At 38.7% G+C, this 288,358-nt stretch overlaps 4 protein-coding genes across 11 annotated transcripts; 3 read left to right on the top strand and 1 right to left on the bottom strand.

The window, feature by feature from the left end:
* Positions 1 to 3,227: 3,227 nt before the first annotated feature.
* Positions 3,228 to 19,786, bottom strand: LOC127578911 (ammonium transporter Rh type B-like). 2 transcript variants are annotated; one of them, XR_007957591.1, is made up of 2 exons: positions 17,334 to 19,786; positions 3,228 to 3,308 (listed from the first exon to the last, which is right to left on the bottom strand). XR_007957591.1 is itself a non-coding variant. In XM_052031470.1 (1 exon), exon 1 carries the CDS (start codon positions 19,265 to 19,267, stop codon positions 17,837 to 17,839), a length of 1,431 nt encoding a protein of 476 aa, XP_051887430.1. In that variant the 5' UTR covers positions 19,268 to 19,786; the 3' UTR covers positions 17,160 to 17,836. The 2 variants fall into 2 exon arrangements, 1 of the variants encoding a protein (XP_051887430.1); XM_052031470.1 differs by lacking the exon at positions 3,228 to 3,308 and having other exon boundaries at positions 17,160 to 19,786.
* Positions 19,787 to 35,052: 15,266 nt separating this feature from the next.
* Positions 35,053 to 68,271, top strand: arfgap1 (ADP-ribosylation factor GTPase activating protein 1). 7 transcript variants are annotated; one of them, XM_052031176.1, is made up of 14 exons: positions 35,164 to 35,300; positions 50,220 to 50,284; positions 52,492 to 52,601; positions 53,147 to 53,315; positions 55,049 to 55,149; positions 58,868 to 58,954; positions 59,055 to 59,166; positions 60,625 to 60,681; positions 61,028 to 61,060; positions 61,348 to 61,377; positions 62,868 to 62,924; positions 65,332 to 65,391; positions 66,318 to 66,391; positions 66,624 to 68,271. In XM_052031176.1, the coding sequence occupies exons 2-14, from the start codon at positions 50,225 to 50,227 to the stop codon at positions 66,925 to 66,927; spliced, it is 1,254 nt and encodes a 417-aa protein (XP_051887136.1). In that variant the 5' UTR covers positions 35,164 to 35,300; positions 50,220 to 50,224; the 3' UTR covers positions 66,928 to 68,271. The 7 variants fall into 7 exon arrangements, with proteins under 7 accessions (XP_051887139.1, XP_051887136.1, XP_051887141.1 ...); XM_052031177.1 differs by having other exon boundaries at positions 35,190 to 35,314; XM_052031179.1 differs by lacking the exon at positions 61,348 to 61,377 and having other exon boundaries at positions 35,053 to 35,300.
* A 20,939-nt stretch (positions 68,272 to 89,210) lies between these two features.
* On the top strand, positions 89,211 to 143,544 carry LOC127578807 (DEP domain-containing mTOR-interacting protein-like). Its single transcript, XM_052031275.1, has 9 exons — positions 89,211 to 89,478; positions 99,407 to 99,585; positions 112,264 to 112,387; positions 113,958 to 114,136; positions 115,771 to 115,953; positions 116,951 to 117,091; positions 124,211 to 124,281; positions 127,986 to 128,090; positions 141,555 to 143,544. The coding sequence occupies exons 1-9, from the start codon at positions 89,393 to 89,395 to the stop codon at positions 141,678 to 141,680; spliced, it is 1,194 nt and encodes a 397-aa protein (XP_051887235.1). The 5' UTR covers positions 89,211 to 89,392; the 3' UTR covers positions 141,681 to 143,544.
* A 5,380-nt stretch (positions 143,545 to 148,924) lies between these two features.
* Positions 148,925 to 254,849, top strand: LOC127579037 (collagen alpha-1(XIV) chain-like). The gene is made up of 49 exons (XM_052031671.1): positions 148,925 to 148,974; positions 149,279 to 149,299; positions 158,178 to 158,279; positions 166,666 to 166,770; positions 169,960 to 170,103; positions 171,937 to 172,107; positions 172,835 to 173,029; positions 175,210 to 175,365; positions 178,121 to 178,240; positions 178,529 to 178,693; positions 179,941 to 180,102; positions 180,785 to 180,954; positions 183,739 to 183,868; positions 186,227 to 186,372; positions 188,701 to 188,830; positions 193,636 to 193,775; positions 194,213 to 194,342; positions 194,452 to 194,591; positions 198,247 to 198,379; positions 201,770 to 201,912; positions 203,234 to 203,360; positions 205,812 to 205,934; positions 207,543 to 207,686; positions 208,880 to 208,996; positions 210,689 to 210,835; positions 212,859 to 212,915; positions 219,527 to 219,666; positions 220,314 to 220,437; positions 222,059 to 222,202; positions 223,390 to 223,554; positions 224,435 to 224,473; positions 225,330 to 225,468; positions 227,955 to 228,097; positions 228,423 to 228,532; positions 230,606 to 230,764; positions 230,870 to 230,947; positions 233,539 to 233,625; positions 241,325 to 241,378; positions 241,503 to 241,598; positions 241,776 to 241,829; positions 243,269 to 243,322; positions 244,903 to 244,956; positions 247,691 to 247,762; positions 251,083 to 251,118; positions 251,223 to 251,289; positions 252,176 to 252,364; positions 253,061 to 253,138; positions 254,270 to 254,425; positions 254,606 to 254,849. Exons 3-49 carry the CDS (start codon positions 158,204 to 158,206, stop codon positions 254,650 to 254,652), a joined length of 5,556 nt encoding a protein of 1,851 aa, XP_051887631.1. The 5' UTR covers positions 148,925 to 148,974; positions 149,279 to 149,299; positions 158,178 to 158,203; the 3' UTR covers positions 254,653 to 254,849.
* The last annotated feature ends 33,509 nt before the right edge of the window (positions 254,850 to 288,358 follow it).

Here is a 288,358-nt window from a genome sequence, read left to right as displayed (position 1 = left end):
GAGACAGTCGGTGAGTTTGTGACATGGCACAGTCCTTCTGCCATTTACGAAAGGCTTCTGTGTGCTCCAGATGCATGGCCTTGAGGTTCCCAATATCATTCTGAATGCTCCTGTTCTACTTTGTGCGATCAAGGGCCAGAAGTTCTCAAGAGTCAGCTGGGATGCTACATTTATCTGAGCACATCCTTGAATCTTTTCCTCTGTCCACCTGGTAATCTCTTCCAGTGACAAAGTTCAGAATGTCGAGTCTGTTCTGCGATTATGATTAATTGATTTGCCCAAAGGAGCTGGCTGACTGCAGGTAAGACGTTGAGTACCGTGCATGTTGGCCTAGCAGAGGACATTGATATTGGTTTCCTTATCCTTCCAGTGAATTTGGAGGATTTTCCGGAGATAGTATTGATGATCTTTCCAGTGCCTTGAGGTGCCTGCTATACGCTGCCTGGGTCTTGTAGGCATGCAGGAGGACAGAGTTTACTGCTGCCTGGTAGATCATGAGTTTGTGCCAGATCTGAGGTCTTGACGTTCACATTAGGAGCACTAGGATAGTCAAAGACATGTAGAAGACAGGCATTAAGGAAATGCAGAGAATGATTTGTCGAAATTCCTATGCATTATGGCACACTTTGATTTATAATTATGTTTAGCATGTTTATTTTGTGTTGCCTTTTATTTTTACATTGAGGCTAAAATGATGTTGCAAAGGTTAGCAATGGAGGGGATGTAAGGTCTGGGTCAGTTGGTGAGTGGGGAACTGGCATTGCATTTAATGCTGCTATAGTTAGATGATTGTTTACAGGCACACCAGCCAGGCAGGGACTGTCTAGATTACAGACAGTCCCTCATTTTTCCTCTTCCTCCTCTTTTGACTTGAAATTAATAGATTTTAGGTCAACCAAATGCGTTGAGGGAAACGTGGTTCTGTGGAGTGATATTGCAGATCAGCCATGATTTCATTGAGAATGCAGATGCTGGGATCTGGAGTAAAAAACAAGTGGCTGGAGGAACTCAGTGGGTCAGGCAGCATCTGTGGAGGCAAAGGGATAGTTGACGTTTTGGGTTAAGACTCTGCGTCAGTATTATTGCAGGGTCTCAACCTGAAACGTCAACTATCCCTTTGCCTTGCATTGAATGGTGCTCTTCAAATGTTCACCACGTAGGTGTTGGCAAGGTCTCTGCTCTCATGGTGGCAAGACTGTACAGCATACAGCAAATAACTTTGAATCATTTTGCCTGCTTTGCCGATTAATACAGGGCTCCTTCTGAGAGTCCAGGTGATAGAAGAATCACCTTACCTAGCCAATAGCCCACACTATCAAATTTCTTTATCTGCATGGTTTCTGAGGTACTCTGCCTGTATTGGCATGGATTGCACATTGGAGTCATGAGCCATGTCATTAGCAAACAGCTCTTGTCATCCAGTGGTCACCCATTTGCCTCAAGTGGTGGCTCTTGTGCAGATGGCACAGTGGGTGTAGAATAAAGGCAATATGACTGCTGCCAGTGTAGCCAGTATTGATCTTCTTTATTCAGAGCCCTGTGTTGCACACTAGTTAAATGTTAAATAAAAGCAATCCACTTTGGTTGCGGCAAATTTCAGAGTTGACTGTGCTGCCTGCAAAGTGAAGTGTATGCGTTCAACATTTATCTACACAATAGCAATTCTGCAACCTACATACTGTCAGTAACCTTCTTTATGCAACAAACTTCAAGGTGTGGAAAATATATCCAACATCAGCCTGGAAAGAGTCCACTGCATGACACATTATTACCATGATGACTTTGACAACCTCTGACAATCCCACTTTCACTCTCCTCTCTGGCTGTAGTCATAGCTGGAGTTATTGGCAGGTTTCAATGTTGATCTCAATGATTATTGCTGAGATCAATGTGGGAGAAACCTTGGATTCCATATATGGATGCAGCCTCCGGCTGACTGCTTTACCCCACCCTCCACTCCTCCCTCCCATGGCTGCTTGTCCAGCTTACTTTCTTCTCAGTCATTGACTCACACTGTACCACAGGAAAACACTTACTAGGCACACAGACTAGCAGCAGTTGATTTGTTCAGAAGCCTTGAGCTTGGATAAGTTCCTTCAGCACCTGCCACTCCACACTCAGTTTTGAAGAAGGATAAAAATCACCAAGCAACTGCAGAATTATTGAAACAGCCAGTAGAAATCAATTAGCAACTAACCTGAGAATACGGTGTTGGGTCATTCCAACTGTGTAATGCATGTTCACCTGTGTGAGGTTGAAGGAAGTTGTTGACAGGATTGTTCATCTCCAAAATGGTAATTCTGCTATCAAATTACTATTGCATGTCAATTGATGGCAGGATCTACTTACTCTGCATATTTCCACTGGGTTAAAATTGTGTACCTGCCAATACCTCAACTTTTTGCATGAATGCATTGGTCAATATTTTGGAAGGGTCCAAAACATGTTCACTGCAGAACTGAATTTTACAGCACAAGTGTTACGTGGTTTGGAATACAGAACCTACTATGTAAGCTGGAGCCTTCATGTTCATAGAAGTGACGTAACTTTTCCAAAACTTGAATAACATTGAAAGCCATGTTCACTAATATTTTTCTGCTCTGGAACTGTGGAAACAAAATTGCTCCCATCTCTTTTCATAAACCCACATTTTTGAAAGAAGATGGCCTGAAATTGTTCTCCAAGTGCAGAAGGCTGCATCTCCAAAGAAAACCTGCTATAATACACCAAAGTCTGATATCTTAAAACACCCATTTTATCAGTATTTCCCGACTGCTGACCTTTGCAAATTCTAGCTAGTTCACATGCAAGGCAACTAAGCAAAACAGAGACCTGAACAGCCAATGGCACTGACACAGACCCTGCCCAACTCAAAAGCAAAATAAGATTTTCTCTTCAGGTCTGTTGGTTTTGCAGCTTCAGCTGCCTGAGGAGCACTTATTGATGAATATTCCTACTTTCATGATTTGCAAAACAGTTCAGAAACTGTAGCATACGTTCTTATAGTGATAGTTGGTGCAGAATTTTTAAACCAAGTCTCTGACCTCTAGCTGTGCCTGGGGTGCATTTAAAATTCACTGTTCTCTTTGTAACTTCACTGGTGTTTATATTGCATTATTTTTGCAAATAAAGATTTTTCTAAAAGGAACTTCCAAGTAAAGAAAATTCTCACTCTAATACTTACACTGAAGATATCTTTTGAAAGGAACTAGCACAGAATACCCTGTTAGAAGCTGGACTACAGGAAGTTGTCTGTTCACGGCTTATTGGCCTCACTTGCTGTTGAAATGACTGGAATCGTGTTCCCGCTGTTAGTGACAGAAAGAACAAACTGCATAAAACTTCACAAAAGCATTAACATTAATTTGAGAGCACATTCTAGTATTGTATATGAAAATTCTGATGTAATCCATGTACATCTGACACTGTGAATAAATCCAAACAGATCAACTGAACAGGGTCACTGCCAGACCAAGGAATTACCAAAAAACAATAGCACCACAAGGAAGCAGGGATTAAAATATCTGGGGAGTTCTCATGGAATGTCACTGGAAAAAGATTGTTTAACAATAATTTATGTGGTTTATAATCATTTGTATTTCCTTTAAATATTAAATGTTACTCCAAAATATGACGGCCTCACAGTATAAAATTCATGGACTATCCTGATCCAAAAGAGTTACAGAGATGATAGTCTGGGACAACAAAGGCAAAGGAAAACCCGGTGCTAATAAAAGGAACATAATGGGTTAGTCCATGAAAGACGAAATTAGGAAGTTGACTGGAAGGCCAGGAATGGGTTGGGTGGTGAGGAAAAGTCTTATAGTGGCAAGACTTGGTTAAGAGAAGAAGAAAGCTTCAAGATGCAGTGTACCAGTTCAATTAGAGGCAATGGCGAACTCAGGTTGCTGAGCAGAAGGAAAAAACAATTTGGAAGCAGGATATTGTGCCCAAAGGAAAGCACTCAGGATTGGCCAGGAAGCTCCAAGGGAAAGAAACACTTAGGATGGGCCAACAAGAACTGAGGGGAACAAGGAATACTTAGGCCAGGAAGCACTTGGAGCAGGAAGCACTCAGGAAAAGTTGACAGACAGCAAAACACTTGGGGAGTTCTTCCGGAAAGTTTAGCAATAAAACAGGAGCTGGGTTAGTTTACAGGTAAATTTGTTATGTTGTAAGTTGTTTTTTTATCCCTTCTGAAAAACATATAGTTGAAAAACAATGCCTTTTTTCAGAAGTATTTGAATGATTTAATTGCTCATCTTGGGTTTGTGGTGACTTTTTCTGACTGTTCAATCTTGATTAGTTGATTAACTTTACTACCCCTAGGTTGGTATTTGTTGTGCCATCTGTTGTTCTTAACTGGTATGTTACCTAACAGTTCAGTTGTGATTTACTGAAGATTAATAAAAATAAAGACTATATTTGAGCTATATTTCCTACCTGCCCAGTTATAATTTGATAGAATTAATTGAAATGGATGTTTGAATCAGTCAGGCTCAAATCTGACATTCTGAAATGTGACAGATGTGCACCAGATGCCTGCATTACAGAGACATATTTAGAACAAAATAGGTTTCTTGTGGCTTTAATTGAAGGAAGATGAGGATTGATATGTTGCTTTTTAATACAAGTGTTATAAAAACAGTAAATGCTGGAAATATTCAGTAGGCAGCATCTGTAGAAAGAGAAACAGACAATGTTTCATATCAAAGACACTTAACTGGAACTTTTTATATGCTGTAACTTGCTGGAAGTTTAAGCTGAGGGAAGAGATGGAAAAAACATTATATTTCTTGAGACAGACAGAAAAGAAATTGAAAGCATTCAAAGCATTTTTGAAACTGCAAACAACTCATTATTATTAATTATTCTTTTTCTGAGCTAGAGAGATTGATTAACATTGCACCAAACAACATTGAAAGAAGAACATCTAGCAGCTGTATAATACCTTTTGGAGCTTTGGGATATCCCATGTTATTCTGCAATTAATAAAGTACATTTGCCAGTGTGGACACTTTTGTGATTTATGCACAGAAAGGTCTCGTAACCACAATGTAATAATGATCAGCAAATTAGTTTTATTGATGATAATGTGGGAAAATCAAATGACACTGTTACAGAATAAATTACCTATACTTGGTATTGTGGTTTGCAAAATATTTTTGTAGCCAAATCAATAAATGACAACTAGTAAACAATTTTCATTTACAAACCACAATTTCTAGATGAAATGGAGAAAATAAGTTCACTGATATATGTCTAGCAACTGCTTCGTTTTGTCTGTTATATCTTGCACTAATAAAAAATTCAGAAGTATAAAATCCTCTTCAACTATTCTGTGTTCTGTACCTACAGAATAATGCAGGTACTTAAAAATTTCAATCGAACACAAACTCATCCATACAAAATAATTGCAGAGGAGATTTGAATTTTTTTTTATTTACAGTGTTTGGGTGCTTTGGAGGTTAATTTTAATATCAGCAGCAACTATCTTGAAAAAATACTACAATTCCTGGCATTCTTTGTTTCTGTTCTACATTTGTTGTGCTCCTTAGTTTTTGGTGTGCAGCTATAACAATATCTTTAAAGGGTCAGGATGAGCATGTGAATCGCCAGGGCTACGGACCAAGTACTGATTGGTAGAATTAGTATACATGGGTACTTGATAGTTGACATGGACATAACGGGTCAAAGGGCCTGTTTCTGTGCTGTATGACTCTATAATAATAAATAGTAATTTGTGACTTAAGAACCCCTGGAGCTTATAACTTTTACACTTGCTTCTTTCTGCAGCACCTTTTCACAGTCACCTACTCTACTCATTGGTACAATCATAATAGAGCAAAACTCAATCATTGATTGCCAACAGAAAAAATACTGCAGAAGACAGAAGTATGAAATAAAGCAGAAAATGATGGGAATACACAGGTTGGGGAGTATCTGTTGACTTAATAATGAATTCAACAATTTCAGATTTTCCTCACATTTGTGAGCTACAGTAACTGGTAAATGTTGTTGCTTTTAAACTGATCCTGTTTCCCTGTTCTGTACTTTTTAACCGGTACATATCTAACATTTCTAGTTCTAAGAAAGATGAAAATATAATTCTTTAACTCTCCACTCATACAGCCTGACCTTTCAGGTATTTCCAATATTTTCTGGATTTTATATTTCAACGGGCCAGTTCTCACTGAGATTGGTGGAGGTTCCAGTCAGATACTCAGGAGTTCAGTCATTTTAACAACTGCTTGTCAATGCATGTTTATAAGTCTGGGGCTTACTGAATGACAGATGGCACTGCAACAGTTGCTATGCTCTGATGCTGAACTCTACATGGGGTACATGACAGGGCACAGTCTTAGTAGGATCTTCTTGCATCCTGCCTTCAATCAGACTCCACTGATTTCAAAAGGGATTCCAGATCTGTGGAGGGGTAAAGTGGAAGATTAAGTTACCTTTAGAAATAATTTTGTTTTAGTTTGATATGTTTATTTATATGTAAGTGTGTTATATGTTTCAACTAGTTTTTTTATGTGTAATGGATTTATATTTTTTGATTACATACTTCAATTTTAATATGTTTTAAATATCTCAGAGATATTTGCAAACTATTGACAGAACTCACAACTTTTTCAGCTGGCAAAGCTCCACCACCACCCCCACTGCCCCAAATTTGCTGACCACCTTTTTGATCATTGTGTTGGCGAGGCCTCTGCACAATGTCATCCCTGGCCTAGTTGCCATTCAGACCTCTCTGCTGGATTCCAGGAGGGTCCGTGAGATAGCCCCTCTGCATCTAGCTCAAGCAAGTGCAGGAATATAGGTTACAATTCCAGTATAACCTAACCTATTACTTTTTAATAAGATTGCAAAAATTCTTAGGTTCAGTCACAGTAACAAAATTCTATCACTATTGGAATGTGCATCGCATATATAACAGGGGGAGGTGAGGGTTAGCAAGGAAACAGATTGTATTACTTAATCTAGATTATGGAGTGAAAAGTGGAATAAAGCTAAAGATTTCTATCTGTATTCTTTATTTTAGGAAATGCCTAATTTAATAACTTGATTGTTACTGTATAGGTATTATTTCATAGAATAACAGCATGCTTCAATTTAAAACCTTGTCATTTGAATATAAGGATATTGGCAGCAGATATGATAGTGGTGTTTAAGAGGCTGTTAGATAAACACATGAAGATGCAGAGAATGGAGGGATATGGATCATGTATAGGCTGAAGAGACTTAGTTTAATTCAGCATTGTGTTTGGTGCAGACATTGTGGGCTGAAGGGCCTGTTTTATGCTGTACTGTTCTATGCTCTATGTTCTAGTGCATTTTCTGACTGGTAACTAGCTATAATTGATGCATCACCTTGTATAATATGTTATGTATGCTAATGAGATTCACACACAAATTTGCACAAAGGAACAGTAGATGAATTTGTGTTTATGTATTACATTTTGACATCAGAACTCCTAAAAGTACTTCATAGCTATTGAAACGTAGTCTCTGTTATAATGTAGGGGAAATGTACCAGCTGGACCCCACAGACTTTAATTGATATTAATAACAGGATAAATATCAGCAAAAACACTGAAAAAAGAACACTGCTCTTCTTTAGATTGTGTCATGGGACCTTTCACATCCAACTGAGAGAACATTTGGGATATTGCATTAATGCCACTCCAGAAAGACAGCAACTCTGGTATTCAACCTTCCCTCAATATACAATTACAAGGTAAAGCTGGATAGCTAAATTTTTCAGGGACTGCACTCTCCTTAATAAAAGAAAATAAGACAAAATAATTATAGTTTAATGGATAAAATATGATTAACATGAGGTCCATATGTGTTCAGCAATAAGGAATTAAGTTCAAATTCACATAACTCAGACATAGCTGAAGGCGTTTACCCACACAATGGCACAGAAGCTGAACGAAATTACAATGTAGACACAGGACATCGTAATAGACGCAGACTTCAGTAAAAGGCACGAGCCATAATTATAGGCATACACACAAGGATCCAAACAAAAATCCTCGATGTGGGCATAGTCGACAATGTGGACATAAACCATACTTACTAGAACTAACAAAAATAACACGCAGAAATCACAACACCACAGCAACTATAAGTACGAAACATGTCAAACATGCCATTCCCATTCTGTACTTGGTGATGGAGTTCACTGCATTGTCCAAATATATATCGATGCTATTCTCTAAGCACTGTCAGAGGCAGATCGAATGCATTAAATCACAAGGCAGGAAATACAATTGGATGGCTCTGAGATATGACGTTTCATTACCGTTGGAACAGCCTGCACTTTCATTGACAGTGCACTTTTTTAAAACTATGTTCACTGATAGCTTTTATTGCAGTTATCCAAAGGGTAAGCACTGTGCCTCTGTAAAGTAGTGCACTGGAATTCTGCATGGACAGTTGAGGAAGTGTTACACTAAGTGAGTAGGAATATCTTTCCGTTTTGGTAAAGTGTGTATATCTCATCCTACACCTTTGGTCCTGTTCTATTCCTTTGAACTTGTATTTTGTTCTTTGGCTTGCTCTAATATTTTAAAGATCCTAGCTCTTTAAAATATTGTGGGCTGGAATGTCGTAAACATTTGTACTTAAAGAGCCACCTAAATACGATATAATACTGATTATGCTAGGCAAAGGATCAAGGAAATTCAAGAGTGGGAAACTTTTACTGATTCTTACACTGCACCCAAATTTCCTCAAATTTTTGCACCTATTCAATTAAACCTGCCAAAGTTCTCCATTGCTCAGCAGCCTAGCTCCAACCCATGCAAAGGACATAAGAATGTAAGGTTGTTACACTCACAACTGAATTTTAGGTGCAGGTGGATCCAAAGCAATACTTCTTTTGTTTTATTCTGAATTTTTAAGGCAACTTATTAGTATTTTTTTCCTTGCTGAGACTAACATTGTATTTTGGGGATCTTTAAAGGCATTTTTCACAGCATTAGAATGAATTAGTTAGTAAAAAAATCATTCAGAATTGCATACTTTCTTGACATACATGGCTAATTATCATGAAGGGTGGTTGAATAGTAGCAACACTTAATTTCATACAAAAGAGAAAAATTCTGGAGGACATACTGCACCTACCTCTGCTTCAGATTATGCAGATTTCTGCTGATCTTACATTGTTTTTTTATGTCTCATCCTAAGCTCCTAAGGTTCAAGGGAAACTGCTATAAATTACCAATGGCTGATTGTTTAAGTTTTGCTGAAACTTGCTGATTATACTCTTTGGGAAACACTGGGGCCACGACCAGGTGAAATCTGTGAGGGACTGAATTGCTTTGTCCATTAAAACAAGTTTAGCATTTCGCATTTCATCATAGTTTCCTCCTTCATATGACATTGCAAGAAATAGATTGTCTTTTCAATCTTAAAAATTAATGACTTCATTCAATGTATTAATACATTTTTTCTAACAGAACATACTTATTATATCAAGCTAACCAAGATGATTATCTGCGACTCATCAAGATTTTTGAAAATAACTGCTCCCACCCCACCCCTACTCATACAAAAGACTTCATAACGTTTTGGTTTTTACCAAGATTTATTTTAGAACCGAACACTTTTGTCAGAGTATCAAAGCAATATGGTTAAAATATCTCTTATATTATTAATTAACATGATTAAATATTTTGTTTGTCATTATTAAAAGTTTTACAAAGATTAGACAAAGATAAAAGTCTACTCTGATGTATTCTTATAAATATGTTTCTAAGTGACATCAATGCATAACAGAAAATTAAGTAAGCGGTATATATTTTGGGGTTATTGGCATTTTCTTGCTCCATCACTCCCTGACAAACTCAATCTAAACTAAGCTGGGGAAATAAAGCTGTAACAAGAAAGGAATGACCACAGTAAACACCAGTATCTTGTCTATAAGACAGAATCAAGTAAAAAAAGTCTTTGGATGATGATTCACCTCAATAAGAAAACTGTTTGACTCTTTATGCAAAATTGTCAATTTGTTGCTTCCTCTTACTCCAACCGCCACCTCCCACCCCACCCCCACCCCCCCCCCCCCCCCACTCCCTGCAGCCCCTGCTCCCCCAAGGTTGCATCAGTCTCCATTGTGGAGAACAAACTGGATGGCTTCCTTTACTTACTGCAGCGATCCAGTGACCTGTGGACTTTTCAGCTATATCTCATTAGCAAGTAACTGATAAGGTTTCTCCATTGAACTGTTTTGGGTGTAGATTTTCAAATATTTGCAAATATATACTCAAAACTTACACAGAGTTATGCTATGTTACTCTGACCAGTCAAACTCTTCCAGAAAGTAATACTTCACCTTAGAACTCTGTAACTTCATGGTATTTTTACTTTAATGCAAAAGCAAAATACTGCTGCTGCTGGAAATACGGAATTAAAACAGATGATCCTGGGAAAATTTAGCAGGTCAGGTAGGCTATGAAACAGAGTTAATGCTTCAGGTCAAAGAAACAGGTTTTGATGAAAAGTCATCCATATGACTCTGTTTTCCTATCTGTGGATCCTGTCTGAATTACATAAGAACATAAGAAAATAAGAAATAGACACAGGAGTAGCCCATCTGGCCCCTTTTTGCCTGCTCTGCCATTCACTAAAATCAAGGCTGATCTCTCACCTCAGTGCCACTTTCCTGCACTAACCCTATATACCCTTAATATCTAAAAATCTATTGATCTCTGCTTGAAGTATATTGAGCAAGAGATTTAGCAGCCCTCTTGGGTAGACAATTCTAAAGATGCACTCCCCTGAGGTAAAAAGGCTCTGGTATGATTTTTCTCATTTGTGTTTTGGATGGCCAACCCCTTATTAAGAACTTTGACCCTAATTTTAGACAGCCCACCGAGGGGAAATATCAAACCTGCATCTACCCTGTCAAGCCCTAAAGATATTTTGTATGGTTCAAGGAGGTTGCCTCACTTTCTTCTGATGGAAAGAGAGGAAGGTCCAATCTGCTTCATCTCTCCTTGAACCATTAGCTCACTATCCCAGTAATCAATCTGGTAAACCTTCAGCACATTCCTTCTATGCAAGTATGTCCATCCTTACATAGGCTAGCCAGATCTGTACATAATGTTCCAGATCTTCCACAATATTCCAGAAATGGATTCACCAGAGCTCTATGTAATTGGAGCAAGATCTTCTAATATGGTTTATCTTCATAATTGCTTGTTTATTTGGATGTTAACTTACAGGAATTCATATGCAAGGACACTCAGGTTCCCCTGAACACCAACATCCTTCCACCTTCTACCATTTAAAAAATATTCTGTATTTCTATTCTTTCCTACCAATGTGCATGACCTCACATTTTTTCACATTATACTCCATCTGTCATGCTTTTTTATTCACTTGCCCTGCCTATATCCCCTTGGAGCCTCTCTGAAAGCTCCTCATAGCCCATACTGCCATTCAGTTTTGTATTGTTAGCAAACTTTGTCACCTCATACAACTCATAGATAAAGATTAAAAGAACAGCTGAATCAGTCCAGCACTGATCCATTCAATATACCACGTCACAGCCTCCCAACTCGAAAATGACCGATTTATTTTTACTTTCTTTCTTCTGTCCATTAACGGCCATCATTGAGGGCCTGTGTATTGCTTGCATTACAGTGTGCTCTAGTTTTGTTTAATAATCCCTTAGGTGACACTTTATCAAAGTCCAAATATACCACATCAACTGATCTCCCTTGCTAACCTGACAGTAACAAACTCAGAAAGCTCTGCCAGATATGTCAAATCTGATTTCATTTTCATAAATCCACGTTGACTCTGGATAAGTCTAAAATTCTGTTCAAAGTGACTAGTTATCACTTTTTAAATAATAGATTCCAGAATTTTCTCTACAACTGATGTGAGGCCATCTAGTTTATAGTTACTTTTTTATTCTCTCTTCCTTCCTTCTTAAATAATGGGGCTTTATTTGCTACCTTCCAACCTGAGGGAACCATTCTTGAATCTATCAGTGTACCCATTATCTCCATAGTCAACTCAATCAAAACCCAAGAATGCAGGTCATCTGGTTCTGGGAATTTATCAGTTTTCGGTTGTATTATGTTTCCTAATACTTATTCTTAACCAATGATAATTCCTTTGAAGCTCCTCATTCACACTAGACCTTTAGTCCTCCACCATTTCCAGGAGGTTTGCTGTGTATTCTTCCATGAAACCAGGGACAAAATATTTGTTTAACTTCTCTACCATTTCCTTATTCCCCAAAATATAAATTCTGTTGTCTTAGTCTCTGAGAGGCCAACATTAAATTTAGCTAATCTTTTCCTTTTAACAGCTTTATGGAAATTCTTACCACTTGTTTTTGTGTTTATCATTACCCTACTCCTCTATTCTACTTTCCTTTTCCATGTCAATGCCATGGTCCACCTTTGCTGAGTTCTGAAATTTTCCCAATTTCCAGCCTTACTAGGTTTATTTTTTGGCAATATTAGGCTTTTCCTTTGATCACATTGACTTCTTTTGATAGCCACAGATGGACTACTTTTCCTTTGGATAACTTTTTGGCCTAAAAAGATATGGAACACTTGTAAACTTTTAATTAATTCTTCAAAAATTAATCATTGTTTGTTTAACATCAAATCCTTTGATATACTATCGATCTACCATAGCCATATCATACCACATGCCTTTATGGTTTGCTTTGTTTAGACTTAAGGCCCTAGTTTCAGATTCAACAAAATCACTTTCTTTTTTTATATTTAAACACAACACTAAGTCTAAAGTAGCCTGTTCCCTCAACATACTGACCTAGAAAGCCAGCTTTCATATGTTTACTTACTGAGGATTTACACCATTTTCTGCTTTGTTTTAGACTTCTATTTTGATGTAACTTTGTGGCTTCTAATGAAACAATTCTCAGGGATTTTCTATAAATGTAATCAATAAAACACCAATTCTTGTGTATAGTCAGTTACACAGAGCAAAGTGGCAGATAAGTGGGCTTACTCAGCTCTAGCTTCATATCTAATGAGAACAGATCTTTTCCATATTTTCTTATGACATTAAACGAGACCATTCAGCCCATTGAGTCTAGGCTAGCTCACAGTGCAATCCCATCCCCCTGATAATTTTCCATATAACCTATTCTCCCCACATTCCCATCAATTCTGCCACCAACCTACACTAGGGACAATTTTTACAGTGACCAGTTACCCTACCAACCCACACATCTTTTGCATGTGGGAGGAAACTGGAACACACAATGGAAATGCACATGGTCATAGGAAAAGCACGTAAACTTCACACTAACAACACTGGAGGTCAGGATTAAACCTGGGTCATTGGAGTTGTGAGGCAACAGCAGGGGCAAAAGTCCCATTGGAATCAATGTAAGGCACCTTGACTCATTTATAATTATATTGCGCTTGGATATTGTGGACTATCTTATTCATGCATGTTCACACGTTTATTTCTGCACTGTAGATTCTTAAATATTTGAAGGTGCATATAGAGTAGTTTATGTAAAGGACAATGGGTACTGATTATGGAAATAATAAATTATTAAAGGTCAAGTACCTTGAACTTTGGAGTACACCTTGCATTCCAGTTAAGCAATTAGTAATTAGTCCTCTCGTGATAGATATTAGTAGTTTTTTCTGGGACTTGGCCCATTTACAGATGTTGCAATCAACTTACCAAACCAAACGGCAACACTGTAGGATTTTTTAGCATGCCATCTGATTAACAGCATTCCATTGTGTCAAAGTTTGGATTCTGAGAACTCCCTAACCCTAGGCAACTGAGTTCATACTTGTTTCATTTAAAGCTCTTTATTAACACTTTCTATAAAGACCACAGATCTTGTTTACTGTAAGGAGATATTATCTGAACTACAAAATAAGAATATTTCAACTGACCTGTCTATGAGCAACTAAGATTTATTTGTAAACACTAGTATTCAGAATGGGGAACAAATGTGGTTTCTTGGAATAATTTTATCTGGATTTCTTTTGGGTAATGCTCATATTATCAAGCAATCACAACATGATGTATTATATATGCTTGTTTAAAACTTCCCTTTTCAGCTACTTATAGGAAATCAGTGAAAATGAATATTGATAGGCTGGGAAAATTGGGCTCCCATCTCAACAGATCAATATCGGCAAACAAACGATTTAACGATGATCAATGTTACAATCCAAAATGAAAATAAAAAGGAAAAGATATTTCCCCATTGTAGGATTATTTTTGTTCATGGATATGCTGATCTCAAAGCACACCAAAGATGCCTTGTGATATGACACGGAGAGGAAGTATCTGAGAGAGGAATAGGAAATTACATACTCTATGGGTAGAGTAGTTATGCAGATGAAAAGCTTTTTTTAAAATCATATTTAGCTCACACCAATGAGGTTTCCCAAGTGGATTGCAGTATTGGAGGACTGTGGGAAAAAACGTGATTTGGTAAACATCTTTCTATGTCTTCTGGCCATGTTTAATAAGGTAGGCTGTTAATGAGAATGGAGTTGGAATTGAATATATGTATCAGGAATAGAACTTTGTTTGATTCCTAGCCATTGCCCATTCAAATTCTTAAGTTATCACATAACTAACTTATAACTAGGCTGGTGGAGCTTCTTTAGTTATGGTTCAATTATATTCCATTATTATATGATTAACCAGCATTATTTGCTATTACAATTTGAATCCACCTACCATGGTGGATGTACCATCAGAGAGGATAACTGTAATATATTTACTTCTAACATGTACATAAATAAAACATAATTGTTTTTACTGAAAAAACTATGTCAATAACTTATCTTTGCTTATAAAATTGTAAAATAGAGCATGGTATATCCAAAATAATTTTAAAATCCAATATTACATATTAGATCTATTCAGACACAAATAAGTGGGGGAGCAATGGACCCTGAAGAACATACAGCCAAGTGATTCAAGGGCAAGCAATAGGTAGAGAACATTAAAGATAGCCACAAAAGGTGACAATATAAAAACTTAAAATGGATGGGGTATAGAGATAGAAAAGAAAATGAAAGTTTAGCAAAAAAAAGTCAAAACAGAAATACAATAACAGCAACAGAGAAATCATATCTCCAATATTTCTTGGCTTGAGAAAGAAGTAAACAGGAACTTGGAAGAATAAGACAAAAGAAGTAGTCGGCTTAAAATTGAAGTCACAAAAGCAAATATTCTTAACAGAAAATAGTAAGGTTCCGTTGCTCAGAAAAATACTGAAACTGAGGAATACCTGAAGCTGTGAGAAGGACACTTCATAGATTCATGAGGATGAAAAGATACAGTTAAAAGGGAAACTAGAAAATCTAGTACTGGGTTCACTGAAACATTGAAGGTTAAGGGTGCAGTTCTGAAAGTGAGAGGGAAAATGATAATTATTTCTGAGTCAATAGTACATGTTATGGGTTAGAAAAATAGAGTAGAAGAATAGATTTTTTATTCAACATACAATATGGGTGCTGGTCAAATGAATAATGAAGGTAAATCAGTCATGATATTTAAAAGAGAATTGAATAAACACACGAAGAAGAGAAAAATTGAAGGAAACAGAAAAAGAAATCAGGATAAAAATTTGGAGCTAACACTGCCTTAAATATAGGCATAGGTACATGGGTAGAGTAGCTTTGTGCAATGCTGTAATATTTAGGTCTCCAGAGTAATGTGTACACAAGATGTTGACCATATAGTTTCTTGCTTCATTCACTTAGATTATGTGGGAGAAATACAATTAATTCCTAAGAATGCTAAGAGTGCAAAAAAGGAGGTAACAATGCAAAAAATTAGCCAAACTTCCTGTTCCATCTTGAAAAATTATTTTACCAAATCAACACTAACTCTGTAAAGTTCTAATCATAACCATCTCCAAGATACATATGAAGAGTTGTAATTGGACAAGGAGCTGGAAATTCATTCTCTGTAGCTTAGTATGGCCAATGCCTTTAGCAGAGGAAGTAAAAGGGAGAAAAATAAATAACACTTGCTGGTGGTGGTGTAAAGAAATGAAAAAAAGTAAACTTGAACAAACAAGGTAAAAATACCCAAGCAAACCCATATCTGAAAAGGAAAAGTTAAAATGGATAGGATACAGAGATAGAAATTTTTTTTAAAAAGCTACTGAATCAAGGAGGAAAATGCTAACTGAGAATATGCTGATTTAGCATAAATATGTTTTCATATAAATTAACAGAATAACAAATCACTGAAGAGAAACATTCATTTATATAGCAACTTACATGACTTCAAGATTTCCCAAAGCACTTTAAAGCCAATGAAATGAGTGGTCAGTATTGTAATGAATTGGGTCAAATGAGAAAAGGCAGTAAATATGAGGAGTGAAAAAAGCAAAACAGCTGACTTGAATTTAAGTTCATTGTGCATATCAGAGGAGAATTTCTGCAGTGCAAAAAACTGTGTTCAATGGAGATATTAAAGAAGGAAAAGATGGAAGGTTAATCGTAACCAGTAGGGAAATGGTCTGACTTATACTTTAAATGTGTTTTGATACAATTGCTGGTAACTTTCAGAGTTATAGAAATAAGGGTCTGGAAACAGAAGCTTCAGGTCTTACAGGCAATTAGAAGACAAGGAAAAAAAGTAGTGAAGGAACGCTCCCTTGAAGATTCAGTTGGCAAATATGATGCAATTTGATGTGTAAATATCAGGACGCACCGGCTTTGATTTCAGTCTGTGGTGTGTCTACTCCTCAATGCTAATAGTTAGCTTTCTGTGACTCCTACTAAAGATGGGGTGGTGGTGAGAATGGAATGGGGAGGTGGGGGTGGCGTGATGGGTAGTGGTGGAGAGAGGCTGAGAATTGCATGGGCTGAATGGTTTTACATCAAGCTAGTGACAGGACCTGGCATGGATATAAACTTCCCTCCCATCGTGAGCTGAATAACCTGCCAACGTTCATTATCTAGGTTTGCACATTAAGAATGGTTATTTGTACAATATTCTGGAAGATTCTGCGGAACCACACCTTTTGGGCAAAGGTGCAGGGAGAACATTGTCAAAATAGATATTTTTACATATTTGGGTAAAAGAATACTGAAACATGATCAGTTACATTAAAAATCGTATGAAACATTGTACCACAGGAAATTACGGAACACTCTGAATCATTGTGTTTGAACAACTTTATTTGAATTTCTTAAAACTATTCATTACCTTATTCATTGCAAATAAAATTCTTTTAATTTTATCTTGTCTAAAAAGTCTCCATTAAAATCTTATAGTGTGAAGTTAAAGAGCAATCAGTTACTGACGTATAAAAAGGAAAAATGGAAACTCACTCTTACACAAGTACTGGCTGAATGGCTCATCTGGACAGAGTTGACCTGGCTGGTAGCACTGAGACTGACATTAATGATTAGCATGTCACTGCGTGTTAAGAGGCAGGTACCCCAGACTTGTGAATTTGTGTCTCATTCGCCGTATGTTGTAGGTGGGAAAATACAGTAATCATTTTTTAAACAAGTATGAGAAACATTTTCTGATTCACATTCCGAGTAATGTTTTAGTGTAAAGCTCAGATAAGAATGTGCAGGAGTTGTGAATGATTTTGGAGTAGTGAGCACATCCTGATTTTTCAATCACTTATAAAATAGGGCGTTCCGCGATGCCAAAACAGTAATTTTCAACTCAATTCAGGTTAAAGGCTTCTCTTTAATAAGTATATCTGGTAAAGTATTGGACAATTAGCATAAGATATGCTAACCACAGCATGTCTTTCTATTGCTGCACGTCCAGAGAACTGACGCAAGATCCGATGCTCGTGCATCCTAAGAAGTTGAAATCAAACTGGAAGTTTAAGGCGTTGATTATTGTTCGCGTTGTTTTTATTAGTAAATTCAAATTCTTCTTTCTCTTCCACTTCTGGCACTTCAAAATAAGGGTCGTCGTTGAAGCAATACTCGTCTTTCGGCTGAGCTAGGAAGGGTAATTTTAGTATGAAGCCAGTGACGGTCCCTCCCAGGACAGCGATGCCTAAACACACCCCTATAGCCGCCGCCTGATACTGTGCTTGATCCCAAGCCGTCCGCCCGCCTCCAGCCTTGAGCTGTGGGAGCACCCGGACCAGTTCGGCCAGCCTCTCGTCCCCTTCCTTGGGGACTCTTTCGGGGAAGGTGTCGTACAAGCCGTGGCCGTACCTCTCGTCGTCTGTCAATAGGATAGTGGCAATGCCGGCAATCGCCCCTATGAAGCCGGGAATGCCGTGCAAGTTATTGATGCCACACACGTCTTGGATTTTGAGTTTTTTCGCCAGGAAGGGGGACAAGTATTTAAATCCCAAGGTGCAGAGGACGGAAGCGATGCAACCCAAGGTGAACGCCCCGGCTGGAGTGACCATCATATCAGCCGCGGAGCCCACCGCCACGCCACCGGCCAGAGCAGCGTTCTGGATGTGAGCGATGTTAATTTTGCCTCGCTTGTCCAACAGGCTGGATATAGCGAAGGTGGTGAGGGTACACGAGGTGAGTCCAATGTAAGTGTGGAGCACAGCCCGATGCTGGCCGTCTCCAGTCGATGCAAAGACTGAATTAAAACTTGGCCAGAAGACCCAGAGCAACAGGGTGCCCAGCATGGCCAACTTGTCCGAGTTATAGTCTGGGCCCTCGTCCTTGTGTCCATCCTTTAACCCGGGTCTGTACAACACCGTGGTGACACTTAGACCAAAATAACAAGCAAACAAGTGGATGGTGATGGACCCCCCGACGTCCTTGATTTTTAGTAACTCTATAATAACCCACTCGGTTGCAGTGAAGATTGGGACTTCCAGAAGAGCTAGGACGAGGATCTGCACCGGGCTGGTTTTGCCGAGCACGGCTCCGAATGAGATCATGACAGTGGCACAGACGGTTTCAGCCGTCAGCAGGTTATAGACCCCGATGTGGATCTTGCCGTGGTGGAAGTGATAGAACCAGCCTTGCACCAGCAGAGCCCACTGAACGGAAAACACTGCTATCATAAAATTGAAGGCGATTCCTCCGTAACCGTACTTCTTTAGGAAGCCCATGAGGAGTCCAAAGCCCACAAAAATCATCACCTGGATGTCTTGGAAAACAGGGAAGACTGCATAGAGTTGGTTACGGCTGTGATCAGTCCCATTGCCCTGGGCAGCAGCATCAGAGTGGTCATCATAAGTCACAAACAGTGCGATCAGCACAAGTAAAATCCCTTCCAGGAATATGACTAGGAAGGGTAGCCGGCACCGTACAGCGGACATCTCCCCCCTGAGGTTGCACTGTAAAAGCTCCACGGACTGTGCAGCGGTTCAGCTGCTTTGCCGTCGGTCACTCTGCACCAGCTTGGTGTTGTCTTCCCGTCCTAGCGCTGACTGGCTGGAAAGGGCACCTGAAACTGCACTTTTATATCCCGCAAGGAGCACGTGACTTGAACTTTGATCATTCACCGCATCCGCTTATCTTTTCATTAGCTAAGAAGTATAAGTAATAAATTATTTGCTTTTCTGGTTAGGTTCCCCCCGAAATTACTTTCCGAAGAGGTATCGCGGACTGGTCAGACACCAGTCAGACCTTGTGCGATGCTTCCTAACCGGAGTTGACAAAGTACCTTTCAAAGCGGATCTCTAATTACTTCTACCCCCGTTACACACTCGAGGCAGACTGTTTCCTGTTTCCAGACCAGGCGGGTTCCCAGCAGCGGTTTGAACCGGATTGTGGAAGACCTGTGTTCATTAGTAGTCTGGAATGTTTGTGAAATTACTGCATGTTAGTTTGTGCCACCATTCTTTGTGGTTAATTTATCAACCATCGAGGTAAGTCGTAGTTCATGGTAGCAGGAGACAGCCACTATATAGACTATAGTATATAGACCATAATGTCTGCAGAGGCTGGCGCTGATATTTACCTGCAGCAGTTGAAGGATTGTCCCGGTGTGTTCACGCTAGAATTGCCTGCTCCTGAATGAGGGAGATTTGCGAAGGTGCATGCTTATAAGTCTGGCTCTGGTATTTAGTGCAGACTTTCTGCACTGCTGTGGAATGTTGGAGGGACGGCTGAAGTGTCAGTTTCTTGTATGAACAGAACCCAATGGCATCTTTTAGGGTGCTGCGCCGTTATAATCGTTTGTGGTCTGTAAAACCAGCGGCATTGGAAGGAGGGGTAAATCGGGGTGGGGCGGGTGGTTGAGAGGAAGGGTTTCTGCATGGAGAAGATGATCGGATCAAATGTCCCGATCTTCAAAGAATCACAGAGTAATAAAAAAACTTCCATTATGTCGCACCTTTCACAACTCCAGCTGTTGTGAAACAAAACTCAGTCAATAATTGGGGGAGCGTTCCTTTTTTGCAGCTCTCACCATATTGGCTCCGTGATGTACACCGCTGAGATCTGAGGATTACTGACCTTCCAGTTTTGCCCAACTTCATTCATCGTTGATCAGCTGTGAGTACAAAGTCAACTTGCTGAGTATTTTAAATAAAGAGAGCTTACTAGTAGCACTGAGCAAACACGTGCTTTCAACTTGTCTTTTTTTGATCATTGATATAAACATGAATGTCTGGCGTGTGTTCCCGCTATGGCAAGTAAATTACTCGGTTTTTAGTTCAAGGAGTTAACCTTTTCAAACTACTGTGCCAGTGGAGAGATAACCATTTTTTAAGTGCCCTAAAATTTATATTCGCTGAGATAATCATACATGCAATTAAGACCTCGAAGTACCACCCATTTTACCCTCTTTACTCTGTCCAAAGGTGTTGATTGACTCTTCACTGACAGATACTGCCAATAGTTTACACCCTTTCCCTGTGTGATGACCTTTGGTGTTCCTGATCCTTGGCCCCTTTCTCATCGAGTCCATGTTACCCAATAATCCAAGAGCAAAGGTTAAGCTTCTGTAATTATACATGTCCATCATTTTTCTAGACTTTACAATGATTTCTGTCAAAGTAGATTGCTTGACTGATGTTAAGATTTAGACAAAACAGAATTTCCTCCTAATGAAGACAAGAAATAAAAGTTTTCATCCCCAATCAAAACACTTCCCTGCCTTTAATTCTACCTCTCTCCCTGGATGCTCACTCAGGTGAATTTATCTGTTGAATGTTTCATTACACCACTACATCTAAATGCAGATGTCTATTGTAGAGCCTTATTTCTGCATTCTCTGTGATTCTTTGAAGATCAGGATAACTGATCTGACCATCTTCTCCATGCGGAAGCTCTTCCCCTCCAATCGCCCCACCCCACCCCACCCCAATTCATCCTTCCCGCCAATGCTGCTGGTCTTTGTGCATTGGCTTTCAATAGTTTTAACAGTCATTAACTTTAATGGATTAATATTGTTCTGGCAAGTTAGGCCTCATATTAGGAGTAAATATTCAAAAAATTACCCATTATAGGAAACCATCAACAAAACTACTTGCTTCCAGCAATACAAAATCATTTCGTCAATCTTTAATCCTAATCGTTGACAAATCCAGATGATTTCTCCTTATCAGCTTCCTGATCTCCACCTGCCACAAATTTCAATATCCAGATGTTAGAAACCACAACTAAGTTGCTTACTGCCACCTTAGCCACTTGCGCCTCTGAAAATTTGCATTTAAAATCCTCTTTAGTGTTAAAACTAGCTTTCCTTTTCCTTAATGCTCCTTCCTGAATTTCTGAATTTCTGATTCCCTCTTCTCCTAACATTCTTGTTGGTAGGTCTCAGATCTGGTTATAAATACATTATCTATGGAAATATATAATGCTGTACTTAGGAAACGCTGCATTATAGGAGGTGCTGTCCTTTAGTGGAGGGAGTAGGCTTCGGTGTGCATGAAGTAGACAGTTAAATTGCCTCTAGAACAGCAGTGATTGTGCTTCAAAAGTAATTCATATGTCATGAATTGCCTTTGGAGACTCTGTGAGTATAAATAGATGTTATGTAAATTTATGCATTTTATTTTACTGGTCCATTTTCTTGCCCTCGTCCAGTCCCTTCCCACTTACATTTGTGTCATTTCAGATGCCCTCTGTTATTTCAACGGGTTCCAATTCCTAGTCCCAAATAGTCATTTCTTTTGTCACAGACATGCAACCCCTCTTTAAGAAGTTCTGATGAAGGGTCCCAGACCTAAAACGTAAACTGTTTCTCTTTCCACAGATGCTGCCTGATCTGCTTAGTGTTTCTAGCATTTTCTGTTTTTATTTCAGATTTCCAGCATCTGCAGTTTTTTGATTTCTGATTATTATTAATTATTTTAATGTTGATTGCAGAGCATACAACTGTCTCACTGACAGCAAATAACATGAATAACCATTGACAGCTGTGTTGAGGGGGAAAAGGTTGCCCAATAATGTGGAGAATAGCCTACAATTTTTTTTTCCAAAATAATGGGATGTTTGTTTAATGTCTCTTTAGAAAGACAGCACCTCTTACAAGGCAGCTCTCTCTCAGTACTACACTTGTATAACATACTTCCTGGTATTTTCTCATTAAACCTTTCCACTTGTTTGTCTGCCCGACTTTAAAGGCACCTTGAAATCTCACCAGTTTGATCAAACGTGGCTCTCAGTTACCATTTCCCTTCTTGCTTTGATAAGTGCCTTGGAATGTACATCTGAAAGTTCTTAACACATGCTGTCATAATGCTTTTGTGTGCTTTGACAATGACACCAGATAATTTTTAGGTGGAATCATCCACCAAATCCAATCCTGCACATATTTGGTGTTTAGACACACACATTGGATAATAGTTGAGAGACCAACAGTTTCTGTTTTTTTAAACTATGGGAAATGTAGACTATAGGAGCAGCCTACTATGCTTTAGCTAAGATTTACTAAGTTATTGTAATTCATGGATCATACCTGGGCTTGTTCCGCACTGCACGGTACAACTCCACACTGATACATAGTCCAAGGCACCAACAGAGGTAAAAATAGTACAAATGGAAGTTTTATATTTTCTTTACTAAAGAGATTTGAAAATTATTTCTCTTAACATCAGAGTCATCCCTGGACCTCATGCAGAAAGTATAACAAACCAACTGAATTGAATTAAAGGTTAATTGATAATGAATTAATGATATATTTTATGTTGGAGAAAACTGAACAACTTTTCATTTTCTATCATTTGATACAACTTAAAAAAACAATAATAATACTGCCTAAAATTTGGAGACAATGATGATCTTCCCTTATTCTGCAAAGTTGGCACAAAAGTTAAAACTGATGAAATGTGATTGGTACATTGTATTCCATCCATCTCGCGAGACTGTGCCTCAGGCTGAACTAGCCAGTTCAGAACTTCAGCGTATTATTTGGTCTCATTATTTATTTATTTTTAAATCTGTATCTCTCTATTGCAAAACTGTCTACTTCCCCTGTGTAATTTCTGTTTCCATTCTTGGCACAGGTAATTTGTTGCCGAAGCCTTCTTTCATACTTTCAAAACATAGCCACAATATCAGAAATGAGAACAGAATACCTGGAGATACTCGATAGGTCAAGCAGTGTCTGTGGTGGGAGAAACACAGTGGATACATGGAACAGCCCCTGCTTCAGTTCTCCTCAGACCCTTTTTCCTCTCTTTTTCCAAGTACATTGATGACTCTGTTCAAATGATTTCCTGGAAATGTCCACTCTTCCACACTCTATAATATTAAGATTATTAAAAACTCTGCAGATCTTAATAGTCCCCATTGATTCCTCATCCAATGGTTCCTCAGTTTTAAAATTGTTCAAATTGGTTCACGTCTCCCTCCTCCCAAAGACTGTAAACTCTTCCACCCCCACAATCTACTGAGGTCTATCTCATAATCTACTGAGAAATTTGTTCTTTTGACTCTGGCCCTCTTATGCAAGTCCGTCCTCCCTCTCCCACTCCTCCCCCATTCCTTTAGCCATGTAGATGTGAGTTTTGGAATTCTTTTCCAAAACCTCTTTTTCCTTTGTTAAAATGTTCCCTAAAGCTACCCCACTTATCTTAAAATCTCCTAATGTGCCTTGCTATCATTTTGTTTGATAATGCTCAAGCAAAGTAGCTAGAAGTGAATTATTACATTAAAAGTGCTATAGAAATAGTTGTTGTATTAATCCTGTTTGCTGTGACTTATACAGATTTAATACAAAGTTTCAATTAAATTCACAGGTATATTCTCAGGTATCAGTATATGGTGGCTTCACTACACATGCATTATTGTTTTGATGTAATAATTGTATCATATCCTGTTCAATTTTGTAGTAAATGCATAGGAGTTGAAGAGCTGTTCATTGAGCAAATAATTTCAGGTCATTCAGAACAGAATCAGAATAATCTGAAATTGCTTTAATTTTGTCCCTGTATAATCGATGGATAATTTTATATTATTGTATTTATATAGCATCTAATTGACCTTATTGACATAGAGATCATTTGGGGACATCTGCTCATGTATGTGCACAGTTCCATTTGTCCTTGCAATTCATGAAGTAACCTGTCAACCAGTCTTTTTTTTTCATCATTAAACAATAGTGACCTTTGAGACCAAAGACAACTCTGGTTCAATGGACGAGTTCAGATAATTTAGATGATTAAACATTGACTGAGAATCAATTGTTGAAAAGGAAAGCTTTATAGTTAATACAAAAACAGTTTCAAACAGTAGCAATGCTGAAACATTTTGCAGCAACAGAAATAAAAAGAATCTATGAATGATAACACTGAAGATGATTGCAGCATATTGAGGCACAGTGAGGTTACAGTTTGATTCCTTGCTCTATATTCATATTTTCAGTCGATTTTTCATTGTAGCTATGCGGTTAATTGGTTAAATATTAATATGATCTAACAAGTTAAAAAATACAAAATACTTTATAGTTTTCTGAGAAGGCAATGAAAGTGTTTTATTTTGAGGCATATTTTGCTTGAAGAGTGAAGACCACAAATTATCTTTTGGGTACATTGTTTTTGACCGAACAACAAATATCTATAAAAATATAAAGTAGAAAATAAATTAAATGATTTTTCATTTTACGTGGAGATTCGGTTTCCTGTTATGTATCCATTGCTCTGAAAAACACAATGTAATCATTATAAGGGATGTATCTGTTGTACAATTCTTGGTCATGTGTTGTAATGGAAAGCTTTTAAAGGGAAAACTGTTCCATCAGTTTGATTTGTTTTCATTTGATGCAGTTTTGTACCTTGTGTAAATAATATCTGGCAAGATTCTGCATTCGAAACTAAAACCTTCGCAGATGGTGTTTAGATCTGGTATTTTCTGTTTGTATTTAAATGATGGTATACGTCATTGTGAAGGCACTTGTATGTACTTTCACTTTTAATAAAGAGAAATTGTAAACTGAATGTATCATAAATTTTAGATTTACATGTAATTATTTGCTTAATAGGAGTAAGTAGCAATTACTATTACATTTACATATATTTGGTTAATAAATATGTACAACAAGATATAAATGATAATAAACTTCAGTTTGATATCTAACTTAAGAAGCTCTGATGACATGATTAATAACAAGTGAAGCTTGAACCATTATCATTGTTATCAGACATCAGTTTTGATTTCTGGTTTGTAGAGACTTTGGGTGGAATCACACAATATAATAAAGCATAAGGAAGCACCAACATATTCATATGAGATTCTGTTGTTCATTATTTTGGCAAAATTGTTTAACCATTGGAAAAAATTATTAATCTTTTGTTAACATAATCAACAGAGGATGTTTGTGCTAATATACGTTTGTGTACAGGTTGATTCCATTACTTTCTTCACTACAAATGGAAATTTTTACAAACCTGGACTCATTTAAAATAATGAAATGTTTGTTCATTGTAAATTAGACAATTGAATAATTTACATTATGAGCCTTGCTTGGCTATCATCTTTATCTATCAAGACTATTATTTGTTAAAGCCATTTTGATGAGAGGTCACCTATCTGAAATGGAAGCATTAACTCTCTTTATCCATAGATGCTTATCGTGCTTTGAGTATATAATTTTTTCTTTTTATTTTATATTTCTGGAGTTAGCTATTCTAGGCTGGAGAAAGTAAGCCATAAGCCACAGTGAAGGCTTATGAATAAGAATAAGGACATAAGAAATAGAAGCAGGAGAAGACTACGTGGCCCTGCAAGCCTCTTCTTCCATTTCCTCAACATCATGGTGGACCTTCTGCTTCAATACCACTTTCCTGCACAATCCCCACATTTCTTGATCTCCTTAAAATCAAGAAATCTATCAATCTCTGCTTTGAATGACTCCATGATTGACTCTTCGCAGCACTCCAGAGTAGAGAATTCCAAACATTCAGTACCTTCTGCATGAAGAAATACCTTCTCATCTTGGTCTTAAATGGCCTACACCTTAATGTGAGACTGATTCTAGACCTCTCTACCGGGGAGGCATCTTCAATGTATCTAGTCTGTTGAACCCTGTAGGAATTTTATAAGTTTATCATCTCATTCTCCTAATTAATAAAAATATTGTTACCAATAAGTAAATCTAGGGAGTGCATGAGGACAGAAGGAGGCATTGAGCTGAATCAATAATCTATTGGGGATTCTATTGTGACCACTGCCATTGCTACTCATTCTGAGAAAAATGACTTCACCTCCTGTAAATGGTTGCAATGATCAGTAAGCATACCTATTTTCGTAATAAGGTCCATGAGATCTGGGGCCTTCTTTTAGTCATGGTAAGTTATCTCCATAGCTTGTATTAGGGAACAGGAGAACACATTTTCTTACTCCTCCAGCTCCCTTGTATAGTTCAAGTCAACCAGTTCAATAACGTTACGTACACTGGCGATAGTTTGTATTGGTGTGTGATGAAAGGAGTGAAATAGAATGAATGAGAAAGTAGTTCAAGATGTAAGTGGCATGAGGTGGTTATTACTATCAACTTAGAAGGATGTTGGGAGGAAATCATGGTTGAAAGCTAAATGCAAGATAATGTAACAAATAAAAAGAAAAAGAATGAAAAAGCTTAATTATACCTGTATTAAAAGAGAACAAAATATAGAATATTAGGAAAATGGTATAACATCGAAGAGAATGTAGAAATCATAATTCAGAAGATTGTTGAAAGTGAGGTTTATTTGGTGTGGGATGAGAAAGGATAATGTAATATCCATTACCAAAAAAGGAAGATGGCCAACTAAAGTAATTATAATGAGATCACTTTGTCAGCATTTGCAGACAGGATGAAATTTGTAATTTTTAGAATGACTTAAATACCAAGATACAGAACAAATAATCACAAGTAACCAGTCACGATTTTACAAAGGAAAATTGTTCTTCACAAACATGATGAGCGTCCTCGAGAAAATGGCCTGATGCGTCTTGATTTGATAGAGGTTCTTTTCGTTCTGAAATGACTGAATGCTGTTTCAATCCCCATATTCATGACCCATTTCTACAGAGCATAAGGAGCCATCTTGGCTTTCTGATCAACTATTCACCTGGTTGTAACTTCTTCCACTTAATATTTATCCATTTCCATTTTAAAAGCATCCTCACTGTTTTAGGTGGTATCTTCCACTCACTAACAACTCTCCATTTCAAACAAAATCATCTCACTTCTCTTTATTCTTGGAATGATTATGTCAAACTAATTTACCCTCGTTGCTAAATCATTGATTAGTGGAAACAATTTTTTATTTACCTTGTCAAAACTTCTCATAATGTTCCATTCTTATATTTGACATCTTAACCTTTTCAGTTTTAGAAAGTCTTTAGTAGTCTTTTGTCACACATCATAACTCAGCCTTATATCAGGCAAACAAAATGCTACCCATATGAGTTTGTTTGCAGTTTGGGGTTTCTTAAGTGGGTTTTAAGTGAACTGCCAGGTTGATGAAAGGAAAAGATTCAAATCAGATTGATTAGAGAATGGTGCACAAAATAACAAACTTAACAAGGTGCCAATTTATCTGTTGAATGGAATGTAGCTAAATCACATTATCATTAACTACAGACTGATTGGACTCACTGCACAGAATAGGAGATTTAAAAGTACAAAATGTCTTGATTAATTTAGTATAGCTAAATCATTTACAATTCTGTTATTTGCTAATTCATTAATATTGATTTACTAAAATAGATTTTACACTGATTGGAGAATGACAATATTAATTGATTTAAAAGGAAAGAATAACTTCTAGATAACAGTTTAAAGCTGTGATACAGTAGAAAATGCGTTGGAGAACAACCTCTGTAAGGCTGCACTGATCTCCTGTAAATTCAATGGATATCCTGAGTAAACAATACAATTTTTTAAACTAAATCCTCCAGAAGTGTTATGGTCTTTTGTTTTGGAACATTTGTAGAACTTACACATCATTTGGACTAAATTTAATAGTTTTGTGTCCAAAATAAGTTTCTAAAAAAAGGCTTATGATACTGAGGGACAAAGTGACATTGGAGCATGAGCAGGAACAGGCTTGGCAGCCTTTCAAACCCATGAAAACATGACTTCTGTACTGTGATCATATCCACTTACCTTGGTTTCATATCTCCTAATTCTCAAGGTTAACAAAAATCTGTTATCTCAGAACTAAACCTATCAGTTGCAGATGAGAGTTCCACACTTCCAATACCCTTTGTCTGAAAGGCTTGACTCTGATTTTGTTATGACACATTGTCCTAAATTTCCCACTAGCAGGAAAGTTTCTCACTATCTTTCTTTCAAAATCTAAAATCCTCAATCAAATCACCCCCTTCATCCTGCATATTTCAATGAATCAAACCTTCACCTTATCATCTAGCACTTGGACCCTTTGTTTGATTGTGGTGAATTTTGCTCAAAATCTTCCAACGCCACTATACATTTCCTAACATGTGATGTGCAGTGTACTCCAAATATGATCTAACATTGCACAGACAGATAGTTCCAAAATTATGACAGTGCTTACATTTCAAAACTACTTCATTGGTTGTAACTCTTTTTGACATGTCTTGAGTTAGTGGAAGGAGCTGTTCAAATACATCTTTCCCTATATCTTCCCAACTCTAAATACAAACATTAACATTATACTAGTCGCTCTGATTTTGGAACTTCACAAATGAATTATTAAATTTCTTTAGGCCTATTGTAAACATTGCAGCATATAACAAAATACTTGTATCTATCCATTTTTATCTCAAATTGAATAACTTCACAGAAAACTGAATAACTTGCCACAGTTCTGTGCAATTATTTAATCTTTCAAAGTCTTTTTATAACATGCTGCCACCTATACAATTTATTATTGCTCTAACTCTTGTGTTATCAGCAAAGTGTCCCCTTCAGACTTCTTATCCCTGCCATCATTGACCATTATTTTCATCTCCTTAATAGTGCCTAATTTCACCCTGACCTCAGCTCATCAGTTGCTGAATCCCTCATCCACGCTTTGCTACCTCAGTTATTAACTATGCTCTACATTTCTGGTTAGCTTACTTGTTTGACTCTTCATTGAGGTTATTCAAACTCTGTTACCCGTGTCTTAATTTGTGCTATCCCATTCAGCAACCACCCCTTCTAACTGATCTAATTTGGCTTATTTTAAGCAAAGCCTCAATTTAAAAAAAACTATCCTTGGTTTCACATCTCTCTAATCATGAACTTCTGTTTCACCTCCATACACTGCCATTTCCATACATGAGTCCCCACAGTCAAGTCACTAACACAGGTTCCTTCCTGGCTTTTCTGTTACAACATATATAAATCTATGTCATCCAGAACTATCCCATTCAAACTATTTCTTGGCTTTGATCATACCTATCCTAAACTGGTTCCCATCCCTCAGAGACACGATTTCAAAATCATCTTTTTTACATTTTTGTAGATTCTTTTGTTATTTCACTCCAATATATTCCCTGGTCAACTTATATTCAGTACCTGTATGGTGACTGGGAACACACCAGAGAATTCATCCCTGTTTTTATCATATTTGGAGTTATACATTTTATTGTAAAATAAGAAATGCCTCACCTTTTTAAGATTCATAGCTTATGTCATGTTAATTTTGAAATTCATTGGGACAAATATGCTTTCAATGTTTTCTCTATCTTTAGGTTGTGCTGTGAGCACATTCTTCACAGACGTTTTGTAATTGGCACTGAAATTTTTAAATTTGGACTCTGAAACAATTTAATTAACTTAGATTAATCAGGCCTTGCAATTACTTGTTATTTGAATTTCAATGATGGTCTCCAAGTAAGTACTCATTTTGCTTGATTTTCATCATAAATTTATTGTTCTTTTTGCCCTGATTTTCATTATTAAAATCTGAACCAGGAAACATTCCAGAAAAGTACATTGTTATATTGACAACAAAATCTTACTTTAATAATATCCATCAACAAACCTTCTGTTACCATAAACTTTGGAATTATCTTTTCAAATACACAGTTCAAGATGTTATTAGAAATGACCTTAATGTCATTTTCCCAACTTTATTACCATATTTAGATTTGAAATACAAATTGTTTGAGTGCAAAAAATCTAATGTAAATTTGGCTTACGCATTTATGACACCGACTCCAACTCTCTGCCACCTTTCAACCCCTCCTTTGGTTCTGTGTTGTCAGACAAATTGTCCATGATATTCCTTCTTCTTCTTAGGCAGTTCCTCAGGATCAACCTTGACTTGCCTTCATCCCAATTCTGAGTAATTCAATGGCAATAGGGTCCAAGATGATTAGAGACCAGACTCTGTTGCAAATACTTCAGCACACATACATACACTCTGTGCATACACAGATGTACTCTGATCATAGCCCAAACACAGGCACACAATCTCTCTACACCCTTTTCTCAAATCCCTCTCTTGCAACCATAGAACATAACTCTATGCTCATACTGCTGTACAATAGTTTTATTTTTGTTGTAGTTATAATTTTTAAAAGTTTTGGACCAGATCATATAATAAAATGTGTGTATTAAAGCGAAATGAGTTGATTGTCTGACAAATTAGTCATAGATATGCCATTTAATATTCATCTATTTTACACAGTAAGGCAAACACATATTTATATTTATATTCGGTTATTGTATGAAAAAGGACTGAGGGTCTCAATTCTACTAAAATTCATTTTTTCATTTCAGAAAGTGTTCTGGGACACAGATCAGAGAACATAGTCTATTTTGAGGATTTATTTCAATAATCAATTAACTTAAATGCAACATTTTTTGCAAATCAAATTCAGAAAGAAGTTGTGTGACACTTTCCCATTCTGTTTTAAGATGTTATTCCTGGAGGGGCCCTCCCACATGACTATCCATATGAGAATAAGGTTGAATCATTCTGCCAATTTTTCTGTCTTCTGGGAAATTTCTGACATATTTCACCTTTTTTTTTGGAGAATCATTGACACTTTACGCATTGAGTAATTTTCCTGCAAGAATTTTTCCATAATGGATGGATAATGCAGCATGGTCAATATGACAGGACTCATTTTCTCAACACAGAAAGCACATATTAAGTGTGTACACACTCATTCATTTGGCGAGATTACTGGATATCCTTTAAGAAAATAAATCTGGTTCTCACCTGGTCTGGCACGCGAGTCACTCCAGAAAAATGACAATGTGGTTGACTTTTAACTGTTTTCTGAAATGGCCAAGCCTTTAAATTCAAGGACAATTGGGGATGGGCTTGCTACTGAACCCCATATTCTCAATGAGTTGTGCTCTGCTGGGTGGATATGTACACAAGGTCTGGGATGAATTAATTAAATAAAAAGTCCACTCAGTCGTGCTTCTCATGATATATATTATGCGCTTTATGCCTGAAAACACTCAGTGGATATTTCACCACTTCACACACATTATCACTGGTTGGCTTCAGTGCAGCAATGAGTGAGGGCTGCATTGCTATGGGTTCAAGTTTTCCATTAAGCTACTAAACTGAGGTGCTATATGTGTGTTAAAAAGGATGTAAGGTATTCCTTAATAGTATAAGCAGAGCAAGAAGCTCTCCAAAATTTTTAAAATCACAGTTTGATTCTGTGGTTAAGAAGGCATATGGTTTATTGTCCTTCATCAATTGGGGAATTGAATTTAGGAGCCGGGAGGTATTGTTGCAGCTATATAGGTCCCTGGTCAGACCCCACCTGGAGTACTGTGCTCAGTTCTGGTCGCCTCACTACAGGAAAGATGTGGAAGCCATAGAGAGGGTGCAGAGGAGATCTACAAGGATGCTGCCTGGGATGCGGAGCATGCCTTACGAAAGCAGGTTGAGGGAACTCGGCCTTTTCTCCTTGGAGAGACGGAGGATGAGGGGGGACCTGATAGAGGTGTATAAGGTGATGAGAGGTATTGATAGGGTAGCTAGTCAGAGGCTTTTCCCCAGGGCTGAATTGGTGGCCACAAGAGGACATAGGTTTAAGGTACTGGGGAGTAGATATAGAGGAGATGTCGGGGTAAGTTTTTTACTCAGAGAGTGGTGAGTGCATGGTATGGGCTGCTGGAAATGGTGGTGGAGGCTGATATGATAGGGTCTTTCAAGAGACTGTTAGATCGGTATATGGAGCTGAGTAAAATAGAGGGCTATGGGTAAGCCTAGTAATTTCCAGGGTAGGGACATGTTTGGCACAGCTTTGTGGGCCGAAGGGCCTGAATTGTGCTGTAATTGTTCTATGTTCTATGTTCTATCTTCCATCATTCTTACATTCTTACTTCCAAGTTCTCATCTTCCAAGACATTTAAGCAACAATTACTGTGAACATCCAGCAGTTCTTGAAAATAATGGATGACTAAAGGTGAGATATCAATAAAAAGCAAATGCTGAAGCAATGTAAATCAATATGCAAATTCTGGAAATGTACAGCTTGATGTATCTCTCAATCCTCTGAATTTACTCATTGATTTGCATATTTATACCAGTGTGTGCCATTGACATGCCATATCTTCTAAGCCAGGTTTGGTCCATTATTCTCAATGTAACCTACAACTAAAATAAGAATACATTAGTAATGATGCATTTATTTCAAGAGGGACAGAAAGAAAGTACGGAAGGGTGAAAACAGAATGACCCATAAAGTGTTTGAGTGGAAAATAGGAAATGGTTAAATTATTGATATAATCTTGAGGCAGTGTATCTTAAATCTATGATAGCTGTCAGCTTTTATTTTATTTTTCCCAGACTAATGCTTTCTGCTTCACTTCACCATTCTTTGATGTTTCCATTTCAGAACTGCCTTAGCCTTTACCTTCTTGTCAATTCACACCGTAGCATTCTTGTACACTGTGGAAGTGGGCATTTCTGATACCAAGGATACAAATGTTCAGGGTAAAACCTAATTTTTTTAAAAATTTTATTTACAGCGTGGTAACAGACCCTTCCGGCCCAACGAGTCCGCGCCGCCCATTTTAAACCCCCATGTTAACCTACCCATACGTCTTTGGAATGTGGGAGGAAACTCGAGCACCCGGAGGAAACCCACGCAGACACAGGAGAACGTACAAACTCCTTACAGACAGCGACGGGAATCAAACCCCGATTGCTGGCGCTGTAATAGCGTCGCTCTAACCGTTACGCTACCGTGCCGCTACAATCACTACACCTTCTGAGGCCACTGCATTAGACTGCTTGGAGTCATGCATTCTTTAAATTAATGAGAGACAAATTCGCTACATTCCCCTTCACATGTTTTTTTTATGCTAACACCCAGAGCAAGAAGTGGTGAAGATACAATCACAAGTCCATCTTCTACCACTATGCATCAGCAAGATGTATTACTATTATTTTGTACACATATTTATTAAAAATCATTCTTAAACAATTGGTTTATTATTGTCACATGTACTAAGATACAGTGAAAAGCTTTTGTTTGCGTGCCATCCAGACAGACCATTCCATTCCAAGGAAAACCATACAGGATGTCAAAAAAAGAATGATTTCAGGGTCAACTAAACCCCAAAGGTTCCAAGTACAGTACCATAATGATTTGAATGAAAAGCACAACGATGCTGGGGGAAGTCAGCAGGCCAGGCAGCATCCGTGGAGAAAAGCAGGCGGTCAACGTTTCGGGTCAAGACCCTTCTTCAGGACTGAAGATAGGAAAAGGGGAAGCCCAATATATAGGAGGGAAAAGCAGAGCAGTGATAGGTGGACAAAAGAGGGGAGACAGGGGGGGCACAAGGTGATGATAGGTAGATGCAGGTAAGAGATAGTGATAGGCAGGTGTGGGGGAGGAGGGGAGAGCAGATCTACTGGGGGATGGGTAAAAAGGTAGGGAGAGAGAAAAAAAGGTTAGGAAAGGGAAGAAGGGAAGAAGTATGGTGGTGGTGGGGAGTTGTGGGGAAGGGGGGTGGGGATTACCTAAAGTGGGAGAATTAAATATTCATGCCATCAGGCTGCAAGGTTCCAAGATGGAAATTGAGGTGCTGTTCCTCCAATTTGCGCTTGGAATTCTCCGGGGCAGTGGAGGAAGCCGAGGACTGTCATTATCAGTGATGGTGTGGGAGGGGGAGTTGAAGTGACAGGCAATGGGAAGATGCAGGTCGCGGTTATGGACCCAGCGCAGGTGTTCTGCGAAACGGTCACGCAGTCTGCGTTTGGTCTCGCCACTGTAGAGGAGGCCACACTTGGAGCACCGAATGCAGCAGATGCTGTAACGGTCATAATGATTTGCTGACCCCTTTTATCTGGCCCTTCTCATGGATTCTTAAACTCATATACACATAGGGCTAGTGAATCATAGAATTGTAGAACAGTACAGCACAATACAGGCCCTTTGGCCCACAATGTTGTGCCGACCTTTAAACCTCGCCTAAGACTATCTAACCCCTTCCTCCCACATATCCCTCTATTTTAAATTCCTCCATATCTAGCAATCTCTTGAATTTGACCAATGTATCTGCCTCCACCACCGCCCCAGGCAGTGCATTCCATGCACCAACTACTCTCTGGGTAAAAAACCTTCCTCTGATATCTCCCTTGAACTTCCCACCCATTACTTTAAAGCCATGCCCTCTCGTATTGAGGATGTAGCTACTATTAATGCATATATTGGTATTGGTTTATTGTTGGGACGGGCAGGTGATATAGTAATGAATGTGAGGCACAGGGAAGATGAAGCAGGCAGTCAGGAGTAAGTCGTCCTGCCTGCTCATCACTGACGCCTCACACACAGCCCCGCCCACTAGCGTCATCACCTCACTCTTTACCCGAAAGCCTCTGTAAGTGCAACGTCGTCAAAGATGGCGGCGGCCAACAAGTGACGGGGACTGTGCTCAAGCTCCGGGATTAATCAGTCGGTTTCAATCGTAATTTTCACTTTGAAACGACGGGTTCATTCCCAAGACTGGCGTTGTACAGAGAGGTGAGATTTAAGAGGTGAATGGGCGTTTTTTTTTCGGGCTGTTTCTGTATCTTGTCGATGAGGTGGAATAAATGCCGGTAGTGCTCGGTTCAACCTAACTCGATGGCGGCGCCCCGCCCCCTCGTTGATAGTTGATTGGTGTAAGAAGGGCAGAGGCATTTGTGATTGGCTCATGCCGCCTGTCAATCGTGGTGCCGGCTGTTAAGTTTGGTTGTGGCAGCGGGCTAATCCTGGGCAGTGGCCGTCAGCAGTTGTCTATTCCCCGGCCTTAACTGAGCTTCAGCTTTCGGGAGGAGTTGGTCAGTGCTGGGTGGTTGCAGTGACTTTGTCTATTCCTGAATTTTCAGTTTCATATACTTTGTCTTACTATTGCCATCAAAAAACGAGAAACTCATTGCGTCTTTTAGTTAGTTGACTCAAACGTCATTTGAGTCCTGATGAAGGTTCTCGACCCGAAACGTCGACTGTTTATTTCCCTCCGTGGATGCTGCCTGACCTGCTGAGTTCCTCCATCACTTTGTGTGTTTAGCTCCAGATTTCAACATCTGCAGAATCTCTTGTTTCTGTGTCTTTTAGTTAGCCGTCACTTTCACCTATATTGTCAAAGTACCTTACTGAACTTCATGTAATAAGTTTTGGAGAGATGATAGAATGAATCCTTTGCAATCAAAGTGAAACCTGTGTGATCCAATCCCTGTTGTTGAACCTTAAATCAAGGAAGCTGACCATTTTTAATAAAGTTATATTTCAGGATGTGGGTGTTTCTGGCAACGCCAGCATTTATTGTCCCATCCCATGAGAGGGTTGTCCTATCACCAGTGCCTTAAAACTAGATTTATATTCTCTAGTGTTTACAAGAGTGGGGGATGATCTTTTGAAAAATAAAACCCTGAGGGAGCACGATATGTAAAAATATTTCCAAGTCAGTATGGTGTGCAACTCAGAAGATAACTTGCATGTGGTGGTATTCTCTTGTTGTTGCCTTTTTGAAAAAGAATGTGGATATGGGAGATGTTATTGGGGTGGATATGAATGGAAGGTTCTTTTCCCCTTGGATACAAGTAACTGCTGTACGTCTTGTTAGTAGTACAACTTCGATGTGTGTTGGTGGAAGTAAGAAATGCTAGGAGTGGAGATGGGGTGCCAATGAAGAGGACTGTTTTGTCCTGGATGGTGTTGAATTTGAAAGTTGTTGCAGCTGTGCTCTTCCGGACAAGTGGAGAGCATCCTGTCACACCTGACTTATTCCTTGTAGATGGTGAGAAGGCTTTGAAGTATCAGGAAGAAAGTTGTCTGCTGCAAGATACCTACCCTTTGACCTGCTCTTTTAGACACATTTATGTGGCTGGTCCAAATGAACTTCTGATCAAAGGTGTTGATGTTTGGCAACTTGGTGATGGTAGCGTCATTGGATATTAAAGATAGGGGGTTACACATACTTGCCAGAGAAGGCCATTGCTTGGTGCTTTCATGGCATGTATGTTACTTGCCATTTATAAGACTGTGATTAAATGTTGTCTAAGTCTGGAGAGTAATTGCTGCTTGATAGCATTGATAATGACATGTTTCATCACTTTGCTGATGATAGAAAGTAGACTGACTAAATTTGTCCTGCTTCTTGTGGGTAGGATAAACTTGGGTAGTTTTCCCATGGTCTTCTGACTCAGCAGGTGAACCATGTCCATATCATTGCCATTGCTAAAATGGCTCGATGAGAGGTGCAGCTAGTTTTAGAGTGCAAGTCCTTAGTAATACAACCGGGATGTACTTTGGTCCTATGGTACTTGTATCCAGTGCTGTCAGCTGCTGCTTGATATAACTGAGTGAAGTAAATTGGCTTCTTTAGGGATCTCAGCAGGCAGCAGAAATGAATAATCTATGCAGCATTTCTGGCTCAGTGTGGCTCTGAATGCTTCAGCTTTGTAATTCATGGTCAGATGCTAGGCTTTGCCATGGTTAAGGACAGTGATGTTCTTGGGCAACACACAAGGCGCTGGAGGAATTCAGCAGGTCAGGCAGCACCTATGGAGGGAAAAGGACAGTCAAGCCTTTGGGCCAAGATCCTTCATCTGGATGTCCTTGGAACTACCTCCTATTATCTGTTTGTTAACATTTTTGACCAGATGCAGCAGAAAGTTTTGATCCTTTTTGCTGTAGCATTGCTTTGCTGTCTTTTGTCTTCTGTTTAGCACAAACACAATCATACGTTGGAGCTTCACCAGGATGGTAGCTTGATTTTGGCATACCTGGTGCTGCTTTCAGCATGCCCTCCTGATTTCCAAATTGAATGACATTTGATGCCCTAGCTTGACTATAATGGTAAAGTGAAGGATATTTGGGCCATGAGGTTACAGACTGTTGTGTACTTTTCTGTGGCTGTTTGTACACAGCACCTCATGAATGCCCAGTTCAGAGTTGCCACATCTGTTTGGCTGTTTCCCATTTACATGATTGTTGTACTACACAACACAATGAAAGGTGTCCTTACTGTGAGAATGTGACTTTGTCTCCACCAAGAATGGTTCAGTGGTAAAACCTACTGATGCAGTCATGGCAGATTCATCTAGAACAGATGGATTGCGGGGTGAGGTCAAGTAGCTTAATCCCTTGTGTTTCGCTCCATACCTGTAGTAGACCCAATATGGTATCTGTATCCTTCATGAATCTGTCATCTTGGCCAGTGGTGGTGCTAACCATTTTGGAGGAACACTGATTTATCAAATTAAGGAGGGCAGTAGGTCAGACGAGATTTCCTAGTCCAAAACTTACCTGATGTCATGAGTCTGGAGTCATTATTGGGGATTCCCAATGCTGCTGCTCCTGTTTATATTCCATTATAGCACCACCTACAATGTGCTTATCTTGCAGTTGGGGCAGGGATTTGATGGGGTATGGCGCAATTTGCACATCAAACAGCATCCAACAGTTAACAAGCCCTTCTGCGCTGACCATGACGCCAATCTAACTAATCTCATTTGCTTGAATGCGGTGCATATCCTCTATTTATTCCTGTTCATGTGTCTGCCTAAATGCCATTTAAACATTGCAATCGTATCTGCTTCTACCACCTCCCTGGCAGCAAATTCTAGGCACCCACCACTGTCTGTGTGGTTGGGGGGGGGGGGGCGGGGGGGGTGGTTGAGAATCTTGCCTTAAATTTCCTTTAAACTTTCCTGACTCTCACCCTAAACCTATGCCCTCTAGTATTTGCTATTTTCACACTGAGAAAAAGACTCTGACAATCTATCCTATCTATGCCTCTCATAATTATGTCTATTTCTATCAGGTTGCTCCTCAGCCTCTGCTCCAGAGAAGACAACTCAAGTTTGTCCAAACTCTTTTTGGGGCTAATACTCTCTAATCCAGGCAACATCCTGGTGAACCTCTTCTGCACCCTCTCCAGATCCCACCATCAGTGTGGTGACCAGTACTTTTAAATGTAGCCTAATCAAAGTTTTGTACAGCTGCAACATGACTTCCCAACATTTATACTCAATGCCCAACTGATGGAAGCAAGCAAGTCGTACGTCTTGTTTACCACCCTATCCACTTGTTGCCACTTGCGGGGAACTACAGCCTTGCACCCCAAGGTTTCTCTGTACATCAATGTTTCAAAGGGTCCTACCATTTACTGTATAATTTCCTCTGGTATTTGACCTCCCAACATGCAACACATCACGTTATTCTGGATTAAACACCATTTGCCATTTCTCCACAAAGGTGTACTCTCAAAATCATCCCTTACAGACTATATCTCGCTTGATTAGTCTGTGGGACAGCTGCCCTATATAGAGATCAATTCCAATATGTTCATGAAGAGGACTTTGAAAGGGCATCTGAGCTGGGAGCCATTTCATGTCCAAATTTGGTGCCTGGGTTAACAGTAGGTTGTCTGTCCAGTTTTATTGTTTTTGTTAGAAATGTCGTGGTTACGATGTATTTATGTGGCTTGCTGAGCTATTTTAGAGAGCAGTTAAGAAGGCATTGCTGTAGGTCTGGAGTCACATAAGTTAGGTCAGTTAAGGACGGCAGATTTCCTCCCTGAGGGACATTAGTGAACCTGATGGAGTTTTATGACAGACTCAATTTCATGGTCATTATTTAATGAGATTCTATTTTTTTTAAATGTTCCAGAGCTGTTAAGATGGCATTTGAGCTTGCATTTCTGATTTGTTCTCATATACTTATTTCTCATGACATAGGAAGCCATTTGGCTGATTGACTCTATATTGGCTTTCTGAGCAATCATGCCAATCCCAATCCCTGTATTTATTTCCTTGTACATGTATTCTCTCTCCTATACCTATCAACTCCACCCAGATTCTCCTATCACCCACCAACACTAGAGGCAACTTAAAGTAGCCAATTAACCTACCAATCAGTATGTTGGAGACACACAAAATTCTGCAGATGCTGGAATCTGGAGCAAAACACAAAAAGTGCTGGAGGAACTCAACAGGTCAGGCAGCATCCATGGAGGGAAACAAACAGTCGACGTTTCAAGCTGAGACCCTTCATCAGGACTGTTTGGTATCAGTATATCTTTGGGATTTGGGAGGAAACTAGAGCACCCAGGGAAAACCCAGGCAATAACATTGTGGGGTTACTTGCCACCCTTAATGGAAACTTGGAATTATAAAGTATCTTTAATGTCCCCTTAGCTTGGGGTAGGAGGGAAGGTGTTGTTTGTGACAAAAGAAGGGAAAAAAAAGAAAGGTAATTAAATACATATTTAAAAATTATGTTGAAATATGCAATAAAATGGGAAATATGGATTGAATTCTAGAATAAAGGGAATTGTCAAGTTTAACACTTCATCAATTTGAAAAGGTGGAAGAGAGAGGTCCTTGAAAGGTAGGAAGATGATCATGTCAGCGCTTGGGAGCCAGCAATTGTGTTAATAATGAATGGGATATGGAGGTTGAAACATGACTCTGCCTCGAGCAATGTTTGTTTTGCTTGAGGAGATGGCCAGGGATCGGGATAGAATTAGGAGTTAAATGTGGAGCTTCAAATGGAAGTGCATGGATTAATTTCAGTCTTGCCATTGTAGAATTTGATAAACTTAATGTGTTAGACAAATTTGACATAGTGGTGATTATACAGTGAAGAGTGGTGTTGCGAGATGTATGACATAGCATTTTTGGAATTCATCCTTGGGTCATGTTGTGTAGATGAGGTGTGGGGGTACAGGGGCCAAAACAAAACCTAGTGTGATCAAGTCAAGTGTTTTGAACCAAAATCACCTTCTTAATAATGTAGAATCCCCAGAATCAGATTTATTGTCACTGACTTGTATGATGTGAAATTTGTTGTTTTGCAGCAATTTAATAAATTGCAGCTATAAGTTAATAAATAGTGCAAAACAAAAGGAATAACTAGGTAATGTTCATGGACCATTCAGAAGAAATCTAATGGCATGGGGAAGAAGCTGTTTCTGAATCCTTGAGTGTGCGTCTTCAAGCTCCTGTTGTGCATTTTGATGGTAATAAGGAGAAGAGGGCATTCCTGGGTGGTGAGGGTCCTTGGTGATAGAAGCTGCCTTCTTGAGGCACCACTTCTTGAAGATGTCTGATGGTTGGAAGGTTTGTGCCTGTGATGGAGCTGGCTGAGTATACAACCCTCAGCAGCCTCTTGTGATCCTGTGCATTGGAGCCTCCCTACCAGGCGGTGATGCAACCAGTCAGAATGCTCTCCACTGTGCATCTATAGAAATTTGCAAGAGTCTTTGGTGACATACCAAATCTCCTCAAACTCCTAATGCTTAGAGCTGCTGGCATGCTGCCTTTGTGAATGCATCAATGTGTTGGGCCCAGGATAGATCTTCTGAGATATTGACGCCCAGGAACTTAAAGCTACTCACTCTTTCCACTGCTGACCCCTCAATGAGGACTGGTGTGTATTCTCCCGACTTCCCCTTCCTGAAGTTCACAATCAATTCCTTGGTCTTGGTGACATTGAATGCGAGGTTGTTGTTGCAACACCACTCAACTAGATGTTGGAAGATAATTTAGAAGTCTGCAGGGGATCTTCCACTCATCACATGTATGACAAACTGATCATAATGCTTCTGGTGTTTTCCAGTACTTGTTGTCAGACGAGCATTCTTTCTCTTGTTATTTCTTAATTTTTTGGGCAGTCATACCACTTTTTTTCTGATGTTCACATTGAGAACAACTCATTATTTTCAAATGGATTTTGTCCACATCCCTGTAGCATGGTCTAAAAAAAGAATACATTTGGTAGCATCAATTTTTGGGGTTGAAAAATGGCTGCTATGTCTTGTATCTTATCAGAATAGATCTCCAATCTGAATTTCTTGGGATTGAATAATATCTGGATTATTGATATATTCAGGTTATAAACCAGTGGTTTGTGCATCCAAAGTAATTTTTCTTATGTCGTATTTCACATGGGTTTGATAGTATGGTGGATAAATAGCTGGATCAGCAGCCAGTGTTCTGAACTGCTGATCTATATGCACAAATTCCATACTGCCATCGCAAATGGGTTTGAAATTCAAGTAATTTAAGAAAAAATCTGATATGGATGGCATGGTGGTGCAGCAGTTAGTACTGCTGCCTCACAGCTTTAGCGATTGAGGCTTGATTCTGACCTTGAGTGCTCTCTGTGGGAAGTTTTCACATTCTCCCTGTGAGCTCGTGCATTTTCTCTGGATGCTCTGGTTTCCTCCCTCATTCCAAAATCATGCTGATAGATAAGTGCAATAGAATCAAAAGGGGAAGTTAGTGAGATGTGAGAGAGATTAAGCTGTAGACCTGAAAGGGAAAAGATGAGAGGGAATGAGATTGCTCTGCTGGGATGGCTTCAATGGATTGAATGGCCTTCTCTTGTGTTGTAATAGGTATAATAAATATTAAACAATATGAAGCTTTTTCAAAAAAAAACATTTACATTAAATTTGTTTATTGGACAGTTAAAGTGAGTAATTTTTTTTTGAAGAATCACTTGCTTTGTTAGGTTGGGATTTTGGATGTTTTTGGGCTTGGGATGTTTGGACTGGCGATCTGCTGCTGCATTAGAAACAACATATTAGGGTTGTAGAGCTAGGTCTGAGATCCAAAACAGCACAAAAGTACTAAGTCTGCAAAGGAAACGTGTCTCTTGCCTGAATGGTAAATGTGACCTGCAGTCATTAACAATATCCAGTCTGAAACAGCATTGGGCCCATTCTCTGTGTGAATTGGGTATCTAATGACTGTTTGGAGTACTTAATGAAATTGATTCATGGCCTGACTTCAAGTCCTCAGCATGTGATGAACCTTATAAAACTGCTCTGTGTGTGCTGAGGACTGCACAAGGTGTTTGTTGACACCTGGCAGTCAAAAGGCGAATGAACATTTTTCTGTTTGTGTGAATCTGGATCTAGGAGGAACAGGATTCTTCCTTTCACTTCTTTCCAAAACCTCCCCATGAATCTTCATTTCAACAACCACTGTCTCCAACTCCACTGTAGCCACTTGCTGATGTCCCTCCTCTTTCCCCCCCACCCCACGCACACAATTGGCTGGCTGGCTAGCTCTATGCTGGCCTAAAAGCACTCTGGAAGCATACCAATGAAGCTGGCAGACAAATTATCAGGTTCTTGAGAACAACCTTTTTAGGCACAAGTGATTTGCAGCGATTCTGGCATGAACCAATTTACAAGACAGGAAAGCAAGAAAGAAGGATATATTCCCAACAATTGTAGTTGTTATCAATGGCTTTTTTTAATTCACACTTGTTTAAGTCAAATCCCACATAAGAGACATGATGACAAAGTTCTAAACTCTCCCATCTGTATCTGGTCAACTGTGAGGCCTAGAAATTGGTTTGTGCCATGTAATTACGCACCACTTGTGCATAAGGTGGCTGGTCTCCAGAGTCTGCAAATTTGTCTGCCAACCTCGTTTCCAGAGAGCCCCCCAGATCTGCTGAAAGATAGCTTGCCCGTTGTGGAAAGAGAGGAGAGATACCAGTCAAGCGTTGTGTTGGTGGGTGGCAAGTCCAATGCATTATCATTGGATCTAACACCATATCTTCTTTTGAATAAGATAAACAGAGGCCCCATCTTTTCTCCCATTTAGGTTTAAAAGATGCCTGGTAAGTCAAAGTCATGTTTATTGTCATATGCACAAGTACAGCTATGCACAGGTGCAATGAAAAACTTACTTGCAGCAGCATCACAGGCACATAGCATCAAATAAGGAGCATTCACAAGAAAAATATAAATTATACACAATTTTTACAAGAGAGAATGCAATTAGAACAAAAACTCCATTGTAGTGCAAAGTGATCAGTGGTCATAGTGTTGCTATACTGGGGTAGTGATTAGGGTTGTGCAGGTTGGTTCAAGAACCAAATGGTTGAAGGGAAGTAGCTGTTCTTGAACCTGGTGTTGTAGGACTTCAGGCTTCTGTACCTCCTGCCTGATGCTAGCTGCGAGAAGATGACATGGCTTGATGGTGGGGATCTTTGATGATAGATGTAGCGGCCTTGGAGGCAGCGCCTCTTGTAGATACTAATGGTGGGGAGGGATGTGCCCTTAATGTATTGGCTGAGTCTGCTACTCTATGCAGCTTCTTGAGTTCCCATACATTTGAATTCCATACCAGACCATGATGAAACTAGTCAGGATGCTTTCAACAGTACATCTGTAGAGATTTGTTAAGAGTATTTGGTTACATGCCGAAGCTCCTTAACCTTCTAAGAAAATAAAGATGCTAGCGATTGTATCTATGTGCTGGGCCTAGGACAGTTCATCCAATATGTTAATGCCCAAGAATTTAAAGCTGCTGACTTTCTCCACTGCTGATCCTGCAATATAGACTGGCGCATGTTCGCCCTCCTTCCCCTTCCTGAAGTTAACAATCAGCTCTTTAGTTTTACTGACGTTGAGTGACTGGTTGTTGTTGCAGCATCATTCAACCAGGCGTCCTACCTTGCTCCTCTACTCTGACTCATCACCCCCCCCCCCCCCCCAATGATTCCACCAACAGTGGTGTTGTTAGTGAATTTGTATGTGGCATTGGAGCTGTGTTGTGCTTAGCCACACAGTCATATGTGTATATAGGGAGTAGAGCAGGGGCTAAGCATGTAGCCTTGAGGTGCACCTGTGTTGAAGGTCATGAAGCTTGATGATGAGTTTGGATGGGATGATTGTGTTGAACACCGCGCTGTAGTCAATGAAGGGCAGCCTGTGTTACAGTCGTCCTGGTCATCCAGAGCAGCGTGAAGAGTCAGAAATTACATCTGTTGTTGACCCATTGTGGGGGTCGGCAAATTGAAGTGCAGAAGGTGATTCATACTATAACCAACTTCTCGAAGCACTTTATTATGGTTGATGAAAGTGCAGCTGAGCAGTAGTCATTGAGGCAAGTCACCATGCTCTTGGCATCAGTACAGTAGATGTCTTTTTGAAATTGGCAGAGATTTGAGCATTATCGCACTTTTGTTCCTGACATCTTGCTGTACTTTAATTCACTGGTACATTTCTTATGAAACTGTATATCTGAAAACTATAGGGAAAGTTGATCCATAGCAACCAGTTAACAACAAGCTTCAACATGTAGTTCTATTCAGTTTAAAGTATCAATATTATTGCATTATGAATTAACTAAATGATCAAATTCATTGCACTACATTTTTCAGTTGAATTTTAATAATAAATATAACTCCTGGTCCAATATAAAGTTTAATGTTTGTTCATAGTGTAGGTATTGTAGATTGTTTGCAGCAATCAATAATCGTGTATTAACTGATTAATCTATTATCTCATCATTATTTGTTAAACTTGGGTAAATATTATCAGAACTTCCAGTGTGCTTAATTTTACTTTGGGATCTGTTTAATATTTCAGCTGAATAGAATGTAAAATATCTTGCAGAGATATGAAATTGGATCAGAAAAGATGCATAACAGAATTTCAGGTCTTCACCTTTTTAAATTTATTTTTAAAAGATTAAAAGTGTAATAAAAATAAATTCAAATGGGATTATTATAAGTCTCAGAAATGTAGAGTGATACATTGCAGTAGGACTTTTTCTTATCCTTTACCTCATTATTTTCATCCTGCAAGTAGATGGAAATGGGCATCATGACAGATCAGTGAGACATAGTATCTCTTGAACATTAGGCTGAATGATCTAGCAATTAAATTGCATTTATCTTCATGGTGAGAAAGATATATTTTAAAGTGAGGAACTGAGGGTTTATTGAGTGAGGAGATTGATAGAGTGCAGTAGAAATTAAAAAGGTCAAAAAGCTGATAGGTTTTTAGTATTTAATGGCCTGCATCTTTGGGTTTTAACCCTATCTCACTCCTGTACACTGCGTCGTCACCACCTGTGATTCTGCCAACAGTACTGGTGTCATTGGTGATGGCGTTGTAGGTATAGCTCTCTATGCCTACAACTATGTGGCTAAGCCAGTTGTAAGCTATACCTACAGCTGGTTTAGCCACAGTTGTAAGTATAGAGAGAGTGGAGCAGGCGGCTCAACGTGCAGTCCTGAGGTGTGCCTGTGTCGATGGTCAGTGAGAAGGAGATGATGTTTCCAATCTACACTAATTGTGGTCTTCCAGTGAGGAAGTTGAGGATTCAATTCCAGAGAGAGGTACAGATGGTTTGAGGGGATGATGGTGTTGTATGCTGGGCTGTAGTCAATGAACAAGGGCCTGACATGTGTGTTACAGTTGTCCAGGTGGTCCAGAGCAGAGTGGAGAGCCTGTGAGATTGTGTCTGCTATAGACCTGTTGTGGCAATAAGCAAATTGAAGTGAGTCTAGTAGCTACATTGGCAGGAATAAGAGAAAAACTTTTTTGTTTTTTAAAGAAACTAAGGACAGTAAATATTCAGAGCATCCTTTTACTTCAATCACTAAATTTAACCTGGAAGGACATCAAGCCATTTAGGAAGGCAAATAATGTCTTCCAAGAAAATTGGAGTGTTAAAAGAAGAAAGTATTGCAGCAGTTATATACAGCTTTCATGAAATCAGGCTTACAGTATTACGCACGAAAGAATATGCATGCTTTAAAGAGGTTACAATAAATATTTGAGTGGCAGTTATAGACTCGTGGAGTTATGGAGCTCAGATACAGGCTGTTCAGCCCACCTTGTCCATTCTGACCATCAAGTACCTCTTGTACTAATCCCACTTACCAGCTCTTGGTCAGTACTCTTATCTGCTTTGGCAATTCAACTGCTTGTTTAGGTGGTACTTAAATGTTCTGAGAGTCCATGCCTTCTCCACTCTCCTCGGTGCCGTCCAAACTCCAACCACTGTTTTGATGGAAGAATATCTTCCTTCTATCCCCTCAAAACTTTTAATCCTTACCTAAAACCTTTGCCCTCTGGTTGTAGTCATATATACTAGGGAAAATTTACTACTTTCTACTTTAACTATGCCCCTCATAATTTTGTATACCTCTGTCACATTCACCCTTGGTCTTCACTCCAAGGAAAACAAATCCAGCCTATCCATTCTCCTCATGACTGAAACACCATCCCAGGTACATTCTCCAGAGCAACCACTTCCTTTCTATACTGAGGTGACCAAAACCTGTACATAGTATTCCAGATGTGGTCTCACCTGTGTTTAATAAAGGTGGATTTTTTATAAAGATTATTTATAAAGGTAAATTCTCTGGGGTGATTCCTGATTTGTTAAGGTTAACCTACAGGGGACATGAGTAGAATGGCCATTGAAAAGTAAGAGGTGATCTCCTCAAATCAGACAATGAATTCTTTGGCGCTTAACAGATGTTGATTGCTTCATTAATTGGGGAGTCTAGAAGAATGCGTCATACTCTCAGCTTGGGGTGTTGGTTATTTGGGGCTGAAGTGAAAGATATTTCTTCGCTAAGATTTTTACACCCAAGAGATGTGGATGCTCAGTCTTGATTATATATTTTTGGGGAGGCACTGAGGAAATTAAAGAATATATTGATATGGATGGAAAGTGAAATTGAGGTAGAACGTCAACTATGATCTTGCTGAAGGGCTGAGCAACCTGAGGGGTCTTTCGCCTATTGATGCTCTTGTCTGTTTTAATAAGATAGAATTATTTAAAAAAAACACTGACATAGTAGTGAATTGGTCAAATTAAATAAACAAATGTGAAGTAGAATGGGTTGATTAAAAGGACAAAAGTGAAGTATAAACACTTGGAAGAAAAAGTACAAATAATTAACATTTGAGGGGAAAAAAAGAAAGCCCAAGAAACAATTTGCTGCTTGCAAGAGTGAGACTCCACTCCAGGTTAAGTGCTTCCTCACTGAGCTTTTGAAGTTGAGTGGCATCACTTGCATATAAAATTTTGCCATTAAAAGGACGCTTACTTCAATACCTTTGGCAAGAACTTTGTATTTTTCAAGTAATTCCAGCAATTCTAGGAGCATTTATAGAAAAGTTGATGAGCTAATAATTGGCATGGCTAGCAGCAGAATTGCAGAAATGGTGCAACAACTCAAGATGATTGCAGTTTATTGTATATTTCTTTCTTGCCGCAAATTGTTTTTTTTAGCTTACTAACAGTGAAGAATGGCATTGTCATGCATTAGGGTTATTTTCTTGGCAGATTCTGGGACAGTCTATGACAGTAATTTGGTGTATAGCCTATAGCCATCACAAGTAACCTGGTTATTGGTAGAATTCTATTCATGAAATGCTCCAGAGAAAATTGATGCCTCATTTTACCTGAGGTACAATAATTCTTCAGTAAGTTTGTGTCAAAAAAAAAATCCTTGGTTTGAAGTTGTTTATCTTTTATTGGCTTTCCCCCACTTGTTGACTTATTGCTGGGGTAGAGTTCCATTCTTGTGGACATGTCCTTCTTTACATTTATGACTGAGTGTTGCAGACCATGGGGAAGGAAATGTGTTGTTCATCATGGCTAAGTATGCTTTTCATCTTTACCCCTTGCCCTACTCCACCCATAACACAGGACTGCTGTGATTAGACATAGTGACACAACTGCCTTCAGTAGGATCATTAAATTATCATAGATTTGAGGTCAAATCTGGGTTTTCCTGATCTGCATGGCTCAATTATTCCAGAAGTACTCCTGGTTGGTGTTGTTCAACCTCATCTATTTGAGATTCACTTTTCCAGGACCCTTCATAATTTGTGGGAGTAAGTGTACATTTGCACATTTCTGAAGGAAAGTGTTCAGGGTTTCATTTCATCTGAGATAAAAGATTAAAAGATTTTTGCACAAGATGACCAGTGTACTTTGAAATTTTGCAGATTATGCTCCACAAACCTGACAGAACCGCAATGTGCACTACAGACAAGGAGACTGTAAACCTTTACTTGTAATATACCACAAGAACTGTCTGCATATTATTTTTACACACCCAAACTATACCATGTAATTGTAAAGAATGCAAAATAACTTTGGTCAAAATTTATTGAAATTACCAAATTTATTGGATTTAACATCAAAACAATTTGAGTGGTAATGCACAACTCCGGGCTTTAAAAGTGTTCAATGCAGAAGCTGAGTCTGGAGCTGATGACTGGGATGAGGGAAAATCTTAAGTGTTTCAATCAATAAAAATAACATGAGTCTTGCCAATCTGTTGCCTGGGTACTCTGCAGCCCTCTATCCTTAACATTGCCTTTAGTAGCTTAGGACCATAGCCATTTCCCCAATTTCTGTTGCAATAGGAAGTGTTCGTAGTTTGTGCAGGATCTGGATTATAAAGCAGACTTGGATGGAATCTTAGATAAGACTTGGACACAGAACACTGTCTTTTTCATCTAAACTTGTTGATTTTACTAAACTGGGTGGGAAAGTGAAGAGAATGCTAAGTGTATGCAAAGGGCTGAGCAAGTTGGCAAAAAGGTGGGAAATGGAGTATAATATTGGGAATGTGAGGTTATTCATTTTGCTAGGCAGAATAGAAAAACTTTTTTTTGAAATGGTGAGAGACCAGTAAATATGGAGGAATCTTGGTGTGTATTTTCATCAAATGCAGAAAATTAACATGCAGATACAGAAATTGATTAGGGAGGTTAATGGTATATCAAAACTAAGGAGGTCTAGCTGCAGTTGCACTGCTGTTGGTAAGGCCACATTGAAGTTACTGTGTGGTTTTGGTCTTGTACTAAAATAAGGGTATGCTTGGAGATGGAGTAGTGTAGATTCATGATAGTGACTCTAGGGATGAGAGAGTTGTCTGAAAGGATTGAGTAAGGTTTACCTAGATGTACTAGGGCTTGAAAGAATGAAGTTATTTCTTTTGGAAATGCAAGATTTTGGGAAGGCTGGATGCTGAAGGGCTTTTGCTTCTAGTAGGAGAGTTTTTATAAACGGCTGTTGTCTCTGGATCAGTAGTCAGCCATTTATGACTGAGGAGAGATTTCTTGGGTAGTTGTACATCTGCACTTGAGGCCTGGTTGTTCAGTTATTGGTTATGTTGAAGACTTAATGGATTTTGGGGCAATAAGAGAATAAAAGGATATGGGAATTCACTGTGTTTTGACGTACACGTGACTAATAAAGAAATCTTATCAATCTATCAATGCTCCTGCCAATGCTGATGGTGGTTTTCACTCTTAATTTCCCTTTTTTCTTTTAAAATTGCTTGCTTTGGGTTCAATTCAGATGTAAAAGCACACTGGCTATATTAAAAATTTGATTATTTACAGAAGTTGACCAACTTACTATATTTATCCAGCATTTTATCTCTAAGTTTTCAATATTTACAGGCTTTTCTTTGTTTCATATGGTTGTAAATTCTTTCCGCCTAGTGAATATACTTGCTCTTTTATGGCTGCATTGAAGGAAAGTGGTGAGCTGACCATTGCATTTCAGGCAGTGCATTACATCTTCCAAGTTTTACCTTTTCTAAAGTGACTTCTGCTACAGGGGTTGAATTATAATTACCCAACAATGCTCTCTTATTTTCTTCCAGATACTATGGCAAGTCCAAGGACAAGGCGGGTTCTTAAAGAAGTGAGGACTCAAGATGAAAACAATGTATGTAATATGATGTATGCTTACTGTTAAATGCAGTTGAATTCACTGAAACATGAATGCTCTAAGTTTATAGAGGCTTGGTTATAAGCAATTTTGTAGCCTTCACCTATCACTCATCACTTATTTCATCTGACAATTTTACTGTAAGGCAATTTTCAGGCCATTCAAATCACTGAAGCACTCTCCAACAATAGTGTTTGTTCCCTACCTTTACTCCTGTCCCCTTTCTCCTCAACATTTTTAGGTTCATCAAGACAAAAGATTACTGAAAAGAAAAATTTGTAAATTGTGGTAATTCAAAGTAAAATGATTTACGAAGATTTTGCTTCTCTGAAATTTTATAATTTGGCATGTTTTGTATTGAATTATTATTTTATGCAACTTTAATTCTATTAGATAAAATTGATTTGATTTGTTGAGTTGGAAGTATCTTTATTGGGGCATTATTCCAAATTTGTGGATTTTACGGGGGGCAGGGGGGGGGGATGGTTTGCCAGCATGAAAGCTTTTTTAAGTTAGTCCAAAATAATATATTCGTATACTTAATGCACTTTACCTTAAGGTATCCCTTTGCAAATATCAGTGGCAGCAAGTTGCTTGCATTAGAGTCATAGAATCTTGCAGCACAGAAACGGTTCCTTTGGCCTATCACATCCATGCTGACCTTTTTGCCTATCTACACTAATTCCATTTGCCCGCATTACGTTCGTATTCTTCTATGCCTTGCCTATTCATGTGCCTCTCTGAATGCCTCTTAAATGTAGAGATTGTATCTGATTCGACCACCTCCTGTAGCGTTCCACATATCAATCAGTCTGTTTTTTTAAAAAAAATCTTTCTTCTTAGATCCCTTTTAAAACTGTTTCCTCTCACGTTAAACTTGTGCCCTCTCATTTTTGATACCCTTGTGAAAAAGATTCTGACCATCTGCTCTAGCTATGCCTTAAACTTAATTATTTCTGCCAAAGGCAAGCAACTGCTACTGGCAAGCAATTAGAAGCAGCATTAGATTAGAACTGAGGCACACAAAGAAATGCAAAGGAACATTAATGATGCTAACTCTTAAAAGATCCAGGTCCATTCTTGTATTCTCCTGATGGCTGTATAATACAATAATGGATTTGATGACTAATCATGGCAATGAATATCCATCAATTGATTGCATGCATGTCAAGGCAAATCCACAATGGTGGCAAGCTTTCAGAATCGTAGGTCTAAAGTAGCCCACTCCTCCTGAGTGCACACAGCCCAGAATTCTAATGATGAGCATGAATAGAAGATGGATTGGTTGCTCTGAATTTGGAGTAGACCTTGGATTCATCAGGAATTTATCCATGCACTATTCCATTCTGTTAACTGGACTAAAATGTACCTGAATTTATTATGATCTGTTAATAAACACTTGTGTAATTTTAGATAACTTCATATCTATCCATAAATACAAGCCTAGGATAATGTTTCAGAGCAGTTAAAATATCCAGAGTGTTTTTAAAACCTGAATAAGACTGAATATTTAGTGATTTTCAACTTTGAAGAAGCCTCATGTTTTTTGACTGATAGTTTAATCTCATTTTATTTTAATGTTGCTTTATAGTCAGAGCTTGGCTTTGCTATTTGTTACCTCTTAGCCTGTAGATTGATCCTAGTGTTGTATGGCAGGTTAGGGTTTTATTTGAAATCTTAATCAATTTTAATTTTATCTTAAATTATAACTGTTTCAGGCATCTGAAAAAAGGATTTACCGATAAATGATATTTTCCACTGCATTAGTACTCCAGCATGCACTGTATAAATGCACAGCATTAGCAAAAGGGTAGGAAATGTTGAATTTATTCAGAATTTTTAAAGTATTAGTAGAAGTAGGCAGAGTTGGAAATAGGGGTTGTTCCCCACCTTTGTCTACTCTAATGCAGGACATGATGCCAATTAAATTTTGAATTGTAAGGCAATCAAATAAGGCTGTTTTTTTTCTTTTGCATACTATTTTAATCAATTTTCTTGATGATTGCTTCATCAGTGGTTCTTCTGGTTTCTGGTGATTTGTACATGAAATTTCATTTTTGTTACTACAGGAAATCAAATTTTTGTCCAGTTTGTCTTAAAACAAGAGTGGCTTAAGTTATTATAAGTGTCTCAGTTTTTGATGGAGGGCAGCATTATTTTTCAAGTTGTCTTCATTTTTGCACAATGTTTGTTTTCTCTTCTAGGTTTGCTTTGAATGTGGAGCTTTCAATCCACAATGGGTCAGTGTGACTTATGGGATATGGATTTGTCTTGAATGCTCAGGAAAGCACAGAGGTCTCGGAGTTCATCTCAGGTACATGAAAGCAAAATGAAAGCTAAATTCAAAATGGAAATTAGAGCAAAAGCAAACTGCTGGAGGAGCATCTGCAGTCTCTCATTTCTCCAAATAGAAATTTAGATGTTGGCTTGAGTTGATTTGTCAATCCCAAGTCACATTGCAACCCTGAGCTTGTGGGGAAAAATAAGGCCCAGTTTCAGTACCAATGCCAGTCTTGGGATTTTCTGGACATACTGGTAGATATTATTTAAGGGTAAATTGTTCTTTGTGAGGCTTAACATATTTGGAAAGGTTCCTGTCTGGTCAAGACTCCTATGTCAAAACCCAGTTGGATAAGAGCCTTGAAAATGAGTGATCTGTACCCCTGTTAAGTATTTATTCAGAGCACAAAGATGCTGATAGTAAATACAATATTAAGAATACATTATTACTTATGAAGATTAGGTTTAGTGAAGGAGGTTTTCCTACAGTCAGTAAATAAAGATGTTGCTGTTAACAAATAGAACTCTTGATCTATAATACAGTGAAAATAAAATTAACTATTTCCTACTATCCTGTAGCTTTGTACGGTCGGTCACTATGGATAAATGGAAAGACTTAGAGTTGGAGAAAATGAAGGTTGGAGGTAATACAAAATTTCGCCAATTTCTGGAATCACAGGATTATGATCCATGTTGGTCACTGCAAGAGAAATACAATAGTCGTGCTGCAGCTTTATACCGAGACAAGGTACCATAATCATCGAATTAATGTGGATTAAATGAAATTTAGTTGAACCTTAACTATGAAGTGAAACAAGCTTGAAGTGTTCTTAGTTAAATAAATTTTACTGCATTAGCTACGGTTCACTAGACTTGGATTAAATGTACAACCTTAAGCGAAATTTTGACTTCATTAGTTTGTTGCTTTGAACTGTATAACATCCCATTTTAATTCTAATCGTTTCCCTGGCCTGATGCTAGTTTCCACTCGTTGCAAAATATTTGGTGCAGGGCATTTCTGAAGTGTCAAAATCTGTGAAAGAGTAAGTTTGTTACAGCTCTCCTCTTAAGATACATTTGGTTATCTCTAGTTCAATGCCTAGTTGCCAAACAACAAGTGATTATAATATCTATAGTTGGTAATTATGATGTATCTCATGCCCCAATATTTGTACTAAAAGATATTTAAAAGCATAAATTGGTCTTCATTATATTTGCCCATTGTTAATGATGATTGTCAATAGTAAGTTTTTGTATATTGTCATCTATTGGTTCATTGCGTAGATGCATGTGAATGAATTGTTTGCTTACAGCATGGCACCTTCTAAAAATTAAAAGCTGTTCAGTTTAAGCTTATTTAATGTTAAGGTTATTTAATCTGGGAATCTGAATATGTGTGTCCAAACTCCAATCTTAGGCTCAACACTTCTGGCAATGTTATAACCTCTTGCTCCTTGAACAACTGATCGTGTTTCAAATAAATATTCAGGATCCCTTGACTCTATTTGAAAAAGTGGAATTATCATTCTTTGTCAGAAACTATTTGAGAAATGTAGTTAAGCACTGTGGAAGAATTTTTTATTTACTCTTGAAAGACTGCAGGATTAATCTATCCAGAATTTTCATGAGCTCTGTATTGTTGTTAATTGAGGCTGGTGTAATTTCATTTCAACTAAACTGAGAAAAAATTCATTTATTTCTGTTAATTTAAGTAAACAATCTTTAATATGCAGAATCTGAGAGTTTGTACATTTAGGGTGATAGATTAATGTTAAACAAAAATTGGGCTTTCATGTGCCGCTCTCTACAGGAGGGTAGTGTTTTAGTGATGGTATTAATATCTTCATGGTCTTCTCACGATACTGATTTCTTACAGGGAAGATTCATGTGTACTCTTAGCATTAGCTTATCTATTTCTGGATGTTTCCTATAACGTTTACTTGTGTTTTCCTTCAGGATGCTTTAGTGGCCTATTAACAGCCAAGATGTGTCATTAATATTGTGCATCTTTCAGTGACAATAGTTGCAGAGTTGGAAACTAATCCACAATTTGAGCCCAGATGAGCACCTCCCAGTTTATCCTATTAATAGTTGGCAGTAAACAAGGGATCATTTGAGTGAATTCCAAAAATAGCTATTACTAAGCCATCCTCAGTTGCACAAATACAATAGGAAAACTTTCTGGGAGAAATATAAAAATGCAATTTTTCTGCATTATCTTATGTATGTTCCAATGCTTTGTGCAAATAATGAAGCTTGGGGTTCAGCATACATTTTCATCTTGTTTCTTGGCAACCGCCTTAACAGAATAGTTTCTGCATCATTAACAATGTACACATTCATATTAAGTTGTTTTTTTGCAAAAAAATCTCTGGGTGCATTATTTGTTATGAAATTAGAAGTTTTAAAAAAGGCAAACTTATCCATCTGTCACTCTCACAGATAAGAAAATATGCACTTATTTTTCTCGTTGATTTTCAGATTGCTACTTTGGCTGAAGGTAGAGAATGGTCAATTGAAACGTCAGAGGCTCGGAATTGGACCCCACCACAGCCTAAAGTATCTGTTTCTTCAGCACATCGGTATTTAGTCCTCACTTTTTTATTAATATGTCACAGTTGCATATAATGTTTAGTAAAAGCCTGATAAGATTAAATAGGCTTCAGTAAAATGTTTAACCTTTGTGTTCACCAAGTTACGTATCATGGAGACAAGCCACTTAAAGTAGAGATATTTTGATACAAAAATTCAAGCAGTATAATTTTGTTAAAGGCAATGCCATAGTAAAAAGAAATTAAAATAATGATGTTTGTTCATGTACACTGTCTACAGACCCAGATCTTTGGTGGTCTTAGCAGATTGAACATAAGCCAGTTTTTTGTGTAATATTTAGGTGCTGAACCCTGAATATCCCAGATCCTTTGTGTTGCTTTTCTTGGGGTCTTGAATTCATGGGCTTAGCTCACCAGGAACCTCAAAACTGCTGACCACTGTGGTTAAGTTTCTGAATTACATCCAGTGGTCTGAAACCATTGATCCAGGAATTCAATTTCCCCCCAGAGCAACTGGAAAACTAAACACAAGGGATTTCTGAAATGGAAACTGTACACGCCTTTGAAGGCAAACTGCAGCAGAAAACCTGTAACCTAAAGAACAGACGGTGAGTGGAAAAAGAAATGCAGCAGGCCCTGCAACTTGCTGACAGCCATGGCAAGTGGCACAGTGGTAAAGCAGATAGTATTGCTGCCTTAAAGCTCCAGTGACCCAGGTTTGATCCTGACCTCCAGTGCTGTCTGTGTGGAGTTTGCACTTTCTTCCTGTGACCACATGTTTTCCCCTAGGTGCTACCATTTCCTCCCACATCCCAAAGATGTGCCAGTTGGTAAGATTACAGTGACTATAAAATTACCCCTAGTGTGGTTGGGTGGTAGGCGAATCACGTGAAGTTGATGGGCAGGTGAGGGAAGAGGTTACAGAAAAATAAGTGGGGGAATATCATTGATGATATTACTCTGAGAACTGGCATAAACTTGATGAATCAAATGGCCTCCTATGTTATAAGGGAATGTGTGGTTTCCAAGTGCTGACAAAGCTATTGATGGCCTGAATACTAAAGATCATACCCTGCTGAAACCCATGGCAAAGCTGAACCTGTCACCTTGGGTGGAGTTGAACACTTACCGTGTTGATCCCGAAAATAATTTTTTTGAAAAAAATACAGCTGGCACCTCAGGACAGCAGAGCTGTCGCCATCAATCTGCCAAATGCACTGGAAGGGTTTGTGAACCAATGCCAGTGTCCTCTCCAAGACCGGCATACTTGCCATTGAGACCCTAATTACACCGAGTCGGCTCCATTGCATATCCTATGTCATTCGTATGTCCTACATCAGACTCCCAAAACAGATGCACTATTAGTGACAGTAGAGGAAAATATCAATGATATGCTCAAAATCTCCATTGGAAGAATGCAGCACCTCCACTGACTGTTGGGAATCCCTGGCCCTCAATCACTCAAAGTGGAGGAGGAGGATTGGGAACTTCAAGTCCATGTGACAGGAGCACGCAAACCCAGGGTAAACAGTGGAATGGGTACACTACCTCACAAATTGCCTGCATGCCTGCCAGATGGGGCATTTTCTGCCTAATCTGTGGGAAAATTCTGTGATTCCCATATTGACCTGATCAGTCAAATCCCAACCCACTAAACTGGAATGGAAGGAAAAACTGCTGAAGAAGAATGATTTTATGATTCCATCCTTGCTGCCGTCTGGGAAAACTGCACTCCTCCCCAGACTTTTGCTATCCTAGGAACTGAGATCACCTCCCTATACCTCTCCATTTCTTTCTTTTTGTCTTTAAAATGCTACTTGAAACCTATCTCTCTATCCAAGCTTTTTGTCATTTCTAATATCTTAAGTGGATTGGTATCAAATTTTGTTTGATAATGCTCCTGTGAGGCACCTTGGGACATTTTAGTTTGTTAAAGCTCCTTTCATCGTTAACATGGCCCAGGCACGCCTGGCAATGAATGGCTAAGCTGGTTACGCACCATAAAACTTCATCTGTTTCTCTTGGACTTAAGGGAGTCAGGGTGACAAAGACTGTGAACTGAATTGTTGACAGAAACGTTTGGCAGTAAAGAGGAAGCAGATTTTAAAAAGGTTAATTGGGAATTTCATTTAAAGAGGTTGAGAGGCTAGGATTTTGATACTAACAGATAAAAAGCTAATGCTTTGATTCAAATGCAATTGGTAATATACGATTGAAAATAGAGAAAGAAATTGTATTTTAGGAATTGGCCATTTGATGTCTGAAAAGCAATATAGATGTAGTCATTTATTGGATTGAAGTGATGCAACTAGTTTTTTCACTTTGTAGGAAGTTGATGAAGGTAGAATGGAATGATTGATGAAAATCTGGAAGAGGTTGAATGATGAGTGAAGGGGGCATTAATAAAGAAATCTTTTAATGTTATGTAAAATTCTAACCTGTGATAGAGAAAAAATGGTATTTCCAGATAAGGAAGAATATAAGCATACTAGATGGTTTTTTTTAATGAATGATGTTTAGAGGCTTTTCTTTGTGCTGAATGATTAACAAGTGGTTTACCTGATGGGATGGCAGAGATAAAAGTTGGATTTTCTTTTGGAGGTATTTGGATGTTTTCATTGGGGATTTAATTGATTAGTTAGGAATCATGAACTTAAGTAGGCTCAATGCCCTCTTGCCTTTACTTATCTTTATGATTGATATGAAGATGGAACAGCTCAAGGTTATTGGATATATTTTAGAACTGATAAGATCAAATTATTGGATGTTTTTCAGCACAGAATAATGTGATCTTTCTCATGAGGAAAATAAAGTTTGTAATTTACTACTTCTAGTGCAATATTCCATCAAACATTAATGTGAAAAAGAAATACTTGGGGGTAGTAAAAAAATCAACAGGAGGTTGTGACATAACCACAATGAGCATGAAAGAAAAATCTATGGACACTAAAGATATCACCGTTTACCTGTACAGCTCAATAGTTAACTATTGTGCTTTAAGACAGCTGAATTTGACTATCTATTAAGACGTCTAATACAGCTTTGTTTAGACTTTAAGGATGAGAGTGTCTGCTATTAGTTTTATCATAAAGTTGCAACTATAAAGTTTTCACCTCTACAGAACTTGTGTTTCCTTAACATAATCAGAAAACTCAAAAATAATTAGAAAGATTAGATCCCATGGATGCTAATTGCATACTGTGCTCTGTTTTTGGGTTGAACCTTCTATTTACTCTAGCAAGCATTCAACTTTCTGGAAGATGTATGCAATAGTCAGTTGATTGCTGTTCTGTCTATTAATTGACTCTGGTCAGGTGTTCCCTTGAGGAACACAATCCCTTAGATTTCCAGATCAGATAAAACATTGTTGTTGGAAGCTTTATCCTATTTACCAGCTTCTTAGGTTCTCTCCTGCTTAGCACCAAAAAAATAGCAGGGAATAACTATTCATCTTTTTCTTAAGAAGAAGCAAAGCGTTTTTATTGCTCAGATTGGATGTTCTGGTATTTTACTTAAATCGTGATACGTGGAGTGTTACAATACACTATCTCAGAATATCACTCATAGGCAGTTAAATTAAAACTATTATAAAGTATTATAGCCTTGTATATCTTCATTGATTATGTAACTTAAGGAACCCATTCTCAACCGAAAGAATAATCTGTGAAATCTTTATTGCAGGCATAGATTTTTATCTCTGTCATTACTAAAGGTGCATATGCATACTTGCATCTTTTTTTTGTTTTAGCTGTAGTTCTGGAGCTAAGCAAACATCTGCATTATCATCTGATAAAATGTTTGAGGACTGGCTGAATGACGATAATTCCTACCAAAGGTAAAATGATACATCTCATGTATATCAAAAAGTATATTTGTTGCTTTTGCTATTGTTTTCAACTAAGCATTAGTGGTTAATTTCCTTTCATTATTTAAAGTGGTGGAGGATATGGTAGTCAGGATAATCGCTACGTTGGATTTGGAAACACTGTATCCTCTTCGAAAAAGGAAGATGATTTTCTCAACAGTGCCATGACTTCTCTTTATTCGGTATGAAAGTATCATAATTTGTTCCAGTTTTAATTTTTCTTCTGATACAGTAGAAGATTTCTGTGGGCTGCTAGTTAATACTTAATTTTAATTGTACATGAGCACTCATTGACACAGTTTCCTATAAATTTTATCTTTAATTCGATAAAGATTTTGTATTAACCTTGTATCTAATCTAAACTATGTACTCGTAACATAAATGAGTTAAGTGTATTTATTGAAGAAAATTAATCTTTTATTTGTTTTAACAACCTGTCTTCAGACTAGAGATTTTTATGCTGGAAATTGATTTTGAGGATGTGTTGCAATTTTTTTACCCAAAAAAAAATGAAAATGTAATGTTGGTAGCATTACTTAATGCTCAAATATTTCATGTTTTATGAAACTGGCAATTTCTGAAGGTTGGTAACACTGGAGGTTGTAGAAACAATACTGTAGGTATTACAAACACGATCATTCATAGAGGCAATTGGTCAACCTTATTCAGTACACATTTACAGTAGCTACATTTTTTAGCCAAAGAGATGACTTAATGATATCCTTGTAAAATATAATTTCTAGCCATAAGCTCTGTCATGGAAGGAAAGATCTTACAATTATATTGTCCTTTTCCTTTACTAATATTTAAAAATGCCTTAATTGGCAATTAATTACTTTTGAATTTGACTTAAGCAAATACAGCAGCCAGTTCATGCAAAGAATCTCTGTGGAAGCAAAGAGATGAAAAGATGGTCTGTTTTTGGAGGTGTTCAGCAAAGAACACTGGAAAAACTACCTCTACTATTTTTGTAGTACCATCTTCTCAAGTTGGAAGATGGACTTCAATTTAATGTCTGATCCAAAAGTTAACATTGCTGGTAATGCATCACTTCCGCAAAACTTGTGACAGCCTGAATTTTGTTTCTAAACTCTTGGGAGCAGGGTTAAAGCGCAACCATTTGGTTGGTGAATGCAATTCCATTGAGTTAAAGCTGGGGTTGGGAGATAAGGTAACATGTGCAATATAAAGAAAGGATCCCAAAATCAGATTTGAGGTTCTTATAACCTTCAGTTTTCTAAAGTTCTCATTCTTGCCTACCCTATTTGGATGCATGTAAAACTCCAAATCACTTGAATGCCTAATCAATATGTAAACATATATAATATTTTAATCTTTAGTGGGGGCTGAGTGCTCATATCTTTACATTGTCCGTGCGAGTACAGAAAACCTTATCTTCTAGCTGCATGCACTACTTACTAATTGACTGCTTGTTTGGAGCCTAAGGGGAACGGAGAGAATTATTGTTAGCATGGAATGCAGGCTTCATGTGACTGACAATTTCTGAAACATAATTACACTAGTACAATAATGAATTACAAATCTAAATTACAGAAATGAAAAGCTCATTTAGTTAATATAGATGAACAAAAATGAATGACACGGAGTCATTTCATTTGATTATGTTCACTGATTTACAGGGTTGGAGCAGTTTCACTGTTGGGGCCACCAAGTTTGCATCAGCAGCAAAAGAAGGAGTAAGTAGTTTTTAATCTGATTTTACTAACGCACACACATGGGCTTCCAAATGGATAAATGCAAAGGGATAGTATTTTTACTTGTGAACACGAAAATTTGCTAAATTTTTAAAATTTGATTGTCTGAAGATATTTAAAGTACTTGGTTTAAAAATTCATAGGTGAATGTGTGTTTTGGCAGGCAAGATGCGAAAAGCAAAATTAATTCAGCTTTCCGTGGCTACTTTCCCTATTGTGACATGTTTGCTTTTTAAAACCAAAATTAATGTCGAAGCAAGAATAAATTAGACAGAATTTGAATGAAAGTATGTTGATGAAAATGATCAACTTTATTTTATTCAAACAGGCAGTAAAACTTGGAAGTCAGGCAACACAAAAGGTACCATTCTTTTATTCCATAACTGTTTTGTATGTTGAGTGTTATTTGGTGTGACTGAGATATTTAACATTCTATAGTTAGTAAATTAGTATTGAAATCCAGGTGTTTTGCCTCAATTTGAGCAGCATTTCAAATTTTGATTTGTATAAAGGCAATGAATTTATTTGGGGGAGAAAATTTTTGATTATTATTCCTGTGCTCTCCAACTGGTGGGTTTACATCTCATAATATATAGTGAATTTCTAAAAGGCACTTGTCTGTCCTTGTTGCATTCTTGCTGGATAAAGGTCTGGGGCTACAGGCAGCAGCCAGAGCCGGTAAAGTTCCTACCTTCTGTGTGTCTTGTTCTTCAGCTCCAACTGTATTCATAAATCATGTGCCATCAATATTTTCTCTTGTATTGGTCAACATCATTTGATATTCCAACAGTCATTTTCCAGGAACTTAATTTAAGCCATTTTTTAGATGGTGCAATTAATATGTTTATTGTATATTAAGGTAGAAACCTTTTTATTATAGCTAATCAGTGGTCCATTTGCTTTGAGGTCTAGTGGGTTTAAGATGATCACCACTGGTATTACCTGTGTACTGATGTCTGATGCACAATTTCTTCTCTCGATTTTCTATTTTTGTGTCCATTTCATGTTAAAGTTGACTGAAATAAGGAAAGAAGTTAGACTAACTTCAGAAATTGTTTTATTTTCCTTGACTGTCACTTGAAGACTGAACGATACTTGGGTAGAATTCTGGTTAGCAGTCCTGGTAACAAACTATATTTCATGTCAGTCTAGACACTTGACCTTTGGACTATTTAACATTTTTGTAATGGATTTGAACTTGTTGGTCATCAGATATTTTCTCATAATGACCATATGTCCACTATGTCTGGTTAGCAAGCTAATTGAGAAATCTTATTTTTGCTTGAGTTCTGTACAAAATTAAAAGCAGTAGTTACATAATAAAGAATATTAGCTCTTTACCAACACACCAAATGTTTCCTGCTTTTGTAGAAGAATGTTTATAGCTCTATTATAACTTTATTACTGTTTTAGATAGAAGGCTTCAAAGGTCATGGTGGCTAAGTAATTGCAAAAGTTAATGGCTTACAAATGTGATTACATACTTGTACAGAAATTCTTTACAATAGTGGAAGTTTAGTGAACTAGTCAATAATTTTTGTGAAATGGGTTTGGAGATTATCTAGTAAAATTTATTCTGAGCCCTGGGGGTAAAATTCAACTTCAGAGAAAACAAAAACAGGTTGCTCCATTATAGACTTAGCCAATTTTTTTTGTTTACAGTTTGTACAAAATGTGACTTGTCTGTTATCAGTTTTGCACTAGCTGGGAGGTTGAATTTGCCCAACCCCACCCCCATGATATTTAAGAAATTACTGTATGGAAAAATAAAACTTTAAGTTAATTGGAGAAAAAAAGTGCTATGAACCTCTAAGCACTATTTGAACTATTTTGTAATGTAACTTTGACCCTTTTATTGGGAGGCCTTTTAAAATAACTTTCTCAACTGGGAAAAGAAATTGTGTGGTTTTGCTGGCTGTCAGTAAATAAATACTATGTGCATAGCTCATCCTTCTTACATTGAGTCGAGTTCAGAGTGCAGCAGAATAGATGTCTGGCCGAAGTTTTTCATGCATGTCATAAGAACCTGCTGCATTGCATTTGTCTTTGTGTGCTATCTGCATGTAATGTGAAATGTGCTTGTAGTTCTTGAGCTATTTGCTTCCTGCTGTTGTGCATAAATCTAAGAGAGATTCTTCAGTACTAATGAATTCTTTTCTTTTAAATAGGCAACAGAGCTAGGTCAAACACTTAATGAGAATGTGATCAAACCTGCTCAGGACAAGGTAACATGATACCCCTTAAAGAGCTCAAACTAATGATCTAGACACAATTTATTTGGAAAATTGCCTGAAATTATGATTTAAGCACATTTTCAGACTATTTTCTGAAATCAAGTATTATAAAAAGCCTTATGTATGTTAATGTATCATAAAATGATGCGGTGAGTAATCCACTAGATCAGATATTTTTGTAGGCTATCTATTGACATTCACCATTAGTTATGTCCCATGCACAGTTCAACGAAATGATTTCTACACTAACTCACTTGAAGTGTGGGCTAATATATTGCAACAAGGGGCACAAGATATCTGGAACATGAGTAAATGGGTTTACCACTAGTTATCTCTCAAACCTATGAGATTTAACAGTTACCACTCTTAAGATCTCTGAAGCAATTCATAAGTCATCTTAAAAGTAACATTAAGAAGTCAAAGGAGGAGTAATTTACACAGTTATTCACTGAACCTATATCTCATCCATTCCCTTGATCCCTTTGGATAATGAATATCCACAGACCTATAGAGTAAGAATTACAAAGACTTGGAATGCTTCAGTAAAGAAATTTCTCTTCGTCTCAGACCTACATAGCTAACCACTTATCGTAGACTTCTCCAGCTGGCAGAAGCAGCTTTAATTTTTTTCAATTTTTCATAATTTTGTATGTTTAAGTGAGATTGCATTTCATTTTTTTCTAAAATCTGGTAGAACGTCTTACTTGATCCCTCCTCAACCCAGAAACTGATCTGATATGTCTGCATTACACTGCCTCCAAGGCAAGTATATTTTTCTTGAGTGTGGAGGCCAAAGTTACATTCTGTTCACTCACTGTGTTCCCTCCAAGCCCTGTACAAATTGCTTCCTCTTGTAATCTAACCTTGCTATGAAGGCCCATGTGTCCTTAATCTTCCTAATTAGTTGCTCTTCTTGGAAGTTAATGGACTGCATTTTATGGGCAAATACATGATAATCCTGCTGTAAACCAATATTATGTTTTTTTTAGAAAGTAAAGTAAATATTCTCAGATTCTTCTCTTCTTTCCTACCTTCATAATTAGTTTATATCCATTTGCAGGCTTTTTGTGTTGTTCTCCTTGGTTTACTTTTTCAACAAGCATCGATTTGGCAGCAAACTTGGAAAGACTACATTTGTCCTTTGAGAGACTATACTGGCCTTCGATGCATTCCAGTAATGATGGCCAGCTTGAAATAAACATCCATTTATTTTAACCCACTGTTTTCTGTCCTTCAAATAATCTTCGATTCACACTAAAATACAACCCCAAATCTGTAATGACTTATTTTCTGCAATGATTTTTTATGTGCTACCTTATCAGGTACCTTCTAAAATCAAGTTCTGCTACATCCACAGCTTCCCCCTTATCTATCCTGACAGTAGCATCCTCAAAAAAAAACTATTGGGTACATGTTTTGTTTCATTAACTTCACTGATTTTGTGTAATCATTATGATTTTACAAGAACCTTGTAAACACATCTTTTAGTAAGTTCATGGATTCCTGACGACTAGTATTTCTCACATTCTCCGACCCCCCTCGCCACATGCTCCCCTCTTTCTCCCCACTGCTCCCCCCCCACACCCTCCAATTGAATAATATGTTGCATTTGCTGCCTTTAAAAAGAAACAAAGACTGGATAGTTTCTAATAGTGATGTTTTTAAGAATACATATTAACCAGGATGCCAAAACAAGGCCTCTATCTAAAGATGACATAAATGATGTTGCAGAACTTCTTCAGTTCTGCATTAAAGCTTCAACTCAAAGTTATCTGCATTCGCATGTCTTGAATGGGATCCATACTTGTGGTGAGAACATAAATATGCAGGGCATATCTGGTAAACTTGGATTTAACTGATTCCTGTATAGACAGAGAATCACAGATCAGCACATCACACTGCCCAGCAATAGATTTCCCAAATCATGAGCAGACCTGGGCTCCCAACCAAAGAAAGGGGGTGAAGTTAATGTTTCTCAGCCCCTCCGTTGTTTGTCATCCGTAGTGCAGTGTGAGAGTCTGATTTACTAGGGGACAGGGTAGTCCAATTGTTTCCTATCAATGGACAGGTGCAGTTTGGAATTCCAAAATAGAATGGCAGTTTGAAGTCCATTAGTTGCTGATGTGGTTTTATTTAGTGTCATAACCCATTGTTTGGAATTCCCTGTACAATATAAAACGGTTGTTGTATTCTTGCTCATGATCAAAATTTTGCTGTGTACAGAGGAAGAATTGGAAATACTGTATCTTTCCCAAAAACCGCTTTTATTTTAAGAGTTCTCTGTTTAGTTCTGCCTGTCTTGCAAAAGGGCTGTTACCAGATTTGGTTCAATAAGATGATGAATCTACAGTAGCTCTCTACAAGTTCATAAGTAACTGAAGGCAATTTTTACATGCAGGTGAAAGAAGGAAAATTTTTAGATGATGTTTCCATTGGCATGTCACAGATTGCTAATAAGGTATGCAGAAGGTTGAAACTGGGCATGAATCAAAGCCAGCTTTCATATTTTGTGCACCTGCTGCTAGAAACTCAGTATTTAATGTAGATTAAGCACCATTTCTTGGAAATGGTTGAATGCCTCACTGAAACAGTATTAAACTAATTTGTGAAACAGGCAAGTTCCAAGAATACGATATTGGTTGTGATTGTTATGTTACAGTTTACTACATTTTATAATGTAAGAACCATCTTGGGGGTGCACAGCTGCCAAATATGAGGACTGGCTTGTGACAATAAACTTTTTCAGTTTGGTGCTAATATGTTTCCTTTCCTTTTGTGCTATCATTGGTAATTACTGTGGTGAGTGTTTTCATTGAAAATTATGTCAATCAAAATTAAACTCAATTCCTTGTGTTTGCCACCTCTCTCATAATTAAAATTGAAGTTGCCCCTATTATTTTTGATTTCACCAATATTAAATAATAGTTGATATTTACCAATTTTAAACCTCTAACTTTTCTAGTTTTTTAATTGATACTAATTTCTTTTATTTCCTCATTTGTACTGGACCTTTTGGTTCTTCAGTAATTCTGAATAAAGACCCAAAGTATTTGCTTAATTCCTCTGCCTTTTCCTTTTCCTTTCTTTGATAATATTAATAAATAAATACACATTAGAGTGGTTTCATAATTTTCCCCATCTGATGATTTTAGGGAAGTGCTTACCATGTTTAGAATGCAGAGGATGAAGGCTGAATCTGTGAATTACATGGTTTATTGTAAGATTCATTTGTTAATGTTGGCAATATTATTTTCTCAGCCAAATTGCTAGAAAGCTAATTGTTAATATTGTGTAGTTTTTTTCTGGTGTATCTGTTTACGTATTTAAACATTATGTTGGGTTATTCTACTGTGAAGGGTTTATTCATCCTTTCAACATTCATAGGTACAGGGAGTGAGCGTGAAAGGATGGCAAGATGTCAGTTCTTTCTTTACCAACAAGGAATCTGCCTCACAAAGGTAATGCATATAAATTATCACATTTCTATAGCACAAAGATTTAATGTGGCATGTGGGGTTGAATTTTAATTAAATATACAATTTTATTGTGCTTTTTTATCATGAATACATAAGGAATCTTCCAATATAAAGAATAAATTGTATTATAAATTCTTACAGCAGTTCATTTTTCAAGTGGCTGATAGACTACTGTTCATTTCTCAAATGGTTTGATATGTTCTCTACATTACAGCCACTCAGTTGGTGAAAGCTACCAGAATAGTGGATTTGAAGATGGCTTCTGGGATAATTTTGGTGTGAATGACGATTCTAAAACAAAGAGTCCCCCAAGTACAAATGTTTGGGGCTCTGGTGAAAAGAATGATAATGCCTGGGGCGCAGTGGACACCACGATAAAACAGAGCAACAATAGTGATGCCTGGGACAACTGGGACAATAACTGGGCTGCGAGTGGGGAAAGCAAGAATATAAAGTCACCGAAAAGAGAAAGCAGAGCAACTGCAGATGATGATGGATGGGACAACCAGAACTGGTAGCTAGGGAAAGTTCCTCAAATTGAAAAGATCTACAATTCACTTTGCTTAACTTTGCTTTGTTGCTGTCATAAGCCAATTGGTATTCCTGTCCATAAAGAATCAATGTTTTGGAAATGTATCTTTCTAGAGGCTGGTTACATGCATATCTCAAACAAAAGAAACCTGCTCAATGAACAGTCTGTATTGTAACCAGAAAATTATCCCCTTAGTAAGTAGTTTAGGTTCAAGTGTTATATTTTTACACTGAATACATTGACAATACATTTTTCTATTTAAGGGAATATGTTTTTTCCATTAATTCACAGATTTATTTTTGTGTACATAAGTAGTTATTAGAAATCCACAGGGTATCATGGCAAAAAAAAAACAAAGTTAAATAGTGCAGTGATTAATTTTTTAGCTCAGGTTTTCTTTTTAAATGCAACAAATATAGCATTTGCTGCATGTGCTATACTGTGTCTGTCTGCAGCTTGAATATGTGTAGTTGTACAGGGCGAGTAGTGCTTGCAAGTTCATACTTAGTGTTCTCTGTGATTGTTATAGGTTTGGTACTAAGTTAATTGAAATAACATTTAATATTTCCGCTCCAATAATAACTGTTTCTACCTGTGCTCCAACTCTACCTGCCTTACCAAACAATTCATAATATTGAAGTGGCTAGTATCAGCCAATGAATGTTCTTTACATTTGTACTGCATTTCTAGTCTACTAGACTTGTACAGTCATTAAGAGATTAATGCTTTTACTAAAATAGTAGATAGAGGAATGTTTGAGTGTATTAAATATTCATTTGCTAATGCTGTAAGTAGCAATTTCTCTGCTTGTATCCATTTAAAAATGTTTTAATTTGGATTATTTTATTAGCTATTGTTATCACCTTGGATAGATGTCTCTATACTTGCCTTTTAAATGTATGACGTAGCATATATAAATACATCTTGTATAATCAGAGATAAACTGCATTCTCTGACCTTTGGAATATAATCTTCAAAAGTATGTTGATCTGCAACTGTGGTAGCATAGTGTCTGGTCTGCTGCTGCCTCCAAAACCTAGCCCCAAACATTCCGGTTGCTAATGATGTGAATGCCAATCAAGTATGACTGATTGATCTTAAAGTATTGGGGAAAAAAAACTCTGTGCAATATTTTTGAGCATGCGCAACAGGTTAACCTTTCTGTAACTTGGGGATAATTCAGCTTTTATGACCTAAAATCTGATAAAGATTTTGCTGATATGAATGGATATATCGAAATATAGCAACTTAGAAGTTGCTAATAACTTTGCACCCATTTTTGTGTGTGATTGCCTTTGATGTATGACAATAAATCAGATTTAAAAAGGAAGTTTTTTCTTTAATTATAAGCTCCCAGTTTATTTGTAAAATTCCATTCTGTTTGTTGAACTTTATTGTTATCTGGAAGCAATTTTTGGCACAGATATTTTGAACATGGTCGTAAAATTAATTCAAAAAGTCACCTTGGTGGAATAAAATGAGTTTCAAAATTATTTGTAGCGCTTCATTCGCAGTTGAAACCTATCTTCTGTTCATTTCCACCCAGTTTTTGGTTTCAGTTCTATTTAAGGTTTCCCCTCCGGTACTAAAGATAAATCATATATTTTACAGATATTGATATATTAACAAGTTATTAATGTGAATAAGATTTTAGCCTTTCTCATACAGTATGTAGAAAGCGTAATGTCTTAACTTAGTCTTTTGGTATTTGTTTAGAGACCTGTCTGTCACTTTTGATGTGTGAGATACTTTAACTTGGAGAATGTGTTCCCAGTCTTCCTGTACACCAACCAGGCCATGGTGCTCTATTTCCAAATAATTTCAAAGAAATAGTTATTTGTGAGGAATTTGGGCACTAATGGTTTTTATATAACACACAAAATGCTGGAGGAACTCTGCGGGTCAAACAGCATCTATGAAGGGAAATGGACAATCGACGTTTAGGGTCAAGACCCTTCATGGTTTTGGTATAGCTGAAATTGTTATTTTGTAGTACAAATTGCTGGCATCTTTATGGCTGCATTTTCATCTTTCAATATTATAAATATTGACTTATTGCCTGTTTTTTGAATATACAGTTGTCTTGATGTATTTGAATATGCCATATGCCCTTTGTTGAAATGACTCACTTTGGGATATTGAAAGCAATCATCACTCAGCCCTTAAAGTTTGAAACCTAAGTCCTTTTCTAATCTTATGGTTTTGAGAATTCAAAATTGGGTAACCTTTTTTATTTTCTGAGAATGACAGAAAGGTTGTTATCCAATGCTTAATAGAATCCACAAATACTAGCGTTCAGCTTTCAGTGTTGTGCTCATGTGCTTTCTCTAAACATGGGTTTGTGAGGAAATGCTTTACCAAACAGCAGTGATTGCTGTCTTTTAAAGTTCACAAAATCAGATGTTTTGTAGCATTTTGATTGGCTAATCAAGCATTTACACAACTGGAAAGCTAGATAACACAGGAAGCCTGCACTGCACAGCATTGGATTCTGACTTGATAGAGAACTAAATTAAGTGATGGATCTTGAATCATGCCCAAAAGATGAAGATACTTGAAGAGAATCAAATTCAGTGAAATAAATGAGAAGAAACCAATAGCGGAGATAAAGAAAATGGACAAAACTGAACTAAAGCAGCAGATGCAGTGAAGAAAAATGGTAAGTGAATACCATTGTAAGGTTTATATTTGGAATATTGTTAGGAATGCTTATTATCATACTGTTAACTATCCAATATTTTTTCTTTATCAAGTGGAATCCTGCACTAAGTACTAGATGTCTATTGAGCAATCACCCTCTGATACTTCACAGTGAGAACTAATGAATGAATGTAATTCTTTCCACTTTCATAATACAGAATGAAGATGTTGATAAGCTGCACTTTCTACTCGTACATTAGTTTTCTGTGGCAATATTGATGAGCCTAAAATACTTATTCATCTTGATAATATCTCCTGCTTGCCACCCACTAAAATACTGTTTTGCTCTTTCCTGCTCCTTACCTGCTCCCTGTCCTTCTCTTGCCTTCTGCTTTTTCACTGTATCTCTCACTGTATGTGCCTTTTCTCTGCTTGTATCGCAGCAGAATTTCAATGTCACTCATAATTGCTGGCTTTGGAGTTTTGCTCTTCTGGAAGTGACATGTTTTGTCTTTCATTTTTAAGCTTTTTATAGCCAGTTTTTGCTCTTGCAATTGTATGCTTTTTTATTTACAGTCATTCAATTGGAGAGGCTGATTGAGAAGTAATTTTGTTTCCATTAGAGGATGAGGAAGGGTAGTAGAGTAAGGACTGAACATATATAGACATCTTTGCATTTGAAGTGTGTTATGGATTTCTTTACCACTAGATGGCACTTCGTTCAGTTTGCAAGTGTGATAAATTTGAATCCATCTTTGATTTAACTATGACACAGATTATTTTTATTTTTCAAGGCAACATATTGTAGAGGAGATGTATGGAACAAAATTTTTAAATTGTATTGAGAAATTGAATTAAAACTTTTGTATCCTTTCAGAAGTATCTGTTTGTAGTTACTAGCTGCACAATACAGGTCTTAAATGCTAGTTATAGGGAAGGAAAGGTTACATGGCACAAATGAATCTAATAATATGTGGCTCATGATTTTTCATTTCATTTTCCAAAATTATACATCCTGCATACAGAGGGCTATTTGGATCTGAATCCTTAAAAATGGGCTTTACATTTTAGATGGACTTCTGATTACAAGTGATATTTGTCCAAACTTACAAATTCTCTGTAGATTGATAGCGGCTATATTGTCTTGATGAAATTTCTGAAACCACTGAAGCATTTCTGCAAAATAAATCTTTTGCACATCCTATAATTCCATTATGCCATTTAGAATCATATACATAGCTTTTCTGAGAATGTGGTGGCCATAATCATTAGATTGACTGAATTTGAGAACCTTCTTAAAAATGAGCAAATTGAATTTTTCAAATTTTTTTGTCAGGTTTATTGCTACAATTATAGGGCTGTGTTGTTCAGTTTCCCAGCTAGTTGGGACTATAGTTATGAATAATTGAAACTAAAATTATCAGACATATTAGACGTGTTTGCAGTACTCATTCATATATTTACTTTAATTACTTTTTGGATTTGACAAAATATACATGCTAAGTGAATTATTTGTGTGCATATTGGATGTTAAAAATGCAAATGGTTAAAATTGTTACCAGAATCACATTTATAATCAATCAGCAATTTCTTTTGGGTAACAAAGCTATAGATGATGTATAACTGCTTAATATGCTTGAGAAAGAGTTGATAATTGTCAGTCTGCAAGCCTTGAACCCTGATTTTAATAGGATGAAAGGCTTCCCTCTGCTGGCTATAAACAGCATGTGCAAAATTGCTTGGTTTGGTCTCAGACTAATTTCCAGTGAAATCTCAGCAAACAATTGGGCCATTATTTGGCAAATTCACTGAGATAGTGGAAAGGAGGCTGCTGGGAAAATGAAGAGAAAATGGGGGGGGGTGGGCGGGGGGGAAAGAAAGAACAATATTATTCCTGAAAATGACAGTAATGATGTTTCTGTGCACATGCTAACATCCTTCCAGCTGGTGGATGGAGATCTTGGGTTTCAGAGGCTTGCCAAAGAATCTTCAATGAATTACTGCAGTGTATCATGTACAAACAAATTGCAGTCATGGTATAGTGGTAGTAGTAAAGTGTGGAATCTTTAAGCTCGTGAGGGGATTTTGATCACAGACAATGCTTTGACTTGGAAAGAGTTGAACTTCTGAAATGTTATGTGAGCTGTACTCATCCAGGCAAATGGAGAGTAAGACTTTGGGATGTGAGAAATGTAATCACTTCTAGTAGAATAAAATCAAGAAAAGATTTTGATGTTTGAAACCTGAGATAAAACAGAGGTAGGTTATCTTTCAGTAGTGTTAACACATTATCCTTGTGGTTTGAGTGCTCTGAAAGAGTTTTGATCTACATTTCCTATCTACCTTTCACTAGTTAATCAATGAAATGGCTTCTTAAACAGCACGGCACTATGACAATTGTGACCTCCACCTATCAGAGTGATTCCTTTAGTCCTATCAATCACTTTCCCATACACTCTGCAGCTTAAAACTAACTTTTCTCACTTCAGTTCTGATGGTGTCTTTCCACTGAATGCTGCCTGATCTACTGAGTATTTCCATCATTTTCTGTTTTTACTCCCAATAGAATACCCAGCCTCAGACCTGCATTTGTGTCTACGACCTTTGATTAGCTGGTCCAGATGAATTTCGCATTGGTGGTGACCAGCTGTTAGGGTGTTGATAGATTGCTTGAGGTAATCCTATAGAAAGGTTGTATATGGCCCTTGTCGATTGCCTATGGCTGAAACTTGTGATGCATATGTTATTTGCAACATCGCCCAAATCTGGATGCTATCTGGGTCTTGCTGCATGGAAGTATGGACTGTTTCATTATCTCAGGAATGTATCTAGAGCTGTTCACTGTGTGATAAATAAACTGCCCTACCTAACATATTGATGGGAAAGTTAGTGATAAAGTAGTTGAAGATAGTTGGACCAAGAACATAGCCATGAGAAATTCCTGGAGTGAGATGTTTGGCTTCCAATGATCACAACTATTTTTCTTTACACCAGGTATGACTCCATGATTTAATTAGGTCATCTTGGTGGTAAATTTGGTCAATTGCTGCCTTGATTTCAATAAGTCACATTTGCTTGACTATTGAATTCAGCTCATTTTCATATTAGACCTTTCAGGAATTATATTAATGACTTAACTGAGAAGATGGTGTTAATCTAAATGAGCTGATGGTGCAAAGCTTGGAGGAAATGTTATCTGAGAGGAAGGTGCAGAGCCTACATAGGCTAGTGGATGGGCAGATGAAGTATAATGTGGGAAAATCTGATGAGGCTGCCCACTTTGGTAGGAAGAATAGAAAAATGATGAGTTTTGTAACAATTGGTGAATAGAGGGACTTGCTTGTTCATGAAATGCAGAAAATAAATATGCAATGCTGCAAGCAATTTAAAGGGCCTTTGTACTCCCAATTAGGTCTTACCAATATGCAATTTTGGTCTCCTTGCCTATTTGCCGTCAGTAGAGCATGCATTCGCTGAATTTTCTGGGAATGGGGCAATTGACCTATGAAGAGAAATTGGGGGGAAAAAAAACTTGGCTTGTACCTACTTAAATCTTAAAAAGTTGATCTCATTGGCTCATGCAAGATTGAGACAGACTGACGTAGTTTCCAAGAAATATTCTGGTTAGAGGGTCTAAGATTAAGAAAGTACCATTTACGATTGAAATGAGAAATTTATTTTCAGAGTTGTAAATCTTTGGAACTCTCTTTGCAGGGTTGTGGTTTCTCAGTCATTGAATATCTTTTTGCACACTCAGGAATTGAACAATACAAGACTGGGCATGAAAGTAGTTTTGAGGTATAGAACCAGTAGTGATCTTTTTGAATGTCTGTGTAGACTCAAGGGCCATATAGTGTACTTATATTTTCCTTCCTATCTACATGTACTCAAGACTGCAGTGCAGTTAGGAGCCTAGAGCTCAAACCAAGTGCAAGTGAGAAAGTCAAAGTCAAAATCAGAATCAGATTTATTATCACTGATTTGTATGACGTGAAATTTGTTTTGTGGCAGCAGTATAGTAAAATGACTTAATTACTATAAATCGCATGTTGATGAATAAGTGTCCCTTGGTTAAACTATTGCCAACTCTTCCCATTATTTTAAGGGGTACAGTATCACATTGACTATGTTATCAGACTAGAAACCCACAGTGATCTGGAAGTATCTGGTGATTTTAAATTTAGTTGATTAAATCTTTTACAAAATCAGCATCAATAATGATTACCACAAAATTAATGGATTGCTTTTAAAAACCCATCCTGTTCCCTAATGTTCCTTAAGGAAAAAAATCTGCATTCCTTATCCAATCCAGTTGTATGTTAATCCATGAACATGGCTAAATGATTATCCTTAACTACCTTCTAAACTGAGTTTGCAGATTGCTTGGTGTGAGAGCCACCTAGGGTGCCATGCCAGTGATATTCATATTCAATAAAAGATCTTAAAAAAACAGATGACTGGGAGCATGCCAGGTGTGCTAATGGATGGGCTGCATTGACCATGGGCAACATTTCACAATTTGGTGATAGATGGAAGTGTTGCAGCCAAGGACATAACTAGGTTTACATCACAGAACGTAAGCAGTACAGGGACGTGAAGCCCTTGTTTTATCCCTTGTGTTCAGCTTGTGGAACTGCGTGATATACTCAAAAGCAAATAAACTGCAGGTGATGAAAATTTGAAATAAAAATAGAAAATGCTGGAAATATTCAATATATCCTCAGAATACCTGGAATGTATACAGAATGTACTTGGAATCTATTCAGTGAGTTGATGACTAAGATCTGTAATGGAGGAGAAGCCCCAGAAGAATTATTCACACTGCTATTCTGCTGGTGAACACTTCAGCCCTACCTTTTGCATTCACGTGCTGGGTTTTTCCATGATTCACAGTGGAGACATTCATGGACCCTCGTCTCCTGTCAATTGTTTAATTAATCAACATCATTTACAACCTCAGGTTACAGGAGCTGACTTGACGCCAGTGTTCACTTGAGCAGCTCGAGTGGCACACTGGCATCAATTCGGCTCTTGCAACTTGCAGTTGTAAGTGATGTTGGTTAATTAACCTGATATTATCTCCTCCTTCATGTGCTTGTCCAGCCTTAAATGCATCTTTGCCATTCAACTTGATCACTCTTGCGGTAACCAGTTCTACATTCTCACCATTTCTTTGGGTAAAGAAGTCTCCCCTGAATTTACTGTTGAATTTGTTGATGACCGTCTTCTATTGATTCCTCTATGTTCTTCACAAAATGAAACATTGTCTCTGTATCTACTTTCACAAAAACTTCCAATAAGTCACCCCCCAGAAGCATTTTCTCAAAAGATCAATCTGTTTCTCATTTCCCAATGTGTGTGCTCTAACGCAATGGTTTTCAACCTTTTCCATGCTGCGGACCCCCAGAACATGTCCTTGTTAGATGGCGGAGCCCCCAAAGCCCACAAAATCAAACAATCGATAATTCATGCATACAACACTTAAATCACATAGGCCTTATTGAAATAGTGACTATTTCAATCACCGATAATCACCAGCGGTGTCTTTCAGTGTTCAGTTCAATGTGAAGGTTGTGCCTTTTTTGCACTGCAGAGTTTGTCCAAACGTGGTGGTACGTGTGACAAACATATGCGTATGTCATCCTCAATATTCAGTCTTGATCTGTATTTGGTTTTCATGGTAGTGACTGTAGAAAATGCTATTTTGCACAATTAAGTGTTTGCAAATGGTAACAGAACATTGACGGCTTTGCCGGACAGCAGTGGATACTCCTGGGAACATGCTATCCAGAATGACAACAGTGACATTCGGTTGAACTGCAAGCGCAAAGTCCTGTCAGATGACAGTTCAGCTAATTCTTCTTGTTCACATCTAGTTAAATCAGTAAGCATGCATTCAAATGGATTTCGAATCCAATCAAACATGCTCGTGTCATCGTCACTGAAATACTCGGAAATAATGTGACAGCTGTTGAATATGGTTCAAAACGGTGCTAGCAATGGCCTCTGTCTTAGTCTCATTCACTGTCAGAAAGTCAGCCAGCAACGGAAACATATTATAGACGCCTTGCTGTCATCTTCCTTTCCAGATACGGAATTTTTTCTGGAAGGCATTGATTTTGTCATGTGTTTTCAGAACATTTGAGCCAGGTCCTTGCAATGATAGATTTAAGCTGTTCAAAATGCTGAAAATATCTGCAAGATAAGCTAATCTGGCAACCCACGTCTCATCTGTCAAGAACTGCACCAATGATCCATTATGCTAATTTAGAAAAATGAGCATAACGGATCTCTTCACAAACTTCACAACATTTCTCTTCAGAAATTTCTCCATACTCAGCAATACATGCTGGACAGTTTAATTACTATTACTGATAAACAAAATTAACAAAACTAATCTAAAATTTACACGCTTGCGCACTTTTTGTTTAAGTGATGTCACTGAGGCATAAGTGCACGGTAAGTAAGCAATATTATTAAGGCACACCAACAATGTCACTCAGTCTCGCTAACACTACAGTGCACAACAGAATAGTAGTGAGTAGTGAACACTACTGACTACTCTGACTACACAAATCAAATATTAAGTGGCAGCTTACCAGAAGGGAACACTGTCTAAGTCTCTAAGATTGTTGCCTATAACAGATACGGCCGATTTTCTGAATAGTGGAAAACTGGAGCAAGCAAATAAGCTACGTCTTTGTAACAGGTCGCTTTTCCATTTTTTTTCTTGACTTGCTTGCAGGCCCCCTGGAAACCCGTCCGCGGACCACAGTTTGAAAACCTCTGCTCTAACGTATGTTATCATTTTTGTTAAATTTATTACTGTGTCCTCTCTGGTACCTAGTATCTTTTTATTGAAATGGCAACCAGAACTGTGCACAGTAGACTGTGTAGGTCTAACAAGTTTAATGCAGGTTTAGCATAACTTTTTTTACTTTTCAATTCTATTACTGTAGCAACAAACTATAACACTTGGTTTGCTTTGCTTTTTAAAATGTCTTTACTGATCATGGTGCAACTTCTAGAATTGGGGTATTTGTACTTGGAAATCCCTCTTCCCCACCACCGCCTAAAATAGCATCTTGCAAAAATACCTTGCATTTATCTGTGTTGAACTTCATTTGCTATTCATTTTCCCATTTTGTAAGTTAATGTTCTCCTGTAATTTGTTGCATTTCCCCTTGTTACTAACTAGACTGTCCCACACCCCTAAACTTGGTAGCAGCCACAAATTTAGAAATCATATTCTGAATTCCAGTTTAAATTGTCACTGTCTTTTGTGAACAGTAGTGGCCTCAGTACTGGTCCTTGTGGAACATCACTAACTATCTTTCACTACTGATCTGCCTATTTCTATCACTTCATTTTCTGTCTTGATGCAAGCTAGGAATCCATTGTGTGACTTGTCCCGTGAGCCTGTGTTCTCTGATCTTATTCATTAGTCTATTAGGTACTGCCTTATCAAAGGCCTTTTGAAAATGCAGGTAAATGATGGTCCTTTTTTTCTATTTTAAATACAATATCTCATTACTCATCTTCCAATGTCATGTTCGGCTGGTTAATACTGAAGCAAAAAGGTTTAATATTTCTATCATCTGCCTATTTTTCTACAGTCTAACAAACAATATGTAATTTAAGGTTAGGTTAGATTTTGTCTGTGATTCACTGACATTGTAAGTATGTTTTACTTTCAAGAGTGGGGAAAGGGCTGGAAATGGGAGAGCTTCGTAGTATTACTAGCTAAAGTTGAAGGTGTATATCAATATTTACTCATTTTAAACTTGGGATGCTGATAAACCACAAGTGGCAATATAACAAGTTGCTAATATATGGACTATGCCACTTTATAATTTCTAATGTTCATGAATAGCATTTGTAAGTATGTAGTATTCTGCAAGACACTGTATAATTTAACATGATTTTCATGTTGGTAAACAAAATTAGTTTTTTCCTTTCTTTGTAATATATTTCAATCACCTGTTCCCACATGACTAAAAACTTGATGGTAAGCTTTTAGAACTGGAACTTACATACTACATTTGTGGATTACTTGATTTCCTCTTATCTCTTGAGCGTTATTCCTTGTTATTTTCCATCGTGTACTATATTTAAACAATGGCTACTTTTGACATCAGGAGAGCCTTTGTGGAAGATTTACAGAGCTCAGCAGCAACCGAAAAGTGAGAAGCTACCAATAGATAGCATTATTAACCCAAGGGCCAATTTTCTGGTCTATTGCTCTTGGAAACTAACAGTTACCTAGACACAATGGAGTAGAAAGGTGAATGGAGACAGCTGTCGTCTCAAACCTTCAATGTCGCCTATGTGCTTTGTCTTAAATCCTTGATCGATGCACCATTTCAAATTTATGTTCAATACTGTTTGTCAGCAAGTCACTGCTGAAGCTGGCATGGGTCATGTCACTGATACCATGAGCATGAGTTGCTTATGGACTCGAGTCCTATATGATTTATAACCAGGAATAACAGTGTGACTCTGCTGTGTAGCAAGGCCATAGCTCTTTAAAATAGAATTCTGCGTTATCATGACAATAATCAGCCCCAGTTGTCAGGAGCATGCCTAGTTCTCTCTGATTTTGGCCAGATTTATAATGAGTAAATTTATTCCACGATCCTCCAAACATTGTGAGAGTGAGCCAGCCTGTCCCAGAGCCCAAGGTGGTACTGTAGGCTAGAAAATATCCAGTACTCCCCAGGTACTTTTCAAATGCTACAAAGTTTCTGCCTCTGAACCTTATAAGCAGTGAGTTCCACAATCAGCAACATTGGGTGGGGAAGAAACAAAAATCAGCTCAACATATCAGTCGCATGCAGTTCCAGCTGGCATCGTTGACTTTTATTTTCCTTTACAAATAAGGGATGATGAAGATAATATGGACCTCCCTGTAGCTCCACTGGTTGACAGCAATGCTAGCAATTATTGCTTTAAAAAGAAATAGTTCCATGGTTTATTGGGAAAACAGCTGATTGCAGAAATATCAAGGGTCATAATTCCAATATGACTAATTGTGATTTATAGACTTAATGCCACATTCCATATCTTAAACAGCTTCTGTTTTCAGTACTTTATAAAGCAATCTTTTTAATAGGGTTGAAATTTGTTCTGTCAGACGATGCACTTTGCAACCTGCTGTCCGTTTTCATCAAATGGTAACAAGAACTTTTATAACATCTAATTTTGGTAGATGCTATCTTTAGAGATGGAAATGGATATGATATTTTTGAATTCTTCCACAACTAGTATAAGTGCTATTGTATATTTGACACAAATTTACTTTTATCAATTTGGTATCTGGTAAAATGTTCTAACATGTTGTTGCCATTTGTCAGCCTGGGCAAAAGTGACTTAATATGCATCATTTAGATCCTTGCTGGTATTACATAAGAGAGAGGCTTCTGGAACCAGTTCATTAACTTGGGTGTGGTTATAATCTCTCTACAATGCTGACATTTCCACTTGGTGCATAGGTTGTACAGATAATTTTTGGTTATGTGTGGATGCCAACTTTATTCATGCATTACTTGAATGGAATTTGAAATCATTTTGTCAAGAGATTTGTTGGTTGGCTTTTCATTCCTGATTTTAAAAACCTGTGTGAATATTAACCCTTTCCTGTAAATCATAAAAATTGGAAGAAAGTTACTACGTAGGTTTTCTAAAACTAACATGAGTCACTTAAGTAGTTTTCAAAATTATGAAATCAATTGCGATATGAAAGGTATTTAGGATATAATTGACAAAGCATCTGTTGCCCTTTTGTGCTGTGAATTTCAATAATTGTTATTGGAGGTGTATGTATTCTTGTATGAGTTTGCAGAGAATATTTTGTGTGCTTTATTGCAAACCTAGTTTCATTGACAATAGTTTGAATTTATTTTTCACCTTAATGTAGCAAAATGTCCTTTGGTATTTCAGAGGGCAAATTGAAATTTAAAGTCATAACCAGTAAATAACGTTTTTGCTTATTTACCACTTTCCATTGGAAATCAAAGATATTTTCATATTTATTTAAAAATGGGTGTATGTACTTTTTGGTGTCTTTTTAATAGTTAACTTTTTATATGCTTATTAGATTGTTGACCTTCATATTCTTATCACTAATTGTAGCACAGAAACCATGACTAATAGCTGAATAGTAAATAGACCTTGCATAGAAACAGCTGACTGAAATAGATGAGATTGTTCATTGGTGGAAAATTGAATGACCCATTTATTAGCAGCAAGGTTCTTTGTACTAAGAACCTGTTATTTAAACAGGAACCTCCATCTGTAACCTGAGAAATCTGTTGTGGATAGCAGCAAATCAATGTCAGCAGAAATGTATGTTTAAAAACTCTATGATGAGCAAGTTGTAATCTGTATATATCTTTAGTTAATATTAGACCACAGTGATCTTAACAGAGACAGCATATGACACTATTAAGGAGATGTACTGATTGATTACATGAATCAAAGTCACTCAACTCAGAATCAGCACACTTCAATAACTCAAATCCACAGCACACTGCTCATTAAGATTTTGGCCTCAAACATGAAAAAGAAAGCAATCATCTAAATAATAGTTAATTTCAGTTTATTGGCTATGTTGCATTAGATCCTTCAATTGCTTTAAGACTTATACTCTGCTTCCTCTATCTATGTTATCCATTTTGTGAAATAAACCACATGGGAAATGCGTGCAATTAATTAATCCCTACTTAAAGTAATTTCTATCAAGGTGATCAAATTTGGAGCATAGCCTCTATTCCCATTGTGCAAATTTTCCCTTCATAGCTTTTCTCTAGAAAAGCCAGTGGCTTGGGGGAATAAAAGCCTCCCACATCTTTTTTAAACATTTTGCGAAGCAACAGCCACCTCCCAGGAGGGCTTGAACTCTGAACCAAATATGAAAATGACAGTCAAACTCTCCCTCAGATCATGATTTTACTGAAATTTAATAAATATCATCTTGCTTTTCATTCATTTTCTCTGCTTGCTAAGATCCAATGAGGCTCTTAAACACCAACACAAATTATTCCTTTTAGAACTAATTCTCAGTTTATACAATGTGACAGCACAATAACATTTACACTGGCTTGTTGTCAAATAATAAAACCTCTATCTTCAATGTCAATTCTGTGAAAGGAGATCAGTATGAGATTCTAAGTTAATTTACAAGCTCTATTCTCAGCTTAGTGAATTCTGATGGTGTTATGGTGAGAAGTACATATTTTGGATAGAACCCACCCAATATTTATCTCAGTACAGCACCTCACAGCCAACATTACCTTGACTTTCCTCTGCATTTTAGGAGCCATTAGAACATGCAACAAAAGTGGCAGATTTTATGCAATAACAAAACACAACACAGCCAAATGAAATCCAGCCAGAAACTTTATTACCAGGCTATTTTGGAACATTTTCTATTTTTTCCATGCTCTTTCTCCCCAGTAAAGTGGGTGCAAGGAATTTTGTTGTCATTTTTGCTCTAGGGTACCATTATATAGAACATAGAACAGTATAGCACAGGAACAAGCCCCTCGGCCCACAATGTTGTGCCGAAACTAATTAAATACCTAACTAAACTAATCCCTCCAGCATACACAATGTCCATATCCCTCCATTCTCTGCACATTGTGTGCATGTTGTGATTTAGCTTCAGGCTAGTAAATCCATCCACATCTTCCAAATGGGTAACAACCTACCCACAAATCTTCAGACATACCTTGGTAATGGGATTGCTGGCATTTGTTTATGAATGGGAAGATAATGGGAGGACAGTTCTCCTGTGGTGTAGCTTTAATTGCAGGCGTTTCATGTCACTCTATGGCTTTGCGTACCTTTTTTCTTGAATTATCAGCAATTGGTGACGATTGGACATGTGAAAGCATTAATAAATATCCTGAATTTAAATAGATAAGGGAAAAAGTGAGTGAGGATTTGTAGTAACTGGTCTAAACTCAATAAAATAGAATTTGATTCCAAGAATTTGGAGGTCATATTAACAATCGTATTAAGTGATGCAGTTACTCAATTCAACCAACTTTCTGTTAGTGTTTTTAGTTGGCCAGAGTGCTCGATCTGATGTGATCCCATCAGGTCTGTCACTGTAAGACTGCACTGCTTAAGAAATTTGGTCAGATATAGAGCATGCAGATGTGCATTTAAGTCAATTCACCTCAGCTGTGTAACTAATGATCACAAATACCATGCTATATCTAATTCCAATTAAATATGAGTAAAATTTCCACTTTGTGCAAATTGTGCCCCAAATTGTAGTAATTTTGAGAAATATTTTGCTCATTTCTTTTGCATTTTGAAAACCATTAAATCCACTAAATCAGTGCAATAGAGCAACCTATTCAAAAATTTTAATTAAAAAAAATCCATCATACATTTAAGAATGGTAATCTACTACACTTTGGTTCATACACCAAATGGGCTTATCTTTCCAAACAATTTTTATCAGGGTATCTAGGCCTGTGAGTAATCTGATTTTAAAATCACTGGAGCTGAGAAAGGAAGAGGAGAGGTTGGTGCTTGCATTTTTGTGAGGGTGGGGAGGGAGAGGAGGGGATGGCAGTGTTTGTGTTGCTTGCCTACCTGTTTGTTTTCCATTTAGACCACTGGATTCTACCAGCTTCACATAACCACTATTATTCTTTATCTAACACATCCTTTAATTTCTATCATTATTAAAAAAAAATCACAAGTTAGACAACACAGACCTGCAAGCCCATTTGCTTTAATGGAGGTTTGTAGCTGTGAGGCAGATACTCAAGAATAAGAAGGTTGTGTTTTACTTAGTATTAATGATAGCAGCAGTATCTTTAATTTTAAGTGTTTTGTGTTTTTAGATATTTATCTTTTTAATAAAACTCAAGATAACCATGTAGTTAATGTAAGATATCTTTATTCGTCACGTACATTGAAACACAGTGAAATGCATCTTTTGTGTAGAGTATTCTGGGGGCAGCCCGCAAGTGTCGCCACGCTTCCGGCGCCAACATAGCATGCCCACAACTTCTTAACCCCTACGTCTTTGGAATGCGGGAGGAAACCGGAGCACCTGGACGAAACACGGGGAGAACGTACAAACTCCTTACAGACAGCAGCCGGAATTGAACCTGTGTCGCTCGCACTAATAGCGTTATGCTAACCGCTACACTACCGTGCCCTGAGACCTTGGCAGCTTTGACAGACATGGGACACGGGACAGTACAACACAGGAACAAGCCCTTCAGCCCACGATGTCTGTGCCAACCATGATGCCAAATTAGACTAATCTCATCTGCTGGACACGATCCATATCCCTCCATTCCTTGCTGTCTAAGTGCCTGTCTAAATGCATCTTAAGTGTCATTATTGTATCTGTTTCCACCTCTTCCCCTGGCAGTGCTTTCTGGTTGGCTATCAATCTCTGTAAAAAGAAACTTCTTCACACATCTTTTAATCTTTTAGCAAACTAACAATCTGCTGGAGGAACTCAGGTCTAGCAGCATCCGTGTTTGTTGTTCCTGGATTCCAGCATCTGCAGTCTCTTGCATGCTGTATCTAGTGCGCTGGCCTTCATCAGTTAGGGCATTGAGTATAGGAGTGGGGACATTATGTTGCAGTTGTATACGTCATTGGTGAGCCCGCACTTGGAGTACTGTGTACAGTTTTGGTCACCCTGTTATAGGAAAGACACAGTTAATTGGAAAGAGTGCAGAAAAGATTTACAAGGATGTTGTCAGGACTATAGAGCCCTGAGTTATAGGGAGAGGTTTGGCCAGGCTAGGTCTTTATTCCCTGGAACTGGGGATGAGGTTCTGTAGAAGGAGTTAGGTAAGAAGTTAAGAAGTGGAACCTCGAGGATAGTGATCTGCCATGGTGCTAGCAAGGTCAGAAATAGAAAGATAGGCCATATGAATTTGTGGCTGAGGAGCTGGGGCGGGGACTCAAGTCTTGGACCATTGGGATCTCTTGGGGTAGAGGTGACCTGTACAGAGGGACGGGTTGCACGTGAACCAGAGAGGGGCCAATATCCTTGTAGGGAAATTTGCTAGAGCTACATGGGAGGGGTTATGGGATAAAGAAGTAGCTAGCGAGAGCAAGTTTAGTAATCAGGATAGCCAGGGCACAGTAAAGGCAGGGGAAGAAATACACAGGTAAAACTGCAGTTATTTCAATGCACAAAGTTTAACAGGTAAGCAGATGAACTCAGAGCATGGATTGGCCATGAGGGCTGGATGTTATAGCTGTAACAGAAACATGGCTGAGAGAAAGGCAGGACTGGCAGCTCATCTCTGTGTATGTAAAAATAAAAAAAAAAAATCAGGATACAGATGCTACAGGCGTGACAGAGGTAAGCGAGGAGGGGGTGCTGCTTTTTTGATAAGGGAGGATGTAACAGCAGTGTTTAGAGACTCTGTCCTTGAGGGATCATCCAATGAGGCCATATGGGTCGAACTTGGAAACAAGAAAGGGAGGGTCACTTCTTGAGGGGCTATATTATAGATCCACCCCCCCCCCCACCCAACAGTCAACAGGATCTTGAGGAGCAGGTGTGTAGAGAAATTGCTCATAGTTGTAAGAATAATAGGGTTGTATTAGTGGGAGATTTTAATTTCCTCAGAATTGATTGGACCACCCAGAGTGTTCAGGGCCTGGATGGGGTGGAATTTGTGAAATGTGTCCAGGAAGTTTCCTGAGTCAACATATAGAGGGCCCTATCCAGGAGGGTGCAATACTGGACCTTCTCTTAGGGAACAAGGTAGGACAAGTAACTGAAGTGGCAGTCAGGGAGCACTTTGGCTCTAGTGACTATAATTCTACTAGTCTCAAGATGGTGATGGAAAAGGCTAGGCCAGGTCCACAGGTTAGGGTCCTAAACTGGAGCAGGGCTAATTTTGAGGGAATTGGGCAGGATCTGGCAGAGGTCGATTGGGTGAGCCTGTTTGAAGGGAAAGGAACAAATGGCAAAGTGGGAGGCTTTTAAGAGTGAGATATTGAGAGTCCAGGAGCAGCAAGTTCCTGTTAGGGTGAAGGGTAAACCTGGCAAGTTCAGGGAACCTTGGTCAACAAGAGATATTGAGGCTCTGGTCAAGAAGAAGGAGGAAGCATACATTGGGTTTTGGAGGTCGGGATAAGCGAATCCCTTGATGACTATGAAAAGATTAAGAATACTCTTAACAGAGAAATCAGGAGGGCAAAGAGAGGGTATGAGATGGATCTGGCAGGTAGGGTTAAGGAAAATCCCAAGAGGTTCTATAGCTATGTAAGGGTGGCTAGGGAGAGAGTACGTTGCCTTAGAGATCAGCAGGGCCGCCTATGCCTTGAGCCGCAGGGGATGGGTGGGATTTTAAACGAATATTTCTCCTCTGTGTTTACAGAGGAGAAAATCATGGTTGCTCAAGAGATGAGGGAAATTAGTGGAGATGTTTTGTAAAACATTCATATTACCAGGGAAGAGGTACTTGCAGCCTTGCAGCGCATTAAGGTGGATAAATCCTCAGAGCCTGACCGAGCACAGACTTTATGGGAAGCTAGAGGAGAAATTGTGGATGCCCTTGCAGAGATTTTTGTTTCATCATCAGCCACTGGTGAAGTTTCTGGACTGGAAGGTGACTAATGTTTTGTTGTTTAAGAAAGGTAGCAAGGACAAACCAGAGAACTACAGGCCAGACAGCCTGATGTCAGTAGTGGGGAAGTTACTGGAGGGAATTCTGAGGGACAGGATCTACCAGCATTTGAATAGACAGAGTCTGATTAGGAAGAGTCAGCATGGCTTTGTGTGGAAAGTTGTGCTTGATGAACCTTTTAAAGGTTTTTTTGGAAGTAACTGAAAAGTTAGATGAGGGTAGGACAGTGGATGTTGTGTATTTGGACTTGAGCAAGGCCTTCAACAAGGTCCTACATGGTAGGCTGGTCTGGAAGGTTAGGTCCCATGAAATCCAGGGAGAGCTAGTTAAGTGGATTCAAAATTGACTTGGAGGTAGGAAATAGAGGGTAGTGGTTGAAGGTTGTTTCTCAGGGTGGAGGCCAGTGACTATTGATGTGCTGCAGGGGTTGGAGCTGGGATCCTTGTTATTTATACAAATGATTTGGATGCAAATGCACAAGGCTTGATCAGTATGTTTGTGGATGGCACGAAACTAAATGGTGTTGATAGTGAAAAAGTTATTGTAGATTACAGGAAATCGATTTCAAGACATAAGTGTGAGGTGATGCATTTTGGAAAGTCAAACCAGTGTAGGACTTGTACCATGAATGGTAGGGAACCAGGGAGTATAATGGAACAGAGGGACCTAGGAGTACAAGTGCATAGTTCGTTGAAAGCTGCATCACAGGTTGACAGGGTGGTGAAAAAGGCGTTTAGCATGCTGGCCTTCATCAGTCAGGGCACTGAGTATAGGAGTTTGGACATTATCTTGCAGTTGTATAAGTCGTTGGTGAGGCTGCACTTGGAGTACTGTGTACAGTTTTGGTCATCTTGTCATTAGGAAAGATGCAGTTAAACTGGAAAGAGTGCAGAAAAGATTCACGAGGATGTTGCCAGGACTAGAGGGCCTGAGCTATAGGGAGAGGTTGGCCAGGCTAGGTCTTTAATTCCTTGGAGCGCAGGAGAATGAGGGGGGATCTTACAGATGATTATAAAATAGTGAGGGGCATAGATGAGGTGGATGGAAGCAGTCTTTTCCCCAGGGTAGGGGAGTCCAAAGTTAGGGGGCATAGTTTTAGGGTGAGAGAAGAAAGATTTCAGAGGGGCAACTTTTTCAGAGGGTGGTGAGTATATGGAATAAGCTGCCAGAGGAAGTGGTTGAGGCAGGTACAATAGTATCATTTAAGAAGCTCTTAGATAGGTACATGGAGGGACGGGGCTTAGAGGGAAATGGGCCAAATGCAGGAAGTTGGGACTAGATGCGTAGGCACCGTGGTCAGCATGGACTCATTGGGCTGAAGGGCCTTTATCCATGCTGTACAGCTCTGACTCTATGGAATGTAGGAGAATGAGAGGTGACCTTAGAAGTGTTTAACATTGAGAAGCATAGAGAAGGTGGACGGTAACAGTCTTTTCCCCAGGGTAGGGGAGTCCAAAACTAGGGGTTGGGCTTAGAGGGCTATGGGCCGAATGCAGGAAATTGGGACTAGCTGGGTGGGCATGTGGTCGGCATGGACTCGTTGGGCCAAAGGGCCAGTATGTGTGCTGTGTTGCTCTATAACTCTATGACTCTTGTATCTCCTTCAAACTTTCCCCTCTCACCTTAAAGCAATGCCCTCTAGTACTTGACACTTCCACCCTGGGGAAAAAGACTTTGACTTTCCACCCCATCTATCTCTCTCATAGTTTTATCAGCTGCCAAACCTTCAGACATAAAAGCCCCAGTTGTGGCTGTTTCTGTAGCCACTCAGTTGGGTGAAAACCTAATCCCCTGTACAGTGAAGCAAAGGCATAGCTGGCCAGAATACACTGTATTCCTGCAGTTATATGGTGCAGGCAGGAACTCCTGGAGTCAAGGATGCCATGTGGAACCACTGCATTGCAGTGCCTGAGACCCAAGTTCCCTCTTGACCTTGGGTGATGTTTTCCCGGGTGCTCTACTTTGCTTTCACGTCTCAAAGACGTGGTTCAATGGGTTGGTTGGTTATTGTGGATTGTCCCTAATGTGTGGTGGGTGATAGAATCTGGGGGAAGTTAATGAGAATGTGGGGAGAATAAAAAAAAATGGAATTAATGTAGGATTCGTGGTTCATGGTTGGCATGGACTCGGTAGGCTGAAGGCCCTGTTTCTGTGCTGTATATCTCCATGATACAGTCTATAATCTTCTAAATTTTGTACAAATACAAGTCGTTATATTGTCATCATTTCTTTAAAGTTTACTCTTGGTCATGTTACCTTGTTTCTTGGTGTCTATTTTTTTTCTCTGCCACTTTTATTTTGACCCTATTTATGTTCAGCTTTTATTTTTCTTGTTCTGATGGTTACACCATCAATATGTCTGTTCACTACACACTCACTGTGTGATCTGACTGCTTCTAGCGTTTTGTTTTGTTTTTTATTTTCTGAATTAGGATAGTTGGAGCATATCTTAAACCACAGGTTGTCAAAAGCTTGTTTCAGAATTCAATACAATTTCTATAAAAGTCAGATGGAGTATGAGGATTAGTGCTGAAGCGAAGCAGTATTGATTGTGCAGAAACAATATCTGAGCTCAAGCCAGAGACAGGAAGAAAAACAAAGACGGGAGTTGGTAACAGAAGGAATGGAGGAAAATGAACATCATGGGGTGCTGCAGAAAGTTGCATATTGTGGAAAGAAATATTTCAAGTTTTGTTTGCTACAGCTTCTAACAAAAAAGTGGTTAGGGAACAATACAATGGAAAACAGAAACAGAATAGGGCAGCACGGTAGTGTAGCAGTTAGCGCAACATTGTTACAGCGCCAGCGATCAGGGTTCGATTCCTGTCGCTGTCTGTAAGCAGTTGGTACGTTCTCCCGGGTTTAAAATGGGGGGCACGGACTCACTGGGCTGGAAGGGCCTGTGATAAGATAAGATCTTTATTAGTCACATGTACATCGAAACACACAGTGAAATACATCTTTTGCATAGTGATTTTGGGGGGCAGCCCACAAGTGGCGCCACGCTTCTGGCGCCAACATAGCATGCCCATAACTTCCTAACCTGTATGTCTTTGGAATGTGGAAGGAAACCGGAGCACCCGGAGGAAACCCACACAGACACTGGGGGAATGTACAAACTCCTTACAGACAGTGGCCAGATTTGAACCTGGGTTGCTGGCGCTGTAAAACGTTGTGCTAACCACTATGCTGCTGTGCCATCCATACCACGCTGTAAATAAAATTTTTAAAAATTTAACTTGTTTATTATTAAGTATGTGGAAACCTTTGCTGGGGGGTGAGAGAGGGAGGAGGTTTGGAGAGGCCAACTATGTGGTGCAATGAAATAAATCCAACATAGCTTCATTGAAAAGAATGCAAAACTGGCCCAAAATTGTAAATGTTTTATACTCTGAGGATGGGTGGTGGTTGAAATGGGAAAGTGGATAGGGTTGAACACTATGGTGAGGATGAGATTATTGGTGCTTCATTCTGTAACTACTGGTCCCACATCCAAGCCTGGAGTAGCTGAAGACCATACTAGATGCCTGCAATGGAGAATGTTCTGTCAAGCCGTGTTGTCAGTTAGGATAGGTTTTTTTAAACCGTTAATGGAAGAGACAAATGAGGTAATTAGGATGACAATAGGGTGCCCTGCCTTGAGTTGCAGATGAGGAAGATTATGCCCAAAACTGGTCTGGACTTTTGTACAAACTATATTCAATAAACTTAGTTAAAAAGCTTTAAAAAAAATCACACTAGGAACATGAATCGGTCATCTGCTCCTCCACCAGCCCCATCTGCCCGAGGCCTCAATACCTCATGGGCTGAGATAAGCCGATGTTTTATTTTAATCTACATGAAACCTGAGAGTGTAGTGATTGTGTATGCAGTTTTGGACAGGAAAGATTTGCTGCAAATCTTGGTCTCCAGTGATAAAATAATAAACGTCAGAATACAAAAAGTCATGCAGTCTGTCAGATGCAAAACAGACCGAGAGAGGGCAGAATCGGTGTGAGCGAAAGTTGGAAGTTAGAAGGGGAATATGGGCATGGAAGTGTCAAGATTGAGCAACCGTTCAGCAGGCTGTGAGATTGACCACAGGAAGTCGGGACTCCAGGGCTCCTGGTTCTGACCACGACCAGCAGGTGCAGACAGCACAGAGTTTAGGGAGGCAGCCAACTTGAAGGAGATTTCTATTCAAACATGGAAAGTCTTCAGAACAGCGTGAAAAAGAAAGCGATTGAAAGGCATTACAAAGCTGAAGTACTAATTACAGGCGAGCAATTAAGGTACGGAAACGGCATGTTTCCTTTTGAAGACAGCGGGGCATGTATTGTCGCACGGTGATGTGTAGAAATCCCGAAATATTTGAATTTTTAAAAAATATGAAAAGAGCGCTTCCATCAGGTTAAATCTGTAACTATTTACAAATCAGGCACTTCGATTAAAATGTCCATCTACCTGATGAACACTTATTCCACAATTCAGTTTGCACGTTTAGGCCGATTTCGGGTTGATTTAAAAAAAACGCCTTTGAAATTTATGCAAACAAATCTTGCGTAGTTTAAAGATGAAAAACGAGTAAAACTGCAAATACTGGAACCTGAAACAAAAACAGAAGTGCTGGAAGTACTCAGCCAGTCAAGCAGCGTCTGTGGAAGGGTAAATCGGTCAACGTTTCGGGTTAGGACCCTTCTTCAGAACTGGGAGCGTGGTGTGTTTTCAAAGTAGAGATGGGGAGTGAGATCTAAGACAAAAGGCTCTATGGAAATAGATTGAAACAGTTCAGGTATTGGTATTGGTTTATTATTGTCACTTGTACCGAGGTACAGTGAAAAGCTTCTCTTACAAACCGATCGTACAGGTCAATTTATTACACAGTGCAGATACATTGAATCAGTACAGAGTGCATTGATGCAGTGCAGGTAAAAACAATAACAGTAAAGTGTTACAGCTACAGAGAAACTGCAGTGCAATAAGGTGCAAGGTCACAACAAGGTAGGTTGTGAAGTCATAGTCCATCTCATCGTACAAGGGAACCATTCAATAGTCTTATCACAGTGGGGTAGAAGCTGTCCTCAAGTCTGGTGGTACGTGCCCTCAGGCTCCTGTATCTTCTACCCGATGGAAGAGGAGAGAAGAGAGAATGTCCCGGGTGGGTGGGGTCTTTGATTATGCTGGCTGCTTCACCAAGACAACAAGAGGTAAAGACAGAGTCCAAGGAGGGGAGGCTGGTATCTGTGATGCGCTGGGCTGTGTCCACAACTCTCTGCAGTTTCTTGCGGTCCTGGGCAGAGCAGTTGCTGTACCAAGCCGTGATACATCCAGATAGGATGCTTTCTATGGTGCATCGGTAAAAGTTGGTGAGAGTCAAAGGGGACAAACCAAATTTCTTTAGCCTCCTGAGGAAGTAGAGGCGTTGGTGAGCTTTCTTGGCAGTGGCATCTATGTGATTTGACCAGGACAGGCTGTTGGTGATGTTCACTCCTAGGAACTTGAAGTTGTCAACCCTCTCAACCTCAGCACCATTGATGTAGACAGGTGCATGTACACTGCCCCCTTTCCTGAAGTCAATGACCAGTTCTTTTGTTTTGTTGACATTGAGGGAAAGGTTGTTGTCATGACACCATGTCACTAAGCTCTCCATCTCCTTCCTGTACTTCGACTCAATGTTGTTTGAGATACGGCCTACAATGGTGGTATCATCTGCAAACTTGTAGATGAAGTTAGAGCAGGATCTGGCCACACAGTCATGAGTGTATAGGTGATAAGGAGCATGGTAACTGACCATTACCAAGACATTTTAAAACAAAAAGGAGAGAAAGGAATCTAAGCATAATGAAAAACAATGAGAGAGCAGTCCATCTAAAGTTGGAAAATTCATTGTTTATTCCAGAAAGTTGCCCAGTGCCTAGATGGAAGATAAGATGTTCTTCTAGTCTGTGGTGGCCCTCACTGTGGCAGTGGAGGAGGTGGGAGACAGACAAGTTGGAATGGGTATGGGGTTGGGGTTGGGATTGAGATTTAAGTTGCATGCAGCAGATAGTTTAGGATCACCCCTGTGGACAAGTGAGCATAGGTGCTCTACGAAGCCATTGCCCAATCAGCCTTTGATTTCTCTAATGTAGAGGAAGCCATGCTGTGAACATCAAATGCAATGCACTAGAGTGGAAGAAGAGCAAGTGAATTGCTGCTTCACCTAGAATGATTGTTTGGTAGCCTGCCTGGTGGGAAGAGGTGAATGGACAGGTGCTGCATCTCCTTCAGTTGCATGGGAAGGTGCAGTGGCACAGGGGCTGGTGGGTGGGGACAGAAGAGTGGGCAAGGGAGTCACAAAGTGAGCAGTTCCTGTGAAGGTCAGAAGGGGGAGGAGAGGGAAAGATGTGACTGGTGGTGGGGTCATGTTGGATCTGGCGGAAGTTGCAAAGGAGGATGTGCTGAATGTGAAGGCTGGTGGGGTGCAAGGTGAGTATCACTTCTGTCCTGGGGAAGAGCGGGTGAGAGGAGACTTGCAGGAAATATGGCACTATGGCAGAGGGAAAGCCACATTTTGGGAAGGACGAAATGCCAGAGAGAAGGCCTCAACATTGTAAGCAATTTTGAGCAATGCTGTGAGCGGGTTTGGGATTGAGGAAGGATGTGCTGGCCCTGGAGAGGGTCCAGAGGAGGTTCATAAGGATGATCCCAGGAATTAAAGCCTTAACATATGAGGGGTGTTCGATGTCTCTGAGCCTGCACTCAATGGAGTTCAGAAGGACGAGGGGGGATTTCATTGAAATGTCACTGAAAGGCCTGGATAGAGTGGATGTGGAGAGGATGGTTCCCTTTTTTGGAGAGTCTAGGATCCAAGAGCACAGCCTCAGAATAAAGGGCTGTCTGATTAAAACAGATGAGGAGGAATTTATTTAGCCATAGGGTGGTGAATCTGTGGAATTTGTTGCCACAGAGGGCTGTACAGGCCAAGTCATTGGGTGTATTTAAGGCAGAGATTGAAGGTTCTAGATTGGTAAAGAGGTTAAGGGTTACGGAGAGAATACAGGAGAATAGGGTTGGAAAAATAAATCAGCCATGATTGACTGGTGAAGCAGACTTGATGGGCTGAATGGCCTAATTCTGCTCCTCTATCTAATGACATCCTTGCAAAAAGATGGGCAAGAGGATGTGTAGTCAAGGTAGCTGTGGGAGTCTATGGGCTTGTCAAAAATGTCAGTGGCTAGTCTGAGATGGAGATAGGGCAATCCAGAAGAGAAATGTCAGAGATGGGCTATGTAAATATGGGAGCAGGGTGGAAATTGGCAACAAAAGTGGTGAAATTTTCAAGGTCGGTATGGGATGTGACACCAATGCAATTATCAATGTATCAGAGAAAGAGTTGGGGGACTGGTCTCAAATAAACTCGGAACAAGGAGTGTATCGAACAAAAACACGGGCATAGCCAGGGCCCATGAAAGTTTCTGTCACCATGTCTTTAATCTGGAGAAAGTCAGTGGAATCAAAGGAGAAATTGTTGAGTGTGAGGACAAGTTCTGCCAATCGAATGAGTGTGTTGGTGGAGAGGGAGAAATGCTGTTTAAAGCTGTCAGTGGATGCACTCAAGGACAGGTTCATAAAAGACTGTTCTCTCGAACTGTAATTCACTGTCTCCCAGGGATAAGGCATATTATTGAACACCTGTCTATAATTATGATTAGTTTTTTCCATATTACATAAGCATTTTAAAATCAACATTGAATTGGTCTTGCAACTTAATGTTATTATTTATTTGTAAAAGTGTGCACGAACCAGCCAAATACAGGTGTCCAATATGGCAGTGATCTTATAACTTTGGAAAGGGAAGTGCACTCCAAAACTGAGGCTAAGCAGTTATAATTATGGTGTAGACTAGAAGTTCTCATGTACAAGATAACCTTTGTTCAGTCCTCCGAGATCGTGATAGATGCTGAGGAGCATTTATAGCATGTCTACTCAATCCATCTTGTCACCCCCTATCAACTGGTTTGATTTCTTATCACATTGCTTCTGGTACGTCTGAAGTTTCCAAAGGTTTTATCCTTGGCCACCTTATTTTTCTGAATTGCATGACGTACCTCACCACCATTTTATGATCCCTCAAATGTCTCTATCTTGTACGTTACTTTTCTACAATTGGATGAGCAGAAATCACCCCCAGCTGAATATTGAAAAGACCCAAGCCATTATCTTTAATTTAACTACAATCTCCATTCCCCAGTAATGAACTTCCTCCTCCTCCCTGGCAAATGTTTAAAACCGAACCAGGCATTTCTAACCTTGATGTCATATTTGACACCAATATAAGGTTCTGACAAACATATCTGCTTCCACCTCCATAGCCTTCTTTAGTTCCATCTCTGCGTCAATTCATCTATTGCTAAAGCCCTCATCCCTGTTCTTATTTACTTGTATAGCTGATGAACTTGTACACCTGATTAACTTGTACAGCACATTTGATTCATTTCAAAAATATACTCGTTCTTATCTCACCTCTTCCCTATTTCTGTAACTTCCTTCAGTAATCTACCTCCTCTGTGCTCTTATTGAGCAACCATGATAACAGTTACATAATAGGGCAATTGTTTCTTTTGCTGCATAGCTCTGGAATTAGCTCCACAAACCTCTGTCTTCCTAGTTCTCTTTTCTCCTTTGAAGCACCTATTAAAACCTGCCAAGCTTTTGGCTATCTGAAGTAATGGGTGAGAACTTGAATTACTGGACATTGCAGTGAACTGCTGGGATTTACTCCTCCATGTGTGCTATCAAGTTTTGACTTTCACACAAATGCAAAGTCCCACACTCACTAGCTGTGCTCCACTGGTGATTTCCTTGCTGCACTCTGAGAGTATAAACTTGTTCACTGGGGTTAAATCTGGTGGAGGAGCCATGAGCCCATTCATTTAAATGGAAATTTTACAGAAATGAAAAAAGGTAAGAATGAGAAGTTGCATTTTTTTTAAATGTGCTTTTAATGGTTTTTAAATGTTTTTGGATATTTTCATAAATGTTAATAATCCTCATTTTTAAAATTGCCTTTTGAATTTTAAATGCTTCAGAATTACTTTGAGGAGAGGAGCATTCAAAACTACTTGACAGCTTGGTTGCAAAAGTGGGGCGTTGCTTGTCTGTCTACAAATTCTTCAGCAATTTTGAACCTTTTGTTTGGCTTAGCCTTGAGGTGAATTACATTGTGCAAGGCCCTGCTTCTGTGCAGAGCTTTGCTGACCAGACAAATTCACTCTTCTACATGTGAATAAAGAGTGCATAACCTCAGAAGTCGGTTCAGGTGGCCCAATGCTTCCTGAAACTTCAGGCCACAATGTCATTTTGTTATGTGTAAAATTTTATTCAATAACATTTTACTGAGGCACGAAGGGGACAATTTTCCATCTTTTAGGTGTTATGTATGTACACACACGTTGTTATTTTACACTCATTAATTATGCTAATTTGCTCAACTCTGTGTAATTTAGCTTGCCCCACTGAAACGTTGTTTAATCATTACATCATGGCTCATTTTGAAGTTAATTGTTTCTCATTTGCAGGAATTGTCCAGCAACTTTCATAAAATTCCCTCTATAATGGAATCTGAAATATGCTGTACTTAAATTATGGTAATTTTGCATGGTTCCCTGTGCCCAGTGATGCCTTGTCAGCTACAAACCTGAGCACGAAATTGTGCTGTAACATTGCAACACCTATTCCATAGCTAATGCTTGTTGCTTCAAGGCATTACACTGATGATAAAGCTCTGCAAATTTAGCCTCATTATGTTTGGAAAAACTTGCCTTGTTTGTAATAATGACTGTGTTCAGCTACTAAAACTGGCTGACCAAGAGGAGAATGGAATCAAAATACTGATGTTCTGAACTGCTGCCAAACCAGGTGGTTTGCTTTTCATTTATTGATACAGATGGCTTAAGTAAAAGGCATTCTGTGCCATTGTACTGAACAAATACGTCCACAAAAAATACAGATTTGACTAACGCAGGAGGTTAAAGAAGGTGTGAAATGTTAAATAATTGCTTTTTAATCAGTATTTATAAGAAAAATGTTTTAAGATCAATTCCACACCTATAATCAGCCATTATGGGACATTGACACTGTTTGACCATGTAGGAATTGTTCAAGTGGATTGTAATTAGGAATATTTAAGGATATAAGATACCAGAAAAGAGCAGATAAAAATATGGAAAAAAAATAAGTGCACAGAATGGCGGTTCATTGTGGCTGGCCAATTCATCTTGAATCACTTTGTTGATATTCCAATTTGGACTTTCTCTTTTGTTATAATTTTCTTAACTGCTCCTCTAGAAACATTTATTTCTGACATTTTCATACTATGGGGTACCTCATGTCTGAAGGGAAGATACAAGATTTCAAGATCTATATCAATTAAATTTTAAGTTTTTGGGATGTGGATAATGCCAACAAGGCTGAGCTTACTGGTCGTTCCCAGATGCCTCAAAGTTAGTAATAATGCATATTTTAAGTTACACCAGCCATTGTATAGACTAAAGTATTAGACTCCAATCTGTCAAAGTAATAAAGGTATAGATGTGATAGCACATAGTTGAATTTTCTTTGACATTTGAGAAGAAATGGCATTCTCTGTTATGGTTCATTGAAAGCTCTGTGCATACATGGGTAAATACAAGTTAGACCATCTGTGAAATGATGGAAGTTTCAGCATCAGGGAAAACATTTGTTCATTTGAATCTTCTACTTTAATTCTGTTTTTCTACTTTTATTCTTACAAGTTTTAATATTTATTTGGATTCCCTTATATTGCCATTTTGATTTGGCTTTAATAGCCGCTTGTGTTAATGTATTCTGTACTTTAATCGGCCTTGGTGTGGTGGAAAAATACCTTCTTGCCCCCCCTCCATGCTTCCAGTACTAATCCTTAATTTATTTGTACTGATGCAGAGCTGTGGAAATAATCTTTCACTAATTGCCTTCTCTACCAGTTTCAAACTTTTGAACATTTTTATGAGATTTTCATTGACCTTGTCCTGAACATATAGTTATTCGTCATAACCATACCTTGTTGGTGTTGACCTTCACAGGTCTGAGTGTATGGAAGAGAGCCAGTCACAGTTTTGTGAGAATTACTTTTAACTCCTAATTTATCTCCTGTTATTGAAATATACAATATAAAATTTGGATCTTTTTCCATGGGAGTCAATCTATTTTTAATGATCTGTGTATTTGTACCACTTAATCTCTCAGATGTTTGAATTGTTGTAATTTCCAGTCGGTGGGAAAGAGATGTAGTCAATTCAAACTAACAACAAGGATACTTTATAAAATCAAAGAACAGTTTATAAAGTAAGGACAACATTTTTACCATGGCATTCACTAGGTGCAGGCATCCTCTGAAACTTTACACATGAAACACTTTTGCAATATCACAGTGAGCAGTTAGTTATGTGATACAATCCTTAAAGTAATATAATCTTAAAGCAATAATAATTGTTGACAACCATTATTACATATGACAAATCTTACAGATGGGACTTGCCATAATTTCAAAGAAATCTGCCTGTAAAAAATAAAGTGTACTGTATGATGAGGACTTCTCATTTCCAGTCAGGAATTGCTGCCTTTTGTTAGGGGTCATCACTGTTCTATCATAGTGAAGTCATTGATCTGAGATAGCAGCTAATGATCTTGAACAATTCTGACTAATGAGCAATCAGGAATTAAAAAGCTTTGATTTTGAAAAATTTAAAAATATTTAAGAGAGCAAATTAAAGGTTGAAACACATATGAATTAAGGTAGAAAATATTATTTTACTTAAGAAGGAGGATCTTATTTTAAAAACCATGGAATCCTTTAAATATTTATCTGAGGGAATGACAAAATATGCATCCAAAATTTTGTGCTTTAATCTAGTGAGATTGTTATTATACGTATAGCACTTATGTTTTAGTGTGTCTTTAAACTTTGCAGCTCATCCAACAACGCAAAACATTTTTAGGACTTTGTTTAACCCAAAGCAAGAATAGTGAAAATAGCTTGGTCATGTCAAGTTAGTCATTCTGTGTAGTCAACCTCATTAAGGAGCAGAAATCTTGACATTAAGACAAAATCTTAAACTATTAAAGTGAAAAATGATTAATACATTAAGAGCCTGAAATACTTAAAATATTTAAAAACATTCAATTAAGCTCAAGCAATTAAAAATATATTAATATAACATCCTTATTCTCCCCATGACCATTCTCCTTTGTGGAGGACTCTTTGTGGCCAGGTCTAACCTGGTGAGGGTTATGTTAGTGATTCCCTAGTGCAAGTATTTGGAATTGGTGCTTCCTACTCCATTGAAGGACCTCATGAGGAGTTCAACATCAGAGCCCAGAGGAGCTCAGCAAGTTCCATTCTCCTGTGTTTGTGCACACATGTACAGAAATCATGACCCTGCTTAAAATTTGCATGGCAAAGTGCCAAGATTTTGTGCAGCGCTACTGATGTTTCCCCACAAAATTTAGTACTTTATATTCTATTGACCATTTTCAGTCCATTACTTGGCTCTTTCTGACCTCCTTCTTCACCCCTTTCACTTTCATTTTAAATGCATAAGTAAAACTTGTGTTAACTATCAAATTGGTGTCTTCGTCTTTCTATAATCATACATTTTCTTTGACAACACTCTGACAACTTTGCTGTTCTTTGTGGAGACAGTTACTTGCTTTTTTAATATCTTTTTTATATTTTTTCCAGTTTCCTTAACTTTTTCTCATTTTGGATATTTCTTCCGGCTTCTCTTTTTAAACTTTGCTCAACTGTAGGTCATCTTAAACATTGTAGTTGGTTCTAATTTTATTTATCCATGGAACCCTGACTTTGGAGCAATTTCTTTTGTTCCTGGTTGAAATGCCTTTGGACCAATTGCCTATGGTCTTGTGCACCAGTTTTTCTATCCAATTAGTCCAGCGATGTTCAAACTGGATGAAAGGAGTGCAGGATATTTCAAATGCAGTTTAAATATACATTCCTGAATATATTACAAAAGATTGCAAGTTCCAGTTCAACAAATATTGCGTAAAACAACATTGTATTGTTTATGCCAGGATAAGCCTGTTCATACAAGTCTTTCCTGAAAAGTTGCTTGAGAAACTTTTGCATAGTTTTCTGAGTATCATGTCATAGTATTGACAATAAACACACAAATGTTGGAAGTATACATTGAGTCTGTCTGTCCAAAGAAAAAAAAGGTTAAGATTTTGGACCTAGAACCGCTTCTTAGAAAATTGTAAAACATTATTTGATTGGTTAAAAACTTGGTGTTTTACACTGAATGCAGCTCCAGAGAATCCCTCTCTTTTAAATTATATATTTGATGATTGTAAGATTTGTAGATTATTCTGTATAATAATTATGAACCAGCCATATGATAAATATTCTGGCAGAGACCTCATGCCATTAAATAAGGCTGCTTCATCGTTTGCCTTTAAATTCAGATATCCACCAGATACCTTCTCATTTCATTTTCTTCCCTGTCATTTACCATTGCCTCTCCTCCCAGCCTTGGCAGATACACTGAGAGAGCTTTTGAGCCTTTTTATACAGGAATGATCTTGTCATCCATCCTGTTACTTTCTTTCAATTATCTATAATCACTGTTAATTACATTGACTTACAATTATCTGCTCCCATCCCTCATTTGTTCCCTAGACAGTATAAAAAGTAATAAGCTAAATAATAATTTTTACAAGCCACATACTTCACTTTGGGTGAATTTTGCACCTTTTAAATTGCACTGGAAAATGTATCCAATTAACTTTTACAAGCTATTGATCCACAGTCTTATAAAACCTTTCAATAAATTGACAGGATAAAGCATAACTTAAATACTTTCCATCAATGATAAAACTTTTTTCACTACTTCAGAGATTTTAAGGGTTCTTTTGGTTATTTATAAATGATTCTGAACATTTTTGCTAGTGAGGAGTTTTTTTTTCCTCACTGAGGCTTTGCCAACAATACAAGATTTTCTCTTTAAAAATAGCTACAGTTATTCTAATTACTTATAATTCTTTTCCTGACTGTAGTAAAAGGAAGTGGTTTGAACCTAGAATGTTGATCAAAATTTATTTGGCAGCTCAGACAAGGTACAATATAACTCTGCTATAATATTAGATGCTTAGCAAAAGATAATTTGCTGATAATTTATAATGTGGCTTTATTTTATTTATCAGGCTTCGTCTGCATGATGGAAAATTAATCAAAGACCGTCGCTATAATCTACGAACCTATCCAAACTGCTTTGTTGCAAAAGAGCTTGTTGATTGGTTGATAGACCATAAAGAAGCACCTGACAGGGAAACAGCCATAAAACTAATGCAAAAGTTAATGGATCATAACATCATTCATCATGGTATGTTACTGTCACAGTCCATTAGCAGTGTTACACCAAATGTGCTTAATACCATAATGAAGAAGAACTGATTCCCTTCTCAGTCGTGTTATTAAGACCAATAAAGCCAATGGAGGATGAGTGATTTGGGCCAAATGTCATTGATTAACTCACTTACTGTCCTGTATATTGAAGAGTTGCTCTTGCTTTGCTTTCCGTTGTGCCTTTTTGTATAAATGAAAGATGTTAAGTGGTCCATTTGGGTTGGGAAAGACACAGTTATGTGAGTTCCGATGAAGCTGATGAGACCCGTGAAGGATGGCTTAGAGTACTACAGCACAGAAACAGGCCATTTGTCCCATCTAGTCCATGCCAACCTGATTTTCTGCCTAGTCCCATCTACCTGCACCTCGACCATATCCCTCCAAACCCCTCCCATCTATGTACCTATCCAAACCTCTCTTAAATGTTACAATTGAACCCGTATCGACCACTTCCACCGATGGCTTGTTCCACACTTGCACCACCCTCTGAGTGAAGAAGTTGCCCTTCAGATTCCCTTTCACCCTAAACCTGTGTCCTCTAGTTCTAGTCTTATCCAGCCTTAGGGAAAAAAGCCTGCATGCATTCACCCTATCTATACCCCTCAATTTTGTATTCTTCTATAAGTTCTCCCCTCATTCTCATGCACTCCAGGGAATAAAGTCCTAACCTATTCAACCTTTCCCTATAACTCAGGTCCTCAAGTCCCGGTAACATCCTTGCAAATTTTCTCTGCACACTTTAAAGCTTATTGATATCTATCCTGTAAGTAGGTGACCAGAGTTGCACACAATACTCCAAATTTGACCTCACCAATGTCTTGTACAACTTCAACATAGCATCCTAACTCCTGTACTCAGTGTCCTGATTTATGAAGGCCAAAGTGCCAGAAGCTCTCTTTACGACCCTGTCTACCTGTGACACCACTTTAAAGGAACTATAGATCTGTATTCTCAGGTCCCTTTGTTCTACCGTACACCTCTGAGCCCTACCATTCACTGTATAAGTCTTACCCTGGTTTATCCTCCCAAAGTGCAACACCTCACACTTGTCTGCAGCGTTGAGTTGTTTAGATGTTGTATACTTATTCTAATGTTTGTGCACGGCGTGCTGTTGTAGAGATTCAAAGTGCCCCGTGCATTCCTGGATGCTCCTTTGCCATTTTGAGTATCATGACCTTGGGATTCCCTTCGTTTTGTAAGGCTTTGCATCCCTTCGAGGATGGCTTGAGAATATTCTTAGTGAATCCTCTGTTCTGCAGGGTGTTTCTTGCCATGATAGAGCTTGGAGTAGAGTGTTTGTTTCAGGATTTGGTGTAAACATGCAGCTGATGTGGCCAGCTCACCAGGGCTCATTGAGTGTGATCAGAGCCTTAATGATAGGGAGGTTGGCTTTACAGAGGGTGCGAATATTGTTTCCTCTATCCTGATAATAGATTTGAAGGATTTTGTGCAGTTGTCCTTGGAAGTGCCTCTTCACAAGGTCACAAGACAAGGGAGCAGAAGTAGGCATTCGGCCCATCGAGTCTGCTCCAAAGAAAGGGAAAAAAGAAAAAGAAATGAGAAATTTTGGTGGGGAGGGGGGCAAAAAAAACACACTATTCTAACCCCAGTTTCCAGCCTTATCCCCATATCCCTTGATACCCTGACTATTTAGATATCTATCTATCTCTTCCTGAAGCACCTCCAATGATCTGGCCTCCACTGCTGTACGTGGCAAGGAATTCCACAAATTCACCACCCTCTGGCTAAAGAAATTTCTCCTCATCTCTGTTTTAAACCTGTACCCTCTAATTCTAAGATTGTGCTCTCTGGTCCTGGACTCACCCACCAAGGGAAACAGCCTAGCCACATCTACTCTGTCCAGTCCTTTCAACATTTTAAATGTCTCTATGAGGTCCCCTTTCATTCTTCTGTACTCCATTGAGTACAGTCCAAGAGCCGACAAACGCTCATCATACATAGCCCTTTCATTCCGGAAATCATCCTCATAAATCTCCTCTGAACCCTCTCCAACATCAGCACATCTTTCCTAAGATATGGGGCCCAAAACTGTGCACAGTATTCCAAATAAGGCCTCACTAGTGCCCCGTAGAACCTCATCAACACTTCCTTACTTTTATACACTATACCTCTCGAAATGAATGCCAACATAGCATTCGCTTTCTTTACCACCGATCCGACCTGGTTAACCTTTAAGGTATCCTGCACGAGTACCTCCAAGTCCCTTTGTACTTCTGTACTTTGAATTTTCTCTCCTTCTAGATAATAATCTGCCCGTTTATTTCTGTTTCCAAAGTGTACAACTGCACATTTCTTAACATTGAATCTCATCTGCCATTTCCTTGCCCATTCTCCTAAACTATCTAGGTCTCTCTGCAACCTTCCTGTCTCCTCAATACTCCCTACTCCTCCACCTATGTTGGTGTCATCTGCAAACTTAGCCACAAAACCATTTACTCCATCATCCAAATCGTTAATGTACAAGGTAAAAAGAAGCGGCCTCAACACCGACCCCTGTGGAACACCACTAGTAACTGGTAGCCAACCAGAACGAGATCCTTTTATTTCCACCCTTTGCTTCCTGCCAACCAGCTAATGCTCCACCCATTCTGTTATCCTACCCGTAATTCCATGACCTCTCATTTTATTAGTCAGTCTCTTATGTGGCACCTTGTCGAAGGCCTTTTGAAAGTCTAAATACACAACATCTACCGCCTCTCCCTTATCCACCCTACCTGTGATTTCTTCAAAAAACTCCAATAGGTTAGTCAGGCAGGATCTTCCCTTCAGGAAACCATGTTGGCTTGGACCAATCTTGCCTTGCGCCTCTAGGTATTCCATAACCTCATCCTTGAGGATCAATTCCAATAACTTTCCCACCACTGGGGTCAGACTAATAGGTCTGTAATTTCCTTTATGCTGCCTCCCACCTTTCTTATACAGCAGAACTACGTTTGCGACCCTCCAGTCCTCCGGAACCATGCCGGAGTCTATCGATTCCTGGAAAATTATCACCAATGCCTCTGCTATCTCTAAAGCCACCACCTTCAGAACCCAGGGATGCACCTCATCCGGTCCGGGAGACTTATCAGTCTTTAGCCCATTTAGTTTTCCTAGCACCTTCTCTCTAGTAATCTTAACTGAACTCAGTTCCATTCCGTGAGACCCCTGACTAACTGGTATATTGCTGATGTCCTCCACAGTGAAGACCGATGCAAAATACTCATTTAGTTCTTCTGCCATCTCTTTATCATCCATTATAATCTCTCCCGCACCATTATCGATTGGTCCTATATCAACCCGTGTCTCTCTTTTACTCATATATTTAAAAAAACTCTTAGTATCCTTTCGAATATTATCCGCCAACTTCCTTTCATAATTATCTTTTCTTTCCTAACAACCTTCTTAGTTTCTTTCTGCAGGTTTTTAAAAGTTTCCCGGTCTTCTGTTTTCCCAGTAATTTTTGCTTCCTTGTATGCCCTCCCTTTTGCTTTTATTTTAGCCTTCACCTCTCTCGTTATCCACATTTGTGCCTTTTTTCCATTCAAAACCTTCTTTTTTCTTGGAACGTATCTATCCTGCATTTTCCTTATTACTTGTAGAAATTCCTTCCATTTCTGCTCCGCCGTCCCTCCAGCTAGCTTACTCTTCCAATCAATTTGGGCCAACTCCTCTCTCATACCATTGTAATTTCCTTTGTTCCACTGAAATATTGATACACCTTTGGTGCTTTGAGGTGCCTTTTGCGGGTCGTCAGTGTCAGAGGGCAAAGGTCACAGCTGCCTGGTAGACTGCAAGCTTTGTGGCAGAGTTGAGGTCTTGGCCTTGAATGTACTTTTCCACAGGCAGCCAAAGGCTGTGCTGGTGCACTGGAATAGTTGATGAATTTCATCATCAATGTCTGGCTTCATTAAGAGGTGGCACCCAAGGTTTGAAAAGTGATCCCAGGGTTAATTGTTGGGAGGTGATGTATGGTGGGGATTGCCTGGTAGAGGACCATTGTCATCCAAATGTTTAATGTGAGACTCATCCCCTTGAGTAAAAAGGACTGTACTTTTTTTTTTTCAGTTGTCTTTAAATGGCAAATCTGACTCCTTGTACCAAAATATTGTCCATGGCAGTAAATTTATCTGGATCCAAATTATCTAAAACTTTCATAATTTTGAACATTTTGCCATAAACCCCTCTCAATCTTTTTTCATTAAGAAAAGTCACTGCTCTTGCATCATTCGTATAAAATTTGAGTAGAATTGGGTATTTTGTTATATTCAAAAAGATAATGGCTAATCTGATCTTTGCTTCAATTCCACTTTGCTGTTCGATCTCACCGATAATCTTGCCTACCCTACAATCCAAAAATGTGTCTGTCTCAGCCTTCAATAATTCATTTATATTCCACCTTCACAAATCTCTGCTAGATGATTCCAAAGATGCATAACCCTCTGGGAAGAGAGGTTTCTATACATCTCCACCGTAAATGGGTGACACCTGACTCTGAAGCCATGGCCACTAATCCCATCAGTCCAATTTCCCCCATTCCTTATTTCCTTGGACCTCTGACTTAACTGAGGTTAACTGAACCTCACTTAAACTTGTCACCCCTCCTGAGGTTCTTTTTGTCATTAGCCTATACTAAGGGATAATTTACAGCAGCCAATAAACCTACCATCATTTCTTTCAGACATGGAAAGAAGTTGAAACACCCAGAAGAAGCCCATGCAGCCATGCAGAGAATATGCAAACTCTGCATACTCTGTACCTGAGATCAGGATTGAAGCAAAGTCCCTGGAATTTTGAGGCAGCAATAAATGCTGCTCCACTGTGCTGCCCTCAGTTCAGGACACCTGTATCAGGGGAAATAATCATAAATAAAAATGGAAAATGTTAGAAAAGCTTAGTAGGTTAGGCAGCAAATGTGGAAAGAAGCAGGGTTAGTGTTTCAGGTTGAAGACCCATCATCAGAACTGGTAAACAGAAAACTTAATTTGCAGAGCGAATAGGGGAGAGATGGTTAGGTTAAAGGGATAGAGTGAGACCAGGATCCCCTTGGGGATAAACTATAAGATAAAGTCATCTGGTTGATAAATTAATGAAGGATTTTGGAGAGAACATGAACAAAGAAACAAAAACTATGAAATGAGACAGTTTGAGCGAGGGTGAGAACACAAGCAAAGGAACAGGAAAGCTGCAAAATGCAGGTGTTGTAGAGTTTGATATCGAGTCCAAAAGGCTACAACATTCCCAAATGGTAGATAAGGTTCTGTTCCTCAGGATTACTTTGTTCCTTGTTTATAACAGTGCAAGAGGACATCGACAGAGAGGTCACTGTAGGAAGGCGATGGACAATTAAGTGGCAGGTAACTGAAAGCTCTAAGTGGCAGGTAACTGAAAGCTCAAAGTTGCCCCTGCAGACTGGACATAGGTGCTGGCCAAGCAGTTACCTGATCTGTGTTTGGGTTCCTCCATTTTAGAGGAGAGCACATTATGATCACTGAAAGTAGTACATTAGATTGGAAGACGTACAAGTGAATTGCTGCCTCACCTGGAAGGACCGCTTGGGTCCCTGGATAGTTAGAAGGGAAAAGATAAAAGAACAGGTGTTGCACCACCTGAGGTTGCATGGGAAAAAGTGAGTGCTTAATGGAGACTTGAGGAGCAGATGAGGAAATCCTGAAGGGAATGGTCCCTTTCAGAATGCTGAAACAGGAGAGGAGGAGAAGATGAGTCTGGAGGTGGAAATTGTGCAGGATGATTTGTTGAATGTTGAGGTTGGTGGGTGGAAGGTGAGAAAATCTGTTCAGGGAGAGGAGGGGTAAGAGCAGTGGTACAGGAGATAAATGGGGTGTGGTCAGAGCTCTGTTAACTGGTAGAGGGGGTACTACGATTCAGGAAGAAAGAAGATCCCTTGGAGCTCTTGTGTGGAAATTGAACTGGGAGAATGGAATGGAGTTGTGACAGGAGGCAGCATGGAAGGAAGTCTTGGCACAATGACTTTGGGAGTCTGTGAACTTGTAAAGGATATTTGTCCCTAAGCTATCCCCAGAGATGGATTTGGAGAGGTCCAGAAAGGGAAGGGAGAGTCAGGGATGGACCATGTGAAAGTGAGAGTAGAATAGAAAGTAATGATATCTTTTCTGCTGCTTATACTCAATATAATAATCGATATACTGGAAAATATATTGTGGGAAGGAACCTGAACTGAACTGAAATAAAGACTGTTCCAAAAAGCCAGGCAAACGAGTGATAATAAATTGCCCCTGGCCAATGAGTGTGAACTGAACTGAAATAAAGACTGTTCCAAAAAGCTAGGCAAACGAGTGATAATAAATTGCCCCTGGCCAATGAGTGTGTCATTGGAGCAGAAACAATATCTTGGCATCTACATTGTAAGTGCTACTCAGAATCTTAGGGTGTTCCTACAAGATTACCTCTTTCCTCAAACTCTTTTGAGTATAGACCCAAACTACACCATTGTTGGTCATAAGATTATCCCTTCATTCCAGCTCTAAATTTATGTTTAAACTATGTTTTGCTTTGCATTTTCATATTTTGGAAACTCTGCTTATTGTTTTAATGACCAGTCCAAAACTCTTGACTTCATTGGACCATGCTTTTATTAAGCACATAATCCTTTTTGCATTGACTTTCTTTCTGCCAAAGCTTACATTATTGCATTAGATTTCTGTGCTTCACCAATTCTGGCCTCTTGCATGTCCCTGGTTTCCATCATCCAGTTTCTGCCTCCAGGCTCAAAATGTTGGAATTCCCTCTCCAAACCTCACCACCTCACTTGCTTGTTCAGCTTCATTAAAGTTCTCTTTAAAACATTACCTATCAATGATAATTTGATATTATTTCTTTGAAGAGACACAGGATATTTTACTATAGTAATTGTGCAAAATGAATGCAGGTTACTGGATCTACAGCTTTTTCATCCCTTGATTGAGCTCAGCAGATCCTTTTAAATTTGTTTTTTTTTATGATGTTTATGTTTACCTCTTTACCTAGTTAGGTACCATTTGCAAATTTGGAGATTTGGTTCACTCCTCCTAGATTATTGATAGAATACATAATGGACTCAACACTAAACTTTTTGATATTCCATTGGGAATTGGCTGCTATCAAGATAACTTTTTATTTCAGTACTACATTGATCAACAAAGCATTTGCTAATCCATTTTTACTAAGTTTCAAGAGCACAGACTATGTGTTGCGGTCACTTAAAATTCTGCTTTCTCCAGGGCCTCACTAATGTACAGGCTCACGGGTCTGACTGATTTCAGTGTTAAATAACCTTTACATTTTAAATTAGCTGCTTTCTTCAAATTTTTCTTGCACATCTTTTCCTTTGTAATCTAACTTTATATTAATTGGATGCTTTTATTATTTTGCTCTAATCCCTATTGTAAATGTCAGATGGTATAATCGCTGGATGGTGAATGCTTCCTTTTGTTTTGTTCATTAGTCACTCCTTATTTGTTTATTTTCATTGTGGTTTTCTTGGCATACAATTTCTAATAGTATCAATATGTTACTCAAATGCAAATTACCTCAGTTATACACCCCGGTAGATCTCTGGAGGATTGAATTTCCCAGATATTTTCTCATCTCACCCAGAACTATATCAGCATTATTTTAATTTCATTATCTGAAGCATGTTGCCATGCACAATGTTTTCAGTTAATTCAATCCATGAGACCCAATACTTCAGCTGTTGTAACTAGTCTTTAGGTAACAAACAACGTCTCGAGTGAAAATCTGCCTTAATCTGATGGAATTAATAACAGATGACCATTTTACCTTTTTACTCTTATTAATAATCATATCAAAAGTGGGATTAGAACTATCTGCTAAATAATGAATGCCATATTTTTGTTATTGTATTTTGATTATAATTTTGATAACCCATTGTATTAAAAAAGATAATTTAGTAAGTGGGACTAAGATGAAAATATCAGTGTTTATTTTAAAACTTAAGTTAACATTTTTCATGTTTAGGATCATATTGAGACATATTTTCCCTGGTGCCAGTGGTTCATGTAATTGTACTTGAGTGCTTCTTCGTACGTGATCCTAGTTAGCAATTTTGCCAGAGTATTTAGTCCTGATTTTCCATCACAGCTCAGTGCATAGTAATCAAGAGCAGAAACACTTCTCTAACCTGTGAATGCTGACAACGATATTTTTTCCTACATGTAATTCGCCAATCTTTCACCATTTACCAGACAATGACTATACTTTCTGATGAGAATGGCTTTCTAACAGTAACAATTAGTTTACTGATTTATGGAATGTGAGATGAACCTTGTACTTCTCAATAGTTTGTTTAAACTGTGCTTTGAAGTACTGACCTAAATATTTCATTCTGGGATACAAAACACTTCCTAAAGAGAGAGGATGCATTTGGATTTTAATCCTGTATTCCAACATGTCATTTCACGATAACATGAACTAATTGAATTGCCACTTATGTTTTGAGATGAGGATTACCTCCAATGATGCTAATTCAACTCCCTCTCACATTTCGTCTCAACTGCTCCATTCATTAAATCTCAACAGTTAACAAATATCAGTGGAAAAGGACAGAATAAAACTGGAATTCTTACAGCAAACTAACTTTAGTGAGGCATCTATTCGATTCAATTTTTCCTTCGACATGCACCATGTTCATAACCTCGATGCAGGGTGATAAGTAGATATCAGGCTCAAAGGGCCAGATGGCCTTATCCTGCTCCTGTTTTTCATGTTCTTGATTGTTTATTCACTACAATATTCATTTACAGGTCCTGAAGGAGAAGCTTACACTGAAACTTTAAGGTACATGGGAATCAATAGACATGATTTTGTTTTTGAATGCATTTTTAATATTGTACCTCAATAAAGTTAGCCATTTTCAGTTATTTAAAACAAAGTTACTTGCAGTTAATGGACTGAACACTCTGATTAAAGATCTTTGTGGTAAACTATTTCAAAATTTTGTTAGTGAAACTAAATCATCTCGTCACTCTTAAGGAAGGTCGTTTAAAGCCATTTTTTTTAAACATTGCCCTGTTGCACTGATTCATGGTTGACTTTATTGTTGGAAATGCGCCAATGACTTTGAGTGGAAAATTGAAGGGAGAAAAACACTTCTCAAAACTGACGCAAGCAGAAATTCCATGAGATTATGCTTAATTGTAGAAGTAAAATATTAATAAGGGTATAATTTCAACAAAATCTTTGAAAGGAGCTTACCTAATAACATTTTAAAAAAGTCCTTTGCCTCTACTGATGTCTCAGGTAATCAGGGCAGCGAGCAGCTGAACTGTCCAGAGTAAGTAGGCCTTTATGACCTAAACTAGCTGTTCTGGGTGGTGGTGGTACTTGAGGAAGTATAATTAACCCCATTCCCCAGAGTCGTGGAGCAAAAAATTGATTTGACTTGCTGTTATAATCTAGGTAGTTAAAGTTTGGGAAGCTTCTTTGTGGATCTCTGATGCCAAGCAGATTGAACTTGGTTGTGATGTTCACTGAATTATCCTTTCTTGATGGAAATCTGGGTAAACCTGAACAAAAGTCAATGTGCCGAAACTTGTCTCTAGGCAAATCTATATGCTTGCCTTGATAGTGCAAGGGGCTATTGGGTGTGTCCAATAATGCTAAATGTTGTCAAATGTTATCTGTGAACAGTGTGGGCTTTGAACACTGAAGTAATTCTGAACCCAAGGTTGTTGGCCTACTTGTATATTTGTTAATGGATTTGACCCTACCTGCTCCTGCAAGAGTGTCTATCTTTTTCTAGTAGGTATCTTTTTTAACTTTTCTCTCCTAAAGACTATTTCTCAACTGCCCCCTGCCCCAATGATGTTCTCAGCCCAATCCAGTTCTTGATCTGGATTCCAACCTTACCTTAGTGATTCACTCTCTGACACCCAGTGCTGTCGATCTTGATCCTCTCTTCAACTGCTCTCTCAGATCTTGATCCTTCCTCCCTTTCTCCTACCTCCTTGAATGACTTACTACTCCTATTCCAGTCCACCTCCCAACAAGCTTCCATCCATCTTTCCTTGCGCACACCTCACTCCCCCCATTCCAACCTATTATCCAACAGTACTTTCTCCAATCTCTAGGATTCATTCCCCCCTTCTGGACTTCACACTTCACAAATGCAGGAGATTGTGGAGTAAATTCTGCTGTGTGGAGTGCATTGGCTCTCATGCCTGAGAGTTATTTAACAGGCAAAGCAATGAAATCCCACAGGCCAAAGTTTGGATGTCTGTGAGTTAATGGTTCGTTACATAGTAGAAACTGTGGTAGAATTCTACATTTTCTCATAACAAATCAGTGTCTTTCATTTACAACTTACTTAATTTTTAACACTATAAAACCTGTATTGCTGACTCTTGCACTAAAATTATTTTGACAAATCTATCACTACTGCATGGACTGATTAGTGCACACACTTGGTACACTGTAGTAAAGTTCAGTTAGAAATTAAATTCCTGCTTGGTATCTCTCTGTTTATTTTTTGTGAGTGTGAGAAATATGGAATGAAGGTTGTAATTTTTGTGCTGAACTAAAGTTACTATGCATAAATGATTGAACTTAGTAATGGTAGAAAACATATGTAAGCTAAAGATGTAATTCACCATGTGATTCCAGAAGTACTTAGTTTTTATGACATTGTAATTATTAATTGAGTGTATTTCAATGTCATCTTGTATGAAGGTTAATGGGACTCATGTGACGTATGTAATGGAGATTATTCTCCAACACTAATGAGGAATGTAAGGACATTGGGGAACAGATTTTTACAATTTGGTGTTTCCTACATAACTTTGCACAATAAAAGTGCAAGTTGAGAACTGGGAAATAAAGGCAGTTGAGCCTGATTCATCTTTCGTATTTTTCTGCCTATTAAAATTAACAGATGGAAAATTGTGCAAGCTGGGAAATAGCTGCTCTGACCTTGGCATCCCTGCTTCTCTTTATATGTTCCATTTGTGTGAAATTTTGAACAGGGAGAGCTAGGTTGTGAAATTCACTTTTAATTTATTCTGAGGGAATAGCATGTTGTGACATGCTATTTGGAGATACTTTTAACCTCAGCCTTAATTTCACTGGGCAACCTTTCCTAACTGTAAGCTTTTAATTGTGATAAACCTATGATAAGAAAAAAAGGGATAGTTTTTTAATGTGTCACTAATCAGCAGTTACTTTTACAAATTATATTGAAATGGAAGATATGTCCAGAGACCTCAGTAACAAAAAAAAGGGTTAAAAGGCGCAATGGCTTATACCTTATGTACATGATTTATAAGTGAACTAATATGACATCATTTTCTTATTAATATTTTCACCTGTGTAGAAAGTATTACATACCATTGTAATAGTACAAAAAGTAACTATTATATTTTGTCTTATCCCTGCACATGTAAAAGTTTCTTTTTCTCAAGTTACATATTAATTATTTAAATAATCAGTTATCCAGATGTAAAAGATAGAGACTATTTTTTTATTTGCTACACTTCAACGTCATTACACCTAGAGGATAATGATGGTAAATGACTCAAATGCAAGTTAATTCTACTTGCTGGAACACCTTCATTATTGTGGTGCCTCTTGTTCAGGACAATGACAATGGGGACTCCACAACTAAATCTGACTCACTCTACCTGTGCGTATTTAACTAGGAATGGTCCCTGTATAATGATCAGGACAGCAAGTGCTGTTCCATCCTTTCTTTCCTTATCAAAGCTTAGACCAATTGTATCAGTTTTCCTACCATTCTTGGGCCCAAGAAAATCCTAGAGACATGGAACCTTCCTGGGCATGTATATTTATCCATCCCACTTAATAGTGCATTTATCCAGTAAACCAAGCTCTCCTTTACTCTTTGAATTCCAGAAATTTATAGAAATTCCCACAGGCACGATAGTGTTATCCTAAGTAGATAATTGATTGTCCTACCCATGGTTTAGTAATATTTGTTGTTTGAACTTTTCAAAATAACAATCCAGATCAAATATATTAATATGACAACATTTAATGAAATCACCAAATGAAATCAATTTGATTTGGTTGTTGAAAGATCAGTAGACAAATGTTGAGTTGGAAGAGAATCTTTCCATTTGGAAATTAGTTTAAAAGCTCTACTTATTTTAGAAAAGCTAGTCCTCTTATAAAGTGAACAACTTTTGAGACCAGCTGCTTTCCCACAATGTAATACAGCTGTACCTGTATGCAGATATTTCCACTTTCTTATAGAATACATTGAAGGAAATCTGGTAAGCCTACTACTGAAACCACTTTTTGATCTAGAGAAAATTTATTTGAAATAAAAACTGCTGAGAATTCATACTAGGCAGTTACAACGAAAGCCGATGCTTGCTGGCATTTTAAACATCAGCATTTGCTGTTTCTTCCCCCATCCCCTCTCTCCCACCCTCCTACACTACAAGTGTCTTCACTTTCAAATAATATACATTAATAACCATTTTTGATATTCTGAGATTGCGTAAGGTACAAGATAAATCCAAGATGACATTTTGTCCAGTGCATTACAATAATGTGGTAAATATTAACCATGGCACATTGGAAGAATATTAATTAATTGAATGGTAATGATACTGTTCTGTAATGAAACTAAGCATTGCAAAATATGCTTTCTTTTCAGTTTGTGATGGACATTCAGAATTCAAGGATGCAAAACTACTCTATAGATTCCGAAAAGATGATGGAACATTTCCCTTAAGTAAGGAAGTGAAGGTGTTCATGAGAGGTCAAAGCTTGTATGAAAAGTGAGTTCCTAATAATGTCTTTAGTTACTGACTCAGATTTCAGTCTGATGAGCCTTCACCCTTCATTAACATTTTACTCTTAGGATCCTTTGTATTTTACACTAAAAATATTGTCAAACTCTTCAATTTTAATTAAGTTGATAGCAATCTCAACTTTGAGTTGGAAACTTGTGGACTCAAAAGTGCATTCTCTTAGACCCGAGGATCAGAAGCATTATCAGAGATGGTGTCTTTGGAATGAGACCCTACACTGTGGACCTATCTGCTTTCTCAGGTGCTGTGTTTCCAATGCAACACTTCTTCACAGGTTTTGAACCGCTTTCGAATGACCTGAGGTCATGAAAGGCATAAAATCAACACAAGGTTTTTTCTTTTTTATGCATGTTCTGAACAGATTAGATAATAAATGTAATACTAAAGAAAGCATATCAAATGCTTGGATCTGAAATCAGAATAGAAAATGTTAAAGTGCACTGGAAAACAAAGTAGTCGCTGCAAAAAGAAAAGGCAGATTGACACTGGTTTGAGTAAATTATCAGAAAAGAGAAAAGGCTCCATTAATGGGTGCCTTGGTTTAGCAGTAACCTGTTAGTCAGAAGATTGCTTCAAAACCTACTTCAGTATAATGCTGAGTACTATATTGTTGGAGGTACAGATTTTTGTAAAAGATGTTAAAACAAAGCCTCTGTGTGTATGATCCCATGGCATACTTACAGAAGAACAGGGGAGTTATTCAGTGTCTTGACCAAAGGTCTGTATTTTGCCATTAGCAATGAAGTGACAGTGCTCACTATTGACCTTGAAGAAGGCTGCTACAAAGAGCTCAGTGGTCTGGGCCCCTTTCCTCACATTGTTTACTGTCAAGCATCAATTCCTGGTGCCCAGCAGCCATGAAGTCATCAAGCCAGTTGAGTAGCAATCACTTTAATGGATTGTAACCATTAACAAAACTCAAAAAATGCAAGCTTTAGCTCAGGGTCTGAAATTTCTGCTAAGAGCTCAGTGATTCCATGTGGAACTGCTTCATTTTGTCTCCACAATTGTGCAGAAGTTTGGGACTTCTGTGGAGGAATATGCAAGTCCTGAACTTAGCTGATCACTGCTGTCATTCTAGCTCTGCTTTGATGCTGGAGTCTACAGTGAAGAGCAAATGTCTGTAGTTTACCAGCAGTACCACCGTGAAATCTGCTCACTGAACTTGCACTAGCTTGCTTGAATCGCTCTGGGTAAGTACTAATTTTATTCGGAAGTCAGTGGCAAGCTTGGACAGCTTGCTGCTGCCTGGAAATTCTGGCCCATGTTGTTCATTCAATATTTATGCAATACACAACAGGAGAGCTGGCTCATGCAGATTTTTACACATATTGTAGAAGTCACTCAACTTGTTTTGGGTTTGGTGCTTCAAGGTATTGTTTGAATGTGAGCAAAGATTCTAATCTAAGAAGTGTTTATTTAAGGTTCTGGTTTGAGTTGTATCTTCTACTAGTTTGGAACAAGTGTTGATGCCCATTTAGAAATCTGATCATTTTGGGACATGTACATCTCTACACAGTTGTTCTACCATTGACAGGCTTATTAATTCTGAGAACACAATCATGAAATTACAAGAAGAAAATGGAGTGAAGTACCAACGTAGTGTTTCTGGCTGTGAAATCATCGACTGGCTGATAAAAGAAGGGGAAGCTTCTTCAAGGAAAGAAGCAGTGGAGCTATGCCGAAGAGAACTCGAGCATGGAATTATTCAACATGGTGAGGATCCTCTGGTAGTTGTTGTCTATATACAATATATCAGTCTTTTAAATATGAAATAATGTATTTACATATGCTGCCTTTATAGTTCCAGCTACTTTATATTTATATAAATATTTGCATATTTTGTATTTACATATACTGCAACTTATATCTTGAACTTTACTAAATGTTATACATCCATTATTCCTCATACATTGAATCACAGAACTCCAATCTGTTAAATTTAAACACTGCATTTTTAACATGTGATTTTATTTTATTCCATTTAAGTCTCCTCACAATTTGTATTTGCCTCATTGCTCTTCCTCCAAGCATAATAATTTTGGGGTCCTTTCCCTCCTTCAGTCACCATTACTGGCACAGCTCTCAGCCATTTTCAGGCTTCATTCTTTGGAGTTCCCATCCTATAATGTTTCCTCCTGCTCCAAAAAAATCGGCAATAATGTCTATATGTCCAAACCAGAATCTTGAATGTCAGTCAGTGCAAGGCACCACTATGACAAGATTGAACATATATTACTTATAGGCTGAGGGCCAGGCATATTTAAGTATTTGATAAACATGCTTGATAAATTCAAAGTGAGATGTCGTGCTGTTAACTTTCCAGAACTCTGGTACAATGTTGTTGAAGTCCATCCAAAAGAAATATTAAAATTTTATGCAGGTATTAGTCATCGTCCTGACTCTATATAAGAAGGGTACCCATTATGCATCATTTATGATCCCAATATTCACAGGAAATAAAGGAATTAACAGTTACAAAGACAGACGAGTTAGGAAGTTGTGGGCGTGCTATGTTGGCACCAGAAAGGTGGTGACACTTGAGGGCTGCCCCCAGAACATTCTACACAAAAATGATTTCACTGTGTGTTTCGATGTATATGTGACTAATAAAGATATCTCATCTTAAGAGAGGGTGCTCTTTGTGGTCAGGAAACATAAAAAAAGAATTTTCCTCAGGTTCTAACAATTTTAATGCTTGGTTTATACCCAATCTTCCACATCCCATCTTTTTAAAACAGGAAGTGGGTTTGAGGTGGATTGGGTTTAATGTCACTTAAGACCCAAACTCATCTGTTTTTGGGCAGTAAAGATTTTTCTACATTTCTATCTAGTTCATGCAGGTAAAAATGCTGATTATAAATATCAATTGTAAAATAATTATATTTGACCACTCAGGAAAGGGAAATATTCCTGCCAGTGTAAACCATAGCATCACAGTTAGGTGCAGAATAAAGCACGAGTATGGCATTTTCAGTTTTGCACCAACATGACAGGTTTAAGTGGGTCTCTAAGCCAAATTGTTAACTTTCTGTCAAAGGGGAGCATTAAGCTCTAGGCCATATCCACTTGGGGTCTGTATACAATTTAGACATGACCCTTACAGACAAACCAATAAGATTTTCATATTAATTCTCTGGATGGATTGCAATCCAAAGAATAATTAAATTTGACCACTCAGGAAAGGGAAATATTCCTGCTAGTGTGAACCATAACATCACTCCTTTGGGGAGAAAGGCAAGTACATGCGTCAGCACCAACAGTTGTGGTATACTAATATTACTAAGGAATTGAAAGAGTCTAAGGTAACGAGTTTGCCTTTATTAAGAAAATTATTTGTTGTTCTGCAGTCTCGAATCGCCACCACTTCTTTGACAGTAACTTGCTCTACCAGTTCCGCATAAACTTTCGCAGAAGACGACGACTGACTGAGCTCTTAAATGAAAACTCCTGGATGGCACAGGAATCCCATGACAGTCCCTTCTGCCTGCGAAAGCTGAATCCAGGGCAGGATGGCTCCAGTTTTCTCTCAGGTGGAAGGGTTTTCAAGTAATGCATACATGTATATCAATTGGATATCTGTTTATATTTTGGTGAAATATATCGATGTTTAATTCATCAAACGTGAATGCCCAGCATTTTTTGGAACCAGTGATCTTGGAAAATGTTTAAATTTATGCAGTTTTTGAACAAAGTCGTACAATTCAATTGTCATGTTAATTAATCAATTTACCAGATCTGTCCTGAACAATGTATTGCTAGAAATTCTATGTTTTCAATGAAGTGCAAGGAATTAATACTTGTCCAAAGTTAGATGCCACAAGATGGATTCAAACCTGAGAACTGGAATTTAAGTTCACTTACAAGTGAGGTTTGGAGAATTTCTTCATGCAGAGTAGATAGGTGGTAAATGTAAAACCTTCACAGAGATGCTTGTGTAAGTGGAGTCCATCATGGTAATTTTAAAAAAAAACAATGAATCAACATTTGCAAAAAGTGAACTATAAAAATATGTGAATATTGAGCAGACAGCTCTTTTGAAAAGTTGAATGGCCTTCTCTGTACTGCAAAATGTTGTGTTTATTTGGATAAAGAAGGCTAATTTGATCTTGAAATTCCTTCTGGAACACATTGATTTGGGTACAATTACAATGTTTAAGGGCATTTGGACAGGTTCATGAACAGGAAGAGTTTAGGGGGATGTGGGCCAAATGCAGGCAACTGGGACTAGCTCAGGAAGACACCTTGGTTGGCTTGGACAAGTTGGGCTGCCAGGCCTTTTTGCGGGCTGTATAACTCTATAATGCACCAGTGTGGACTAGAATTCCTGAGATTAATGGGAATGAGCTAGTAAGGGATAAATAGGCATTTTTTTCTGCATTCAAAAACATATGCTACCCTAATGAACCAACAATCTTCCTGGCTCAGTCTTCTAGGCTATTAGTTAATGTTATTGCTATGCTATTAATTCTGTGATAATGTGCAGCCAATGTGATGAATGCCTAACTTGCTTCCTCTTTCAATTTCCAGTGCAAACCAATAAAGAGATAAAGGTGGTATCAGCAGTGCGTCGGAGCAGCATTACCTCTGCTGTCACAGGATCTGCAGCCTTTTACAATACAACACCAAGCCTTGCATGTGTGCCTTCTGTGGAGTGTAACCCCAAATCAGGTTGGAACAGTGCAATTAAAGCATGCAATGTCAGTAATGTGTGTAAATTGAATGCAGAAGAAGATTGTTTCAGTAGACTAGATACTAGTCCAAAACATATACTGCAAAATTATAATTGTTTCTGTTTAGTTGAATGGGAAGTGATAAGATATCTTTATTAGTCACATGTACATCGAAACACACAGTGAAATGAATCTTTTGTGTAGTGTTCTGGGGGCAGCCCTCAAGTGTCGCCACGCTTCCGGAGCCAACATAGCATGCCCACAACTTCCGAACCTGTACGTCTTTGGAATGTGGGAGGAAACCGGAGCACCCAGAGGAAACCCACGCAGGCACGGGGAGAATGTACAAACTCCTTATGGACAGCGGCCGGAATTGAACCCGGGTCGCTGGTGCTGTAAGGCGTTACGCTAACCGCTACACTACCGTGATTGGCTGTGATTGCACAATTTAATTGTGTGCATTCCATTATTAAGCCTAAAAGACTTGAGGACATTTTGATCCATCTGAACATTGCATTGTAGAATCATAAGAATGATACTGGGAGTTTAAAGCAGGAATAAAGGAGAGGACATTGGTGAAAGGGCTTGAACTTTTCATTGTCTTCATGCTTACCATCTCTCAATATTTCCTTGAATAAAGCAGATTGATGGATGAGTAATCAGGACCTTTGCAAGATCTGTTAGCAAAGGGTGAATTCATCTTCAAATGGAGGGTAGTAAAAATCTAGCACCCTCTTTCCCCCTCTGCCTTTCCCTCTCCAAGGATGTTGAGATTTAAAATTTCCAAGACTGAGATTGATCAGTATTTGTTGAAGTGATATAATTCAGGCAACTGAATTATGTTGTGGTAGAGATTAACTATGATCTAACTGGTGGAACAAACTCAAATGGTTAAAAGGCCTACTCCTGCAGCTAAAAGTTAAATTTAAATCCCTCAGTGCCACCAGGTACTGAAATAGTGAATAATATTTTTGTCCAATAGGGATAGACAACTGGGGTGTGATTTTACAAACAAAAGAAGTATTCTTCCTCAAGGCATATCACAATGACACCACAATATCCTTCATTTTCCTCCTCAATTCCTGCTGAGTTCATTGAAATCCTAACTGTAGAAGACTGCTTGTACATGGTGGGATCCGAGGTACAAGTACAGGTTCAAAAGCACCAGGTGCTGGGATTGCTTCAGTCACTCATTGACTGCACGTAGTCCTTGTCCTTCCAATGTACTTCTGTCATAACTCCAGTGAGTGATGATTGAAGCATTATGATGGATGTTTGGTATTCACAGGCTTGTGCTTACCTAAGAGTTTCCAATGGGTTTGTTTTGGCTGGTTGCTCTGGCTGTCACAAACAAGGCCACTGGCGTACAGTAAGTCAGATTGGTGGGCACTGCTGTATCTAGGAGTCATTACATCACTGGCCTTTCAGAGGCCCAGGAGATCCTAGATACTCATTCTCCCATACTTGCTCTATATCTCTTTCTATTGTAGTTTGGCCCCTTCAGTTTTCTGGCCCATTTTGACATTCCTCCACTCCCAATTGTTCCTACAGGCTAATGCCCTTGGTATCTCACTCTGCACCCTAGGAATATCCACCATGCCACCACAATACCTGTCATTCTTCTTACCAGGTGAGCAATCTCAACTACCAGATCTCCTTCCCATCTCCATTAATCAAGACAGGAAAATGGCTGCAATTGGGACATTGGAAGGTGGTGCTAGGAGGACTATTGGAGGAGGAGAATTCGTGATTGAGAGGAAAGGTGGGGTCCAGCAATTGGGGCAAAGAGAAGCCACTGGCTTCCATGTGGAGAATTTAGGGAGCAGTCCTCCTCCTTGTGGCCAACAATGTATGCAAAAGGCACTTAGCTTGTGGAGCTGCCAGCTTTCTCCATCTCTGAGAGCTCCCTACAGCATCAGTTTTAAATTGGACTCGTAATTGCGTCATGGAAGTCTGGTTTAGATATGTTAATTAAAGTCCCTTCTCTTCATGAAGGGACTCTGAAATCCACCACAATATAGGAGGAGTCTTGTTCGGAACACTCCCCAGATTTAACTATCAGTCCTGTATTTTGTGTGTGTGTTTCGTGTACTACTTATGTACACAGGCATGTACTACATGTGTACATAGGCTGCTTACTTAGCATTGTCCTGAGCATGTTGTTTCATTATAATATTCTTGGTTCTCCAGTCTGAACCCTCACAGCTGCATAACTATGGTACTTTTTTTTATTAAAAAGGACATCTTTCGTAGCTGCATGTACCTGTGACAAAAACCTAAGGCAAATCCCAGTCCTCCCCACTGTTGCACGCTGTTGTGACAGGAATCTGGGCAGTGGGAGCCTGGCGTTAATTGCTGCCCTCCATTGACACTCCCACCATCAGGGTGTGGTCTGGAGAAGCTGCTTATAAGGGTTGGTGTTGGATGGACTAGGGTGAAAAATGTGGTTACTCAGCATTAAGTTGAGTAGCTCATGGCTGCACCCTAGCTGGTATGGTGTCTATGAACCATTTCTGGGGTCTGGCATCACCTACTCCATGTGTTGGCACACCACTCAGATCCCGTTGTTTCTGTCATCATCTGATGGAAATGGCCAACTTCTGTTCTTTGTTTGACTGCATAGCTCTCTGTAGCCCAGTGATTTCCCTATGGTCACATGCTCAACAGTGGTACCATATCAAAAATACTTTTGGACTTAGGAGAGCTAAAGAGAGGGGCATCAACTGTACAACAGGAGATGATGAGAGAGACAGTAGGATCCGAGCAGTCCTTCTACACGTGGAACAGTCACTGCCATTCTCCAGCAATAAGATAAGATATCTTTATTAGTCACATGTACATCGAAACAGACAGTGAAATGTATCTTTTGCGTAGAGTGTCCTGGGGGCAGCCCGCAAATGTCGCCACACTTCCGGCGCCAACAATGGCCCACACTCAGCGTACCAGCCAGGGCGCAGTGTTGAGCCCTATGTCACGGTGCTGAGTGACTGCACATCTCTTCCCAGCCCTCACAGGCAGGCTCTCCATACCGAGCTGTTGTGCAATTCATTGCTGCATTTCAGAACAGCAGTGGGGAGGGCAGGGATTTATATCAGGATCCCAACACAGCAGAGCTGTCAGTAATGCAGCTCTTTATATATAATGCTAGAAAGACCCTTTTTGGCACAGATTCCATTGATGCTCTTATTCCTATGTTCACATTTGAGTGGTAAGCAATGTAATGCCAAGGTTATTCAAGAGTATTTTTGCAAATAGCAAATCAACTTTCAAGAGAGGGAATTTTCACTTTCTGTGTAAAGCTAGTCACAGCTAAGTTTTGCATGTCTGTGTGGACCTGTGTGATCATTTCTAATCTCACAGGTCAGTGTTACTTATTTTGTGTCCGGATATTCTGCTTACTCAAACCTGCACTAAACTGGTTTGAGCTGTGGGTACTGTTGAAGTTGTTATTTGTACAGATGGTCCATGGTTTGTGAAATGTTTTATGGCTATTAATTAACAGTAAGGTTTCAGAAAGTTACTATTTTGCATTGAAACAAAATTGTGACCAGTTATACCTTACTCATTAATAAGGCACTGCATGTCACTTTGCAGTGGTGTAGTTGGTTTTTTACAATAAATAGTAATATATTACAGATACCTGCCCTTGTCCCAGTTCCTCCCATCTACAGCCTCTGCTTGGCATGATCCATGTTGTAATTTCATCACAAGTCTTTGCAGTTTAGGCACCTGGTGCCTATTAGATTGTGTTATCATCCAAGCAGGAGTCCACAACACTTGTGCCACAAGAAGTACCAAGAAGTGTTGGACTGACCACTGCCTAATCCTCTTTGTTATCTTAAAGAGCCTGCACCACCACCAGCACCACCACCACCACCACCCCACCGCCCCCCCCCAAAAAAAAATTGTTGCAACAGAAATGTTGCTGCAAGAAAATTAATGTTAGAGGTCTCAGGAATATCAATTCTCAAACTGTGCTTCACTTCACAGACAACCTGATGACCCCTGGGCAAAAGGGTATCCATATCATTTGGACTACCCTAAAGTCCACCATTATCAGCACCTGTGAAGATGCACTAGGCTTCTCTACCAGAAAGCACCAGCGTTCATATCTGCTACATAAAGGCATGAAGGCCATGATCTTAATAAACATTTTTACAGCAGTGCCATCAATCAAGGCTTGTCATCATCCCAGCACTTTTCTCAAGCTTTCTTGCTGCTATACTGCAGCTCATCTCCAACAGGCTACCTGCTGAAGTGGAAATAATCTGCAAGACAGATGGAAAACCACTCAACCTGTGTCATCTTCACTCAAGAACTAAGGTTACTCCAATCTCACTCACTGAGCTGCAGTATGCAGGTGATGTTTATGCTTGGGCACATTCATAAATTGAGCACCAAGTCACCCTAAAGTCATTACCTGAAGCGTACAAGGTAATGCACCTTACACTTCACAAGCAAAAGTCCTCTACCAATCTTAGCCAAGTGCACAACGGTCCTCTGACAATAAATGTCCACAATGAGAACCTGCAAGACGTAGACCACTTCCCACATCTTGGGAGTCACCTCTCAACAAAGGCAGCTATTGATGATGAAACTTGTCATCAAGTTCAACACCTCAGCACAGCCTTTAGCCATCTGACGATAAAGGTGCTTGAAGGTCAAGACCTAAAATTTTGCATTAAGTACATGATCTACCATGTAGCAATGACCCCTGCCCTCGGGGATGCTTCTGAGACGTGGACTATCTAAAGCAATCACCTGAGAGCATACAAAAGGTACCACCAACATTGACTGCAAGATCTTCCAAATCCACAGGCATGATAAGCTACCCTTCAGTAAGATGCAATGAGCAGACCACATCACTCATGTGCCCAGTACTTGACTCACAAAACAAACATTCTATTCCAGCTACTACCATGGCAAGAGATTCACGAGACTGCACAACATGGAAAGAGAGCATATAGGTTGGCGTTGAGAACCCCAAGTTCCTTCATTGCAAGCACAGAGAAGCCCAGTGTAAACCACAGAAGAAGCATGCTACCTCGTAAATCAGCCACTGCCATCCCATCAAACATTGTCCTCCTCATCTTTGGCAAGTCTGTGTTTCAAGTAGGTTTATGGAGCACCTCAGAACTCCTAGAATTGGAGAGCAAGCAAAACATCTTCAACCCTAAGAGACAGCAGAAGAAGAGGCATTTGTGTTCAAAAGGGGTAATGTTGAAGCTATTGAAAAATATTTTTGTGATTAAAGATCTAATTTTCAAGGGAGGAATTTTCTCGTCATAAAAAAAGTTATGGCAAAGTTATAGAACATTTTTTTAAAAATTGCATTTCTCTGCAAGAACCTTTCTGATCACTTCTAATCTCAAAGGTCAACTTCATTTATGTTACTTTCACATATCCTGCTCTCACAGACCAGTGTTAATCTGGTTTGAGATGTGTGTGCTGTAGAAGCTGTGGTTATTTGTTTAAACCATCCATAGTTGTGAAATGTTTTATGGATATTAATTAACAGTAAGGATTCAGAAATGTTCTATTTTGTATAGAAACAACATTGCAATCAGCCATGCTCTACTCATTAATAAATTTCTGCATGTTGTTTTGGAGGAGCATAGTTGGCTATTACCATAAATAGTTATTTATTAGACAGCCCTGTCCTTGTTCCTGTTCTCCCATCTACAGCCTTTGTTTGGCCTGATCCAAGTTGTAATTTGATCACGTCTTTGAAATTTAGTTTGTGTAAAAACTCCAAGTTTACTGGAGCATAAAGCCTGTTAAATAACAAAGATTCTGAGTTAAAATGATTTAGTGTAATTCAAAGCTAATTACCAAAAAGTCAAATTGAGTTCCTTTGTGGAAATGTTTTGTAAGTGACTTGCTTTAATAGGTAACAGAAATGAAGCATTTAACTCTTTTGAGGGAAACCAAAACATAATATATAACCCATCCTGTATAGTGATTAAAGGTAGTCATTGCTATTTTATAATTTTTAATCCCATGATGTAAGAGGATTTGTTCAACTTATTTCTGGACACTATAAAAGCTTTTTGGTAGGAAACCGTGCTTCCTATAAGTCATAAACTGGGTTCATCGAAGAAAGCTCTTGGACAGTAGAAAGCTGCTGCTCATTATAGTCAGAAGTGTGGGACAGCTGGGATGCTTTCCTCAATAGCCATTAGGAAGATTAAGTACATGTAGATCTGCATATGTGTGCAACAAAAGCCTGTTTTCTATACTTTTTCACAAGTATATTCCCGTGCCCACTGTTGGTTGTGAAGGTATGATGCATTGTTGTTGCAATTTTAAAACAATAGCTAAACCAAGAAGTGGGTGCTAATTTTTAACTTGCATTCAAAATTGGCAAGTAGTCAGTGGTGTGTCTGCAGCATCAGTTCATAACCCTCATCTTCATGTTTATACCTGATTTTGATTTAAGTGACAAGCTGTAGGCAGTAGAAGGCATTTTACCAATATTTGTTTGCATTGCAAAGCTAAAAATCAACCAGCTTTGGCATGGATCCCGTTGACTGGTTTGTTCATTTGTTTGATTTGGTGCATGTGTAGGCAGGAGAGTTGGTGCCATTATTCTGGGCCCTATTTGAATTGCTATTTAAACTGCTTATCGTCTATTATGTTATACAGCCATTCATATATCCAAATGCCCACTGGAATCCTGCAGCTGGCATAAAAACCCTGGTGATATCTCGAAGCAATCTCCTGCCTGATATGGGTTAGTGCATTAAGCAGGCATTTAAAGTGCTGCCTGTAGACTGATTCCGAGAAGCCTTTGGTGTTAAAGGCATCTCTATGTTTTTCTTTCAGGTGAGGAATTGGCGAGTCCTTCTGTTTTATTATGGAATTTATCCAATAAAAGCAGTAGCAACATTCCAAAATAATTGAGTCTGCTGAGAACATTGCGATATTTTGTGAGATATAAAAATGCAACACATGTCAATCATTTCTGTAACTGTACTAACCTTCAATTCACCTTTCCAGCAGTTGATAAAACCCTGCCAGAGAAGGGCTCAGTAGATTTCTTGCATAAAGTAATTTTACTGGATTTTAAAATGTTAACATACTTTGTGCAAACACTCATTGGTGGTTATTGTTGTAGTGTTGAAGAGACCAGTCACTAATGAAGAACTCCTGTCACCTGGAGCACCTTACTTAAAGAAAACATTAACAGTAAGTGTGCATTCCTTGAAGCTTTAAACAGTTACTACAGGGCCAGTGGAGCTGTGACCCAGTCTAAATGGAGGCTTTGAACTGATTAAATGAAAATACTTCCACAAGAGAGATAGCAGGCTTATCTCAAATTGTATGAAATCTTGAATAAAAGCCAATGTTTTCTTTGTACAGAAGTATTTTTGTAAATCACTGGGCCTGAATTCTCAGGAATCAGCATTCCTGTCCCTTCAAGTCTGAGTGGTGATCTCTGTTGCTTAAGTAGGATTTGGAGGTCACAATTCAAATTCTGCCCTCTTTGATATCATTATTACCATCATTAACACCAGATGTTGGGTGTTTACCTTCTCCCCGAGGCCAGGAATCTTATCCATCTGATGACAGTCCATAGTGGGGTCCAGAGCGAGGCAGCAGGGCTTCTCCCCATCATGGAAAAAGCTAACATCTATTTGTAAGGAATTAATGTTAAATTAATGAGAAACTCAATTTTTGAGGTGCATCCTCCAACCCTGTCTTGGACCTTCAAGACCTATTTCCACATTTGAGCAGGGAGTAACTAACTGTAACTGTCCTATCAGTTGCTGATTCAGTTCATGCCAACTGAGCATTTGAGGGAACTGATAATACTGGCATGTTCTGCCACCTATGATGCAACAGTTAGATGGAGCCTTTGGCTTAGGAGGTCACACTGTTGTTTGGGACCTGATCTATTTTAAAGCTCTTCTGGTTTTTTTTCCTGTTGAAGTTACATGATGCACCAGATTGGTGAAAATTTTCATGGAATTGGTAAACTCAAGAAAATATGGCAATATTTTGTTATATCTTTTATGGGATTTTGTGTGAATGGTGATGGAAATGTCTTGTGCAAATATTAAACATCGTTGATAATTATTTGGTGGAACATTATGCTTCAAGGTGGTACTGAAAGAAGAAAAGATTTTGATTTAGTAACTAAAGCACTGAGGACATTGAATAAGAGAAAATCATGTACAATTCTAAAGAAACTTATTTTCTCTGATTATTTTAGTAGAAGCATTGAGCTGGTTAAAATATATTAATTCATGGCCTCGGTGAAGTAGAGGAAAGAGAAATGTCAGAATTATGTAAAAAAAATCTTCCTTTAGAATCCTACGACCAAAATGCCAGCCACAAATTTCTAAACTGTAATTCTAGGTTGGGATGAATTTAGTGCTTAGTTAAGTTCACAGAATGAATTTCAGAGATAAAGTGCAACATGCTGACATATATACTGCAAGTGAGGATGAATTATGAGGTAACAGAGTCCTTGTGACATCCAGCTTCAATGCAGCACCACAACACTGAAAGTATCACCATTATTAGAGTGATAATGTTTCTCCTTTATTAGGAACAGCTTTACAACTGTAACAACGCTATGCAACAAAAGTAGAGCCAACAAAACAAATTTGCTTAAAGTAATCAGCTGTTCTTGTCCAGTGACCCCATTTGTTTCTCAAGTTTAACTTTGATTTTTTTTCTAAATCTGCACCAATCTTTTTTTTACTTTTAAGTTTCAAATCTTTCTCTTGGATGTTTTTTTTTGTTTGCTCCCTCTATTCATTAGGCTTGAGGAACAACTTGGACCACCCAATTCAAAAACAGAAGCCCAAGGATAAACAGTGTGCTGTTTCTCAAATATTTTTCATCTGAAGCAAGAAGGCAGCTTTTGGTTAAAGTTTAGCAGTCCCAGCTGATTACTGCTGGAAGGATTTAAATTGTTTATCTTTAGGATGATTCCTCTGCATATGGTCAATGTTGATTAATCAGATTGCTGGAAGTGCCACCATACCATGAGAACTAATCAATCACCAGTAAAAAAAAACACCTAAGCATTCAGTTCTTTACCAACATAACGTTGCAAGTCAAGGCACAGTTTTTTAGAAAGTAAGTTTGGGTCCAATTAATTTTGTAAAAAAAGAAATTGTTCAATTCTTTTAAGAATTTAATTCTACTTAAGGTCAATGCTGAAACTGTAATGTTTGAATGTCTGGGTTTGTTGCAGTTCAGCTGAACAAAGAAGTTAAAGCAAACATATGTAGATTAGTAAGCTTACTCAGCCCCACTTCCTCTGCAGCAAATTATGGCTGTGAGGAGGACTTTAAGTTGGTATTTAAGACATATTTTAGCAGCAGCAGCAGCAAAGGCCTTTTGATGGCCAGGTATTTAACTATTCAGCATCAAATGCAAGGCAGATCCCAATGCAACAGTAACAACTTCCATGTATATAACGCCTTCATTGCAGCAAAAAACATCCCGAGTTGCTTAATAAGGGAGTTACCAGACAGAGAAAATGACACTGAGCAACTTTATTAGATAAAAGAGCACCTTAATTTTATTTCTTTTTATTTATGTCATCAAAAACTTGTGACTGGAAGAAAGATTTGTGGGTTAAAGTGGGTGGATTTGACTTTCTTCAGCTGAGTGGAGAAAGCTGTGAGCATACGCTTGTGCCAGTTACCTTGTGTGAGCTGTGCTAATATTGACAAAGGTGTCTTTTTTAAATATGAACAATGTTGATAAATCAAGAACCAAAACAAACTAAACTCATTTTTTAATGGTACCAGTATTTTAATCTGTGTTTCAGACTGAAATATTTTGTACTCTTAATTGTGAGAGTAAAGTAACTTTGTACATGGCTGTATGTTATCTCATCTGGGGACTTTCAGATTTATGTGATTTGTATAATTACTAAATAAGTGGAATAGTTTCAATCATGACATTGTTGTGACCTTCAAGCTTCTGATGTAAAAGCAGGTTCTAACTGATAATGCTCCAACTCCTAACTACACACAATACCTCATTACTGTTTTTGACCTGCTATGCTTTCACATTCCTTCTGCACTCTTGGAACAAATGAAATGCCTAATATCTTTCAACTGTGATTTTACTTTGCTGAACTACTGTACATCAACTGAAAATATTGGCATAACCCCTCCTATCCTTGATATGTTTCTAGCAAATGGAATTTTCCATAAAAGCTTTTCTAATTGTTGTGGAGCCTCTGTACAAACTAATTTATTAACAATATTATTTTAACTAACTTAGTGCTGAAACATGTTTTATTTGGAATCTAATCTCTGAACTGAACAGCAAAAGTATTTTGTTTAACAAAGACATTAACATCCATGATACTTAGGGTTTAAATAGCTCTTAGGTATTACTTATTTAAATATATGGTTATTTAAGGGTGGACATTGCAAGGCCCTGTTGCTTACACAAAGGCTTAGAAATTGGATGTTACAGGTGCCGTACAACTTCCTGTGTCCAAAGTGACAAGCTTGAAGTTTACACCCATTTCTTTAAGATCCCCCTACTGCCCAAAACCATCATTTTGTTTCTGAGCTGTCTATGGCCTAATCTTGCTGCACTTGGCTGTTCGAAGCTTCCGCATATCCAACCATTTTGCTCTTGGGGTAAGTTCACTGTGTTGAGGAAAGCTTAAAATGGAAGCTCCTAAATTTCTAACCAGAACCCTCGTCTGTGAAGCACAAAATGATGTCTACAACACGATGGCCCTGTTCTCTCTAACCCATAGCCACACTGAATTAGGCTTCAAGTTTAGCAACAAGGCCTTGCCCATATGACCCAATATGATGTGTTCATTATTGTACAAAATAATCACCATTTCGAAGATAAGGTGGTTCAGATAAAGCTGAGGTACTCTTGTATACTTCTCTTAATTTCAGATTGTGGGTGATGCAGTGGGATGGGGTTTTGTGGTGCGAGGAGGAAGACCATGTTACATCCAGGCTGTGGATCCAGGAGGACCGGCTGCAGCAGCTGGAATAAAGGTAATGTTTAAGATTGTCAGTCTATATTGTGCTATAATGTCTGGAGTAGTCTGTCCATAATTTGATACTACGTGGCAGCTTTACTAAAGAGTTCTCAATATGTTTGAGAATGGAGAAAAATGAAAATTGAAGGATTGTGAGGTTTAATTTTGAAGTTGAAACTGATATTTTGTTCTGGAGCTGTGTAGAGGAAGGTTAACTCTTACCCTACCTCTGATAGATATTGTCTGGAACTTACTTGAAGGTGTTCATTTACAATTTTTGTGCACTTTGCAAAGTTAGACAGGTGTCAATCTGTCTCACAATTTAATCTCTCCTCCTTACCCCTGCAATTCCTTCTGTTGTGAACAGTGGATCTTTCACTGTCTACAATCTCAACACAGCCACTTGCCTGCGTCATTTAGGGAGCTGCTCAAATGCTGGGTTTATACTTAAAACTTGCCAGGGTCATCGAAAAGACTTTGGCTTCCCTCTTTTAAGATGCTCCCATCAACTCTTTAACCAATGTCATAATGTTTTCATATTTGGCAGTGTTATCTTGATTTCATAATGTCCTTGTGGATTATCTTGGATAGTTTTACGGAAGTAAATGCAATGCATAAGTACCAGTAGCTAATGATGTTATGAGGCAATTTTTCATGTGTAGTAATCTATTGGATAAGCCAATGAAGAAAAAAAACTCTGGAGATCTTCAAAACCAACATCATTGCTCTCCTCTTGGGGCATAGATTTCCAGGAAGAAGATAAATTAGGTGAACTATTCTGTTCACCCCATTGGTATTTTCCATAGAGAGATGGATCTTACTTAAGACATGCTAATTTATGGAGGTACGTTTTAATTACTGTGGTAAATAAAAGTAAAAAAAACCCTGCAGATATTGATAATCTGTAGTAAAAGCAGACAGGTCAGGCACCATCTGTGGAAAGGGAAACAGAGTTACATTTTGAGTCCAGTATTTTCTCTGTTTACCTTTAATTACTCCAGTGTGCTAGATTGTGCAATTTAATGAGTTGTGCTCGGGTCTGTGAACTGTGGTATTGATAAATCATAGGAGTAATTTTCAAACTTTGGGGAAGTTTGGAAAATCAGATTACACAGCAGAAAGGAGAATTGAATGGGCTGTATAATGCATACCTAAACTAACATGGCTGATTTTGCACTTTTGTTCAAAGAAGAAAGTTACCAAAGTATAACTTGGCAGAACAAAATATAATGCAAGGAATTTTTTTTTTATTCTAAAAGCAAGTTGGATGTTGACAAAATGTAAACAATTGAAATTACTAAAATAAATGGGAATCAAAACTTAGAGATTCTCCATGGTTTGTGGCCCATCCACATACAAAGCTAAAACTAATTGGTAAGAGAATTTGTAATTGATCTATGATTTATTTGAGCCATTGTTTGATTTATAAAAATAGATAGAAATGATTAAAAACCACATTGAGTGAAATATTATGAGTTAACTAATTGCACTGATGGTAATTTTCAACATTAGGGAGATTAAGGCTATAATATTAGCTGTTTGGCAAACTTCAAAGCAAATGGAAAACTCTTTAATGATTGCTCTAATGAAGGACATGTAGCCTCAGATTTTTCATCTTAAGACCGCACACACCACTTGTTTTCTTGCCAAGGGCTTGGTAGGGTGGAGTAATGTAATGTACTCAACTCAATGTCACTGATGCTTTAGTTGCTAGGTGCTATGCAACAGGAACTCTTCCAAGTTCTGTCATTCAGGCAAATGTACGCCTTCCTTGCACTGTGCAACACAAATAAGGAATGAGCAAAATGTAAGAAATGAGAGCTCAGTCTCTCATTCCCTGGCACCAAATATCATTTCTCTAAAATGTCACTGAACATTGCCCCTTTCATTATTATTTTGGAAACACTTGGAAGACTTAAGCCTTGTCTTTATTAATGAGTGATTGCACTTACATTCAGTTTCTTACTGTTAATATTCTTTGAATTATAATTCCTTGTCAATTGTTTCCAAGTTTAAGTCTTAATTTGGAACTGAATTAACTTAAAGTTTCATGTTCCACCAATAGACTGGAAGATTTAAGCTGCTTGATTCTGACTCTTTTAGCAGAACAAGCTTGTTTTGTTTTTCTCCTGCCCTTGCAGTACTTATTTTTAGCCTTTTACTTCTCCACCTTTTCTTATTTCAGGAAAGTTATCAATGTTGATTAATATATTTTTATTTTTGCTTTCAAAGGTTTTCTCCTCACCTGGTCCCTTCTGGCCTATGTTTTATTGAACACAAATATTCCTCTTATACCTATTGCAATTGAGTAACCGTTCTGTGTTTCAACAATAATTATCTTTAAGCTATTGGACTGCAAGATGGTGGAGTCTATTTCCATACATGTACACTGCCAGCAGTGATGATGGCAGAGTAATTGGATGTATAAGCCTTGCATCCAAACAAACTAAGACACTCTCAGTTCTGATATCAAACCTGATCTCAGGCTAGAGACATGCTGGAATCTGGATTGCAGAGAGATTGTCTGTTACTCCTGATCGCAGGCTGGTTGGAAATTTTGTCAAAATTGCGTACTTGTGATCAACTGACAAGAAGTATTCTTATTCTGGTGCAGGCTTCTGAGACTACCAAACTTTTAATGCCTTTTGTTGAGCTCCCAATGTTATGAGCACCACAGTGTCCTCCACTGAGAAACCTTTTCATTATCAACTCTATGGAAGCTTGATGGGAGTATTGCTAATGTGTCAGTATGAAAGAGCAGATTCCTGCCTTAGGAACAGAGGCAGGCCATTTGGCCACTCAAGCTTGCTCTATGATTAATAGGTGGCATCTCTATCCTTCAGGTGTAAGATGGTCACCTTCATTGAAAACAGGCAATACATTTATGAAGATCCCACCACCACTACCTTCCAATGCATGTGGCCTTGCTCCTACTCCTTGTTCTCCTTGCTTATATGGAGGCAATGGAGGACCGCAATGTCCTCCATTGAGAAACCTTTTCATTATCAACTCTATGGAAGCTTGATGGGAGTATGCTAATGTGTCAGTATGAAAGAGCAGATTCCTGTCCCCAGTAGACACAGGAATGCTACCGAGCAGTTTGGTGCTTTCCAGGAGTGAAGGACCCTGTGAGCGAGCAGCTAGCTGTTCTCAGAAGCAGAGACGCTGCACCTGAGCAAACTCCTCTCCTGTAAGAGCATAGAGAGGCCATGCAGGAGCTGATTAGACTTCAGGAGCAGGAATGTCGGTCATTGGGAGTTACGTCTTGTCTGCAGTAGTAGCCATATATTTCCCCCTCTGGCAAACTCTCACCCATCTTCACTGTGAACAGAGTCCCACTCAGATGTTGCAAAGAGCTGATTTTGAGATTAACAATGAAGAGAGTGGGGATCAGACACTTGTAACCAGAGAGACACAAGAGACTGCAAATGCTGGAGTCTGGAGCAAAAAACAAATTGCTGGAGGAACTCAGTGGGTCAGGCAGTATCTGTGGTGGGGAAGGAATTGTAAACATTTTGGGTCGAGACCCTGCATCAGGACTGTAACGAGTCAGTGAGTCACCTTCAGATCTGAAGGTTGAAACAATGTTGATGCAATCTTTGTGCCAGCACCTTTGTCCACCCAAACTTTTAGGAGTTTACTTGGTGTGTAGGATCAGGACATTGATGCTCCCTTTTCATGAAAGCACCAAGTCACCACCAACCTCAGTCTCTCAAGCAGCTTGGTAGCCCTAACCCAAGGTGCACAGCCATACATCCAAGACTGATCGTTCAGTTGGCCCTGGATGGTAGTCTGAAGCTGCCCGGTTGGAACAAAAGTTTCTCTTGGGTCATCAGGAACATGTGTAGATTCAAAGGGAAAGGAAGCAACTCTCCAGGTGGCAAAATGGGAAAGGCATTAGGGTTTTAAAATTCACGTTCCAATGTTAAGATTTTTTTGTATTATTTGTTTTCTTGGTCTTGTAAATGATCCTCAGAATAATAGCACCTTTCAAATGCTTGCTGGTTCAGAGCAAATCACGTTGTTCTCTTTGCAAAGTGACATCAATGTGACAGCTGCTGTCATTGTTGCAGACCTGATAGTGCATCACCTGAAAGTTGCTGATGGAGTGCTGCCAGCAGTGTCAGCATTGACGTATCCATTGAATGAATATGTCAGCAGCAAATAGCTGGAGAAAGCACTCCCAGTTAACTTGTGAACTTCAAAAGGAGTTTGAGCAGTCTGCTGTCACTTCTGAAGGTGCCAAATCAGCTCTCTTGATTTTACAGTGCTCCTTTATATAGTGATTAATTTGTACTCTGCTGCTTTTAGTTGCATTGAGACTGTTCTGTGAAAGTTGTAGGTTGCATATTTGAGCTTTAATTAATGTAAGGGAGGAATAGTAAGGTCATTCATTGTCCATCTCACTCTGGAAGAATCATCATTTGCACTAACATGAGATGCATGGAAGAGCCTGGTCTAATTCAGTGATGATCACAATTTCATGTGGAAATCATCTGTGCGATTTGCACTACATGCATTAAAAACAGATACTAATCAATTCAGTTTCAAGGCTTATGATAATCCCAGCAGGTTTAATTGACCTTGCCGATGTAGGCAAGTGTAATACATGACACTTTCTGTGAATGAACTGGACTAAACATATTTATCACACACAACTTTCTGTGGCTAGATCTGGTCATAAGGTAAATGAATTCTCTTCCATTTGATTGTCCTCCTTTTCCGTATCTAAATCTATTGCTGAAACAAGTCGGAGGCCATCTCCCTGGCCCTACACTCATCTCTGGACCATCTGGACAGTAAACACACCTACGTTAGATTATTGTTTATTGACTACAGCTCTGCCTTCAATACTATAATTCCAAGCCAACTTTTCTCCAAACTCCTCAATACTGGTGCCCCACGAGGCTGCATCCTTGGCCCCCTACACTACTCCCTATACACTCTCAACTGCACGGCCAGATTGTGCTCTAACTCCATCTACAAGTGTGCAGATGACTCCACGGTAGTGGGCCAAATCTCAAATAATGGTGAGTTGGAGTCTATGAAGGAGATAGAGAGCTTAGTGACATGGTGTCATGACAACAACCTTTCCCTCAACGTCAGCAAAACAAAAGAGCTGGTCATTGACTTCAGGAAGGGGGGCGGTGCACACACTCCTGTTTACATCTTCGGCACTGAGGTAAAGAGGGTTGAGAGCTTCAATAGCCAATAGAACATCACTAATAGCCTGGCCTGGTCCAACCACGTAGACGCCATGGCCAAGAAAACGCACCAGTGCCTCTACTTTCTCAGGAGGCTAAAGAAATTTGGCGTGTCCACTTTGACCCTAACCAATTTTTATAGATGCACCATAGAAAGCATTCTAACCTGACGCATCATGGCTTGGTATGGCAACTGCTCTGCCAGTGACTGTAAGAAACTTCAGAGATTTGTGGACACAGCTCAGCATATCAGGGAAACCAGCCTCCCCTCCTTGGACCCTGTCTACGTTTCTTGGTAAAGCAGCCAACATAATCAAAGACCCCACCCACCCCGGACATTCTCTCTTCTCCCCCCTCCTATCGGGCACGTAACACCAGGCTCAAAGACAGCTTCCATTCTGCTGTTATAAGACTATTGAATGGTCCCTTATTATGATAAGATGGACTCTTGAGCTCACAATCTACCTCATTATGGTCTTGCACCTTATTGTCTGCCTGCACTGCACTTTCTCTGTAACAGTTACACATTATTCTGCATTCTGTTATTGTTTTCCCTTGTACTACCTCAATGCACAGATGTGATGAAATGCTCTGTATGAATGGCATGCAAAACAAAGTTGTTTTCACTGTACCTTGGTGACAATAATAATAAACCAATTAATAAAAAAACAATTAATCATGTAGAGTGCTGGGTTCAATTGATTAGATCACACCAATTCTAATAGGTATAGATATTTATAGGAGACTTCATACAAAATATTGAAACACATAGACCAGTCATTTTATCAATACCTATTCCATGTATGGCTAATTTACCCTGACTTCTGTCTCATTCTCCATAGTATTTGCTGCAAGGACTAACTATAGGAATCACCTTCAAGTTAAAAGTACACTATGAAATATATAATTCATTTACAGATAGCTTCTTTCAAAAAATGGTCAGAAAATGACTAAAACATACTTTCCCCAATCTTTACGAAGTTACCGTTACTGGAAATATCCATTTTGAAGTCAAGGCTGTGTTTGGCCATGAAATCCCCTGTAAGCCTAACAGAACTTGCTGTTTAGATTCATACATAAATATTGGCAACATGAGAAATTAGCAAGAATCATCTTCATTGGGAGAAACTGAACAAAAACAAAACCTCTGAATTTTCAATGGAGGTGCTTCATATGCACTTTATTTATGGAGTGCCAAATCTAATTTGACGTAGCTGCAGCAAAAGAGAGAGCCTTGCAAAACTACAAGTAGTTAAAGTACCAGGATATTTTTTATATTGATGTGAAAACCTCTTTTAAAACCTTGCAAAAATAACCTGACATCGATAACACTAGGTCAATGAGAAATGTCCAAGTGAACCAAATTTAAAGCATCAAAAGACTGAAAGTGCCTGTTTTTCAAGTTGTGCAATTATTGTTATCCATTGATTTGGAGATTGGTTGGGCAGTAATAATCCAACACCAGCTCTGGAAGGGAAATTGGATCCAAAGACACCTAATAAAAAATGCGATAACCAAACATTGGCCCAGATTTTCTGGTTATAGCTTTTCGTAGTCCACAAATGTTTTGCAAAGTTCTAAATAGTAATTTGCTGTCATTTGATGTCCACTTCACAGAACTCGTGCCTGTTGAGCAGGAGAAACATTAGTGTTTCCCCTCAACCAATCAGCATGAGGAATCTCAAATATATGAGGGAAAACTCTCCATAGCTTGGAGTTGCAACCTCAGGAAAATGGTTGCGGTGTTGGATGTCTTTCATCTCAACCCCAAACATTACTGCAGGAGTTTCTTGGGGCAGTGACCTCATCACTGCTGTCTTCAGCTGCTTCATAAATGCTTCCTTCCATCAGATCAGACAAGGCAATATTTGCCAATAATTGCACAACACTCAATTCTAGTTACAGCTGCTCAGAAACTAAAGTACGATTGAGGTAAAATGCAAATATGAATTAGTAAATGGTAAGTAACATCTGTTCCACAGAGGTGCCAAGCATTGAGCAGCTCCATCAAGAGAAAGTCTACCATTACCCCTTGATCATTAATGGCATTACCATCAACATTTAACCAGAAACATCATCTAGATGAATAAAGTAGCTACAAGAATAGGTCAGAGGTCACTGCCTGAAGTGCAAAACCTTTCCAACATCTACAAAAAAACATTGGGAGTTTGATGAGATATTTTACATTTGCTTAGACGAGTGTGGCTCCATGAAAATTCAAGAAACAGCGTAGCTTGTTTGATTGGCACCCTATTTGTCACCATAAACATTCACTCTCTCAATGGATGCACTGTGACTGCAGTTTGTACAATCTGCAAAATGCACTGCAGTTACATGTTGAGCCCACTGAAAATGTTTCCCAGATAGGAGATTTCTGCCATCAGGAAGGACAAGGGCAGTATGTGCACAGGACCTCTCCACTCCTTATTTCCCTGTGAGTTGCACTCCATTCTGACTTCGGAGCATATCACCGTTCTTTCATTATGCCATGGTTTAAATTCTGTAACTTCCATTCCAACAACCCTATGGGATAGCTTCACCATAAGGAATGCAGCAGTTCTCTGCCATCTTCTAAAAGGTATTAAGATAAGATACCTTTATTAGTCACATGTACATCGAAACACACAGTGAAATACATCTTTTGTGTAGAGTGTTCTGGGGGCAGCCCACAAGTGTTGCCACGTGTCCGGCACCAACGTAGTATGCCCACAACTTCCTAACCTGTACGTATTTGGAACGTGGGAGGAAACCGGAGCACCCGGAGCAATCCCACGATGTAATAAATGCTGGCCTTGGTAGTGATGCCTGCATCCCATTTATGAAGCTAAAAATAAATAACTAGAAACAGCAAAATAAAGGAAACGTGGGAGTAAGGGAAAGATAAGGGAAGAAAGGAAAATAAGTATTTCCTACTATTTAGAAAATCTCCAATAATTATATTCAAATGGAATAGATACCACAAAGTCAGGTTTTTGATGCCAGAGTTGTTTGGAGGTAATTAAAACAATCCACAATTTAAAAAATTCAATTAGATTTGAATGCATAAACTTTAACCACTTTTGGCATGTTGTGTAGGTAAATACAGCAGCTTCACGCCCTAATGTTGATGTGGGTGCTGTGTGTCAATCTATCACCATGATATCAGTGTAGCATAGTTTGTGAAGGAGCAGGGTATGTTGGACAGCAACTTCCATATTTGTACATTGAACTACAAAAATAACTGTCTAATTATACTCGATGACACTGAGTGCTTGATAGTCTCACCATTATTCTTATCACCAAATCAGGATGATTAAACCTTTTAACAAGAATATCAAAATGAGGATAAGAAAGGGCACAGATCATTTTAACCAGATTGAAAACTCTGCTTATTGAAGGCAAAACTAATACAAATTGTGCCAAAGGCTGTCTGTAGCCCTGATTCAATCTAGTATTAACTAGAGTGAGCCAGACTAGTAGCGCATACAATAATATATATACTAATACTATTATTTTACCATCAGGCTTCAGGCTTTGACCTTTAAACAAGTAAAAACCTGTACTCTGGCTTTATCTACTATTGGTCAAATATAGATTTTTCTTGCTTGATTACGTTGCAGCAAAATTAAAATTAACCAACTTCTTAAATAATCTACTGTCTGGTCATTATGCATATCTTCTGAGTTCCCATCAGTTATTCAAAGGCTGGTACTTAAAGTGTAAGGCTAAAGATTTTTTTAAAATATCATGACATGAATAGTTTCATAGGGTTTCTTGTATGTTAAAGGTGACCAAATTTCAAGAGTACTTCATTGACTATAGAGTGCTTTGGCATATCCTGAGGTCAAGAAAGGTGCTGCAGAAATTTAAGTCTTTTTGATTAAACTTATCTTTTGCTGGTGGACCTGTGGAGAACACCAGCAACATCCTCCTTGGGGGTCACCATGTCTCCGACCTCCAGACCTCTTCCAATGTGGCACAAAGGCAAGTTGGAGGTGAGAAAACAATGCCAGATTCAGCATTGAACCCTGAATGTGGGACACAAACATCCTGAGTTGAGAGGCTGGATACACTTCACCATGGCTTGTGTTTCCAGTGTAACCCCATATACCAAACCTGTTTGAAAAACTAAGTGCAGGTAAGTGGTTTGTTTATTTTTATTCTAATTTTATCTTTGTTTTTATTTAATTGTTTATACCTTGATGTCCTTTTAGCTTTCTTATTGATTTTTATATTTTTAATGATTTAAATCTATTTGAGTTGTAGTTGAAATGTTTCTGATTTAAACTTTTCACCTTTGACAAAGGTGAATGGTCAAAAGTATCAGGCCAGTTGGGATGGGGCCTCAGGATCTGCTGCCTATGACTCTTATGGGGTGTCTAATGAACAGTCATGGCAATGAAGCTTCCATTTCAATGAGTTCACAAAAGGCACATCCTGATGCAGGAAAAGCATGGGGGCAATGAGGCAGGCAGTTTGGGGAAGGGTGGTGGATGAATGCAGGATGGGTGGGGGTTTGTTTGGGGTGAGCACAGTTCGGGCCAGATTGAGCAGCCCAATAATTCCAATGACTGTATATCCATCCATACAAAGTAAATTAAGAAAATACAATTCACATGCATTGTATTCTGTTTATATGGACGTTAAATGTTGAGAACTTGAAGGCAGGTAGCTTTTCATTTTCATGAGATTAACTGGTGTTTTTTTTTGCTACATCAGAGTTTGGCAGGGCTGTATAAAACACAGCGAATGATTTACACCTGTGTGCGAACAGAGTTGTGAAGTTGGCTTTTTCCATTCTTGTTGTAATTGATGGTTCCTTCCAGTAGGGAATGTGGGACTAAAAGGGAATTGAAAATCTAGCAAGGTACATACTCAATTTTATGGGGCAGAGACCTGATTCTGATGGGGACAATTCGATTTGGAGCCTTTTGTTTTGGCAAAGCTGTGAAATCCTGTTTCAATTGAAGTTGTCAATCTTTTGAAAAACTCATTCATAACTCAGATATTGTAAGAATACGACAAGCAGCTAGATGTTAAGAAAGATGGCAAGTTCATCATTTTAACATGCTTTACAAAAGTTGTTTGATTTATAAAATGGCTTGATTTCCTGATTCATGCAGATTTTTCCTTAATAGTCTCCTATATAATCAGCTGATAGTAAAAGACGGGTGAAAGTGTTGGAAGATGGAGAAATATAAAAATAGCTTAGAGGAAAAATAGCAAGCATGAATTAAAAATATTAGAAACTTTGGTCAATACAGCAGCAAGTAAAGACCACCAGCTTTACAAAATTATGAAGGAAAGTCAAAATTAAAATACACAAAGAAAAATATATTTCTGCAAACTAAAAGAAGTGTTTATCGTTTTGTGGACATGGAAATTACAATTTAAAAGGAGGCTATTTGGGCATCATGTCATTGCTAATTGTCTAAAAAAGCTAGTAATTCTATACTTTTTTAATACAAATATTCATTTAATTCCATGCTAAATGTTCTTGGCTCAGCTTCAATAATTACTTATGATGGATTTCATATTCTTGCAACTCATTGTATCTTTTGCAGGACGAATTAAATGTCAGTAGTATTAAAAATATTATGTTTTATTTTATTGTGATATTCTTTTGCAACATCTCTGATCTTCCAAAGCAAATCTCAGTTGATTTATAATCCATTTCAGCATGGATTTCTGCATCTGCGCTGTCTGTTGCACCCTCTGCTGCCAGAAGTTTGTTACTGCTGCCTTCAGTTATTGTATTTAATGGGCAGAATTATGGATGGCCTCAATGTCTGCATTAACCTTTTCCCGACAGTGAATTGTGACTAGGACACAGGCAGTAGAAACAGAGGTCCTGCCTTCAGACTGCCCTCCTAGCCTCTGACTGTGCTGTAAGAAGGACTTTTTTTTCTACTTCCAAATGTATCTGATGCTCATAAAATTTTGGAAGCAGTCAAAAAAAGAATTTTAAAAGTTAACTCAAAAAATAAAATGGTAAATTCACTAAGAATTAAAATAAAGTTAAAGGATACATGTACTTTTACTTGCCTACTTAATGAAGTTGGCAACCCAACTCAGATGACACAGGCCAAGTTAGATGTGCCAGCTATCCTGTGAAGCTGAGGGGCCAGATATGAAGTATATTTGTCCTCTCAGCTTAGATTGTTACAGAATGCAACTGCACCCAATGGTGAATTCCAGGACAGTTCATGAGACAGACCTCCATTGCATTCTGTACTCCCATACTGCAATGTGCAGGGATGGAATGTGCTAATGTAATCACTGCAGATAGCAGGCAATCTCTACTAACCCTTTGGCTAGCAGAAAGTCCAATAGTTTGTATTTAAGATTATATTATTCTTTATACTTTAATTTTTTTTTAAATTTCAGTTTAGTGTTTCTTGAATATGATATGTTAAACTTCTAGTGCTAAAGATCCAAAGCGGACATCAGGGGAAGTTGGAAGTGGGGAAAGAACATTTTGTTGGGAAAGCTATCTTCTATTGTGAACCTTGGATAACTACACAGAAGAATAACCTTCTGTCATTCTTTTCAATGTTCCCCAAGTTTCCTTAAAATCCTGAGCCTAGTAGTGGCATCATCCACAGCAAGTATACAATGGTGCAGAATTTCCTTGGAACAATAGTATGAGTGACTTGCACCATTGCTTAAAACAACAGCATAATTTACCTGGGACTTTAGCACAAAGACGCTTCACCATGGACCACACTCATCAATATTCATGGCACTCTGCTTTCCTGGATTAACTTATCTTTGATTGGTGCTGTTCATAAACTATAGTTTAAAGATCAGAATGTTGGAAGAAATCGGTTTTCGAGTTCTTCCAGCATTCTGTTTTGTTCCAGATTCCAGCATCTGCAGTCTCTTTTGTCTATAATATAAAGGTAACCACATAACCTATTGACATTCTGGTTATTATCTTAAACAACCCAGACTGTCACCAGCTTTATTTCTGCACATTGAGGAAGGATTTTGTTTTGTGAAAAGCTTGAAATCTAACATCCTTTTGATTTTAAAGAATATAATACTTATTGCTGTTCTTAGAATGTTTTTATCTCGTAGCTCAAGAATTAAGTTTCTTTGACAGCTAAGTATTCTCACTGAATTCTGACTGAATTTCTTAATAATCTTTACTGAATGTGTGTACTAAGCATCAATTATATTGTAACGATATATGGCTAAGGATCCCACACAGTTTGGAAAACAACCCAACACAGCTAAGTTCCAATTTCTATATTGTTATAATGTGGGTCTATGTTTATCTATCTTTTTCAATGAGAAGGCAAAATATAGTTCCAAAATTCTATTTCAATATACTGCTAGGTTGAAATGAAAGTATAAAACGAAATGAATAAAATTAGAGAATCAGCGAAAGCACAAGTAAATTCCATTGGATTCCAGTCAAAATCAGCCAAAGATTTGTCTCCTGGGTCTCTGACCCCAATCAGGAGATCAAAACTATTCTCAGTTAAAAAATATAATGTACAAAAATGTGAGAATATATACTTTGTACAATTGTTTATGGCTTATCAAGCAGCTTTTTCAAGGCATGGTGACAAACAAATTGCAGATAGTTCTAAAATTTACTTACCTATTTCAAATCAGAGACATCCTATTGAGTTTGAAGAAGCTAAACATTTGATGAATGGTGGTTATTTTAAACCTAAATTAGTGGTTCATTTCTATAAGTTGGGTATTTTTGATGTAATTTGCTCGCTATGTGAATAGACGTCAGTTTAATTAACAGTAATATTATTATTATAATAGTGAGTGTAATGTGCTTGTCTCTAGAACCTAAAGTGAACTATTACTGGCATGGCGTCTCATCTCTTTGGGTTTCAGTCCTTGCATTTTTGTCCTTTTTTCACTCTCCCACTGAATCTTGCTTTTCTTTCCATACTATTTTAACTTCTGCACCTCATTTGAAATTGAATTTGCTACTCTAACTTACATTTCATTATTAAAATCTTGTGATAGTCATTTTTGAATCCGATTAAAACACTGCATAGTTACTTGGCCAGTTTATTTAAAACCTAAGTGCTGTATATGGAACATGCAGCCCTTGCATCTCCTGCGTCCACCTGCTTACAGAGGAAAATATTGTTGATTTGAAACCAGAAAAGAGAAATCTGTTAGCAGTTGCCATTTTCAGGCAAAAGTACAAGTTACATGGAGAGGGGTGATGGGTAAACAGTGCTGCAACTTGAAAGGTGTCATGCAATGTACATATTGCATTAATTTGTGCATACTTTAAAAATATATTTTTTGTTCTATACCAGGTCAGGCAGTTTGTTGTTTCTGTGAACAGCATGCCTGTAATGCAATTGGACTACAAAACAGTCAGCAACATAATCATGACAGGACCTCGCACATTGGTGATGGAAGTTATGGAAATGATTGAATGATGTATGGTTGTTCAAAAAGCTGCTTGTTGATTTCTTTTATATATTCTCAGAAATCAAAATAGTTTCAATTACCATAGCCTAGAAATAAGTGTTGAAGATCTTAGCAGACAAAACTTATTTATCATTTAATTTAAATCTCATTCACGTATGTTAATATTTTTCCATTGTTAACTTTGACCGTAGTTTCTATGTTGATATTCTATTGCTGGAAAACATTTCATCTATATTAATTCTGTTTTTGATGTATGTTTATATTTTTTGTTTAACCCTCGTGATTGTGAAGCATGGATTATAGCTACTGTTAATGGATATTGCTAATTTTCTTCAAATCAATCAAATTCTAAGGGACTTGATTTGTAAATTTTGCAGATCCAATTAAACGTCTTTGTATAAACTCAGCTATTTCACTGGCATCCACTGTAACCTTTGCTGGAATGTGACACTCAGCAAGAAGTAAATGACTTCCCCTCCCTCTCACCCCATTGCTAGGAAGTTGGAGCTAAGCCAGATAGGAAGCTCTAAGGTCAATATGCCCTACTAAAATGAAAAAACAAAATGGCTCTGTTCCAAGTCTTCAAGTCATTATAGAAAATAATCCATGCTTATTTGAACAAGGAACTGGCAGAATTTAGTTTTAACCAGTTTCTTTCAAAATCAGAAAGAAAGCTTTTTCTCTTCCTTCCATAACATTGATGTGCCTAATTCCCAGCTCTACCATCCTCAACAAGAAAATGCAGTTCCTCTCCTTTGTTAAAAGACTTGCTATAGGTACTATTGTCCCTTTATTTTCCAGTCTAATGATATAAAATAACTAGTCAGACACAATTGTACATTTTCAGTGAAGTCTTGACTTCACAGACACGATATTCAGAACCCTTACTTCCATCTCCATCATTGACATCACTGGAGAAAAAAAACTTTATTATGTTGTCAAAACATTTCTCACATTATGACTACCCTGAGTAAGTACTTCAAGGAGCAATCTTAAAGGTGTAAAGAGAGATTGACCGCTGATTTAAATACAAAGGCCTTGAAAATATCTCTGGCCAAATCAATTGATCTTGGCTTGTGAGAGGAGGATCTGCACACATCCTCCCTAAACAATGATTTTTTTTCTTGGATTTAGCTGGGATTTTGTCCCTCAAAGAGTTTTTACTAATGCATATCCACAGAGTTGCAGATGTCAAATCCATCAAAGTCTTAGATGCACCTTGGTAAATTAATGGATCAGTCACAGAAGCCCAATTGGACCAATGTGTAAGCATGGGATGAGATGCAAGAGTCCATTCATTTTAATTGCCAGGCTTCATTTAAACATATTGATTCTGACTCCTGATGAAATAACCCAGGAAGTTTATCCCTTTCAAAGGCAAGACATCTGGGGAAGTTCCAGGGGTCCTGATGGATAAAGAGAACCCCAGAGCAAATGAGTGGCTAGTTATCCTTGTGGGAATTGGAGGAGAGCCACTGCTCCTCTTGTCACAGAAGGAAACATGTAACAAAGTAAATTTCTCAAATTTTGGGCCAACCTCTCTGTGACCGAGGGCTCCTTGGCAAGGCTGGGACCAGGCAAAAATCTTGCCGAAAGCTGAACTGACTGATATCAGCCTATCGTATTTTGTCTCAGTGATGCCCTCAACAGTGTGGGCAAAGACCTTGGGCAATGTTCAAATTTTGCCATTGAAATTGTGTGTGTTGCAGATTTCCCAACGATTGGGTGCACATAATATTGCCTCAATTTTACTCTTTAATGTGTCATTTTTACTTGTAGTAATAAAAAATAAAATGATGAAATGCTTCTATTTGCGTATCATTTTACATTGTAAATTAATTGAAAAATAAAATGTGGTTCTTTGCAAACTTGCAGGTGAGCACAATCAAAGATGTTGTTTAAAAGACTATCCATATTCATGGTCTATAATCAAGTTGTAATTTATGTTCTCCAGCAAGACAGTATTATAAATTGTCTGAATCTTCTGTAATGCACTGACCTGTCAAATATAAATGAAGATTTAGCTGCTGCAGTTCTGCAATATGATCAAACTATTCTTTGTAATAACTGTTATAACTTTATAAGGCCAAGGGATGGTGCTGTGAACAAGTAACTTGCCTAACCTGAAATAAGAATGAACAGCTAAATAAGCTTTCAGTGCAATTTTATCCCTGTGTATTAATCATTGTTTAAAATTGCATGCATTTTAATTGTACTTCATTGGGTGAATGGGAGTTCCAGATAGAGACCAGCCAATAATAAAAAAATAAGCAAATCAATGTAAAAACAGAACCAAAATTCATACAGAGCAGCCATCCATTTATGACACAATGGACTATCAAAACTTCAATTTCAAATGACTAATAAATATTTAAATAGCAAATGATTTGTGCATGCAGTAAAAGTCATTACTTGCTTGGTCTTTTGAATTATTTTAAATGTATATATAAATCATACCTGCAAAATGATTGATTTGAAATAATTGTAAGCTATTAATTGGTAAAACTGCACAGCAGTTTTCTCTTTCCTATATGAACAAATAGAAAGTCAAAAGCTAATAATATAATATTAATGAGGAATATTAATCAGCATCTCAAACACAGGCTGAGGCAGCCAGGTCCAGTCAAGCTCAGCTAGAACTGGAAGCAGAATCTATTTCTCCCAGGCCCTCTCGGATTTTCTGTAAAAAAAATAAAAGTTGAGCTGTAGTAATCTTCCACAACCCAAATACCTGTTTTAAGGAATTAAATAATTTGGTTCGTAATTATTCAACAATGATAAACTGGAGGGTTTACAGCTAATCAGCTGAACTTTTTAAAAATAATTAAAAGGAAATCCTGGCTTTAATTAGTCAAAATTTCAAGAGAGGCATGCAATTAAGAATTATTCTGAGAATGAAATGCATAAATCTTGATGATTGACTCAAGATGGTTTTTCTACTCACACAGTGAGATAGGGTGGTGAGCCCCAAGGGACTCTTGCTTCTGGATGGAAGTGCCCGGATGGCCTTGTGTGACCTGCTCTGGAGATGATGGCAGGTGGGAAGTTTGGCTGGGGCTGTGCATCTATCAGACCATTATGCAGGTGTCATAATGAAAGCTCAAGGAGGATGGAAACCTCCCTTTGAGCTGAAGGGCAAAAGTTGCTTGATCTTTATTTCAGTATGAATATGGTTCACGAAAGCGGAGCCTCAATGTAAGTGGGGAAATGTCAAGTGTGAGAATTTTAACTTTAAGAACTTTAGCTGTAGATTCTTAAATGTGTCACAGGTATGAGTAATATTTACGAAAATGATATTAATTTTAATTCTACTGAATGAGAGCAGACAAGAGTAAAGAAATGCTACAACAATCGATGGACTTTCATTGTCAGGCACTCCAAGGTGCCCAGATACCTCTTATGAAGTGAGACCACCAAATCTAAATTGCCAGCTTAGACATTCAGGTAAGGGAACTAGGCTTTAAAATGCACAGTAAACTTGCAAAATAGTTTTGTTAATGTAAGGTGTATAAGAAACCTAACAAAAAGCTTACATGATGAGAATTTTATTTTGTGATGAATAATGCCACTAATTGTGAGTAACATTGACACAGTTGATCTGGCACTGTCATCGTGAGAATATTGATTCTTACATTAATTATGCCTGAGTGATTTTAATATCTAACATTTAATTAACTCTAATTGTGTTATCCGAAAAGAGTCAATAAATAAATGCTGGTTAATTACTAGTTTGTTACCCATGATTCCTTTGGCAAGATTAATTGAGTTACTCATTACTGCACTGATCCTCTGAAGGATGGTTGATTGGTTGTGTAAAAGCAAATATAATTTTGAATGATTAAAGTTAGATCTTGCAAGTGAATAAAATTTAGAGGGTAATCTTCAAATGTATTTGGTAAATTTGCAGGTGAGGTTTTTGATGAGCAGTTAAAATGAAGTTTTTTTTTCAAGATCAATGGACTTAATTTGGGTAAATTCTGTTTTAATTTGTGTGTTTACTGTGTGCATTATTCTTCTAGTAGAATATTTAGAAGAGAATTATATTTAAAAAACTTCAATAATCTGCAGCATTGTGATTATGAGAAGTACCCCATCTGGGCTGAATAACCAGAATCATGATCCCATCATGACATCTGACAAATTTAATTCACACAATTTGCCACAAAAAAGCTAACAAACTTTTGGATTGCTTCTAAAAAAAAAACGTCGTTCATTAATATACTTTGGGAAAAATAAAACATCATCATCTTCCTAGGCCAGAAGCCTTATGATTTTAGGGATAGCATAGGAGAAGGGAGTCCTGTGGCTTTAAAATCTGCATGAGTGACAGTGGCCTCATGGGTCTGAAGTCAGTGTGGGAGACAGAAACCCTGGGTTTAAAGGCAGCTCCATGGGTGTGAAAGGGAATGTGGGAGATGGAGGACTTGGGGGTTTAAAGGCAGCACTGGGGACAGAAGGCCTTTGGGTTTAACTGGTGTCATGATGGCAAGTGAACTCGCAACCAATGAGCAATGAGAAATCACAGACTACCAGAACCAGGCAGCACCCGGTGGGTGGTTTACTCACAAAGTTAATCCACAACAAACTTAATTGTCAACACCCCCTTGCAATAGTCTGGCAAATCTTGTCACTGTAGCTAACTGCAATAAAAAAAAGGCAAAAGGCTGAACAAACTGAACCGCATCAATCAAAATATTATACAGAAACACAAGAGGGGCAACGGGAAGCTCAGTGAACCTTGTAAAAACCATCTACATGAACACCTGTAAACTTGATGTTATGAGAGTTTTCCCAGATTCATCGAGCAATAAGCTGATCTGATCATTGCCTCCAGCAGCATCCCAAATGCGGGGAAAGGGTAATGCAGAGTAGATATCATTGGAAGGGAGTGGCACTGGACATCCTCAACATTGAATTAATGAAGTCAAGTAGTAATAGGTTAAACACGGTCAAAGAAACCACCTGCTGATTATTGCCTGACCACTGTCCTCAGCTGATGTACTTAACAGTCCCCCACCACATTGAATACAATTGGAAAGAAGTACTGCAGGTAGCAGACACTGATATCGGAACTACTTCAATATCAATCACCTAGAATGGCTCAGCAGTCTGACTAGAGCCTGAGCTGGCAATGCTCAGCTGGCAGCTGGACATAATTGTCAGAATAGGCTTCTAACAGGTGGTTTGAGAATCAACATGGGAAGTTTTCTTTTGCATTGCTCACACCAATTTTCCTATGGCAGTATAATGTTTTCCTTTTGTGATTAAACAGCATATGTTCCCATTTAACTAGAGCAACTCTGTTGGAGATCTGCTGACCAGAGTATTGTTGGATTCATTACATAATATTTTAAATTTAAGTATGTTGTATAATTGCATTAAATTACACAAATATACATCACAGAGACAGACTGTTTAGCTTGACTGGTCTATATTGACATTATCACTTCATGCAAGTCTCATTCCAGTACAGCTATCTTTCTCTCCTCCCCCCTCCCATTGGGCAGAAGATACAAAAGCCTGAAAGCACGTACCACCAGGCTCAGGGACGGCTTCTAACCTGCTGTTATAAGACTATTAAATAGTCCCCGGTACAATAAGGTGGACTCTTGTCCTTACAATCTACCTCGTAGTGGCCTTGCACCTTATTGTCTGCCTGCACTGCACTTTCTCTGTAACAGCAACACTTTATTCTGCATTCTGTTATTGTTTTCTCTTGTATTACCACAATGCAAAATTGTAATGAAATGATCTGTATGTATGGCATGGAAAACAAAGTCTTTCACTGTACCTCGGTACATATGATAATAATAAACCAATTTACCAATTTTATCCCATCAAATCCTTCACATAGCCCGGTATTCCTTTTTCTAACTTAGTTTTCCAGTTTCCTTTTAAAGGCATTTAAGATGCTGCATCAATCACTCCTTGTGATAATGCATTCAAACCTCTCTGAGTAAAGAACTTTGTCTTTATTTCTGCACTCACACTTATCAATAATCATGTTTAATGTATGGTCCCTATTTTTATTTCCTATCATTCAAAATGTTGAAGTCATCTATCAAGTCAACTCTAAGCCTTTCGTTTTCAAAAGGCATATTCCCAACCATTTCCATCTTTTCTGAGAGTTGTTATCTCTCCATTCTAGTACTGACTTTGTAGATCTTTCGTGCAGGATCTCCACTTCTTAGTCTCCTTCTTGTTCGGTGCTGCCTGGTTCTGGTAGTCTGTGATTTCTCAAGAAGTGAGAAAGGAACTTTGCATAAAAAAAGTGAAACCTATCAAGACTCCCACTACGTAGGGTTAACATAACTTCACTATTATCATCCTGTAACCTCGCAAAAAACTGTAGATGCTGGAATCTGGAGCAACAAACAATCTGCTGGTGGGCCTCCACGGATCGAGCAGCATCTGTGGGGGGTGGGGGGCAGGAATTGTCGACGTTTCCATAATTAACCTGCAATGCTACTTCTAATGACGATATCCCTGCATCCTGTTGCTCTTCTACTCCATTTATTTTCTTAATTTCAATAATGTTGATGATGTTTCTACTTTTCCTACTAATATGAATGAGCAGGTTTTTCCATGTTAAAGTTTATCTGCTATATAACTGGCCAATCAGCAAGTTTTCCAAATGTTTTTATATAATGTAATTGTTTACAAAATACGAACCGAAGTATTTAAAGACAATAGTATCAGACGGACCTCTTAAAATGAAATTTAGTTGATGCGTTAGCTCCACGGATTACAGTCGACCCATGAGAAGGATAATCGCATGTATGAATAGTTATAAACACTCCATCCGGCTTGCCTACTTTACCTGGGGACTGACAAATCTGTCGAAACTTGTCGTTTTGAAGAGTGTAAATAAACATCGGAAACACCTAGACACATGATGTGATTATTTAAATTGTGTTATTGGAAAGTTTTGACATTCTTATTTGGATAAAGTTTCTGATATGTGCCTCAAAGTTATTAACTTCAATACTTTGTTAGGCCCTCGTGGTTTTCTCAATTTTATTTCGGTTTTGTAAATGTAGTGGGAAACAAACTTTGTCGGGACAATTTGCCTAATGAGCGGTGTAAGGGTTAATGTGGAGTAGGTACGTCACCGAGGGGCAGATCCATACTTAATATTATTTCATGACACACCCTTTAAAATCGCAGTTTTAGATTATAATCTGATTGATCATTCTGGGTCTAATCCCTTCCTCAGTGTGTGGAATACACCATCGACTACAGGAGCGGGGAAGGACGTGTGATTTGGCAGCGACAGAACTCTCGTTGTGAGGGGGAAACCAGGTATTTGTTTCTGGAATATCGGAAGTGTGATGTGCGGGGGATTATCAGTGCTCCCACAGGTAGAAAGCCCCCTTTGTTCAGCAAATTCTTTCCTCGTAACAAATCTAGGAATCGAATTACGGTTCGTAACAAATCTAGGAATGCATTACGGGGACCGTGTGCAGCATCTGAATAGAAACCGGTCCATACTTTGTCAATGTCAAAAGATTCAAAGACTTTTTTAAAATGACAGTTTTGAAGACGTGAGATCTAAAAACGAAAGTGTTTCCCATGATTAAATCTTGGATTTCTTTGTGTCTTTCAGACAAATGGAAAAAAAGAAGGGGTAAAGCACAGAAGTATTTTCTTCCTAGTATTCCAATATTTGGTTGTTGAAACTGTCTTTCAATTCATGTTGGTTTTGATGTTGAACACATTAAAATGAATCTTTGGCAGTTTCATATCTGCAACTTTACATTCATTCTCATTAATATTAAACATTTTACTTTCTCAACCACAGTTAAGAGTACTCTAATAAGTCTAATTCTCTCTGCATCAGAGCTGTGTGTGTGGTTCTCAGCACTGGTATGGTAATTATAATTGTTAAATTTTAGATCACAAAAAACGATTTCTTTTATTTGAATAAGAAACAAACTACTAAACAGAGAAATGTATTTGCTTGAATTAATGGCCTATTGAATAAGATTTTTACTGATATTACAAGAGGTGGGCCAGTGTCAGGTAAGAAAGTAGAGAGAAAATGAAATCATCTCAAAATGTTTGTCATGGGAAAGCCATTAAGATGCTTAGAGTTTGCATGGGACATGCGGTAGAAAGACCTGAGCAAATGTGTATTGGACCAAGTACGGAAGGTTGTATGGTTCAGGATTTATTTTTGTGAAAATTTAGACTTCTTACAAATTAAATAAGAACCTAGGAGACACAAGAAACTGCAGATACTGGAAGCTGGAGCAACAAACAATCTGCTGGAGGAACTCAGCAGGCCAAGCAGCATCCATGAGAGGAAAGGAACTGTCAATATTTCAGGCCAAAACCCTGTATCAGGACCTCCTGAAGGAAGGCTTTGACCTGAAACATTGACACTTCCTTTTACTTCCATTGACAATTCCTTTCCTCCTACTGTTGCCACTTGACCCACTGAGCTCTTCCAGCAGATTGTTTGTTGTTCTTAACGAAGAAACCACCTTGTACATAACTGTCACTTTTCTATCATTGAGATATTTTTTGTAACTGCTTGCGCTCCTCTAGAAGAAAGTCCAGTGTTGCTTTGATTTGATGTGACATACACAGGGGGCAAATTTCATGATCATTGATGGCAAAATTGCTGTGAGATCGATAACACTGTAGCGACAGGTATTTGAGTTGCACTAGATATGATGACACTTCACTTTGGAGTGGGGCCACAAAATAATCCCAAATTACACCGGTACCTTGCATCCACTCCAGTTCTGTGGCATCTGAAGTGGCTGATGAAGCCAATGTACGATCCTCAAAATCTGCCACAGCAAGCTCTGAAGGTGCTGGATGGGGCAGGCAAGTGGAGGGAGCTGGTGCACTCCTTCTGTCATTTTCTCTAGGCTTCTGAATGCTCCCCAAAAGACTTGAAGATTTTGAATGCCATCCTTCATGCCAGTTCCCCATTTTGATTGGTCTTGGTCAGGGATTTCCACAAACCAGTCGGAATATTTTTCAAGGAGGCTTTGATTACATCCTTGGGTTGCTTCCTCAGTCCTCCCATTAATTTCTTGGATTGATAGAACACAGACAGAGAGCTGTTTTGCGAGTCTGGTGTCAGGCATAGGAATGATGTGGTTGCCCATTGGAACTGGCTGAGTGTAATTAAAGTCTTGTTGCTGGGGGTGGATGCTTAAGTGGTTCACTTATCCTGACAGTGGATTTGAAACATTTTACAGTGGCTGCAGTGCTTTGAGGTGCCTGCTATAGGTAGAGTTATACTCCCTTCACCTTCCTGTAACCTTCAGACACGTGGACTCCAATGCACTGTCGAATCAGTGCAGTCAAACCCAGTTTAAAATAGTTCTCATGAGTTCTATGGATGTTACTGTGAAGCTTTATTGCAGCTTGTCACTGTCTGTGAGTGAAGCTATGTGATTTTATGTGCATGTGCACTCAGAGCTGTCTCTGGGTTAGAGAGTGGAATTCAAGGTCAGAAAGGGCTGGTGATGAAGGTGTGGGCAGGAGAGAATGTTGGCAGAAAGGAAGACTTCTGTTATTTAGAGCCTCTCTTAATTTCAGGAAGTCCCAAAGTGTTTTGCAGCCAATTAAGTCCACTTGGTGTAATCACAGTTGCGTTATAGGAAAGAAGTGCTCTGGACTGTGAACCAATCCTGTAGCTATGTGTCTGAGATAAATACAGTCTTAGTTAAATGTCTTTTAAAATCAATAATTAGGATTTGGTGGTAGATGAGAGTAATTTTAATCAAACTTGCTCGGCAGGAAGATGATGAGATCAGGACTTCCCATTTTATGCTCTATTGTGTTTACACTCACTATTCTGGAGGAAAATTCCACTGCAGAAGTCATGAACAAACGATTATTTTCTGTGCTGAGATATTCTATCACGTCAATAGCAGAAAGACAAAGCCACTGTTATTTTCATTCAGAACTGTGTCAAATTCTTTACCATGTAAGTTTGAGTTTGGCACATGTATTTTATACATGTAATTAAGAGACGCATGCAGGAACATGCTGTAAATGGGATCAGTAACCCACTAGTTTGCAAGTTTATTTCCGAGTAAGTTATCTTTGTATTTTGGAATCTGCACTGAAAGCTTTAAAATCGAGCATTTTCTTAAAGTAACTATGCTGCCCACCTTGCAGATATACCTCCATGGATATAATAAATCAAATACCCATTAACATTGCAAAAGCTGAGATGTAATGTCTGCACAGGTGCCTGGGGAGATTGTGAATGTGTGAAGCAGGTCTGTTGAGCTTCCCCTTGCCTGCCGTAAAGCAGTCATCATGATGAGAGCTTTATGGAAATGTTCCTTTAATAAAATGACAAGAACTTTTAGTGATTACACCACAAATAGGTAATGTCATGAACTGTGTTATGTACGCATGTTCATCCGTCGAGATTAGAAAACCTCACTGGTAAATCACTTTTCTTCCAAAATCACTACATTGTAAAACAATCTTCAACCATGGAAATATGAAATATGTTTCCATTCAGTGACAGTGCCCTATCACTGACCCTATCGCTTTTACCTAATGAGGCTCTGTATTGGTGCAGAAAATAGTTGATCACTGAGCTGCAATACGCCATAGATCTTTACTGCTTCTTCTTTTCTCCTATCCTGAATGTGTGATTTATGATGCATTGTTCAAAGACTTTTAGCAACCTTTTAAGTCCCTTGCCCATAGAAGCCATTCTTGTTTGAAGTCGGGTATAGTTAGGGTTAGGGTTCTGTTAGTGACAGCTGACAGATAACTGTGGGAGGGTTAGGGAAGATTGCAGTTAGGTCTTCTCCAGGTGTAATGCTTGTACTGTCTGATGGGTGACTTGGTTGATTATCCATCCCTTCTCCAGCCCAGGAATGCGGATAATCATCATAGAGTACAAATCAGCTTTCTTTATCTGTCATTCAGTACTGTACCACGGAATAATTTAAGTGATAAGGCAGTGGTATACTGTACAATTAGGTATAAATTTTGATCTTATAGATACAGGACAGTGGCCACAGTTCTCCTATTTCAATTTCTGCATTTGAGAACATTTATTTTCAAAGGAAGATAAAACACACTGTTATCGACACCACAGGACAACAATCAATAAAATGAGAGGGCTAATTCATATCAAAACAATCATTTTGGAGAAAGTGGACTCTCGTAGAATGTTTTTATTTTGCTTCATTTTCATCCCAACTCATTTCATTAGTAATATCTTTGCAACCACATCCAATCAATACCTTCTATTCATCCCTTTAGGGATGTGATGATATAATCTCATGTAAACATTAGCTTGTGGCACATGCCAGTAAAACATTTTAAATGTTAACTCCCTAGATTGTGGTTTACAATCAGATCTCCCTACAAGAATGCAAAATTTTTCAAAATCAATTATCTGTCTAAATTTAAAAAACTCTACATTATTAATGGTTTTGCAAGACTATAACACTTGTATTGGAACTAATTTTTACAAAGAGTTTTATTGGAAAAATAGATCTGTCATATAAGTAATTCCAATGCAATTGTTTATCTTGTGGTGTGAATAGAAAGTGCTGTTACATTGTGATACCACATGGATGCAAAGGACCACTCTTCCTTAAATAGACATGATAAACTTGATCTTGTAAACATTTGGATGGGATTAGTATAGATAGATACTTGATGGTCAGCATAGTCATGGTGGGCCGAAGGGCCTGTTTCTGTGTTGCGTGACTCTATGATTATGAGAGCATAAGAAACAGAAGCAGCAATCAACCACTCAGCCTGAAGCCCTGCTCCCCTTCTGACACAATTGTGGCTGATTTCCTTCCTTAACTCTTCCCTCCCAAACCCAATATTCCTTAAACTCCTGGATAACAAAAATCAGTCTTTAATATATATTCAATAACTGAGCATTTACAGCTCTCTGCAGTTATGAAATCCAGTGATTTGGAGCAACCTTGATGAAGACGGTCTTCCTGACCTCAGCCTTAAAATATTTGACCCATTATCGGAATCTTTTTCCCAGGGTAGAAATGTTAAATACTAGAGGACATGCATTTAAGGTGAGAGAGAGAGAGAAAGCTTGAAGGAAATGTGCAGGACAAGTATTTTTACATAGAGAGGTAGGTGCCTGGAATTGGCTGCCGGGGGTAATGGTGGAAGCAAATATGAGTGCATTTACGAGGCTGTTAGATAGACACATGAATATGCAAGGAAAGGAGGGATATGGATCATGTACAGGAAGAAGAGATTTAGTTTAATTCGGCATTGTGTTTGGACAGACAGTGTGGGCCAAAGGGCCTGTTCCTGTGCTGTACTGTTCTATGTTTATGTGGAAGCCATGCTGCCTATTTGTTGATCTTGTAGCCAGGGTGAAGAACCTCTCAGCATTCACCTGTCATCCCTTCAGAATCTTGTGTTTCAAAGAGATCACATCTCTTTCTTCAACCTCCAGAGAACATTGGCTATTCTACTCAACACGTTATTGCTTGTCTATGTCTCTGCTTCTCTTCTACAATTCATAGATCTAATCCCATACCCTCCTTCTCCAGCCACTGATTGTCATCCATCTTTTCAAATAAGTTTTTAATTTAGACCTTGAAGTTGCTTTCCTACTTTTTAATGGCATTTGTGTCATCCTAATGCTGATTTTGAAAGTTCCCATCAAGGTCTAGAGCATCGTTGGCTTTCCTTATAAAATATCAGGCTTTGTCAACTTCATTTCATGTTCTCTGTCGATTTGTTGTAAGTTCTTACAGCTGCAGATGCAACCTCCATAGCCAGCTCTTTAAGGGACAGACCACAATATAAGCAACATTCTTCCAGCTACAGGGTGTTAAAGGGGCCTGGTGAAGAACCTTACCTATAGAAGGTATGCTGTTTGTGCAAGGAAGAGTATCCAGAGCTTATGGCCAGGCACTCCTGGCAGAGATAAATGAATGCCTCAACTTTGGGGAATTTGCAATGTAGATAAATCCCACTCTTCACTTTCCTGTGGTATGAAGAAAAACATGGATGAAATCTTCTCTCCTTGAGTGTGGAATTGGATGATCTCCATACAGCAGTGAGAAACACACTGTGAGGGGTGGCAAAGATCAGCAACAGCAGCCTGGAATGAACTTGGGGGCTTGGAAGCTGAGAATCACCATGAGTTTGACTTCCACAGCAAATCAGTTATGGTACATGTGTGAGGTTGAATCTGAGGATGACAGATTTCACAGATATCAGTGAGGACATAGAATACAGTGTGAGTGTTGGTTCTTTAAATAGCATTGTTTCAGGGGAAAGCGATGTTAGTAAGGCCTGGCGGTTATGCGAAGAAATAAGAATTGTCGTATTTCAAACCGGTGAGGTTGAAATTCAGACTAAAGGGAATTTTGGGATGTTACACTTCGTGGGGAATTTAAGTCAGAAGAGAAGTGCTGGAGTAAACAGAAGTCCTGCTGAAAGTCAGGAGTTGAATTTCCCACCAGGCATGAAAACCCCAGAAATGGGTGCAATATTGCTTTATTCTGGGTTAAGCTGATTTTCAGCTGCACAACACCATTTCTTTTTGGAGTTTTGTGAAGAAATTTCCAGGACTTGGAAAGTGTTTCAATCTGTTGCTGTGGGTCCTGCATAACAAAATCTGATTCTCTTGTTCTTTATCGCAAATCAATTACGTTTGATCTTATGTCCATGTTCCCTCATTTTAACTCAATCACTGGAAAACTGATTTAAAAAGCCTTTTGACAAAGCCAGTTGTTTTCAATTAATCAAAACAGAAATATAATCCATTTTCTCCAAATTAAATGAAGAGCATAAGTAGGTATTCATGAATCAATAATTATACAAAAACTTAAATGAGAATTAATATGAGCCAAGTTCTTGAAAGCTTGATTGAGTGTGTCCAGAACATCAAAGCTCATGACAATATCAGAGAGAATAAGATGTTCATTGACTATTGTGAAAGAGCAATCAGTCCAGAGGGTACAGGGGAAAGTTCTCTTCAGCCTAACATCTTGAAGAAATTTATTACTGACGGGGAAAGGGGAGTAAAACATCTTTGATGCTTATTAATTTATTCTATTATAGATATAAACTGAGAAATGAGAGGAAATATAAAATGCCAGCATGTTTTAGATCCAGAGCTATAGCTGCTTGTAATTTAATGGTAGAAAATCAAAATGTGCAAGTTTTGGGGCTTCCTGGACAATGGGAAATAAATTACTGATGGTGTGAGTGCTAACATGTTACTTGGTCATTGCTACATTATTGCTATAGAAAGCATATTCTTAATATGGCCATTGATCTGTAAAGTCCAAAATATTGCACAGCTAAATTCTTTTGATATCTCTTATTTGGTTGTTTGCAATCTTTTAATATTTCAGTAATCTTAATTTACAGGAGGCACATGCTGTCATTTTTCACCAACAACTTTAACGTAGTAAGACATCCCAAGACAGTTTTCAGTCTGTGGTTGGATCTGAGCAAAAGGGATTTGAGTGTTGGTGGTTGAAGGAATACCTGAACAAGTGGGTTTAAAGGGACTTTTAAACATAGAGAAAAGGATGGACTGTAAGAGAGGGCCAGGAAGAATTTTGCAAAGTATGGGTCTGAGAAAATAAGGCACACATTGACAAAGAGTTTCAATTATCTTTGATTCATTCAGCATATCATAGGATTCTCTGGTCTCTTAGTATCAACCAATGATTTCCTTACAACTTTGCTTCAGTGTTGCAATGAAGCAGGTCAGTGCAATAAAAAGATTTTCCTGGATAGCTTGAGCTTTGTTGGCTCAGTTTCAGAGTTCATTTTTATCACTGTTTAATTGCATTGATCTTGCAGTCTTTTTGAGAAATCAAGGGAGACAATAAAATAACTAAAATCATGTAGATTTGTTTGAAAATCAAATTACTAATTTAAAATTCAATTATATTTGTAAATTATCTCTGTCACTCTGTGTTGATGTTGTTTCATCAATCATGTGTCATTATCCACAAAATGGCGCTCTACCTAGACATCCATCAGAACTGAGTGTTGTGGAAAGTAACAGTGGTAATTCCTGGGAAGAGGAATCTTGAGGGCCCAAAGGATTGAAGAAGATGTTTAAAGGTACCAAAAGGATCTTTATCAGGCTTATTGATAGGAATTTGCTGTCTAGCATAATGAAGAGGGAGGATCTAGTAGTTTGGAGTAGCAAAACAAGAACCACATTGATTTTTGTTGCTGAGTTGGTAGAACAACTTGTGTTATAAATTGTGGCTTCCAGTTCCACTCAAGCACAAAAATGTAGACTGGGACTTTGAAGTACTAAAGGGGTGCTGCACTATTTGAATGATATTTTCAACTGAGGCTTATGTGTTATCCTAGGTTGATATATATTGGATCCTGTGCTATTTTTTTGGAAGAAGAGAAAGAGTGCATCTCCAGTGTCCCTCAAATAAACAAACTAAAACAGAACTGATCATTGTCACATCATTATTTCCAGCATTATGGAGTACATACATTGGTATTGGTATTGGTTTATTATTGTCACTTGTACCGAGGTACAGTGAAAAACTTGTCTTGCATACCGATTGTACAAGTCAATTCATTACACAGTGCAGTTACATTGAGTTAGTACAGAGTGCATTGATGTAGTACAGGTAAAAACAATAACGGTACAGAGTACAGTGTCACAGCTACAGAGAAAGTGCAGTGCAATAAGGTGCAAGGTCACAACAAGGTAGATCGTGAAGTCATAGTCCATCTCATTGTATAATAGTCTTATTACAGTGGTGTAGAAGCTGTCCTTAAGTCTGGTGGTACGTGCCCTCAGGCTCCTGTATCTTCTACCCAATGGAAGAGGAGAGAAGAGAGAATGTCCTGGGTGGATGGGGTCTTTGATTATGCTGACTGTTTCGCCAAGACAACGAGAGGTAAAGACAGACTCCAAGGAGGGGAGGCTGGTGTCCATGATGTGCTGTGCTGTGTCCACAAATCTTTGCGGTTTGTTGCGGTCCTGGGCAGAGTAGTTGCCGTACCAAGCCGTGATATATCCAGATAGGATGCTTTCTATGGTGCATCAGTAAAAGTTGGTGAGAGTCAAAGGGGCCTGCTAGTCTATGGCAACAACTAACCCTCAAATAAAAAGTATTTTATTGATGAAATGCACTTTAGGATTGGTGAAAGGTTCTATGCACTGGAATATTTTTACTGTTATTACTTGCTATTTTTTATATGGACAGTGTTATTAAAACAGAAAATGCTGGTTAAACAGCATCTGTGGAAAGGGAGACAGAGTTAACATTTCAGTCATAGACTTTCTTGTCAGAAATGGTGATTTTGAAGGCTAATGTTATTATTAGTCTGGCCAGAGTTGGACGCACATGGTATATGGTCCAACCATGGTCTCGTTCACTTTAGGAGAATCTGGTGTAACCTGAATGAAGTACATGAAAAATCAGTGTATATGAATTTCTTTTGCATTCCAATAATTTAGACAATGTTCACCTGAATAAATTCAGAATCACTGAAAATTAATTCAGTGTATATTCTTTTATTTATAGGATTTCTGCTCTTTCCTGATTTTGCCATGACTACACAAAAAGGCTGGGTTCTCGCCTTTACAATAATAGCGCTTCATCTAATCACTCAAGTGCAAGGACAAGGTATTTATCTTGGATGTATTTGAAGGAAACTTAATAAGAACAATTCTATTCAGAATTTATAAGCCCCATTTTAACTGTGATTTTCTAACAGTTTGTGTCTTAAAAAATATATTTTGTTTTTATCAACCTGACTTCTGACCACCCAGGAACTTTACACCTCTGTGCACTATTTTCACCCCTTTCTAACCAAACTATTTATAACTGTCGTTGTTTATAATTTTGGGCCATGGATTATCTGACTGTGAGTCTAATGCCAGGGCACACCTGCCAGACTATTTCTGGCCACTGTGTAATGTACACACTTCTATTTATTTAAGTGGGACTTGCTTCAAAGAATTGTTATAGCACAGATAGAGACCATTAGGCCCATCCAGTCTACGTCAGCTCTTAGCAGACCAATCCCATCAATACCATTCTCCCAGTTTTTCCCTATAGTCCTACAAATTATTCTGTCTCAAATGACTATCTAACTGCCTTTTGTAGGCACTGGCTGATTTTGTTTCCACCATCAACATAAGCAGCGAATTCTAGCTAACTATAAATAGAGAGCCTTTCCCCACATTCCCCTGGTATCTTTTTTTTTCCATTTTTTCTTCTGATCTGTGTTCCATGGTTTTTGGACCACCTTGTCATGGGAATAGTCTCCCTCTATTTACAGTACCTGAACTAGTGTAGATCTTGTACATTATTTCTTTGTTTCGTTGCACCAAGGAGAACAAATTATTTGTCTGTCCATTAAACCAAATTATCTATGTCTTCCAGCAGTCTATAACTATTTTCTTTCAAGTGTTTTCATGCACTTCCTAGTTTTGTATCATCTGTACATTTAGAAAATTTACCCTACACATTCATATCCAAATTTTTAATATGTGTCAAAAAGAGCAATGATCCCAGCACCAGCCTCTGAAGAACACCGCCATTCACAACCTTTTATCACTATTCTCTGCTTTCTGCCAATTTCCTATCCATGTTGCTGGTGTTCAGCTAATTCCATAGAGCTTAGTTATTCTGGGGTTTTGTTGAAGTAATACAGCCCTTGAACTCTGTATCCTTCTATCCCAGCTTGTATGTACCTGCATGTCATTTTCTCCCTGCAACCTTGCCTTCCAATGAATGATTTTCATGCTGACTCTACCAGCACTGAGTCATTTAACAATTAATCATTTAGAAGCATTCAAACTTTCAATAACATAAAAATAAATAGTAGAAGTGGTGCCAGAATATTTTGTATGGGGATAAGAAGGAGCCAGATGTATTGAGTTATTCAGCTGTTGAGGCAGTATCTATGGAGAGAGAAACAAAGTTAGTATCTTTCGAGTTATATGGTATTCTTTAAGTTTTGTAGCAATGTATTAGCCACATTTTCATTAAATATTAAATATATTTTCAGTATTTTACCAAAATATTCTTTCACATCAATGTCGGCAGAACGGAGATCGTCACAGGAGAAATCATATATTTTAAAGGGATCAAATAACACAAAACGAACTCTAAGTGTGTTAAAACACATAACAGTTCAAATATTTAAAAAAATCTCTTATTTGTTAAGTCAACTTTTGTGATTTTATAGATACTGTTCGCATGGATGGTGAAGTACCACATCCTCTCATTATCTGTGAGCAACATCACAGGAGAACAGTATGCTATAGATAACTACAGTACACATTTATTATTGATAATGTTTGAACTTGAAGTATTACCCTTATTTGTCATAATTTTATAAACTACAAACAAGGGCTATTTCCAGAAAGGAAAGTCAATTTTAATGTGAGTTTTTAATGAATTCACCTGCTACTCATTTAATAATTGCTCTGTGTTTGCAGTGCCATAATAAATTTACAGTATATTACCAACTCTTAAAAACTACACTATTCAACTTATTGTAACACCGCAAGATTGCTGCTGTAAGGTATGGTCCGTGGCAAATTTTAAGCATGTGCTGACACAAAAAGTCAGTCATACTTTTCCAATTGGCTCAGATTTCTCAGAAACCAATCAAAAACAGCCTCTTGTTATTCAGTTGTTATACTTCCCTGCCATTATGTTTTTTTCAAACTTCTACCACATTTGCCAGTTTACCATACATTGTGCCATGGAATATCCACTATTGAAAAATAAAAGTTTAATTGCACTTCAACTGCCATATTTTGTCATGCATATAGATTTTTATGTCATAATTAAGTAAAGCAAAACATATGAAGGTAAGGAGCATAAGGGAAGGGTAGCCTGAGTAGGCCGCTTGATCACTCAAGCCTGCCAAGGCCTTGTTTCCCCTTTTGTGCCAGTTCCCCATAGCCATCAATTCCCTGATCTTTCAAAAGATTATTTACTTCTCCTTTAAAAACCCTCAATGATCCAGCCTCCCTACCCACCCCCCCCCCCAAGAGGTTCACCACCCTCTGTGAGAATAGATTCCTACGCTATCCCACTATCCCCATCCCCAGCCTTGTAACTATGCACACTCTTTGAGCTTCTCCCACTAATGGAAATGGATTTGCACCTAAAAGATGTGAGCTAATGGGTCCAATTTCTTTAATATAAGTAGCTTGTAAATGGCTCTGAGATACACCAATTTAGAGTTTTACCATTTTACACACAGCTTCACCTTAGAACAAAAATAATACCTTATGCATTAAAGCATAAAGTTATAGCACCTATTTGCGGTATGATTTCTGATTCACAATGGACAGCACCAGGAGAAATGTAGTAGAATGGCAAAGAAGCATGTGTAATTCCGAATGCATTCTTTTTTGGCTGTAACTTCTTCACCAATTTCTGCCTATTAGACGAGCTATTACATTTACTAAAATAAATCCAGAAAGTGAAACTTTTAGCTTTATTCTTTACTTAATTTGTCAGTACCAGATACTAATGAGTGTAAACCTCTGTGTATGCATTCTCAGATGTAACTATTGCCTACAACAAATGTTAGGATCTTATCACTTGAATTATTAAGATGGCTGTCAAAGCACTTGGCTAATGATATTGCACTAATAATTTTAATATGTTAGAATTGAATAACATCAATTGTTCATAATTTATATGCAATATTCTTGTGTGCCCTTTAAGCCATTTAACCACATGACAAATTCTGTATTCAAGCACAGAACAAATGTGTATTTATATGTGCAATATGAACTCTTCTTTGTGGTCTTCACTTTCAATCTGCCATTTAAATGTTTAATGGCTGTTGTGCGGAAATAAGGAAAATGAGTAGCATTTTTGCAAGTACTGAATGTGAGTTATAGTTGTAGATAAAAGGGAATTTTAAAATAAATACCGGCAGTTGCTAATTATTCACTCAATTCAGTATTCATTGCAACTAGGAACACAGCAACAAAGCATTTCTCGATCAACTGACCCAGTGTAATGCCTTTCCTCTTACAATCTCATACCTAATTATCCTTTCATAACTGTATAGCATTGCTGTGAGAAATAAATCTTGTAAAATATCTTAAATAAGTAATAGGAAAGCCTTCTCAGTCAGTTTCACTCTGCACAGCCTAATTGGTTTTATTTAACTTATTATCTTTTCTAAGGAATTGATAGATTCCAATTATAGCTGTAGTAAGTGGCTATTGTTTCTTTTCACTCTGTGACTATATAGAATGAATATACTATTTCAGTAACAAAAAGAATATATTAGCCAGTGCTGATTGGGTTCATGAGGACAAAAGCCTTCAGCCTTGATCCTAAATGTAATTGTCATGGAAAGACCATTTCCATTAGTGCAGCTGTTACAGTTAGTATAGATTTATGATGTTCATTGTAATGTACCACTATAAAGATAATATTGTTATCAACAGTACAGTATTATACTGTGAGGAGTTTTAACTTATTCATTTGGTGACGAAGCATCAATTAAATTAAAAACAATGTGGGACAGAAAATGTTGGAACTAACAGGTCTGCCAATGTGAGAGGTAGGTTAATGTTTGAGATTTTTTCCCAAACTAAAATGATGGAATCATTGAAATCATTATCAGTGGCAGGGAGAGAAACCATTTTATCTATCCGTGCAAGCTAAAATAGTCCTATTCATACTGCATCTTACTTATCCAACCATAGTCTTGTAGGTGAAGGCACCTCATTTGCTTTTATCTAGGTTCTCTTAACATGGAGTTGAAGGTTTCTACCTCCCACATCCTTTCAGGCAGTGATACCCAACCCTGGGTGAATTTTGTTTCAACAATTTCTCTCTAACCCTTTGCCTTAATCCAGTTATTAACCCATGTAAATCAATATATGTTTATACTTAATATCAGAAACAGCTTAGGTGTCACCTTATCAAATTGTTCAGATGATCTAGAAGCATTTTACATTGTTAACTTGTGCAGTTCCAGGTGTAATGTGGCTATTATAAAAAAAGTTGAAACCAGGAAAATAAAACAAAAGAAATTAAATAGACTTAAAACTGAGAAAGATGAAATGGATCATGTAAAAAAGCAATTTGGATAAATGAGAATGATTTGTAATGGTATCTTAGAAGCATTTAAAATGTGTCTCTAAATTAACTTGATATAACTTGTTTGTGGCGTGTTCTTAGGGTATGATTAAGTGCAATAAAATGCAGGTTTGTTCTTCATTGCTGCAGCAGGTCTAAATATATCATATTTCTTTCAGTTTACCTACAAGTATTGTATGTTTTGGAGTGCTGTGTGTTTCACATTTTTTGTCAGTTTAGTTATTGAAATCTCGAGGGAAATATTTTTGATGTTTTGCACTGATTGAGATATCAAAGGGAATCTGTCATCATCTTTTTCAACTGTGAGATTCCTAATTGTTCAATTTCACTGTAACTATCAGAGATTTATTTTTCCAGATTGCTGAGCCATAAAAAATGAAAGAATTATTCACAAAATAATAACTATGATATATTAATATTTAAAATAAGCTGAAATCAGAGATGCATGCAACAGCATAATACAGAACCATGGGGGACTTTAATCTACATATATTCTGGACAAGTCAAAATAGTGATAATAAGGTGGAAGACCTATTTATGGGGTGTATATGAGATGATTTTCTTGCTCATTATTGAGGAACCAACTGGGGAAAAGACTAATTTAGATCTAGTTTTGTAGAATGAGAAAATATTAATTAATAATCTAGTAATCTGACCCTTTGGAAAGCGGAATCATTATATGACAGAATTTTACATCGAGTTTGAAAGTGATGTACTTAAGGCAGAGATTAGGGGTTTAGACCTAAACTACAAGGATATGTGTGGTGAGTTGGCTGTAGTCATTTGGGAAACTGCACTGAAACATATGGCAATGGCTAGCAGTTAAAATAGTAATAAATAATTTTCAAAAATGCTCTGCTGGAAAAATGGCCTTTCTGTGGCTGACCAGAGAAATTAAAAGTAATATTAAATGGAAGAAGAAAGCTTATCAAGTTACCAAAGATAGCGGCAGGTCTGCAGATAGGAAGCATTTTAAAATTCAGCAAAGGAGGATTAAGAAATTGATTAAGAAAAGGAAGAATATGAGAGTAAACTGGAAAGAAGCATAACAACAGACTAGCAGGGCAAATGTGGGTCCCTTACAGACAGAGATGGGAGAAATTACAAAAGGGAATAAGGAAATAGCAGAGAATTTAAACAAATATTTTATGCCTGTCTTCTTGGACAATATAAAAATAACTACCAAAATACAAGAGAACCAAGGACCTAGCAAGAAAGAAGATCTGAAGGAAATTAAGATTGGTAGAAGTACTGGTCAGTACTGACGATAAGTACCAAGGATCCTTGGGTTTCGAAAGGAGTGGATGTAGGGATAGTGAATGAACTGGTTATCATCTTTCAAAATTCTGTCAATCTTGGAATGGTACCTGCAAATGTGACCTCACTACTTAAGGCAAGAGGAATAGAGAAGAAAGGGAATTGCTGACCCATTTTCTTAATGTCAGTTGTAGGGCAATATATAATGAAGGATGTAACAGCAGGACAGCTGGAAAAGAATAATAGAATTGACCAGAGACAACATGGATTTATGAAAGAGAAATCCTGTTTAACTAATTTATTGGAGCTCTTTGAGGATATGACTATTAAAATGGATACAACGGAACCAGTGGGTGTAGTGTGTGTAGATTTCCAGATGGCTTTCTATAAAATCCCAGACAGGAGCTTGGTCAACAAGATTAAAGCACATGGAATTGGAGATAATATACTGGTATGGATTGAGAATTGATATACAGATATAGATATTAGATATTTATTTATTAGTCACATGTACATCGAAACACACAGTGAAATGAGTCTTTGTGCGTTACTGAGAATGTGCTGGGGGCAGCCCGCAAGTGTCGCCACTCTTCCGGCGCCAACATAGCATGACCATAACTCCTAACCTGTATGTCTTTGGAATGTGGGAGGAAACCGGAGCACCCGGATGAAACCCATGCAGACACGGGGAGAATGTACAAACTCCTTACAGACAGTGGTGGGAATTGAACCCGGGTCGCTGGCACTGTAATAGCGTTACGCTAACCGCTACACTACCGTGCCGCAAAACAAAGAATGGAAATAAATATCCTTCTCAGGTTGGCATGCCAGATATTAACAGGGCACTGCAGGGATTGCTACTTGGGCCTTAGCTTTTCACAATCTACATCAATAATTTGGCTGATGGGAGCAAATGTCACATTTCCAAGTTTGCTGTGAGTAGGGGGGAGCTCTCAAAGAGTCTTCAAGGGGATAACGATAAGTTTTGTGGGCAAGGACATAACAGATGGAAAGTAATGTGGAAAAATGTGAGGTCATACACTTCAGTGCACAAAACAAAGAAAGTAGTCTTTTTTAAACATTGACAGGTAGGAAATCCTGATAGTTAAAGGGATGCAGGTATCCTGGTACATAAGTCATTGAAAGCTAACATGCAGTTGGGAAGGTAAATGGTATGCTGGCATTTTTTTCTTGTACTCAAATCCTCTTGTAGTAAAGATGTCTTAGTATAATACTGCAGGCCTTGGTGAGATGAATTTGGAATATTATGTCCAGTTTTGACCTCTTTACCTAAAAGAGGATTCACTTGCCACAGAGGGAAGGCAGTGAAGACTCACTAGATTGGTTCCTGGGATGGTGAGTTTGTCGTGTAAGGAATGGCTGAGTAACCTCGGCATGCATTGTCTCGAGTTTAAAAGAATGAGCGGTGATCTTGCGGAAACTTACAAAATTCTTACAGGGCTTCTCAGGGTGGATGTAGGGAGAACATTTCCCCAGACTGAGGAGTCTAGAAATAGGGATCACAGTCTCAGATTAAGTGATAGGCCATTCAGGACTGAGATGAGGAGAAATGTCTTCATTCAGAGGATGGTATATCTTCTCTCTCCTGGGGGACTATAAAGGCCCAGTCATTGGGTTCATTCAAAACAGAGATTGACAGATTTCTGGATATTAAGAGGATCAAGGGAAATGAGGATAATGAAGGAAAGTGGAGCTGAGGTAGAAGATTAGCCACTCCTACTGGATTCCTCCTCCTTTAACCCCTTGCCTCTTCAACCTATCACCTCTCAGCCTCTTGCATGATTCCTTTTCATCCCCCCCTTCCCCACCCACCTACCTTCCCCCCTCACCTGGACTCACCTTTCACCTGTCAGTTTATGCTCCTTCCCCTCCCTCTACCTTTTTATTCTGGCTTCTGCCCTCTTCCTTTCCAGTCCTAAGGAAGGGTCTCGACCAGAAGCGTTGACTGTTTATTTCCCTCCATAGATGCTGCCTGACCTGCTGAGTTCCTCCAGCATTTTGTGTGTGTTGCTCCAGATTCCAGCATCTGCAGAATCTCTTGTGTCTCAGATTAGCCATTGTGCCTGGTCCACCATTCTTGATGAAGGATGGTGCAGGCTGGGAGGGCGAGCTGGCCTTCTCCAACTGCTCCTATTTCTTATGTAAAAGTTGCAGACCTGGTACTGGGCAAACAAGTACAGATTTATGTGTCGAGATTCATTTGTGTAATTTCTGCACCATTTGTGGACGATAGGGCCTTTGAATTTGTAAAGTTGATTGTGATTCATGATAAGTACCTTGCAGTATCTCACTTGCATGGTTTGATGCACGTAATGCACATGCACTTGGAGCAGGTTGTTTGTAGCTGCGACATGAGTCATTGTGCAACCCACTTTTGATGCTTTTATCATCACTAAGGTTCATGTAAATGGAGTAAGTAAACAGTGTGGATCAAAGACAGGAAGCCAGTTCTTAACAGAAGGTAACTGTTCCACTCTTGCATTACCTAAAGCATTATAGCATTTTCTTTCTTGACGAACATTAATTGATCAGGACAACTTGGCTGCACTTTGATGAATTCTGTTATTCAGGGAAACCTATATTTTTGAGGGTACATTTCTGAGGGTACATTTTGCACATTTTCATTTTCTGTTTTTGCATTCAGGTAGATTGAAATTAACTGTTCTGTCTGAGGACAGACTGCAGATGAAATGGAAAGAAGTTGATGGAAACAAGCAGGGATACAAAGTACGAGTAAAACCATCAACAGGTAAGGGGACTTTTGTTACATTTCCTTGGTGGAATGTGAGCTGCGGGTCTGCAGTTCTGATGAGTTTTCTTCCTGATATTGCCTAATGAAATTGAACATTGAGCAATGATCAGCACAAATACCCCTTCTGACCTAATGGTCTAAGGAAGGTCATTGATGAAGCAGCTACGGATATTGGCATTCTATGTTATTACCATCACTGAGTACTCAACACCAACATCTTGGAGTCACAATTGATGAGAAACTCAACCAGACCAACTACATAAAGAACATGTCTGCAAGAGCAAGTTGACTCTGTGTATCCTAACACCCCAAAGCCTCTCCACTATCTACAAGGCATGTCTGGAGTGTGAAGGAATACTCTCCACTTGCCTGGATGAGTGCAGCTTCAACAACTCTCAAGAGGTTTGACACCATCCACGACAAAGCAGCTTAATTGACTTGAACCCCATCAACCACTCTGAACATCAATTCCCTCTATTGCCGATGCACAGTAGCTGCAGTGTGTAACATCAATAAACTTGATTGCAGTTACTTATCTAGGCTATTCCAACAACACCTTCCAAACTTGCAACCTCTGCCACCAGACAGGATGTGGGCAGCAGGTACATGGGTACACCACCATCTGGAGGTTCTTCTCCCAGCCGCATACCATCTGATATGGAAGGACATCGCCTCCTTTATTGTCATTCTGTCTAAATCCTAGAACTTTCCGCCCAATGGCACTGTGAGAGTACTTTCACTCGAAGGACCACAGCAGCTGAAGGTGGCAGAACATGATCGTCTGAAGGGAAATTAGAGATGGTCACTAAATGCTGGCCTTGCTCGTGACACTCAGATCTCAGAAAAAAAAGAGAAAAGTACCAAAAGATTCAGAGTTATTTGAAGTGTAGGCTGTCAGAAAGAGCTGGACAAGCCTTACACTGGGGATATTTAATGGAAAGTGATCTCCCCCATCCCTGCGACACCTCCCTCCCACCCCCCCATCACCCACTCAACACCATCTTCCACCAACATAAATGCTGGAATTGCATGACAATGATAAAAGGCAGCTTAAAGTTATTGTGTGTGGGACTGTTCCTCTCTACCCCCTTCTCTCCTGCCTTGTTTCTAGCAGGATGTGTGGAATGTTTACAAAATTCCATACCTCCTGATCCCAGGTTTCAAACCTGTACATTTCATAATTTTATTAGCACCTTGGTAACCACATAGCTCTGATTTTTTTGTTGATGGGAGCTCACCTTGTAAACATATTTGTACAGAATTTCATTTTAAAAGGCCTAAGTCAGTGTTCAATTTCTTTTCAAGCATGGGGATCAGCTGAAAGTGTGTTCCCCAGTGTTCAAGAGGAACTGTTTTTATGTCAAGATAAAAAAGACCAAGTTTGAATACCTTCACTGTTAAAAATGCTCTCTTGGCACCTTGCCAGAATAGTGATGCATGTCTGTACAGATTAGTTAGACAAGAAATGCCATCAATATGCTGATGAAAACCAATCCAAAACATTTCAATTTTTTTTAAATTTTGTATTGTTAAGATGACCAAAGTTCATGTGAAGAGAAGTTGTTGCTGCATTAATTGCGATCCTTGATCCTTCAGGGGTTTGTTGGACAGAATTGTTCTACGTCTATTGCAGCATGTACATTTCACCGACATAATAAACCATTCACTTGCTGTATACAGCATTACAAGTCCATCTTCAGTTAGAAAGTGGTCAAGGAACTATTCATTTCTAATGTGGCTTTAGGGCAGTTCACCTCACCCCCTAATGGTGGAGCCTATAAAATGAATCAACAGGTGTTGCCCTGCAACAGGTTATCCCTGCAACCACACCAAGTGGTACACCTGCCGCTACACCTCCTCCCTCACCACCACTCAGGGCCCTAGTCAGTCCTTCCAGGTGAGGCAGCGCTTCACCTGTGAATCTGAGGGTGTTACTTATTGCATCCAGTGCTCCCGGTGCAGCTTCCTCTACATCAGTGAGACCCGACGCAGATTGGGTGACTGCTTCGTTGCACCTTCACTCCATCTGCCATAAAAGCAAGGATCTCCCGGTGGCCATCCACTTCGATTCCATATCCCACTCCCATGCTGACATGTCTATCCACGGCCTCCTCTACTGCCACATTGAGGCCAGACATAGGTTGGAGGAACAACACCTCATATTTTGCCTTGGTAATCTCTGACCTGATGGCCTCAACATCAATTTCTCCAAATTCCGGTAACCCCTCCCCTCTTCTCCCCCCATTTCTCCCCCTCTGTTGTCTTCCCTCATAGCTGCGGCCCCCTTTTCTTTCCCCTTCCTCCGCCCTCATGACCTACCCATCTATTCCCCACCTCCTGCCCCTTATTCCATGGTCCACTGCCCTCTCCTACCGGATTCCTTCTTCAGTCCCTTGCCTCTACTACCTATCACTTCTCAACTTCTTATATCTCCCCCCCATCCTTATACCTTCCCCCCTCACCTGAACTCACCTATCACCTGCCTGTGTGTGCTCGTCCCCCTCCCCCACCTTCTTATTCTGCCTTCTGCCCTCTTCCTTTCCAGTTCTGATGAAGCGTCTCGGCCGGAAACGTCGACTGTTTATTTCTCTCCATAGATGCTGCCTGACCTGCTGAGTCCTCCAGCATTTTGTGTGAGATGCTCCAGATTCCAGCATCTTCAGAATCTCTTGTATCTCCATAAAATGAACCCATTGTTCTCTCTACTTGATCAGCTGTCCTTGGTTGCTGCTAACTTGTTGCTCATTTATGTTTCTGATTTTTTTCATGTAGTACCCATTAATGCACCAACTCTTTGCTGGACCAGTTGACTTTCAAATGGCTATCATAATCAATATCTCAGTGATGCAGGGCTTAGCAATACACACTACCATCTTTAAGCCTGATAAATTTTTCATTTGGTTCGAATACTTTCCAAGTGGTTCCCTCATTATATGTTACACATGGGCTCACATTGTTATATTCTTTGCTAAGGTTACTGTATTGTTTTTAGGAAGCTGCAGAATAGAAAGAATAATACTTCATTTTGCAACAATTTTAGTTAAAGATGGCTTAACCCAAAATTCTTTTTCTAGTTACTGTGAGGGCAACACAAAGTATTCTTGATTTCATGTTTGGTTATGACAAAATGTCTCACTCTATAGCCATTGTGAGTGTGCTTTTGTATTTCTGTTGTGATTCTTTCAGGTACCTCTGAAGGGGAAATAATCCTGAAGACCAACATAGCAAAAGCAACTGTAGTAGGCCTTTCACCCACTCAAGAGTACACGCTTCAAATATTACTGCTTAACGGAACTCGTGAGCACCATTATGCCAAAAGAAAGTTTATTAGTAAGAATCTAGTTTGCAATCCACAAACATTAATATGTTATTGGGTTTTAAGGCAGTCTGAGCTGTGCAGAAGGTGAAAATAAATTGAAATGAATGTGTATCCTTCTTGAAAGCATTATCTCAAACTCAGAATTCCTCAAAGTGTGAAAAGTGCAGTGCTGTGCAAGGCAGCCACACTATTTGATGGGAGTCCTTGGGGAGCAAAGAGATCTCTACATCATGTGCATTTCTAATGTACATGATGTAGAGATCTCTTTGAGCCTTCATTCCTTCTGGCTTCTCTTCTATCCTTTGTATGCCCAGATGACCTTAACTTTGCCTACATCAACATTTATTTGCCTATTTCTGCTCATTTCATTTAATTCATTTATATCTCTTTGTAATTTAATGTTTCAATCCACATTGCTTCCAATGCTGGCTTGTGTCAGAAAACATGGATTAGTGGCTTTTGGTTCCATCATTTAAGCCACTTATTAATGCTATGACTAGATGCTTCCATAACATAGATCTTTATGGGACACCATTAGTCACACTGTGCAAAACTGTGTACTGACTTACCTCCTGCTATTCAGCCTATTTCCTAATCAATACAATAATTTTCCTTCAGTTCCATGAGCTTCTAGTTGACAGTGTCTTCCAAGGGACTTTATCAAAAGCTTCTGAATGCACATATAGAACGCATATGTAGACATTTCTTAATCCATCATTCTAGTGATCTATACAAATATGTCAGACTCAATAAGGCTTTTAAAATCTATTTGATTGTTTTCCAATCAAATGAATATTGGGTATTTACTGTGTATTCAGACATTGTAGTCTTTATGCTTTCCCCCTCTTATTTTTCTTAAATAGTGAAGTGTATTTTTCAATATATTCCCAAATCAGGCAGATTTTGGTTTCAAGCCCTGTATCATTTTACTTTTTCAAAATCTTAACGTGATTTTGTGTTCAAATTCGTTTTTTAAAATTTCCTATCATTTATTTCTAGAGCTGGATTAAACTCTATGGCTGGATCTTTATTTGTTGAATGGTCACTAAATCACTGAAAAGGCTATAAATGATGATTTTACATACCAACGTAATGACATCCTAGTTGTTTTTTAAGCTCCACAGTTAGTTTTTCCAGTCCATGCCCATATTGATCTCATGGTTTTCATCTTCACTGTCTCATCAGTTCCTATTGATCCAAATGTTCACTTTTCTCTAGTTAGAATTTCAATGACTATCGTCTTCTTTTACATTTTAGTTTGAACCAGTACTCTTCTATAGTCTACTCTCTGTTATCTCCCATCATGATTGATAAGTCTGAGTTTCTCCAGTGCCTACTCAGACCTCTTATCATCAATACAAACGGTCAATTGTATTACTGTTTTCTGAGTTATTCTCTGAAGTCGCAATTTTTCATTGTATTTTCGTGGTTAAATCCAAGCTACTGGTTTGGGATCTTGCTCCTGAGGAATCAAATAACTATCATCGATGTGTGGGCTATCACTAGTGTGAACTGGTGTTTTATTGTATGTGCTGCAACTTGTAAGTGTAGACCTTGTATGTGTATGCTTCCTACTACTCTGGGGCAATTTCTCTGTATACTCTGTTTCCAAAAATTTATACTGCAGTTTGTACTACAGACTGCATGTTATATGCTAGATCAATGTGCTACACTATTAATTTGGCATAAGCATGATACATATTTCATTCTGTGCTATATTTTAATCTTTAGAACAACAAATGCTGCTACAATTTGGATTAGTAATTTGCATGACATTTAATTTATGCATATGTTAATGTTGCTATCTTATTTTATTGTGATCCATGTTACATTCTTCATTTCAGTAAATGTCCTAAAAGAACATCATTCAAAGAAAGTTCCCAAGCATAAACAAAATGAAAGGATCATAGATACAATAGGAGAGAATGGTACTCGATTCGACTTTGGCATTCCTACTAGTAATGCAACAGGCCTCCGTGAAACGGAAATGATACATGGAACACAATCCAGAAAAGGTAGGCAGGCAAAGTACAAGAAAAATTTTACAGAACAAAGAAACAGAGAAATGCCATTTAGTGTAATATTTCTGCCAATACATGAGTACAGTGATGGTAGAGGGGGAAGTACTGACTATCTGCCTAGACAGAATGGAGTGCACTGAGTGTCGATGATACATTTACTGCCCCATTCTAGCTAATTCCCATCTGTCATCATTCTGGTTGGTCTCTTCTAAGGGGTGGCCAAGACACCTGCCTGCTGTAGGCGGGAATATGTTTGTAAGGTGTTAACTGAAGCCTCTGAAGTGCATAGGAATTAACACAATTTTGAGGTGGCAGTGGAGACAGACTATCTACACACCGCATACATTTGAAATTAACACAGAGTAGCCTAGCCAGGGGTACATAAAGGATCACTGCAAATTGTCGCTGAAAAGGTAAGGTGTAGACTGTGAACATCCTTGCTTGACCCACAAGACTTCTATGTTCACTGCCAGACCCTCTCTGTAGCAGTGCACCAAACTCCCCACCCTAGCAATTACCTCTCAAAGTGGCAAGGGTCTCCTACTGATATTAAATAATTAGCATAATCCTGCCTGTAACACGTCCACACAAGGTTAATGTCGACCCCAGCTAATTCTGTTTCATGACCTTATGCTAATTATATTTCCATTTGGGGAAAAGGAGAACATACTGTCGTGAGTCTAGAATAATTGTAAGTCTTAGTTTCTTCAAATTCTTGCAGTGAAAAGTTCAGAACGAAGAAAGTCAGCCGATAAGATGTCAGAGAACAAAATGAGAAAGTTGAGCATCACTGCTGCTGAAAGTGAAAGAACATCACAAATGAAAAATACAACACAAATTTTGCCTAAAAATAAAAGGAAAATGGTACAAGAAAAACGAAAGGAAGAACCTGTGTCTGAAGAATTGTCAGCGAAAGGTGAGTAGTTTCGATATAATTTCAACATTAGATAAAGCATGAATAACATCAACTCTTTGTGTTTATGATTATATTGGTGCATTTTCTTGAGGAAACTATTGCAGTTTTTGGGGTGCATTGATCATTTAGGCAGTCTGACGACTTCATTATACTAGCCAGCCAAGGTATACATGCTGATTGTTGTGCACTATATTAGAATTTTATTCTCAACCATGTCCTATTCTTGTCAATTTCCTCTCCAATTTAACAGTGCTCAGGAACTTGAGATGTTTTGTAGCTGTTTGACAAGTTTTTCAGTTGTTCCATACTAAACCAAACCAAACCAAAAATGCATATCACCATTTACCCATGGAGGTTTCTTCTCTGTTTCCCTTCCAGTTGAAGTATTGCTTAAAGCTCATTCTTCACATGACAGAGATACAATTCGCTCATTTGGTTTTCACTTCACAAACATGTTTCCTGCTGTGTTACTTTAAGGAGGGAGATTGAGCAGGGTTCACTATGTATTTGAAAATATCTTCTTATTAACAGTATCTGTTGGACAAAGATGGACAATTCAAAGGCAATGAATCTACATTGACCATAACTCTTAAATTTTCTTTCCATGTAAGGTTACTGTGGGCCAGGAGGTGGTTAGAGTGAGGAAATCACAGACAATTCCTTATTCAAGTTTCCAAAAGTTTGAGTCTGAAGTTTTGCTCCAACGGCATTTGTATGTGACGGGCAATGAATGCTGGTGTTGTCAGTAACACCCGGATCCCAAAATGTAAATAAAACAAAACATATCATTAAGAATGCAGGCTCTAATAGACAACACTTGGAAATTTGGCTGCATGTTATATCCTATCCATTTAAAGATTACATTCAAAGGAAGTTTACCAACAGAGATTCCTAACACAACATTTATGTGTAATAGAATTTTTTTCAGGAAATCAATTGTTGAAGATGTCTGGGCATTTACCATATCCACTTACAAAATTCAGATCATTGTGTCAGGCACCAAAATAAACATACTGCCTGATTCCTTGCAAATCCATGAAGACCAAGCTTATTTTCTGGTAGATGTTTTGTCTTGCAATTGTGTGTGCCCTTTCCCCAAAGGCTGTTCACTATTCAAAAGGATTCCTGCTTTTCCCTTCCACTGTTGTCAAGTCACATACAGGTCCTCTCCAGCTTATGAATGTTTGAGTTATGTACGGCCCTTATATACCAACAAGCGTTTGGGAGACCGGTGGTATGGATTTGTCAGCTGCTGCAGGCATCTTCTACCCACAGGAATGGAACCATGCTGTAAGCTGGGAACAACCTGCATTGCTCAGAAATGTGTAATGGAAAATTATTCCTCCATCCAAACATTCAGGCTTTGATGTAGTAACTCTTTCTATATACCTCTGTTACACTAAAACAGGGCATATCCTGATTAGGTGTCCATCACATATCCTGTACCTCTATCCCCTATTCACATTGTTTCAGCCAAATCTGAACAACTCTAAATGCAAAATCTAATTTAAAGCTGAGAATGTTTGACTGTGAAATATAGCAGATTCTAACATACATCTTTTGACATCAGTTGCATATGCCTGCAACCGTTATGTGCACCCACATCATACACATGGAGAATGTAAAACTATTTACCAAATTTCATGATCTGTGCAGAATAGACCTTGTATCATTTAACAATTAGGATTTAGATTAGATTTCTTTGTGCAGCACACCAAACACTGAAGTACAAGAGAGAATTTGTAGTCCAAAGTTCTGGATGCCATTTATCCAGGATCCAAAAAACCTCCAAATCCCTGAAGCCCTAACTGTACAGTATTCACTGCAGTTGCTGAATGTGTGAAGGTTAGGACACTATAAAACTGAATATGTCTCTGGCTTACTTCAGGTATCTACATCTCAAATGAAATTTCTAAAGTGCTGATGAATAGCAAATTCCTATCCACTAAAGTCAACATCTGGATTAATAGAACTGTGGTATTTTCTTTCTGACTGTTCTTTTTAAATGTAGGGTAAATAGCAAATTCAGCATCCAGATGATTAAAACATTTATATGACGTTTGCCTACCTGCTACTTTAACAGTCTTTGTTAAACTTTGTTCATGTTTCATACCTGAATCAGCACATCAGAGCTGCTTCAATATGGTGATAAAATAAACATCATTGTTTTGATATTGCAGGCTCTCAGTTCAAGTGCCAATCAAATGCTGCTGCAGATATTATAATCGTAATTGATGGATCATGGAGTATTGGCAGAATAAACTTCCGACTGGTTCGACAGTTTTTGATAAACTTAATTACACCTTTTCACATTGGTGCAGATGGAATTAGAATTGGTGAGTACAGCAGTTCAAACCTCTGTTTTAAACTTCATATTTCACTTTGATCAGTTTTATTATACCATCTTTTCTATCTATTAAAGGGAAGAATTAACATGCATGTATAATCAAAGATAATACTAATTTCAAGAAAGCATGCTTTCTCCTAGCTGTATTAAAGTCGGAATGGGTGTGACCTCTAGCATAGGATATCACCCTACAACTTCCATCACTTTGAGTGAATTTACAATTCGTGGTGGTTAGGCAGGGATATTGGTTGATTTTAACAGCAAGAGGTACCACTCCTTCTCTTGGAATTTCACAACAAAAGCATATGTATTAGGGAAATAATGAATGCCCTCATTTGAAGTCTCAGCCAAAATTTTGCCCCACCTCCAGGTGCCTGCACATTGTTAATTTATGCCTCCAGCTCTGGGTTTTCTGTCAGCTGTCACTTTAATCCTCTGTCTCACTCTCTCATCATGATCTTTTACTCAGTTTCCCATTCAGTTCCAATGAAGCTCAATATTTTGTGGAAGAATAACATCTCGCCTTTCAATTAGACGTAGTACAAACTAACAGATTCAGTTTTTAAATTCAACAATTTCAGCTAATGATTCTGTTCTTATTTGCACCTCTTAATGAGTTGTAGATGGAATCACAGAGTCATAAAGCATGGAAACAGGTCCTTTGACCCGCCAAGTCAGTGCCCACCATCACCCATTTATTACTATTTCAATTTCTTATTCTCCCCACATTCCCATCAACTCCCCCCTGATTCCACCACTTACCTACACACAAGGGACAATTAACAGTGGGAAATTAAGTCACCAACCCTGGATCCATCTTTTGTTTCTTTATTTGTCCCATTTCTATCCCTTATTATTTTTCAGCACTTACCCTTCTGTCACTTACTGTCTTCTGCCTTCTGTCTGATCCTTGTTGCTTCCTTCATTCCCAACTTCTCCCGCTTCTTGAAACTTGTTAAATCTTTAGCTTTTCTGGTCAGCTAAAAAGTCAGAAATGCTAACGTTGTTTCTGTCTCCACAGTTAAGCTTGATGCACTGAATATTGAAAAGATTTTTTTATTTACTCATGAGGATATTTGAACAATGGCTTTCATAATGACAAGACCACCTTTTTGATTTTGTCTGCATTGTAACCTGATGAGCTAACATTTTTTAACCTAACCTCAGCTGAGCACCATGTTGAAGTGTCAAAGTAATTCAATATATCCCTTTGATCTCACTGAGGGCAAAGCAGAAGAATGCTGCAGGGAAAAAACTGAAGTTAAAATTGAATTATAAAAATTCTGCAAACAAAAATACTGGAAATACTCAGCAGGTCAGGCATTATCTGTAGGGAGAGATACAGAGTTAATGTTTCAGGTCGATGAAAGGTCATCGACTAAAATGTTATTTCTGTTTCTCCCTCCACAGGTACTATTTTCCATCTGAGTATTTCTAAGCTTCTCTGCTTTTACCTCAGATTTCCAGCATCTGCTGTTGTTTACTTTTCAATTGTCATTAAAGATGCATCAAGTGTGCACTCTGTACTCTCTACCTAATTGGATTGTCTAATCTCGGGTAATTATCCAAATCAGCAATGACTGAAAACCATGGATGAGAGCAAGGAGATTCGAATGGCATCCTCACTCTCAACTGGTGATCAGTGACTCTTGCTGGAAATTGCATTGTGTAGTTATTGGTAAGAACAAGGCTAAATTTAGCTGTGGTGCCCCCAGCTGTGTTTCTATAAGGTTCAAACATGTGAAAAGGTCAGTTGGATAAGACGTAGGGAAGTTGGTGCTCATAGAAAGATATCCTGGCCTGTTCCTTCAAAAGATGATGAGAAAAGTGAGGAAAAGGAACAAGATTTTCAGCATGAGTGGGAGGTTAGTGAGTGAAATACTAGAACACTATTCCTTCAATATACCTTTTAGCATCTGACCTTAATTTAATATATAGTGTTACGGATTAGGTTACTATTGGTGAATGTCCCTTTAAGACCTAGCACCGTAGTGCGTGTGTGTGTGTGGGGTGTGATTACGACAACAGGAGATAAGGACATGATGATGTTTTTAGAGCAGTCAGTCAGAGTCAGTCGAAGAGAGAGAGAGGGAGACACCTGCCTGCTGGTCTCTGTATCGATGGATGAAAAACAATAACTGTGTCTGTCACTACAATCCACGTATGGATTTTTGGAATAATCCTGTGGAGTCCACTTTGTCGTTAACCTGTAGAAGGAAACAGGTATTTGTGTGGACAGCCACGTCTCAAGTGCCTCTTTGGGTGGCAGATACTTCGGAACAAAGGAATGGAGATCATCAGTGATTGAGGTGTCGTATGAGTTCCATCGTGGAACATTTGGATTTCGTAATTACTCTCTATTTTCTTTCTACATTTCCTCTTCAGTCAACGATGGTTTTGCAGCAGCCTTTGCTCACGTTTCACCTTATGGCTTGCTGAACTGAACTTTGAGAACTATTCCTGGACTTGGAGTTTGGGAATTTGCCACACACACACACTTCAAGTTTAGTTTTGGGGTTAATGTTTAAGATCTAATATTTTTACTTCTAACATTCTAACATTTTTACTTTTATTTTTCTTATTATCATAAATAGTTATTAATAAAATAGTTTTAACACTTATACATGACTCGGTGTGTTTCTTTTGTTGCTGGTACGTTACAATAGAGGGAAATGTTATGAAGCAATCTGCCACTTCCATTAAAATGGTGCTTTCACTGTTAAATGATTATTTGCTTATAACAGGATTAACTCAATATAGTGGAGAACCAAGGACAGAGTGGGACCTGAATGCATATTCTACCAAGAATGAGGTACTCGAAGCAGTTCAAAAAATACGCTACAAGGGAGGCAACACGTACACAGGTAATATTATTGCTAATAATACAGGAGTAATTTGAATGTTTGCCTTAGATTAAATGTTAGGATAATTGTGGAAGTGTAAAACACAAATAGTTCTGCTAGACCTGAATGTTCCCAGAATTTTCTGTTCTATCACTCTTTGTCAGAAAGAAAAATCTACTAATTCCCTCTTTGTCCATCCAGTGATAATCTGTCTCTGTGCTCTACTGTTATGAACCAGTAAAAAAAAGTCTATAGCTATGTTATACGTAGATATTTCTATGACAGATTTCACTTCCTCTGTTTCTTTAGCTCTTGCCTTGAACCACGTTTTAAAAAACACCCTAAAACCTTCAGCTGGCGCTAGACCAGAAACTGCAAAATTCTTGATACTGCTTACTGATGGGAAGTCACAGGATGATGTCAACTCATCAGCTCAAAGTCTGAAAAATGCTGGTGTTGAAATTTTTGCAATTGGTGAGTATAACCTTTAGCAACTTTCACTGCATTATTTCCCCTTTAACTCTCCGGAATAATTCTGGAAAGTAGGGTGTTTCACTGATAGGCTGAAGGTCTGATAGATTTCCCATTCACATTCTGAGGCAGATAGGAAAAGTTAAATAAATACATTTATGATTGTGTGATCTTTATTTTCATTTTTTAAAATATATTTAGGTCATACCCAACCTTTTAGAAGTGTATTTTGAATTGCACAACTTTACTCCTAAAGCCTCATTTTAACTCATTGTGGGAGTCAGATGGCTAGGGTCAAGGTAGACGGTGGTGCTCCTGAAACTATATTTCCATCCACCTGATGTAGTCTTGGAAATGGGATCAAGTAAGAGAAGTCAACCGCTCTCCACGCATCTCACCAAGTCTGAATGGAGGAGGTCAGAAGAAGATAAGAGCACCCATGGGAGAATCTCTGGATAGGCCTGGATGGAGCTGTGTGTGAAGATCTGGGTTCAAAGGAAGAATGTTTCATAACTTGTTTTGTCTGTTGTGCAAATTCAATTTTTAGATGTGTTGGAGATACTGTTGTGGTAACTGTACCTCCTTAAGAGAGAAAATTCATAAATAGAATGAAGGTTCTGTGTAATATGATTGATGAATAATAAATATAGCCAATTATAGACTGTCAAATTCTCCTATATAAAGGAAAGGAAAACTTAACAGACTATAATTGTCAAGATAATATATATTAAAAAAAATTAAAAATCAGGCAGACTCCTGCAGGAGTGCACCATGTCCCAGGCCAGTTTTTAGGTCTTGCATTGCATGCATGCAATGTTTTATGTCTGGACAAACAGATGAAAATCTATCCCATAGTGACTTAACTAATATAGAAATCACAGCATTGTTTTATCTGAATATAAATGTTGTAAAAATGAAATTCTGGTAAGAATAATCCTGGCTGATATTTCATTCACTATTGAGGGAATGCTACATTAATGGTGGGTTGTCTTTTATTTAGACATCAAACCAAGTCCCTTTCTACCTACATGTGGATGGAGAAGATCCAATGGCATTCAACAGTCCTCAGTGTGCAGGCCAGCATTATTCCTACACACAGCATCAAGAACCTTCCCTTCCTTGAACCCAAATGCAGAGATTTTATACTCATAGTACAGCGACAAACAGACAAGATTATAACAAAGCAATCTTAAATTATTCACACAACACAATTATCTTTTGCCTGATGGTGTTGTTTTATTTTGTTCTAGGTGTAAAGAATGCTGATGAAGCTGAGCTGAAACAAATAGCCTCTGATCCACTTGAACTCCATGTGTATAATGTACTTGACTTTAGTCTTCTAGACTCTCTTAGTGATAAACTCCCGAAGATTCTTTGTGGACAGATGAAGGCAAAGGCAACCAAAGTGAAAAGTACTCATCCAACTTCCTTGTCTTTCTTTAAAAAATGCAATTTATTGCTTTTTCCTGTTGTCAATGAACTGCCTTTTGGGCTGAGTACAGGGACCTGAGTTTGACCTCCTCATTATTCAAATCTCAATCTTAAAATCAAGTGCAGCTGCCTCATTTGCATTGGAGCTCACAATGAGGTCTTTCAAATGTCATTCTGCATTTTTTAGCAAGCAAGAGTAAAGAGACACTTCATTTGAAAATATAGTTGTCTAATGATGCACAGACAAGACTATAGTATGCTAGTAATAGTGATGTATGGTGGCTGCCAAACCTCTAAGCTCAGCAGTAAGTTCATTCTGATTGCAGCCAAAGGAAGATCCTTGGGAAGCTCTCAGAAAAGCAGCAATAACATGGGTACACTGGGATTCAACAGTGGACTTCAAGTGTTCCTTCACCCCTTTAGTATAAAAAATGCTTGACTCTACAATCAGTAGTCCAGCAGTTGATCTAGGGGTGGCCATATTAAAAGCAGTGGTGTTGGCAGGATACTTAATGGAATCCTCTTTGACTAATTTAGAATCCTTGACATGGCTGTAAGGTGAAAGCTGAGTGAGGCTTTAGTGAATGTGTGATTGGGTATGCAAGCAGCAGAGTAAGCAAAGGAAATGTTTTTTTAAATCTTGTTTCTTATTTCTGTTGTTAGGTGAACACCACAAGCCTGGCAGTGGTGCCATTTTATATCCAACCCCAACAAATCTGGTGATATCTGATATAACAGCCAGAAGTTTCAGAGTCAGCTGGACACACAGCCCAAAAAAGGCTAACAGATACCGTGTTATATATTACCCAACCAAAGGCGAGAAACCAGAAGAGGTATCAAACTGAATGCTATTTTGCTGAGAATTTAGATGAAAAGAATGAGTCCAGTGCCCTATTTTATTTGCTGTAAGCCAGGGTTAATTCAAAAACAATGTAATACACATTGAAGTGGAAAATATAGTGTCAATTTAAGTTTACAACTTAAGTTTACAAAAATAACAACTTACATTTACTGACAGCAATGACTAATGTAGAAAAGACAAACCACTGTGTTTCTTTGTAACATAAGCTAACAAAAAATGCCAAGCCAATATTGGAATGGATGTATGATCTTGACCAACATACTATTTTATGTAATGAGTCCTAAAGATGCAAAGTCAGCTGGAGAGGTGCAAGGTTTTGGGAACCTAGGCTGTTGGATGCACCATCACCAATTACTGAACAAAAGAGTAGGAGGATTCAGAATTGTTTTGAGTTGGAGAGATTGATAGCACTGAATGGAGTAGAACATTTGCAGTAAAAAAAAATTACAGGAAATGTTAAGGGGGAACACACAAAAATAGGAGCAGGGTTAGGCCACCAAGCCCCTCAAGCCTGCCCCACCACTCAGTATGATCAACGCTGACCTAGCCTATGTGTCATCTCCTCTGTCCCAGATCCTCATTGGTCACAATCCCCTAATCTTTCAAAAATGTATCTACCTCCACTTTATATTTGGATTGGAGGACTTCAGTTATGGGAAGAGGTTGGTGAGGGTTGTCTTGTTTTCCCTGGAATGAAAGAATCTGAGGGATGAACAGAGGAAAGTGGGAGCAGGAGTAGACCACCAGGCCACACAAGCCCTGCCCCATCTTTCAATATGATCATGGCTGATTTGTACTGGCCTCAGCTCACCTTCTGTGCCAGATCCCCATAACTCTCAATTCCTTGATCTTTCAAATTTTTTATCTATCTCCACCTTAAATACATCTGATGAACTGGCCTCCAGCATCCTAAGGGGCAGAGAATTCAGAAATTCATTACACTGAGAGTGGTATATATGAAACAGCATAGATAAGTTAGATAGTTCAAATATTTTCCCCATCATAGGGGTTTCAAAAACAAGAGGGCATTGATTTGAGGTGAGAAGAAGGAGTTTAAAGGAGATCTGAGGGGAAAGTATTTTCTAGAGAGAATGGTTAATACCTGGAACACACTGCCAGAGGTGGTGGTGGAATCAGATACAATCACTACATCTAAGAGGCATTTTGATAGGCCCTTGAATAGACAAAGCATAGAGGATCTGGACATAATGCGGGCGTGGGATTAGTGTAGAAGGATAAAACATTCAGTGTGGACCTGGTAGGCCAAAGGGCCTGTTTCTGTGCTGTACAACTCTGACTCTAAATAGTTCTAATGATCTAGATCTCTGGGGCATTATCCTTGATCTCCTTTGTTAACCATGGATGGCTCCTTTTGCACATGGAAACCCTCTCTCCAGTTAGGATAAATTTCTGCTGAGAAGAATGAGCTGGCTGTCTAAATATTTGCCACTGTTCATCTATGGACCTATGTCTTAGCTTATTTCTCCAGTCCACTCTAACAATTCCACCATCATAGTATTGTAATTATGTAAGTTGAAGACCCTGGTTTTGGACACGGGGTGTTCACCCTCAAACTGTATCTGAAATTCTACCATGTTGTGGGCATTATTCCTCAAGGATCTTTAACCATGAGATCTCTTTTTAATCCTTCTTCAGTACACATGACCAAATCAAAATAGCTTGTCCCAGGTAGATTTTGTATTGTACTGCTCTAAGAAGCAATCTCTGATGCACAATGCAGATTCCTCTTCTACGAAATCCTTTCCCATTTGATTTGCCCAATCAAATATGTAGATTAAAATCTCCTGTGATAATTGCAATTCCCTTCATACTTGCCTTTAATATTTCCTATTTATGCTTTGCCATCTCATGAGGTCACACTTTGGGGGCCTATAGATTACTCCAAGTCACATCTTCTTTCCCTATTCAATATTTCCACTCAAGGGTGAGGAATGAAAAAAACTTAAACGGAGGATAATAAATTTCAGTGTGTGTTATGGGGATTAGAGTCTGAATAAATTCATGAGGACAAGGGCAATGATTAGTAGAACTGAGGTGCAGGATAGAACAGAGAGTAAAAAAAATGATTTGATATCAGTGCACGACCATCCATTCAGAAAACTGTGGAAAAAGCAAGACTAAAAGGGACAAAGGTTATTAGTGGCAGATAGCTGACCTTGGGACAAAACAGGAGATGTTATTGGAAGGAAATGGAAGTTGCTGGTTTTCCTGCATTGAAAAAAGTAAAGTTGCATCAGACAACATAAGTTAAACATCAAAATGGAGATTAATTCTTCTAAAAATGAAGTATGCAATAGTCAATTAGTTGGGAAGAGCATACACTTATAACTGTCCTTTATTCCACAAATATTGTTACTTATTATACAATGGGATAAATACCTGCCAATGCCTTGTGAGATACTTACAAGATGAAGAGATTAAGGTGTATTCAACTGAGGCAAATGTAGATTTTAATGTGGTTGGGAGGTTTAAAGCCAATTGTGAAGGAAATAGGAGTGATCTTGTGACAATATATGGTTGGGTGACAGAGCAAAGGTTAAGAGCGCTTGGGGCAAAGATTGGATGGAATGCAGAAGAGCAAACTACCGTAACAACCAAACTTTTTCACAGTGACCTTTCTTGTGGTATCATGGATCAATATGAATCTTCATGACCACATTGACATAAGTTACAGATGTTGGATTTGTAATATTGGAAATGTTTTACTTTGAGTTGTGATGCTTTTATTTTACAGGTGATTGTGGATGGAACAGTTTCATCTGTAGTCCTAGAGAACTTACACTCCCTTACTGAATACCAAATCGCGGTGTTTCCCATCTATGAAAGTTTTGTTGGTGAAGGTCTCCGAGGCATTGAAACAACATGTATGTTCCCAAAGTACCTTGTAGTAAAGGGTTCTAATCTGAGATATTATTTAGATTGTAAGTAAAATGACATACGAGTTGGTGGACTAACTTCTGCCTTTCATTCTCATTAATCACTAATGCGAGAAGGAATTTTCAGAGATTAAGTAAAAACTTGTATCCTTCAATATTATTTAGTCTTTTATTGTTTGAATACATCCTTCATGTCTTCTTCAACAAGGAAAATAGTTCAGTTTCTCTTTGTTTAACTGATGAACACCTTATTAACCAACCTCCTTCTTATAATGCATCCAGTTCCCCAGAAACCTATGATTTTTCTCCCTTAGATATAAGTAGAATTTTTAAGATGTTTCTTAATGAATCAACTTCTGCACAAGACACTGATACTGTTTCAGAGAATGCAAAGGCATTCTTGTGCTTTTCTCCCTATCTTTATGAAATTACTTTGCAGGATTAGTTTTGACTATGTAATCTGTATATTAAAATGAGATTTTCGTTACACTACTTTAGTAAATAATTTAATCTGGATCTGTGATCCATCATCTTTGTTCCTGGGAGGCGAAATACCTGGTAGTTCTAATTGTCCAATCCTCATACTTTCTTTCCCTATGATTAAGGATTGAACCTCCCAACAGTTACTTATCTTCTTTGCTACAAACAGTTGTCAGTGAAAAGTCCTTGGTGTGAAATATTATGGTGGGGTCCCAAGCATTTTTTTGCATGGAGGGCAATTTTCAGGTTGGAGCAGGAGACTGAAAACCAAAATTGTTGCTGGCACCTCCAACATGTGACTGGCTGGCACACAGAAGTTTAGCTTTGATATCAGTTCATGATCTTGAAATCTTCCCCCCAACTCATTTCCATTGTGATAATCATAGTGTGCACTGGGAGAAGATTGAGGAGGAAATGTCTATCTTATCAAACTGGTTATTTTGGCTCTTATGCAGAGTAGAATGTCTTTCAGAACTGCTTCTCCTCAGTGGAGTAAGCCAAGAGCTGCCAGGCCACAATGTGGGTGTGTCAAAGCCATCTGCTCAGTTGCTTGATGAGCAGATAACATATTGACTTTTATTTTATTCATTTAGTGGGTTACAAGTATTCATTTGCAAGATGGCATGGCTTGGATTTTTTCACTCATTACTGATTGCCCTCGAGAAGGTGGTGGTAAGCTGCCTTCTTGATTTAACCTTTATAGTCCTTCAGGCAAAGGTACTCCCTTTTACAATGCAGCTGTGTAGAGAGTCCGAGAGTTAGTTTAATATCCTGTGGTTTCAGATCCTTACTGGTGAAGTGTTAGCTGCTGCTCTTCGTCTGGCCTGTGACCACATCATGTTCCTGTCCCTATTGGACTGTGAGGAGCATTTACTGCCCTGTGCTATCTTAGACTTCCATGGGTGACAATAAATTTCCATTGACTGGTTTATTTGGCCATTTTCCCCTCAGATTTTATTATATGGATTTCAAAAGGCCTGATGTGTTTCCATTTACAGTATCCCTATGAATCCTGCAACAGGGTCTGTGTTTGTGTTTGTCATAATAGATAGGTTGCCATCCTTTGGGTTGTGTTAATAAATTGACTAAATTCTGTTTGGCATCAACTAAACTACGCTCAGTAGCACTCTGCAGCATTTGATTCAGTACTGAAATATATCTTCCCTATCTCAATTCTATTTTTATGAAGGCAGTTGAAATAGTAGTTAAAGTAGCTGAATATTATGTAGTGGCTTAACAGTAACAGATCCTTTGACACAAAACAGATTGTTCATTCAACCTGAATTCTCTGTGTACTTGACTATGATGCATTTTTTTCTGTACCCTACTAATATAGTGCAGGTTTTTTGCAGAGTCCTTCATTCAATAGATATCAACAAGGAATCCCCTCACACCAGCCATGAAAACACTTGGATGCAGTTTAAGATTAACATCTTCAAAGAACATCAGAACATTGCACTAATGCCCAGTATCCTTAGCATTCCTTATAAAATTTAGGGTGATAAGTTTGCTAATAATAAGTAACTATGATGTTTTTTTAACGACTAACTAAATTGAAGACAAACAAATGTTATGTCAATTATATTTTTTTAAATGACATAAGGGATTATCTATTTAGATATGATTGGCTGCTTAATGTTGGAAAATTGGAAAATACAGATACTTGACTGAACATAACAGTCTGATCTGGTTGATGTTCTCAATATTTTAACAGTCCTAGCTCATTTAAAATAAATGAGTTAACTCGTGCAATAAATAGCAGATAAACAAATGTCATATACATTTATTAAATATTTATCTGTAACAGTTATTTCTCCTATTTAAAGATAATCTAACTGGTTTTAATTTAAAATTCTTCATTTTTAGTATCTTTCCCATCACTGAATAATCTTACAATCTATGATGTCACACATAACAGTATGAGAATTAAATGGCAGCCTCAAGATGAAGCCTCTCATTATATGATCCTTTATGAACAAGTTTCTAGCGATGAAGTAGATGATGGAAAAGAGGTAATTTTACCATGGTGTCGGTTTTCATGTTCTGCTTTTATATCATTAAATTATGTTTTAGATTTTGCTTTAAAATGTGTTCTTAATGAAAGTATCCATTATAATGAAGATTTGATCTAATTATATTGAAGCCACATGGCAGTTGATATAATCCTGCAGTAGCTCATTGTTGAACAGAATGTACATTTAGCGATTCCCTGTAGAATAATTGACTATGCCTTGCTTGTCAAGATTGCTTTAGACCTGGAGGTGAGTACTTCTCATTGGAATATGATGCAGAATCTGAAACCAATTTGACCTGTACGGTTTTTACCCATTCTCTTATTGATGATACAAAAGTTTGTTTGGTTCCTATAAACGTAACAATAGGTATATCGAAAAAAGCCTTGTCTGCACTGCTTCAACCAAATGGTTCAGACTTAGCAACAGCAACTTGCATTTACGTAATTCCTTTTAAGTAGAAACCCATCTGAAGGTATTTCACTGAATCAATGAAATCAGTCCATGTTTATGTTTTTTGGTGAAGCTAGTTGATAAAGGATTATTCTTGCGAAATAGAAAGAACTTACTGCCCATCTTTGCATAATGATCAATCAGTATTACACTGGATCAGGAATACTAGAACACGGATCGGATCTTGCATATCCCAATCAGTCCCTTTAGCCTCTTCAGTAGATTATGGTTGATCTTAAGCCAGCTCTACTGGCCTAAATTTAATCTGTTTTCCTTAGTAAAGAGTTATCAATCACAGTCTTAAAAATATCAAATGTACCAATGCTGAAGAACTAGGGGGTTTAAGATTCTTGATTTTATTCTTAAATGGCATTGATCAAATTTTGTCTTTCCAGTGGGACCATTGAACTGAATACCTGGTCATTATTGTATTGCTGTTTGTGGGAGCTTGTTTTATGCAAACTAGCTCCTGCATTTCACGCATTATGACAATGACTGTAAGTGGTACTAAGCAAACTTGAACAATTCTTCAAAAATGCATTTTTTTAATTCATGAAGTACTTTGGGATATCAACATATTGTGTGAGGTGCTATATGAATTCTCATACTTCTTTCAATATTAAGATCATGCCCTCTTGTTCTGGATTCTTTCGCCAGAAGAATTTCTCTGGACCTGCCCGATAGAATCTATTAATTTAGTCATTAATCAAGTCAACTGTTTGAAACTTGCCCTCATAGTTGAACTTTCCAAGCTCTGTTACAATTATGTTGAACCCATGCTATAAGCAGTTCAAGGCCAGTATTTGCTTTTTGAGGTTCAGTAGCAATAATCAGATTAATGTGTACAACTGAAGTAATTTGTTGTTTTTGTATTTCAATCATTTTATGATGAAGGTAGTTGGATTGTAAATGATTAGCCTAATCAAATATTCTTTGTAGCTATGCACTACATGTTTAGTGATTATAGACCTCAATCCTTGTGTTCATTTACAGTTCAGCCTCTCTCACTGTTTAAAAACTATTCCAATTATTGCCTAGAAATTCAATTGCATAACTTTTATTTCAGGAACTGAAGACAAATTTGTTTTCAATAATAATTGTTTCAGCATCATTTTCTCTCTCTGTTGATGTTGATCCTTGCACTCTTAATATGATTTCCACATTAGTGATGCATGCTATGATATCACTTCATTTTGAGCTCTTTGGGGAACTTGGACCATCTAGTCCTTGGCACCCATCACTGAGCACTACATTGAGAAAGCTGGTCCCAATTTCCTCCATCACTACCATCAGGCCTTTACATCCAGATTTCACCCCCCCCCCACCCCCCCCCGCAACCCCAGTCAGCTGGTGCTCCAGCTCTGGGCATCCTAATTTTTCATACAGTTCTAGGATGGCCTTCCGCTTATTTTCTGTGGCTTGACCATTAATGGAAAGAATCCCATGTGCCCTCCCTCTATCTACCTCTTCTGCTACCTTCAAGGACCTGTGCCCATACACACCAGGATCTTGCTATCCCACTGCCCTTGGTATCCTAGCCATTGCGCTCATTCATCGAGGGCTTGGAGTCACAACATCTTAATACAAAAAAATAGAATATTACCAAGTTAAGCACCAAATATTCTGTGTGTTTTAGGCTGAAACAAGAGTTGAATTTGAAAAACCACAGCCTGTAATATGGCTCACATTACATTTATAGACCAACTCCAAATTTAAGTTGATTTGCTGCTGATGCATGACAGAAAAATTATCAATGCTTCTCAAACCTTAAAATAACTATTACACTGACGCTAAGAGTGAAATAAAGACTGTTTAAGGAAAAGTAACTTGTACAGTTTCTTTCAAAATATTTACACAGCATTCTTGTAATAACAGATCAGGGTTGATGCTCAGCACACAGATATTGAAATAGAAGATCTCTCTCCGCATGCAGAGTATATTGTAACGGCTTATGCATTATATGGAGATGAAACAAGTGAACCTGTAACAGCACAGCAAGCAACACGTGAGTCTAGTCAAGCCTGTATTTCTGTACAACTGTGTAACCAATTGCCATAACATAACACATATTCTCTATTATTTTGCATTTCCTCTTTTCTGATGTCAAAAATATTTGTTTTTAAGATGTCTTTTTTTATTAATTCTCAGGATGTAGGCATGGAACAAGGTCAACACTTAATGCCCATCCTTGAACTGAGTTTTATGGCAAGGACAATTAAGAATTGAGCACATTGCTTTGAGTCAGGACCAGACAAGGGTGCTAGATTTCCTTCCACCCAATGACATTACTGAACAAATGGGTTGTTATTGCTAATACTATCTTTATAAATTATAAAATATATTTAAATTAGAGGAATTTAAGTTCCAGAGCAGCAGTGGTGGGATTTGAATTTGTTTCACTGGATTATCTAGTGTACTAGCCCAGTAAATTAACCATAATGCTATGTGTCATTTTCATCAATGATTTTTAGGGAAAATGTTTCCTCTAATTCCTCCAACCGTCTCCGGTCTGTATCTCCCACTTTTCAAGACAGCTGCTTCAGGAATGACCTTCCCTCTATCATGTCAGAGGTGTGGATGTTTACTGATGATTCCACATTATTTTGTTCCATTTCCAACACTTCAAGTAATGAAACAGTCCGAGCCCACCTGCAGCAAGCCCTAGATGATATTCAGACATGAACTGATAAGTGGCAAGTAACATTCACAACTTCCAATACATTAATTGCAGAAATAGGCAATTGTTCTAGAGAGAGATCTCAATAATTATTGGTCTTGCCAGCAACTGCCATTTACCATTAGAGGACTTCTTATTTAAAAATTGCTATTGATGTGGGATCTCACCTTATGAGAACTTTCATGTTCACATCAGATATGACAGGAGAGTGCAGAAATTGTCACAGTGTTATAAATGATGAGGATTAGGCCTAACATAAGAGGCTATCTTTGGCAACAACTTATACAGCCCTGCTTTTTAATTATGAAACAGGGCAATTGGTGATGCAGTGTCTTGAACCGAAACGTCAACCATCTCTTTGTCTCCACAGATACTGCTCAACCCTCTGAGTTCCTTCAGCAGTTTGTATTTTGCTCCAGATCCCAGCATCTACCTCCTCTTGTGGCTCATCAGTGCCTTTTGCTGGTTATAGCTTTAACTAATTGTATTTAGTTACTACAGCAGTATTTACCTTTCATGTCAAGTAAAGCGTGTATAAATTTCTAACAACAATGAAGAAAACTTCAAAATTTACACATTTGATTGTCTTTTCTCCAGAGCATGCTTTTCTTACCTATTGCATATACAGTGTTCCCCATTTCAAAAAAAAATCTGAAACACTTGCTCCAACTTGTTTTAGCAGCCATGTTAGTTTTCAAGCAAAAAGGAAAAGCCATGATCTTTTTTCTGGGAAAAGCCAATAGAGAGAATTGGGGCAGAACAAGAAGTGTTAACCATTGGAGGAGAAGGCTTGTGAGATGTACAAATGGCAACAAGGACCAACTGAGTCAAATGCTGTAGGTTTAACCTAACAACATAATGAACATACATTGAATCCAATATTTCTCCAAGAAGTCGCTGAAACTAATCATCTCTGCACGGCTAGAGTTTGATAGAACTTCTACTGTTCAGCTTGACAATCCTGTCACTGCTTTCCAGGCTAGAAGCACTCTCCAGTTTAGTACACAGTCTACAACTGGTGCCTAAATATTGGATTGCATAGGCTTACTCTTTTTGCCCTGCTTGATTTCTCAGACATCCATTTGCCACCCATCCTTCGCCTGTCTGATAGCCCTTACTGAACTCCAACCCCCATACCACCTCCACTGATCACAGCTCCCCTTCCCCAATGACTCCACCCAACATTCCAGGGAACAGTTTTTCTGATTGATGCATCATCTCTCCCACCCAGACCTGAAATGATTGGATTTCCTTTCTCATGCAAAGCCTTCCATCATTTTCAGCAGTGACTAGGCCTTGAGTACTCCTGTATTTTGCAGCAGCAGACCTTTGAACAAAATGTCTGTTGGCCCAGAGCGCAGTCTTATCAATGCGCCTAAACAGGCACCATTCAATTCCTTGGCAAAACATTGCCACTGCCTGCCGCTGAAATAAGTAAATACGTTTTGAAGCTTGATCATTGCTTCAATTAGTTTTTGCTGCTTATTTGTTTTCTGTCTTCATTCCCCGCCCCCCTCACCCTAGATCTTGAGGTTACTCCAGATGTGTTCCAAAGTTCGTGATTGGTGGTTAGGCGAAGTCAGCTGGCAGATTGGTGTCTGGAGAATGGGGTGGAAGGGTGGGATATGGAAGACAGATGGGTGATGAGTGGTTGGGTCAAGTGAATGTGAAATCATGAGATCCTCTTCCCAAATCCTCCTGACATGGTCTCCTTCAAAGTGCTTCTAATCTGAGAGGTGCTACCTCACTGCTGACAGAGCACGGTTCTCCTCTCCCATGTACTTAACTCCATGCTCATCCCTGACAAGCCAGCTGTACCTACTCTTTAGTTTAATAGTATTGTTTTTCTTCAACTTGTCCGGAACACAGTCTTGAGAGATTTGAAGCCTGCTCTGTGCAGAGTGTCTATTGATGACATTGTACCAGCCAATGTGTGGGAGGCAAGGTGTATAGTAAACAAAGTTAATTTATCTGAAAACTGTTTATCTGGAAAGCAGAGGAATTGGAACATGACAGGAAATACAGCAACTTATTTTGTTAGGAAATTATAGTGAGTGGATGATAGTTCAGATTCATAAAATTGATCTCAGTCACTTACAGCAGTGCAGTTAGCAGCCATGATTAATCGTAGAATTATCGAATCATCCCCACTCTTTTTGAGAATAGCTATGTCACTATATGCAGCCAAATAATGATATTTCATTCATTAAATAGTGGGATTCAACTTATAGTGGTGCATAATGAAAGCAGAGTAATGGATGATCTGCTAGTATTTATTCTATCAGCAAACTCAGCAGAATCGCCTATAAATGATGATGGTGCTATATTTTGTGGAGATGAGAAACACGATGTTATCATCCATCACTGGAAAATTGTCAGCATTAATTTCCTAATATATCCAGCTGTTGGATGGAACAACTTGGATCTCAATTCATTATGCTCCTTTGACCTATAGCTAGAAATTTCTCACTCTCCCGAGAGTAGTCTTGGATACACTGTGATATTTCACCAGATAAGTGTATTGTATTGATGAATTTCTGCCCAAGAACATATTTTATAAAATGTGTGTACAGCTGGCCAGATTATGCTGAATGTGAGCCAGCTATTCTGTACAGATGCATTGCCTAACTACTGTGCACAAAACGGTGCGGATGTACAGAACATGATAGAGGTGTGATGACAGTGCATATGGCTTCTTGCTCTGCCCTTGGACCTACCGCTGTCCAGCCGGATGAACTTCATAGTTGGCCCTTTATCTTTCTGCCAGCCATTGTTGGTCCATTTAATGTGACCCCTTTAGTTTGAATGAGGTCACTGACCTTTGTTAAGGAGGTAAGCTTAACTAAGTTTATTTGTTATATTTTCTTTATTTCACTGCATATTTATGTTATAATTAATTGAGTTTAACATTTTAAAATTGATGCATTCTTTTAAAAATATTAATATTTTAAAAAATATTGTTCATTAGTTAAATATATTTCAACTGTCTTTTTGAATATTTCTGATTGTTAGAGGCATTTAAAAACAGCAAATAGGCCTTTGACAGTTCAAGGGTCAGGGGCTACTGGGAGTAGGCCTACACCATGGAAAGTATGGAAGTCCAGCTGCCACTCAGACCTGCTCCGGCCGTGGGATGGCCATAGAACTGGGGCCTTGACGTCATTGGGAGTTTCATGGCTGCAGTGAGTTAGTGAAGCCAAGAGGCCAGCAGGGGCAAACATGCAGCAGGTTGGCTCAAGCACACTCCAGCCCAAGGCTTGTACAATTAAGCAGCAACTTTCATTTCAGAGACACAAGAGATTCTGCAGATGCTGAAATCTGGAGCAACACACACAAACTGCTGGAGGAACTCAGCAGGTCAGGCAACATCAATGGAGGGAAATAAACAGTCGGTGTTTCGGGTCAAGACCCTTCATGAATCCATAGACTATTTCAGTGAATAATAACATGATGTCATTGTGTGCAAATATTGAAGTGGAAATGAAGAGGAGATGAGGATTAAAAAAAGCGTGGAAGATGAATGGTGAAATTAGAGTTGAATGTAATGAAACATAAAGCAAAAGTAGAAAAAGTTGAAGCAATCAAGTGGAGAGAGGCCAAGATTAAGGAATGATTTAGGGAATGAATAAAGAGCAGAGTGATAGAAAGGTGCATTTTTTCCCCAAATAAAATGCCTTGGAAAATAACTATTATGTACTACTTGATATAATAGTAGCATCTTTTTCCATTTATATTGCATATTTAACATAGAAAAATGTCACAGGATGGTTTGTTTGCAAAGGCATTAGGACAATGGACACTGAACCAGAAAAGAAGAGACTCTAAAGGAAACCAAAATCTTAGCCAATCAAATAATTTTTACAGAGGGTCCTAACAAGGAGAGAGAAGGGGATTTGGAAAGAAATTCTAGAGAGTACGATCTAGGTACGGTAACTGAGAAAGCAGTAGGGGGAAGGGCAGGAATCTGCACAGAGCCAGACTTGGAGGAGCAGATAATGAAACTGCCTGGTTTCATAAGGACTTAAAAGGATGACCAATTTTCGTATGATTTCAAGGTAGGAGGTCTTGGTAGGTGTTACATTAGATATGCCCTGCTTTTCATAGTTTATTTTTGAAATGTTATTTATATATAGTTTCACTGGACCCTCCAAGAAACCTGCACCTTACTGAACTCCATCACAGTAGTGTTAAAGTAAATTGGGAGAGAGCTTCAAGGAAAGTGAGTGGACATCAGATCATGTATGTGTCAGCCAATGGGAATGATCCCAAGCAGGTGAGATTCATGCTGAGCTTCTTAAATCTACGTCACTTGTGCCAGAGACTAACGCACGTTTCAAATGAACTAAAGCTCAATAATTGGGGCCCCAGTTCATGAATAAGTAATGTCTTGGGTGGTGCAGAGTGAAAATGTAATCTCAGTCACGTCCACTAAGCACAATGTAATGGCATGTGCATGTTTTGGTCTTCCTCAGCTCCACTCTAATCTTTCAATCAATTATATATTTAGTCTATGTCCTCCAGTTAATAACGTCGTGCTAAGGGGAATAAGTCCTTCCACAACAGCTCGTAACTACCCTCATAATTTGACACATTTGATTAAATATTCCCTCAGTATATCCTTCCTCATCCATCAGTTTTGGGTAAATTCAGTCAGCTTTCTACGTAGAATCTTCATAGTGTGTACTCACTTGTACCTGTTTATAATTCCAGATTGAAGTTGGTGGGAACATTACAAATGTATTATTGAAAAACCTGGCCTCACTGACAAAGTATGTGGTTTCTGTACTTTCCATTTACGACGCTCTAAGCTCTGTGCCTGTTACCGTCACTGCTGAAACAGGTGTGCATTTTCAGAACTAGCATTCATTGCTCAGAATTTCTTGTAGTTGATTTGAAAAGAGCCAATTATATTTCAATAATGATAATATTGTGAATGTTTTTATTCGTAGGTAGGGTTCCGCCTCCCTCAAATCTGAAAGTCACTGAATTTTCAGACACCAGTTTAACAATTACATGGAAACATGCAGCCAGTGATGTTGCTCTGTACAAAATAAAATGGATTCCACTCAGTGGAGGAAAATTGTATGAGGTTTGTGATATATATTTTACAAATTAATTTGTTCTGCTTATTTAATTAAAGTGGTTATATATGAAAGGTTATTATAAAAGTTCAACTTTCAGTGGGTTTCGACAGTATTCTGTTTGCAAAGCCATAGGGATCACATTCCTTCTTTACCACTTCTTTATTGAGCAGAAGCAGAGGTGCAAAAGTCTCTTCTAAAGGATCACACTGAGAGCCAACATTTTGGTATTGGTTTATTATTCTCACTTGTACAGAGGTACAGTGAAAATCTTGTCTTGCATACCGTTCGTACAGATCAACTCATTACACGGTGCATTGAGGTAGCCCAGTGTAAAAACAGTAACAGAATACAGAGTAAAGTGTCACAGCTACAGGGAAGTGCTTTGCAGGTAGACAATAAGGTGCAAGGTCAAACAAGGTAGATTATGAGGTCAAAAGTCCATCTCATCGTATAAGGGAACCATTCAATAATCTTTTCACCATGGGATAGAAGCTGTCCTTGAGCCTGGTGGTATGTGCTTGCAGGCTCCTGTATCTTCTGCCTGATGGGAGAGGAGAGAAGAGAGAATGACCCGGGTGGATGAGGTCTTTGATTATGCTGGCAGCGAGAGGTATAGACAGTGTCCATAAGGGGAGGCTGGTTTCTGTGATACGCTGAGCTGTGTCCACAAGTCTCTGCAGTTTCTTGTTGTCCTGGGCAGAGCAGTTGCCATACCAAGTCATGATGCATCCAGGTAGGATGCTTTCTATGGTGTATTGATAAAAGTTGGTGAGTGTCAAAGGGGACATCCCAAATTTCTTTAGCCTCCTGAGGAAGTAGAGGCGCTGGTGAGCTCTCTTGGCCATGGTGTCTATGTGGTTGGACCAGGACAGGCTATTGGTGATGTTCACTCCTAAAAACTTGAAGCTCTCAACCCTCTTGACCTCAGCGCCATTGATGTAAAGAGGGAGCTGTGCTTTTTAACACGAGGAAGAATCTGGGTGACTTGGAATTGGAAATCAAAATGAAAATCAAAAAAGATAGATACTGGAAATCTGAAGTAAAAAGAAACAGAAAATTCTGGAAACCTCAGCAGGTCATCTGTGGAAAGTGATATAGAGTTAATGTTTCAGGTCAAAGACCTTTCAAAAGAATTGGGTTGGCTTATGAGACAAGGTTGGACAGGCTCGGTCTGTATCTCTTGGAGTTTAGAGGAGTAAGAGGGGACTTGACTGAAACATATAAAATCCTGAAGGGTTATAGAAAGGATGTTTCCTCTGGTGAGAGAATCTAGAGTTAGGAGGTCACTGTTTAAAAATAAGGGGCCATCCATTTAAGATGGAGATAAGGTGACATTTCTTCACTCAGACAGTAATGGGTCTTGCCTCTCTTCCTCAAAGAGAGGTGAAAACAGGGTCCTTGAAATTTTAAAGAAGAGGGAGATGGATATTTGATAAACAAGTGGATAAAAGGTTACTGCAAGGAGACAAGAAGGTGGAGTTGAGATTATGATCAGTATAGCCATGATTTTATTAAACAGTGGCGTGGGCTTGTGGGTCCAAATGGCCCACTGCTGCTTCCAATTCCAATGTTTGTATGAAATGCTTGGTGGGGCCACTTGTGGAGCATTGTATTCAGTTTTGGTCCCCTCATTTGCGAAACGATACATTAGCATTGGAGGCAATCCAGAAGAAATTTACCAGGCCACTTCCTGGGATGAGGGAGTTGTGCTCTTATGAAAAGGTAGGCCCTTATTCTTTGGAGTTTAGAAGAACTAAACTCTAAAGAATACAGGCCTACCTTCTCATAGGGGTGATCTTATTGATATAAATAAGATCCTATAGCAGTATGACAAGGTTGATGTTGAGATGAAGATCATTGGAGGTATTTAAGGAGGTGGTAGATAAATTTTGAAATATCAGGGAATTGAAGGCTATGTAGAAATGGCACAGAAAAGGAGATGAGGCCTGTGGAAGATCAGCCACGATCGTACTGAATGGCGCGGCAGACTTGAGGGGCCTGGTGGCCTACTTCTGCTCCTATTGTGAGTCTGTCCTGTACAACACTGAAGAGTTAATGAAGGACTGTAGCCTTGGAATTACTTCATGGGACACTGAAAGTGAACAGCTGACATATTTGAAATTCTTCTTTTAAATTCATTCATGGGATGTAGACATGGCTGGAAATACTGGCATTTATTATCGATCCCTAATTGTTCCTGAACTGAGGAGGCAGTTAAGAGTCAATAACTTTTGGTGGGTCAGGAGTCATATGTAGACCAACACTCACAAAATGCTGGAAGAACTCAGCGGGTCAGGTAGTATCTATGGAGGGAAATGAACAGTTGACGTTTCAGACCGAGACCCTTCATCAGGATACAAACATCCTGAAATGGCCTGAAACGTCGACTGTTCATTTCCCTCCATAGATGCTACCTGACCTGCTGAGTTCCTCCAGATTTTGTGTATGTTGCTGCAGATTTCCAGCATCTGCAGTCTCTCTTGTGGCCTCATATACAGACCAGACTGGATAAGGACAGCAGATTTCCTTCGATGAAGGATGTTAGTGATCCAAATTGATTTCTATAACTATCTGGTAGCTTTTTATTTCATCACTTGGATACTAACTGCCAAGTTACCATGGTGGGATTTGAACATGTGTTTCCAAATCAATAACTCAGTTCTCTGGGTACTACTACAATAACAATTATGATACTACACGTTAAATGACAGATGAACAGGGGATGAACAGTAAACAGTCAGACGTTAATTTTCAATAGATAATATTGAGCCCTGGGCCTTCTGCAGCAAAAATCTATTATAGAGAGATAAAGCTTTCAGAGGATGAAAACAGTTATCTTTCTGTAAACAGCCAGAGAAACCTGCTGATTTTAAATGGACAAATTATTATTTTTCTGTCACCATTCTTACATTAATTTGATTCGTTACCAGTGGATATCGAAAGAATGGGATAGAAGGAAATACAGGATGTCCCTCAGGGATAGACAAATGTCCCTGAATCAGGGACTGAACTCTGTCTAATAAAAATGCAAGTCAGCAATTATTTGTATCAAATAAATTTCCACAACGCTTCATCTATTAACAGCCAGTATTGCACCATGATGATAAAAATTCATGATCCTGCTCTAAATAACTGATTTGAATTTCTACAAGAATTATCTACTTTCTTGGTATTCGACTGCCTCTATGGCTTTGCAGTTTTTTTGTCTTTTTTTCAATTTTAAAAAATGTCCTTTATTTGATCCAATCCCAAACACAAAGGGTTGAGTCTCAAATGCACCCAGTGGAAAGATCATTTGAAGGTTCAACATTCAGGATGCCTGTAGGGAGTTGATTGACCAATGTACATATAGCAAAGAAATGTGGTTATTGATATGTCATTAGTAGCATTCACGTAATACATTCATCACCATCCTGTACCATTCTAATGTACAATTTGTACATCCTGTACAAATCACTATTAAGATTAATACATGTAAATCTAATTTTATTAGAAGGAGATGCATGAAATGTGAAAATAAATAGAAAACAGTGGAAATGTATTGTGAAACTGTCAACATCTATGAATGAAATATGAGTGTGAGAGCTATGTCTGAAATGTTAATCTGTCTTTTATTTGCTAAGAAGCATGTTTTAAATTTCTGTCTTATTTTGCTCACAGCTGGACGTCAAAGGGAACATTAACACAGCAGTGTTACAGGGTCTGGCCAAAAACATAGAATATCAAGTATCGCTGTCGGCGCTATACAATGACACAGCAAAAAGCAATGCAATTGTTCTGCGTTACAACACATGTAAGTAGTTTAACTAAGAGAGGTTGCATTCAGTACCCAAAAACAGACATTAATATTTTTTGTACAGATTCCCTTTAGTGCCATTTTATTTGCAAAGTGATGATGGTGGTCAAGTGTGATGCTCCTACTTTGTAATCTGAGAGATTGTTATCTGCAGACATTGGGCAGCACCGGAAAAGTTTCTGGTTCTCCTAATATTTACTGGGAGAGGTGTGGGAGCTCTGGACTGGGCCACAGGTTTCAGACTGCATGATTGTTTGGACATGGTGGTGGTGGGGAGGAGGAATTGAAAGGGAAAGGAAGAGGGCAGAAGCTGACAGGAAAGGGGGCAAGTGAGGAAAGAGCTGCTTGAGGGAGGCAGTTCATTGGAAGGCATACAGAGGTAAGGAGACTGATAGCGGGCGAAGAGGGTCAGGGTGGGGGTTGTGAAGGAGGGTTGCCAAGGAGAATGGTGTGGATAAGAACGTGTCTGTCTTTTTGTGTATGTGGGCAGACTTCATCTCTGTATGCTTTGCACCTGTGTGTGTGCGTGTGGTGTGTGAGCATGCACACGTGTCTCCACATACATGTGTACACTAAGTCCATGCAACAGAGAAAGGTCTTCATTTGTCTTGGACCAGGATCTCACTGTGTCAAGAGTATGTGGTAGCTGGTGTGCAGCAGTCACTTTGCATTAAAATGATCCACACACAGACATCCTCCACTCCTCAGAACTGGAGTAGAAGCAAATCATCCTTGACTGAGGAAGTACCTAGGGAGAAGAATAGATTTAAATGGAGTTTGCCATCCACATCAAATCATTACCATTTGACCTCTTTACAAAGCAAAAGTGCTTGCATTTGGATAATTTTAACTGTGTGCCATTAGTGTGAAACAACTTGTTTAACAAAACAACTTCTGTTAAAAATTGGCTGCATTTTGCCAAAATCAGAATATTGTGAAAGTGCCTCATTGATTCTGAAACATTTTAGATGACCTGAGGCTGAAAGACTCTATACAGGCTGTCCCCAGGTTATATTTTTATGAATGTCCATAAGTCGATTTTGTAAGTAAATTATAAAATACACAAAGATCACTTGATATGGTAACCATACCTCGACAGTATTGGATTGAATGGCATCTAACGCACCTGAGACTGATTTTAAAAAAAACAATTACTGAAAGTGGAGAGAAAGGGGGATCTATTTCTGCCCTTTGTAGAAAACAAACGTATGTATGTACATCAGACTTTTGAATTTAATAATATTGTCAGAGCTCATTCATATGTAGGGCGTGTTCATAAGTTGGGTGTTCTTAACTCGGGTGTAGCCTGTATAATGCCAAAACTAAAGAACAATCTGAAAAAGTGTTAGAAATGCTCAGCAGTTGAGACAGCGTCTATAGAGAGAGAAACGTATTGGTGACCTTTTATTAGAACTGAATATTGTAGAGGGGAAATGAAACCTTATTATCCATTCTGTTTATGCCCCTCTGTTCCACCCCAGCTGTTTCACTCTTTCCTCACAGCTAAGATTTTTCACTCCAGGCATCATCCTTAGAAATCTCCTTTGCACTGTCTTCAGTGTAATCACTGTAACGTGGTGACCAGAACTATACACAATCCTCAGCCCTTGGTCTGATTTATGACATATAGAATTATAGTACAATCTCCCTGTTCTTATATTCAATTCCTTGGCTCATAATGAAAAGCATCCCATGTGCCCTTTTAACTGCCATACCTCCACTGCCACCTTTAAGAGTCTGTGATCATACGTATATTCCATTGTCTCAATATTCTCCAACGTATTTTCTATTTCCTTGCCTTGTTGAACCCCCCCAAATGCATTTCCTCATGCTTCTCTGCTTTAAATTAACCAGACCACAGACATCACCCTGAAATTAAAAACTTTCCTCCCTACCCCACAGCCAAATTTTCTGTAGATTCTTTATGCATTTAAGTCTAAACCAATATATACCAAGGCAAGGAGCTGTATGACGAGGCATATAAAACCACACTGGTAAGAGCCTTCCAGACACAATAATGCCTGTTACTCAGTATGCTTTGTTTCTTGCAAATGAGCCAATTTTGAATCCAACTTGTCACTGTGTTTTTGACCAATGTATCATGCGTGGCCTTGTCAAACATCTTGCTGAACTCAATGTACTGTACACCAAACAATTACCTTTATCAAATCTCCTTGTTAGCTCTTCAACAAATTGGTTATCAGATACGGCCTTCCGTTACAAATCCACACTGATTGTCCTTCATTAATCTAGGTCTTTCTCAATGAATCATTATACTGTCATTCAGAATTGATTCCATTGATTTGTTCATCATTGAAGTTAACCATCCTGTAATTACTCAGTTTATCATTTCTTCATTCTCATTTTTTTAAACAATGGCGTAACAATAGCTGTCCTCCAGTTATCCAGCACTACTCCTGTTGATAGCAATGATTGATAAATGATGGTGAGAACATTTCCAATTTCCTACCTTACTACTTTTAACAGCCTGAGATACATTTCATGTGGGCCTGACAAAGTATCCACTTTCAAAGGTGCTTGAACTAGTCATATTTTCTCTTTTACAATGTGTATTCCATCCAATGTTACACACACTTTCTCCCTATCTACAACATTGGCATCCTCCCTCCCTTTTGTAGCGAGTTGAAAAGTATTTGTTAATCACACTGTCCAGATTCTCCACTTTCTTACATAGCTTACCTTTTCAATTCCTAATAGGCCCTGCTCTTTCCTTTGTGAGCCTCTGGCTCTTCATGCACTGTTAAAGCATCTTTGGATTTTCTTTGATTTTACCCACAAGTATTCTTTTACGCCCTCTCTTTACTTTCCACATTTCTCTTTTATTTTGTCTCCCGTATTCTCTATATTCTTCTAGGTTTCCTAGTGTGACAAGTTCTCTGCATCTAACACAGCCATCCCTTTTTTGTCTTCTCCTTGTGGGCTATGTCATCCAGGGCCCTCTAGATTTGAGATCCACCTTTTCACTTTTTGGGAGCATTTTTGCCTTGAACCTTTGGAATTTCTTCTTGAATGCCTACCATTGCTCTGAGACTGATTTACCATCAAGTAGCTGGTTCAATGACCATGAAATTATGTAAAGGCCATAAAACTGAATGTGAATTATGATCATCACCTCTGTTTGAACCATATCATATAACTCTTCTATGCATATCCAGCGCATTTGTCATTAGTATAAATATAAATCTGAATTTTCAAGGATTGTATTTTGAACATGAGTTGTTACTGTAAGATGCCCACTATCTGAGGTTGCAATTTCTTTCCATTGTGATATCAACTTTATGGTTTAGAATAAAACATCAAAATCCATTAACATTGCCTTCATTTTAGAATTTTTTTTTAATTTTATTACTTTGTATGTTATTTTAGATTCCAGAGATCCTCCAACAAATCTTCTCATAGAGGCTAAGACTCCAACTAGCCTCCAAGTCAGCTGGGATCATCCAGGTGGAAATGTTCAACATTACAAAATATCATATATGACAGTTACAGGTGGCCATGCTGATGAGACGGTAAATGATATTTATATCAAACATCATCATATCAATTTTAACTAATAGAAGTCAAAACGTAATGTACATACTGGTCCTGATAGGAGGTTAATTTTCCATTTAAAATTTATTTCCCTAAAATTACAAGAATATTGGAAATAGATGATCACAATACTTAGCTGTCCCATGCAAATATATGAATTATCTTTACCAATGCCTATTCTTGAAAGTATTACAAAAAAATTCTTCAAGGACTGATTAACATTCAAATATATTTCTGTAAGCATAATTGGACTTCAATGAATGCAAGTGGATAGCCAAGTCTCCCCTATTTTTGAAAAAAATGACCTAGACATTTTACTGAATGGCATGGCTTTCAAGTGAGCTATATGTAGCCAGGTGTGGAATGCTTCTAACATATATATATTAAAAAACTATTGAAAGTCAATTTAAAACATTTAAAATGAACAAAAATGAAAAAAAATCAAAGAATATTTAAGTACTGTATACTTAAAAGTACTTCAAAGTATAAAAATATTCAACTATACTCTATCAACTGAAGTAAATGCAAATGATCTACTACCTACCTATCTAACCTGACATGGGTTGTTCAAGTGGATTCTGCAACATTGCATTCCACCACTGGATTTATCACAGAGTTCAATATTGCAATGTGATAGAGAAATGTCTTTTTAAGGACATAGTCTTATTACTATATTCCGCAGTCAACTGGACCACTGTTGTTGTGAAGGGAGATAGTCGATTAATGAATGCTTGCATGTTCCTGAATCTAAGTGGGAAGGAACCGGGAGAACATAATCAAATCTCTTGCTCTTTTATATGTATCTATTGAAAAGTGTGACATAGAAAATGAATTTTTTAATATATTATTTAATTAAGTATAGAAACAGAACAAATACCTCACACTTTTTAAGGTATTATGCTTTTACAATCTTGCCATGTTTTGCTAAAATTATGACCTGATTCAACCTTAAATTTTAGATACTTTTTACTTCAATTTTAAAACTTATTTGAACAAAACATGCTCCAACTTATTGGCCTGTGCATAAATCACTTTGATCAATTTAGCAGCTGGTTGTAGTACCAGAAACGTCAAGTTTGATTTATATCTGTTTAAACTTCAGAAGTCTTATTATGTACATATACACTAATTGAGAATTATATAAAAAGCACATTACTGGAACATTTTAATTAAATCCAAAAGATTTTAACAGTTTTCAACAACTTAAAACACAGCAGCCAAAGTAAAATGTTTGGTCATTTTGTTTCAAAATGAGCATATCTTGAATATTTAATTAGTATAAGTTTTCTAATATTCCAGATCACACCTGTTAAGAGAAACAGCATAATATTACAACCACTTATTTCTGACACCACGTACAATGTGACAATTACTGCTGTCTATGCTTCAGGTGATGAGGCCAGTATATCTGGAGAGGGTAAAACATGTAAGTATAATGATGCTTTAACTTGAACTTCATGAGCCTTCCCTCTACTTTTGGACATGATTTCACAAGCAAGAGTACAGTAAAGATTGTGCAGCCATCTCTGTTGTATTTCTCTCTCAATAATAATATGCTCTCCAAACAAGGTGTTTAAGGGCCTTTCTCCAGAAAAAAATAAACAGAGGTGCAGTCTCTGTTTTTCTTTGTAAGTTCTGTAAATCCATATCACAACCATTTTCAGAAGACCTTTTCTTTGGTTCTGAAAACAGACATATTCTTACAAGGTGCTTTACTATCCCCATGGTGGTTCTGTGATGCTCTGTACGCCCAATCCCACTTCCATCTGGTGCTAGTCTCCATCAGATGTCAAATGGAGACAGAAAGGATAAATCTAGCAGAAATTCCTAAGATTCACAGAGAAATGATGCCCTAAAAATACACTGTGCGATCAAACATAGCAACAGCTGGCAAAATTGACAAATTCCATTCTTTGGAAATAATCACCTCTCTATGTTGAATGGATCAGCCCTTGAGCTAAAACTGCAAAAGAAGTAGTTATCAGTTAGTATTCCACAGAAAATCTTCACTCCTGGATCTGCACTGCCATCAGATGTTGAGAAGTCATCAAATCTCATTTTTTGTGGCACTTGCCACTTGATTAAGTGTAATTGGCACAAAATTGGGATCATTAACACCAGTTTTTCAGATTTGTGAGTGCCATTAGAACTACAAACTAACATCGATGATGAGTGCACACATTTGTGGGGTGTACCACAATGAATGTCATATTGGTGAGACCAATGGCATACTGTGTGTCAGTCAGCAAGTTAAGTTGTACTCAGCACTACCATTTTGGAGTTTTAAGCTGATGACCCCTATGCACAATGCAGGCACATGCACAGCACACATGAATTGGAAATTGGTTTATATTTGCCACATGTACCGAGGTACAGTGAAAAACTTTCTTTTGCATGCCATCCATACAGATCATTTCATCACATCAGTACATCAAGGTAGTACAAGGGAAAAGCAATAACAGAATGCAGAATAAAGTGTTACATTTACAGAGAAAGTACAGTGCAGGCAGGCAATAAGGTACAAGGCCATGACGAGGTAGATTGTGAGGTCAAGAGTCCATCTTATCATACAAGGGGACTGTTCAATAGTCTTATAAGTGTGGGATAGAAGCTGCCCTTGAGCCTGGTGGTACACGCTTTCAGGCTTTCTTATCTTGGTCTGATTGAGCAGACAATGGCTGTGTTGAAACAGGACTTCCACAGTCTGCACCCATCTGGAGGAGCACTGGAACACTTGGTGACAAGATTCATAGTGATCTGATGCATATTCCATAACCTCATTATCAATAGACAAATGTTTGCCACCAGCTAGATTCCAAATAGGATGTAAGTGGAGGTGAGGCAGAAAAGGAGGAAGGGAAAGGAAGATGACAACCTATGTGTTCCTTTCTTACCCGGATGGGCTGTGAAAAACTCCTCATGCCAGCAACCACAATCCTAGTTCGGCATTCACCAAAGGTCCCACACTTCCCCTCTGTCATTGATACCACAGCCTGGTCACAACGTGAAAAACACTCTTCAAGGTTAATGGACAGGTCCAAATTTATAAACTAAATCACTCCACATTGCACACTGAATTGCAAAACTCACCCTCATTCAGTCTCTTGTTGCTTGTCTTCCATGTGCCTTGACTGTCCTAGTTCTCCTATGTGACAAAGAACAATTAAATCTTTAACTTTTTTTAATGTAGGCAATACAGATGCAGCATCATAAATAAGAGTTTAACATTATTATAAAATACCTTGCATTTTGAAATATTTATTTGTGGACATTACAACACAGATACATGAAATTACTGTTTTAGGGGAGAGACAATTTACTAATTGTCAATAAAGTTTGATGCACACTGAATATATTAGACTTCCCCTAACAATGTGTAGGATTTTCATGGTATTTTGCAGGAGCACTAATTTATAAATATTTGAAATTCATATCAGTTCAAGTAGTTCCCTAGGATGTGGTGGAGAAAGCTACAAATTGCAGCCTGTAAAGGTGCAGTAAATCACTGACTGGAACTTCAGGATTTCAGCATTAAACTACCAAGTTACTGTCATCTTCAGAGAGTAATGACAATGAATACTGGTACTTATACCTTCATTACTGCTGCAACATTGGCAAGAGACTGTTAAGCCATGCATACAAAATGTGTGTTTGATTACAAAAAAGGTCATTAGCATAATATGAGAGTATGATCAAAGTCAAAGTCAGTTTATTGTCATATGCACAAGTACATGTATGCACCGTTGCAATGAAAAACTTACTTGCAGCAGCATCACAGGCACATAGCAATGGTTATTACCCTTTGTAGTTTTTTCTCTTAATGAACATTATCCTTTATGAATGGCAGTTGGTGTTACACTGTTTTTTTTTCCTGCAGTGCCATTTGTTCCACCAGCCAACCTACGAATCACTGAGGTATCATACAATCACTTCCAGGTCATGTGGGATAAAGCTGAGACCCAACCTATGGGATACGTTGTGATTTACCAGGCAGCTTCTGGTAAGTGTGAATTTGACTTTGAATTGAGGAAGGGCTACAACAAAATTAGGAATTTTCCTAACAGGGTTGTTTCAGAAGTTAAATGGCAAAAAAAATCTGGAACAGCAATTCCGCTTTGATTCTACTAACTGTGTTAGTGATGGGATGAGGGTTAGTGACCAATCAGCTTGTGGCAGCTGTGTGCATTATTCTAATATAATGAGGCGGCACACCTTCATTTTAACAGTGGTTACTGGTTTTGGCTACTATTTTTGGCTACAGATAGCCGGACTTCTCAGGCAACCCAATAGCTAAAAGCAGGGTTGAATGCCTGAATTCAGGAAGTAGGTGCCTTTACTGCACTCTTTATGGGTCATGAGGAGCAGATTTGTTTCCACAAGACTCAGTAAACTGAGCTCTGTACCTCACCCCTCTGATTCCCAACCTGCCATGATCTGCATGGTCCTTCACCCTCACCTAAACTCCCATTGGCTGCCCTTCCTCAACCAGCTTCTTCCCAGCACTGGATTCAGGACATTTTGACCACCACTGAGTTTGCCCTGACGATCTAGAGAATGCACTCTCTCCAATTCAGACCCCTTCACCTTATGTGCTGAACTTCCTCACTCTGGGACTGTCTCACACAATTCTTCCAATATACCTGCCCTGGAAGCCCCCTCCAGTGGATACCCACCTGAAAAGCCGTTAATCAATCAGGCTGCCTCATTGAGTCAAACAACACAAAAACAGGCTCCTCAGCCCACCATGTCCATGTTGACCATTGCATACATATCCATATTAATCCCATATCCCAGCACTCAGCCTGTAGTCTCCTAAACCATGGCATTTCAAGAACTATTATGTTATAAGAGTACATACCTCCACCACCCTCTCCAGCAGTGAGTTTCAAACACCCTCTGAGTGGTAAAAAGAATCTCCTCAAATCCCCTATGAATCTCCTCTCTCTTATCTTAAGAGAAGAACCTGTTGGCAGTTAAAATCACAGTTGAGTTTATTGTCTTATGCACAGGTGCAATGAAAAACTTACTTGCAGCAGCATCACAGGCATATACCATCAGACACACAACATTCACAAAAAAAACATAAATTAACAACATAAATTATACAAAATTATACAAGAAAGAACGCATTTGGAACAAAAAGAACTCCATGGGAGTACAAAGTAGTCAAAATGGTCATAGTGTTGTTATACTGAGGTAGTGATTAGGGTTGTGCAGGTTGGTTCAAGAACCAAATGGTTGAAGGGAAATAGCTGTTCTTGAACCTGGTGGGTGTGGGACTTCAGGCTTCCATACCTCCCTAAATGAGCTCTCCAGTTAAGTTCCGTGGGACTTGAAGGAAACTTTCCACAGTGTGATATATTTTATGTGGCTTGAAATAACACATCCGATAAAGAAGGGGAAGTCTGACAAATCATCTATTTGAACTTTGTGTCATTATAAAATTAGAGACTGTTGCAAGTATTAGCAATGCTGTAATGTGGTCATAGTCATATTTCTACGGTTAATTTATCGCTTGGTTAATTTTATAATTTAAAAATAGGCCAATCAGTGTTGTTTCTTTGTTTGTTGCACATGAGAAGAATTGTAAACTTCTTCTTGTTTGCAGGTCAAGTCATGGAAGTAATGACTGGAGAGAATGCAGACTCCATCATAATAAAGAACCTTCAGAGTGGCCAGGAATACAACGTCAGAGTGATTGCAGTCTATCCAAATGGCAACAGCACTGCCATTGAAGGAAAAGCTACAACATGTAGGTTCTGAGGCTTAAATAAATAGAGCCATAATAACCAAAGGGTATCAATTATTGCCAATTTGACTCAACTGGTAGCCCTCTTGCCTGCAAGTTGAAAGGTTGGATGTTCAAATAGTAATCCAAGGTTTACCCACTTAATCTAGCAAGTCAATTGCATGAGAATCTTTCTTTCCAAAATCTCCACATTTTCCCCAGTCCTGTTTATGTCCATTATTCCTAGTTGCCTGTCGTGTACTTTTTCTGTGGCCAGTAGACATGGAATGTTAATCTAAATTTCTCTGCCTGCTCAGGTGGAAGTTAAAGATCCTATGGTCGCATATGGAGAACAATGAATTTCCTTACAGTGTTAGCTATTGCTGTTTGCTAATGTCTCAACAGTGTTAAATGCTTTGGGGTATTCTTAAGACAGTTGAATAACAATGATTTGTTCTCTTAATAGAAATCTAACAAGTAATACTACAATTTTAGCTGTCATCAGCTGAATTTCTTTTGTGCAGCCTGTGTATGTGTAATGCATTGCCCAGACTGCTCAATACTGTTTTGTCAGCTGTGCTGTTGAAATGTTTTTCTTCAATTCCCAGCATTTTCTACTCAACGACTTCTCTTAAAATAATCTTGAATAATAAAAGGACTACTTCGAAAGCCTTGGAAGGAAATTTATAGAAACTAACTGTGTTTGTGTTCTGCATTCATGCATGAGAGGGAGTGAGACACAAACAAACAAATCACAGCCCAAGTGATTGATTAAGGTGGAAAGCAATGCAAGTGGCAATTAGTTCTTGCCTTCACTGTGTGAGGTGACATTGACAGTCTATCGGCTAAAACTAGCAAAGAATGTTTGTCAAAAGGTACCTGCCCATTGCCAGAACCAGTTCTCATCTCAATGAAAATTGGGCAAATTCTATAACATGAAAGGACCCTCCTCCAGCCCAAACTCTGAAAATGAGAACCACCTCTGAAATAATTTATGATGTTGTCTAATTTAATAGGCGAATTTGACTTTCAATGAAATATATCAATTGACAATATATAGCACACAATTACAGTTCAACTACACTCTTTCACTACAAAATAGTAAGTGTTGTGATCTTACCCAGGAAACAGCACTGTCAATGAGAAATATTTATTTTGAGGTTCAATATCAGATCTTGCCAATGTCTTTTAATCTGAAGAGAATGTTTTGTTTGCAGTGCACTTGCGCGTAACAGATCTTCATACTTATCATGTCCAGTTGACCACAATGTGTGCTCAGTGGGAAGGCCATGCAGGAGCCACAGGCTACAGGATTGTCCTGGAGTCACTGAAAGGTACACTTGCTCAGAGAGTTCACTGAAAGCATTCACACTGAAACTTGTGTTTGATTTTTTCCTGTTTGAGAGTTTTTCTCAACTATTTTCTTTGCTTCTTTGAACATTTTTCCATAGACTTTGGAAAGTGAATATGTTTACTGCATGTGTTCACGAAAAGCTGGAGTCATCTCTTACGTAGAAGTTTAACTATCTCCTAGATGGAGAATGCCACTTTGCCAACACATGTAGATGAGATTACAACTTCCCCACCCTCCTCTCACCCACCCTTGTAGTCACATTCAGATGGTTCTTAACTGGCGAAAGTGACCTCCAGGTCATAGTCATTTAAATAATAGGCCCAGCTGGTTGTACCTAGAAAAATGGAAGCAGTAGAGATGGAAGGGAGACAGAATTCTGCGAAAAAGTGGGGTCTCAAGATAAACAGGAGAGGATCAAGAGAGACAATTATTTCATCAGGTTTTTTCACTGGCAGGTTCCAATTCCATCTGCAGCTGATCCTACTTGGCTGTACTTGCTGTCCACTCTACTAATTTACCTTCATTCAGCGTAGAATAAGACTTAGACTTGGTCTTTTTGGGCCTTCTGATGGGATTCTCACAGGATTCCTGGAATGACTATTGTATTAGTATCAAGGCAGAGGAAGCATCCTCTTCTGCCCCTCTAATTGGGAGATGCAGCTGATGAAACTGATGCTCACTGGAACAGGAGTCTCTCACAGTTCCACTATGACTTCCCTGCCACACCTCCTCCCAAATTGTTGTCCCACCAGCAGCAATATTTCTAGACCCAACAGGGAATATTTCAACTCCTAGCATAACGGCCAGAACGGCAGCATTCAGGCTTGGTTGGAGGCTGGGGGAGAGGTTGGTGCTGTAATGGCTGGAAATTAAATTTGGTAAACATGCGAAGTCCAACCACAAACTCTCTTTAAGCAAACCTTCTGCCACAAACCAGTTTCCCTGCTGACCCTTTGACCTTCAGCAAAGCAACCCCATGATCTTTAGACTCCCACAATCTTCAGATATTCTCTTAGATGTTCTCTACTACCTTTAACACATCCTGTGATTTCTCCATTTTAGCAATCACCACTTATCTCTCTTGCTCTCGCTCTTGCTCTCTCTCTCTCTCCCCCTTTCTCTCCCCCCTGTCCTTTTAGTTACCACACACTGCTTCTCCAAATGGCAGGCAGTTTCTACAGTAGTCCTGCCTATAACATTCTACGCCTGGCTTTCATGCCATTGGTTTGGGAACCTTCTTGTGGGTGCCAAAAAGACAAAATTGTGGGGCTATTCTGCAATTCCAGTTATAAACTATTTCAATAAAAATCAGGACCACAAGCCATTGTATTAAATCCATGTGTTCATCTACTCCTTAAGTTTATTTAATTTTATCCAGGGGAGGAATATTTCACTGACAGAGACTTGGATCTCTGCTCTAGGGCTTTTCAAGTTCTTGTTCCCATTCTGTACACTAGGAGGTGAAGTATGGTATCAATTAGAGTCTAGGCTAAGAGCAGCTGCCTTGATCTAACTACTGTGCATTTTCTGCAGGATTTAGTATTTTTATTTGCCCTGAATAATGTTATCAATATTATAATACAAATGACAGCACAGGTTAATTTATCAGTGTTACACCCTTTAGGTAAGCAGCACATTTCTCCTTAATATTTTTTTCTCTGTTCAATTACAGAAGGAAAGATGCAGGAAAAAAGTTTGCACACAGGAATAGACAAGTACTGTTTCACTCATCTATTTCCCAATACTTCCTACAAGATCACTGTCTACACAAAACTGCAGGACATGGCAGGACCTGCTGTCTCTGTTCTTCAGTCTACGTGTAAGTTAAGAATATAGGAGAGTAAGAAATAGAAGTGGGAGGAGTGATTGGCCCCTCACACCTGCTCTGCCATTCGATGAGATCATGGCTAACCTTTCACCTCAGTGCCACCTTTATACACTAAATCCATATCCCTTGAATCCCTTAATTTGTAAAAACCCATTGATTTCTCTCTTAAACTTCTCCCCGATAATATTGGAGTAACACATTGTTTCTGAAAATCAAAAGGCTGCAAATGCTGAAAATCTAAAATAAATACAGAAAATACAAAACAAGACTCAGCAGATCAGGCAGAAGTAGTCAAGACAGAAATTCTGTTTCTGATTCCACTGATGCCACCAGACCTGCTGAGTTTTTTTCCAGCATTTTCTATTTTTACTTAAAATATCTCTACTCTTGTACTCAAATCCTCTTGCAATAAAGGCAAACATGCCATTTGCCTGCCGTTTCAACTATTTCCCTTACACCTTCTAAACTCCTACCATTTAAAACAAGCAACTCTTCAATTTTCCACTTCATCTAGGCATTTTCTTGCCTATTCATGTAATCTGCCTATATCTATTTTGAAGCTTTTCCATATGCTTCTCACAGCCCATACCTCAGTTCAGCTTTGATTGCACATTTGGGCCTAACTTTTTATCCCATTCAATATAAGGAAGAAAGTACATGAAGCTTTCACAATGCGTACAGTGACAGAAATGATGTCAAGCTACTTTAGACAGTCTGAAGCTCGTATAAGGTCAAGATATACAACTTTAGTGTTTAGTTTCTATGTGTTAAATAAGTGCTTTCATTATTAATCCCAATATAATTTTTACTCTCAAAACTGGCATCACAATTAATTAATATCTTAAACCAGTCTTCCTTTCCATGTTCCTCAGTGCATTCCCCTTATGAATTCCTTGCCTAAGTTCTGAAATCTATCCTGACAGGGAAACTTTGCTGCAATACTTTCTCATATTTTGGTAATTTCATAGTGGCTGTAATATAAGAACAGATATTATAAAAATGTGCTGTCCTCCAGAGATTGGAATTGGGATATATGTTTCCCATTTTCCTGAGCCGGAATGATTCTGCCATTGATGCATTCTCCTTTTTCCCTGAATGTGATAACGTGCTGGGTGTAGTTTTGGATCAATGGCAGTCCTTATTGAAGTAGCCGTTTTCACATGGGCATGCTAACATCCAACACCCTGTTCACAGTTCCTAGCACGAGTTCAGAGCTTCCAAACCAAATCAAATGTTAAATAACTCACTGAAATTCTTTTCGATTTTCACAGTAACTACCAGAAGAAGTATGTGGTGGAGTAAACATAATATTGCACTTGTGCAAGATTTAAAAGCCCGTTTCCATTTATAATGGTGTCCACAAGAAATCAATCACATAAGGAAAATAGACAATGCCAGTACTGACCTCAAGGTGGCCCAATGCTTCACAATATAGTTTTGGAGTGAAGTTACAGTTTTACTGTTGAAAGAATAACCATCATTTAAGAATTAACTGAAACCCCCGAGGTTAGTACTGGCCATGGATAAACAATTAATTAATTCATGTTGAGTTTTTAACAAGCCACTAATCTACTTTATTTTGACTGGGATTGCATCTTGACTGAAGTTCATCTTATGAATGTGCTAAACATTCATCTGCTAACATCACCAACTGTCATTTTCAAGGTCACCAGCAGCATTCAGTTTTTCTCATTAAACTAAGGGAATTGCCTAAAGTTTAGGTTTAGAAAGAATAAAATAGTATTTTTACAAATTAGAAATTATATTCTCACTTCTACATCTTACCACATTACTGAAGCATTAAAATGAAAGGATAATATAAAATTAGAACAAAAATTATATTATATTATAGACTGTCATTGTAATGTTATTATTTGCAGCCCCTCTTGGGAGATAAAATTCAAATTGAAAGTTAAATGAAGTCTTTAGTAAGATTATCTAAAATTAAATTGCAAAGATTATATTTGTTTTGCAGTAATTATATTTAAGGCATAATTTTATTTCTTGCTGTTAGTGCCACTTCCAATAAGATCTACATTTGCTTCCAGTGTTGCTCCTGCTACTCTAAAAGGTAGGATTATTATTATTTAACGTTGCATTTCTGTGCCAAAGCTACGTAAATCTGCTGAGGTAACAGTTCCTTGGACTAACAATGAGATAATCTAATGGATCAGCTTTTGCTTTCTGTGATGAAATAATGATGTAAAAATTTTATTCCATGTTACTTGATATATTTGAACAGTGGTCAACAGGTGAGATGTAATATGATGAGCTTTTTGGAGAAGTGAGGTGCATATTGGTCAACAATGTACTTTTATGTTTTATGTTTACCTGCACATGTGTAATCACCAGAAATTGCTGTCTATTTCCAGTTTACTTTTAGAAGTAACAGTATCTAAAAGTAATTTTTAGATACTGTTACACTTGCCATTATGTCTACTGCAAAACATCATGCATATGACCTTTGAATGAGTACCTTTGAATTAGCTTTGAATGAGTTGTAAGCCTGGAGCTTCATACCTCGTATGATTGCATACTGTCAAGAAGCAGCATTGCAGAAGCTCCACCACAGGATAAATATGGATTGAATGTAAGAAATGTTACTTTCTGTAGCAGCTACCGAACACCTAATTTAGAACATAATTGATCGCAGAGTTTATATTAAAGGCAAGTAATTGTGGCAAATTTATGTAGATGCAAGAGACCTGGAATGCTGGAGATGCTGGAATCTGGAGCAACAAACAATCTCTGCTGGAGGAACTCAGTAGGTCGAGCAGGCCTGATGCAGGGTTTCAACCTGAAACATCGACGATTCCTTTCCTCCCACAGATGCTGCTCGACCCGCTGAGTTCCTCCAGCGGATTGTTTGTTGGCAAATTTATGTGTCTGATATGTATTCCAAATTGTCTAATGCTCGTCATGATGGTATAGAAAAATAATGTTTTGAATTTATATTAGTAATGCAGAAAGCAAACTTTTAAGTAATCACATGTATAACGTATGAAAATAGGTTTTGAATGAAAATTAAAAACGTTGTTTTTGAAATAATGGCGAGATCAATGACTTTCATCATAAACACCGTTGAAACATGGATAGATGAAAGTTTTCTATAGTCTGCAAGCATTACCAAATGGCCTAGTCTATTTGTGTTTAGGAAATATTGGTACCAATGCTCCACATGTTACCACAGCATAAAACTGTACTTTGTAGCTTGACTACTGTTTTAAAAACTATTGATTTCTAGTTTCATCAAATTGAAAATCCAAGACAGGGTTTCAACCAGAAACAACAACAATTCATTTTGCCCCACAGATGCTGCTCGACTGGCTGAATTCCTCCAGCAGATTGTTTGTTGCTCAAAAATCCAAGTGTTTTTAGCATTAACAATTGTGTTGAAAGTTGCCTGTTATTTTCCAAACCACAAAGTGGCAGTGTTGCTCTCTGGACTTCTGAGAATTTAGTGTTTGATTTCTTTTTTCTTAAATAGTTGCAGTGAATCAGAGAATCATTTCTTTATTGATAATATGTAGAAATTAAAAAATTAAGCAGCTGGTATCTTTGAAACTACCATGAGTTATATTGATGCATTCTGGGAACAGCACCAAACTTGAAAGATAGCATCAGTTTATTTACAGAGACTCCTCCTTCTCCTGATGTGCAGCACTTAAATATGTTGTCAACTAATTGGCCAAGTACAACAGACCCTGCCTGTCTGACAGATTAATGCGTAAGTCAGTGAGATAGGCCAACCGCCCATTTTAGTTTGTCCATGTAGAAAGACACTACATTGATCTTAACTGTCACACATTCTCTGCCTTTTAAGTGATTCCATGGTTTTTGCTGTCAATATGCCACCAAAGCCGATTGTGTGAAGAAGAAATTCTTAAAGTTTACCTGCAACTCATCTGCCTCCATTATCTGACCCCTAGACGCTAGTTGATATAATCTTCTTGCTAAAACTTTTCCACACTACTTTCCAAGAAACACATTTGAATGAGATCATTTCACATCTGCGTCCACTTGTTGTTGAAAAGGCTGACCTTCTGCAGCTTCCTGTGATCCCTATCTTCCCTGAGCCTTATGTCAGCCTTGTAACTATTCTATGATCTGATTCCAGCACCATCTTTCACTGGTGCTTTCACTAGGTTGGTCAAGTATCAACAAATTCCATTACCATGATGTGAATTTTTCCTCTCTTCGGCACTGGGTGTTTTTGACTCAGCACATTTTACCTCACACATACCCAAGTAATACCCCTTAATCTTCAGATGTTTGAGCTTAATTTGTGCTTTTTCATCTGTAATTTTGGCAAATGCATTTCGGAGTTTAGTGTGCATATGTTTCTAGGGCTTTCTAAAATCCACTTGAGATTCACATAAGTTGGGATATACAAATCTGAACCTATGTTAGCTGCTGTTATTGTACAACAGCAAGAACAGTGATTGTCCTAAAGGCTTCACAGGAACATATAGCTGTTAAAAGCTGATGCTGAAGCACATGGAAAGATATTAGGACAGGCCGCCAAAAGCCTGGCTAAGGGGGGAAGATTAAGGAGGATTTTAGAGTCGGTTAGAGAGACTGAGAGGCCTAGGTAAGGAATTGCAAAGATTGGGGCTTTGGTAGCTGATTGCACAGCTTCAGATATGGAATTATATTTGGAGATGAGTAAGAGACCAAAACTGGAAGAGCAGAGATACTCCAGAGGATTTTAGGGCTGGAAACTATGGAGGAGTTTGAAACAAGGACGAGAACTTTTAAATTGCTGGAATTACTTAACTAGGAGCAAGAGTTGATTGGCAAGCAATGGTGAGACATGTGAATTTGACATGTACCAGATGATCCTCAAGTTTATATAACTGAGTACATTATCTTACACAAATTGAAATAAAGCAAGTATCCTAGTAATTGGACATGGCATCATCCTACTTAGTCAAAATATTAACAATTTCTGTATTTCCAACTCTTTCATAAAGACCTTTGATGGTTCAGAAAACCTTATCCTTATCTGCCTTGATACTCTGGAATAAACACCACTCATCCTGCAATGGTTATTTGCTTTGAGCCTTTTTATTCTACCATGGATTTCTTTCCCATTGAAATCAAAGACATTAATTTCACTTGGCTTTTTGCTGCTACTCCACTTGTTCCAGATGCGCACCAATCAATCCCATTGTTTTAAACACTGTTCTTATCATCCAAAGTGAAGCAATGCCAAGGCCTAATTGACTTCTTACTGACTTTTGGTAAAACTAAATCTTCTAAATTGAAGTTGAACTTAGAAATTTATAATTACTTTACGATGAAATATTTATCTGAAAAAATGAATAAAGTTCACAGAGAAAAAAAACATGCATACAATTTATATTTTCTCCCACTATGCAGTCCTCCTCAAGTTTCTCTTTTCCCAAGAATATCAATGAAATTACATGTACATCAATTACACTTGCAATGGTTATAATAGTACTCAGTGATACACAATGCAAGGCTTTGATGAGAACATTGCCTCATCTCACAGACTGCAAATATTCTTTTATTCTTTGTATGCTCTTACATAGAAACACAGAATAGTACAGCACGGGAACAGGCACACCAAACCACCATGTCTTCGCTGACCATGATGCCAAACTAAACTAATTCCCATCTACCAGCACATGGTCCGTATCCCTCTATTCCCTACCTGTTCATATGTCTGTTCATTCTTGTCATGAGGCTATTCCTTCATTAAAGGTGCAGGAGAAATGCTACAGAGCTCTTGATTGTCTACCAACTTCCATTGTCCATTTGGGGATTTCTTAAAGCATGGATGATAATATGGGTTCCACTGTGTAATAACCCCATGAACAGTAACATCCCAATAAATCAAAGCACAGATTGTTTAGTTCAAGATTGTATTGATGTCTCATATTTGCTGTAAATGGGTAGGTCCAAAAATGTCAGACTGCAAACAGATTTGGGACAGAGATGTATCGAAAGCTTTAGGCACACTAAGTGTAAGGATCGTCTGTTTGAGAAGGTTCTAAAGTCTAAGCAGATTGATGCAGCGGATTGATGAACTACCAAAGACTGTAAACAGCAATATTTGTTATTAGCAAGGGACCCATGTTAGTCTTTTAAGATCAAGTTAGTTGACAGTTGCCTTTCTCCAATCTCAATTATTCTCTTCTAGGATCCTAAAGTCCCCTACTGCAGTATCCATTTGTTTCTTTAGTGGTTTTCCATCTAAACTTCTAAACCACAATTTCTATTTCATCCAGAAATTGATTCCATGTGCTGATAACTGTGTAAATATTTCTTGGGTACATATATGTCTTACTGCGGGCCTCTTTTGTGCACTGCGTGTTTACCATCGTGTTGGATTTTCTAACTTGTAATCAAAACCTCCATGATTTGTTGTGTTTCTTTTTCCATAAGACCATAAGACACAAGAGCAGAATTAGGCCATTTGGCCCATCGATTCTGCTCTGCCATTCAATCATGGCTGATTTATTTTTCCCTCGCAACACCATTCTCCTGCCTTCTCCCCGTAACCTTTGACGCCCTTACTAATCAAGAACCTAAAAACCTCCACTTTAAATATACCCAATGACTTGGCTTCTACAGCCGTCTGTGGCAATGAGTTCCACAGATTTATTGCCCTCTGGCTAAAGAAATTCCTCCTCATCTTTGTTCTAAAGAGACGTCCTTCTATTCTGAGGCTGTGCCATCTGGCCCGACACTCTCCCACATCCTCTTCACATCCACTCTATCCAGGCCTTTCAATACTCAGTAGGTTTCAATGAGATCCCCCCTCATCCTTCCAAACTCTAGCGAGTACAGGCCAGGAGCTATCAAACGCTCCACATATGTTAACCCTTTCTTTCCTGGGATCATTCTTGTAAACCTCCTCTGGACCCTCTCCAATGCCAGCACATCTTTCCTTAGATATGGGGCCCAAAACTGCTCACAATACTCCAGATGTGGTCTGACCAATGCTTTATAAAGCCTCATATCACATCTTTGGTTTTGTATTCTAGTCCTCTCGAAATGAATGCTAACACTGCATTTGCCTTCCTTACTACCGACTCAACCTGCAATTTAACCTTTAGGGAATCCTGCACTAGGACTCCCAGGTCCCTTTGCACCTTGGACTTCTGAATTTGCTCCCCGTTTAGAAAATAGTCTACACCTTTATTCCTTCTACCAAAGTGCATGACTATACACTTCCCTATGCTGTATTCCATCTGCCACTTCTTTGCCCATTCTCCCAACCTGTCCAAGTCCTTTTGCAGACTTCCTGATTCCTCAACACCACCTGCCCCTCCACCTATCTTTGTATCATCCACAAACATGGCCACAAAGCCATCAATTCCATCATCCAAATCATTAACATATAATGTGAAAAGTAGCAGACCCAACACCGACCCCTGTGGAACACAACTAGTCACTGGCAGTCAACCAGAAAAGGCCCCTTTTATTCCCACTCTTTGTTTTCTGTCAGTCAGCCAATCTTCTATCCATGTTAGTACTTTTCCTGTAATACCACGGGCTCCAATCTTGTTTAACAGCCTCGTGTGCAGCACCTCGTCAAAAGCCTTCTGAAAATCCAAATAAACAACATCCACTGACTCTCCTTTGTCTATCCTGCCTGTTACTTCCTCAAAGAATTTGAACAGATTTGTCAGGCAAGATCTCCCCTTCAGGAAACTTTGTCCTATTTTATCATGAATTTCCTAGTATCCCCAAAACCTCATCCTTAATAATGGACTCCAATATCTAACCAACCACTAAAGTCAGGCTTACTGGCCTATAATTTCCTGTCTTAGAGTGGAGTGAGATTTGCGATTTTCCAGTCCTCCGGAACCATTCCTGACTCTAGTGATTCTTGAAAATCACTACCAATGCCTCCACAATCTCTTCAGCTACCTCTTTCAGAACCCTTGGGTGTAGTCCATCTGGTCCAGGTGACTTATCTGCCTTCTGACCTTTCGGCTTCCCAAGCACCTTCTCCTTAGTAATAGTGACTACACTCACTTCTGCCCCCTGACTCTCTCGAAATTCTGGCACGTTGCTGGTGTCTTCCACAATGAAGACTGATGCAAAATGCTTATTCAGTTTGTCTGCCATTTCTTTGTTCCCCATTACTATCTCTCCAGCATCGTTTTCCAGTGGTCCGATGTCCACTCTCGCCTCTCTTTTACTCCTTGTATATCTGTAAAAAAAAGACTCCTGGTACTTTTTCCATATTTCTTAATGTTTTTTCATCTCTATTTCCTTATCTCAATTTAAATATTCTTCCTTATTGCTTATTTTTGATATCCGTCTTTTATGTCCTCATTTTTCATTTAAATCTGGAAAAGAGGAAGATTTGGAAGATGCTGTGATCAGCAGTGAGGTTATTGCAGGTCAGACTGACGTGATCCAATTTTGCAGTTCAATTAGCGATTTGGTCCCTAGGTTTTCCCAGAATAGAACTGGCATTCATTAAACTTGTTGGGAAAGCTTTTTGGAAAAAAGCGTACTTTTTGAAAAACATAAATTGAGATTCAGTTAATTGGCTTCAAATTTTTCAGAATCCTCGTTAAAAATAACCTGTCTGTTTTAGGTTAGCAGAATTAAGCTTCAAGCCTTTAGTTGCGTAACCTCTTTGCTTACTCTTTAATCAAGTTGTTGGATAGAAAGCAATCATTCTTCCTTTCTTCTTAGATTGCCGTGCAGTCAAAACAGACATGACATTTATAATTGATGGTTCCAGGTTGGTAGGAGCAGTAAACTTCAGGAAAATCATTGCCTTCGTGTATGACAGTGTTAGTGTTTTTGACAAAATTGGACCAGAAGGAATACAGGTAAGGTTTTATGTGCAGACCCAGCATTTTCTCACTACTTGTTTGTTTTTGATCTTGCTCCTAAGCTGCTCAAAATTCAGAATCTCTATTTCTGCAAGTAGGACTTACATGAAAATTTGTCATAAAACAAAGCAACATTGCCCTTTGCTTATTTAAGTAGTACAGGCAGTCCCCAGGTAACGAACGGATTCCGTTTTTACAGACATCCGTAAATCGATTTTGTCCATAAGACAGAAAATACACAAAAGTCACTGGATACTGTAACCATACCTCCACAGTATTGTCATGAATGGCATCAAAAGCACATAAGACTGATAATAAAGAACAATTATGAAAATGGAGAGAAAGAGGGAACTAGTTCTGTTGTTCAGAATCAGGTTTATTATAACTGATGTTATGCCATGAAATTTGTTATTTTGTGGCAGCGGTACAGTGCAAGACATAAAGATATAAAAATTACTATTTCATCGGAACGAAAATACATATGCACATCAGACTTTTGAATTTAATGTTATGGGAACTAGTTTGTATGTAGAGGTGTTCATAAGTTGGGCATTCATAACCTGGGGATGGCCTGTAAGTAATGACTACAGTACTGAAAATAGTCAGTGGAAATTTTTGTCAGATAAGGTGATTTACTTTCACAGGTATCGATGAGCCAGTTTAGTAATCACATGTGGAATGAAATTCAGCACAGCTCCTTTGAAAGTAAGGAGCAATTACTGGGAGCAATCTATGACATACCTTATAGAGGAGAAGATGCAAGCACAGGTATCCTCATTACTTACGGACTGGAATCTTAGATGCATGACCTTAGTTTATCTTTAGTATTTAATAATGTAACATTTTGTTTGAAGTTCAATCCTCTGCAATCAATAAATCCATTAAATTCAATATCAAAGAATCATACAATAAGACAGCATGGATTGAGTTCACACAGCCCAATGAACCAGTGGCAGTGTTTTGAAAGACCTATCCGATAAGTTCTATTCATCCAAGTTCTCTCACAATAGCTCTGCAGATTTTCCTTCTTCAAATATCTATCCAATTTCCTTTTGAAGGTTGTGAATAAATAACCAGACTGAGAACAAGATAGGAAGATTTTTGATGAGGCAATTGCTTCTGTATTTATTATTGCATTCTGTTATGAGACCAGTCTTAAGTCTCCCCCAACACTCATTCAAGAATGCAAACAGAGTTCATTCTCAATGCCTTCCACTATGTACCAGTTGTGTATAGATAAGGCAGAGTTGACAACACATTCTGTAATAGTTGTGTATGATTTTATTGCATCTGCATCAATTTGCATATGAAATATACTTGTGAGATAAAGATCCTCATTGGATTGGGAGTCTAGTCTCCAATTATATTTTTATTTGGGATCAAAGAAAGCACTGGTGGAATACATTGCTCATCTTAGTGGCTCTATCTCTTTAATCCTAATGCATTATTGTCTGCTCCAACAACTCCCCAGTACTCTTACTTCCAAAATAAGTATTGATCTCCATTGTAATCACTTAAGTTGAGTTTGCATCTGCAGCCTGCAGAGGCAAAATATTCCACATGCTTAGAAAGGTTAGAAGAAAGTGGCTGCAGCATTCGATGTAAATTGATTTAGCTTAGATTTTTGGGTGACATAGCACATTATACAGCTTTACATCTGGCTTTTCATAAGCCTGGTTCTTGTAGAGGTATTTATGTGTCACTGTTTTTGAGTATTTGTTCTAGAGTCCGCAACTATAGATCAATTGGCTAATATAAATTACCCTTGATGATATTGGATGGGAGGAGAATTGGTGGGGCAGGTGAAGGATGATGGTAGTGGAGAGCAGGGGTGTTGATGAACATATGAGAGAAGAGTTACCTTCTTTCTACGTATTCTGGTGTAGAGCATGAAATACTGAGATAATGGCACTTCTGAGAAAGCACTTAACCTTGTGGTGAATTGGATAACCACAACTTAACAGTGGCATCAGATAGGCTATCTCACCTTTCTTTTGAAATATACTTAACTGCTTGCAATGCCAAAATGTTGATTCAACAGGGAGAAGAAAATGGCTGAATTATGCTTACATTACCTTGCAAACTTGTATGTGTATTTACATCTGCCAAACTGCATGCCAGAACATCAGGAATGGTGTGCAGGATGCTACCATCTCCGGGTTATTACTTAAATGATTTATTCATTTGTTTAAGATTGGTGCTTCCTATTCTGGCGTTCAATGATCATAGGAATTACACATAGGTGAGTATAGAATGATTAAGTGTAATGATGTCTTTCTCATTTCCCACAGACTATACTCAATCCAAATTTAGCCTACATGGGAAGTGTTAGTGAAATGGTTTTTAATTTAAGACTTCTTGTTCATAAAATGTCAATTTTGTTTTATAGTCAAAGATGGCAGAACATCAAATGGTCTGTTTTCCAAAAATGAAACAATGAAAAGGAAACATGTTCACAAAATTTTAATCATTATCACTTGTGGAACAGTTCTTGATGAAATAAACCAAACACTACAACAGTTGGTATTGAAAGGTGATTTTTCTAGGCTTTTACTAAACTATTGTTAAAGTTTACAGTAGTTTCAGAATATAATTTATGGTAGTTAAGAGTTGAAGCTATTGTTCCAAGTAGATATTCGTGAAAGAGTATAACAACTCAGCCATAGTAAATTGGTAAATTGATTTATCATTGTCACATGTGCCGAGGTACAATGAAAAACTTTGTTTTGCATGCCATTCAAACAGATCATTTCATTACAACAGTGCATTGAGGTAGTACAGGGGAAAACAATAACGGAATGCAGAATAATGTGTTACAGTTACAGAGAAGGTGTGGTGGAGGCAGACAGTAAGGTGCAAGGTCATAACGAGGTAAATTATCAGGTCAAGAGACCATCTTATTGTACTAGGGGACCATTCAATAGTCTTATAACAGTGGGATAGAAGCTGTCCTTGAGCCTCATGGCACGTGCTTTCAGGCTTCTGTATCTGCTGCCTGATGGGAGGGGGGAGAAAAAAAGAATGTCCGGGGTGGGTGAGGTCTTTGATTATGTTGGCTGCTTTACCGAGGCAGTGAGAAGTGTGGACAGGGCCCATGGCATAATGTTAGCTGATTATGTTTGATGCAGCTTGGGAGACAAAAGAAATGAAGATGACGTCAGAAAGTTGTTGCAATTGTGGAATTATACTGTACTGGGTTTATTACGCAAAACCTCAATCATAACCGCAACAATGAATCCCTCTGCAGCTGCAAGAATGTTCCTTTGTAGTTAATATTTTACTGTCATTCTGTGATATTGTTCAGGATTGGTTAGGAATCTGATGAACATTTCTGGTACTTAGCTTTTGTTCCAGCATGATATTCTTATAATGAGCTGAGTACAGAAATCCAAGTAATTAAGCATTTGTTCATCGTAATAAACCACAGCCTCTGGCAGCTTGTACATTTTTGGCCCTGCTTAATGACTGATGTTATGCATGATTGTTATTAAAAATTATTTCCCTTTTATAAAAGGTTGGCCATCTGGACTTTAAATGATGCATATTAAATGCAAAATATTTTTAATGGTTATCAGAATTTGTATGAAAAGTATTAAGAGTGTTTGATTTAGCTTGCTATATGTTACAAATGCAGTCATGTTTAAGAAATATATCAGGCATGTTAATATCATCATGTCAAACGTTTTGACATTTTAAATTTTATCCAATATTTTTACACAGGCTTTTTTATCTTTGTTCTTGGCATTGATGATGCTGATGAGGTGAAAATTAATAACATTGCAAGCACACCCAGTCCCAGAGCTGTATTTTACGTTCGTGACTTCAATGACTTAAGCAACATTGGAAACAAAGTTATCGCATCCATTTGTCAAACGGTCACTACAAGTAGGTATATTGCTTCATTTCTGATCTTAGTGGAAGCACAAAACCAAAATGTTTCAGGAAACTAAGCTTCAGCAACAATAAAGGTATGCTGCATCTTTGATTGGCATATCCATATCAATTGCAGATGTGAATAACTTTGGCAGTCCATAAAATCCTGTACAGAACTTCCTATTGAATGCCACGTAAGAGGCCATACAATCTTGTACCTGCATAAAGTCTGCCAGCAATGGGTACAATGCACCGAAGGCTATACCTTAATTTGTAATGTGAATCCCCATTAGGTGATTGTCAGCTGAAAAACACAATATAAATAATGATAAGGTAACTTGTATCGGTGCCATTTTAACTTGCATTATTCTGTTAGCTTTGCATTTTTAATTTATATCCTCCATTATCTGAGCGGATTAATAAATCTGTTGGCTTACTAAAAGATATGTGTGATAATTGAACCATGTCCTAATTTCTGCAGTTTTCAGTTGCTATTGTTCTCCCTTCAATTCAGATGATCATGAGTTCAGTTGTGAGACTTCACCATTTAACACACAGGTACTTCAGTGTCATCTGGAGGGGTACAGCATTGTAGTAGGTGGTACTTTCTAATGGAATATTAAACTGTCTGCTTGTTCTATTGGATGTGAAAAGTCCATTATTCAAAGAGGAGTTCTCTCAACACTCTGCCTACTTTTTACTACTTCAACAAAAGCAAAAATTGTTCATGAACTTGATTGAGGGTCTATATGTGTTTAAGACTAGTTCACCTAAAAGCAGTCATTAGATTAGAATTGTTTGAGTCACTTGGGACATGTTGCAAAGTAACAAAATATTTGCATTTAAAAATTAGTAATTTGTGATTAACTGACTTCACATTTCTTGTTTTTAGCTTGTCCTTTGACAAATATTCGAGGCACAGTTGTCCCAGGTATGATGTAAATATTGTTTATTTTGATTCAGTTGTATCAATCCTACTAATAAATTGTGGAAGCTTCTAACTTTGTTTTACAACAAAATTGCTTTTGGTTCTGTTACAGACTAGGTGAATGTCCCTTTAAGATCGAGCATAGTGGTGTGTGTGTATGTGTGTGTGTGTGGTGTGCTTATGTCAACAGAAGATGAAGGACATAATGAGGTTGTTGAAGAAGTCAGTCGAAGTCAGTCAGAGAGGAGAGAGAGAGAAAAGAGAGAGAGACACCAGCCTGCTAGTTTTCTCTATCGATGGATGAGAAACAATAACTGTGTCTGTTACTACAATCCACGTATGGAAATTGGGAGTAATCTGGTGGAGTTCACTTTGTTGCTGACCTGTAGAGTTATTTGTGTGGACGACCACGATTCGGGTGCTTTTCGGGGTGAGGAAGTCACTACCGAGTAAACACTGAGGTGTTGTTTGGGTTCCATCGTGGAACATTTGGATTTCATAATTACTCTCTATGTTCTCTCTACATCTATGTTTTATCTTCAGACAACGGTGGTTGTTGAAGAAGCCTTTGCTCATATTTCACCTTATGGCTTGCTGAACTGAACTTTAATAACCATTCCTGGACTTGGAGTTTGGGACTTTGCCACACACACATGAAGAGTTTAGTTTTGGGGTTAATGTTCAAGATTCTAACATTTTTACTTCTAACATTCTAACATTTTTACTTTTATTTTTCTTATTATCATAAGTAGTTATTAATAAAGTAGTTTTTAACACTGAATCATGACTCTGTGTTTCTTTTGTTGCTGGTTCGTAACAGTTCAAAAATCACTAATCTAGTTTGATAATTTTCTTATAGGAATTAACATGATGGAGGCATTTGGCTTAGCAGACAAAGAGTTTTCAGAACTTGAAGGAGTTTCTATGGAGTCTGATATCTTTACAGGTTCATCATCATATAGTATTTTTGAAAATGCTCAGCTTATACAGGCTACCAGGTAGGTATGGACATTTTTTTCCCCAAACCATTTCTAGCTAACACTGCATACCTTCACATTCTTCTTAGCTCATCAGTCATTGTGACCTGCCTCTCTGCCTTTGTCACCTCAACATTTACCTCTCTTTTATGTTAATTTGGCTCTCCAATCTTCAACTTCCATAATTATCAGTACATATCCTTCCCTGTACCACACCCCATTGGTCTGACAGCTATGTTCTGCGTTTAATTGCACTTATGGCCTCAATCCTCTCTGTGTTCATCCTCCTGTCGACTTGTTTGCCCATGTACCCACCCCTTCAAATTCCTGTTCTCATATCTTCATTCCCATTCTCCCCAAGAAACACTGAGCACCAGTTTGTAGAGTGTGCTCAGCCAATACCATTATGGTGTACAGTACAAATGTAAATTATTATTATGATCTAAAACAATCACAGCATGTGTGCAATCTCTTGACTTTTTTTTATTTCTGTGTCATGATTTTTTAAAATATAAAGAAATAAATTTGATCTATGTATAGAAATACTCCCAGTTAATGGATGCTGCTCCATTAATTGCAAGGTTTTTTTTGACTTTCCATCAGTGTTTAAACTAATCCTTAAAATCTATATCTTTGTTGATCCTTCTGCCCTAATATCTCCTTTTGTGGCTAAGTATCAAATTTTGTTTGTGGTACTCCCAGGAACTGCCTTGGGGATGCTTTACTACGTTAAAGGCACTTTACATATGAAATGTTGTTATTGTAGTTGGATTTAAAATGTAATTTTTAAAGCACATGCCAAAATAAATTTAGCAGTTTTTTAAATATAGTTTTAGACAATAAAACCTCAGCCCATATTAAAAACCTAAATGGTTGTGAACTTTTCATCATAATAATTGTAGAGAGCTCTAACCACATCCAGTTATTTCAACTCATTTCATCTCATTCTCAATTTGTATGTGATTTCCTTTAGTCACGTATGTTAATTTAGATTTTAACCAGAATTCCCTTCACTCCCAACAAAAGCTAAATGTGCCATCTATTAATTTCAATTCCCTTACACTAAACAATCCTTTATTCATTATCAGAAAACAATTGTTCCAAAAGCAGTTATGGCAGGAGCTTGTATTTTAAACCATAATTAGAATTGAAGAATATAACGTAACTTGCATTGTGACACTATGATCAGAAATTAGCTGGTATGATTAGAAGTTATTTATTGCCATACTGCAATGAGTTTGCATAATACATTACAGTCAGAAAAATATCAAACTTTAGACTGATAGAGTCTGGAAAGAAATTTTAATACCTGTAAAGTATGTTAGACCATTAGTTTATGGAAAAGCTTGCAGGCTCTGGAATTATGTGCTATCTGTCATGCAACCTTCTGCCTGACACCCGATAAATTGTGGAGTGAGCAAAGGAAAGAATGACATCACCGACCAAAGAGAGGGATGGCAATCATTGATGTGACTGGAGCCTGTGAGTTGGAGCTGAAGCCCAAATAGGATCTGGGGAGAACTTTGGATGCCTGGAGATTTGTCTCATGGTAGCATGGCTGGTGGAATGAAGTTAAGAGTTTGGATCAGGGATTTGGGGAGTTAGGGGATTGGAGAATGTGGAATCATTGTTGGAGGTGGGTGGGGTGAGGTCAGGGTGTGGGGGCCTGATTCAATTTGGGGAAGGGTGGGGGTAGATAGTCAGTAACATGATTGGGTGGGCCAAATGACCCTCTAAGTAACAGGATGTATCTTAATTGAGTCCAGACTGCAGTAGTGTTAAACAAGTCATAGCAGAACCACCCATCAATGATTAGTCTTCACCTCCACTGACGAGGAAACTGTGTCCGAAGCCCAAATATTATTCATGCTGGAAAGTGTGTGATCAGAATTCTAGAAATGGTTATATTCACTTTGGCAAAAGTCCTCTTTCAATCATGTAACTCTGAAATGAACAACACTCTGTAATCATAACTTATGGCCCATATTCTTTGTTACTATTCCTTGAACTGACATTTGATGACAATTATCCCCAGTCAATAGCATTAAACATGCCTCCTGCTCCAATTCCCCAACTTAGTTCCATCGAAATAATTCAAAATGCTTTAAAAGCTCTGGTAATATCGTGCAACACTACAAAAACAGGTAAGTTAGTAGGTAGCAATCACAATAGAACCCAGAGATCATTTCCAAGTGTGACTGACATTTATTTGCCTCCTTTTATTCACTGCCTTAACCATCAGCCAGTGTTTTACTTCCTTGGAACCACCCACTTGATGAAAATTATCAGCACATAATGAAATATAGTGGCTGGCCTTTAATTCATGTGTTATCATTCCTGGGTGTGGGTGCATCACTGGGAACGAGTACTGTTGGGAAGTAAACTTGACATTTAATCAGCCAGTTTCCTCCACCATCACCTTTCCAATTAACATACAATGTGTAAAATTAGGCTTTCAAGAATACGTTGTTCTGATTTTTTGTTAATGAATGTCTTTTTTTGTCTAGGAATATTCACCCCACAGGACTACCCGGAGAGCACACCATTACCCTGCTGTTTCGATTGCTACCTAATACTCCTAAAGAACCATTTGCAATTTGGCAGATTGTGAATGAAGATTTTAACCCTCTTGTTGGAGTAGTGCTTGACTGTAAGGTTATAGAACTCAAATCATAGCAAACAGATGATTATTTTTAGAACATTGTGCTTCTGGAGGAGAGTCACTTTATGAAAGGGAGCTTTGTCTGCTCTGACTTGACTGCATTAAAGGAAAGTGTGGGCGTGTTAATTGGAATGTTAAACAGAGAACAGAATGACTCAAGTTTCTAATGTATCCTCCCAGTACATAGAGCTCTCACATGGGAGAACAATTCTGTTTATGTAACACCTCAAATATTCTGAAGGATACAAGTTAATAGTTGCTTTATGTTTAAAGTAACTCAACTCTGATTTGTACAATTCCATTCAATTTTCAGATGAACAGCAAACACTGAACTATTTCAGTCTTGACTACAAAAGTGAATTTCAGAGAGTTATTTTTAACCAACCTGAAGTGAAAAGGATTTTCTTTGGAAGTTTCCACAAGGTAATGTTATTTACTTTAGCCTGACCAGAACTCAACTGTAAAGATTTCTATTCTTTTAGAATCATGCAGTCATACAGCACAGAAGCAGTCCCTTTGGCCCAACTTATCCATGCTGACCAAGATGCCCATCCAAGCTAGTCCCACATACCCACGTTTGGCTCATATCCTTGTATACCTTTCCACTCCATGTACCTGTCAAACTATCTTTTAAATGTTGTTATAGTACCCACCTCACCACTTCCTCTGGCAGCTTATTTCATATATATACCACCCCCTGTGTAAAAATAAAAAGTTGCCCTTCAGGTTCCTATTAAAGCTTTCCCATCTCACCTTAAACCTATGGCCTCTAGTTCTTGATTCCCCAACCCTCAGAAAAAGACTGAATGCATTCACCTTATGAGATGACATAAGATACCTTTATTTATTTATACATGTACATCGAAATACGCAGTGAAATACATCTTTTGCATAGAGTGTTCTGGGGACAGCCTGCAAGTGTCACCACTCTTCCAGTGCCAACATAGCATGACCACAACTTCCTAACCTTACAGAGAGCGGCCAGAATTGAACCCAGGTCATTGGCATGTAATAGCATTACGCTAACCGCTACACTACCGCTACACCTCTAAAAGATCAATTCTCAGTCTTCTGCGCTGAAAGGAAAAAGTCCTAGCCTGTCCAACCTCTCCCTATAACTCTGTCCTTCAAATCCTGGCAACATCCTTGTAAATCTTGTTTGTACTCTTTTCAGTTTAATAACATCTTTCCAGAACTGAACATAATACTCCAAGTGCGGCCTCACCAACATCTTGTACAACTGAAAAATAACCTTGCATCTTCTATCCTCAATGCCCTGACTGATGAAGGTCAGCATCCCAAAAGCCTTCTTCACCACCTTGTCTACTTGTGACTCCACTTTCAAAAAACCATATACTTGAACTCCAAGGTCCCTCGGTTATACAACACTCCTCAGGGCCCTACCATTTACCGTGAAAGTCCTATCTTGATTTGACTTTCCAAAATACAACACCTCGCACTTATTTGAATTAAACTCCATTTACCATTCTTCAGCCCACTTACCCAGCTATTCAAGATCCCCCTCTAATTTTTGATAAACTTCTTCACTGTCAACAATACCACCTATTTTAGTGCCATCTGCAAGCTTACTAACTATGCCTTGTAATTCTCACATAAATCTTTGATTTAGATGACAAACAACAATGAGCTCAGCACCGACCCCTGAGGCACACCTCTAGTCACAGGCCTCCAGTCCAAGAAACAAACCTTCTGCCATCACCCTCTGCTTCCCATCATCAACCCAGGTGTGCATCCGATTAGCCAGCTCTCCCTGGATTCCATGCGATCTAACCTTCCAAAGCAGCCTACCATATCAAAGGCCTGTCTGAAGTCCATATATACCACATCTAGTACCCTGCCCTCATTGACCTTCTTGGTCACTTCATCAAAAAACTCAATCAAGCTTGTAACACATAATCTCCCATACACAAAGCTATGCTGACAACCCATAACCAACCCCTGTCTTTCCAGATCCATGTGTATCCCTCAGAATCCTCTCCAGTAATTTACCTACCACAGTTGTTAGACTTACTGGTCTATAGTTTCCAGGTTCTTCTTTGCAGCCCTTTAAATAAAAGCACAACATTCGCTACCCTCCAGTTTTCCAGCTCACCTGTGACTAACAATGATGCAAATATATCCACCAGGGCTGCCACAATTTCTTTTCTAGCCTCTCACAGCATTCTTGGATTTACCTGGTCATGCCCCAGAGATTTGTCTACCATCATACATTTTAAGACGTCCAGTCATTCCTCTACTGTAGTATGGATTATTCCTAGGACATCTCCATTAACATTCCCTAGTTCCCAAGTCTTCATTGGACTGGCCAGATGAATTCCAGGAATTTCTAGTTCCATTGGAATATGTTGGATGATTCTGGATCTGTTGTGAGATTACCAACTTTATCAGACAGCTCCTAATTGACATTTATTATATTAGAGGTAATTTATCAGTTACAAGTAATATTAAATCAAATTGGTCTTTGCTGTTTTTTAGGTCCATATAGCAGTGAGTAGAACCAATATCAAGCTTTACCTTGACTGCATGGAAATTGGAGAGAAACTCATAAATGGTGTTGGAAAAATCTCCACAGAAGGTTTTGAAGTGCTTGGCAAACTGGTAAACAACAGTGATCCTGGCAATAGTTCAGTACCAGTGAGTGATTAAGGAAATTACTTTTCATTTCTTTGGAGTGTTTTACTTTGTAGATATTTTTGAATTGTTTCCTTTTGATTGTATCTTGTTTAATTGGTTGTTTAGTTTCAGTTACAGGCATTTGAAATGGTTTGCAATAAATCTTGGGCGAACATGGATAAGTGTTGTGATCTACCAGCATTGGTGAGTCAGAGTAAAATTAATAATTTGAGGCTTTAATGTTAAGCCAAGGAATGTTAGCTTCCAAAACCATAAGTTTCATAGTGAAAGGTGACAAGCAAAGTCCCACAAAAACAAAAGACAAATTGGCCATTATTTGAGACAGTAATGTCAGCCCACACATTGGAGAATCTGCCTGCTTTTGAATTACTGCCATGACATTCTTTGTAGGAAGTAGGGCAGAGCCTCTGTTTAACAACTCATTCAACAGCTGGCACCTCCAATAATGTAGCAGTGCTTCAACACTGCATTGGAATGTCAACTTGGGCTACACATTTGTTTAGAACCTTTAACTGACTTGAGGCAAAAATGTTGCTGCCTGAGCCATGGAAACAAATTCTTAATTACAAATTAAGATATTCAATTAGCCCAAGTGGATAAGGCATGATTAAGGATGACTTGCAGATTTTCCGTTCTTTTATAATTGAACCCAGCTCCCTTATTTCATTTCAAATTACAAAACCAATAATACCCAAAATGATTTAATTGAAATATTCAAATTTCACTGGAAGTAATGCTGTTTACTCAATTTACTTCCTGCCATCATGGAAATAAAGAAGTGAATGCAGAACAGTGGTCTCATTGGTTACTGTAAGTCAATTGATAAAAGGAGAAAAGGTATACGACATTTGTTCACAATTTATTATTCTATTGGAATAAAACTGTGTTTCCTTAAAAGTACAGCATATGATAGAATTAGTTTTCTTGTGGTACATTATATCTTATATTTTCATATTAAACCATGCCACACCTGAAAATCAACTGGACAATTCCTGTTGTGAAAGAGTAGATGAGCCATTTCCCTGTCATGCATGAGGTCATTTTTTGTGCAGTGGTCAGTTAGAGCAGTAGGATCCATTCAATGTGTACCTTTTTGCTAACTTGCTGAGGGGTTTGCTCCTTGTTTTCCTGTGAGGGAAATCTACAGGTTGTAAGCTCATACTGTTAGTAGCATGCTTCTCCCTGTAAATGCAGACGTGACCACTGTGCACTAGATAGAGTCATAAAGTCATACAGCACGGAAACAGCCCAATTCAGCCCATCTGGTGCCTTCCAGTGTTTCTGCTCCTCACCATCCTCCTCCCATCTCACCCAGTATGAATATTCAAAGGAATAGAGAGATGCAGCACAGAAATTGGCCCTTTGACTCACTGAGTCTGCACTGATTATCAACCAGTCATTTTCTCTGATCGTACATTAGTACATTTTTAACAGCCTTCAGCCCAATTGGTCCATGCCAACCAAGATTCCCATCTAAGCTAGTCCCAATTGCCTGCATCTGGCCCATATCCCTCTAAACCTTTCCTATCCATGTACCTGTCCAAGTACCTTTTAAATGTTATTAATGTATGTGCCTCAACCACATGACATCAACAGATGTGCAAATGATGTAATGCAAACATTAGAGACACTAGGTGAAGCATATCCGGATGCGCTTGGACCAATTTCTTAAGAATCAATTATTGACCCAGTAATGATGTCGTGCAATCTAATGTGCATGAAATGCCTTTTTTATATGCAAATTGTACTCAAATGGGTTCAAGTTCTAGGTAAATATGTGTCCAAGAATTGTCATTCACAACATAACCAGGTTTTCATAATTATTTAATTGATTGTTTAGTTTAATTGACTTTAGCTCTGCAACTTAAAGTTTATCTCCCTGAACAAGTCCCTGTCAGGCACTGGAAATCCAAATTATTTACTCACCAGCTTTCCTTTTTCCATTACTGTTCCCACCTCCACCACACCCCCCACCTATTAATCCCCTCATAGCTCTGAGCCCAGCACCAATTAGCCAAATCCACGCTTTCCCAGCCACCAAACCGTCAACAGCAATCTCAGACCTCCTACCCACTAATTACCCTCTTCACTCTCCACCACCAATCATAGAACTGCAGCCCATCGATTACCCCTCTTCTACACCGCCACTTGTAGCCTTCCAATGAACCAACCCATAGCCCTTTATCAGTGACCTCCTTCCAACACCTTCTTTCAGACCACAAACCCTATGGCACCCCAGGCCACTCTCCCCCACAACCTCTGTTCCTGGACTCACCTGACACACAGCACAAAGGAAAAGCCCTCCCTCCATGTGAGATTAATGTCTTGGGCCTTGGGCATTTTGGACTGGTCAGGCAAACTACTATCAATGGGCAGTTAACATACTGGAAGTTAGAGGGAAAATTCTTGGACAACATAGTTTTGTCGTTAAGTAAAGACACTCATTGATAAACCCAAATCTACACACTGCTGAGAGAAGTTTGAAGATTAGGAGGAGCTTGTAACTTTTAGACAACAAATCAGAAAATGTCGATTAAGAACTCACCAGCTTTCTGATTGCCTTTTACTTGCAATGTGAGAGTCTGTCATGTGATGTGTATGTGTCACATTTCATGGATAGATGAATGTGTTCAAGAAAGTTCCCTAAAGAACATTAATAGAGATCCATTGTAATATCATTCTACTGATGGTTTGTTTACTATTTTGAATTTGCCTGGTTCTGATCTCCATGTGGTCCATGAATTATTATAATTGAAATATTTTCCTGATTATAGAGAGAGGATGTGAAATGTCCCCCTCGTGTCCAACCCTGCACTTGCTCATCGGTAACCAGAGGAGGACCAGGTCCTTCAGGACCACCAGTGAGTTGTTTATTTATCATCACAAAATGCATAGCACTGTGACCCAAATCCAGCTGATAAAATAAAGATACAAAAAATGGTAAAGGGGAGACCTGACTGATACAATTAGGCAACATAATGGATAAAATAATTATTATTGTTTTGGGAAAGATGATCAATACACATTTTATAGTCTTAACTACACATGGCAGACCTGGCATGGGATTTTAAGTCCAGTACGTGAATTATTCAAGGACAGTTTAAGTACCTCAAGCTCCTTATAAAGATCAATCTGTTGAAGTCTCTCGGAGGTTAAGAGTGTCTAACTTCAATAATGCACAATAATGGGAGAACAATTATCAGTAAGCAGAAGGGACAAATCCTAAATTTGTCCTTGGGCCTCCTTGGATTAAATCTCATAAACTGCAGTCCAATGAGTCACTTGAATACAGTTCACCTTTCTAGACCCTTTAATTTTCAGACAGGAGTGGGGTGGGGTGGAAGTTACGAATGAGGGAAAGATTCAGTGACATTTGTGGAAGCTCATCCTCATTTGTGCATGCTGAACTCCACATTATGGTTTATTTCTTCAGTGGATGTCTTTGGTTTCATTCAAGGACTGATCCTTGAGCCACAGCAGAGCCTGCAAAACTAATCAGATTTTGTGCTGGATCTCGATCACTCTCTTGAATGTGAGAGCTCCACTTGTGTGTACTGGGGTGACCTGAAATAAGATCCCCTGATTAATTTGATGGTAGCCCAAATGCACAGATATCTGGATTCTAGCTGCTAAATTCATTATTGCTGAACTTGTATTATGCCTACAGAATGATGCTGAATTTACCTCCCAGACTATTTCAGTTAACAAGTGAAATTAAATATTAATCTGTCCACTGATGTGGTCTCAAAAGATCGTGTAGCACATGGTAGAGGAAATGCAGAAGCTTAACCTAAGAATGTGAACATAAGAAATAGAAATCAGCAGTAGTTCATTTGACCCTTATGCCTCCTCCATCATTCAAGACAATCTTAGCTGATCTTTTACCTCAACACCATCATCCTCCAATCATCCCAGGATCCTTCATTCCCTTAACATCCAAAAGCCCATCAAACTTTGTCTTGAATATATCCATTGGCTGTACCTCTGCAGCTCTTTGGGAAGAGAATTCCAGAGATTCACTATTAACTGCGCAAAGAAATTTCTTCTCATCTCTGTTCTGAATGACCAAGCTCTTATCTTGTGACCTCTGATTTTAAATACACAAGTCACTGGGTCAAGGGAAACGCAATCTCCGTTGATCCTCTGTTGTACTCTCTCCATTGCAAGTATATCCTTCCTTAAGTAGCCTTACCAGATCAGCACACAATGTTCCAGATGCATTCCCAATGGTGCCGTATGTAATTGTGGTAAAACATTTTCACTCTTGTACTCAAGTCCGCTTGGAATAAAAGCCAACATAGTTCCTGCCTTCCTATTTGCTTGCTTCTAGCTGTATTTTATCTAGATTTTTTTGTATTGTTTCTAGCTGTAATCACTAGCTACAGTGATTCATATACAAGAACACCCAGGGACCCTCACACTTCCTTCAAAGTCTCATTGTTTAAAAAATATTCTGTTTGTCTTTTTATTCAAAGTGGATAAAATCTCATATTTTTCTACATAATATTCTACCTGCCATATACTTGGACTGTTCACTTATCTTGCCTGTATCCCCTCTATGTACTTTTATGGAAAGCCTTCTGAAAATCCCAATAATTACAACCTCAAACATGATTTCCTTTTCATAAATCCATATTGTTTCTGCCCAACCCTATTATTACTTTCTACCTTACTGCTTCCTGAAGCATTACTATATACTTCTCGCTCTGCCCACACAGCCACTGAGCTTTGTAGCATCAGCACGGGTATACATGGAATATAGAAAAGTACAGCACAGGAACAAGCCCTTTGGCTCACGATGTTTGTGCCAAGCATGATGCCAAATATAATTAATCCCTTCTGCCCGGACATGATCCATTTCCCTCCATTTCCCCCTGCATATTTATGTGCCTATCGAAAAGCCTCTTGAATGCCACTATCAGTCTGCAATGGACACACGTTAACTTTTGTGAATCTTTTCCTCCTTATAGAAGCTCTTGCAATCTGTTCTTGTTCTTTGTTACTCTCATATTCCACTTCTTCTGCTTTCCCCTTCCTCATCAGCTTCTCTACCCTCTGCCACGGTTCCTTGAATAGAGAATTCCTTCTAGGGCATGACTTTGGAGCTGGAACAGCTCCTTTCTTGTCACCTAGATCATTTTATCAAGATATCTCAGACAGTTTTAGAATGCTCCTGATAGGATCAGATGGTAATGTAAGCAGGGATCATGCGACCTTCGATACCTTAACTTTTTGCTGGGCCTCAGATTAATTGCTTCCAAGTTGGTGAGCCATTTGCCAATTTTTTTCACTTCAGTTCTCTTTGGTGACTCCCATCCAGGGGTCAATATGGCTTCCACATTCTTCTTGAGCTCAGTAGATTGTACAAAGTCCAAGTAATTGCTGTTAATGGATTAGCTGGATGACTATTGTACATGTAATGTTTGTGCTTATAGACCATATGAAAACTTCTTGTTTCTTTTATGTTGCTTTTGAGCGAGTGTATTTTCAAAAGGACTGAAACATCTTGATATTACTGAATCTTCTTGCATCAGAATCACTATTGATTACATTGTTATCAGCAAAGGGAGGTGCTGTATGTTTCACGTGGTGCCATCAAATTGAAGTCTGACACTCATGCTCACACATTCCAGTGAACTGATGGGGGATTGGGGTCCGTGGTAATATTGAACAAGATAAAGGAAAGTGGATCACCCTGTTTAACTTTACTCTTGAATGGGACAGAATCTGTCTTATCTCTATCAACCTCTATAATTATGTCACTGTACGGATCTTCTGTGAGTTGATGAAGTTCCTTTCTGCATCATATTTATGTCTGACTGTGGCAATTATTTCTACCAGATTCACAATTACTATTGTTAGTTCTTTATGGTTGTGTTTGGCCCTTGCATGATGCTTTTTAAGATCACTATATTTTTGTCTGGCTTTACTGCAACAAGGTCCACCTGTATTGAGGTTACCATCTCACTGAGATTCCTTGCTTTGATCTTTGTGATGAGTCTGAACATGATTGGCCTTTTATTACTGGCCTCCAATAGTTAAGGCTTTTAATCAATCTTCATCCTCAGTTTTGGGTATCAGTACCATCCTGCACTTTTTCAAACTTTCTAGGACAGACGCTGACGTGAGCTTGAGGATGAAGATTCTAGGGAGCAGGGTCTTGCCTTCACTGACAATGAGTTTCAGATCTTCTGGCTTCATTTTGTTGGGACCTGGAGAGCCCAATCCCTCCATCCCTCACAGGGGCTTCTTCTATCTACTCTTTGTCAATTGGCTTCTTCAGTTCATTTTGTTTGACATGGCCTCTGTAATTGCTGGTTATGGATGCTAAGTATATTGTTACCTGTAGTTAACATTGCCTGAAAGCATGCTTGCACCATTTTTCTTGATAGGGGATATGCAGCTATATGAAGCATCCCAATGATCTGATGAGCCAGTCATTATCAATCCGTGTAGTATAATAGTCAGGTCAATTTATAAATATTTGTATTCAAGTTGACTCCAATGCCAGGATCACACGTTTGTCCTTAATTGCCCTCCTGCCCTTAATTTTCCAGGGGCTTGTCATCAATGTCCCCAAACAGCTATTGAATGACACTCTCAACCAATTAAAAACCTCAGGTTGTTACATTTGGAATAATTTTTAAGCCTGTGGGTCATCCTCAGTGTTCCTGCCCCAAGATCACCTCCAGCCGGAGAATTGCTTTTGGTTTGAAGCTTGACTGTGCTCTGTGCTTTTCTAGTCTATCACCACTGGCATCAGTACTTGGCTCCCGTCCCTGTCCAGCCTCTAACAGTCATGGATTTCAGTGCCTTTTGTCCCAGTGATGACCTTTGGTATGTTCTGTGTTTACTTAAGACTTGTTTTTAAGTCTTAGTTTTCAGAATCTCACCAGTCCTCAGTGATATTTCTGTATCCTTCAAATCTCCTGTTGAGTTCCCACAGGAGAGCAAATCTGTCCACTTGGATTTTCTGCCAATTTCCTTTGAGCAAAGAGCAATATTCTTCTTTTCTCTTTCCTAAGATCATTGCAGCAGTGTCTTTCATTTTGGCAAAGGCAACTCTTTTAAGTACATGAAGATTTACACATTTCTCAAACAATCCTCTTTTGCTCTCTACCCTCTAGTGCCTTTGCATTTCACAGGATGAAATAAAGTTGTGTTGATATTTTTGCATGACGTGCAGATTAGATTTTATCTGGCACTTCTATTTGAGATGAACCTGAAATAAACCAACTGTTGCAAACATCTGGTCACGCATATTATTTCTCAGTTTATCAGAAGTGTACAGGATCTTTGAACTACACATAGCAGGTGTCTTGGATGTGCTCTATGTATATGGAAAGTTCCCTTCTGCATGAAGGAAATTCATCTAGTTCTTTTCCTTTCTTGGGGCTGAATCAGATTGTACGGAATACTAATAACTCTGAAATGAACTTTTGATCCCAAATACTTGCCATAAGAAAAATCAACTGCTCTGACATCTGCAGCACAGCCTGTCTCCACTCATACTTCAGCCCATCTGCTGTTAAAATCCTTTTGGTTTTCTCCAACCTTGACAATTCCAAAGACTCCTGCCTGCCTTCCACCTTGCAGCATTGCTACCAAGCTGTCCTATGCTTCCCTCTGTCCAATTTATTTCAAACATATCTTCACGGAGAGACAAGAGACTGGAGATGTTGGAATCTGGAGCAACAAACAAGCTGCAGGAGGAACTCAGCAGGTCAATCAACATCTGCGGAGGGAAATAGTCAACGTTTTGGGTTGAAACCCTTCACCTGGGTTAAGAGATGGTGGGGAGGTAGCCAGTATAAAGAGGTGAGGGAAAGGGGTGGGGCAAGAGCTCACAAGCGATAGGTAGATCCAGGGGAGGAGCAGTGGTAGACAGATAGAGGAGGGAAGAGCAGAACTAGTGACAGACTGGAAGGTCATAGGTGGAGGCACCTTTACGTATCACCTCCCAGCCTCCTTGTCACTATTTCCACTTCCTAGCTCTTGCTTCTACCCTACCCCTCACCTCTTAAACCAGCTATCTCCCTTCTATCTTTCAGTCCAGATGAAGAACCTTGACCCAAAATGTCGACTGTCCATTTCCCTCCATAGATACTGCCCAACCCGCTGAGTTCCTCCAGCAGCTTGTTTGTTGCTTCAAACATATCTTGCCTCATCAAGGTTCCATTCACCCACCATCCTTACACTTGCTGAGCTATGTTGGTTCCTAGTCTAGCAGCACCTAACTTTTGAATTTTTCACTTTTCAAATCTCTCCATTGCCTCACCCTATATCATAATCTCCAGCCCCATAACTGTTTGAGATACCCCATCTGAAATGTCCCTCAATTCCTTGTCTCTTATGCAACTGATTCCTGTAAAAAAAAATTTGTTCCCGAGCTACTGACTCCACCCTTCTTGAACTTGTCGAAGACTTTTATCACCCTGTTCAGAACGTTAGTGTCATCCTTGATGCAAATTGACATTTAGACCCCATGCCTGTGATGTCAGTAGCAGTACCTTTATAATGTAGATTGAGTGGGTGGGCACCTTTGAAAAGATCAGCTTGTGAAGCCCACCTCAGCTCTCAGACAGGCAGTGCTAGGCCACATTTTTAAACTGCTGGAGTCCCGGTGTCTTACAATCCTCTTAACTATGCAGTTCCAGGATTTTGATCCAGTGACAATGGAGGGCAGTAATTTATCATTCAGACACATTTTATTTTTAATTTCTCATTGAAATATCCATTCTGCTAGATACTAGAATGCTAGAATGCCAAATGCTAGACTTATGAAAAGCATTTTTGACGTTTGTTTCAAAACGACAATTAGAGGTAGTGGTGTTCACAGGACTCAGAAACCACGCGTGTCAAAGTCGAGCTTATTGTCATATGCACAAGTACATGTATGCACAGGTGCAATGAAAAACTTACTTGCAGCAGCATCACAGGAACATAGCATCATATAAGCAGCATTCGCAAGAAAAACATAAGCATAAATTATATAGAATTTTTACAAGAGAAAGCACAATTAGAACAAAAAAAAGCAAAGTTCACTTTAGTGCAAAGTGATCAGAGTGATCATAGTGTTGCTAAACTGTAGTGGTGATTAGGGTTTTGCCGGTTGGTTCAAGAACAGAATGATTGAAGGGAAGTAGCTGTTTTTGAACCTGGTGGTGTGGGACTTCAGGCTTCTGTACCTCATGCCTGATGGTAGCTGTGAAAAGATGACATGGCCTGGATGCTGGGGATCTTTGATGATGGATATTGCCTTCGTGAGGCAGTACTACCGATGGTGGGGAGGGATGTGCCTGTGATGTATTGGGCAGAGTCCACTACTGTCTCTGGAGCTTCTTACATTCCTGCGCATTCGAATTGCCATACCAGACCATGATGCAACCAGTCAGGATATTTTCAGCAGTACATCTGTAAGAGTTTGTTAGAGTGTTCGGTGATAAGCTGCATCCTCCTTGATCTCCTAAGAAAGTAAAGATGCTGGTGTGCTTTCTTTATAATTGCATCTTTGTGCTAAGCCCAGGACAGGTCATCTGATATATTAACGCCCAGGAATTTAAAGCTGCTGACTCTCTCCACCGCCTATCCACCAATGTAGACTGGTGCATGTTCGCCCTCCTTCCCCTTCCTGAAGTCAGCAATCAGCTCTTTAGTTTTGCTGATGTTGAACGAGAGGTTGTTGTTGTGGCACCGCTCAACCAGGTGTTCTATCTCGCTCCAGTAAGCTGACTCATTGGCACCTGTGAAACGTCCAACAACAGTAGTGTCATCAGCGAATTTGAAGATAGCATTGAAGCTGTGCTTAACCACACAGTTATGTGTGTACAGAGAGTAGAGTGGGAGTTTAAGCACACAGCCTTGAAGTGTAACTGTGTTGACAATCATCGAGCAGGAGATGTTGTTACCAATCCTCACTGACTGAGGTCTGCCGATGAGGAAGTTAAGTATTCAGTTGCAGAGGGAGGTACAGACGTCCAGGTCTTGAAGCTTGATGATGAGTTTGGATGGAATGATTGTGTTGAACGCCAAGCTGTAGTTGATGAACAGCAGTCTGACACAGGAGTTCCTGTTGTTCAGATGGTCCAGAGCAGAGTGAAGAGCCAGAGAAATCTCATCTGTTGTTGACCTGTTACGGCGGTTGGCAAACGTAGAATGCCTTCCATTGTCCTGTACACTTTCTGACCCAAATCTGTGAAAAGTAGTTGTCATGATTTAAAATTCCTCTAAATAGGATGTAAAACTGTTGTTCATATAATGCTTTCTGAAGCATCAGATTGGCCCAAAGTGTCAACACTCAATGAAGTATTTTGAAGTACAGCCATTGAAGGAAGTTTTGTAATGATCAGTTTGTATTTTTAGAATGTAACTTGAACTTGAGTCTTTCCATTAAACTTATCCCCCACAATGATGTTCTATTCTTTGTTCAATTGCATAATTAAAGTTCAGATTGCTTTTCTTCACTCCATGTATTTTTATAATTAAAAAAGAAAAACACAATTTAAAAAAAAAGTGACAACGTTAGATCTCTTAATTCCAGTTTCTTAATCAATTCTACAGGGTCCTGCTGGTGCAAGAGGTCCCCAGGGTGAACGTGGAGAGCCTGGACCTCGGGTAAGGATTAGGATTTTGCATGATACCAGATGTGAGTTTCAGTAATGAACAAGCAAACACGTGTTTATTCAGGACTGGTTCCCCTTTCAGTATTTCTTTCATCTTGAGCCTACTTGCTTCCTAGGGTCCAGTCGGTCCAATTGGTGATAGAGGGCCGATGGGATTAGAGGGTGAACCAGGACCTCCAGGACCCAGGGGACTCAGTGTTCGAGGACCTGTGGTATGTACGCTATACACATATATAGAAGTCAGATAATAAGGAATCATGCTAAAATGTATTGATTAAAATACTTCAAATATTTGTAAATGATGACTTGTTTGTTGCCAGCATATTGGAGAAAACAAATTTTAAAAAAATTAATTTTATCGAAGGTCTTTATTTCTTCTCTTTAAAAAGGGTCCTCTTGGTGAAAAAGGGCAAAAAGGTGAGCCTGGACAAAGAAGCAATCAGGTAAAAATTGAAACAGAAATATAGAATCGCACAGCACAGAAACGGACCCTTTCGACCCACCTCGTCCTTCCCGACTGTGATGCCTATTTATGCTAATCCCATTTGCCTGCATTAAGCCCATATCTCTCAATGCCTTTTCTATCTAAGTAGCTGTTCAAAGGCCTTTTAAATGTTGTAATGGTATCTGCCTTTACCAATGCCTCTGTCTGCTTATTCCAGATGTTCACCCCCTGTGAAACATTTACCCCTCAGATCTCCTTTAAATTTCTCCCCTCGCACCTTAAATCTGTGCCCCTCCAATTATAGACTCCCATGCTCCAATTGCTCTTATTTTTACTGTCATTATCACCCTTGTCTTAGGATTTTTCCAATGTTCTACTAGGATTCAAAAAATCTCGCAGTTGTCAAGCCCACAAATGCATTGGGAGCTGACTAATGGCTCCTTTGCCAGGGTAGCTAAATATGTCAGTTATGTCTGTGATGAGGCCATCAGAATGAACAAGCACTTGAGTCTGTGGACACTTAATTGTGTTACTCTGGCTGCCTTCCCTTAGAGGCAGAATGTCTTTGGATGCACGTATCAGTCAATCTAAACACTTCTAGGTAACTCAGAAGAATTTGCAAACTGGAAGAGCTTTCACTCTAATGTGCACTTGACATGTAAGCAGAGAAAGAGCCTCATGCAGATGTACACAAGATTTATGAGCACCTTGTATGATATTTTCATCCTGCATCAGTTCAATCTCTCTGATCACTTTGCATCTTCAAGAAGACTTATCAGCTGGCTGCACAGTGACAAAGGAAACCTTCTTAAATTGTGATTAGTGATTTCTGTGAGGAAACCAAGCAGAAAGATTAAAAAATGGTACAACAAGAGCAGTATAGTAACCCAATGAGCTAGTCGTCAGCATGCTGAAGGGATATTTTGGATGTCCGGACAAATCAAGAGATGACCTTTTCAAGATGGCAGTAGCCAGGATCTCCTGGTCTCTGTAAGGACATGAGTGCAGTCTATGATTGTCTGCACTTTGTGAAGCCTTTGGAGCCATGTCCTTGTGCTCACTCTGCCTGCTGCTGTGGGATGAAGGAAAGGTAGACAAAATATTTTTGCCTTAACTGTGGAGTTTGGGTGACCTCGCTAATGTAGCAGTGAACAGCAAATTCTGAGATGTGGCACATGTCAGCAGCAGTAACCAAGAATGATCCTGAGGCAAAGAAGCTAAAAGTGACCATAATTTTGACTTCCAAATGGAAGGCAGTCAAGGCATACATGTGAGCTGCTATTTAGGGTCTTACAACATTTTCTGTTTTTAATTAAAGAGTCAATGTGGTAGTTTGGAGACAATAGTGGGGAAAGGGAAGCTAACATTGCAACAACTGTCTTGCTGAATGAACAATAGGTGATCCATGCTTTCAGTCTAAATCTTGTTTCTCCTTAGGGCCTTCCAGGTGCTCGAGGTCCTCCAGGGAGAGATGGACTTCAGGGACCAAAGGTAAAGTAATATTTGCTTGAAAATAAATAAGTGTAGAAACTAGGTAACGTTGCAAAGATAAAAATTGCAAAATATGTAGCTTTGCTCTATTTCATTGCAAAAACATTTAGAAGCCATTTTTCCAAATGGAAGATTGCACAGTGACAGGACTGCTGCCACAATGTCATTGATTTCAGCTGATGCAGAAATATGTTGAGTTCGTGGTGATATTTGAAAGCCCGACCAAAACATGAAAGTGCAGTAATGCACAGTATGTTGGACATGTCAATATGCATAAGGCTTCAGTCTAATTATTAGCGTTAGTGCTTCTAAAACATATTTTCATTGGGAAAATGCAGGATAATGAAGCAAATTCAGAAGAATATTCAGCTAGGAAAAAAGCTGTTCTTACCAATGTTATCACCATAATGCGTTTTTCCTGGGGTCATGGAATAGCATCAAACCATTTTGAAGTTATGCTTCCCAGTTGCTCTAGAATAATTCACATTAGCATAGTGACTTACTTGAGGTTCTTTATGCCATCAGAAAAGTGTTTAATATTTAAGGGAAAGATCAATCTAGGTTCTGGTAAATTATGCCTTTCTTTGATAAACAGGGAATACCAAAATCTAAGATTCTCTCCAAATCAGCTATGTCAACCTTTTCGTTTTCTGGGATCATACTGCACATACTAAGGAGCATGAAGTTAATTATAGAATGAAAGACAGATGTGCATTTATATATAGGCCTTTCCAAACAATCAACAACTTTGAAAAGTGCAGTCTTCTAGTCTTTTTGTGTGGGAAAGTGATAGTCAACTCGTTCACATGTGCCAATAAAAGCAATGACAAGATGATCTTTCTAAAGGTTAAGTATTGGTTAATTCCCAGTGAAAGCTCCCCCACTGTTCTTCAAAATAGTACCATTATATCCTTTACATCCACATGAAAGGACTGTTAAGATGCCAGTTTAACATCAGCTGAAAGATGGGACCTCCAGCACATCCTCAGTATTGAACAGAATTTTGTACTTAAGTGGGGGAGGAGAGGTATTTTAACCACCAGAAATGGCTGCACTAGTATCTCATACCAAAATGCAAAATTTTCAAACCCTACTTCAACCCATCTCTAATCCAACCACTTCCAGTTGTAGTAGAAGCAAAGTGAGGGTTGAACGGAGGGGCAGGTAAACAACTCATTTCCAGCTGGATGCTTCATACTTAGTCTACCCTTCCTGTTTAACACCAGTTGGATAGGTTCTGCGTGGCTTGAGAATATAATAACTGAAAATTGCTTTCCTTCCATTGTAGTTTAATGGACTAGATTTGAATGTAGCATGATTTATTATTCAACGGGTAGCTCAGAAATACTGAAATTGTACCTGTATAGTCACTTTCATTTTACAATCAATTTGGTAAGTTTATCTTGCTAAGAATTAAGAGTATTTAATTTCAATGAATAAAACTACTTACTAGCTTTGTACTGATAATGAATCCGACAGTTTAAGGCATAGATAAGAATGGAATTACACCCTTTAATTTGGGTATTGCCAATTAAATAGATTGTGTGTTTATAGACTATAAATAGATATGAATGTTCTAGGGGACAAGAGGACTAGAAGGCACAATTGGACCCCCAGGACTTCCTGGACCAAGAGTAAGTTTACTTCTCAAGAATTTTATTTTATAAGAAGTCATAAATAACAGAATATTTTTCACTGATATTCCGTGGGCAAAATGTTCAGGATATTTATGGCCTGTGGAAAAAGACATTTTGTTTCTGCAATGCAAGTTTTGGAGGATGGTTGGATGCCTCCCTGATTAGAATTGAAGTAATTAAGTTGTTTGGATAATATTGTAGGGAAGAATGATATTCTATTTTTCATTAAACTTATAATTGTGAATTAAAGCTGGAATATTGATTATCTTAGTAAAATCATGTTAACATTTTGTAAAATGCATTAATAATAGGTTTTCTTGCTAAATGTGAACAAGATTCAATTTTTGTCTCTTCTTTGGTTTTGGTGAAGTTATAAACCTCAACGTTTGTCATTGATGATGTAAAAAATTGCTCATATCTGGCCCTTCCCTTTTCCATTGTAGCTGAGGCATTTATCCGTTTAAAGTAAATCGGTTAGCATGAGACATATGAGAAATCAGTGTACTAAAGGGTCTTGCAATGAGAGCACGTGAATTACTGAAATGAAAAGGCAAAGGCCCTTCAAGTTTGCTTTCTGCCATCCAGGCAGTCACTTGATGCAACAAATATGGAAATTTTGGCTATTCATGACAGTCATTTCCATCAACTAATCCCCAAAAGAAATAGGAAAATCTCAGGGATGGAGAGCTTTGGACAACACATACTATGTATTCCATGTTATGTCTCAAATCATTCTTAAGTAATATCACAAATCAGAAAATGTATGAAAAAGAAGCATCATGCCACTATATTTGTGTTCAGTGTAAAGGAGCCACCCAGTCTAATCCCAGCTTCCTGGTCACTGCTCTTCATGTACGTATCCAGGCACTTTTCAAGTAGAGAGTGTTCTTACCATACCACCCTTTCAGACAGTGAGCTCCAGACTTCTATCACCTCCAAAATGCAAAATAAAAATCACCATCTCCCCACTAATCCATCTACCATTTACTTTAGCAGCACACAAAAAGTGCTGGAGGAACTCAGCAGATCAGGCAGCATCTATGGAGGGAAATAAACAGTCGACATTTCAGGCTGAGACCCTTCATCAGGACTGGAAATAAAGAGGACAGAAGCCTGAATAAAAGGGTGGAGGGAGGGGGAGGAGCACAAGCTGGTGGGTGATAGGTGAATCCAGGTGAGGGGGGGGGGAGATAGCTGTCGGGTGGGGGGTAGTGGGAATAAGTTGAGTAGCTGGGAGGTCTTTCTTGTGTCACCAATTACTTTAAATTACTCTGTTTTTGACCCTCAGTTAAGGGAAAAAGGCCTTCCTATTACTCATTCTAGGCTCCTCACAACTTTACACACTCCAATCAAGAAAATGTTATTTTCTGAAACCTTTAACTTACATTTGAATTAATTAGCGTCATGTCCTTAGGGAATATGTTCCAAAGATTACAGCATCTGAGACCTGGGTTCTGTCTGTGTGGAGTTTGCACATTCTCCCTGTGACCGCATGGGTTTCCTCCCACATCCCAAACACATATGGGTGGGTAGATTACATGGCCACAATAAATTGCCCCTGTTGTGTAGGTGAGTGGTAGAATTTGGGTGAAGTTGATGAGAATGTGGTAAGAATAAAAAATGGGATTAATGTGGGATCAATGAAAATAGGTGGTCGATAATTGGCATGAACTCAATAGGCTGAAGGGTCTTTTTCTGTGCTGTATGTCTCTATGACTCTATCAACCGCGTGCTCAGAAGAATTGTTCCTGCAGAAATTACACCCTTTCTACTGCTCTGATATGGTGAAATAGCTTATTATCTAGATCCCTTAGAATGCTGAAAACACCAATCTTTCACCTGCCAACATTCTTTTTTTACAAATAAATGTGACTACTTTACACAAGCTTTCTCCCTCCCCTTCACTGGGGCAGCTCATCCTCATACACACTGCCCCCCCCCCCCCCCCCCCCCCACAACAGCTGCACTAACTTTTACTGGTACGTAGCCTTAGTGACCACAGGACTGCACTGCAGCAGCCACCCTGTGAAGCAGCAAGAAGACCTCTAGTTGTAGTGTCCTGAAATCCCTGCTCCCAGCACTGCCTTGATGGCTTCTGACAGAAGGCCAATTTACGGCACACATTTTACCAGAAAAATTTGAATCAAGTTTGTTGATTGATTGGTTATTATTAAATAACTTGAAATGGGGATGTATCTTATTTTGTTTAAATTAACTTAAAAATTCATAATTCCCTATTGAAGGAAAAAATGCTTGTAACTAAGAAATAATATTAAAAGTAAAACCTTATCCACACTTGAGAACTCAATGCTCATCAAACTTAATGAATGAGATTTAATTTTGAATCAATTTAAAACAGAGCTGTTGCTCATAACTTTCCATGCATATTAATTTCACTCCTTACTATTTTGTTTTCTACTACTGGCAGAAGCCTTTGGAGTATTTTTTAAATTATTCATTTATGACATGTTGTTTGTTGCTGGTATCTCGCGTCTTAATTGAAGATGTGAAATACTAATACATGAATGGTAATGGTATTCTGCATTTTCTCTCTCTGCTGTTTTATATGGAGTATTAGTCTTTGAAGATAAAACACCGTAAAATAGCAGAGAGAAAAATCTCAAATAATCCCTTTACTCTCTTATGGTATGTTTATTTGTTTGGATAGAATCTTAAAGTTTTTGGCCTTGATTTCATAGTGTTTTTGAAACAATTTCTGTAATTTTTTTAGGGACCAATAGGTATCACAGGGCCATCAGGTTATCGAGGGGATCGAGGACCACCAGGTGAAGTGGGGCCATCTGTAAGTATTGCAGTGTATGTAAGTATACTGTATGATATGTGACATATGCACACATTTATTCTGAACTAAGCATGTTAAATAAACCAGTTACACATATTCCAGCTGTTTTCTGTGTCATTTTGTGGTTCTGTATTACACTCTGCAATGTCATGGTCAAGTAAAGGACTTGTGCACGTGTTACAAATTGTTGAGGAAGATAGAAGGAACAAAAAAGAAGACAGAAGATCTAGAATGAGGAGAAACAATATCTTAAAATCTGTTGACAAGCGTGAATGAACAGTTTCAAAGTAGAACCTGGAAGCCATTGACCACTGTGTCGTGAGAAACAGTGAAAAGCCAATTAAAAACATCGGAGAAGTCATGATATAGTACATAATACTTCTCAAGCAGAAACTGCATCCTGAGGGGTGGTACAGTGGTGCACTTAGTGGAGCTGCAGCTTCACAATGCAGACCTCCGGTGTAGCCAGTGTGGAGATTGTCCTCCCTGTTACTGTGTAGTTTCTTTTTCTGGGTGTCCTGGTTTCCTCTCACATCCCAATGGTGTGCTGGTTGGAAGTGTTATTGGCTCTTGCAGATTGCTCCTGCTGAAAAAGTGAGTGGTAGAATCTGGGGCCTTGTGGGGGGGGGGGGGGGGCGGGTGCTATAAATATGAGGCAAATAAAATTGGATTAATATGGATAGTACAGACTCGGTGGGCCTAAGGAACTGTTTCAGTGCTGTTCGATTCCAGGAGGAGGAACAGGACAAAATAGGTGCTTAAGCACAAATCTTTGTGTTTACAAAAGGGGTTTCAGTTCATAAAGAGAATGTGTAAGAATGCATAAGTATGAGATCTTAGAGCAAATATCTTGTGTGAGTCAATGTTGAGAAGGAATTTTTATTAAGTGGAAGTACAGGAAACCCATTCCTCCAACTGGCACAGGATTCTGGAACATACACTACATTAGCAAACGCTTTAATGCCACAAAAAGTAAAAGGTGTTTTATTTTAGCAAAGTGATATAAAAACTATGGAATAATTTCAATCCTAAACTGTTAGAAATTATGGAGAGCTACAGATCTGGAACTAAGAATCAGAAATCAGTTGAGACCATAAGTAAGTATTTAGTCACATTGTAGGATCTGTCTCAGCACTGCAACTTCAGCAAGTGCAATTGGCAATTTCAAGAAATTTGGCAATTTCTTTTGTGACAAGGTCATCTGTGTTATAATCGCTGAGCAAATTCAATCAAAGTAATTAAAAACACAGTATTTTATATCTTATTTTAATCACTTTGATTGAATTTGCTCAGTGATTATAACACAAAAAGTATCGAGGAATACTGCCTGATTTTGTCCAGTATTCCAAAGCAGTGAGTGAGACTGGCATGAATAACTGCTAAGAATGCAGTGGAACCCATCTGTGGACATGTGTCAATTCAAAATGACAAAATGTATTAATGTTCAGGGAAAAAAAGGCATCTTGACAGGTGTTTGATGGAACAAGACATAGATATGGAATTAATGCAGACAAGTGGAATTAGTATAGATAGGCATGATGGTCAGTAGAGATGTGATGGGCCAAAGTTCCCGTATCTATTTTGTGCAACTATAACTCTATATGCTCAAACTGTAAGCAAAAACCAAAATAGCTGACTGAGAGGCTCCAGCAATGCAATTTCTTGACTAAAGCAATCATAGCCAAAAGCAACCAATGGGAAGTCTACACAGTAATGATGCCGGCACAAAACAATGGAGAATTAGGATTTAATATCAATTATGCTACTTACAGCCATAATGGAAAGCATAGCACTTCAAGACAAAAGTTTGGTTAGATGGTTTGAAGATCAAAAAAATACTGCTGATGCTGGAAATCTAACATAAACCCAGAAAATACTGGAAATACTCAGCAGGTCAGATGGTATCTGTGTGAAGAGAAACAGAGTTAATGTTTCAGGTCAAAAACCCTTTGTCAGAACTGGAAAGGAGAGAGAAGCAGCTTGTTAAGCTGCAGGGTTGGTGAGGGAGGGGATTGTCTCTGATAGGGTAAAACCAGGGCTGATGGAAGAGTGGACCAGGGTGTTACAAAGGGAACATTACCTATGAAATGCTGAAAGGGAAGATGTGTCTGGTGGTAGAATCTTTTTAAAGGTGGTGAATATTGTGGAGAATGATCTGTTGAACGTGGAGGCTGGTGAGGGGAACTCTGTCCTTGTTCTGCCCCAGAGGAGAGGGGGTGAGAGCAGAGGCACAGATGTGGTCGAGGGCTTTGTTAACATGGTTGAGGGGAAGCCATGGTTCAGGAAGAAGGAAGGCATTTCAGAGGCACCTGTACAGAAAGTCTCTGTCATGTTTGCTCATTGGAGCAAACATGACAGAGACATTTCCCCACCCCCACCCCACCCTCTCTGCAGCTTAGTGAACTTCTTTTCCCTCCTTCCCAGTACTGACAAAGGGTCTTCAATCTGAAACATTAGCTCTGTTTCTCTTTCCAAGATGCAGCCTGACCTGCTGAGTATTTCCAGCATTTTCTGGTTTTATTGGTTAAGTGGTCTGTCAGTTGACACAGCTGTAAATTTCTCATTAAGGAGGAGGATGCATGTCAATAAGTTCAGCCAAGAACTATAATAGAGTGCAGTGAACTTGAAAGCATGTTCAGGCAAAATATTGAAGATTTAGTCTAGATGAAAAGTTTAGTGAGTCACAGCTTGTCAGAAAATAGAGCTACTGATGATTAATAATGATTACATTCATTGTCCAATATTAATGGACAAAGATTGTATTAGAATTATCTGAAATGAGGCTGGAAGGATATTTTCATCATGGATGCTTTAACATGATGCATAGACATATTGTTGGAAAAGTGCAGAAATACTCTTGAATACTTACACAGGGTATTACTGGTTACAATGAGAAACAACTTAAACAGATGATGGTGTTTGTGTGTTAACACTACTAATTGATCTGGATATCAAATGGGGTATTAGAGCAAGAGTTGCAGTGTGCAGAATAAGTTAGGAGTGAACATGGAAATCATTACTTTCTGAAAGACAGATTAAAGAATATATGATTATAAGTTTTTCCAGAAGATAATGTGGTGGAAGAAACAGCATGAGATTTTTCTGGCTGATTACCTTCAAGTTACTTGCATCTTGTCTCTGTCAGTTTGTATGGCCCTCTGCATCCATGCCAGGAGAGTGCAGCAGGCAGAAGACATGAGTGGCAGGCCAAATCTGCCATTACTTAGGCCATTGGAAATATACATCTGTTTGCATTCAGTTCTGAAATGTAATCTTGCACAGTTGGTTTGATTACTCATCTTTAAAAAATTATTTCACAGGGACTGCCTGGTGCAAAGGGAGAAAAAGGAGAGAAGGTGAAATTTTGTTCTCTTTGTTTTTCCTGATGATAATTCCAAAGGAAAGTTTCCAGCAAATCTAGAAATATTCGGGAGTTATGTTTTCTTTTTTTTGTTTGCAGGGGGAACCTCAATCCCTCACTGCAGTTTATCAGATGGTTAGCCAAGCTTGTGAGGAGCTTGTTCAGAGTAAGTAACAGATTAATCTGCAAAAAAAAGAGGAAAACAGCCACACTTGCTTTGATAATTTATCATACCAGGAAATTTACATTTATTTAAATATTTAAAACAGTAGTAATGCTAGACTGAGACCAACCAGGCCATTCAAGCAGAATGGAGGAACTTTACAGAGACTTTGTACGTTCAGCATTCCTGCACTCCAGGTACACAGTGTGGCCTGGATTAAAGGAAGTGGGGGAATTCTGCTGGTAGATGGATGAAGTTTGCTCTGGGATATTGGAGAGCCTAGCACCGCAATGAAGCCATTGCATTATTGACAAACAGTGAATTTGAGGGTCGAGAGTCATACTTAAGAGGGCTCTGCTGACCGTTCGAGATGAAAAACATGCAGGATCAGCCTGTGGGGCTTTGTAAAACCTGCATCATTAACTACTTGTATGTTAATAACTCATTTGTAATTTCAGAGCCCATGAATATAAAATTCCACAGGGTAGAAATCCATCCTCAGTCACATATGTTCCATACATGATTTAATATGTTTGCATTTCTGAAATTAGAATTTGAGTTTGTTGAATCAAATTTCAGAAATGGAGTTCAATGTACATACATTAATGTATTGCATCATAGTACTTGATATTTATTGGCCTTCCTTGTTTAGGATAGTTTTTGAATCCCATGCAAGCATTGTGAATATTATTGTGTAAATCCTGCACCCTAAAGAGCCCATTAAAAGTTCACAAAATTATGAGAATTTGCATTTCCACTGAGCAATTATTTGTGCTAGGAGTTTCATAATTTCACAAACGTCTCTGATGACCAAATAGCTGAGTGATTATAACTGATGATCTGATGTTCTTTGGTAATAACCTTCACATTTTTATTTATTAATCACTAGATCACATGTTGAAATTTGATTTGGTCTTGAATGAGTTTACAAACAACCCAGTACCCGTACGGATCATCCAGGGACCAGCCGGTGAGGTTGGACAGCCAGGGAGACCAGGACCACCTGGAAATCGAGGGCCTCCAGGAATACCTGGCATGCCTGGCAATGCTGGCAAAGCTGGCTACCCCGGAGAGATCGGTAATTTATACCTCCCTACTCAAACGTCAAAATGCAATCTTATTTTGTTCATGGAAAATATCGCCAGCTCGACGAGTTGGTCCTTTCCTACTCTTTAACTGCACAATGTTGTGATAATCTGCTTTACTAATGCTTTACAGAGTCAACCTGATTTCTGTTCTTTTGAGGAGAATGCCGGTAAATTTTCCCCCTAATTTCAGACTCTGCCTGCTATATGGAAAGCTGTTTAATTTAAGAAGCACAGGGCAGTGAATGGAAATTCGGGCTCTTTTGTGGTGGCTTTCTGTGTCCAGCACAATAGTTCTCTGTGCTCAGTGCTCATCTGCCAGGACATTAGCAATCTATTCCACGATCCTAGCTCAGTTTGATGATTTTGTTGATTACTAGGAAATGGCCTAAACATCCAGGTTTCCAATTCCTATATTACCCTTGGGGAAAAAAAAGGGAATGTGGATGTCCACAGAGTGCAGCATTATAGAATTATCCATCAATATTCACTGGCTTGAATACCTGAGGAATTGCGGGTGTGGATTTGGAAATTACTACTGCTTTTGTTGAACTTAATGTAACGGTGTTGTGTACCTGATCTCAGGCACTGTGATGATCAAACCCCATACAAATTGAGTGGATTGAAGAGAGCACAGACGATCCTGTATAGTTTCAATTTTCTCTACATTTGAAATTTTTTGTCAACAGGTAAACCTGGTGAAAAGGGAGAGAAAGGAAGCCCAGGAGTCAATGCACCAGGCTCTGAAGGACCCAGGGGGACCCCAGGTACAGATCATAATGATTATCTTCACTCACCTTTTGATTGTGGTAGACATACAGAATTAAAAATAATCTAAAATTCATACTGGAAGGAGGTGTAAATGGTGGCTTTTGGCAAGGCTTAGAGGAATTTAGCTACAACTGAATGTTAACACAAACAAAGCAATTCTTTACCTGCCTCCTTAACATAGAACAAGGTAAAAGAATTGAATCTCAGCTGTGTAAAGTAGATTAACTGGTTTAACAGGCTTCACTAATTACTGAAACTCAATTTAATAACTAATTCAATTCTATTCACCAACAATCAGATAAAAACTGGATATTTGGTTCACTTTAACACATCCATCTGCAAAGATCTTAGACGACCTATTGTTTCAAAATAACCAGAGTTTTAAATCTACTTGATCTAGAAGTTTTATTCCATGTATTGATTGTTTTTGTGCAATGTAAATTCCTATAAATCTTACCCAGATGTATTTCTCTACGCTTGATGCAAAGTTTCATTTGACTGATTTTTCCTTCACATCAAACTAGGTTGAACAGGAAATATTAATTCTGCCAATTGAGCTCCTTTTCAACAATTCTCCAGATGAAACCTTTATTATTCTACTCTAACCTCAGTAAAACATACTATACAATAGCTCTGGAATGCATTGAGATGCAGCAAAAATATTCCCAGAAATGGTTACTTGCAGAGCAGCATCTTTCAAACTATTTACGCATTGTAACCTTTAACTGACAGGTTAAGTGCCTGTGAAGCTATTAAATTGTCTGAAAGGAAGATGCATGACATAGGTCTGCTGTTTGATAAGTTGATAATGTAAATAAACATAGATACAGGGAAAACAGCATGTTTCATGCTTAAAGACACAGCGCACCAGTATGTCCTTTATATAACTGCCCACTTCAGCCATTCCTGTAGCCTAATAATTCTTCTTCATCGAAGATTAGAAGAGAAATATTCTAATTAGTCTCACATTAGACTCCAGAAGCCCACACAGAGAATTCACATCTCTTTGGAACCGCTTTTGATTTGTAGACTTGGTGTTGCTATGCTTTCACTTCATGATACTTTAAATATCTCAGGAACAAACTTCTTCATTTGAGCGAGGTTTTAACTTTCACTTGGTTGTGCAGGCCCTCAAGGTGAAGGAAAACGCGGAAAACAAGGACCACAGGGATTACCTGGTCCACCAGGACGTCCTGGCCTGCCAGGTTTACCTGGCTCCATTGGACCACCAGGTGCTGCAGGACACTGTGACATCTCTGCCTGCAATACATTTAACACAGGGAGTGAGTATGAACAGTGCTTGAAAAAGTATCAGTAAAAGTTACTAAGCATAGCAGCTTCTAACTTAATCAATCTTTCACTATATCCTTTCGCAAGCAGCTCTAATGAGATTTTTAATTTGACTGTTTTCTATTTTTGTTTATTTTTTTGGTTTTAATTCTATAAAATTTTGTTTTAATCAGGTGAATCAGACATTGAATCCGAGCGTAAATTTCAACAACTGCCTTAAGCCATTTATAGTTATGGAAGCCGCTCTTGTTTTTATTCTCAAGGATGAATGAAAAACAACTAAACAGAATTAAATATAATGCAGTGTACAGTTGAATGAACCACAACCAAATGCTTTGTTTTGTTTTATTAAGAACAGTAACATTTTCATATTGCATTGATCGAATTACATGTACCATACGCTGAGAAATAGGACATTGATAATGAGGTGTATGAAGCATTAATCGTGTATAAAGAAATCTGATGTTAATGTAATAGCAATAACTAGAATCAAGTGAATCAGTTATAATGAATTCTCTGTGATATATTCTGAGTAGCAATATGATAAGTTGGGATAAGAAGAGCACATGTGGTGATCAGTATGAAGTTAATGTGCAACAACATCCTGAGTGGATGTTTACATGTAGCAGGGTTGAAAATATTCAATGTTGTTACAGAACTGCAGACAGGAAAATGTATTTTTTATATTCTCAAAAATAGCTGATAGTGTTTAAATTCCTTAAATCAATATGAATAATTAGATGCAATAATTATGTATTTTGCTTTGAAAAGGAAAGTTGAATTGGAGTTTGTGAACTTCCTTTTTAATATAGGGCCTGAAATTGTCATGTTACCTCAGTGTATTTCTGCAATGTAGATGTTAGAATGTGAATATTTCTTATTCAACGTAATTTGTTGCATTTTTCACAGCTGTATGTGTTCAGAATTAATTATGGTTTATGTTTTAAATGTTCTTATTAAATATAACATACTGTTTAATTAGATGTCAAATCCATGCCACAGGACTAATTTTAACATATAGGCACGCTGCCAAATAGTTGAGGATTCTTGCCTGTACTTCAATTTATGTTTACACATTCAAGTGTTTTCTAGATTTGCAAACACATGAATAAATGTATTTCAAACCAAAGTAATTAATTTTTGTATGAATTCAATTAACCTATAATGAGCCATCTATAATGAATACAACTAGAGAGAGAGATGTGCTGAATAAAGTAAGTAAAATTTGGAGGCAACAACTGGATGTAAATCTGCTGTTTGAAGAGAGAATAACCACATTAGAGGAAATTGGCTACTTGGGTGAAAAAGGATGAAAGAAATGGATACAGACTTTAAGCAGTCAGACCTGTATGTCCTTGTAACAAACAGAGAGGACAGGTTATTATCTCAGTGCCAAGCAGCTCTATTATCCTTGGCCTTCAACTATTACTTGGCACTATACCAGGAAAACTTTATGAACAGCATTGAGACAATAGATCGTTTTAGACAATAGATCTTAGTGTAACTACAGGTAGGTGTGGCAAAACAAGTGTCAGATGAGTTCACTGGCTTATGTCTATTCATTGTGGATTCTTTGTTTGAGAGGAAGTTTGGACACCAGTATTCAGCAGGAGTTTCCATTTACTCCTTAAACAAGCCTCTTTTGAGGTACCATTTAGTGAGTGCCATACACTGATGGAACACTAACTCCTGCTTTGTATGCTCCTTCAGTGTAGCTTTACACTGTAAGAGTCAAAGAGTTAAGAACAAAAATCCCTGAACAGAATAGATAGCATTTTCAGTTTGAACAGACATTTGGAAGTCGACACATATAAGGATGGTTAATCGTCCATGAAGTTCTCTGAGAATGCTAAAACAAAAGGAAATTGATAATGACTTAATTGAGAAAGGAAATTTCCTGGTATGAATTAACTGATCTCAGAACTGTGAACCAAGAATTGTTTGAGAAACCATGGATAGCAATTAAACTATGAAATGGACATAGTTAGAGACTGACACGGGACCTTCATGAGATAAAGGTATTGGTATTGATATTGGTTTATTATTGTCACTTGTATCGAGGTACAGTGAAAAGCTTGTCTTACAAACTGATAGTACAGGTCAATTCATTACACAATGCAGTTACATTGACTTAATACAAAGTGCATTGATGTAGTACAGGTAACAACAGTAACAGTACAGAGTAAAGTGTCACAGCTACAGAGAAAGTGCAGTGCAATAAGGTGCAAGGTCACAACAAGGTAGATCGTGAGGTCAGAGTCCATCTCATTGTATAAGAGGACCATTCAATAGTCTTATCACAGTGGGGTAGAAGCTGTCCTTAAGTCTAGTGGTACGTGCCCTCAGGCTCCTGTATCTTCTACCCAATGGAAGAGGAGAGAAGAGAGAATGTCCTGGGTGGCTGGGGTCTTTGATTATGCTGGCTGCTACACCAAGACAATGAGAGGTAAAGACAGAGTCCAAGGAGGGGAGGCTAGTGTCCGTGATGCGCTGGGCTATGTCCACAACTCTCTGCAGCTTCTTGCGGTCCTGGGCAGAGCAGTTGCCGTACCAAGCCGTGATACATCCAGATAGGATGCTTTCTATGGTGCATCAGTAAAAGTTGGTGAGAGTCAAAGGGGACAAACCAAATTTCTTTATCCCCCTGAGGAAGTAGAGGCGCTGGTGAGCTTTCTTGGCCATGGCATCTACATGATTTGACCAGGACAGGCTGTTGGTGATGTTCACTCCCAGGAACTTGAAGCTGTCAACCCTCTCAACTTCAGCACCATTGATGTACACAGGTGCATGTACACCACCCCCTTTCCTGAAGTCAATGACCAGTTCCTTTGTTTTGTTGACATTGAGGGAAAGGTTGTTGTCATGACACCATTCCACTAAGCTCTCTATCTCCTTCCTGTACTCCGACTCATCACTGTTTGAGATACGGCCTACAACGGTGGTATCATCTGCAAACTTGTAGATGGAGTTAGAGCAGAATCTGGCCACACAGTCATGAGTGTATGGGGAGTAGAGTAGAGGGCTGAGGACACAGCCTTGTGGGGCACCAGTGTTGAGAATAATCGTGCCGGAGGTATTGCTGCTTATCCTCACTGATTGCGGTCTGTTGGTTAGAAAGTCAAGGATCCAGTTACAGAGGGAGGTGTTGAGTCCTAGGTCTCAGAATTTGGTGACAAGCTGGCTTGGGATTGTTGTGTTGAAGGCAGAGCTGTAGTCAATAATCAAAGGAGCAATGCCTCAACATAACATTCTCTCTTCCTCATTATTCTCATTGGAGGATTGTTTGGCTTTGCTGGAGCTTGTAGTCTCAGCCACCTCATAAATTGAAAACGACAAGACAGCAGCCATTTTCTTGTAGTGAGATGAGAAACAATGGGTTTATTCTGAAGCATCTCCCATGGCATCCAGGGACTCAGTAGCAGGCAGAAGAGCTAGTTATTATTGCGGTAATAAGAGACAATCAAAGGCCAAGTTAAATACTTATGTGGTGAGGCTTGGTCATGAGACCTGAGTAGGAAATCTGTGTGGAGCAATCTACTTCATTTTCCTCTTTTATGGTTGGCTCAGTACTGATAAGTAGGATGCTACATAATTAGTGAAGTGGAAAATGGAGGACATTTTAACAGCTAATCATCCAGCTGTAACAGGACGGGGGTGAATGAAATGGGACAGACCTAGGCTGGGATATTGATGTGGTGTTATCTCTATGAAGGAGAACAGAAGGAACAGGAGAAAGATGGGTTTAGAAACATGATTTAACATGATGTAGTTTTTAAAGAGTGGGACAAATTAGGTATTACTTGTTTTCAAGATCTGTTTGTTGGAGGAAACCTTTCGTCGTTTGAACAATTGTCTACCAAGTATAATTTACCAAAAACTCATTTTTTTTTAGATATTTACAAATTAGAGATTTTCTTCGATCTCAATTACAATCTTTTCCTTTGAGTCCTGATAAGAATTTATTAGATGTAATTTTTAATTTGGAACCTTTTCAGGATGGCTCAATATCTAATATTTATGACAGATTACTAGGAATGAGTAAGGTGCCACTAGATAAGATTAAAAACGCTTGGGAACAAGATTTGCTGATGTCAATTTCTGAAGAAACTTGGAATGAAATTTTCAAGTTGGTTAATACTACTTCATTATGTGCTCGTCATTCTCTCCTTCAATTTAAAATGGTCCATAGAGTTCACTTGTCTGAAGATAAATTATCCCGTTTTTATTCTGACATATCTCCTTACTGTGACAAGTGCAGTAACGGAATGGCTTCCCTAATTCACATATTTTGGATGTGTCAGAGTCTTAAAAAATGTTGGACAGAGGTCTTTCATACTTTTTCTGTACTTTTCAAAATAAATTTTAAACTTAATCCTTTGACTGCACTATTTGGAATTGTTGGAGAAAAAGATATAACTTTGAAGGCTTCTGATTTACATACTCTGGCTTTTATTTCTCTTATAGCCAGGAGAGCTGTATAGCTTAACTGGAGGGAAGTTACTCCGCCTACTCATGCTCAATGGTTACGGGATGTTATGTCATACCTGAATCAAGAGAAGATTCGCTGTTCAGTTTTTGAACCTAACCTAGACTTTCAAACCCTGTGGGGACCTTTTTTGAATTATTTTCAAAATCTCTGATTTGGGGACTGAAATGCAGATATTGGCTGACACGGTTACATTTTTAAAAGTTTTTCCTTGTTGTTTTTTCCATCTAACAGCTTTGGGTTTTGGTAGTGGGAGTAGATTTTTTTAATAATAAAATATTTCAATTTTTTCTTCCTTTATTAACCACTATATGTGATTATTAATTTAGAGTATTGTAATCTAAGTATGATTTAATACAACGTATTCAGTAGTATTTTTATTCTCTTTCTTGATGCATGCACTCTTTTTTTTCATGGATTCAATAAAAATATTGTAAAGAGAGAAACATGATTTAACTCCTTACCAAACCCTGGAATGACATGAAAAGGCACCATTCCACTGTAGTAAGGCTGAGAAAGAAACAGAGAAGGCCACTTAACAGCTGACAAATACAGAGTAAAAGTGTCTGATTTGCAGACTGCCATGACACTTTACAACATTCTGCTTCTATGTGTGTGATACTGACTAGCCACATCATTCAGCAGATTGCACTAAATGTCATCAGGAGATTAATACATTGCAGCCTCAGTTTTCAGCCCAGAGATGTATAATATGTGCCTTTGGAAATCAAAACATTTAGGGAGATGGACTGAATGAGGCAGAAAGATTGATTGGAATGCTTTAGCTGATTAAAGCTAATAGATATTTTGATGATGATTATGACCGGTGAGACAGGCTCCCTCCTGACCCATCACCAGAATCATCAGCTCTGTAGCAACAAACTATCTGCTGGAAGGACTCAGCTGGTCAACTCGTGTGGGGGGAAAGGAATTCTTGATGTTTCGGGTCTGCATCAGGATGAAGTGGAGTGGTGAGAAAGGAGTCTGAGGTGATTGATGGACTGAAGAGGGGTGTAAAATGACAGGCAGGTTGCACCAGGCAGGCGAGGGAGCAGGGGTGGAGTTGGGAGAAAGTGGCAGGTGAATGATAGATGGAGGCGAACATAGAACATTACAGCACAGTACAGACCCTTCAGCCCATGATGTTGTGCTGACATTTTATCCTGCTCTAATATCTATCTAACCCTTCCCTCCCACATAGCCCTCCATTTTTCTATCATTCATGTGGCTATCTGAGAGTCTTGTAAATGTCCCTAATGTATCTGCCTCCACCATTTCTGCTGGCAGGGTGTTCCACGCACCCACCACTCTGTGTAAAAAAAAAATTACCTCTGACAATCCCCTCATACCTTCCTCCAATTACCTTAAAATTATGTCCCCTCGTGTTAGCCATTGTCGCCCTGGGAAAAAGTCTCTGACTGTCCACTCGATCTATGCCTCTTAACATCTTGTACACCTCTATCAAGTCACCTCTCATCCTCCTTCTCACCAAAGCAAAAAGCCCAAGCTCACTCAACCTATCCTCATAAGACATGCTCTCCAATTCAGGCAGCATGTTGGTAAATCTCCTCTGCACCCTCTCTAAAGCTTTCACATCCTTCCCATAATGAGGAGACCAGAACTGAATACAGTACTCCAAGTGTGGTCTAACCAGAGTTCTATAGAGCTGCAACATTACCTCACGGCTCTTGAACTCAATACCCCGACTAATGAAGGCCAACACACCACATGCTTTCTTAACAATCCTATCGACCTGCGCAGCAATCTTGAGGGATCTATGGACGTGGACCCCAAGATCCCTCTGTTCTTCCACACTGCTAAGAGCCTGCCATTAACCTTGTATTCTGCCTTCAACTTTGAACTTTTAAAGTGTACTACTTCACAATTTTCTGGGTTGAACTCCATCTGCCACTTTTCAGCCCAGGACTGCATCCTATCAATGTCCTGTTGTAATCTGCAGCAACCTTCTACACTATCCACAACACCACCAACCTTCGTGTCATCAACAAACTTACTAACCCACCCTTCCACATCCTCATCCAAGTCATTTATAAAAATCACAAGGAGCAGTGGTCCCAGAACAGATACATGTGGAACACCACTGGTCACCGACCTCCAGGCAGAATACACTCCATCTACCACCACCCTCTGTCTTCTATGGGTAAGCCAATTCTGAATCCACACAGCCAAATTTCCCTGGATGCCATGCCTCCTGACTTTCTGAATGAGCCTTCCATGAGGAACCTTATAAAATGCCTTACTAAAATCCATGTGCACCACATCCACTGATCTACCTTCATCAATGTGCTTTGTACTTGTACAGCAATGTACTCCCTTTCTTAAACAAAGGAACAACATTTGCCACCCTCAAATCTTCTGGCACTCCTGTGGCCAGTGGGGACACAAAAATCATCGCCAAAGGAGCAGTAATCTCTTCCCTCGCTTTCCGTGATAACCTTGGATATATCCCGTACGGCTCAGGTGACTTATCTATCAGAATGTTTTTCAAAAGTTCCAGCAACATGCCCTATCATATCAGCTGTTGTACACCATCCTCACAGATGTCAAGGTCTCTCTCACTGGTGAATACTGAAGCAAAGTATTCATTAAGGAACTCCCCTACCTCTTCCGACTCAAGGCACGTTTCCTCTTTTGTCCCTCATCGGTCCTACCCTCACTCTAGTCATCCTCCTATTCTTCACATACGTGTAGAACACCTTGGGGTTTTCCTTAATCCTATTTGCCAAGGCCTTCTCATGCCCCCTTCTAGCTCTCCTAAGTCCATTCTTAAGCTCCCTCCTGACTACCTTGTAACTCTCCAGAGCCCTATCTGATCCATGCTTTCTAAACCTTAGGTAAGCTTCTTTCTTCCTCTTGACAAGATATTCTATGTCACTTGTCAACCACGGTTCCTTCACTCTGCCATCCTTTCCCTGCCTCAATGGGACAAACCTATCCAGAGCCCCATGCAAGTACTCCCTGAACAACCTCCACATTTCCTCTGTGCACTTCCACAAGAATATCTGTTCCCAATTTACACTCCCAAGTTCCTGCCTAATAGCATCATAATTCCCCCTCCTCCAATTAAATACTTTCCCATATCATCTGCTCCTAGCCCTCTCCAAGGCTATGGTAAAGGTCAAGGAGTTATGGTCACTGTCTCCAAAACGCTCTCCCACCGAGAGATCTGAAACCTGATCAGGCTCATTGCCTAGTACCAGGTCCAGTATGGCCTCTGCACTAGTCGGCCTGTCCACATACTGTGTCAGGAATCCTTCCTGGACACAGCCGACAAACTCTGCCCCATTTATCCCCTTTACACTAAGGAGGTACCAATCAAAATTAGGGAAGTTGAAGTCACCCATGACAACAACCCTGTTATTTTTGCACCTCTCCAAAATCTGCCTCCCGATCTGCTCCTCAGGAACAAAGGGAGAAAAAAAAACCTGAGAGGCAAATGGAGCGAGGTGGGGGGAGGAGGGGGCTGAATGTTGGCAACAGCTGCTGGAGGGAGATAAGCAGGAGCACAAAGGGCTGCCAGTGCTGGACTCTGATTAGTAAAGGAGGTGAGAATGGGGAGCTCCCATCAGGGGAGAGGTGAATGGCAAATGGAGCCAGAGCCAGATAGGGGAGGGGTGAACTCTGTATGTAGTGAGTGGATGGAACCAGGAGAGAGAGGGGAATGCAGATAGGTGATGGAGGGCTGATGGGGGAGTCAGGAAAGGGGACAAAAATGGGAAGATTGGAAGGAGAGAGAAGGGGAAAGGGGTGAGGGGAGTAACCCCCTGGAGGGGAGAGTTACCTAAAATTGGAAAACTCAATGTTAATGCCACTGGGTTGTAGACTATCCAGGCGGAATATCAGATGTTGCTTCTCCAGTTTGTGTTGGGCCTCAGTCTGGCAGTAGAGAAGGCCGAGGATGGACACAGTGTGGGAATGGCAAGGGGAATTGAAATGTCATGCAACTGGGAGCTCGGGATGGCCATTGCAGACCGAGTGTAGGTGCTCTGTGAAACAGTTGCCTCGTCTACACTTGGTCTCGCTCACGTAGAGGAGGCCACATCGGGAGCATCAAATGCAGTAGACAAGGTTGGAGGAGGTGCAGGCGAATCTTTGCCTCACCTGGAAGGACTGTTTAAGTCTGGATGGTGGTGAGGGAGGAGGTGTAAGGACAAGTGTTAGACCTGCTGTGATGAGGGGGAAAGTGCCAGCAGTCAGGGATGGGTGAGGGGGATGCTGAGCGGACCGGGGAGTCACGGAGAGAGTGGTCCCTGTAAAAGGCATAAAGCGGTGGGGGGGGGGGAGAAGGTGTAGCTGGTGGTGGGATCTCATTGCACCCTCTCCACTCCCCTACCTGGTGCAACCTGCCTGTCCTCTTACACCCCTGGCTCAGTCCACCGCCTCCTGTCTCACCACTCGCCTTCCCCTCTGTATACTGGCCATCTCACCTCTCCACTCTCAGTCCTGATGCAGGGTTTTGACCTGAAATGTGGACAATTCCTTCTCCCCACCCCCCCACCCCCCCACAGATGCTGCTCGACCTGCTGAGTTCCTCCAGCAGATTGTTTGTTGCTCCAGATTCCAGCATCTGCCGTCTCTGTCCACCATCAGCTCTGTATTGCCTGTGGCACCATTAATAGTGATCCTGGCTGGACTAATACTCCCTTGCCCTATTCTAAAACCCATGGCTGACATGAAAAAGGAGATGCCTTTGCTAAATAGAGTGGAAAACCCATATGTTACCCTTGCAGCAGTAACCAACAAAAGGCAATGCATTGATTGGTCGACAGAGAAGAGGTTAAATTGTTTGGTACGTGTCTAGACCCCATACTTTTCTCAGCACTGCTATTCCTACAGCAAAGATGTGGTGGAACACCAAACAACATGAAGGCAGCCATACAGGTAACATTGGGGTATTATGGAAGAGATCCTAAGGAAGTTTAAATAAGGACTAAATGAACATCCAAGAACTTTGTGGAATAATTTTAATGGGGTATTTGGACCAGAGTTGGATAGAATTAACCTACTAGCAAACAACCCATCTGCTGGGGTTCGACATTAGTGGCTCACTCAAATGACAATAATCAGAAGGTGTTTGAAGGTTATGATCCAGGTGATCCAACCCATACGGAACAGTGGGCCATTTGACATACGATTTCCAAGGGAAAAGGACCTGAGTGAAGGAGATAAAGGAAGGGGGCAGATTCATGCTTTTAACTCTGGAACTCTGGGAGTAGTTTGCATTAAGGATGGATGCGGTTGAGGTGTAATGAAGGGACCACTGCTGCCCTCTGAGAGAAGGCCTGCTCCAGGTAGACCTCTGCCTCATTAACATCATAGGGAAGTGCTATAATTGTGGGACAACAGGACGTGTTGCCCATGACTATACAGCACTCCAATAACAGTCCAAGCAAGTCTAATCAGATATGTTACACCTTATGCAACACACACAAAATACTGGAGGAACTCAGTCGGTCAGGCAGCATCTATGGAGGAAAATAAACAGTTGATATTTCGGGTTGAGACCCTTCATCGGGACTGGAAAGGAAGAGGGCAGAAACCAGAATAAAAAGGTGGGGGGAGGGGAAGGAGCACAGGCTGGCAGGTGACAGGTGAGTCTAAGTGAGAGGGGGAAGGTAGGTGGGTGGTGGAGGGGGGATGAAAGAAAATGATATAAGAAGCTGGGAGGTGATAGGTGGAAGAGGCAAAGGGCTGATGAAGGAGGAATCTGGTAGGAGAGGACAGTAGACCATGGAATAAAGGGAAGGAGATAGAGAATAGGAGGGAGGTAGAGGACAGGTCATGAAGGTGGGGGAGGGGTGAGGAGGCCACAGGAATGAGGGAAAACAGGGAGGGGGAAGGGGAGGAAAGGGAGGAAAAAGGAGGGGAGACATTACCAGAAGTTAAAGAAATCAGTGTTGACACCATTAGGTTGGAGACTACCAAGGCAGAATATGAGGTGTTTCTCCTCCAACCTGCATTTGGCCTCAACGTGGAGGTAGAGGAGGCCGTGAATAGAGATATCAATATGAGAATGGGAAGTGGAATTAAGGTGGCTGGCCACCATGAATTCTTGCCTGTTGCAGCGGACGGAGCGAGGGTGCTCGACGAAGCGATCACCCAATCTGCGTTTGGTCTCATCGATATAGAGGAGGCTATGCTGGGAGCACCGGATGCAATAAGTGACACCCTCGGACTCACAGGTGAATCAGTGCCTCACCTAGGAGGACTATCTAGGGCCCTTAATGGTGGTGAGGGAGGAGGTGTAGGGACAGGTGGAACACTTTGCGCGGTTGCAGTGATAAGTGCCAGGAGGGTCATTGGTGGGGAGGGACGAGTGGACAAGGGAGTCGTGGAGAGAGCAATCCCTGCAGAAAGCGGGGTGGGGGGTGGTGTGGAGGGGAAGATGTGTCTGGAGGTGGGATCCCATTGGAGATGGCAGAATTTGAAGAGAATGATGTGTTGGATGCGGAGGCTCGTGGAGTGGTAGGTGAAGACAAGGGGAACCCTGTCCCTGTTATGCTGAGGGGGGTGGATGGGGTGAGGACAGATGTACAGGAAATGAAGGAGATGCAGGTAAGGGCAGCATTGATGGTGGTGGAAGGGAAAAAGAGGACATCTCCGATATCTTGGAATGGAAAGCCCCATCATGGGAACAGATGCAGGAATAGCAAGTGACAGGGTGGGAGGAGGTGTAGTCAAGGTAACTATGGGAGTCAGTGGGTTTGTAAAAGATGTCGGTGGATAATCTGTCTCCAGAGATAGAGACAGAGAGATCCAGAAAGGGGAGAGAGGTGTCGGAGACGGACCAAGTGAATCTGAGGGCAGGGTGGAAGTTGGAGGCAAAGTCGATGAAATTGACGAGCCCAGCACGGGTGCAGGAAGCAGCCCCAATGCAGTCGTCAATGTAGCGGAGAAAGAGTTGGGGGGTGTTACCGGTGTAGGCTTGGAACATGGACTGTTCCACGTAGCCCAGCAGGCACAGCTGGGGCCCTCGCAAGCACCCATGGCTACACCTTTGGTTTGGAGAAAGTGGGAGAAGCCGAAAGAGAAGTTGTTGAGGGTGAGTACCGGTTCTGGCAGACGGAGGACGGTGGTGGTGGAGGGGAACTGGTTGTGTCTGTTGTCGAAAAAGAGGCAGATAGCCTTCCTGATAGGGGATGGAAGTGTACAGAGACTCGACATCCATGGTGGAAATGAAGCTGTCAGGGTCAGGAAACTGAAAGCATCTGTCTCCATGTTACACCTTATCGAGGTTTGTATAACCATATAGAGGTTTATTGAATCATGAGGGGCATAGATAAGGTGAAAAGCCAAAGTCTTTTCCCAAAGTAGGGGACTTTAAAACTGGAGGGTGTAGGTTTAAGGTGACAGGGAACAGATTTAGAAGGGACCTGATGGGCAACTTCTTCACACAAAATAAATGGAACATTTAAGGGGCATTTGGACAGTTACATGAATAAGAAAGGTTCAGAGAGATATGGGCCAAATGCAGGCAAATGGGACCAGCTCAGTTATGCAACTTGGTCAGCATGGACGACTTGGGCTGAAGGCCTGTTTCAGCACTGTACGGGTCTATGAATCTATCATCTCAGCCGTTAGAAGGGAAAGGACAACCTATGGCACTGCCTCCACCAGGACAAAATGAAAGATGTCATCCTATGGACCCTGTAAGCAATGCTGCTGGTCCTGGTATGGTTGTTGCCCAACCTATTTAGGATGATTGACAATGTTAGGCCTTGGTAGAATGAGTTTGTAAAGGGCAGTGGGAATGATGAATACTCATTTTGAATGTACCTTCAACTTTTGAATAGGAAGGGAGATACACGAATGAAATCGGAGGTGAATTCCTGGACAGTGCAAAGAGAAGGCAGTATTAGTAGGGGATTTCAATTAGCTGGGTATAGAAGCATAGTGGTTAAGTCAGAAAACTATTGACTCAGAGACATGAGTTCAAGTGGGTGGTGGTGGTGGTGTGGGAATGGGGGTGACGCAATGCTTGATGTGATTTTAGGAAATGAAGCTGGACGTGTGGAAGAAGTTTCAACGAAAAAGTGTCATGTGGGTGGAATTAGAATTTATTTTAATTTAGAATAGAAATTAGATGCACTTCCACATTTGCTTTCTGTGCAAATCACACATAAGTCTGCCATCAATTGCACACCGAATCACTTGAAGAGTCATTCTGTGCACACTTCCACCACTGCAGCAGCAACCGGAGCTCTTGTGTGTGAACTGTGGTCTTCTCTGTTCTCTCACAACAGAAGCCAAAGCATATTGAGCAGCACTTGGCAGCCCTGGGGGTTTATAACAAGGCGTGTTAACTGTTCACATCTTACATGGAGAGGATAGAAATGTTGTAATGGCTAGTTATACTCTGGCACAGTAAGACAGGACAGAAGGTCTGCAGGCATTGAATGCTGCAGTGAGAGAATAGATGCAAACAATCATGCAGAAATCAGCTGTGAAGGGTATCACGTATTCACTAGTAACTCCATGGAAAACCAGAGACATCACATCTGCAGAGGTAGATCAGAGGTTAGACGATTATATCAACCCATAGCTATTTGAGCAAACAATGAGCTGTAAGTTGGCATCCACAATCAAAAGCCGGAAGAGACCAAAAGTAATCACTTCTTTGCACATAAAACATCTGTGGCTCCAATGGGGCAGTAGAGAAACCTATGTATCTGTTAAGATAAATCTGTGGATCTGCTAATTTCTTGTTTATATCCTGTGTGACTCCACTGTCTACTACTAGTGTTACACTGGCAGAATTATTAAAACGTTATTGTCTTTGTATGTAATTGGTCCTGGTGCAGCCTAACCCAGAGGGGAGAGTAGAAAGACAGCAACTGAAGCAGAATGCAATGTTTTGAGGAAGGGAACATTTTGATGGATTGACAGAGTTAAAATCAACAGTAAGCGAGTACAAGACTCAACAGTGGAAGAGTAGACCAAATCTGCAGTCCATGTTTGTACTGGGACTCATGGCAGAAATATCCATGTAAATCAAGTGATCACAGTAAGAAACCTTCCTGCAGAGGGTGCATAAGTAATGTACAATGATCAATGTACTTCTGATTTTGATGCAGAGCCAAGACTCACAGAGGAGTGGTGAGTCAAGTCACGATATTGGAAGCTTTTCAGTATAAGCAATGAGTACAACAGAGATAAGTATATAGTTGCAGAGATCAAACCAACTCATGAAGCCAATGAACAGATTGACTCTAAGGACTGCATTATATTGTGAAATGTGATTATACATGTATTTTTCAAGGAGAGAAAGCTATAATTGAATACTGTTATATAAATTAGTCATGTGTCTAGCGGACCTACTGACATCAGGAGAAAATTGATTTTGAGAGAAGACTTGCATATAATATCAAAACGTGCAGTAAGAGTTTATAAAAAATAGGAAGAAGGTGGCTAAGTTAAGTATGGGTCCACTAGAGAGCAAGGTTGGTGAATTAATAACAGGAAACAAAGAAATGGCAGATATGTTAAACCAAATTTTTGCGTACGTCTTCACCATAGAGGACACTGCATATTTAAGATAATGGATGGGCCGATTTCAAATAACTTGGAAGAACTTGTTAAAATGACAGTTACATGGGATAAAGTGTTGGAGAAATTTACAGAGACCCGATAGCCTACACTCAAGGGTTTTAAAGGAAGTGGCTGCAAAGATAGTGGACCCTTTGGTTGAAAATTTTCAAAATCTGCTCAATTCCAGGAGGGTACTAGAAGACTGGAAAACAGTTAATGTGATTCCCTTGTTCAAAAAGGGAGGGTGACAAAAGGTGGGGATCTGTAGAGCAGTTAGTTTAATGTCTCTTGTTTACAAGATGCTTGAGTTAATAATCGAAGAGGAAGTAACTAATCATTTAGGGAAGTTATATATAATCCAATCTGGTCAACATGGTTTTGTAAAAGGTAAATCATGTTTGACAAATTTGCTTGAATTCTTTAAGGATTACAGGGAGAGTTGATGGGTGGCAGGGGAAGGGCGGGCAAAGTGGAGGTGGCATAATAGATGTGATGTATTTAACTTCCAAAGTATATTCAATAAGGTGCCACATCAGAGGCTGGTGCATAAACTAAGCATCCAAGGTACAGGAGGAAGTGTGTTTGAAAACTGGCTGTCACAAAGAATATACAGAGAGTTGGAATAAATGGGTCCTTTTCAGACTAGAAGGATGTAACTAGTGGAGTTCTTGAGCCTCATTTGTTTACTATTTACATCAATGACTTGAAGGAAGGAATGAAATTAAGGTTTCCAAGTTTGCCAATGATGTGAAAATAGGTTGTGGTAACAACATTGTGATTCTGCAATGGGATCTAGATGGACTGAGTGATTTGGTGAAAACCTAGCAAATGGAGTTTAATGTGGAGAAGTGCAAGGTCATGCACTTCAGTAAGAGGAATCAAAAGGTGGATTTTTTTTTAAATAGAGAGAAACTGTAAATGAATGAAGTACAGAGGGATCCAGGTGCATGAATCACAAAAGGTTTGGACCAGCAAGTAGTTAAGAAAGCAAACTGCATTTTATTACAGAAGGGTTGGAGTTTAAAAATGTGGAGGTTTAGTTACTATTGTTCAGGGTGAGGCCATACCTGGAATAATGTGCACAGGTTTGGTCTCCTTGTCTAAACAAAAAGATATAGTAGCACTGGAGGCATCCAAAGGAGATTCACCAGGCTAACTCCTGGGATGAGAGGGATGTCCTGTCAAGAGAGGATGGACAGTTTGGGTATTTTGTAGTGTTTGGAAGAATGAGAAATGATCTTATTGAAACATGTAAGATTCTAAGAGAGACTTGAGGCTATGGGGATCTGGCACAGAAGAGGATTCGAGGTCAGCATGGATAAGTCATGATCATATTGAATGCAGGGAAAACTTGAGGGGCCTAGTGGCCTACTCCTGCTCCTATTTCTTGTGTTCTGTATCATAAGTAGTACATGCAGCAAGTTCCTTACTGTTGAATTTTTGTTTTGCTTTAAAATTATATTATTTACAACAACAGTTAAAATATTTTCCAGCTTGTCCAAGATGTTCTCTAGCCTCTGTGTTGTTTACTAGTCCCGGAAAGTCAACAGACACCATGTGCTTCTCTCCAAGGACAGTTGGTCATAAGTGGTTAGGGAATTGGCTCTGAGATCGCAAAACAGCTTGCTGTCTGGATCTATGAATGCCACTGAGGCCAGGCCCAGGAGTGGGCTAAGGAAGGAATCCCCTGACCAACCTGCACCCTCTCCTCATCCCCGCACTGGGTTGCCAGGCATCAGGAGTGTGGGGATGTAGTGCAGAAATAAAGAGCCTTGCTCTCATGTGCTAATTTAGTAAGCAGAACATGCACAATTCAATCATTCATTGGAACTTGAGTACTTGAAGATTATTCATAGTTTTCTAAACTTTGGTTGCTAAGAGAGGCCATTCCTAATAATTTCCATTGCATGGCTTGTATATGTCCTGGATGTTGTAGTATTTAATTTGTTTAACTGAGTTTACGCAACAGTCCGATTGAACAACCTTCGCTGATATATTCAACTATGTACCACGCATGTCGTGTTTAAGGTTATAAATCTGCATTTCCTAATTGCTTCATGCTTGATTACATATGGAATGCTCACCTTCTCTCCTCCTCACTCCTGTCTTTATTTAGAATTGCTCTTCCCCACCATGTACACAAAATTTGACATTCTGCACAGCCTCCTTTCTGCACAACTACTGATGAAAACCTCCTATACCAATGCATTTAGCTTATCAACAAACTGACATAGAACACCACAAAAATCTTGAAAATGCCAACAAAGAATGACTATCTCATTAAAAAGCATACTAGATGCATGACATAAATAAAATACTTATTAGGAAGTGGTGGTTTACATTGACTATGAAAGCAAACTTAACATCTGTAGTGAGTATTATAATTTCTATAAACTAAATACATTATGTGCATCATGTGGGATCTGTGTTGTAATAGAGTATTATCTTAAGCATATCACATTAGTTACAGGGATATATTTGAACTATAGATTAATAATCATACTAATACCATCCAAAAAATTTTGAGTTTGATTTAGCTTGGAATAAATCTGAATTAATTTGAATTACCAGATCATTGGTTTGATCATCTTAATCAGTCTAACATACACCTCTCAACTAGAAAAGCTTTTCAAATCCCCCATAAGTGTCCAGATGCTACACTTCAGTTCAATTAATCAGTAAAATGACTGCAAACTAGCTTTTGTGGGTCACTCGAATGTTCATGAAGATTTTCAATATGTTTTGTCTACATCTGGAGCAATGGGAGCTCATATTATCAGTTGTATCTTGGTGCAGTTTGTGTTAAAATGTGCTGACCTCCATATTTTTGGAGCAAGTCTTTAGTTTGCTTTGTTTTCAGATTTTTGGTATAAACAGCTTCTTGGAATAAATGTTGTCCTAAAATCTGAGAAATTGGAAACATAAGATGCCAGATTACCGCACATTAGCTTGAAGGAAACGTGAAACTTGTGATTTTTGAACATCATATATTCTCTTGTATTTAAATATCTTCCATCTGTGCAGAGTTTGCACATTCTTTCCATGAATGAGTGGGGTTCCTCTGGCGGCCCTGGTTTCCTCCCACATCCTAAAGATGTGCTGGTAGCTTAATTGACAATTGTAAATTACCCCATAGCACTGGTAAATCGTAGATAGGCATATGTGAGAGAGGATAAGTTGTAGGAGTACAGGAAAGGGACAAGTTGCTTCCTTCTGTGTCACTACAGTATATGATGAGATAAGGTACAACAGATGGAGATGTGAAATTCAAGCATAGCAACCAGTTTACAGGTTCATGCAAATAATAACTTCAATTCCTCCCCATAATCTTGATTCTTGATCCACCCCACATAATCATCACAAAATCTAACAAATTATGTCATGCCCCATAGCTGCCCAAGCTCTTCAAGTTACAAAAGTATTTTTTAGTTTCGATGGAGCATTTATCATTGTTATTCATTTGTTCCTCCTACATAGTTTCAACAATTATTCTGTGGATGAAGTCATCTGAGAAGAAAATATTAATGTAATTGAAATACGTATTACAAAATAATAGATGTTGCCTTAAGTGATGGGTGTAACTTCTGACTAACCAATGCTTCTGTGTTGAACAGTAATATCTCTCAGCAAATTGAAGTAGACCTGTGTCTAAATTGTTTTCTGATCAAATGACCATGACAATCATGTGTCAAATCATATACCACATAGTTTATGGCTCAGTAAAAACCTGAAGTAAAATTTATGGCAGAACTAATTCTAAAAGTGAAATGAGATGAACTCAGGGCCAACGGTTTCCCATAAGAATGAAAAGTAAGGATAGCAAGTCCAAGGAACCCTGGACATCAAGGGATATTGACAGCTGGATTAAAACAAGGGTAGCACATGATGGGTTTAGAAAACTGAAAACAGGGGAGACCCTTCAGGAGTACAGTATAGGGAATACTTAAAAAAAGAAATTAGGAGGGAAAAGAGGGGGCATTAGCAAACAAGATTATGGAAAATGGCAAAGCATATTATCAGTATATCAAAGGCAAGAGAGCAACCAAGGGAAGAATAGGGCACATTAGGGACCAAAATGGCAATGTGTGCATGGAGCCAGAGCACATAGATGAGGTCTTAAATAGACATTTATCATCTGTATTCATGAAGGAGACAGATATTGTAGTTGGAGAATTCAGGGAGGAAGATGTTGAAATTGTAGAACATTATCATTAAAATCAAGGAGATGCTAGAAGTTTCAGCAGGCTTAGAGATGGATAAGTGCCCATGGCCTGATAAGATGTATTGTAGGAAACAACGGGAAGCAAAGGAGGAGACTGAAGGGTCCTGACAGAATTTTTAAATTTCCACTGGCCACAAATGAGGTGCCAAATGACTAGAGGACAACAAATGCCATGCCTTTATTCAATAAGGGCAGTAGCAAATTTGGATTCAAAATTGGCTTGGTAATAAGAGGCAGTGGGTGATATTGGAAGATTGTTTTTTGTGATTGGAAGCCTGTGACCAGTGGAGGACCATAAAGAATGGTGCTGGGGCATTCACTGTTTGTTACATATATATTAACAATATGGATATGAAATTAGAAGGAATAATTAGTAAGTTTGTAGATGACATAAAATTTGGTCATCTACAAAACTTGAACTTGGTGTTGTTGTTGATAGTGAGGATATTCTTAAACTACAGGATCAATTGGTAAGATAGGTAGAGCAATGGTAGATGGAATATAATCTTGATAAGTGGGAGCTGATGCACTTTTGGCGGAGTATTAAGCCTAGGATATACACAATGACTGGTAAGGCCCTAGGGAGTACTGAGGAACAGAGAAACCTTGGTGTACAAGTCCAAGAATTCCGGAAGGTGGCAGTAAGTAGATACGGTGATAAAGACGACATTTGGTTTACTTTCCTTCATTAGCTAGGGCATAGAATATAAGTGCAGGGAGGTTATGGTATAGTCCTGAAGCAGGGTCTTGACCTGAAATGTCGATCATCCCACTGCCTCCGCAGATACTGCCTGACACGCTGAATTCTTCCAACATTTGTTGCTCCATTTTACAGGATGTGCAGTCTCTTGACTCTCCAAGTTATGGTAGAACTTCATAAAACTTTAGTTCAGTCACAGCTGAAGTACTGTTTAGAGTCTGGTCATCACACTATAGGAAGGACATGATTGCACTGGACAGGGTGCAGAAAATATTCATCAGATTGTTGCCTGGGATGGAGCATTTCAGTTATGAAGAGATACAAGATAGGTTGGATTCATTTTCCTTGGAGTGGAGGAGGCTGAGGGGGGACCTGATAGAGGTATACAAACTCACAAGAAGCATAGACATGGTAGATTGTGGGATACTTTTCCTCAAAAACATCTGAAACTAAAGGGCATGGGTTTATGGTAAGGGGTAAGAGGCTTAGAAGGAATCTGAGAAACAGCTTTTTCAGCCAGGGGATGGTTGAAATCTGGAAGGAACAGCTTGAGGGACTAGTGGAGGAGGGTATTCTCACAACATTTAAGAAGTCTGTGAATGAGCACTTCAATTGCCAAGACATAGAAGGTTACAGGCTGAGTGCTGGTAAAGGGATTAGTATAGATGGTTAGATGGACATGGTGGGCTTAGAGTCGTGCTTCTGTTCTGAAAACCAGAACAGATCCTTTTGTGCACCTTCAAACGGCCTATAACATTTGCTCCCTGCTTCTTAAAAGAGAATGATCAAACTCTGAGTCTGTGTAATCTCTGGTGGTATTATTAACCCTTTTCCTGGTACAAAACCATATTGAGTTGGATTCAAGAAAACTAGTTTTTTTTCTAATAAAATATGATAGCACAGTAAATTGCACAAAATATCCTTTCCATAAAGGACTGAGATGTAGGGCAAGACTGGAGAAATTGGGACTTAATAATCTTGTAATGGGAATACTTAAAGGTACACCAAATGTTAAAAGTCTAAGTTAAGATGTATTTCTGAGGGTATGATATTAGAAAAACTTCTTAAGCAGTTATTCGACTTGGGCTGCATCTGTTTATTTCTGTGACAGTAAGGATCTCACAATATTATATAAAAGAGTAGAAAGTTGTCATGGCCAACATCTTGGCCTCAAGCAATAAATGAATAATAATTCCCAATACATCCACATTTTACAATATTCCTTTTTTGTCTATAATATATTTAAAATTGTCATGACAACTGTCCATTCAGAAATTTTACATTGAAAAGGGTAGTTGTAAATTGGATGAATTTGTAAATTGGGTGATAGACCTTAAGTATTATTAATATTTTCAACATTAATTACCACATGGGTTAATTTATTTATTTGGATCTTTCAATGGACAGTTTGTGATACCAAAATATTTTAAGAATGGTTTTGGATCTATCCGTAGGTCTATCTTTTAGTCTTAAATAATACAATGGAGTACTGGGAAGTCCAAGATCTGCAGCTTATTTAAATTATAACATTTGCTTTGATATGTAAATACATGATTGATATTTTAGCTTGCAAACATTCTTTTCCAAAAAATATTGCTGACAATTTTTTTTACAGCCTTCAAATAGCCTATCACATTCTTTCTCAGCCTCTTAAAAGAGTTGATCAACTTAATTTGCTTTGGATTTTGTTAAATTTCTGTCATATATAGATGAAATTTGCATAGCATAAGATAATTATCGACCAGCCTAGGTAACAATATCAACAAAGTTCATAGCTGAATCCTTAACGTTAGCATGGCTCCAATGTCTGCTACCAGACGTCAAATGTCTATGTGATCTGCTGAAACAAAGGTACATGACAGGGATATTTTAAGCTTTCTTCAAATAATATTTCAGTCTTTCATTATCTAGAGCATAGCTAAGCAGGGACAGGTCTTGTAAAAACCAATGCTACCTTATCACATTCTTCACTGCAACTATCATAAAATAAATAAGGCATTGTTAATGGTTGAGCGAAGAATGTTGACAAGGTAAAATCTCCTGTTCTCTGTCTAACATTATTATACCCATTTACGTGCATCAGAACAATCAGACAGTTTAGTGTCCCTGCCAAAGGAAAGGAGATGAAGGAATGCAACAATTCACCAATATTGCACTGAACTATCATCAAGATTGTGTCCTCAATTCCCGGAAAGCCATCTTGAACACATAATTTTCTGATTAAGAAGCAAATGTATTATTACCTGATCAAGCATTTAAATCCAAATTATTAAAATAGATATCAGGAAAAGCCCTGGTACTGAGACCTGTGGAATCCCACTGAACATAGCCTTCTAATCACTAGAATTCTGGTTTACAATTGCCCTTTGCTTTCTCCCACTGAAAAAAAATCCAATTTGTGACTTTCCCCTGCTTCTAATTCTCAGATCAATCACTCATCTATGAATATGTCAGACAAGTTGTTAAAATTCATACAGATCTCCTCGTGCTCATGTCTTTTTGTCACCTGAAAAGTTTCAGTCGTCAGATGAGAGCTTCCCTGCACAAATCCTTGCTGACTGTCCTTAAGTGCCTTTTTAAATGTTGATTCTTGCAGTCCTTTTTGGACTTTTCCAACAATTTGCTCGACAGCAACCTTTGGCTGACCACCTTGGAGTTAGTCTACCCTTTTCTTTTAAGTAACAGTAGTTATCTTCCAGTCCCCTTGTGCCACATCTGTAGCCAAGCAGGACTGGAAGAAGATAATTGGAGCCTGTACTATACTTTCCTTGCATCTTTTAAGAACCTACAATACACTTTATTATTATATTTGGTCCCCCAATTTATGCACTTTTAAAGATGATTGACTCTTCACTGTGTTCTCTCTCTGTCTTGCTTTCTCTCGCTCTCTCTCTCTCGTTCTATACTCTCTTAAATGTTGTGAGAATACTCACCTCCACTAGTCCCTCAAGCTGCTCCTTCCAGCTTCTAACTATCCCCTGGCTGAAAAAGCTGTTTCTCAGATTCCTTCTAAACCTCTTACCCCTTACCATACACCCATGCCCTTTAGTTTCAGGTGTTTTTGAACAGTTCTCTCTCTCTCTCTTACTTAGGTTTAATGTAATAATCGTTCTCTAAAATCCAAAATTTATACAACTCACTTTTAAAATGGAAATCTTTCACAAAAGGTCCCAACCTTGTTTGAACTTGAGTATTTTTAATGAGATACAGTCTAAATGTCTCACAAAGATTGTTTCATAAAGTGTGCTTACCAACTTATCATAGAGTCATACAGCATGGAAACAGACCTTTCGGTCCATTCAGTATGTGCTGACTATCCATTTTAAATTAATCCCACATGAATCTCAATTTTATTCTCTCAAATTCCCATCAACTCTTCCTAGATTCTACTACTCACCTACACTTTAGGAAAGAGTTATAGTGGCCAATCTGCCTACCAACCTCCATGTCTTTTGGACAAGTAAGGAAATGGAAGCACGGAGGAAACCCACGTGGTCACAGAGATAATGTGCAAACTTCACATAGACAGCATGGAGGTGAGGATTGAATCCGGGTCACTAGAGCTGTGAGGCAGCAGCTCGACTACCTATGTCATCCAGAATTAATGGAAGGAATCATGTGTTGCCAATGGCTCTGAAATAAATGATGTTAAGTGTGTCATAATAAAATAATCAGTGGTTGGATTGGTTTTGCTTTCAAAAGCACCTGCCTTAAATTTAGTTGATAATATTGTTTGGAAACATTTATTATAAAACATTTAGAGAAGAAATAGATCTTCTTTATCTTGTAATTGTTTTCATCACTCTGGAGAGAGTTATGACCACAAATATGGATTTTCTTCTGTGGGAATCGGATAAGAAGGTTAAATATGGAACTAATTGAACTTCCCATGCCCGACACTACAAGCCTCTTCGTATTTTCTTCTCTTTTATGCCCAGAATTGCTGTGGACTTCCCCAATTCCTTACTTGCCTCAAGCAAGTAATAGAGAGGAATAGGGCTGAGTGCCAGTTTTCCTTCATCTTTCTGTCATGCCATTGCTTCCCAGGACTCTCAGGGATTGGTGTCAGCAGGTCATGAGATACAATGGAAAGAGCATTTCTTGCCAGCAAGCAGGAATATTTACCAAGACATTCAATGCAATCACATTGAACCAAATGCTTGAATAAACATCTTGGTTGGCATGGACATATGGGCCAAAGGGAATTTTTCTGTGCTGTACAACTCTGTGACTCCATGACATTGTTTGTTAATCAGAACTGAGAACAGTGGTGGAAACATGCAGCTGATCAGGCAGCATCTACAAAGAGAGAAACAGTTTGTATTTCAGATCAATGATGCTTGATCAGAACAGGGCAGGTCTGGCCGACATTTCTGCTATTTCCTGTTTTTATTTCAGATTACCTGCAACTGCATTTTTAAAAAAAATTTAGCATTGTACAATTGACTATTGAATTCATCTGCAGTGAAACAGAATAATGATCATTTCTTTGTTGCCCCATGCTGCTCTGAAAATTTGACTGGGCACTTCCATTACAGCCTTGGTGTGGTTTTGCTTTGGGGTATAGCAGATGACATCATTCCCCATACAACACACCTTTTGGAGTATTGCAGGAAACTTGAGTCATGTTGTCCTGACAGTGCCCATTGTTAGGCCCTCATGAGACATCCCAGTCCAAATAATACAGTACCAGAATGAGTCACCTCATACTTCCTCCCACCCTCTGCACTGAAACACCCCTGTGAAACACTCTGATCTGCACCCCCTCTCAATGCACTGCTAGTCCAAAGTAGCCTTGCTTCCAAATGTATGTCTGAGATACACCCTCTGTTGTGAGAAAGGTTCTTTTGGTATCTTAAAGATAAAGGTGTCTGGACACACAGTCTTCGTACTTTAAAAGGAGGATTTTATTCACAAAGACCGATGCGGGAACAGAATGTGGAGGAACAAATGCACCCTTGCACACTCGCACTAGGGTGATCACAAACGTGGAGGGAATCGCAACAGGGGGTGAGGTGCACACACACACACACACACACACACACAAAATAACTGGTTACAAATGATCAGGGAATAAACAATACAATGTTTGAACACCCTGATATTCTGGACAAACAGTTAAGGTCTTGGGAGTCCTTAACTAACTGCCCTGAAGTAGTGCACAGCTTACCTCAACATCCTTGGAGACAGAGAAAGAGACAGAAAACCAAACATGCAGCACTTTTATACTGCTGGGGGGCTGGGTGGTCCAGCAAGGACAAAGGTGTTTTAAACAGGCCAATGGTAGGTGTGCCCAGGAACAAAGGTGCTTGCAAAGACCAATCCAAGTGGTCCAGCAAGGACAAAGGTGTTTACCTAGTGGGGTGGAGCCAAACCTTGATTGACAGTGGTATTGCTTTCGGCCATGTGCTCAATGGTGTCATCCCAGCCAGAGGGGTCAGTGTTGTCAGTGTTGTCACGGTCACATGACAGCCATGACCTTTTACACTACACCCTCCTAATCCCTTTCCTCCTGAGCAGCTCCAACAATGCTAGTCGCCTCCAGTAAAGCACCCAAGACAGGAGCTAAAAACCAGAATATGCATTGGCAACTTGCTGCTAACCAAATATCCTACTGCAACCTTCTTCCCTCTATTTTTCTCACTATGACCTCTATGGATCTTGGGCTTTGGGGTCGTTTGGTTAGGACAGGCACACCTTTGTTGCTAAAAATCCTGGAACCTCGTGATGCATTGATAATTCCGTCCCGATTCATTAATGGAACAGACTCTGAGAGACAGATGGAAATCTGGTATAGTCTTAATAAATACTGGAAACCTGAAATAAAATCGAAATGGTAGAAATACGCAGCAGATCTGGCAGCAACTGTGGAGCAAGAAAGAGAGTAATTGCTCCAGATCAAAAACTTTCCACCAAAACTGGGAAAAGTTAGATGTATAAAAATATGTAAGCTAAACAGAGAGGTAAATTGGAAGGAAAGAACAAAAGGGAATCTATGTGAAAGGATGTAATTTGGGAGATTAGGTGGTGAACCGATCATTGGATGATGGTTGAAAGTAGTTGGTAATGAGAGAAGCAAGATAAATGATAGGTCTAAAGAAGGTGTAAACAGGAATAGCAGAAGTCATGAAATTGTTGAATTCAGTGCTGAGTTCTAATGAGTCCAGTTAAAGGGTGTGGGCCTGTACTTAGAGTTTCATTTGAACTACGTTGGAGGCAGAGGGCAGGGATGTCCAAATGGGGACTGAAGATTTGAGGCCAAAGTGAACAGTGGTGAGCCACAAAGGTGGTCACCAATCTATATTTGGTCTCTCCAGTGTAAAGGAGACTGCATCCTGAACAACGTGTCACCATATGAATACAGTGAGAATGCTAACAGGATTTCTACACTATTTGGGTTCATATAGATTGGAGGGCATATAGGTGAGGGGGCATTCTGACTGGTTGCGTCACTGCCTGGTATGGAGGCTGCAATGCTCAGGATCACAAGAGGCTGCAGAGGGTTATACACTCAGCCAGCTCCATCACAGGCACAACCCTCCCCACCATTAAGTATTTTGAAAGAGGCGCTGCCTCAAGAAGGCGGCATCCATCATTAAGGACCCTCACCACCCGGGACATGTCCTGTTCTCTTTACTATCATCGGGGAGGAGGTACAGGAGCCTGAAGACCCACACTCAACAATTCAGGAACAGCTTCTTCCCCTCCGCCATCAGGTTTCTGAATAGTCAATGAACACTACCTTATTGTTCCTTTTTTTGCACTATTTATTTATTTTGTAATTTATAGTTTTTTATATCTTTGCACTGTACTGCTGCTGCAAAGCCACAAATTTCACATCATATAAGATAGTGATAATAAACCTGATTCTGATTTGAATGAATATGCAAAGAGAAAATCTGTTCCCAATCTGTTCTTGTGGGTAAACTCACTGTGTAGTATGTTATTTAATCATAAAGTACACAAATCTGAGATTTATAGTTTGACTTGTGCTAAGTGTACTATTGTCTGTGGTAGTGCAGCAAACCCCAGAGTCCATCGACTAGATAGACAAATGTCCTAATTTCTTATTCCAGAATGCTAGGTAGAATCTCTGTACAAAACACTGGAAACATCATTTGACTCGACTGTAAAATCCCTGTGGCATTGGGAAAGCCACTATCTGAATGCATACATAAATAATACACCATTAAATGAAGGAGAGATTACCAACAGGGCTGATTTGCGTCAATACACTGATGGGAAAATGTGACTAAGAGATAATATTGAAGTAAAAGATGTAAAATATTTGTAAAATAAACTTTGCGTTATGGGAATTGGGGTGTTTTCCCTGCATTTCATTTCTTTGGCAGGAAGAAAATGTTCACAACTGTTTTCTTTGTGATTACACTTTGAAGCATTAACGACAGACTATTGTGCAGTTTTACTCACAGGTTAAAGTGGATTAAAGTGCATAACATTCTGTCGAACTTCTACCAGTGTGCGGTGAAGGGCATCCTGACATACAGCATTACTGCTTGGTATGCCAGCTGCACTAGGAAGAAGCAGAAGGCTCTGCAGAGGGTCATCAAGACAGCCCAAAACATCATTGAGACTCAGTTACCAGCAGAGGACATCTATCAGGCTCAATGTCAGAACAGGGCTTTAAACATCATTTGAGAACCAGCTCACCCTGCTCACTACCTTTTTAAATTACTCTCCTCTGGTAGGCGATACAGGACAATACATGCACACACTACAAGACTGAAACACGGCCTTTTTCCCAAAGCTGTTAAATTGTTGAACATGGACTGACACCTATATATACATACATACACATATTATGTCTTCCCCCCTTTACTGGCTGGACTCATCATGGTGTTATTTAATATATTGATATTGATATGCTGCTGATTATCATTATTATTATTATCATGGTTCATTTACACACTGCCTTTTTATTTTCTTTATACTTTATATTTGTGTAAGTATGTTTGTTTTATTTTATAGTTATAATTGCTCTTATTAATTTACTGTTTTGGTTTTTATTAGGCAAGGGAGTGCCATCGTAATTGCGTTGTGTTGTTGTTGAAACGGTACAATGACAAATAAAGAATTCTTGAATCTTGAATCTTGAATCTGGATATATTTTGGAAGACATGGCTGCAAAGGGGAAGTTCATGCACAGGCCAACCACAATATTTTAGCCTTGAAAGTTTCTTCCACTTGCTTTCAAATTATTAAGTTGACCACACTGTTTGGGGTATTGCAAAACTGGAGGCACAAGAAACTGTAGATTTTGGAATCTGGAGCAATAAACAATCTGCTGGAGGAACTCAGCAGGTCAAACAGCATTTGTGGGGGGAAAAGAATTGTCGACATTTCTTGTTGAAACCCTGCATGAGGACTGAGAATGGAGAGGGAAGATAGCCAGTATAAAGAGGAAAGTGGGAGTGCTGAGACAGGGGCCAACCAATAGGTGATTGATGGACCGAGGAGGGGTGAAGGATGACGGATAGATGGAGTCAGGTAGGGGAGGGGCTGGGGCGGGGTGGAGTCAAGGGGATGATAGATGGAAGCAGGCAAAAAAAAAGAAAAAGGCAGATGGAGCCAGATACGTGGAAGGGGAGGATGAAGATGGAGACACCTAGGAAGGTGATAAAAGGGAACACGAGGCTACCAGTGCTGGAATCTGCTAAGTAAAGGAGGGGTATTGGGGGCCTGGTATAAAGTGTATTCAGCTCCACAGCTCAATATGTTTCTGAGTGCCCGTGATTGTGCCAACAGCTAGCTGATTGGGCCATAGGGAACTGCCAACCAGCTGCATCATCATGGCAGTGAGTTTTGTACTTACACTCCTACTGTTGCACAGAATGTGCTGGGTGATCTGGCCTGCTGTTTTGTTACTGTCCTCACCACTGAATCCAGGAATGCTTTGTAATGACTGAGCTGAGGATTGGATGCACTTCGTATCTGACCCCTCAGCTTGGCACTCAGTAGTTTGAATAAGGTTCTCAACCTTCACTAAAGCACTGGTGTAGGTAAATAGTTTGCTTTTATTTTACTTGATTTTAATTCATATTAATATTTTAATTATTTTTTTCTATTATGTTTAACTGAATATACTATGTTTTAATGTTTTTATTGATGATTTTTAAACCTTTTAATTATTTAATCTATTTCTCAACAGTCTCTGAATGTCTGTCAAATCTCAGGGATTTGGAAAAGTTTTCTAACAATATAAACTGTCAGAAAGCTATCTTTCAGAAAGCTATGGCACAGGAGATTCTACAGATGCCGGAATCTGGAGCAACACACACAAAATGCTGGAGCAACTCAGCAGGTCAGGCAGCATCTATTGGAGAGAAATAAACAGTCAACATTTCGGGTCATCAGGACTAGAAAGGAAGAGGGCAGAATCCAGAATAAGAAGGTCGAGGGAGGGGGAGGAGCACACACAGGAAGGTGATAGGTGAGTACAGGTGAGGGGGGAAGGTAGGAGGGTGAGGGAAAGGGGAGATGTAAGAAGCTGAGAGGTGATAGGTAGAAGAAAGCTATCAGGGATTGGTTCCATTCTGCACTGCCTGATATACAGTCATAGCTTTGCAAAAGGGTCACAGTTGCCATCAGCTGCAAAAGGCTACTGTGGCATTGCGTTACTGTGAAGTGGTGTGTGGCATCGGCTGGGTCTAGTATAATCAATCCACAGGGTGGGTCCAGGGGCAGAGCAAGAGCTCAGATGCACGAGCATCTGATTTCCAGTGCAGGGCTGATTTCCACATCATGGTGCACAGACAGACTTAGAATATTGTGTACAGTTCTAGTCACCACACTGCAGGAAAGGATGTGGTAGCAATAAAGAAAGTGCAGAAGAGTTCGCCTTGACGTTGCACAGAATGGTGGACTATAGTTATAAGGACAGATTAGATAGATAGGATTTATTCGCGCTGGAATGTAGGAGGCTGTGGGGTGATGTTCTAGAGGTTTATAAAATTATGAGGGACATAAATAAGATTGCTGTCAGAATCTTTTCCCAGGGCAGAGAAGTCTAGAACTAGAGGGAATAGGTTTAAGAGGGGAGAAATTTAAAGATGTGAGAGACAAATTTTTCACACTGAGGAGAGTGAATATCTGGAATGAGCTGTCAAAGCCAGATATAATTACAATGTTTCAAAGGTATTTGGAGCGGTACTTGGATAGGAAAGGCATAAAGAGATACGGGCCTAATGCTGGTAAATGGGATTAGCATAGGCAGGCATCACAGTCGACACGGACAAGGTGGGCCAAAAGGGCCCATTTCTGTGTTGTACATTTCTATGTTTCTATGACATAGAAGTTCAGAAACTGCTGATGTGCATATTGCAGTTAGCTGGCGGTTCTTGGTGGAATCATTTACTTTCAGCATGTTTGAGCTCAATGTTTACAATCTAATGACCACTTTGTTCTGGTATTCAATATATGCAATACAGTTAAAAAGAAAGTAATGTCAACTGAAGAGCTGATTTTAAACAAGTGATTTTAAGTGTATGAAACTATATATAGGAATATTAAAATAGAAAGAGATCTGGTATTTAAAGTGGTTATTCTTAAGACGTTAGAGGAACTTAGTTTGAATAGGTCAGGAATATGTAAGACTGGTTCCATTTCCTATCAAAGGCACAAAGGATTTCAGCAGAAAAAGAAAATATACAAATATTTTAAAGCACAATAACACAGGATCTGGAGTTGAATAAAAACAGGATGAAGAATCTTAAAACATAACTGGAGACATAAAGCCCAGCACCAAAATATTTTTTCAAGATTGGAAGCACAGAAAGGGTTCCAGATGGAGACCTCCATTAATAAAGACCAAGTAGGTGACATTGGATGTCTGAAGTAACTTATATCAATCAACAGTCTTCGTAAAAGCAATTAGAGAAGTGAAATGCTAAAGTTGGAGGGAACTATTTAACTCCAAAAAGTGAACTTATTGGGAGATGTTAAACCAAGTATGCTGTTTACTTCAGTGATTGTAAAATACTCATAATACTGTGAGCAGAAGAATAAAGAATGCTTCTTATGTTAAGCTACTCATTCAACTTTTTTCGGGTGCTGGCAAAATTAGCTGCTATTTCCTTACATAACAATAATGACTACAGTTCAAAATTAATTAATCGGTTGACAACTTTGAGGCAACAGCACATATAATAATGTGTTTCTTTCAAATAATAGTTAATGATATTCAGAAACTGCTTGACTGAGAAATTCACTCATGGAACATCTACTTTATTATATGGTATGTAGTTGCTTCGTAACATGAAATATATTGGAAAATGGGAGCAGGACCTTAGATCATGAATTAGTAATTGTTTTATTATTGTCACGTACCGAGGTATAGTGAAAAACTTTGCTTTGCATGCCATCCATACAGATCATTTCACCACATCAGTACTTCGAGGTAGTACAAGGGAAAAGCGATAACAATACAGAAAATAGTGTCACAGTTACAGAGAAAGTGCTGTGAAGGCAGACAATAAGGTGCAGGGCCATGATGAGGTAGATTGTGAGGTCAAAAGTCCATCTTTCATACAAGAGGTACGACATATGAATAGCACAGTTTGCAATTTTTAATGTACATGTGGATGATTTAGGGACTGCGTTAATATGCATAAAACATCAAAATGCATCTGTTTTGTGAAACTGACCAACAAGAATATGCAACTAGCAATCAATGTGCACCACGCAAAGTGAAGCAGTGGAGACAGAGCTCGGCAATATGTTTATTTGTAGGATCCAATTGTGAAGAAGGACAGTTTCCCAAATTTCATTTCTGGATCCCAGCCATTGTTTCTCCAAATATATTTGTAGTTATATAGTGGTCTTTAAGAATTGTGGATGCTTATGGTCCATATGCATCTTTATGGAGACTGCTATTTCTCTATTTAATAGGTGCCATCACTCCTCAGTAAGAACCAGAAGTGAGCAACTGCAGTTTAGAGGTTACCCTCCCCTTTCCCCAGCCCTTGCTTGTTATTTATAATGTGTACACTAAAACGTTAAGAAAACAGAGCCCTGTGTGGCTGTGTCTCTGTTTATTTTCTTTGAGGGTTTAAATGCCAGGGCAACAGTGATTTCATGAATCTGTTTTTATATTTCCTCAATTGTATTTTAATAAAGACAAATAACCTTGAGGCATGAAATAGATTGTACCGTTAAACAGTGCCGTTGTTATCACTGTGGTTTCACGGTAGAACAATTATAACTTGCAAAAGGAGCTAATGCTCGAATTCTTGGTCCAATAGACCTTGCCTAATTTAAAAGCCATGTCTATCATCAGTAATGAATGAAATTGTTACTCCAAATGTAAGTGAAACGGTTTTGTGCATCATCAATAGCAATAAAAGTAAAATTCTTATAATAAATGAATATATACACTCTGGAATTCTGGGCAGAATAATAAAAACAAATAATCATATAAGTCAACACATAATGCATATTGTCTTTCGATTATTGCCTCAGATGTTTTGAAATAAAAGATCTACTGATAAGCAATGTTTAACTTTTTGGGCAGTATTTAATTCTTTGCATGTGATATCAAAACAGAAAGTAAGCCTTTCTATGGATATAATAATATGAAGAAGAAGTGGCTACGGTAAGTGTGGAATCTCTAGAGAATGAGGTTGATCAATTAATACCATGAAACCATCAAGCCACGATGAATTAATACCATGCATATATCCCTTAACAGATGGCCTAAGTTCAAAGAACTTGTAAAAATCCTACTCACAAGGGTAAAGTATTAGGGAAACTCATGGAGCATAAAGCAGACAAATCAGTGGGACCTGGTGGCGTGCAGCCAAGGGTTTTAAAGGAGGCGGCTGCAGGGACAGTGAATACATTGGTTGAAAATTTTCAAAACTTGCTAAATTCCAGAAGTATTCCAGAAGATGAGGAAAACAGTCAATGTGACTCCCTTGCTCAAAAAGAGAGGGAGACAGAAGGAAGGGAACTATATGCCAGTTAGTTTATCATCTATAATTGGTAAGATGCCAGAGTCCATAAATTAAGAGGAAATAGCTGATCACTTAGGAAAGCTCCATACAATCAAGCCAAGTCAACATGGTTTTATGAAGCGTAAATCATGTTTGACAAATTTGCCTGAATTCTTCGAGGATGCAACAGGGAATGTTGATAGAGGGGGGCCTGTAGATGTAATATATTTAGGTTTCCAAAAGGCATTTGACATAATTTTTGCACTGGCCTCTTAAGAACCGAAGGGATTTGTAAAGTGTGTTGGCAGGAATTGAAAACTGGCTGTCACATGGAAAACAGAGCACTGGAATAAATAGGTCCTTTTTAAGCTGGAATGATGTAGTTAATGGAATACCCCAGGATTGGTTCCTGGCCCTTCAATTGCTTACTATTTATATTAATACCTTGGAGGAGGGAATAAAATGTAAAGTTTCCAAGTTTGCCGATGATATGAAAAAAGGTGGAAGGGTATGTTGTGATGAGATCATTGTGATTCTGCAATGAGATATAGTGATTGGATGAAAACTTGGCAAATGGAGTTTAATGAAAGGAAATATGAGGTTGTTGCACTTTGGCAAGAGGAATTAAAAGGCAGATTATTATGTAAAATGGAGAGAGACTGCAAATGAGTGAGGTTCAGAGGGACCTAGGTGTTTTAGTGTAATGAATATTATACAGGAAATTAGCAAGTAGGTCCAATAAATAGTTAAGAAGGCAAACAGCATTTTGGCCTTTATTGTAAATGGGGTTGGAGTTTAGAAAAAGGGAGGCTTTTTAACAGCTGTGCAAGATGTTGGTGAGGACTCACCTGAAATACTGTGCACTGTTTTGGTCTTCTTACTTAAAAAGCGATATAGTAGCATTGGAAGAGTCCAAAGCAGATTCAAGAGGCTAATTCCAGGGATGAGAGGTTGGCCTATCAAGTGAAGCTAGACAGTTTGGGTCTGTATTCCTTGGAATTTAGTAGAATGAGGGATGATCTTATTCAAATATATAAGGCCCTTAGTGGGCTTGACGGAGTAGATGTTGAGATGTCTTCACCAGTGTGAAAGTCAAGAACAAGGGGAATAGTTACAAGGTAAGTCATATGATACTGTGGTGTGTGGAAATTTCTTCTCTCAGAGGGTAGTGAATCTCTGGAATTGTCTGTGCCTGAGTGTGGTGGAAGCCAGATCACTGGAAACATTTAAAGTGGAGATAGATAAATATTTGAAAGATTGAGGAATTGAGAACTACTGAGATCTGGCACAGAAGAAAGGTTGAGGCCTGGGTAGACCAGCCATGATCATGTCAAATGGCATGCAGGCTTGAGGGGCCTGGTGGCTACCTCTGCTACTATGTTCATGTGTTCTTTTGATCTTGAGTACATATTCTCACCAAATTGCTGAAATACCGATAACTTTTGTTGTTACTGTATAAAACAACCAAAGTCCAATTTTGTCATGTCAATTATTGCTTTTGACTCCAAAAACAGCAGTAGGATATTCCAAGCAAAACAATGAGTAAAACAGGAAATCTGAAAGATATTGAATACATATAACAGGATGTCATAAAAATAGGAGGAAGAAAAACAGAAGCAAAAGAGAAAACAAAAATAACATCTGTGAAAGAGTGTTCAGTTCGTTAGCATTGGTCTTTTCACTCATTGATTGAAGGCCTGGTACTGGAGTATGCCATTCATTCCCTCAACCCCCATCTACCATTCAATAAAGTTCAGCCCAATGTGTTGACTATTTCTCAGACTATCATCCTCCTGAGTTTTCACAACATTTGACAATAGTTTATCAGCTGCCCTTAATATTTTGAAAACTTCCATCACATTACTTTAACCTAAATTCTGGGCATTCGAGATCTGCCTGTATTTTCTGCAAGGACATATTGGCTGTGCTTAATTGTACGTGGAACATCTGAGCCCTGGACTCCGCATGTTTATTGTTATGTGCTGAAGAATTTCTAGCTCTCTTTTGCTTACATTGAGG

The sequence above is a fragment of the Pristis pectinata genome, chromosome 16 (genome assembly GCF_009764475.1).
Source record: "Pristis pectinata isolate sPriPec2 chromosome 16, sPriPec2.1.pri, whole genome shotgun sequence".
In the NCBI taxonomy this organism is placed as follows: Eukaryota; Metazoa; Chordata; class Chondrichthyes; order Rhinopristiformes; family Pristidae; genus Pristis; species Pristis pectinata.
Note: the sequence above shows the minus strand (reverse complement) of the source record. Positions and strands in the feature narration are given on the sequence as shown.

What these genes read in the sequence shown, in the direction of transcription:
- LOC127578911 (XM_052031470.1), bottom strand. Translation starts at nt 19,267, where the DNA reads ATGTCCGCTGTACGGTGCCGGCTACCCTTCCTAGTCATATTCCTGGAA.
- arfgap1 (XM_052031176.1), top strand. Translation starts at nt 50,225, where the DNA reads ATGGCAAGTCCAAGGACAAGGCGGGTTCTTAAAGAAGTGAGGACTCAA. An exon ending in TCTGTTTCTTCAGCACATCG is followed by an intron (nt 55,150 to 58,867) that starts GTATTTAGTCCT and finishes TTTTTGTTTTAG; the next exon opens with CTGTAGTTCTGGAGCTAAGC. An exon ending in TCAAACCTGCTCAGGACAAG is followed by an intron (nt 62,925 to 65,331) that starts GTAACATGATAC and finishes TTTTACATGCAG; the next exon opens with GTGAAAGAAGGAAAATTTTT.
- LOC127578807 (XM_052031275.1), top strand. Translation starts at nt 89,393, where the DNA reads ATGGAAAGTCTTCAGAACAGCGTGAAAAAGAAAGCGATTGAAAGGCAT. An exon ending in GGTCAAAGCTTGTATGAAAA is followed by an intron (nt 112,388 to 113,957) that starts GTGAGTTCCTAA and finishes TACCATTGACAG; the next exon opens with GCTTATTAATTCTGAGAACA. An exon ending in TGGCTCCAGTTTTCTCTCAG is followed by an intron (nt 115,954 to 116,950) that starts GTGGAAGGGTTT and finishes TTCAATTTCCAG; the next exon opens with TGCAAACCAATAAAGAGATA.
- LOC127579037 (XM_052031671.1), top strand. Translation starts at nt 158,204, where the DNA reads ATGACTACACAAAAAGGCTGGGTTCTCGCCTTTACAATAATAGCGCTT. An exon ending in TGTTGAAATTTTTGCAATTG is followed by an intron (nt 178,694 to 179,940) that starts GTGAGTATAACC and finishes ATTTTGTTCTAG; the next exon opens with GTGTAAAGAATGCTGATGAA. An exon ending in TGTCCTGGAGTCACTGAAAG is followed by an intron (nt 208,997 to 210,688) that starts GTACACTTGCTC and finishes GTTCAATTACAG; the next exon opens with AAGGAAAGATGCAGGAAAAA.